The 269860-nt window shown below is 39.2% G+C and overlaps 9 protein-coding genes and 9 non-coding genes across 18 annotated transcripts; 12 read left to right on the top strand and 6 right to left on the bottom strand.

Moving 5' to 3' along the window:
• The first annotated feature begins 1434 nt into the window (after window positions 1–1434).
• Window positions 1435–24053, top strand: ca4a (carbonic anhydrase IV a). The gene is made up of 8 exons (XM_041800720.1): window positions 1435–1547; window positions 8084–8128; window positions 10141–10305; window positions 10386–10531; window positions 13015–13107; window positions 13196–13262; window positions 14984–15147; window positions 19642–24053. Exons 1-8 carry the CDS (start codon window positions 1484–1486, stop codon window positions 19819–19821), a joined length of 924 nt encoding a protein of 307 aa, XP_041656654.1. The 5' UTR covers window positions 1435–1483; the 3' UTR covers window positions 19822–24053.
• A 15228-nt stretch (window positions 24054–39281) lies between these two features.
• On the top strand, window positions 39282–39363 carry trnas-gcu. The gene has a single exon. It is a non-coding gene; the product is annotated as a tRNA-Ser (tRNA).
• Window positions 39364–40410: 1047 nt separating this feature from the next.
• trnas-gcu lies at window positions 40411–40492 on the top strand. Its single transcript has one exon. It is a non-coding gene; the product is annotated as a tRNA-Ser (tRNA).
• A 1049-nt stretch (window positions 40493–41541) lies between these two features.
• trnas-gcu lies at window positions 41542–41623 on the top strand. The gene has a single exon. It is a non-coding gene; the product is annotated as a tRNA-Ser (tRNA).
• Window positions 41624–42837: 1214 nt separating this feature from the next.
• Window positions 42838–42910, bottom strand: trnaa-agc. Its single transcript has one exon. It is a non-coding gene; the product is annotated as a tRNA-Ala (tRNA).
• A 104-nt stretch (window positions 42911–43014) lies between these two features.
• On the top strand, window positions 43015–43096 carry trnas-gcu. Its single transcript has one exon. It is a non-coding gene; the product is annotated as a tRNA-Ser (tRNA).
• An 861-nt stretch (window positions 43097–43957) lies between these two features.
• trnaa-agc lies at window positions 43958–44030 on the bottom strand. The gene has a single exon. It is a non-coding gene; the product is annotated as a tRNA-Ala (tRNA).
• Window positions 44031–44134: 104 nt separating this feature from the next.
• Window positions 44135–44216, top strand: trnas-gcu. Its single transcript has one exon. It is a non-coding gene; the product is annotated as a tRNA-Ser (tRNA).
• Window positions 44217–46846: 2630 nt separating this feature from the next.
• On the top strand, window positions 46847–46928 carry trnas-gcu. The gene has a single exon. It is a non-coding gene; the product is annotated as a tRNA-Ser (tRNA).
• Window positions 46929–113469: 66541 nt separating this feature from the next.
• On the top strand, window positions 113470–137173 carry gusb (glucuronidase, beta). Its single transcript, XM_041802213.1, has 12 exons — window positions 113470–113733; window positions 116293–116478; window positions 116595–116776; window positions 118798–118940; window positions 119301–119488; window positions 119959–120111; window positions 121302–121480; window positions 124058–124204; window positions 125947–126031; window positions 130107–130283; window positions 134144–134279; window positions 136401–137173. Exons 1-12 carry the CDS (start codon window positions 113518–113520, stop codon window positions 136550–136552), a joined length of 1944 nt encoding a protein of 647 aa, XP_041658147.1. The 5' UTR covers window positions 113470–113517; the 3' UTR covers window positions 136553–137173.
• Window positions 137174–143104: 5931 nt separating this feature from the next.
• On the bottom strand, window positions 143105–161779 carry vkorc1l1 (vitamin K epoxide reductase complex, subunit 1-like 1). Its single transcript, XM_041801165.1, has 3 exons — window positions 161551–161779; window positions 155082–155191; window positions 143105–149527 (listed from the first exon to the last, which is right to left on the bottom strand). Exons 1-3 carry the CDS (start codon window positions 161739–161741, stop codon window positions 149301–149303), a joined length of 528 nt encoding a protein of 175 aa, XP_041657099.1. The 5' UTR covers window positions 161742–161779; the 3' UTR covers window positions 143105–149300.
• Window positions 161780–164405: 2626 nt separating this feature from the next.
• znhit3 (zinc finger, HIT-type containing 3) lies at window positions 164406–166676 on the top strand. Its single transcript, XM_041801729.1, has 5 exons — window positions 164406–164566; window positions 165538–165569; window positions 165666–165731; window positions 166058–166135; window positions 166299–166676. The coding sequence occupies exons 1-5, from the start codon at window positions 164499–164501 to the stop codon at window positions 166499–166501; spliced, it is 447 nt and encodes a 148-aa protein (XP_041657663.1). The 5' UTR covers window positions 164406–164498; the 3' UTR covers window positions 166502–166676.
• A 699-nt stretch (window positions 166677–167375) lies between these two features.
• On the bottom strand, window positions 167376–190647 carry LOC121519136 (unconventional myosin-XIX). The gene is made up of 24 exons (XM_041801948.1): window positions 190417–190647; window positions 186768–186915; window positions 185511–185659; window positions 184965–185078; window positions 183855–183987; window positions 183699–183768; window positions 180597–180699; window positions 180396–180492; window positions 180224–180300; window positions 179718–179808; window positions 179341–179506; window positions 179042–179115; window positions 178818–178939; window positions 178491–178604; window positions 175540–175716; window positions 175319–175456; window positions 175128–175235; window positions 174933–175003; window positions 174764–174843; window positions 172716–172879; window positions 172405–172534; window positions 172001–172086; window positions 169922–170245; window positions 167376–169811 (listed from the first exon to the last, which is right to left on the bottom strand). Exons 1-24 carry the CDS (start codon window positions 190474–190476, stop codon window positions 169698–169700), a joined length of 2910 nt encoding a protein of 969 aa, XP_041657882.1. The 5' UTR covers window positions 190477–190647; the 3' UTR covers window positions 167376–169697.
• A 1804-nt stretch (window positions 190648–192451) lies between these two features.
• Window positions 192452–196310, top strand: pigw (phosphatidylinositol glycan anchor biosynthesis, class W). Its single transcript, XM_041801725.1, has 2 exons — window positions 192452–192587; window positions 194741–196310. Exon 2 carries the CDS (start codon window positions 194744–194746, stop codon window positions 196214–196216), a length of 1473 nt encoding a protein of 490 aa, XP_041657659.1. The 5' UTR covers window positions 192452–192587; window positions 194741–194743; the 3' UTR covers window positions 196217–196310.
• A 2704-nt stretch (window positions 196311–199014) lies between these two features.
• ggnbp2 (gametogenetin binding protein 2) lies at window positions 199015–211286 on the top strand. The gene is made up of 14 exons (XM_041802203.1): window positions 199015–199112; window positions 199957–200080; window positions 201761–201841; window positions 202017–202270; window positions 202624–202722; window positions 205131–205244; window positions 205334–205543; window positions 205635–205809; window positions 205897–206082; window positions 206187–206319; window positions 208369–208494; window positions 208610–208758; window positions 208842–209051; window positions 210538–211286. Exons 2-14 carry the CDS (start codon window positions 199988–199990, stop codon window positions 210739–210741), a joined length of 2034 nt encoding a protein of 677 aa, XP_041658137.1. The 5' UTR covers window positions 199015–199112; window positions 199957–199987; the 3' UTR covers window positions 210742–211286.
• Window positions 211287–213900: 2614 nt separating this feature from the next.
• Window positions 213901–249676, top strand: dhrs11a (dehydrogenase/reductase 11a). Its single transcript, XM_041800732.1, has 7 exons — window positions 213901–214232; window positions 242659–242868; window positions 244523–244617; window positions 246406–246535; window positions 247350–247442; window positions 248614–248679; window positions 248767–249676. Exons 1-7 carry the CDS (start codon window positions 214101–214103, stop codon window positions 248806–248808), a joined length of 768 nt encoding a protein of 255 aa, XP_041656666.1. The 5' UTR covers window positions 213901–214100; the 3' UTR covers window positions 248809–249676.
• A 4140-nt stretch (window positions 249677–253816) lies between these two features.
• si:ch211-283g2.1 (sodium- and chloride-dependent GABA transporter ine) lies at window positions 253817–265708 on the bottom strand. The gene is made up of 13 exons (XM_041801385.1): window positions 265542–265708; window positions 265059–265193; window positions 263877–264081; window positions 261911–262043; window positions 261688–261822; window positions 261451–261554; window positions 261234–261358; window positions 258761–258873; window positions 258530–258670; window positions 258357–258456; window positions 255461–255561; window positions 255034–255201; window positions 253817–254603 (listed from the first exon to the last, which is right to left on the bottom strand). Exons 1-13 carry the CDS (start codon window positions 265669–265671, stop codon window positions 254451–254453), a joined length of 1743 nt encoding a protein of 580 aa, XP_041657319.1. The 5' UTR covers window positions 265672–265708; the 3' UTR covers window positions 253817–254450.
• Window positions 257095–257166, bottom strand: trnap-cgg. The gene has a single exon. It is a non-coding gene; the product is annotated as a tRNA-Pro (tRNA).
• Window positions 265709–269860: the final 4152 nt, after the last annotated feature.

Here is a 269860-nt window from a genome sequence, read left to right as displayed (position 1 = left end):
GGTGCCCCTGAAGAGGACATAATGTCCTCTTTGGTGCCCTGCAAGTGGACATTGCCTGACAAAGATCTCTTCTCAATGATATCTTTATGGTAGACAATCATGATGAAGAGTGCTCTATGTGAAAAAAATCTAACAATATGAATAAAAATCTTTGGTGCCCTGAAAGAGGGCAAATATTGACAGTGTCTTCTTGGGGCCCTGTAAGAGGATAAAGTTTGACAAAGTTTCCTCTCTGGTACCCTTTAAGAGGACATAATGTCTCTCTTGGTACCCGTCACGTTGACAAAATTCAGCAGTGTCTTCTTTGGTACCTTGATGGTAGATAGTCATGATGAAAAGCCCTGTAGATGAAGAAAATTTGACAAGATGTTCTCTTTTGCACCTTTTGAGTTGGTCAACATTGACAGTGTCTTTTTGCCCTGTTATTAGACAAAGGTTGAAAAAAATGGTGGCCTGTAATTGGACAGTATTTGACAAATTGCACTCTTTGGCAAGTCCAGTTGTGAAGTTAATGCAATGACTAACCTGAAATAAACAGTTAAATCATTGATAATTCTGTATTTTATATCACAGAGATATAGAAAATTGAATGACTTAAAAAGTTAACTCTTAACCATTGTTTTCTAGCATTTCACTTCAATAATATTACAGTTTTTGTGCCCCCTGGTGCCCATCCACATACATGGGGTGTCCTTTTAAGCCTGCGCCCCTAAAACATCCTGATCCGCCACTGGACTGAACACATTTTAATACAACAGGAGCATGCTTGAATTCATGATTTAATCTGCAAATGCCAGTGACATATCATGGACGTTAAAGGGTTAATTTGGTGTGCTCCTTTATTTGAAGTGATCTGAAGTCTTCTCCCACCACTGACAGTAAGTCATCCAATAATATAGCTTTATAAATAGCTCTATTTGACATCTTAAGAAAAAAAAGTGCAGTTTTAGACTTAAACACCAAAAATGTAGCTGATGAAACAGAATATATACAACTGAAATGTAAACTAGGATCAGCCTTTGTCCCTACTTTTATGGAAGTTGCAGTGCTTAAGTCGGCTAATCGTCTTGTAATGATAATGACCACATGTGTAAACAGTTAACCCTTTGATGGTCACCTTTAGTGAGGCTACCTGTGGAGCATCATTGATGATTAACCTCCTGTGATTCCCCACATTGTCACCGTTTCCTCTCAGATCTCCGGTGACGGTTTTGCATAAACACCAGCTCACTGATTGCATTATGTTTGGCTCCTGCGCACCAGGCGCCCATTGACTGGCCCCCCCACACACAAACATATACTATCAGTGCAGGGCTCTATTAGAGGCGATGCCCGAAGGGGGAGGGGCCACTCTTTCTTTCTTTCCTGTCGGGGGATGCTGATAGATAAGTATGAGACCCCCTGCAAGAATGCGATCACATTGGAAAAAAACAAGTCACCGCGTTGTTCCCTCCGCCGGCTCTCTCTCATTCACAGCTCCGAAATGCAGCAGCTCGTCGTGTCCGCTCTGCTGGCATCCCTGTGGACCCTGAGCACAGGAGCAGGAGGTGAGTGACATTTCATTCATTAGTGGAAAATTGATGGAAAATTTATCACACTGTGGGGGTTTTTATTTGACATATCAGTGGTTCTGGTTTGGAGAAATGCTCGGATTATTGCCTGAAGAATGGTGATTGATCTCTGATTTTTGCGTAAATTAGGTGATTTTAATTTAAGATTTTAGCTTCTTTTAATTGATGTGCCATAAAGTCTTCTTCATCAAAAACTCTGAGGGTGTTTTACATCAAAACGTGTATTTGATTGATAATTAATATCTGTAATAAGGTTAACTATTTCACTGCTGATCACTCTAAAAAAGAGTAAAGACAACCATAACATCAGATGCGTATTTTTGTGCGTAATGCGCGATTTTTATCACTTTTCTAAAAGAAACACTGATTCTTTTTAAATTCAAAGTTAATATTTCTCAAAATTTCACAAGAAAATCCAAAAATAGATCAAGAGAAATATTCTTCAGGTAAAAATAAAAAATACGGAGCCACAAAGGCAGGCTCCGCAGACGACAGAGCGGCTCCCCCCCCGCATTCAAATCCGCCTGCCTGACGCGTTCTCTCCCCACACACGCGTACACGCACACCTGCTTCACACACCGATGTGGCAGAGAACATTCCTCCATGTGTCCGACACGATCATCTACAACTCTTCACCGCAGAGCTCCGTGTTCAAGGGCGCGAGAGGATCCGAAGATCCTGGACCGGCTGAGACGAGGACCTCTCTCTTCCCCCTCACTCGCGCTCTCGTGCACCTGCTCAGAGCCACGCTGAGCCAATGACAGGCGTTTGCGTCCTCGTTGCCGCAGAAAGAGAGGGAGGGAGAATGAGAGGGAGAGAGGTGTCGAGCTGAGCGCAGACCGGCTGAATGTTGCGCGGTTGATTGTGAGGTGTTAATTCTGCAGGAAAAGCCGCGAGATTTTTCACAAACTTAAGGTTCAAATAACCAGTAATTAATGACTGACTGATGGTTGAGACCACTGTAGGCTGTTTGGACAGTCCGATCAGTGAAGAATCTGGGCAAACCAATGCGTAAATCTGCAGGAAAATCACTTGGAAGCTCTCTGATGTGCTTCCATGTGAATCCCAAATACAAATGTGCTGCCAATCGGTGAAGTGTGATCAAACTAGACGATGGAATTATCCTTAGGAAACTCAAATAGGCGAGTACAACCTTTCAAGTTCATAAAAAGATCACAATTTGTCCTGAATTTTGCTTTATCTCACAACTTTTCGTAATCCCACTATGTTTGTATTGTAATAAAACCTCTTAATGCCCAGCCTTACGTCATTCTTTGACTTAGCTTTAGTATGCATCCTCCTATTCCCTTCTATCTTTTGTATCCCAAATAAAACCCGCGCTCGTTTCACGCGCTCTGCGCCTGATCAGCGGCATTTTACGCAGCAGATTCACCGGCCCTTGAAAATGAAAGAGGTCATTTTTGGATGTTTACACAAGAGAAACGCATTTGATTGTGTCGACAAAGACGGTCAGGTCCTCTCCTTCTTAGTTTATTATTAAAGCACCCTCCAAAACAAACCGAGCTCGTTCCAGTCCTCATTTTCTCGGCTCTGTGAATCCCCGCAGACCTGTTTTTTTGGCACGCGGAGGAGGATAAAGGACTGGCAGAGCATTGCACAGTCTCTTCCTTTCTTTTGAACCGTGTTTGTGTGTGAAGGCAGCGTCTGCACAGTTTATGTCTGGCTCTACCAAAATACAATGGCATGAAAAGGTCCGGCACGTTACGTTACTGTGTGCTCGACGTGCACGCAGACGTACGTGACCTCTTTGTTTTCCTTGTCGTTGCCCTTTGTTTCTCTGAGTTTCCTCGGTGCTTGTTTCCCTCTCTGGGCAGAGTTCTCAGATCACTGAGACTTATTCATGTTGTTCGTTTTACCCTACGCCGCACAAAAGATCAAAAGAGGGCGCTGATTGGCTGAGAGTTGTGCGGACAGAAATCTGATTGGCTGAGGGGAGTACGGGGACTACGGGCTTTATAAACAGATATTTTAGATTGCAGGCCGTGGGGAAATTATTCAGATAATTTTCTTCATAGAAAACTGAAAATATTATTTTATATATATTTTATATAATATTATATTATTTCTGCTTATAGGCTGCTGCTGTATTTGGTAAATGTGGAACAGTTTTTTAACACATGTAAGCACTTATACAGTAGCATATAGAAGCACACAGTTAAATCTATAATGACGCATTACATTGGAGGAAGAAGTTGTCCTTAATTTCTCAGGTTTATTATGGAAATTGTAGACTAATTAAACTTTCATACCCCCTATTTTTTGCATGTGAATTGGTATTAAATAGTCTTAGTCTTAAACAATGGCAGTCTAAATCTCGACATCTGAGTACTAGGTACATAAATACTACATACTGTTACAAATATGCACAGTAACTGCCCTCTACAGGAGTTCTGAATTGAACTGAATGTTTCTATCAGCTGATGTGAAATCAGACAGTGTATGTGAGGCCTGCTTTTGTCCCCAAACCTAATACAAGACTGCATCAGCTCGTTCAGTAAACTGTAGGGAGTAAAGAAAATTGGGAGACTCGCCCAGCCAGTCTCAGCTGTCAGTGAGAGAGAGGCAGGGTACACCCCGGACGGATCACCAGTCAATCACAGAGGAACAAACCAGGCACGCCAACATTTTTACCTGCAAGCAATTTAAAGTCGCCTGTTAACTCAGCAAGCAAGTCTCTGTGCTGTGGGAGGAAACCAGAGTACCCAGAGAGAAAAGAAAACAAACAAACAAGCCAAAAAAAAAAAAAAAAAAGAGACCAAAGTATGTCCTCTTAGGGCATGTGTCAAACAAAGCCCCATCTACAGACAACCTAAGAAGACCAACATCCAGACATTTATTTAACTCTGATTTCCTGTGATCATGATTAATATCCAGTGGTTTCCTACAAGTGGACTTAATTGTAACTTTAAATAAATTCAAACATAATTTCTTGAGATCCAGAGAAAACAACTGAAGTCATGATTATCACAAGAAAACTAGTTTTCTTACACTGACATGATGAGATTAATATGTTAACAGGAATTTATAGGTGCATGCCCTTTTTGAGCTTCCATACAAATCTGCAATATCAGTGCTTAATGAACAAAACAGTAAATAAAATTCTTAAACGCCTGAATATCAGCTAACATTTGTTAGCAACATTTTAGCTGTATTTTTGTAAGCAATGACTATCGTTATAAAAGGGGTCTGCATTTGCTAGTTACGCTACACTGTATGTCTGGCTGCACGTTGGTATGATGACGTGGCACATTGGGATTGGCTAGATGCTGGAGCGTTTATGGCAGAGGTGTCTTTTTTCTAGTTGTGTCGTAGACTTACTGCTCTAATATTTTACCAAGATTTATACGTCTCAGACGTTTATGTTTATTGTCTGCTATTGTTTAATAGGTAATATTAACTGTTCATACGTACACGGCACGGTTTATCAAAGTCAAACCTTTCATATCAAAGCATGGCTGATTATGAAATGTAATTTCATAGCACTTTGTTCTTAGTGCTAGCTGTGTTAGCCTGCTAACATTTTTAAACTGATTACTTCCTACAATTAAAAATGATTGTTTTAACTACAGGACGAACCACAAAGATACTTAACATGAAGATAATAGCAACTGAAATATATGAATGTATCCACCTTATTCCTAGCCCCCATGATAGGAGCATATTTATTTAGCTAACTTTATTGGCTCCGTATCCGTATAGTAACAGACGACCACGTTTTCTTAAAGGACTTTTCTCTGTTTAGTTTGTGGGGTTGCTTGAATTCTTATTTCATCAACTATACAAATAATCCCTCTTAAAATTTGGGATTTATATTGCTATTACAATACATGGCTCAAGTTGTCAACTCTTCAGTTTTGTAAATCTCACATTTTGTATCTAGAATTAATTATAAATAAATATTGAAAAATGATGCAGTCCACAAAGAAAATGTTTAAAACACTGTTGTGAAGACACATTTTAACATTGTCACGCTATTAGTACCACAAATGGAGCAACAGGTACTGAGCATTGCAGAAAACACAAGATATAACTTTCAGCTTGTAATAACTTCAGCAAGATTTCTGATTTAACAAAAATGAAGACGTATTTACTACAGCGAATATTTCTTTCTTTCAAAACAACCACCACTGACATTAAATCATTATAGTAAGTCAGTGGAAGGATTGCATTTTTGCTATTATTGTTACTGTACCGGTAGTTTCACCCACATTCTTGGCTATAGTAGACCCCCCAAGAACAAGGTGGATACTAAGGTGTATTTCTTTTTAAATAAATAAATTCTACCTTTAACTCTCCAACCTAAAGCCAGCCACACTGCCAAGTCACCATACCAACTTACAGCCAATCATATTGTGTAATGTCACCAGCAGAAGCAGGACTCACACCAGCCTAGCTTGGTTTGTTTGGAGTGGTGTGAACGCTCATTTGAACTCTGGTGTGGACCAAACACATGAACTCTAGTTTGCTTGGTTTGCTTCCAAGCAAACCCTGGTGTGGTTTGTTTGAGGTATGAAAGGAAAGTTGACCAACTTGTGAACCAAAGGCATAAAGTGTTATGATCTATAGATGTATTTGTGATTTAATCCACTCAAATACAAATCGGTGCCTCACTCGGCATCTGTGTAACCATGGCAATATGCCATTGTCAGTCACTGCCTTTTTTTCTTCTTCAGTGCCGATTCATTTGTGTCATGCAGAGAGCATGCTGGACAGTTCACTGCCTTGCTCCATGGCTGCTCACACTGGGCAGCCTAAGAAATCCCAATACAGTGATGTTGTTGGTGTTGCTCAATTGTTTATGTGGTGAAAAAGACGACAAAAAGTTGCATACCTGTACTTACGTGCACCCAAGCGCCAAAAGCTACCTCTCTCCCCGTGCCTGGGCCAGGTAACTATGCTCAAGTTCAGAGCTCTCAAACTAGTCAAGAAAACTGGATTTTGTGGGTCAAGCGTGCCCTATGTAGACATCCATGTATTCTTTTTCATGTATAAAATTGTCTTTTTTCTCAAGATCTTGACTGTTAACTTATGATAAGAATTGTTTCCTCATGATAAGAAGTTAACTTTTTAACATCTTGAGTAAACCACTGAATTCAATTTATTATTAAGGAAAAGCAGCTTTATCTTTCTAGCATAACAACATTAATAGCAGCAAATCAGTTGAGATCCCAAGAAAACATCCATACATTTACACTTTATCACAGGAAATGTTGAAAGAAAGCATAGATGAAAGAGCTCTTTGGGCTTCTGTACAGATCCGTATTTATATCACCATCAACTTAAATTTGAGCAAACATTGTTTTTCCTCAGTGGCAGTATTTTTGTCAGCAACCCCTATTATGTCCTTCAAAAATCTTTTTTTTTCGTGTCTTTGACTAACATGCTTGATCATCACAGTTATCAGATGTCATTTGAACATCTCGTCTTTCTCAGAGTCATACAGCTGTGTTTCCTGAATGCTGCTGTGATTAGCCTGATTTTGCTGCAGCTTCATTGCAGATTTCTGCTTTATTTTCACAGCTCACACCCACTCTGTCAGACCACGTAGCCTGTAATGTAAAAACGAGTCAAGGTTTGAAGTTAATCATAATCCTTTAATACCCTGTGTGCTTCACGCTGCAGTCAAAGGGTATTAAGACATTTGTGAGTTTGAGCTGTTTTTCCTCTGCAGTCTTCATGCTCTTCTTACATGGACCCTGCAAAACAAATTAAAGAATGTATAAAGAAATCTGCTCCTTTTTTGTTGTCCGGGCCTTTTTAGTGAATGATTGAGTGTGTGAAAAAAATCTGGACTCCCCCAAATGTTTGCCCCCTGCTTGGTTTACTTCCAGTCCCCATTATCATTCAGGGGCAGCAGGAAAAGGCTCACCAACATGGCAAAGAAACCAAGCAGTGACTTCCTTTACAAACACCGGGAGAAGCCCTCAAACCAGTCCAACAACGGAGCAGGAGACCCTCCCCGTTTTTATTTTTCAATGGCATGTGTGTTTTCCATAAATATTTGATTCGTGAGATAGCTGCAGATATTTGTCTCCGAGCACGAGGTGGAAACATGCAAACCAATTGTGAAATATTAATAAACCCTCAGACAAACATGTGAGAACGGGACCTCACTGATGTTAAAGATTGGCCCCATGTTTATTCTGATAGCACGGAAAGATAAAACACAAACACCGACTTTTTTGTGAATAGGAAGACAGTTCTTGTGTATTAGGGCTTTTTGTATGGCCAGGAAATGCAGCCAGCTTAAACCAATGGGAGAACAATTCACTATTTGCAGTAGAGAAAAAAATAATTGTTAAAACATGTCAAATCTAGCTGGACAGTTTTTAGAGTAAATCTAATAAATAAACATCTCATTCTGCTCCCACAATAAGCTGAGGCATGATGGCATGAATTCTGTGTGTTTGCTGTTATAAATTAGCTCCAGTTGACAATGGCACCATAAAAACTTGGTCTTTTCTAAATGTGTATCATTTCCTGTGTTTCAGATTGGTGCTATCAGTCCCAGTTCAGCTGTGATCATCAATGCAATGGTAAGCACATGAACACTAATAACATGTTCTATAATAATGGTTTACACTTTCTCTTGTGCTCTCATCAGAACAAAGTTACAAAATTCTTCACAGAAGATGTCAAACTCTAACCTTAAAGCTGATGAATTAGCCAGATTTGTTGTCTGTCATCACATGGATCCATTGTGCAGAGCTTTATGGTGAATCATTGTTAGTTTTGACATCCTTTTAAAAAATGAGTCAATCTTTCTAGATTGAAATGCCTCTAAGTCACATTTAGTCATTTCTAACCTTTGTTGATTCAGTCTAGTTCTGGTCAATTAAAACTAAAAGCATTTAAGACCAGTTTTTGTCTATAAAAAATCCTTTCATTGTAGTTGAAACTACAAGTCAAAACATCTTATCTCTTTGCCTCCTACAGCTGAATGTACACTGTAAGATGAAACAACTGAATGTTGTTAAAAGGATAAGTTGTACTAACTGAAAAATCTAAAAAAGCTATTTCAGATCTATTTTCTGAGTTGACTGATGCCTTTGGGGATTAGAGAGAGAGAGAGAGAGAGAGAGAGAGAGAGATGAACACAAAAAGATGGAAGATGACAAATGCAGAAAAAGCTTACATGACTGACAAGTCCAATGACGCAAACAGCTTCAGATAAAAAACTTCGACATGGGTTTAATTTCAATAAAAGTGCCCTGTAGTTAAATCAGAAGTATCTGCTCTGAAAATGAATAAGCTGGTCTGTAAGATGAACATTCATTGGCTGATTTTAGAGTATTTTAACTTAAAGTTAACATGTATGGTGCTGTAAAAAAGTATTGGCCCCCTTCTTCATTTCATTCTTTTTTTTTTTTTTTTTTTTGCACATTTGTTACACTTAAATGTTTCAGATCGTCAAACAAATTTAAACATTGCACAAAGATAACCTGAGTAAATACAAAATGCAGTTTTTGAATAATGATTTCATTTATTAAGGGGAAAAAGACATGGCCTTATGAGGAAAAATGTCATTGCAGTCACCTATTAGTCTGGAAAGGGTAACAAAGCCATTTCAAAGGCTTTGGGACTCCAACGAACTACAGTGAGAGCCATTATCCACAAATGGAGAAAACTTGGAACAGTGGTGAACCTTCCCAGGAGTTGCAAAGACTCATCAAGTATGTCACAAAAAAACCTTCTAGATTAAATTTGCTCTCTACCAGAAAATCCTGAAGGAGAATGTCCAGCCATCAGTTTGGGACCTTAAGCTCAAGTGCACTTGGTTTATGCAGCAGGCTAATGCTCTGAAACACAGCAGCAAGCCTGCCTCTGAATGGTTTTTGAAAGTAAAATGAAGGTTTTGGAGTGGCCTAGTCAAAGTCCAGACTTAAATCTGATTGAAATGATGTGGCATGACCTTAAACTGGCTGTTCAGACTGGAAAACCCTCCTAAATGTCTGAATTAAAACAATTCTGCAAGGAAGAGCAGACCAAACTTAGGTTTAGGGGGCAATTACTTTATGACAAAAGACCAGGTAGGTTTGGATGGCTTTTCCCCCATAATACATGAAATTGCTTAAACATGGCAATTTGTATTTATTAGGGTTATCTTGGTCTAACATTAAAATCTGTTTGATGATCTGAACAATTATGTGTGACAAATACACACACAAAAAAATAAGAAATAAAGACTGGGAAAATATTTTTTCACAGCAGCACTGTAGATGAAGAATGATGAAGGCTCAAGGATGGATCCCTGTGGAACTCCACGCATGATTGATGTAGTAATGAATCAGTATTCCACTGTAATGCCTTTTCAGCATTAAACATCAAAGAAAATGCATTCCAGATGTTTTAACCAAAAGACATGAAGAAATCTTTGTTATAAGGAGCAGTAAAATTTCAAAGTAATAAAAGCTTTGAGCTTCTGCTGGCTGCTTCAAGAAATGTGTTTTGAACCTTCATAGGGCCTCTCTAACTGCAGTGACTGGTTCTAAAATAAAATGTGTCTTTCAATGAAACAGCTGTTTGTTTGTTTGTTTGTTTGATTTAGCTCCAGAAAAGTGGGACCATGCAAACAGCAACTGTGGAGGAAGAAAACAGTCCCCCATCAACATCGTCACCAGAAAGACTCTGAAAGACGAACGACTGACTCCATTTAAGTTTGAGAACTACCAGGAGATCTTCAGAGGAACCATCAAGAACAATGGACACTCAGGTGAGCATGTTCAACATGAAACATCAAATAAATATTACACTTGTGCTGTTTGGTGAACTCTGTATTTCTGTTTAATCCAGTTCAGGTTGGAGTTCCCCACATGAGCACCATCTCAAGTGGAGGTCTGCCCACCACCTACAAGGCGGTGCAGTTCCACCTCCACTGGGGCAACAATGGAGGACCCGGCTCTGAGCACACCATTGATGGAGAGCAATATCCAATGGAGGTAGATTGAGCTTACTAAACACAGCTGTTCTAGAACATTGTCCAGTGGATACTGTTCTCACCTTATAAAGCCAGATATGATTTGTAACTTTAAATCTAAAACCACAGTGGATGACATGTGTTGTCCATTCAATCATGGTTATTTTTCAAAGAAAAATCATGATCTCTTCTCATAAGACAAAAACATAGAAATCCTCTTTTAGGTAAGATACTAAAGCTCCAGTGAGGAAGTTTTGACTTGTTATGAAAAAGACTGAATTAAAATGATGCCTCTGTAAACAGCAGGCTGTTGAAAAAGCCTCTTTGAATTTTCAAACACTCAAAATGCAATGCAATGCATTTGATTGCTAATAGACACCAGAAGAAAAAAAATCACTACTCACAACAGAACAGTACAAGATGAACAGTACAGCACATAACAGTACATAAGAGGCTCTATTTCATCTACAGGGGGCACCAAAATCATCACAACTCATTCGTTTTGCAAGAGCTAAACTGTGGCACACACTAAGGTTTTAAAACCTCAACTAATTTTGAAACTGTGAGTACAACAGTTTATTAGGGCCTCGTCAAAAGAATTAAAACAAAGAGAACCTGTTAATTTTCAAGAAGGAAGCAAATGTTTCAGTTTAAAAGTCTTGATTCAACATGAAAAAAAAAGAATTTTCAGGGTTATAAAGCTGGAAAAGCTTATTGTGTGGTCAAAAATCCTACCAGACTAAGCTACAAGTACACAAGTACTGCAATTGATCAGTCAAAAAACGAATCAAATTTAACTTTTGGTACAGCATGGTATGCTTTTATTTGTGTTTCAATCATCAAAAGTTGGAAAGGGTCCCAAATAACTTGCCTCCTACTGTAGAGGTGCCAGGCTTACCTATCCACCCCAAAGGGTGGTTCTACACACACAGTAGACCGGCTGCAGTCAGTTGATTGGTCAAAAGAATCATTGCTACTCATGTGACAGCAGTAATAAGCATAAACATGGAACGCACTCTGTTTAAACATCCCAAGGATTTCGAGAGAACAATTTTTCCAGGATTTCTTTTAATTCTTTATTTATTGGGTGCAGATTTTTGCTCTACTTGTTAGGCTTCTGACTCATGATTGGTGTCTGAAATAGTTTTTAAAAAGTTAGCCGACGTGGCTATTCCAGCTTACACCACCGCCCACCACTTGACAAGTTATTTTAAGGTTTTCTGTGCGGAGCCATAACAACTAAGCCAGACCACCTGGTGGAAACGCAGCTTTAGTGTGTGGTGTGCAGCACAACACACACTAACAGATACATTCAGAAACAACTAGTCTTCACTCTTTAAACTCCAGATCTAGCGCAGTCAAATGCAACTTTAAAGTTAAGAAGCTAATATGGCTAGCTGTAAGCTACCTGCTACATCTATTCCAGTTGTAATTTTAGTCCCGCTCCTCTCTTTGAAAAACTAAGTTGTGATTTGCTTTACAGGACAAGTTGTATGAACACTTGTGTTGCTGCCACAAATGAAAAAGTTTGTCCTCTATTTTTGACCTCCATCTAACTTTATGCTACACGTTCACTATCATTGCCATGGTGGTGTTTGCTATGCTTCCTCCGTGCTTCCTGATTGGCTATTGCTCCAATCTACAGCGTACATGCTCAGCTGTCCTCAGTGTACCCCACACACAGCAGTATTTCTGGTCATAAATACTAAACATGCTTGATATTTAGTCTTCCAAGCAGATGGGTTGTGGTGAAATCACTCTTAACGCACCTCACACCACAAGGAAATGTGGCAAGATGATATTTGATGGCAGAAAGCGAGATGATCAGTGGAGGCAATTATTCAAAAAACTATTACCTGAAGATGACCTCTGGTTGAAGTGATGTGATTTAATAATTATTTTTTGTGGCATTGAGCAACTTACTGTAGCAATTCTTTGTAATTGCAATCTTCAAATTGCCCAACACCTACCCTGTGCTTGCAACCAATATTCCTAAAAGATAATTAATAGAACCATCCAATGACTGACTTTGGTCAGACAGGGGGAATTAAGACTGACGTTAAACTTATAATCTAATAGTGTGTACCCCACCTTTATTGCATTTTATGAAGTAGCTGACCCTTGCCATTTAAGCAGGTCATACAATCGAGACTAAACTGCATGCAATTGCATCTTTTTTGCCACATACTTGCACAAGTGTAGAGTTCATTCAATTTCAACACTCTGTGCTCATACAGATAACAGTGCATGTTTCCCAATGAGGCTTATTGACTTGTGTTTACTGAAACAATGTCACAAAGGAATGGAACAAGCTCTAGATACTCAGTCCTGTGAGTTAAACAAATAAAGAGCACCAAAAGCGTAAAAATCTGCATGTTTAGTCCAACACTGAAGTAACAATGTAGTGATAAAATCGTGATGTTTCTGTTAATCCTCTCTGAGATTGTACAAAGAAATGACTGTGTGAATGAAAAGGTTGTGACATCTGTGATATTTTGTCCCCAGCTGCATATTGTTCACATGAAGCACCACTACACTGACCTGACCACAGCACTGGCAGACCCAGAGGGAGTCGCAGTCCTCGGGTTTTTCTATGAGGTAAAATGATAAAGTCTGTGCTTTTTTTAAATGATCTGCTGTCAGTTGAAACTTCACAGTGCTGAGACGTTTCTTTTTCTGTTTCCAGGGGTCAAACAGTGCAAACAAAAAGTACGACCCCATCATCAACGCTCTGAAAAGCATTAAAAGCACAGGTAAGAGCCATCTAATAATAGAAAACATGTCTAGTCATCAGTATTACTGAAATCCACAATAATCTTAACTCTTAGAGTTGTAACGGCATGTCTTGCCATGGTAGCCACCACAACAGAACTGCCATGATAATACATGACATTTTTATTATTATTGCTATGATGACACCGGGAATTACATCTATGTAAAAAGTGTGAACTGCTTTTGAAGATTTTGATCTGTTGCTGTATTTTGTTCATGTTTTGTGCTGCTAACTTGTGATGGACCACAATTATTCTCTGCCATCAGTTGTGCTTTCTGTCACCTAAACTCCCCCACTCCATTTACAGCATGGCCCCACAAGACATTTTAAAGTCTAGCAGTTTAAAAGTTGTCTTCCTCTTTCATTCTGAGAGCTACTCACTCAGTATTCTGAAATTGCTTTCAACATTAATCGCTTTCACCATAACAGTCTGGCTGCAACCTGCAGATCTCAAACACCCCCTCTTACCCATAATGTGAGAGGCCAAGTCTGTCAGAATGAAAGTGCCATAATTTGCCAATAGAAGGTCTGGCAGTAAAATAATAATAATAAATTAATCACATTGTAGACATGACAGACTAAGCAACATTTCATAAATAAAAAAGAAAAAAAAGTCAAAAGTCTAATCTGGGATTAACTATAGAAGTGTTTTATTAGTAGATACACGAACAGTGGCTTGCTTTAGCGCCATTAGCTTTCGCTGACATAGCTGCTCTTGCTACATAATTCACACTACTACGTATGCCAGCGTAGCCAAGTTAACTTAAGCAGCATGAGCTTTAGTAAAAGAAGCTAAAGCTGATAGCTACGTAGATAACATATCTATGTAGCTTGCATTGTTTAGCTTGAGCCACATAAGCTATGTAGCATATAAGATATGTAAACTGTTATCTATGTAGCTGTTATCAACATAAACAGATTTATGTAAGCTATGTAAGCTATGCTTGCTGCAATAGAATGTTTTCATGGAGAACAAGCTATTTCCTTTATGTAGCTAAAGTTAATGTAGCTAAAGAGATAACATATCTATGTAGCTTACATAGCAGAGATTAGCTGTAGCTATGTTAGCTACAGGGCTATGTAGCTATTATCTACATGACTTAAGCAGCTAACAGAGCTACGTAAGCTATGCTTGCTATGTTTGAATGTTTTCTTGGAGGAAAAGCTTTTCCCTGTATGTAGCTAAAGCTAATGTAGCTACACAGATAACATATCTGTATAGCTTACATAGCTGCTTTGTGAGCTTAGCTTTACCTATGTTAGCTACATAGCTATGTAGCCATTATTTACATTGCTTATGCAGCTAACAGAGCCATCGTAAGCTATGCCTGCTGTGTTAGAATAATTTCACGGTGGACGAGGATTTATTTTGTAAGCATACTGTTTACGTGGTCTTATTAAACCAGTTATTTATTAAAATGGTTTGTGATCAGGATCCCTTATTATGGAGAATTCATCCATGAAACAAAAATGTTTTTTTCCTGCTTAGTAAATACAGCTTATAGAGTGCAATCTTTATTTAATGGATTACTTAATTAAAAACAAACAAGCAGCAGAGGTGCACAGAGCTAAACAGCAGGTCTCTTCTTGTCAGCATGTCTCGTCATGACATCTTTTGTTATTGTTTTGAATGGCTACCAACTTGCAGCAAAATTGACTCAGTGTGCTTTTAATTTAAACCATGATCTGTTTCATCTACAGATGGCAACACATCTCTACTTCCCATCTCTCTGGCACAAATAATCCCACCAGAGCAGAATCTGACCTCCTTTTATCGCTACCAGGGCTCTCTGACCACCCCGGGTTGCACCGAAGCCGTCATCTGGACTTTGTTTGAGAATCCCATCCCTCTGAGCACTGAACAGGTATGGATGAAAAGACACAGATAACAAAGTAAAACACTGAAATGTCTGTTGTTTCCATTAAAACTACATAAGTGTGAGTAATGGTTAGTTCATTTAATTAGGTACAAGTTTATGAACAATAATCACTAAATACTCATGACATAATTTATAATTATACACTGACGTCTCATTATTTTGGTCTTGAGTGCCTCTAAGAGCCACTGAAATCAAAACTGTCAGAAGTTAAAGTGGAAATGTCCCTTTTTGGACAACTAATAATTCATTGACATTACACAGTTTGAAATGGAAACCAAAAAAAGAGCAACCATTTGTCTAATACTGCGTATGGTGATGTATGTTGTGTATTGCTTTATCACGCATAAATAAGCGTTATGAAAATGCTTGGACAAGATACAGCAACTTAAATGTTGTTATAACTACAGTATCATGGGTAAGAGCTTGTAGATATGTTACAGTCCTGTTCTTCGATGTATATGCCCAGATAAACAGCAAGCATTCTCAAAGCCTATATTTACATTCCTCAATGCTCTTTTTTCAGACATTGGGGTGCTCATTTACGCAAGCTCTGATTTACATCTTTGAATATTCACTTTCCAATCACTGCTGTTGCATGCCAGCAAGGGGCCGAATAAAATATCAGCTTCCAGCAGCTGAGCACATTTGCAGCCCAGCTTAATTTGAGATTCACCTCCTCTGAACTTCAGAGTTAAAAGCTTACTGTTGCACACTAGAGGAAGTTAGAGTACAGGAACGCTACCATGAGGGAGAAATCTAGTGCAAAAAAAGTAGGAACAGCTGCTTTGTTGAAATAAATCAATCTGAAACTCCACATGTGAAGAATAAGAACATGTAGAAAAGGATCCCATGTCAGCATAAAGACAGACAGTTGAGTAAAACGAAAGGACATTTTTGTTCAAAACATCATTACAAAGTAAAACAACACACTATGTATGAAATATAAAATGGTGAAAAACTGACTTTAACTTTCATACAGAAATGTGAGTCACCGCACTACTTGGCACTTCCCCCATTTGTTGTACAAGTTCGGCCTTAGTTGGCAATGTTTCTCCCCCACAGCCATAATCTCACTGAACTCCCCACAGTAGAGGTTAGATTTGCTGCCTGAGCCAAAGACAAGCCTGACGAGGTTCACGGGCCCGGATCCAGGTTAGATGAGGATCCCTGCCTCTCTCCTCAGACCCAGGCTGGGTCGTGCATGTGAGAAGTCGAGACATGTACCAGACATAGCAGTACATAGTGTTTCTTTATTTCTTTTTGCTTTAATTTGTATGACATACACTAGTATGTCACTTCTATAAATGCAGTGGCTGAGGTGTCACATCTTATGACAGAATGAAGCATTGTAAGCTCTTGTTTAAACACTTTTAATCAGCTTCTTGCTGTTGGTATTGCCCTGCACTCCTGTGATCTACTGTAGGATTATGGTTGCAATATAATGCCTCATCACACATGCAGCTCTTATTACAGACAATCAAGTGAAAGCTATCTTAGCTCACTGATGATGAATACTATCAAAAGAGCAGAAACACGAGAAATTAAACGAAAGGATGGCCATTCCTATTGCCCAAGTACAGTGTCATTCTGTGGGGAACACAGACTTTATTCATGACTTAAACACTTACATAAAGTTATTTAACTTTATTAAACCCTTGATTTTGCCCTTTTGTCTATTTTTCTAATAATAACTTCAACAACTCCTTTGATGCAGAACTACTGCACAAATTATGAGATGGAGACACGCTATCCAGCCCTGGTTCTCTGAATTAAGAAGTCTTTTTTTCTTAAAATTATTTTGAGACTTCTAGAATAATTGGGATAGGACAGCTGAAGAGAGACAGGAAACATGGGGAAAGACATGCACCAAACAGTGCAGAGACTGGGAATTGATCCCTCAACCAGGTCATCAAGGACTACAGCTTCTGCCCATGGGCTCTACCAGCTGAGCCGGACCAGCGTCCCATGAAGAAGTCTTTAAAAACTGCACACCACTTTTTTTAATCTTTAATATACATTAATCTTTAAATGTATATTGTTGACATAATGGAGGAGAAAAGCTGTTAAAAAATGGTGCTGCCAAACTGATCCACTCCGTGAGCACACAGTGAACTAGTGCAGCAGGAAAGAAGTGAGGGAGATGGGGCATGGTGTGCTAGACAGGACAGATGGAGGATATACTTCATCTGTTCTAAAGCAACTTTTAACAATGAAGCACGTGAAAAACAGTACAGACCTTAGCTGCCTATTAATACAAATCCAGTCAATTCAATTAGTTCAGCAAGGGAAAACATCTGTTTGCATTGCCAAAGCAGTGTACAAATAAATTACAATAGCAGAAAAAAGTATTAGCAAGACATTGTTTTTATTTTTGTCTTTGTTTTTTTATGTGATAATATTAAGTTGATTTATTGATAAAAAATATTGGGCATCTATTGAGGAACTGGTCCTCTCCAAAAAACAAAACAAAACAGCCTGAACAATGTATAGTGATGTCTGCGCACCTGCTCCTCATCCAATAAAGAGACCACATATGTAATACCTGCTTCTGTGTGTTGCACTCACAACACTCTAATCTAAATGGATTTCTGTCATTGAAACAACTCAGAATTGTTGTTTTAATATGAATTATAAAAGCCAACTCAATGAGGTAAATGTCAGGTTTAAATCAGGTTCAGGCCCATAAAATAAAAAAAGTTATTGGTACAGGACTGGCCTGGGTCAGGGAGAACGTGTCAGGGCTCAGACATGTTTGGACTGCAGTCTGGCTGTAGACTGTACATCTCTGGCGGCCACTTTCACTTTTCATCTGAGACACTGTCTGGGTAAGAAAGGAAGTGCCGTTATTGGCTAACACAGCATATTTCCAAATGCATAGCACACAGCATATTTATTAATTCAATTTCATTCATAAACAAAATCTTGCAGTTGCATTCATGAAGTAAGCACATTACAAATATTACAGACTAAGTAACATTTCATAAATGAAACAAAGAGGTCAGGCTTCATTGTGGGATCAAATTATGTTTTAACTTGTTCAGCTTTAGCTAAAGCTAAAATAGCTATGCTATGTAATTTCCATTTTTACGTAAGCCAATGTGGACTAAGTTAGCTTTAGCAATGTGGCGAAAGCTATCATAGCTACATAGATAATGTAGCTTCCATAGCTGATTTGTGCACTTAGCTTTAGCAACATTAGCTATATAGCTATGCTAGCTATGTAGCTACATTATGTACATGGCTTATGCAGCTAACAGAGCTTTGTTACTTGCGTAGCTACATTATGTACATGGCTTATGCAGCTAACAGAGCTGTTAGCTATGTAGCTACATTATCTACATATTTTACTCAGCTAACAGAGCTATGTTAGCTATGTAGTTACATTGTTTACATAGCTAACTCAGCTAAGAGAGGTATATTAGCTATGTATTTACATGATCTACATAGCTTACTCAGCTAAAAGAGGTATATTAGCTATGTATTTACATGATCTACATAGCTTACTCAGCTAAGAGAGCTAAGTTAGCTATGGAGCAATATTATCTACGTAGCTTAGTCAGCTAACAGAGCTATGTTAGCTATGGAGCTAATTATCTACATAGCTTACTCAGCTAACAGAGCTATGTTAGCTATGAAGCTACTTCATCTACATAGCTTACTTAGCTAAGAGAGCTATGTAGATGAAGCAACATTATCTACATAGCTTAGTCAGCTAACAGAGCTATGTTGGCTATGTAGCTACATTATCTACATAGCTTACTGAGCTTAAAAAGCCATGCAAGCTATGGTAGCTATGTTATCTACATAGTTTCTCAGCTAACAGAGCTACGTAGTTACACTTGCTGTTTTGGAATGTTTCAGTGGAAGACAAGCAGACTGATTTCTTGGGGTTTTTTTTAGTAAACGTTTTGTAATAAGGGTTTGCAGGTCAAGTTTTCCAACTTATAACTTTTGATATCCCCACCCTTACCTTAGCCCTTAACAGAAGTTTGTTCCAGTTTTATTTTGAAAATCTTGGGGTATATTTCTGTTCTGACACATACAGCGTCTCAATCTAGTGGTTTGTGAGAAGGGCCATCAGAGATGTATGTTCTCCAGTCAGACCCTCCTCATATATTTGGCCCTTTAACAAGTTCTACCCTACACCCACTCCCAACCCTTGATATTTCCATACATTAGAGCATCCTGTTATTCCCATTTTTAATAATGATTTATGTCATCTTTGTTGCAAACTCATACTTTAGCAACATAAGTTCAATATATGAAATATACACTTACTTACATAAATGGTTGTTTTTGTGGGTGTCAGAATATTGTGCATTTAGAGTAAATCTTCTCTAATCTGGTTGTACATTATATAGTCTAATGACAGAAGAAGCTCTCTACTCCATTTTATTCTATCTCTTTAAACAGGATCTGCCTGAATTCTCACAAATGAAACCATGCTCTAACATTTTCATTTTTCATCCGTCCCTCCAGCTGCGGGCGTTCTCCGAGCTCAAGTTCCGCGATGGAAAGCCGATGGTCGGGACCTTCAGGCCGGTGCAGCCGCTCAACGGCAGGCAGGTGTTCCGGTCGGGCAGTGCTGTGATCCTTGCCAGCTCCACCCTCCTCATGATTGCCATCACCACTGCCTTGGGCATGTCCGTACCAAACTAGAGCGAGACTTCCCATGCTGCACTGCAACATCCATGAACACAATAAGCTCTGTATCATTTCTAAACTGAACTCTCCACCGCATGGTTACTAAGATGATGGACCACATCATAGTGCAGAAATCACTCACCTGATGTTCCTCCCTTACAACATAAATGACAAAGGCATTCTGGGAATGCTTTACGAAAGGTGCCGTAAGGGTTTGATCAGCATTAGTGCATGCATAGTGAAGCAGTAGGTCTTATTTCAGCGTTATGAATGTGCCGTAAAGAAGGTTACCAAGCACTAAAAGTTCAAACTGAATCCAAACTCAACACCAGACCCCTGAGTCATGCCCAAACTTTTCACAGCATCATCCTACAAACACACCCTCGTACCCTTTAGACGTCATCCGCCTTTGCCAATGTCAGGTAAATTTAGTCTCTGCTAATGTCTCCAATGGTTTGTGCTCTGAGTGCCGATGTTAGCCCCATGACCCGGCACGTGATGCGTGGCTCTCTCAGTGGGGCATGTGAACAGCACGGAGCTATTTATAGCCGCACTGAGTCACAAAAACGAGCTCCATTTCAAAGCTAGCGGTCAAAAGAGTCAGCAGTTTGGCTTTTCTCTCCTGGTCCGGGAAGCACAGAGTGCAACCATCAGGTGAGTCCAGCCACTCAGTCAGCAGTTGGTGGGACATGGGGGAGGGGTTTTACATTTCTCATGGGGAACAACTGCTGCTGATCTGAGAAGAGACCCGGAGTCTATCTACTCGTACAATCAAAGGACACTGAAACCTGAGAGCAGGATGAAACAGCAGAGACGCTAATGCTAATAATGACAAAGCATTTGGCAGATGTCAGATGAAGCACACAGACTGTATAAAAGGAGTGGATGAAGCTATTGGGACGTCAGTCATTAGTCTGAGAATTTTAGCATTAAGGTTGGCATTTTGGCCACCAAACACAATGGTTATGAGACCAGAAGTTTGCATGATATGAGGACAGTGAGGCTATACCTTTAACATCTCAAATCTGGTTGGCAGGTTGCTTTGATCACTACTATTCAATTTTTGTGTTTTTCACTCTTAGATCCTGTGTCCACCAGTGCTTTTCTTCTTTTTGCTTTTACAGTTCCCACAACCAGTGTCTGAGCTTCTCACCAATTGCAAAGGTTTTCTTGTAGCACTTCTGCTTCCCTTGTAGTGCCTGTTAAGTCAGTTTAAATTGTGCCATATAAGGGTTAGAATTCAACATTTCAGTCTACCTGCCACTGAGACAAACATTTTTCACAAGCAGCATCATTCAAAAAGGTATAATATGATAATCAAAGCTTATAGCTATCAAGTTTGAGGCTATTTGATAAGAGAGAGTTGGTGCATAAATGATCCAGACTACCACTCATTTTTAACCTTGTTTTTTAACCAATTTGTCCTGTATTCAACCAGGTAAACATCTGCTGTGCTTCCTACGGGAACTGTTTATTCACAGGAAATTTCCCTGCAGTATGAGTGTCAGACTCACTAGAATTTGCAATTTGAGCACGGTTTCTGCAGTCTCACACCAAAATTCAGGCTTTGTTCAATTACCTTGTACTTGTGACAAGCAAGACATTGGTTCAAACACATCTTTAGCAGATTTACTAGCTACAATGGAGAACTATTTTCCTATGATACTGAGTCAAACCACCCCAGCACACAGCCCCCTGTGAACATTTGACAGCAGCCCTGACACAGGGAGGAGGCCATTTTTTTTGTCAGTGAGCGTCTAGGCCCCCCTTGATTTGCTCATAAAGTCAGTAGAAATAAGCAGAAAAAAATGATTTAATTTATGCCATTTACTGTATCAAAATCACTCTGTTAGGTTAGGCTACTTTTATTTACAGCCCGAGTGGCCAGTAAGTTGAGCAAATTCACCTGAGATTGATCAAAGGTATCTGCATTTGGCTGGTGGTTGGTGCTAATTTCCCACACTGCTCCATATAGATTTTCTATAAATGCACAGTATTTAAATTGGCCACGAGGAGGCCAATGTAATGCATCTTAGTATAAAACAGATACAGCAACAGAGTGGCAGCTTCTCAGGCCTGGCCCATTATATAGCAGTTATTTAGGCAACATTAGGTTTTTCAGCAGCAACAATAAACATGACATGACTGTCATGGTAGCCAAGTTACGACCAGTTCCAACTATAAAAATTAACAGTTATTTTGGATCTGCAATTTTTTTGGTAAGTTTGCCTTTATTGTAGTAATAGGACAGTTAAGAAAGGTGAAAAAGAGAGAACAAGGAATGGCATGCTGAAGAGGAGCAACAGGCTGGATTTGAGCTGCCCGGATACCAGCATCTGTACATGGGGCAGGTCGATATAACCATTAATGTAGACATTTCAGTGCAAAAAATAAACATATACCTTTAATTCATGAAAATTCCAACAAAAGGAAATGTAGATTAGTCATATCTAAGTGTTAGTAACAGCAGCTCCTGACCTGGAAGCTGTCCCCTCTAAATGACAGGATTAGTTTCTCTTCCATCATTGTTAGTGATCAGTCTGACATTAAAAGTGCTGCCCCTTTATGGTTTATATTGGTCAGCAAGGGAGAAGTGGCATGGTGATGTTCCAAAAGTTGAACTGGTTTCATCTGAGAGGCTGTTTAGACTTTGCATTAATATCCATGCTGGATGATTTGATTATACCTTGACAGGACTTACGTACAGTGTTTACACTTTCCATTACAATGCATCTCTACTGAGTACCTGAGATCAGAACTCACTTGCCTGCCTCACATGCACCCTTACATCATTCTCAGCCCAGAAGGGTGGTCTTTAATGCTGCCCAGGACACATGAGCGTTTACACTACCAAACCGATGTGGATAAATGTATGTCAGTCCACGTCTGTTTGCAGTCAGGATCTCAATGGATCCTCAAGATGCACACTTATCACGAAGGCTAGTCACTTACTAACAGATCACCCAGGATGGATGTAAATGCATGATGTAAACAGCCTCTGAGAGCTCTGACAGTCTAGCAGAAAAAAGACTAGTGCAAAGACTAGCGTTGGTGGACAAGGATTCCTAAACTTTTCTAAACATTACTTTGATTTCAGCACAATCTCACCAAATGACCATATTTTTTATATCTAACCAATTATATGCATATGTTCTTGTAAAAATTGATAATTGATAAATAAACAGTTTAAAATCATTTTTTAAAAAGGATTTTTTTAACTGGAAGGCATCTTGCAACCATCTCTTTCAGTGTCTTGCGACCCCAAAGGGGGCCCTGATCCCCATGTTGAGAACCACTGCTTTATGGGACCAAGAGTTAAAGCCTTTACAACATACAGTTTTGAGCAAGACTTGAATCTTTAATTAAAGATCATAAAACCATTAGGAAAATGTTAACTGAGGTTACATATCAATGATAGGTTTTCTCATCTGTTTCCACATAGTCCACATACTCTTTGGCTCCGCCCCCTTCTGGCTTTTGAAAGAATGCAGGTTTTTGGGACTTTTGCAATAGCTTCACTCTCAAACTAAGGCTACATCCATTTCTATCATACAGTCTACACAGGAGTATCACTTTTCTCTTCAAAATTGTGTCGTTATTTCCATCCATGTCACACATTCAGCATGAATACGCATGTTTTGATGTTAATAATGAGCTACATGTACATGAATGCAGGGTTAAGCTACACATGCATTGCCAAATCCATTCACAACTCCGCCACTCCATTCTTCCACTTCTGACTTATGAAGTTCACTGAGCTTCTCTCTGAGAACATGTTGCCATGTTCATGGCTTGTAAAACAGAGTCTCGGATGCACTGAATGTTATCGACTGTGAATTACACCCCACTGAGTCCTCACTCATTTATTCAGGAGGGCTCGTTATGTATTCTGGCAAGAGATCTGTGCAATTTTCAGCTAGATGTACTGTGATGACCGAGCAAGGAATCTGTATATAAATTCCATTGTTTCATAATGCATCAAGTTATATTTCTATACGTGTCATTGTACACATGTATTTATGTACCGAATGTGTATATTGATATGAGACGCACAGTTACTGTTATTTATGTACTGCAAAGTTTATATAGTACTGAATGCAGACCCATATACAGAAAATGAAGCATCAAGTTGTCCATGACAAATCGACTCTACTTATGATGTTTAAGTGTATGAGATTGTCAGGTTGTAATGCTTGAAAGTGTCATAAATAATATGGAGAATGTGTTCCAACTGAACTAAAAGAATAAAATACTTACATGCCTTTTTAACAAGTGTGTCTTCTGCTTACAAGGGCGCAATTCAAACTAATGGACCGTGATCAAAACAATGTCCTCCCACGCATCTCTGCACGGTGAAAACTGATATTAGAATACACTTTGTTGGCTCTGCTGTTTGACTGTGAGCTCAGTAACAGCGACACGCTGCTTAAATGACCTTTCCCTGATGTTACACAATCAACTTTCAGCTGCACGGAAACATAGCAGAGGAGGTAGTTTTATCATCATATGTATAAGAAAACATACCATACCACCTTCAGAGAAGAGGCTGCAGGCACTTTTACACCCTCCTTTCACTGCCTTTCGTCTTTTCCTACATCCTGAAAGGAATCAAAAGGCTTATTGTGACGGACAGGCTGAAGAGGACAGCAGCCTCTCACAGAGACGTGCATCACTAGAGAGGTAAGAATGAATGAAAGCCTCCTGTTCATTCCCGTGATCAGGCCTCTAATGCCCCTTCAGTTAAGCATCAGGACAGGCTGGAGATCAATGGGTGGGTGCCTCATATCTGACAAGGCTACCTTGATCTGTCCAGTCAACAGGACAGTACCTACTAACTCCCTAATTTTCCCTCAAGTCACCCGTGTCCCTCAGGGTCTGCAGGACAAAGGGAGCCCTTCTCCCATCCTTATCCTGAATGTGACCCTCTCTGAAAACAGGCAGCCCATCAGATAAAGGCCTGAAGTTAAAGGTCACTGGGCCAGACTTTATCAGGGAGGAGGAGAGAAAAACAAGGAGTTTCACCTTTACTACCTCTCTGTGTGATGCCCCAGTACTTTCTGAATCTTAAACCTGAGATAAAGCCCATGCAGTGTGGAGTGATGCTGCAATACTTACAAGGCCCTCGTCAGCAGACATTAGTAGCCACATTTACCTCACAATAATCCAATAGACACCCCCGCTAACCTTGTTATCATCCTCTCAGTGAAATCACTCAGAGTTGTGGGGACAATGATGTCGCATTAAACTTTTTCCGAAGGGCTCTTTTCAAACCTTTCCATCCATCAACATACTTACAAACTCAAACATACAACCTCAATTCCAAAAAAGTTGGGACACTTTGTAAAATGTAAATAAAAACAGAATGCAATGATTTGCAAATCCCTTAAACCAGTATTTTATTAGAGCATAACATATCAGATGTTGAGATTGAGACATTTTACCATTTTTATGAAAAATATTAGCTCATTTTGAATTTGATTGCAGCAACACATCTCAAACAAGATTTAGTTAAAACCTAGAATTTGGCTGACGGCAACCATCTGGGATCACTGTTGTAATTCCGGACAGGAGAAAAGAGTTGCTCCGCCTACTTCCCCAAACAAGGTATCCACAGCACTATAGACAGAGCATGAACCTGATATGCCAGATAGACTGTTTCATATAGTCATTGCATGAATGTACTTCACATTCATCTGAGGAAGCCTCCATGGAGAGTGTTTGGGTAGGGCAGGACTTTGCACTCTGGACAAAATCCAGCAAAGAAGACCCAGCTAAAAACTACATCAGACAAGAATGGGACAACATTCCTCTCCTAAAACTCCAGCAACTGGTCTCAATCCTTGGACGTTTACAAACTGTTGTTGAAAGAAGAAGGGGATGCTACACAATGGTAAACATGGCCCTGACTGACTTAAGTTTTGTATTTATGCTTTACAACTTCTGGGTCAAAGCCTGGTACAGGTCAGAACACTCAGGCCGTTAAGTAAGAACTTTGTTGGGATTTTTTTGTTGGTTTTTTCTTTGTATGATTCCAGTCAGAATAGAATGCTGAGAGGAATGTTGAAAGTCCAGTTTTAGTCAAACTGACACAATAAATTAACATTTTCCACATCATGAAAATATACTAACTGAGCAAATCTGTGAGCTACTTTATAAGGACAGCTGAGCATTTGGTGGCACAGATGAAGGTAGGCAAAGTCAGTCTGTTTGGCACAACACTTAAAAGTTTCTATTTGAGGAACTCACTTTGTGTGTGGGGTGCAGCATCTTGACTTATCTGTATTTATGCTTTTCATGCTTTTAGAAGATTATAATAAAAGTCACAACAAAATACCATCTCTCTTCAGTACCTAGTTTTGTACAGGTGAAGATGAGAGAGAGATTTCTTAACCCAGCACTCCTTCTACAGTTGGAAGGACTGACTAGATTTATAGGTCAAAGGTCAAGGTCATTAGGACTAATGTTCATCCCTTGCTTATAAGATTTCAATGAATCAGACCACAACACAAACCTCCATAGCGCTGCCTCTTCACTCATCACACTACTTTCACTGCAGGTGTAACCTCACTGTATAACCACCTGGCTGGAGCTCCAGTTTTTATTTAGCCTTGCTGCAGCTGCCCATGTCATAATTCCCTGGGAAACTCTGGGTTAGCAAGTGGTGAAGTAAAAGAAGAGAAGGACAGTTGTAAGCACTGCTTAATAAAAAATTATAAATCATGAAAAATGGAGATACAAGGTTTTAGGCTAAGACAACTATCTGTGCCTTTTGGAGAATTCAAATATTGATGACCAATGTCGTTATAGTACAGAACCTGCCAGATGCCATTTCTCTACACTTAAAAGTATTGGAATTTAGCTTTAGAATATTTAAATGTAACTAGAAGTTAGTATGAATCAGTGGCTGCACCTTGGCTTTCTATCAAAATGGACAGCAAGGATCCATCTTTTTTTTTGTGTAAAGAGCTGAAATGTCAAAGATCTGTCCAAACAAAAAGCTCCGGATGCTGTCAATTGGGACATTACATCTGCTCCTATTTTAAGAAAAACACTCACATTGGTTTCAAATTACTGACCCAGGCCATTAATGGGGTATAGACCCCAAAGTCTGTTCATTTGATAAGTGTGAACTAGGGGTGACCCGGAATAGTCGGCGATTCGACGATTTGATTCGGAGGAGTCTGATTCGACTATGAACCTCATAGTCAAATGTTGCCATGTAACCAAGCTCGTACCATTCTGACTACATGGGGGTGCCCATGGCTGCTAAGCCTGAGTTTCTGTTAGCCGGCATTTGCTGGTAAAAAGGGCGGAAGTCTGGCAGATAAAAATATAACTGGTCAAATAAAAGGTCAAAATTTTGAAAGAAGTAGATGCAATTTCCCATATTCTGGTGCATTTTATCAGGTTTTTAGATGAAAAATTATCTCCCTCTTTCATTGTTTTTCCTTGGAGCCAGCATGGTCTGCAATTACAGTCTACTATATTCTGGTGTAATACATAGAGGACTGACACTGGCAACTTTTTTGGCACTTTATTCTCTATTTAATTTAATTTAATTTTTATTCTATTTGCATCTGATTTTTAGAAATTAAACTTGTTTTGGGCTATGTAGCAAGCACGGACCTCCTCTGCAGAAAAAAAACTGCCTGTCACCTTTCAGCACTCACCTCAGCATCAGAGCTGTCTCCACTGCCCCTGCATGCTGCCCCCTGCATGCTGCCCCTGCCTCTGACTCACTCTCAATCTCAACCACCTATATCAGGAGACATGGAGATGCATTGAGCATTCTTTCATATTGATAATTGAAATAAGCTTAATGTAGATTGTTCACATGAAGATTTCTGTGATGTAGCTAAGTCATGTTATCTGCACATCAAATACACAGGTAGTATTGCAGCCTACTAATTATGTAGGCTACATTAGAAATAGGCCACCTCCCTAAAACATGACTGAGCAATTTGACAGTTCAGAAATGGTCAAATGTGTGTTCAGACCTGGAGTCTTTTTTTTAATGGATGCTGTCAGCGAGAGGAATAACATCATGAGAGAGAAAAAAGTGAGTAAAAAAGAGCCTAAATATGTTTAGAACTACAAATGAACTTCCTTCTGTCGATTCTTATTTTTATAACATCACAGTTCCGACCCTCATCCTTTATCTGGGATTAGGACCTGCAAAAATGACTCAAGAGAGATACTCTGGCAGTTACTTCAAATTGTTTTTTAGTTGTTTTTTTCATTCTTTTTTTCAAAAGTTTAGTTTTCTTAACTTTGGTTTAGTTTTGAAACTTATGGTCCATTTAAGAGCCTACAACAAATCACAGTGAGACATGAACATTTTTAACCATTTGATTCATTAGGTCTTTTTTCTTTTTTCTTTGGTTCTAAATGAAACCATTGGGTTAGGTCTAGAAATAAAAATGTGTCCTCGGTCACGTTTAGCGCAGACTTGTATGTATCGATGTATCATAGAATATCAGATTTATGCGTTTTGCTGCTGTTAATGCAGCAAAATAATGTTAAGGCAAATGTCCAGTAGTTGTTCTAAATGGCCAGAATTCTCGAGGACTACCAGTCATTTTGACCAGGGACAAAAAAGTCAAGCGGAAACGCTGTTCAACTATTTGTCAACTAAAGGCAAAATCCTAGGAATCAGATTCGACACTGAAAATCCTTAGTCGAAGACACCTCTAGTGTGAACACATACTCCCTCTTCAGGATGGAGTCTGGGGCACAATTCATGCAGACTGTATAGGGAGATGCTTGAATGACCGTGCAAGATGGAGACAACTTAGAGACACCACAAAGACACATATGACTACTCTGAAGGAGTCACAAGCTTCAGTAGCTGAGATGGGAGAGACTGCATACAACAGTTGTTGCCTGGGTTCTTCACTAGTCAAAGCTTTATGGGAGGGTGGCAAAGAGAAAGCAACAGTTGAAGAAAACTCATTAAATCTAAACTAGAGTTCACCAAAAGGCATGTTGGAGACTCCATGGTCAAGTGGGAGAAAGTTCTTTGGTCGAATGAGACCAAAATGGTGCTTTTTGGCCATCAGACAAGACTCTATATTTGGCTGACACCAAACACTGCAAATCACAACAAACACACCATCCCCACTGTGAAGCCTGGTGGTGGCAGCATCATGCTGTGGTGATGCTTCTTGACAGCCAGCTCTGGATGGCTTTAAAGGTAGAGGGTAAAATGTATATGTAGTGTAATGATAATGTAATTGCTTTTAAATTCAAGAAAAGGGTTAAAAATCGCAGGGGGTGATTACTTTTCATAGGCACTGTATATCTGACTGGATACATAGTTGAGCATGCTTGAGCTCTAAATAATGTTACTAATGTGAAAGCAGACTAACAGGGGAGAGGGAAGCACCTGTGCTCTGGACATATATGGGCATTACAATAACTTAGAATCAGGACAGATTCCAGGTTTAAGAACATTTTTTGACATGCATTTTAATTTTAAAGTTTGCTCTACATTATCATGGTGTCAAATATTTTGGCTTTACTCTTAGGCAGCTGTTGCTCTGTCCATCTTAGTATAAAATGTTTTCTCTGCAGTGGCATTAGCTGCCTTATGCACACATATCAATCAATGCAAATTAATTTCTATTTGGGCATTTTATTGCAGACAACACAACAGGCTGCAGTGATGAGTTCAACCCAATGTTTACCAGTACACTTGAGATTTAGCTTCTGGTCTGCAATGTTCCTTAAGCTTTCACACATTTGATAAATAAAATTCCAAAGTTATATTTTGTGTTTTGAGCATAAGATAGCAAATAGACTAACCAGTAGATCAGGCTGCTGTGACTGTGCCCATTAGTATTCTAAGTGAAACCTCCACACTCACCCGGTAACTGAGCTGCAACCAACAAGGGGTCAACAGTACCCACTGCCTTGGTTTTTACAAGGGCAAGAATCCACAGGAAGCAATATAAAATGGTCCAAACATTCATTTCCTTAACTCAGAAGAGAAAGGCTATTAGCAGAAAGTTGCTTTGTCCTCTAGCACACAATGGCTTTCATTTGAGGAGAATAATATAAACACAGGAGGGGACTGTTAGCTGCTAATATCTTTTTAGGATCCTATTTATCACACTGTTACAGCCATTAGCATACGTTTCCCATCAGGGAGGATAATATCGCGTCATTTCATGCTCAGAAGTTGACATGAGTTTACATCGAACGCTGTGAAAAATGATGAGAAAGAATGCGAAGCCTTTTGATCTCACAGAACAGCTTGATCAGTAAATCAATGGGCTTAAATAGACTTTTAGAAAAACACCATCCTTCCTGTCAACAACACTTGAAGTAAGCGGCAAGAGAGGTCAGAGGTCACAACACAGCGGCTCAATCTGAGGTGATCCAGGAGCAGCAAGCCATCTGGTTAAAATGAGACTCAGTGTTCTTAGTGTCATAGGGGGGAAAGAGGAGTTAGTAAAGCAGGCGAACCTGACTCTGAGTCCGGTCTGTGGGAGTCAACTGATCAACACACTGTAATTCATTTAAGGAGCAGAAAGTGACTACATCTGGTGCTCTGTAGACAGCGGCTCATGGAGGTTCAGGTTCAGACTACTTTATCTTAACCCATAGGTATCAAATTTGTTTTGCAGCCGGTAAGACATACCAACCATTATGACATACAAATTACAAAATCAACAAAACAGAGAGCAGGTAAACTATTTAAAACCCACTAAAAATGTAATTGTTGGATATGGAAAGAATATCTTTAACGGGAATAACACTGGGCTTGAAAACAACATCTTGAAAGTCAGGGGAATTTTTTTTTTCTGTGAGAACAGCTTCAAATTTTTATGCATCTGTGTCCAGTGGTGGACTCATGATGTTCGGGGGACAGGGGCAAAAATAATAAAAGGGAACCTGCTGTATGTGGTGGGGCACAGGTGCACAAAAAACTGTGATATGTTTAAGATGTAAGAATGAGAAAATTTCTCATTATGTGATCATACCTACTACACCATGTTTGGTCTATTGGAAGGGCACCAGAGCTTTTGTCTTTATAGTCCCATAACTTTTCAAATATTCCAGTGACATTACTGCAGCACACATATTCTTAGAGCCCCATTCATCTTGAAGACAAGGATGTTTAGAGCTTGACTCTGCACCACAGGTCTGATGTTTTACAAGCTTTTTAAGCAAAAAAAAAAAAAGTCCAGCTGAGACACAATGGTTTAAAATACAGCTTAAACGGCTTGAAGTTTTAAAGCATACAACCTTGATATCTACGTAGCTGTCCTTGTCCATACCTCATTTAGATGCCAAAATTTCTTGACGGACTTGACTAACTTGTAGATAGTCACGTCTTAAATCCTGGTATTGTTGTTTGCATCATTAGCATTATTCAGGGCTTTTTGTCACGAATGATTGGTTGCTGTGGGAAATGCTGTTTTAAGCCCCATAAAATGACTTGCAGGTATATAAAACTGACACCTCAAGTTCTTTAAACTTTCTGTGAACAAAATGTGCACTACACAAATTATTGTGGGGAATTTGTAAACAGGAGTATTTATTTAGCATAAGCATTCATGCTAAATATGGAGAAGATTGCGTGACATCAGATATAAAAGGTTTATACTTTCAGTGTAGAAGTTTTGCTGTTATCTAAGTTGTTCATTAGTTTATACCAACTGTGAATAATTTGTAGATTTGACTATGTAGTTTTTCCACCTTAATATAATATTTCGAGAGTCACAGTGATGGTACATCACCTTACAACAGGTTGAATGACACCTTTGTCATGGTCTGGGGGGGGGTCTATATCGTCTTCACGGGCACAATGTACCTTCAAGGTGGATGGTAGGAACCCTTCCACACTAAAAAAACTACACATTTCTACTGCTTTGACTGCTTTACGGTATACGTCACTTCCCCCTCCTTCCCGATTCGTTGAAAAGACGGAAGTCGAGGCGAAAGCTAAACGCAGTTGTTGTCATGGCAAAAAACCCAAAGAAAAGAAAAGTTTTATCAGAGGAGACAAAAAAAGGAAAGCGAGAGAGTAACAATTATCTTGTTGTATGTACGGACAAGAATAAACATTCAACATTCAGCGTGAGCTGAAAGCCGAGGAGGGATGTACGACCGATGCTGATTTGGCCTGTTGTTGTTGGACTTGTGAGTATATGTTGATTGCTTACCATCTATATACAGTACTCTTGAGTTTGTAATGTGTCTTTTCGTATCTCTAAGGGCCATCTCGTCATCAGTTTATTCACTATCTCGCTGAAACAGGTGATTTTCAACATCGTCATTTAGCCAAAAATAAATACATTACCTCTTCACTATCCATCCCTGAGTTTCCATTAGCCGGTAATTGCCGGCCATTGGCCGGTAAAAAGGGCGGAAGTCCAGCAGATAAAAATATAACCGGTCACAATGTCCTGCAGAAAACATGTAAATGACCAGATAAGTAAATACTGAATACTTGCATATTATATTTTTTATTATATATTATAAAGTTTGACCAGAGCTTTCGCATAAAGCAGAATTTTAATCTAAGTGAAGTTTTCCTGGTTAACCAAAGGCTTAATATCATCAGCAGTATGGAGGGATTTTGAGTATGTCATCGCTGTGAGTAATGAAGAGGCTGAATCAAAGGGAATGGTACAGCTGAGCGTCTGAAACACCGATACAGCAGCAGAGAGAGAGAGGCCTACGCCGGCTAATTAGCAGAAGTAGTCTTGGATAAGCCGTTAATGAGAGGAGGACTGGACCGGATCTGCTGTGGAGCTTTTATCTTTTCGGTACTAGTCCAAATAAACCAGGATGGTTCGATTTACTGCTTTATTGGAGGCTACAGTGGTATCATCATGGGGACTGATATTAGCAACTGATGGTAAGACTCATTTTTCATTTGAAATACAGAGTTCTAACGCAGTGCCCAGTTAAGAGAGCACTTTTGTTATGTGTTTGGATGCTTCGTTTTTGTCGGTGGAGGATGGTTTTTTTTACTGATGTAAGCTACAAAGAACTTAGCGGCCAATGAGCTAACAGGCTAACGGTGCTAATGTGACACTAACTGTTGTTTATGAGTTTAACGTGGGCGTATATTGTGTAACTGCGTGTGTAAGGAAAAGCGCACAGCCTTTATTTTGATACTTTAAACCACTTACACAAAGAACATTAAGAGAAAGTCTTTGTGCAGTCGTTTCTAGTGTCTAATCACGTGTCTACCAGTTTTTAATAACGGGGTAATAATTAGTCAGGTTTACTGTTGGCTTGGTTTCTTCTGTCTCGGTTTTGGGTCAGGTCTGGAAATAAAAACGTGTCCTCTCTCCCGTTTAGCGCAGACTTGTATGTATTAATGTATCACAGAACACCAGATTTATGCGTTTTGCTGCTGTTAATGCGGCAAAATAATGTTAAAGCAAATGTCCGGTAGTTGTTCTAAATGGCCGGAATTCTTGAGGACTGCCGGTCATTTTGACCAGCGACAATTAAGTCTAGCGGAAACGCTGATCCATCCTGCAAACAGTCACTAAAGACAGAAGAGTAGTTTTGAAAGTAAGTCCCGTCTTCTTTCATTCGCTTCCAAAACAAATGCACGCGACTGGGAGATCAGGATCTTTACGGCAGTACGCGCTGGTGCTCATGGGTAATTGAGTGTTCCTTCTGGTAAAGCACTACCACTTTTGTCCACCAGCGCCGCAAAACTTCAAAAAAAGTGAAAGTTACATAGTGCTGCTTTAAAGGCACTAAAGGCTGCCATCATAAGGTTAACTCTGCTTGGTCATTATCTTGATATTCTGATAATACACTGTGATTTCTGTGGAGAAGAAAATCTCCCACTGTAAGGCTGGCCACACACTACAGGATTTTAAGCCTGATTTGGGGCAAGATTTGCCTCCCCCGACGACCGTGGGGGTGTATACTGACTGGAGCCTTGTCGCAAATGATTAGTTGTCCAAGTAGTCTGCATGTGTGTGGTGTCAACATGATTAATTTACTGCTCCAAATCGCATCATAGCCTCCCAAACCCTGAATCATATTTACAAATCAAGGTCGTAGTGCCACTGACCCACAACAACCAATGAGATCGAGCACACCGGGTAGCGTCACCAGGCGAATCATACGTACTTTCACCACTCACAACCATAAACACAACGGTACCTTAATTCCAGCCAGGATTTCGTCCTGCCTGCCAGGACACTGTTGTGGAGAGACAGCAAGACGGTATAGACAGACGTCCTTGTTTTTTTTTCTGAAATCACGTGATCACGCGAGGTCGTAGGCAGGTCAGCAGGTGTGTGGTCTTCAGTGATCTGACAATCTGGCTGAGTTGTCTAGTGTGTGCGTTCAGAGGATTAAAGATGAAAAATCTTTTAAAATCGTTCCAGATTAAAAAATCGTCTAGTGTGTGGCCGGCCCAAGTGGGGAAAGGAAGAGTTCAGGGGCGAACCTGGACCTTTCACTAAACCTTACTGCAAACAACAAACTTAGTATTTTTATTCCCTTAGCCTGAGCAAACTGCAGCTGTTATAAAACACCAAACATTTTGGTCACAGTTTTCTTATGTAAAGACACCGACACAACAAGGTCCAGATAAGGTGAAGATCATGGATTGTGATCCAATAGTCATCAGTACTTCCTACACATTTAAATCAGAAAATGAGTATGTGAGCATGTGATTATGTATTAATTCATCTGTTAAACATAACTTGACCTATGGAAAAATCCAAACATGTAGTGTTATGTTGGAGATATTTTCCACTATATCAATACTATCACCAGATGTAGAATTTTAGACGTCGGCCTATGGGTGGATATATCAGCCACACAACACTGTCTGATGCAGGATGAAACTGCAACCTCAGGTTATGTGATCCCAGGACTTTTCAGCAGTTGTAAAGTTTATTTTGTCCTTACTTGCTCTTCTTCTTCTTCTCTTCTTTTTTACAAATGTGTTGTTTATTTTGTTCTTTGGAGATTTTTGAATTAAACTGAAAGGGGAGCGGCTGGGCCTAGCGTACCACAGACCAACGAGCCAATCATCAACAAGTAGCAGTGACATGATTCAGATTTCAAGAGGCATGCACTGAGTCTGCAGCGTCACCTCCATTATGTAATAGCAGAGCTCTGCAGGTGCATTTTTATGGAGGCAGAATAATGCAGCACGACTGAGTCACTCTGCTGAGGGCAGCTTCTTCTAGCTTTAAATTTTAAGGTGAACGCTGAAACGATATGACATAAAGTTTGTTCTTGCAGAAGAATCTTTCACATTGAAGCAGGCCCGTTTCAGAGTAAAATGACTAAAGTTTTTTTAAACTGGACTGCATAACAGCTGCATCACAGTGCAATTTTCTTTTCAGCATACATGTTGACAAGTCAGGGCTTGAATGCTGTGTCTCACACACTGAGAATCTAGAGCAGTGGCGGACTTGGGATGTTTGAGGGACAGAGGTGAAATAATGAAAGAGCACCTGTTGTATGCGGCAGGGCACCAGCACATAAAAAGTTTGAACATATTCAGAGGGAAATAGCTTAAAAACAATGATAAAGATTAAACATTTTTTAAAGATTAAACCTAATATGCTCCTGTAATGAAACAGACGAGGAATGATTAATTATTGACCGTTTATTTTACAAAGATTCACTAGTGAGGATCAGTGTTAAGGTAGTTATGTTAAAAAAAAAAAAAAATCCATTACACATCACTAGTTTCTTTTAAAAAATGCAATGAGATACATTACGTAGTTACAGCAAAATGGAACTAGTTACACTACTATTTGCATTACTTTTGCATTTTTCTTGATTTTCCATAACTTAGCTGCCATAAAAATACAATGCTAAACCTTACATAACCCCACTTTGGTGAAATATAATGTAATGGCACTACTTCATGCACTAAATGGCGTAAGGGTACATGAAAGATGTCAACACAAGGCCTGCAGCTCTCTGTAGCTATGCCAGATACATTTGATTAAGGACGCTTTTTTTAAACATGAAAAAAAATATTTTATCTAATGCTATAGTGAGATAGTTTTGTATATTTTATCCATAGTGCGTCATGTTGTGTGTCTGCGGTGCATGACATATTGGCAATTTCCTGTCTTGGAAATAAAAGTCAGGACACAGGCATGTTAGAAGGGACACCTGAAGCAGGATTTGTCCGCCCATCTCGCAAGTTAAGTTTTTAAAATCTGCAATCTGGTTTAGCACTACAAGAGGGACAGAGGGACATGTGCTACTCTTGAGCTGACAGGCTACCACTGCCTTAGATTGTTAGGCAGGTGGGGGGGGGGGGGGTCTTCTCTGCCAAGAAAAGCTTTTGATAAGGCTCTCTGCTTATCTTTAAAAAAAAAAAAAAAGGTCCAGTTACCATTAAACTGACGTTTTCCCACAGCTACATCCGAACAACAGCTACCACGGTAGCAGCCATTGTATTCGACCACTCACATGACTAACCCTTTCCCTGTAACTCTCACAAAGTCATGCCGAAGCAGCTTGGCAGAAGAGTGAAAACATCTTTGACACCATAAAAAACCTTTGAGTGTTGTTTTATTCTTTATTTCATAGTTTTAGTAAAACTGACTCTTTGCTAAAGCTACATCTGAGGTAAATCACTGCACTGGAGGCAGCCATAAAAATCGGCCTTGGGTACAACTAAACCCCGCCCATTCCCTGTGTCCCTGGTGTTTCCTATCACTAGTTGTTAGGAACACTGTGGGAGCCCATTTCCACCACTTAAAAAAGAAAAATGTGAAAGTAAGGCAATTCTAAAAAACAACAAACCAAACAAAACAAGACTAGGTAAAAACATAGTATGTGGCTGACCGCAGCTATCTGGGATGCTTGTTGAAATGCCTGACTGAAATGTGTGTTCTGGCAGAGTGATGTAGTCATAATTGTTAGGAGTTTGTGCATCCAGAGGGCGTCAGTGAGACTAGTGATGTCACCTCTTCCTTCTCCGTGTTAAAACACGTGAATAGCCACGCTATTAATAGCCTGTGGCGTCAATTAGTACTTATCTCTCCGAACTCATAACTTATCAGTCCCACACTGCTTTGTTATGCTCTGACAGCATAGGATCATCTGATTATGCTCTCTGATCACTGTTTTTGGGGACAATTGCGGAGTTTGAATGCTTTAAAGTGAGGCTACTGTTAGCCTGGCAGTGGCAGTCCGCTAACTTCGCCTATTACATTATTGAACATTTCCTCATCATTCTCTGCTACATAGCCATGACTCCCCAGTTTATTGGTTTAGTTAGCTGGATATGGGTGTTATCTTCGACATGAGCCGTTCTGATCGCTCTGATATATCTTAGATTCTTTATTACATGAGATCGTGTGGACTCCCCATTAACCCTCTGTGGTAGCCACATTCTAACTCCTCATCAGTGTGCTCCCAACAGCGGTCGAGGTCGTAGAAAGCAATACCGAATCAGACCGGGAGTGGAGAGAACATTTTTTTTGTCACAGAAAGCTTTCAGTGTTGCTCTCTGCGCTTGTTCGGATTCAGACATGTTGTCTGGTTCAGACAAAAGCTCTGCTGTGGCTCAGTCAGTAATGACAGGCCTTCTAGCCTGGACACAACAACCCATTAGCTGTACATAACAACTAACCCGTCCCCGTAACTGTGACATTGTCATGTAAAAAGCGGGGGGCAGAAGAGTGGCATCTTCGTTTTCTTTCGCAGAAAGCTTTCCATGTTGCTCTCAGCGCTAGCTGTGATAAAGAAATGTGTTGTTCTAGCTAAGGCCGAGCTAACGTTTGGCTAGTTCACAAGTATTCACACAAGTTACCCTTTTCCCCATCAATTATCACATAGTCATGCCAAAGCAGCTCAGCAGAGGAGTCAAAAACATGTTTCCCAACATGAAAAGCTTATATGGTTGTTTTATTCTTTGTTACACAGCAATGTGGGCCGGTTCTGGTGAAACGGAGGCTAGAGCTATATCAGAGTATTTAAAGCAGTCAAGGTAGCCATTACAGGGCTTTCAGCACGAGTAAACCCCGCCCATAGAGCAACTCTGTATGGATGAGCCATACATAAATGATGTTAACTCGAGCCTATGGAGGCAACGAGGTGCCAGCATTCAGTCCAAGTAAACACAACTCTGTAGTGTATGGCTCATACTTATACAAAAGCATCACTTAGTTACTTACCGACAGACATACTCAGACACAGACCCATGTGTAGGGTTACCCTCAGCAGTCAGCCATAAACCCACAATCCTCCTACATTCATTCAAGTTACTAACCTGGCACGCCAGATGGGTTTGTTTCACACATCCATCTGGTTAACCTTAGACTTTCTCTGCGTCTCAAGATTACTGAATCAACTGTGGCTAAAAACAGGTCAGACATAGACGAGGTGGCCGAGTGGTTAAGGCGATGGACTGCTAATCCATTGTGCTCTGCATGCATGGGTTTGAATTGCATCCTTGTTGCAGAGAACTTATTCTGCTTGCATTTAGACACAATGACACCTTCACTGATGAAAGCTACCTCGGGAGTCTTCAGTTCAAGACAGAGTGTGAGACCCACCTCTTCCGTAACTTCAGAACACTTTGCAAGTGGCTGTTGCTGCCAATAGCAGGAAACCTCAACAACGTGCCCCACACATTCCACCAGAAGGAAAGGGGTCACTGCCTGGCAGGCCCAGACCCATGTCAATGAGGTGACATTGTCCATGCAGCTCAGCAAACAAGGTGACTCCTGTGAGTTCACGCTGCTAATGCATTGTGCTCTGCACGTATGGGTTCGATTCCCATCCTTGCTGCACTAGAGAACTTATTCTGCCATGCTTGCATTTAGACACAGTGACACCTTCGTTGATGAAAGCTACCTTGGGAGTCTTCAGTTGATGACAGAGTGTGAGATCCACCTCTTCTGTAACCTCAGAACAATTTGCCAGTAGCTGTTGCTGCCAATTGCAGGAAACCTCAACAAAGAGCGCCTCACGTTCCACCATGAGGACAGGGGTCACTGCCTGGTAGGCCCGGACCCATGCCAATGAGGTGACCTTTTTTTTTTTTAAAGCTCTGTAATCAATGTTGCTCAGGTGGGATTGCTGATATCTTTGTAGTGTCGTCATTGGAAACCCAAGTGGACAGTATCAATAAGGCTCCTGAAAGTGAAAGAGACACTGTCTGACAAGCCAGCCTGAAGGGAGGGAGAGGGCCAGGGATGTTGGTTTCACAGGATGACATGAATTCCTTTTAGGTTTACTGACTTGAATGAAAGTCATTTCATGGTGGAAATGACATTTTTCATCCCTTCACTCATTGCTTCCTCACCAGAAGAGAGCAAAAATGAATGTTGTGGAGAATGCAGGCATCGATCCCACTACCTCTCGCATGCTAAGCAAGCACTCTACCATTTGAGCCAATTCCCCTCTGGAAAAGCTCACCTGGCACACCTCGAGAACCACATAAGTGTTAAACTTCTCTGCGTCTCAAGATTACCGAATCAACTGTGGCTAAAAAGGGGTCACACATAGACGAGGTGGCCGAGTGGTTAAGGCGATGGACTGCTAATCCATTGTGCTCTGCACGCGTGGGTTTGAATCCCATCCTTGTTGCAGAGTTCTTCTCCTGCCATGCCTGCATTTAGACACAATGACACCTTCATTGACAACAGCTTACTTGGGAGTCTTCAGTTCAAGACATAGTATTAGTCGCCCGCCTCTTGCTTAACTTCAAAACAGTTTGCAAGTGGCTGTTGCTGCCTACAAGCAGGAAACCTCAACAACGTGCCCCTCACATTCCACCAGAAGGAAAGGGGTCACTGCCTGGCAGCCCCGGACCCATGTCAATGAGGTGACATTGTCCGTGCAGCTCAGCAAACAAGGTGACTCCTGTGAGTTCACACTGATAATGCATGGTGCTCTGCACATATGGGTTCGATTCCCATCCTTGCTGCACTAGAGAACTTATTCTGCCATGCTTGCATTTAGACACAATGACACCTTCACTGACAACAGCTTCCTATGGTGTTCTTAGTTCAAGACAGAGTATTAGTTGCCTGCCTCTTGCTTAACTTTAAAACAGTTTTCCAGTGGCTGTTGCTAACTACAAGCAGGAAACCTCAACAAAGAGCCTGTTATTTTGTCCACCAGCAGGACACAACTGGCTGCCTTGCAGGTCTGAGCCCATAACCATGAGGTGGCCTTTTTTGTAAAGCTCTACAATCAATGTTGCTCAGGTGGGATTGCTGATATCTTTGTAGTGTCATCATTGGAAACCCAAGAGGACAGAAACAATAAGGCTCTTGAACATGAAAGAAACACTGTTAAAGAAGCCAGCCTGAAGGGAGGGAGAGGGCCAAGGAACGTTGGTTTCACAGGATGACATGAATTCCTTTTAGGCTTACTGACTTGAATGAAGGACATGACATTTTTCATCCCTTCACTCATTGCTTCCTCACCAGAAGAGAGCAAAAATGAATGTTGTGGAGAATGCAGGCATCGATCCCGCTACCTCTCGCATGCTAAGCAAGCACTCTACCATTTGAGCCAATTGCCCTCTGGAAAAGCTCACCTGGCACACCTCGAGAACCACATAAGTGTTAAACTTCTCTGCGTCTCAAGATTACCGAATCAACTGTGGCTAAAAAGGGGTCAGACATAGACGAGGTGGCCGAGTGGTTAAGGCGATGGACTGCTAATCCATTGTGCTCTGCACGCGTGGGTTTGAATCCCATCCTCGTCGTGCTTGAGTTCTTCTCCTGCCATGCCTGCATTTAGACACAATGACACCTTCATTGACAACAGCTTACTTGGGAGTCTTCAGTTCAAGACATAGTATTAGTCGCCCGCCTCTTGCTTAACTTCAAAACAGTTTGCAAGTGGCTGTTGCTGCCTACAAGCAGGAAACCTCAACAACGTGCCCCTCACATTCCACCAGAAGGAAAGGGGTCACTGCCTGGCAGCCCCGGACCCATGTCAATGAGGTGACATTGTCCGTGCAGCTCAGCAAACAAGGTGACTCCTGTGAGTTCACACTGATAATGCATGGTGCTCTGCACATATGGGTTCGATTCCCATCCTTGCTGCACTAGAGAACTTATTCTGCCATGCTTGCATTTAGACACAATGACACCTTCACTGACAACAGCTTCCTATGGTGTTCTTAGTTCAAGACAGAGTATTAGTTGCCTGCCTCTTGCTTAACTTTAAAACAGTTTTCCAGTGGCTGTTGCTAACTACAAGCAGGAAACCTCAACAAAGAGCCTGTTATTTTGTCCACCAGCAGGACACAACTGGCTGCCTTGCAGGTCTGAGCCCATAACCATGAGGTGGCCTTTTTTGTAAAGCTCTACAATCAATGTTGCTCAGGTGGGATTGCTGATATCTTTGTAGTGTCATCATTGGAAACCCAAGAGGACAGAAACAATAAGGCTCTTGAACATGAAAGAAACACTGTTAAAGAAGCCAGCCTGAAGGGAGGGAGGACGCAAGGAACGTTGGTTTCACAGGATGACATGAATTCCTTTTAGGCTTACTGACTTGAATGAAGGACATGACATTTTTCATCCCTTCACTCATTGCTTCCTCACCAGAAGAGAGCAAAAATGAATGTTGTGGAGAATGCAGGCATCGATCCCGCTACCTCTCGCATGCTAAGCAAGCACTGTACCATTTGAGCCAATTCCTCTCTGGAAAAGCTCACCTGGCACACCTCGAGAACCGCATAAGTGTTAAACTTCTCTGCGTCTCAAGATTACCGAATCAACTGTGGCTAAAAAGGGGTCACACATAGACGAGGTGGCCGAGTGGTTAAGGCGATGGACTGCTAATCCATTGTGCTCTGCACGCGTGGGTTCGAATCCCATCCTCGTCGTGCTTGAGTTCTTCTCCTGCCATGCCTGCATTTAGACACAATGACACCTTCATTGACAACAGCTTACTTGGGAGTCTTCAGTTCAAGACATAGTATTAGTCGCCCGCCTCTTGCTTAACTTCAAAACAGTTTGCAAGTGGCTGTTGCTGCCTACAAGCAGGAAACCTCAACAACGTGCCCCTCACATTCCACCAGAAGGAAAGGGGTCACTGCCTGGCAGCCCCGGACCCATGTCAATGAGGTGACATTGTCCGTGCAGCTCAGCAAACAAGGTGACTCCTGTGAGTTCACACTGATAATGCATGGTGCTCTGCACATATGGGTTCGATTCCCATCCTTGCTGCACTAGAGAACTTATTCTGCCATGCTTGCATTTAGACACAATGACACCTTCACTGACAACAGCTTCCTATGGTGTTCTTAGTTCAAGACAGAGTATTAGTTGCCTGCCTCTTGCTTAACTTTAAAACAGTTTTCCAGTGGCTGTTGCTGCCAATAGCAGGAAACCTCAACAACGTGCCCCTCACATTCCACCAGAAGGAAAGGGGTCACTGCCTGGCAGCCCCGGACCCATGTCAATGAGGTGACATTGTCCGTGCAGCTCAGCAAACAAGGTGACTCCTGTGAGTTCACACTGATAATGCATGGTGCTCTGCACATATGGGTTTGATTCCCATCCTTGCTGCACTAGAGAAGTTATTCTGCCATGCTTGCATTTAAACACAATGACACCTTCACTGACAACAGCTTCCTATGGAGTTCTTAGTTCAAGACAGAGTATTAGTTGCCTGCCTCTTGCTTAACTTTAAAACAGTTTTCCAGTGGCTGTTGCTAACTACAAGCAGGAAACCTCAACAAAGAGCCTGTTATTTTGCCCACCAGCAGGACACGACTGGCTGCCTTGCAGGTCTGAGCCCATAACCATGAGGTGGCCTTTTTTGTAAAGCTCTGCAATCAATGTTGCTCAGTTGGGATTGCTGATATCTTTGTAGTGTCATCATTGGAAACCCAAGTGGACAGAAACAATATGGCTCTTGAACGTGAAAGGAACACTGTTAGACGAGCCAGCCTGAAAGGAGGGAGGACGCCAGGGACGTTGGTTTCACAGGATGACATGAATTCCTTTTAGGCTTACTGACTTGAATGAAGGACATGACATTTTTCACCCCTTCACTTATTGCTTCCTCACCAGAAGAGAGCAAGAATGCATGTTGTGGAGAATGCAGGCATTGATCCTGCTACCTCTTGCATGCTAAGCAAGTGCTCTACCATTTGAGCTAATTCCCCTCTGGAAAAGCTCACCTGGCACACCCCTAGAACCGCATAAGTGTTAAACTTCTCTGCGTCTCAAGATTACCGAATCAACTGTGGCTAAAAAGGGGTCACACATAGACGAGGTGGCCGAGTGGTTAAGGCGATGGACTGCTAATCCATTGTGCTCTGCACGCGTGGGTTTGAATCCCATACTTGTTGTGCTTGAGTTCTTCTCCTGCCATGCCTGCATTTAGACACAATGACACCTTCATTGACAACAGCTTCCTTGTTCAAGACATAGTATTAGTCGCCTGCCTCTTGCTTAACTTCAAAACAGTTTGCAAGTGGCTGTTGCTGCCTACAAGCAGGAAACCTCAACAACGTGCCCCTCACATTCCACCAGAAGGAAAGGGGTCACTGCCTGGCAGCCCCGGACCCATGTCAATGAGGTGACATTGTCCGTGCAGCTCAGCAAACAAGGTGACTCCTGTGAGTTCACACTGATAATGCATGGTGCTCTGCACATATGGGTTTGATTCCCATCCTTGCTGCACTAGAGAAGTTATTCTGCCATGCTTGCATTTAAACACAATGACACCTTCACTGACAACAGCTTCCTATGGAGTTCTTAGTTCAAGACAGAGTATTAGTTGCCCACCTCTTGCTTAACTTTAAAACAGTTTTCCAGTGGCTGTTGCTAACTACAAGCAGGAAACCTCAACAAAGAGCCTGTTATTTTGCCCACCAGCAGGACACGACTGGCTGCCTTGCAGGTCTGAGCCCATAACCATGAAGTGGCCTTTTTTGTAAAGCTCTGCAATCAATGTTGCTCAGGTGGGATTGCTGATATCTTTGTAGTGTCATCATTGGAAACCCAAGTGGACAGAAACAATATGGCTCTTGAACGTGAAAGGAACACTGTTAGACGAGCCAGCCTGAAAGGAGGGAGGACGCCAGGGACGTTGGTTTCACAGGATGACATGAATTCCTTTTAGGCTTACTGACTTGAATGAAGGACATGACATTTTTCACCCCTTCACTTATTGCTTCCTCACCAGAAGAGAGCAAGAATGCATGTTGTGGAGAATGCAGGCATTGATCCTGCTACCTCTTGCATGCTAAGCAAGTGCTCTACCATTTGAGCTAATTCCCCCCTGGAAAAGCTCACCTGGCACACCCCTAGAACCGCATAAGTGTTAAACTTCTCTGCGTCTCAAGATTACCGAATCAACTGTGGCTAAAAAGGGGTCAGACATAGACGAGGTGGCCGAGTGGTTAAGGTGATGGACTGCTAATCCATTGTGCTCTGCACGCGTGGGTTCGAATCCCATCCTCGTCGAGCTTGAGTTCTTCTCCTGCCATGCTTGCATTTAGACACAATGACACCTTCATTGACAACAGCTTCCTATGGAGTTCTTAGTTCAAGACAGAGTATTAGTTGCCCACCTCTTGCTTAACTTTAAAACAGTTTTCCAGTGGCTGTTGCTAACTACAAGCAGGAAACCTCAACAAAGAGCCTGTTATTTTGCCCACCAGCAGGACACGACTGGCTGCCTTGCAGGTCTGAGCCCATAACCATGAAGTGGCCTTTTTTGTAAAGCTCTGCAATCAATGTTGCTCAGGTGGGATTGCTGATATCTTTGTAGTGTCATCATTGGAAACCCAAGTGGACAGAAACAATATGGCTCTTGAACGTGATAGGAACATAACCATGAGGTGGCCTTTTTTTTTTCTTTTTTTTTGTAATTATTTGTTCATTTGGAAAAGCAATTATTACAACATGTCCCTTCTGGGTACAATTCAGTTTCCACACCTTGAATGTGGTCAAGAAAATGATCCCTGCTAATCCATTAAAGAACAGTATGAACAGGTGGGCGGGAGGAGTGGGGCTCGCTCCATTTATTCTCATATCAGGAAAAACACTTTAAAGTTTATATGTTTACACAAACCTAAACAGAAATGTATATAAAGTAGATGGTTTCTATTACAATCATATCGAATTCACCGAGGTAACAGGTTTCACATATTCTGTCCATTTTGACCAAATCCTGAAGAAAGATTCCCTTTGACAGAAAATGACATCTTCTCCAGAATGTAAATGTCCTGTACAATATCGATCCAGTCTTCAACTGTGGATGCTTCTGGTTTTAACCATTTTCTAGTGATCGTCTTTTTGCTTGCTGCCAGAAGCACTGCCAGCTCCTTTTTATCTTTCAGAGTCCAGTTATCAATTTAAATGTCTCCTAAATACAGGGCTTCAAACTTACAAGGAATTTTCTCTGTAAAGATGTTATTTAAATGTTCACACAGCTGTTCCCAGAATGGTTTAATCAATTGATAACTCCAAAAAATATGATAGTGATTTGCATTGTTCGTCCCACAGAGTCTCCAACAGGTGTCTCTACTGCCTTGGTGTTTTTTCTGGACTGGAGTTACAAAAAAATCTAACAATGTTTTTCTAACAGAATTTCCTCCATGTGTTGGAGCTTGAGGTCATCCATTGTAACTTGTAAATTTTTTCCCAGTTCTCAGTTGAAATGGATATTTTTCCTTCTTTCTCCCACTTATTTCTTATATGGTCTGTATCCCCCTGTTTAGACACAAGAATACCATTATATTATCTGGAAATAACTTTTGTACATGAACCTAATTTCAACAGAGACAGAAACACATGGAGGAATTCTGATTCAGCTGTTTCCCAAGTTTCTCGTAGGTTTTGATTAAAATAAGTTCTAACCCGCAAACATCTATAAAAGTCGTCCTTTTCTAAACCATGAGACCTCCTAAGGTCTTCAAAACTCTGGAACACTCCCTTCTGGGTAAATGTGTAGTAGGTGGTTAATCCTTTTGTAATCCATCTTTTGAATCTCACATCATTCTTCTTTGGCTTAAAAGCTCAAAAGAGTCATAGGCGCACCACCTGAGTATCATGAACTGATTTCCCAATCGACATGTTTTGGCAATCCCTTTCCAGGAATATAAAATTGTATGAAACAGTGAGTCGCATGGTATCATCAACTGCTCTTGTAAATCTTTATCCATTAACACAGCTATTACAGGTACTCCCTCCACAGATGTACCTTCTATGTAACAGGTGTCAAACTGAAGGCCCAGGGGCTAAATCCGGCCCATGAAACAATTACATCCGGCCTGTGAGATCATAACATATTTGTATTATAACTGGCCCACCAGTATGAGGTCTGCAGATTTCCTCCAGTTTAAAAATGTAAACTTTAGCTTGATTATTCAAAATATCCTTGTTAAGCCATAAAAATCTGAAAAAGTAAAGAATAAGAAAAATGAGATAAAAAGTCAAAATTAAGGGGGGGAAACTAAATTGTGTTCGATTTAACATTTTCAATTTTGCTTCTCAAGATCACAACTTAGACTTAAGATTTTCTCTTCATTTCATACTTTGACCTTTTCAATCCATAATTTGGACTTTATTTGTCTTATTTGTCTGTTTTATTTGGTCTGAGCCCATAACCATGAGGTGGCCTTTTTTGTAAAGCTCTGCAATAAATGTTGCTCCAGTGGGGTTGCTGGTATCTTTGTAGTGTCATCATTGGAACCCAAGTCGACAGAAACAATAAGGCTCCTGAAAGTGAAAGAAACACTATCAGACAAGCGAGCCTGAGGGGAGGGAGGGGGCCAGGGATGTTGGTTTCACAGGATGACATGAATTCCTTTTAGGCTTACTGACTTGAATGAAAGTCATTTCCTGGTGGACATGACTTTTTTCACCTCTTCACTTATTGCTTCCTCACCAGAAGAGAGAAAGAATGCATGTTGTGGAGAAGGCAGGCATTGATCCTGCTACCTCTCGCATGCTAGGTGGGTGCTCTACCATTTGAGCTAATTCCCCTCTGGAAGAGCTCACCTGGCACACCTCCAGGACCGCATAAGTGTTAAACTTCTCTGCGTCTCAAGATTACGGAATCAACTGTGGCTAAAAATGGGTCAGACATAGACGAGGTGGCCGAGTGGTTAAGGTGATGGACTGCTAATCCATTGTGCTCTGCACGCGTGGGTTCGAATCCCATCCTCGTCGTGCTTGAATTCTTATCCTGCCATGCTTGCATTTAGACACAGTGACACCTTCATTGACAACAGCTTCCTTGGGAGTCTTCAGTTCAAGACATAGTATGGCCCAATCCCAATGTCCACACTCACACACTCACTGACTTTGAGGCGCGCTCCCGCAAAGTCCGTGAGGGCTTAGGGTTGTCCCACTGTCAAATCATAAAGTGTGTGAGGGATCTCTCACTGACTTTATGTGCCCTTTCCATGAGTGGGCATCTCTGCAGACTTAGCGTGAGGGAATTACCCATAGTTCATTGCACTGTGGCGTATGGCAAGGATTCACGTGGGATGCCCGCCAGTAAACCCTATAAAAGTGAAGTGAAAAGAGTGAAAATATATACAAAAATCATGGAAGGTGCAAAAAGGGGTGGACGTTGTAAAAAGAAGTATTTTTCCTGTAAGTATATTATATAAAACAGCCTTCATCCACTGAGAAAACAGGTCTGTAGGTGAGGCACGCTTGTTTTTATCTTTGTTTTAAGCTCTACAAGATGCCGATTGTCAACAAAAAAAACAAAGGGCTGTCCCATTCCTGTTTCTACCCTTCAAGCCCTTGCAGCCTCACTCATTCAATCACTTTCAAGGTGCAGTCAGTTAAGTCAATGAGGGCTCAGGGCGCAGGGTTTAGGGAGGAGATTGAGATTCAGCCTATTAGTTGCCCACCTCTTGCTTAACTTCAAAACAATTTGCAAGTGGCTGTTGCTGCCTACAAGCAGGAAACCTCAACACATGCCCCTCACATTCCACCAGAAGGAAAGGGGTCACTGCCTGGCAGGCCCAGTTCCACCTGCCACAGCTCCAGGACCGCAAATTCAAATTCAATAGCCATCTCAATTTCTGTATTCTGTATTTCTGTATTGTTATTCTGTGTAACGGATTCTGTGCTGGTTGTGTTGGTTAGCTGATGAGACTTTTGTTTTCAGGTTCACAGTGGTCTTATTTTGACTAGCCCACTTGCATACCCCATTCATATAAGATTATATTCTCTCAGTTGCCTCATTTGGTGTATTTTGCTGCAGTGTACAATATTGTTTCATCCTTATAGAGTTGACAACCAGCCCCCAGACAACACTTAGTTAGATCATTATCAAGAATGCTAAAAGTCATTGAGCCTAATACGGAGCCTTGGGGTACACCCATTTAATTCTGTCGAGGAGCAGACTTTTTGGAGTCGATTAAAGGATTAAAGTTTTCTGTTGGCCTATATAACTTTGGCTGGGTCTGTTAATGTCACAATTTAGAACTATTTCCCCTCCTTTATTTAGACTCTTATACAACATTCAACAACCCAGTCAGGTGAGGGTGAATGATAGCCTCGATCAGACCTCCTCATCCAGTCTCTGCTTCCCTCGTCTTTTTGCAGTTTTCTCTTCACACCCCTCTCAGTCTCTCTATTTTAACTTGCGTTCTTTTCACAGTTTCCTGTGTTGTGTCAGTTCCAGGAATAGCTGTTTTGTTGGAGCTGCAGCAGTGAGTCATGCTAGAGTAGGTAGTATTGACATTGTCACTACCTGGAGCTTGTATGTATAGAGCCTGGGTCCATTGGGGGTGGCGATGCTGTTTGGACTGTGATGCTTTTATGGTAGGGTGGGTAGCATAAAAAACTTCTCTGTGTTAGCATGGTGAGTAGTTAAAGCTAGCAGGGAGGGGTTGGCTCTGGGATGCTGGACATTACTCTTCAGCCCTTTGGAGGTGTTGCTGGACTAACTAAAGGAAACTACAGGGAACAGGAGTTACCACGTGATGACTCTGCAGAAGTGCTGTCTTCTCGCTGCCCATTGGTCTGCTTGGTTGACTTGTGGAGGCCAGTAATAAGGGATCTCTTTACTGGGAGCTTATCCTTTCAGTAGGGCATCTTGTGTTTACTTCAGATCTATGCATTCAACAAACATAAGATGTTTCTCAGAAACATTTACCATACAGGCAGACTTTTGTTTCCCTGCAGACTTCTCATGAGTCAAGTTTTAAAGAAGTAGTGAACACTTTCACCTTTTTTTTTTTCAGCTGTACATGTAAGTATCTGACAGAACAATGATAAAATACATCAATGCTGGTGTTATTTCTGACATTTGCACCAAACTGATAAAAATCTGTGTTTTACGTCTTTTAATTAGCTCAAATGGACATCTCCCTTGAAAAATCTTTTCTGAAAAGGTGGGGCTTATGTGACATAGAAACCCACCATCGGTAGGTTTCTACGTCACAAACTCTGTAGAAAAGGTAGAACATTACTGCCTCTAACTGACTTTACCATTCAGAGACCACTCCCATCCTCTGCTGCACTGCTTCGGCTCCGAGAGCTTCGGCTTTAGTAACGCCGGTGCTGCAGTCAACGGCGCAAACAGGACCACCATGGTCTGCCACCACACTATAGCCTGCTTCAGGGGACTCTGGAGGGGGAAAATCCTCCACCTCTAAAGATCGCTCTAAGGCAGCAGTGCTGCAGGACTCTGTGTCACTAGGAGGAAGGGGAAGTCACTGTCACTCCCGCTTAATCTGGAAAACCCTGACCTTAAAAAAAAGAAAATGTCCTTCTCCCCTCCCTCCTCTCAGTACCAAACTGCTCACTTCTGTGCATTTTTTGAAATCCTGCAGTGGGCGGAGTTAGCTTTGAGCTGGGGGTTCACTTGCACTTAATGTATTTGTTCACATGAGTAACACAAACACTCTCATTACCATTACAAAAATAAGATTGTGTTATTTATTGATATGATGGTTGGGACCATACATACATTTTTAGGAGACTGTTATGCCTGCTTAAGTGCTTTTTAGGAAATCCCCTCTTTTTGATGATGAAGATGAATCATCATGTTTACACAAATAGAGGGGAGGGAGAGAGACAGGGTGATCTAAATGGACTTTTAATGAGAGAGAGGCACACTATGGTAGGTGAAAGTAGCAAAAATCACATGATAAAAGTGGAATGATAAAAGTTAAATGATAAAATGATAAGAATGCATCTGAATTAAAAAATGTAAATTATGAATTAATTTAAAGGAGACATATTTTACCCCTTTTTCCTTTTAAGTATGTCATTTTGGGACACCTTTAGAATAGTTATGTATGATGTGCAGCTCAAAAAACTCCTCACTTATCTTATACTGGCGATAGGAAAACCCCTATATTCAGCAGATCTTGCCTACTGCTGAAAACGCCCTGTTTCAGTCCTGTCTCTATAAGACTTATACATGTCCGTGATCTTACCGTTCTCTGATTGGCCAGTTTGGTCAAAGCTTCCTGGGGGCTGATCAATGGGCCGAACTGTTTTCTCGGCCCATTGATCGCCGAGTTTTGCTTAGTTTACTCATTGGGCTTTTAATCAGCACAGGTCAAGACTTAGTAATGTAAAGGTACACAACGTTTCACGGCATAGTTTTGGGTAAAAGGGCGGATGGTTATGAAAACAACTGATGACAAAGTTTAGCACACATTAGCTTCCCACTGGCCCATGGCTCGTTTTAAAGTAATGTTTTAAAGTGACTTACAGCTTGTGGTTCTAAGCCTCCCTGGGCGATCTTTACAGAGGGAACAGCTCCATGTTTTAGCAGCAGATTAGAAGCAAATCCAGAATCTCACTGTCCTTTATTCACGAAACAATTGTCGGTGAAGTGACGAGCGCAGAGGAAAAAATTTTGCAGGCAGTGAGACAAACAATTCCCACCGCTTTCTGCTGCTTTCGTCCTTCGGGAGCGCATACAAGGTAGATTTATCGTCACAACCAAAAAAACACGAATAAGTTTAGAAGACATGCTGCCCTGAATAAATCCACACAAGAGCAAGAAACCAAACAACAGCAGCGGTGTATACAGCGGCGGGGAGGCGCTGTATACAACGCACCGTGGCTGAGAACGAGCTGCCGGGAGGGCAGGTCTGAGAGCCTGCTGTGGAAGGAGGGGAGGGGAGTCATCTCTGCTCAGAGCTGTCCAATGGGGAAGCTGGAAAATGAGCTGACGTCAGCTTGTATCAAGTCTTGCAACGAGCTGTTCAGGGAGGCCGGTAATCTCGTTTGCAGGGTTTATGGAAAGACGCGTGTCTCTTGGTAAAATGAAATCGTTATGGTTTAGAAAGGGTCCTCAACATTGTAGCATTGTATGCAAGTGTTAAAATATGACTTAGTATGATATGTCTCCTTTAATATATTTGAGGTTGATGTGATGAAAATAATTGCATAGCAGGGCCCCCCCAGTATTGTATTTAATGTATCTGATACAAATTTCAGTCAGTTGACTGATTAATTTCGTGACTTTGATTCAATAATGACACTAATTTCTTTGAAAAAGTAAATAAAAACACACATTTCATTGCAGGCTTCTCAAGGGCCCCTCCTTACTGTGGGCCCGGGTAATCAGTACCTCCCCAGGGCTACACCCATGCCCTTGAGGCCTCTTTCCGTAATAATACTTAAATTGTTTACAGTGTTTGTGATAAAGGATGAATGAAATACAATCAAAATGATCAAATTTGCAACCATTTTTATCAAATCAACATCAAATTAATCAAATAAAATCATCCCTTTATTTTTTCAATTAAAATGCATTTTTATCACTTCATAATTTAATTCTCAAGTTTTTATCGCCTCCACTTTTGTTTGATTTATTTCCGTTACTTTTACCCATCATCACACTGATCTGTTTATAAGCTAGTGAGCATGCAAGAAAATTGAGGTGTAATGCATCCTTTAGCACCCATATGGAACCAGACCCACTGTGAAACTTTAGAGTCACTGTGGAAATGAAGATACTGCTAGAAAAAGTCTCCTTTAGTATACACTGAAGCCTGTGAGTATACTCAAAGACTTGAACAATGTCTTCAGATCTCTTCGCACCAACAGAACCTGGTGGAGCTCATGAACTGAAAATGTTGATTTCACACAGTGTGATACTACCACAGTTCATCATAAAAAGCCTCATTTATATTCAAAACGTACATAATATGATTAGTAACCTGTCTGAGCGGCCTCCAGCTCCTTGGAGGAATCTGCTTTCAGATTAAATGTCAATGTTGATGAGTGTGTGTGTTTAAGAGAGCTCAAGGGTGTGTGAGGTCATCAGGTCATCAGGGTGCCTCAGGGTCAGAGGTCATGAAGCTCTGAAAAAAAGGAAGTTTGGCCCTCCTGGTGTCTCAATAAAGCTTGACATTCTGATGCTAGAGCTGGCATTTTTAAGAGCCACTGTACAGATGAAGTGGGTTAAATAAACTCAAGAAAAGTTCAAAGATCTTTTGAAGTTTTATGGGATTTTTTGTTTGTTTTTATTTAAGCAGTTTCTTTGTCTTTTGAATTTATTTATTGCCTTTATTTCATGTCTTCTCAATTTGTTTTTGCTTTTATTTACTTTAATTCAGACACATATTTTTCTAACTTTTTTAAAAGATTTTATACCTTTTTATTTTTTGTTCATTGTCATCATTTATTTTTTTCTTGTTGTTTTTATTTCTTTTTGTGATTTTATGGTTTTTCATCTTTTTAATTGCCATATTTATGTCAATTAATTTAACCAATGAAAACCTCATTGAGATAAGGAATCTCATTATACTTTGATGGTTTATTTGTTCTGTTATCATCTTCATCATTATTATTATTATTATTATTATTATTATTCAATTCTATCTATCGTTAAAGAGGGCAGTGGTTCCCCAATCAGGTTTGGAGGAACACGGAGTAGAGTGACGGGAAATGGGAACTTACCATTGGCCCTTGCGTACCCATCATCCTTTGCGCTTCACTCACTGGCTTGATCTAACTGCAAAACTGGTGGATACTACAAGTGGTGAGGGAGATTAAAACCAACAGCTCTTTTCAGTGGTGGATAACTAAGGTTTTAGAAGGTTAGTAAACACGCTGTAGCTAAAGCGTAAGTTTATCATTTTAAGCCTAATTTGCCATATTGTTATATTTTAAGTGCAACTGTTGTTTGATAAATGCCAATGTCTTTTTTTTCCAAATCTTCATTTGTTGTATTGTTTTTGTTTTTTGTTTTTTTGATATCCAAATAAATTCTGTACTTGTCATGTTACCAAGGTATGACCTTACCATGAGATTTTGATGCCTTTACATCCCTAGTAAGCAGTGGTATTCAGTACAAGAGGATTGGTTTAAATATTTATGAATGAATGTGCATTGCTTTGCATTTGTGACTTGAATAAAAGACACATTTTCCACTCATGTATGTTTGGTTACAAAAATCAAACATTTGTAAAATGTGGCCTTGTCTCCCCTCGACTCATCCCATGAGCTAACCTGTAATTTTCTCCTCTTCAGTGTGGTTTTGCCCTGACTGAAGGTGAGTTACCTGGAACAATGTCTATAGCACAGCACAGCCTTGTTATCAGCTTGAGAGATGAGGGCAGAGATCACAGGGGACCGTGTGTTCAGGAGGAAACAGTGTGTCAGCAGCGGATTATTTTGCCTTTTTGGGGTTGATTAGATGTTTATTTTCAAATGATTCCACGACTTTATTGTTTCCTCAATGGTTGAGTTTATTATGAAGTTAAGAGGTTTATGCATGCTACAAAGGATGCGTGGATTATTTAAAATTCTGTGGCTTTTTGCCTCAAAAGTTAAATTTTCTTCATGAAAATGTTGATATGGCGAGGATTTACCATTAGTGCGTGCATTGTGTTGTATTTTAAAGTTGACTGGACACTGCACATTTCTCTGCTGTTTGGATCGACCTGGTCTACTTGCATTGATGCAGTTTGGCCGTTGCCTGCACCTAACGGCTGGCTCAGACTACGCGATTCTTTTGGTCATTCATGATGGCACCATGTCAGACTATGCAACCAAAATCTTGTCCTGTCTTGGCTGACAGCCTGGCCACACTACAAGAGTGGTCCGGACCGCTCAGCGTATGCTGACGCCACCACTGTCTCTGCGACTTAGTGCGAGTTCACAGGTTGTCGGGGGGCGGGCCAAAGAGTGTCAATCACTCTACAACAGAAGCGCTCTATGTGATTGTAGCGGTCTTTTGCTTAAAAAAAAGGAAAATTAGAAACAATTATGGATTGGATTATGGATATAAGTATGGATGTATCAAAAGGAGGACAATATGGACTGGCTCTCCTTCAGATAGAACTTAAGGTATTCATGTGATAACGTGGATAAATGATGATGCAAAGATAAGGAGCAAATGTTCTCCTGTTGTCAGACTTCAGGATTCACGTCATTAATATCAGGTCAGGGTGTCAAACTAGATGACGATGCACGAAAAATTCTGGCACGCTAGTCTTGTTGAATCGTGGTCGTGAGGAATCGTAAGGAGTCTTGGACGCGTCGTTAATTATGTCACACTACAAGACGGTTTGTCGTTCCCGACTCTCAAAATCTGCCAGAGTTTTGACTCTGCGACGTCGCAGTCGGGCTTAAATCTGGCTGTATTTGTGTAGTCTGAGCCGGCCTTAAGATAGACCTCCAGCATATTCCAACAAAGTGGAGAAGATTGAGGCTTCTAGGACATGATGGATGGGAGCTATGCAGAGAAACTGCTCTGACTGACTAGAAAGGGAGTGATTTGCTCTGCAGTGCACTTCACAGCAAAGCTGTTGTAAGTCGAAATTAGAGGCAAGTGTCACCTTACATCCCTAGTATTTAGAGATGTTTTTCCATGATTTAGATATGGTCAGCTTTCTGTTATAGACCTAAAATAGACATTATTTATCGCTTTCAGAGACTCAAAATATTGTTAAAATCCATTTGAAAACAACCATAAACAACACTGTTGCAGTTTTATACAAACAGTAATGTGTGTTCATTTCAGTTTATAGTGAGCAGAGCTTTTTAAGGCCAAAGTCAAGGACATCCTCATCTCCTGCCTGTCATCCTCTCATCCTGCAGCTGTCTGTCTGTCTGCCTGTCTGCATCCCCTTCCTCCAAAATTATAAATATTACTTTTAAAAAGAACAAACTGCTTCTGCATCAAAGATTTTCTTGATCACGGACCGAAGCTTGGCTCTTTTTAGTCTTTTTTTATTCCCATGTGTGGCTTTATCTGCATTCAGAGTCCAGTTTGTTTGTGTGTTTGGGACAGCGGAGGGAGGTGAATGTGAGGCTGAGTGCCAGGGGTGGGTGGTAGGTGGTAGTGGGAGTTTGTCGTGATGTACCGGCAGGCAGGAGGCTTTCACTGGTCAGGATGACTCATGCAATTCAATTTCAGAAATGGAAATGAGAATGCCCCCCGTTTCCTCGCGGCATCCCGGTGAACGGGGTGTGCCGACAGCCAGAACAAATAATGTGGCACCAACAGAGGGGTGGATGGATTTAATTTACGATCAAAGAAAGGTAAATAATAGAGAAGGTATTTGATCACATCCTCCTGTGTTGATGTGGAAATTCCATTGGTGACAAATTCTGAATTGAAAAGGATATGAGCATGCACTGTTTCCAGAAGAATTCGTGACACATCCAATCAATATGAACACGATTATCAGAAATGATCAGAAAATGCAATGACTTCTCAGCACTTATGCAGGAAAATCTCCCTCCCATAAATCAGCAGGGAATGTAAGGTCAACCTAAAGCTTCACATTGGTTTTCTCCTCCTTTAAGACCCCTCACCCTCTGTGGCCTGTGCCCCGAGAACAATGCAGCCAAATAACATTGTTGTCAAAAATAGCGCAGCTTCTCTGTGTTTTCCTCTAGCTCTTTGTGAGCGCTGGTACTTAAGGTAGTTTTGTTTTTGTTTCTTTATACTTCTGTTCACTTCTGGCTGCAGCATTCTTCCTGTTGGTAACACCAACTCAGTCCAAGTCTGTCTTAAGGTCACCAGAGCAGCATGACTTTAACAGCTAGAATGCAGTCATATCAGGTGCCATGGAATTTACTTTGTCTATTTATTTCTTCTGATGCAGTCACCCAGTGGACAGATAATCATCAAGTTTTCTGTAAAGACAGAATCATTTCAGGAAATATCCACATAAGCACAGAACCGCTGAAAACGCTGTAGTGCATATGCCAAGCCTGTGTGTGGTGCTGTAATGCTGCCACTGACATTCACCAAATGAGAGAAGAAGATCAACTGAGACAAACTTTCTTCTAGATGCCCTTCTGGTTGTTCTCCGTATTGGATTTAAGAACATATGGTGTATGCATTTCCCGGTGGTGGTAAAGGAGCATCAGATCTTGCTGTAAAAGCCATAACAAGCTCCGTAGCTTCTGCAGCACAAACACAACCCTGTATTCAGTCATTGTTGTTTTGGTCGGTGTTGTAAGAGAGCTACGCTGTGTGTGACATAATCAATTCGAGAAAGATGCGGATAGCCTTCCACACAGAGACGAAACAGTAGTTGTTTGTAGATTTGTGCACTCAGGGACCCGTTTTCAAAAAAAATCGTTTACAGTCACCCCAAACCGCTGTCCGTGTGGATGAAATGCCGATCCGACTAAAAAGTTTTGCGTATACACCTGAATTTGTTTCTGTGTGGACGGGGCCTCAGGGAAAAGGTTATTGAAAAGGATAAGTCAGGGGATGGATACAAAAACATTTCCAAGGCACTGAACATCCCCCAGAGTTCAGTTAAATCTATCATCAAAACCTTGAAGTAATATGGCACATGTGTAAATCTGTCTGGATCAGGCCATCCTCACAAATTGAGTGACCGCGTGCAGGAAGGAGACTAGAGAGAGGGCACCAAGACACCTGTTACTACTCTGAAGGAGTAACAAGCTTCAGCAGCTGAGATGGGTTGTCGCCAGGGTTTTTCTGCAGGCAAAACTTCATAGGAGAGTGGCAAAGAGAAAGCTTCTGTTGCAGAAAAATCAGCTTAAAGCTGGACGAGAGTTCACCAAAAGGCATGTGGGAGACTCCATGGTCAAGAGGAAGAAAGTTCTTTGGTCTGATGAGACTAAAGAAAAAGACAAAACGCTATGTTTGGGGGACACCAAACACTGCACATCACCACAAACACACCATCCCCAATGTGAAGCACAGTGGTGGCAGCATCATGATGTGGGGGTGCTTTACAGCAGCCGACCCTGGAAGGCTTGTAAAGGTAGAGGGTAAAATGAATGCTGCAACAAAGAAAATATGAGTGATTTCGACTCGATAATATCAGTGATTTCGACTTGAGTGATAATGGTGTGCAGTTTACTGTGGATACAAGAGGATCTTTGTATGAACTGGAGCGCACAGAAGAAGAACTAATACAGATGGAGAGTCAGCGGGGTGAAAGAGAGAGCAGAGAAACTTCATTGAAAGTTTTGAGCAGGAGAGTTCCCAAGCATGGGTTTGCATTTTCCACACCGACACCACCAGGTAACTCGGGATCTAGGAACCCAGTAACTATTATCTTTGTTTTAGCTTGGTGTGGTGTTATTATCCCTGTAGAGGTCCGCAGACCCACACAGCTGATCAGAGGATCAGTGCACTGTGGAAGGAGACAAAATGCAGAAGGCTGCATAGTAAATTACTGCCTTACACAGAGGGTTTTTTTGGGGGGGAAATTAAGTGCTTTGTACATTTTCGACACAGTGTACAGACGAGCCAACATATTTGCTTGGTCAGCATAAACAATTCAAATAGTGGCAATGTGTTTCAATTTCACCAGGACTTAAATGTTTTCAGGTTTTGTGTCCCGTGTCCTCAACCTTGCAAAGCAGATGGATACACCCGTTTCCTTGTTTTTCAATGGCAAATCCATCTCACAAAGCTCCCATCTGAACCGTTTGGGCCCAGTTAGAAAGTGACAGGACCAATCAGCGACGAGGGGCAGTACTTTCTGGCGCAGCAGAGTCATGACATAAACAAGCAGCAGCAAGAGCTGGTGCAGTCATGGAGGAAGAGATTAACATGAATGATGCTAAAGCACCAGATTTATCAGAACTTGACAACATTCCTTCATTAAAAGAAGAACAAAGAACAGCAGTGAGTTGTTGTTTTTTTTTCAAAAACGACAAAAGTCGAGTACTTACATGTCTATAGTCACCATGGTTTGCGTTATTCCTCAGTAGCTGCACACACGCAGCTCGATAGTGGCTACATCGTGTGTTTTGTTGCACTGATTGGCCCGTAGAGATGTGACAGAACGTTCATCCAATCACACTCCGAGTTTTTTTCAAAGCCTCTGCCTTTTCTCAAACGTTTCATATTGAAGCTTTACCAAATGGATGTGTGAAACACATCCATTTAGCTTGTCAGACAATAATCTACAACCCTGAAATCCAAAAAAGTTGTGACTGTATAAAATCTAAATAAAAAAATCTAACGAATTAAAAAAAAGTTTCAGTTTCTCGGGGTTGTTTTTTTTTCTGTTTTCAGGCTTTGTGTCGCATGTCCTGACAAAAATTTACAACCCTGAAATTCTAAAAAGTTGGGAAGCTGTGCCAAATGTAAATAAAAACTGAATACAATGATCTGCAAATCTCATAAACCCATACTTTATTCATAATATAACATAAACAACATATCAGATGTTGATACATTTCATGAAAAAAACATTAGCTCATTATACATTTGATGAAGGCAACACTTCTCAAAAAAGTAGGGACAGGGCCGTGTTTACCATTTTGTAGCATCCCCTCATCTTTTAACAACAGACAGGGAATAGTTCTGGGAAATTAGGAGGCCACTTGCTAAAGTTTTGGGAGAGGAAAGTTGTCCCATTCTCTGTTTCTGATAGCACATTTTGGATTTTTTTATTTTTGATCCTATAAAATATATTTAGAGAGTCTGTGAAGTTCAAGCTGTATTTCACAAAGTCTCTGTGATGTAATAATGATTTTTGCTTTTCTTGTATGAGGCTGTTTGACCTAATGCATCAAAATACGTTGTTTAAGTATAATGGGCTGTAAGTGAGATTTATTATATTGATTTTTACGCTGCATGCATGAGACTGAAGATCAGCACCCACAGTTCAGGTCCAATGCCCTTGCATACATGTGACTTTATGATCAAATCAAAAGTCCCTATTTGGAGGGTTGAAAATATGGTCATCCAATTCTGAAATTAAAAAAATAACACAAAATCATATTTGATTATGAACAGCTGGCCTTATTTAGTTCTTGGTTAGTTTATCAGTACATCATTTTTTAGGAAAACTGTCATTCTCCGGTGAAGTATTTGAATCAGACGTTAGTCAACTTACAGCAGTAATGTCAGGGTCACTCGCTCTTGTACCCACATAGAAACATCACTGAGCATTACTACAGTTAGTATGTCCAATCTGCACTACAACATGTACATAAAGGTAACATATTCTCCATCTAAACCTCTCGAAATAAATCAAAGTAATAGGTAAGAGCTATAATAAATAATCATGTCACGTCATGCTTGACCTCAAGGTCAAATGAATGAAACATAACAAACTAGAACATCCACACACCCACTCTGGAAGTTTGGGAACCCCTCCTTTGCAGAGCTGTTCTCTGTTCAACTGGCTTTTAAGTGATCCATCATCTCAACACAGAAAGTTGAGGCGTCACTTCTGTTGCTATGTGTCGGGGTAACCATGCTGGCCTTAGAAACACTGGAGAAAAACACAACTGCTTTGTCCATCATATCATCCAGGAAAACTGACTCACCTAACTCAGTCTACGTGGTGTCTTTTTGACTGGGCGTTTCAACATGTTCCAACACAATGGTAGAGGTCACGATAACACAGGTCAATGAGTTCAAATCTGTCTGACTGACAGACATAGAGGCGAGGGCGGTCCAACACACTGAGAATTTCTATAGACCTAGCATCAAGCTACACTGTAAGACCGAACAGTAGAAGGTTGTTAAAAAACGTAGTTATGTTAACTTAATAATCCAAAATAGATATTTCAGCTCTATTTTTCTGAGTTGACTAACACATTTTTAGTTTTAAGTAAACACTCATTCTAAGTATTTTTTTTCATTGTACTCAAATTATTTGACAATCATCCATTAATTTGTTGAGTTTTCCCACATTTCCTTTGGGGGTTAGACACTTTTGCACCATGAGTGAAGTTATCAACTCACTTAGAAAAGTCCTGATAGTGGGGACGTTCCATAACATGACATGGATAAGCAACTGAATGCTGTGGAAGAGTACTCTCTGTGTTAATGTGCACCTTTCAGCCTTTTACTGCAAGATTGAAGGGTTGGAGTTTTTTTTTTTTTTTTAATTAAAGGCTGGCTCGTTCATGACTGACACATCACTAATCAATATCCAAAACAGCTATTTCAGGTTCATTTTTCTGAACTAAAAGAATGCATTTTCCAGTTTTCATAAACAGTACTCAATCAGTTTTTTTGTTTGTTTTTTTTTTTGTTTGTTTGTTTGTTTTTTTTGTAACTGCACTCAAATTATTTGACAATAATTCCTTAATCTACATAGGTTTCCCAGAATGACTTTGGGCATTAAACACTTTTGCAGCATGCACAAAGTTACTGACTCTGTTAGAGAAGTCCCGCCTGTGGAGAACAACTAAAATATTCAATGGATGGTAAACTAAATATGATGGAAAAGGACTACAGTTATTCTCACTTGTATTCTCACTTGTATTTACTTAAGTTGGCTAACCTTGAGTGGTATAAATGTTCAATATTAAAGTATATGAATGAAATAAGTGAAAATTGCAGTGGATGAAAAGCTTAGCTTTATGAAAATTACTTGAACTGGTTGTTTTGAGTTGAATATAAACAAAAGTTTTAAGTTTAGGAAAGTTTCCACAGAGAACTTTAACTAAAAAAAAGTTAGGTTTACCCAACATAAATGTATGTAAAATAAATATGAGTAAAACTGAGTTGATATAACCTAAAACATCTGCTGTTGTTGATCAAATTTTAAAACCCAGGCCTGATTACTGTCGGACCTTTGGAGTTAAAGATCTCTTAAATAGAATATGTCTGGAAAAAGTGAAGTAGGCTAAAAGATATCACGACATCATGCCATGATCCGAGTAATTTAAGAACAGATGAGAAAAAGCGTCAATTACATCAATCGGTCTGGAAAGAGTTACAAAGTCATATCTAAGGCTTTGGGACTCCAGTGAACCACAGTTAAAGCCATTATACACAAATGGAGAAAAACTTGGAATAGTAGTGAGCCTTCCCAGGAGTGGCCAGCCTACCAAAATTACTCCAAGAGCAAATCAACAACTCATCCAGGAGGTCACAAAAGAACCCAGAACAACATCTAAAGACCGGCAGGCCTCACTGGCCTCAGTTAAGGTCAGCGTTCATGATTCAAGACTGAGAAAGAGACTGGGCACAAATGGCATCCATGAGAGAGTCCCAAGGCCAAAACCACTGCTGACCAAAAAGAATGCAAAGGCTCGTCTCACATTTGCCAAAAAACATCTTGATGATCCTCAAGACCTTTGGGAAAACATTCTGTGGACTGACTAGGCAAAAGTTGAACTTATTGGAATGTGTGTGCCCCATTCCATCGGACGTAAAACTAACACAGCATTTCATAAAAACAACGTCATACCAACAGTCAAACATGGTGGTGGTAGTGCGATAGTCTGGGACTGCTTTGCTGATTTAGGACCTGGACCACTTTCTGTAACTGATGAAGCCATAAATTCTGCTCCCTATCAGAAAATCCTAAGGGAGAATGTCCAGCTATTAGTTTGTGACTTAACAATTAGGCTATGCAGCAGTACAATGATCAGAAACACACCAGCAAGTCCACCTCTGAATGGCTTCCAAAGACAAAATGAAGGTTTTAGAGTGACATTGTCAAAGTCCAGACTTAAATCTGATTGAGATGCTGTAGAATGACCAAATGTGCCTAAATTAAAAGAATTCTGCAAAGCAGAGTGGGCCAAATTTCCTCCACAGGGATGGAAAATACTCATTACCAGTTATTAGGTTTAGGGGGCAAATACTTTTTCACAAAGGGCCAGATAGGTTTGTATTTTTGTCCCTTAATAAATGAAATTATCATTTAAAAGGGCATTTTTGATTTACTTGTCTAATATTTGTTTGATGATCTCCATCTCTCCATTTTCAATACTGCTTATCCCGATGGGGATCGCGGCGGGGCTGGAGCCTATCCCAGCTGTCATTAGGCAAGAGGCGGGGTACACCCTGGACTGGTCACCAGTCATCGCAAGGCTGACATACAGAGACAGACAACCAGGCACACTCTCACTCACACCTACGGCCAACTCAGAGTCACCAGTTAATCTAATGAGCATGTTTTTGGTGGTGGGAGGATGCCAGAGTACCCAGAGAGAACCCACGCATGCACGGAGAGAACATGCGAACTCTGCACAAAAAGGCCCTGACAAGGAAGTGAACCAGAGACCTTCTTTCTGTTGGCTACAGCACTTATCCCCAGGGGGCCGTGCAGCCCTGTTTGTTGATCTGAAACATTTTATTGATACAAATATTTTAAAAAATCAGAAAAAAGAAAAAGGGGACATTCTTTTTTAAAGCACTTTGGTTAGCACATTAATTTCACCTGATACACAAATCTATGAGTTTATTGCCCTTTAACCAATCAGAATCAAGTTCTTAGCCAAACATATTTGGCACAGAAAATGTATGTGTTTATGGACAGTATCTTATTTTTTAATGATTTTTGTAAAAAAAAAAAAAAAAAAGAAAAAAGAAAAAAAAAACATCATCAAGATCATCTTTGGTAGTCAACAGATTTTTGCCCTGTAAATTCACAGCATATTTTAGCCCTTTATTTTACCTGTTTAAGCTTTTTATTTTGAAGAGGCAGCACAAAATGTTTGATTTACATTATTTTTCCACCAGGAAACCTGATGTGAGACAACAGCTCTATTCAATCCTGATACAGCAGGTAAAAGAGTGAAAAGTACACAGTAAAGTGCATCTCATTGTCTGTCAGTGGTGTAGCTCAGGGTATATAGAGGCATATGTGGTAATATACCCACTTATTTTTCAGTCTCCACCAAGTACCCACTCTTAACCCTGTGGAGGCCCATTTCCACCATTATAAAAAGAAAAATATGGAAGTTAGGCAATTAAAAAGATGGAACCCTAAGTCATAACTTTGAGATAAAAAGTCATAACTATGACTTTTTAACTCATAATTTCAACTCTATATCTCATAATTATGACAAAGGACTTCTTTTCAAGAACTGCCTTACTTTCAAGTTTTTTTGTCTTTTATTTGATGAAAATGGGCTACCATATAATCCCCTCCCCAAGAATGTAACATATTACCCCAACACTGCAGAGGAATATTGACTAAGTCATTCAAAAATGCATCATGATCTGGTTGTCTGTGGGTTAGTGGTGGTGGTAAAAGCTGCTCCTCTTTGGCTGTGAATTTCATGATGACCCTTGCTGCCTGAAGGAGCAGCAGTTGACTGACAATCATCAAATACTAAAGGCCATTTTTTAGGTGAACCACACATAAGATATGGTCTTATGTGTTTGTTTTAGAACACATTTACATGCAGTTATCCTTTGCTGGACAGGCCACTTTAAAAAAATGTAGGGGTTAGATTAAGAGTGAACCCAATTCTCAAGGCACCACTACACCACTGCCTGCTGGCAAAGGCATTAATTGTGGATTCTCAGAACCTTTTATTTTTACAGCCGAGCCTTTCAGTTTGCACAGACAAATGCTTAAAGCTGCACTCCAGACACAAACACAAAAAAAGACGGCTGTGCTGCAGGTCAAGAGGACATTTGTGTCACTTTCCTCTATGTGAAGTGGGCAAAACTTTCCAGAAGCTGGTGAAAAGTTTTCCATATATTGTTACACCACCACCTCTCCTCAGGGAGCTGTGGTGGTTTAAGAGCAGGCTGCCAAAAACCAAGGACTGAGCAGAGAGCAAACACTCACCTCTGATGCCCTGACAACCGAGGAAGGAAAGAGGAAATATCAAAGATTTCCTTTCCTTTTTTTTCTTCCTGTTTGTGAGCTTTAAGCTGCTCCTCATTATTACCATGGTGATAACTTTTAACAAGAAGACAACTTCCTCATCAGGCTTTTGTTTCTCAATTGAAAAAGGCTCAGTAAGGTGGTTAACTAAGGCAAACATGCTGCAAAGGCCAACATTTCAATTCAAAGAAACTGGCTTCAAATGAAATAAAAAACTGAGTTATTTCCAAAAAACAACTTATCACAAAAATGAAATGAAGATTTGACCCTTTTGATGACAAAAGGTGCTACAGAGAGTCAAAACAATGCATTTACATGATGCACATACAAGGACAATAGAAAGTCAAAACACACAAACCCCGAAAATAAATGCAACACAAAAGGCTGTTTATCCAGTAATCACAAAGCAAGAGCTTCAGGCCTGTAGGGGGCGCTAGGAACTCTTGATTTTTTTTTTTAAACATTTAAATAGAAACTAGAAAAGCGCTCGGAGTGTATACAAATATACCGTGTATGGATGGATGGATGGATTGCTGTATTGATAACTGTTTCTTGTGCATCTATTAAAAACTCACTAACCCTTTCATCTCTTCTATCATTGTATGAGTAGAAAGGAGACAACAAAAAGTTTATTAATTATTTAATCGTATAGTCTTACGAACCACTGAAAACTAAATAACTGGTCCATATGGGATTGTGCTTTACTCTGGTAGAAAAGTGTGTTGATTCCACAGAAAAAGGAGTCTTCTATTAGACTTGTTCAGACTTCCTTTTACAGTTCACTTTCATCTTACTTGCTGAGCAAATATAAATGTTTCATGCAATGATGTGATGAAATATACATTCTTCAAAAGTGTGTCAATTCCACAGAAAAGGGAGTTTTCTATCACAGCTCATATGGTAATATCCTTTGAATCTTTGGAAACAATCAAGACTTCTTCTTTTTACCATCCAGTTTCAAGTTGCTGACGGGGCAAATCTTAATGTTTTCCTCAGTGATGTCAAGAAACCTACATGAATCATGGCAGTGGAGATTACACAGTAAAGGAATGAATGATTCCATGAGTATCCCATGTTTTTTCATAGTTTTAGAGATAAATGGATTATAAATGGGAACATCCAGGGACAACCACTACATTTAACAAACTAATTTATTTGACTAATTTTATATCCTCAATGAAAACCTGTTCTGCAGCACTCAGGACCTCAAACTGGGCTGAAGATCCACCTTCAAACAAAACAGTGGCCCTAAGAAAACACAGGGAAGACAACAGAGGAGGGGATTAGGGACCATGTCAGAGAGTGGCTGAGCCAGAGCCCTGACTTGAACCCATTTCTGAAGAGACCTGAAGATGTCTGTCCCAAACCAACCTGACTGAGTTTGAGAAGACTGCAGAGAAGAATGGCAGAAAATCACACAATCCAGGTGTGCAAAGCTTGTTGCATCTTGTTCCGAAAGACTGGAGGCTGTAACTGCTACCAAAGGGGCTTCAACTAAGTACTGAGTAGAGGGTCTGAATACTTGTATCTGTGGGATTTTTCAGTTCTTTCTTTTCAAATGATCTGAAAAAAGTTCAAAATGTCTTTATTTACTGTCATGATTGGAAACTGGGAGTATGTTAAAGAGATAAAGTACACTGCGTTCCAAATTATTACACAAATGATATTTTTTCTCTGATTTTCCTAAATAGTAGGTGCAAATGACAGTCAGTATAATTTTCAAGCCATCAACTGTTAGAGCATAATTCAAATTTTATTGAACAAACATCTCAATGATAACTTTTTAATAAAAAAAAATAAAAAACTCAAAATGCACTGTTCCACATTATTATGCACAAGAGTTTTAGAATATTTTAAAGGTTGTAAAGACTACCACTTCTACCATTATTACTGTTACTGAAATTAAAAACTTTTTCAATCAAAAACATCTTAACAGGCCAAGTTACATGTTAACAAAGTACCCCTTCTTTGATATTACCTTCACAATTCTTGCATTCATTGAACTTGTGAGTTTTTGGAGAGTTTCTGCTTGAATTTCTTTGCAGGATGTCAGAATATCCTCCCAGAGCTGCTGTGTTGATGTAAACTGCCCCCCCACCCTCATAGATCTTTAGCTTGAGGATGCTCCAAAGGTTCTCAGTAGGGTTGAGGTCAGGGGAGGATGGGGCCACACCATGAGCTTCTCTCCTTTTATGCCCATAGCAGCCAATGACTCAGAGGGATTCTTTGCAGCATGAGATGGTGCATTGTCATGCATGAAGACAATTTTGCTACAGAAGGCAAAGTTCTTCTTTTTGTACCATGGAAGAGAGTTGTCAGTCAGAAACTCTTTAGACTTTGCTGAGGTCATTTTCACATCTTCAGGGCCCACCAGCTCTGGCCCAAAACATGACTCCTCCACCTCCTTGCTAAAGTCACAGCGTTGTTGGGATATGGTGGCCATCCACCAACCATCCACTACTCCATCCATCTGAACCATCCAGGGTTGCACGGCACTCATCAGTAAACAAGACTGTTTAAAAATGAGTCTTCATGAATTTCTGGGCCCACTGCAACCGTTTCTGCTTGTGAGCACTGGTTAGGTGTGGCTGACTAGTAGGTTTATACATGACTGCAAGCCTCTGGAGGATCCTACATCTTGAGGTTATTGGGACTCCAGAGACACCAGCAGCTTCAAATACCTGTTTGCTGCTTTGTAATGGTATATTTGCATGTGCTCTCGTAATCCAATGAATTTGTCTGGCAGAAACCTTCCTCATTATGCCTTTATCTGCATGAACCCATCTGTGCTCTGAATCAGCCACAAATTTCTCCACAAAACGATGATCACGCTTAAGTTTCCATGAAATATCAAATGTTTTTATACCTTGTTCGAAGCATTGCACTATTTGACACTTTTCGGCAGCAGAGAGATCCTTTTTCTTTCCAATATTGCTGAAACCTGTGGCCTGCTTAATAATGTGGAATGTCCTTCTTAAGTAGTTTTCCTTCAATTGGGCTCACCTAGTAAACTAATTATCACAGGTGTCTAAGATTGAGTTCAGTGATCCAAAGAGCCCTGAGACACAATACCATCCATGAGTTTAACTGTAAAAACTAAAAAATTAATGTTCATGACACTAAAATCCGATTTGCATAATAATGTGACACGCAGTATACTATTTGTTTGTTTGTTTGACTGTAGCATCAGATTGCAACGTAGCAAAATTGAAAAAAAGTGAAGGGCGTTTGAATACTGAGTGTCATATAGCATATATATATATATACTAAATCACTTCCATGGCCACAGGTGTATAAAATCAAGCACCTAGGCATGCAGACTGCTTCTACAAACATTTCTGGAAGAATGGGTCGCTCTCAGGAGCTCAGTGAATTCCAGCTTGGTACTGTGACAGGATGCCACCTGTGCAACAAATCCAGTTGTGAAATTTCCTCACTCCTAAATATTCCACAGTCAACTGTCAGTGGTATTATAACAAAGTGAAAGTGACTGGGAACGGCAGTATATCAGCCACAAAGTGGTAGGCCACGTAAAATGACGGAGCAGGGTCAGCGGATTCTGAGTCACATAGTACGCAAAGGTCACCAACTTTCTGCAGAGTCAATTGCTACAGACCTCCAAACTTTATGTGGCCTTCAGATTAGCTCTAGAACAGTGCGTAGAGAGCTTCACGGGATGGGTTTCCATGGCTGAGCAGCTGCATTCAAGCCATACATCACCAAGTGCAATGCAAAGCATGAGAAGCAGTGGTGTAAAGCACGCCACCACTGGTTTCTAGAGCAGTGGAGACACGCTCTCTGGAGTGATGAATCGCGCTCCTCCATCTGGCAATCTGATGGACAAGTCTGGGTTTGGCAGTTGCCAGGAGAAGGGTACTTGTCTGCACTGTGCTAAGGGTAAAGTTTGGTGGAGGGGGGATTATGGTGTGGGGTTGTTTTTCAGGAGCTGGGCTTGGCCCCTTAGTTCCAGTGAAAGGAACTCTGAATGCTTCAGCATACCAAGAGATTTTGGACAATTCCATGCTCCAAACTTTGTGGGAACAGTTTGGGGATGGCCCCTTCCTGTTCTAACATGACTGTGCACCAGTGCACAAAGTAAGGTCCATAAAGACATGGGTGAGAGGGTTTGGTGTAGATGAACCTGACTGGCCTGCACAGAGTCCTGACCTCAACCCGATAGAACACCTTTGGGATGAATTAGAGCGGAGACTGAGAGCCAGGCCTTCTCGTCCAACATCAGTGTGTGACCTCACAAATGCATTTCTGGAGGAATGGTCAAAAATTCCCATAAACACACTCCTAAACCTTGTGGAAAGCCTTTCCAGAAGAGTTGAAGCTGTTATAGTTGCAAAAGGTGAACTGACTTCATATTAAACCCTATGGATTAAGAATGGGATGTCACTTAAGTTCATATGCAAGTCAACGCAGGTGAGCAAATACTTTTGGCAATATAGTTATATTGTTTGCAGTCTCATTTTTTCACATGCAACTCATTTCTAAAGTTATTTTTACTCATTTTCCAATTTACCTGACATTTTAAAGTTCCAGCCAGTTTCTGCAGATGTAAATCTTGCAGACCATTGCAGCATATTTGACCTTGTCACCCACTGTAGTTTAGGGTGTCTATGTTGCTGCAGCCCAGAGGTGCAGATCATATTTAACTTTTCAATTTTACGCTGAATTGGACAAGCACTCTGGTTTCAGAGAGGATGCATCGGCAGGATTTTGGAGGGGGGTAGCATTACTGAGGGATTCTGAAGCTGAGTCCATCATCCAAACACACCCACACACAAACTAGAGTACCGACTGTATGCATACAAACACAAACACCAGTGAGGCCTCTCTTATTACCGTGTATACAAACACAGGTGTAATATAGCTGTGATGTCATGTTTAATCACTCTCTCTCACATGAAGCTGTCACTTTATTGTATCCATTTCATGAGCACATATCAATCTCCTCCACTCAGTCCTCCTGTCTGTCCTGCAGCCTGCTGGCTCCTGACTCCTGTGTTGTGCACTTTGGGATGCAGTGATCCTCTCAGATGTCCACTTTAGCTCCATTCAGCCTTTTTCCTGCCTGCCTGAGGATAACTACGAGCTTCCCTTTCTCTGCTTCTGCTGACTGTGTGCTGATTTGAAATGAGAAGAACACAACTTTTCAGAGGAATCTGAGGGCACCCCGCAGGGTAACGCTCCTCTCTCTGTATCATTTTGTTCTCTGCATACCCCCACCCGCATGTGTTTGTTTGTCACTGTGTGTCCTCATTCTGCCTTAAATGATGCTGCGCACATGACAGCTTCTGTCAGCATCAGACGGCTGCGTGGCTGTTGATCGGGGGATTTTCGGGATCACACAAACCTAATAAGACATGGAAGCCTCGAGCACATCTTACTTGTGTAAAACAGTGACTAAATAAATACGTCTGCACTGAGAAAAAACTCTCCTCAAGTTAGACCTAAAAGCAGTGAGTCACTGAGAGTACAGTGATTTTACAGGAGACGGGCCCTTAAGAAGTATCATGGAGGACAGCAGCTCAGCTTGATTTGACAAGTGCCCCATCCTGACACTGAGCAGTCTCCATCTTTGTCTTACACTCTACAAAGAGGAAAGACTTCTAAAACAAACATCCAGAAAGGTTATGTATGCATGTTTCCATTAGTTATTTACAAGGAAAACATTTCTAAAGGGACAACATGCTCCATCCTTGTAGAAGCAAAGTCCTTTGCCCTCTTTATGGCTGTGCATCAATCATGGCTGGATGCACAGAGAAAAGTGCACATGCAGGTTAAACCAGGACAAACATACATGTGAGGGTTATAAGCCCTGTCAGTCACCCTTTAGTCAGCTATGTATGAACACAATCTTATTAGGGATGGGTAAGTGCTCAGTGTTGAGGTTTCATTAATTGCACTCTGTGCACATGCTCTAGAGCAGATAATTTCTTTAACTGGTGTCAATTAAATAAAAATATGTGATGTAAAATGAGTGACTGTGAAAATATTCAGCCCCTTCAAGTCTCAATCAGACTTGCACATCTGGAGGCTGCAATTTTACCCCATTCTACTTTGCTAAACTGTTAAAGCTCTGTCAGGCTGCATGGTGATCGAGTGTGAACAGGTCAAGTCCAGCTACAAACCCTCTATTGGATTAAGGTTTGAGCTTTGACTCAGGGCCAAAAAAAAAAAAATCCCAGGATGTCTTAATATCAACCAAATTACAATACTAGATTCAGGTATTTCCAGTAGTTCTCTGGCTTTACTACCTGAAAAAAGATTTTTCAAAATATTTTGTCTTTTTTGCTCATCCTGATAGGATTGCTTTTAGCTAAACGGGGAATAGCCTCATTTTGGTCTTTTCCTTCGGCCTTCAAATCACAAAAACTCCCTTGGACGTATGTTTGATAGACACAGTAAGGAAAGACTAGGGATTGACATTTAGAACAGATAATGCCCCTGACCCTGGCTATCACCTATGCAGAAGCAAAAAAAGAATTGCATTCGTTGTTGCAGTAGAAAATTGTAAATGATTATTTGACGATCCCCCCGCAAAATCACCAATACAGCTTAAGTGCTGAAAAGTTGTTTCCATCTGAAATGATGATTTAAAACCTGAATGTGTTGTAACTTGATTGTTCAGTGCTAATATAGCCAATAAAGCTTTAAATAGCCTTTATGGTAGGATTCTCTGTTCAAATTTTTCCCCTAGATTTAATAGTTAGCTAACCTTGCAAAGCAGATGGATACGCCTGTTTCCTTGTTTTTCACTGGCGAATCCATCTTGCAAAGCTACCATTTCAACCTTTTGGGCCCGGTTAGAAAGTGACAGGACCAATCAGCGAAGAGGGGCAGCACTGTCAGGCGCAGCAGAGTCATGACGTAAACAAGCAGCAGCAAGAGCTGGTGCAGTTATGGAGGAAGAGCTTAGCGTGAATGCTGCTAAAGCGCCAGTTTTATCAGAACATGACAACGTTTCTTTGTTAAAAGAAGAACAAAGAACAGCAGTGAGCTGTTTTCAAAAATGGTAAAAGTCAAGTACTTACATGTCTATAGACGCCATGTTTCGCGTGCATAGCTCAATAGCGGCTACGTCACGTGTTTTGTTGCCGAAAAATAAAAAAAGTATACTAAATATACAAAGACAAAAATATACAAATTCAAATGATAAAAGCAGCTTTCAGATGTGATTATTTAGTGTCTTGATTACTTTGTGACCTGCTGTAACCATTTCACATTCGCCTTACAGAGTCACGTTTGCTCCTAAGTGTGTCACTCCTAATATTTTCCCACAGTCATGTTGGCATCTGTCCGGGAGTGTTTGGGTTTTTCTGGCCCTGAATTCTGTCCCCGATGCTCGGCTCTCAAAACATCAGGCCCCTGGATTATTAATATTTATCATTCAAACATCCTGCCGTGAATTATTCTCCTGAATGGGATGAGATTTTGTCACCAGCAGAAAAAAATGGGATGTTGTTTGTTTATGAAAACATGGGCGCCACTGTGGAGGACATTATATGTGACTCACCCACCCTGGACGTGACCTTTTACTCAGGCATTGAAATGGTCAAGTCCTATAGAAAGTAAATAAACTCTGTTAATATACAGAGGGTCATACAATGGCATTCAACATCTTGAAGTGAAATTTTTTGTTCACAGAGATGTAGAGCAGGTCACGTAGAGAAACCTGAGGCACCTTCAGCAGCTCCTTCCATTTTCAGTTCACTACTGATAGACGTACTCATTAGATTAGATTAATTACCCATGAGGCAAGGAGCATTTGTTTACCCACAATCCTTTTCTAGTTGTGCACAGCAGGGATGCTGCCAACATGCCCTAAAGTCTGTTTCCCCTTTTATTTTCCAAATGAAGCCACCAGCTTTTACAGTTCAACACATCAGGATTTTTCAGATCTGTGCACTTCAGAGACAAACTCTCCTCCACACAGCAGAGTTGCTAAGAGGGACAGAGATGAACAAAGAGAGCTCTTCTCTTTGCTCTCTGACTGGACATGATGTCAGTGGATTGTATGACTGGATTAAAATAACATGTAATATCTTAAAGAACTATATTCAGGGATTTTTATTGACTTTAGCAACTAAACATTTACACTGAAACTGTGTCTGTCAATGCTAAAGATGCGAGTTAATTTCACATCTGATTTAACCTCTCATTATTAGGAAATCATAATGCCAAACTATTATGCACTGAATTATTTTACCTATGATTCTTTTTCATGTCATCAAGAAGTGAAATTGTGGTCTTGATCACTGACCTTTGGATGGAGCATTAATCCTGTGGCATTTTTACTTTCAGCTCTCATTGGATGGTTAAAATTGCTCTTGTCGTGATAAAATAACCTTTTAACTGAACATTTAATCCTGCTCTGGACACAGGTTGTCCTATGACATGAGCGCTTGTTTTCTGCAACACTGAAAGTCATCAAAAATTACGCAGAGAGATGGCGCATAAAGGAGAACCAGGGGGATTCAGATACGATACGGACACGCAGAGGAATGACTATAGGGGCTCATATGAGTTCAGAAATCGGGGATTCATTCAGCAGGAGAAGTGCTTGGAACTCTGATCAGGCTCCAGATAATATGCTGTGAAGGATAACTCTCTGCTATGAACCTCTCCCTCTCAGTCAGGTGAAATAGCTCTGATGTCAGAACAGATATCGTATATATCTGTTGCTATTTTACAGCCTTAAAACAATACCTCTGTACAATGAGTTATCAACACGTATAAATTCATCAAAAGTGGATTCTGTGTATGATGGCATCAGCGTGTGGCGTATCCGTGCCCAGGCCTGTGTGAGTGCGGGCCAAAGAGGGGACAAAGAAGGGGCTCTGCTGGGCTTTAGCAGTTAGAATACATCACGGTACAGATGGCCTAGTGTGATTGCACCCTAATTTTCTCAGAGGCATCAAAACTACAGTAGCAACCATAATTTAGCTTCAGATGAGCCAAATGAAGGGGCCCTATGATTAATTGAAAGCCTAATTAAATAATACAAGTAGCCCGAGGGTGATACACTTTGCACAACAACCTAAAAGGTTTCTAAATTATTAAAGGTATGGTTGTTATTTTTTGAAGCAGGGTTGTATGAGGTATGTATCTGTGGTGAGTTTATAATAAACAGTTCTTTGTGGTAAGATCAGGTGTGAAATATCGGCTACAGAGAAAAATGGATGAAGAAATCCACTCTCCCGATCCTACTATCATCCTGTAGGATACTCCCAGTTCTTAACTGTAATCTCAGTTGGTAGAGCAGGTGCCTATATCAACATTGTTTGGTGTGTTTTCTCCCACTCTCTTTCCCTATACTTCCTGTCTCTCTTTGGCTGTCCTATCAAAATAAAGGCAAAAAGCCCAAAAATTACTCTTAAAAAATAGACAGCTGTCGAGCCGACTCATTTGGCCACGCTGTTAGTCTCTGCAGATTGCAGGTCTCGCGCTGTCTCTCTCTTCTTACTCCATACATTATCTGGTGTCTCTCTCTTCTAAATCTTGACTTTATTGGCTGTCTGTCTTTTCTAACCCTACATTATCAGCTGCAGCCTCTCTCTTTTAACTCTCTGTATTATCTGCTGTCTCTTTTTTTAATCTCTATATCCTCTGTAGTAAATCAGACATTGCCATGAAAATAACCCATGAAAAGATTTGCAGCTAATACTGGAAACAAAGTTTTTAAGTTCTGTACAAAATGTGAACTGCAAAAATTACTGCAGGAAATATCTGGACAAGAGTATTTATTTAGCCCTGGCATCCAGTGAGTTACATGCCCCCTTTTGCTGTCCAGGATGGGGCGGGACAGACATTGTGACATAAGATAAAAAAGGTCAATAGGCAACATGTTTAACACTCATGAACAACATACTCCTTCAGCTAAGAGTGGGCCTCTGACAACCATGCCCTGCCCTTTCATGCACTTTATAAACATGACTGTCTCGTCTAGGTATGACATTTTTCCATTTTCACCCAAACATCATATCTGTCTCAGCAAGTTTGTTTTGTTGCAGACATATGGTACGGAGATGAACTGCTGACCCCTCGCCTCAGGTCTCATACACATTGTGTGTGGAGGGAAGGGGGCTCGACCCTAGTCGACACAGGATGACATAGGTGATGATTATGTGTAGGGGTGTGGGATGAGGGACAGTGACATCACACGCGCCCTGCCCTGAGGGAGGATGTGAGATAGACACCCACAATCCTGTTTGTTTTCAGTGGAGTGGGGGAGAGAGGGAGGGCTGGAGATAAGGAGAGCAATACATCATCTCCTCATTTCATATTCTTCAATTAGGTCAGAGCATGCTGAGAAAATGACACCTTAGAGGCATCGTGAGGTTTAATTTAAAATCTGATAAGTCAGCGGTTTATTAAAGGTCAGATCTAATGAGATATCCTACAGGACTGCTGGGTGTGTAGTCGTAAGCCTCGCTGATGTTTCAGGCAGATCCAGATGTTTCACCCAAGGTTGTTTTTTGTTGGTGGTCTGAACATGAGGCCATGACTTTCTCATGATTACTGTCCTCTTCCCACCACTGACTGTACATTTTTATCATAGCCTCCTCTAGACCTTTAACCATAATCCCCATGTTGCCCTGACCACATCATACATACATACATGAGAATCCACAGGGACTCTGATGTAGGCCACAGAACTTCACAGCTACGGTTGATTAGTTGATTTCAATCAAACATTAAATCTGCTGCTGACAGTCTTTATCTTTTGTGCCTTTATACCATCATGTCACAGATGACATATTCACTCACACTTTCAATTTCTCCTGTCTGGGGTATTTTTAATCCCCAAACATCCCCCAAATTTTGACATGAAGTTCAACATTCAGCTGCAAAATAATTTACACCCTACAAAAATTATTTTCCCTCTGGTTGTTTTACCTTTGATTGATTTTAGTCATCAATCATGGTCAATATAATTTTTCTTTTTCTAACCTTTACAAGCCTTCCAGAGCCAGCTGCTGAGAAGCATCCCCACAGCATGATGCTACCACCACCATGCTTCCCTGTGGGAATGGTGTGTTTGTGCTGATGCACAGTCTCAGTTTGTGAGGACAGCCTGATCTAGGCAGATTTACACATGTGCCTTCCATTTCTAGCTGATGGATTTAACTGAACTCTGGAGGACGCTCAGTGACTTGGATTGTTTTTGTTATCCATCCCCTGACTTATACTTTTCCAAAACCTTTTCTCTGAGTTGCTTGGAGTGTTCCTTTTCTTCATGGTGCAATGGTAGCCAGGAATACTCATTAACCAGTGACACAGGTGTCTTTATATTGCAATCACTTGAGACACATTCACTGCACTCAGGTGATCCCCATTCCACTGATTGTGAGACTACTAGCACCAGTTCGATGGACACCTGTTGAGTTTAGTCACTTTAAGGGGGGTGAATATTTATGTAGTCACTGATTTTAGATTATGTTTTTAAACTGACATTACTTTGTAGAAATGTGTTTTCACTTTGACATTAAAGAGTTTTTTTTTGCTGTTTTTTTTTGTCAAAAAGCCAAATTATATTGACAATGATTGATTTATAAAATCAATAAAAAGGTACAAAATCAATACCTTTCTTATGCGCTATGCATTGATCAGCCATCAGTCCCATATCTCTCCTGGTTTTGCACCCCTCCACTGGTTTTCCAGTAAAATTCCAAAGACAGAACAAGCTCAATATCTCGATCTTCAGTTGATCATATACCCACTAAGTCTTCCAGAACTCAGCTGTGCTCCTTGTACAAAATCAGACCTTTCTTGTCAGAAAGGGCTACAGAGCTCGTGTTACAGGCTCTTATAATATCAAACATTTACTGCGTCAACTTCTTACTAGCAGGCTTCTCTGCAGCACTCCAAACCTCCCAGGATGACCCAGAAGATTCATCTTCAACCTTCCCTAGACAGAACATGTCACTCTGTTCTTGTTTCTCCATTGGCTCCAACCTTCTGGCTGCATCAAACCTGCTGTCATGTAGCTTTTTTTTTTGTAAAACAACAAGTGCAGTTTATGCATAAATAAACTCCCTCATACAGGTGTGTTATCCCTTCTCTCCCCTGCAAACAAAAGGCACCTGGTCCTACCTTCACAGCAAGACTCTGCAGGTAGGAGCAGATGGAATGGACAGAATCTCAGATGGTCCAGTAAAGCTAGTGCTCACTATGACGTTTAAACAAATGACTTTAAAAAATTATTTAAATTCTAAAATACAGCCATGGGCATAAGTTTAAGGCATATAGAGCACTAAGGACTCATCATGGGGCCTGTTGTGCAACAACCCCGAGGACAGTGGTGGAGGTGGGATCAGCCAGAGTCAACAGACGTGCAAAGGCAGCCAAGGTCAAGTGCAACAGAATCTCTTTTGTTCGTGCCGTTTCATCCCTGATGATACACCTGGAGCCTTTGGGCCCTTGGGACATGGCATCCCTAATTCTCACTCATACAGTACTCTAGGCCAGTGGTTCTCAACTGGTGGGCCGGGACCCAAAAGTGGGTCCTGGAGCAGTTTTTAGTGGGTCGCAATGAGGTGTCTGAAAAAAAAAAAGGTCCTGATGTCCTTATTGGACATGTATCGATACCTTTTATTTTACCCTGTCTTACTGTGATATTGGGTAAATTTAAATGTTTGATCAATATTTCAACTAATTTATCTCCTCTTTTTACAATAAGTGGCTACTTTTCCCATGACACTGAAGTAATTTCACAAGTTCTCTGGAAAACTGGCAAAAATTGACACATAATGATGGTGTAAGAGGATATAAAATTTGTCAGTTTGCCCCTTTTCATTTTTATATCAGGTGTTTTGGTCCAATCATGCTCCAAAATGAAACATATTCAATTAACTAAACATGCGTTGTTGAAATTTTTTGGAAACATGGGTCACGATCTGTCAGAAGACAGACTGGTGGGTCCTGAGGCCAGACCAGTTGAGAACCACTGCTCACCATTCACCTCTTACTCTGCCCTAAAGGTGCAGACTTTTTAGTATTAGTATTTAGTATTTTAGTGTTAGGACATCTAGAGCATGGCCTGGGTTGTGTCAATCCTCCTTCCTGCCTAATGTTGCCCCCAGGCAGGCTTACATGCCATTGCATGCCTACTTCTGCCTCACTTTTTGGCCCAAATCTGCCTAAAAGTTCAGCACAGTACTGTAGAAGACAACAGTCCCTCATTAGGACAAGGCAATACATCAGCACCCTTCTCCCTGATCAAAGTCAGCTCTCTTCAAAGACAAAGCACTTCACCCTGCACAAATTAAAAAAGATAATACAAGAGATGTGTCACGCTTTGCTGCTAGAGACATTTGCTGATACATCAGGGTTTAAATGTTGACATTTGTCCGTGGTGTGCACAGTATGTTTACATACACTGTATGTTGACTTTGCTGCAGCCAGAAAGTGCAATGCTTTTTAAAAAGCCTCACAGAAAGGCTGTGTGGTCCTCCCAGAACTATGTAAATTAGTCAATAGGACACTATTTCATGAATATCACACAGAACCTTTAATGCTCCCCTTATTGTGTTGCAGGTCAATGAACGTCTCCACTAGTGCATCTTGGAGCACAATGCTGCGCTGGTGCACAGAGACACTGAGCCATTTTAAGTAATCTTGGGTAAGAATCAGCCCCTTTCCATAAAAAATGGAAAAAATGGAGATCTTTTCAAAGAGTTCAAAAAACAGGAACAGCAAGGTGTAAAAAGAGAAAAAACCTCCTGTCTGTGAGAAAGTATGCAGCAGTTTTTATGATACCCACAAATAATGATCAGGACAACCATTCCACCTGTTTGACTTAGGATTTGTAAATGAAGTCTGCTAATACTACTTTGACATTGCTATTATTAATATAACCAGGGTTTAAATCAGTCTGTCCTGTCAGCAGCTCGACATTTTATCCATGTACGTAAACATTACGGATGACAAGGATGTGAGTATTGTCAGGTTTTTGTCCTTTAAACAGTGATAAGCATTATTGTCAAGTGTGGGGCTTAAGTAAACACATTATTATCATTCCTTTCACTGAATGCAATGCCTGTTATTCTGAATGTTTTACATCAATAGTCAGAATTTGTGCAGCAGAAGTGGGCAAGCATGTTGTGGGTACAGGCAGGAATGGATGACACTCATTACAGGAGGATTATAAAAACAGTCCTGGCAGAGCTCTAGTGGTAAGTTTGCAGTCTAATGCTGGAACTGCTGTTAATACTCATAGTGAGGATAACCCTATAAATTAAAATTAATCAATGAAAGGATGAGAGCAACATGGGGTCAAAAAATGAGCTTTAGTTCAGGCAGGCCACAGAGTCTAGTGCTGCCATATACTCAAGATCCCCTAATCTCATGCAAGTACTCAGCAGCAGACGGACAGCTGATTCGCTCTGAGCACACTACTGGCTAATCACACTTATGCTGCCATATCTAAACTGCTCTAGCCTGGCTATGCTTTGCTGTTCCCTCTGCAGACTGTTTTTTGCAACCCTCCTCCACCCCAGCTCCTCCTTTATGCTGTATCTGACTTTATCGGTGTCATTCTGTTATCAGTGTGTTTTAACTCCAACAGGTCTTTATCAGGACATCATGAAGACTCATTTGAGTCAAAACACGTAGATATCCCTGTTCAATAAAGGATTTTTATTACATCAGAGTGCCTCTGATTTTCAGCTTTGGCTGCCTTTTCTACCATGGACTTTATTGCAAGTAATCCGGCAAGTAATTTATTCTTCTTTTTGCATTAATTGATAAAATAATGATTTGCACAGAAGAAAATTTTACATCTTAGAGAATAACTTCTTTTGGCTATGGCTGACCGATAACTGACTTCCAAGCATTCAATTGGTCTGTAACAATGTGAAGACTCTGTGATCTCTGTGTATTTATTGTTGATTTATCATACGGATAGTAGCAAAAGAGGTGCAAAGTCCACTCAGCTGCCAAACTTTGTTGGCATATTAGCATAAGATTAGCGCAAATTCTTCTGTGGGGCAAATAGCAGATGCTAATTCTGTGCTAATTTTGTGCACATCCTGATGCCATTAGCATGCACAATCCAGTCTTTGTGGATCTGCCCATTGTGTGTTTTGATCAAGTAAACATACTGAGTGGTGTAAGACAAAACTTACTTCATAGACAGCTCCAGTTTAATTAATAAAAATTAGAGAAGAAGGGAGCCCTGGATGGTGGATACTGCAGACTGCATACATATGTGAGCTGCAGGTTTCCTCTGATCCAGAAAACTTCTTAAGTCTGTTTTGATCAAATCCCACTCAAGTGTCGGATCTAAGCTCACAGCATTCGACTTACATCACCAGATAATCTGGGATCTGATGATGATGGGGTCATGATAATGATACTGGAGATGCTTTTTGGTGATGGTATTATGCGATGATTATGTTCCTTAAATGTGCCACCTTTTATAAATGAGCTACCTTGTGTTTTATCTTACATAATTTTCACATACAATTCAATACACATTTTGTGGCTTTTCCATGCAAAAAAAACCCAAAAACGTAGACAGTATTATATCATCTATTCTACTCATCTCTGTCTGTGGAGCACTTTGCAACTTAACATTTTAAACAAAGCTTTACTTCCTGTCTGTACACAGAGTAGGTGACAGGGATAAAAATCAGCCTACTCACCAAATTCAGCCCGTCTCCATACATACAGTGACCCACTTTTCAGTGAACGTACACTTCCTTCCCTGTCTTCAGATATGTGGTGAGCAGCATGCATGTTGTCAGATAAAACTATTGTTGATTCAACTTTATCAGGCTGGAGCAGAGAAGGGCAGATTTGGTGAACACGTACTGTCCTGTGAAGTGTTTGTATGTTGAGACTTAAAGTCAGAGTCAAGGTCATTTCTACATGTTATGTAATGTTCGTTCATGATCTATGACAGGCTGGGTTTGTATTTCTATACTGTATCTGCATGCTGGTGACATAATGGATGGCCTACATACATGTTCCTGAGGATATCTGTGATTTACTTTAGCTGAGAAAGCTTCACTCATGTCAAGTGTTTGGATTGACTTTTCATAATAAAAAAAAAAACATTGAAACACGGGTAAAAGACAAAAGGCAAAAATGCATGTGAACTCCTGTTTTATCATTATGCTGTACGATCATCTCAGAAATAAACTATTTGATGCCAGATACAATCAAATGATTACTTCTTCAGTGCATACCTCAGGGTTTTGGACAAAAACACACCCATTTCCTGTTGAATTGTAAAAATTAGCTTTATCAAAGTTTCTTCTCCTCTGGTTCTCATATGACTTGTCTTTTGAAAAGGTATGACACTCATAATGCTATTCTGATGGTCTTGTCTGGCATGGAAGCATTATGAACTTTTGGTGGATTGGCTCCCTTTATGTTGTTCTTTTTTGTCTTGTAACAATATTAAATATCAGCAGGACTGCCCACAGAACTGTCTGGGCCCCTGAAAAACCCTGAGGATGGCCCCTCTCCAGTTGTGATTTATTGATGATATCAATGCATGTGTGTTGGATCAGTAGCATTGGCGTTAGCGTCCGTGTTAACATTTACCAAATTCTTGAGCCACAAGTTTGTCAAACTATTATTGGGTTCTGATGTTGAATTTGATTATTTGTTCATCTTTTTAACCCACTTTTGCTCATTTTTGCCCAATTCTTGTTGCAAACTTTTAACCCATTTTTCCCACATTATGCACTGTTTTACCACTTTTCCTGACAACACAATTTTGCAGCATTTTGTCCATCTTTGCAACTTTGAATCATTGTTTGCCACTTTTAACCCATTTTTGTCCCTTCTTAGTCTTTTTTGTCTCGTCTTCTTGGCCCTTTCTGCTTTTTTTTGCCACTTTTTGGTGTCTTTTTCTACCCATTTTTGTCACTTCTTTGTGACACTTTGAATCAATTTATCCACATTTAAAACCTTATTTTTCCCCTTTTTGGTATTTTGTAACCCTTTTTGCCACTTCTTACAGATTTTGCCACTTTTGCTACTTTGATTCAATTTATACTCATTTTTTCACCCTTCTTTCTACAGTCTTCTCCTTTGTTGGCCTTTTTGCCCTTTCTCACTCATTTTCCCTGATATTTTCAACCTTTTTTTAAAATTACATTTAATGTATTTATGTTGCTTTTTTTTGCTTTTCTTGTTGCCACTTTTAACCCATTTTTGCCACTTTTCATTCCTTTTTGGGTCTTATTTTGCCACTTTCATCCAATTTTTTGCAACTTTGTCCTATTTCTTAACACTTTTCCACACATTTAATTTTGCAGCTTTTCTGATATATTTTGTCTTAAATTCATTTGTGCTGCTGTTGGATCTTTTTTGCCACTTTTACACATTTTTGCAGCTTTTCATTTTTCCACTGCTCACAGATTTTGCCACTTTTTTGCCATTTTAAGTCAATTTTTGTTATTTTTTTCCCCATTTTTGACTTCCTACCCATTTTTGCACCTCTTTGCTGTTTTTTGCCACTTCTTGTTAACACCTTTAACTCATTTCTGCCACTTTTTGCCCATATGTTGCCTCTTTTCACAGTTATGTAAGTTGTCTTAGTTTCTTCTAATTTATTCTCTAGCATCCTGAAGTTTGTGCAAATCATGGCTTAGCTATGAAGTCTGACATTACTTCTGTAATCGTTTATTTCAGTTTGCCCATCCATGTTGTTAAAACTACCAATAAAAAGCTAATTCTTTTTCAAGAAAAGCATTTTGAAAATGCTATATTGTACTACGGCATAAATCAATAAAATAACCTGTCAGGTTATAAATAAAAATGGTTATCACAGATTTACAATAGACCATAATTCTGCTGACTTCTAAGGGCCCCACAGGTCCCCAGAAAGCTCTCCCCTTTGTCCCCCCTTACTGGGGGCCTTGAACGTGTTTTGTCCAAGGACATCTTGACATACTGGCTGAGCTGGGATCAAACTTCCAATCTTCTGATTAAAGGGCTTGTTTGGTTCTTTTGAAGTGAGGCTGTATGAAGTACTTGTCAATAGTGTTTCAGCCACAGGAGATGATGATCAAATGCAGCACTTCTAAGGAGAGACCGGCCAGAGTGCCAGCAAGGAAGAATGTCTTTATGGCTGATCAGACAGGTCTGTTTGTACCACATAATTTAGCTAATAAGAAAAACAACTGAAAAAAATAATGTTGGGGCAAGTAATACTTTCTAGAGACAATGTAGAGTTGTGCTTTACATTACTTTATTGTCAGAAATCCTCTTTGTTTGGCACTATCAAAGTGTGTGTCCATTAATAGCTTTTTACCCAGAATCTGTCTCAGAGCACTTTTCAATGTTGACGCCAGGGTATAAAAGTTGACTTCCACTTTCCTCTGTAGCCTGCTTTAAATAACTCTGTGCTCTCATTATTTTCATTTGTTCAGGGAGATATAACATGGAAACAGTGTGAAGGAATCAAGTCCTGGCATTTGCAGCAGCTGGACACCTGGAAGTTGTAACTTAGAAAAGATGAGTCAGATGTGTTAATCCTCATTGTCTTCTGCTGATCAAAAGTCCCGTTTTCTCTTTAGTGGCATAGCCAGACATTAGACCGGGGTGGCCCAGCTGTGGCACTGACTAATGCAGAGGTGGCTGGAAGCATGTATACTGGAATATCAATATGAATATCATTTATCTGCACTGTTGATTGTACTAAATACATACAGTATATTCAAACAGGTTATACTGAGGTACTGTACAGATGTTTAATATGCTTTTATAAGATTTAAAAGTAATACAATAGAGTGACAACTTGCAGTGCCCTCTTCCTGTTTTCTTATTTTTTGCATATGTGTAACACTAAAATGTTTCAGATCATCAAACAAATTGTAATTTTAGACAGAGATAACCTGAGTAAATACAAAATACAGTTTTTAAATGATGGTTTCATTTATCAAGGTAAAAAAGCCATCCAATAGTTGGCCCCTAAAACTATTATCTGGTTGTGCCATCCTTGGTTGCAACAATTGCAAGCAGGCATTTATGATAACTGGCAGAGAGTCTTGCACGTCACTGTGGAGGACTTTTCAACTTTGGTCTTATCAGTCCACACAATATTTTCCCAAAAGTCTTTTGGATCATTAAGATGTTTTTAGTTTTTAGAGACGAGCCTTTGAATTCTACAGTCTCTTTCTTATTGTTGAGTCATGACCTCTGACCTTAAGAAGAATAGTCTTAATAGTCATTGTACAAGTACAACAAAATTGAATGCAATCCTTGTGGTGCCATGACCATAAAAAGAAAAAAAAACATGGCCCTAGAAAACAATAAAAGTGCAAGATAAATCAAGCCATATTAAAAATCATACTGAAAGAGCTACAAATCATTTTAAAAGTGCCTAAGGAGATAGTAAAAACGTACAACAACTACTACATCCTGAGGATCAGTCTCTGCCATCGAGGTTCAGAGCACCCAACCCTGTTCCTTCGCTGAACCGCTGTTCCTTTGTCTCGAAAGAAGCCAGTTCAGGTGGTTTGAGTATCTGATTAGGATGCCTCCTGGACGCCACCCTGTGAAGGTCTTCTGGCTAGAGGAGTTATAAATCTCATTAGGCCTGGGAAGACCTCAGAATCTCCCAGGAAGAGCTGGAAAATGTTGCTGGGGAGAGGGACATCTGGGTTGACTTGCTTAGCCTGCTGTCCTGGCCCCAGATAAGAAGAAGATGGATAACACAACAACCACCAACACAGGACATCTTGCGTTCATATTCTGCAGTAATTATTGCACAAATTCTGAGTCAAGTAAGGCCTGCATAGCTTAAGATGTTGAGTCATCGATGCTCTCTTGGGGTCATTTTGGTAGGCCGGCCACTCCTGGAAAGGTTCACCACTGTTTGAAGTTTTCTCCGTTTGTGGGTAACAGCTCTCACCATGGAAGCAATCTTAAAATCAATTCTTTTGTGTACAAATCAAGCCATTTCACCCAAGAGGGAAATAGTTTTCACTGAGTGTTGTCCTTTTATTTTTGAGAAAGAGTTTAACAGTGAAATCTAATTTTATCTTGCTATACATCTGTAAGTACATCTTCTTGCAGGGGTTTATAACCTCTGACAGACTACTCAAATTTTTAATGCAGCAGATCTTTTTTTTGAGGTGCTGACTTTGCACTGAAGCCTTCTCTCAAATCATCACTAAAACGTCACATTAAATATCTGTCAGGGTGTGTCAATGAGTCAGAAACCAGGGCAGGAAATGCATCGCTATGCATTCCTCTGGTGTAAGGGTTCAGGTCACTAAATTTAAAGCATAATGAGAAACTTTCCTCGTCACTTTCCCCAAGTTTTTCAGATGACTAATGCTGGAGTGACTTCATGGTGCTCTTTTTTCATCCATCAGAGCTGAGGTGAGACTGCAGGAGGCCTGTTTGAGAGGCATAGGAAAGTGCAGAGGTACGCTCTGAATGACGCAGAGCCCAAAAATCCCAAAGGGGAAAAGGTAGAGACACCTTGTCCACTCTGAGACAATGAGAAACAAAGTGTGTCACGTCATGGCACAAAACCATTCTTCATTCACCATGCCTGGGAGGGGGAGAGGCCTCTGAGTCAGAACGGGCAGGTAGTCAGGGAGGTTTTTTATTAAATGCCGCCCTGCAGGAGTTCTGCAGAGGCCTCACCTGACCCTGCGGAAGGCTGGAGCCAACTTCAGAGGAGACCCCTCTCTGTGTTGATATGATCATAAACACTGATTAAGTCCTTTATCACAAGCAGGAGAAAAGAGAAGGGAAATTGTTTGCTGAATTGATGCCAGAAACAATAAATGTGTAGGCTGTAATACAGGAAGCCAACAGCCAAGGAGTTGTATGAGAGAGGATTGTATAGAAACGCTATTGTAGCGAGAAAGTGATATGGCAGCAATAAAGTCAGAGAGCTCATGTATATTTATTCACAACAGAAGAGGAAAATTACTTACTTACATTACTTAAAATCCAGAATTCAAGCGTCCTCATAGAGTCAATGACAACAAACCCATAGCAGCTTTCTGGCTATATGCAATATGGACACTCTATACAGGAGTCAATATCTTTAAACTAGACCCCTTGAAACGGTTTTTTAAATGTATATTTTACCCATTTTGTATAAATATATGCATGAAATTAATACAGTTTAAAATAAAAATATGACCATTTGGTGAAATGTAATGCTGAAATAAAAATGATGTTAAAAATGATCCTTTAAATGTTAGTCTGCACATGACTTTTCTTAAATGTGCACGGGTGTGTTCAACAATGCCTCCACCCTAAGGGACAGCAAGGTCCCCAGTCTTCATCATCATTCTTTCAGGGGTTGTGGGCTGAAAATTTTAGGAGCCCCTGCTCTAGATAGAATAAGAAATGATGTCCCAGGGGTGCTCGATTAGATTCAGGTCTGGGGAATGGCCCAGTCCATAGAATCAATGCTGTCGTCATGCAGGAAGTGCTGACACGCTCCAGCCACTCCTGCACCAGCATATGGTCTGACAATGGGTCTGAGGACCTCATCCTGGTACCCAGTGGCAGTCAGGGTACTTCTGGCTAGCACATTGAGGTCTGTGTGGCCCTCCAAGGATATTCCCAGACCATCACTGTCCCACCACCAAGCCGGTCATGCTGGAGGATGTTGAAGGCAGCAGAACGTTCTCCAAGGCGTCTCCGGACTCCCTCACATCTATCACATGTGCTCAGTGTGAACCTGCTCTCATCTGTGAGGAGCACAGGCGAATCTGCCAATTCTGGTGTTCCCCGGCAAATGCCAATCAGGCTGCACAGTGCTGGGCTGTGAGCCCAGGCCCTGCTTGTGGATATCACACCATCATACCACCATCATGGAGTCTGTTTCTGACATCTTGAGCAGAAACATGCACATTAGTGGCCTGCTGGATGTCATTTTGAAGGGCTTTTGGAACTTTTGGAGCTATAGAGATGGAATTAAATGTGTATAGTTTGTGTTGAAATAGGTGGCACTGAAAGCTTGAGGGTCCATATTGTCAGCCCTAGTGGGTTTTTCGTGATCGGCTTTAAGCAGAGCATCCTTGAGGCCAGATGTAGAGTAAAACGGGTTGAGGAAGAATTTAAAGTCAAACTCTCGTCACATGTATTGGGGTACAATCTAACTTCTGAGGTGGTTTTCTAAATTATTGTCATCAGTTTGTGGCTCTTAGGATCGTGCTTAAAGACATGTCCTCCCAAAGAAAAGAGCTCTTTCTCTGAGCCGACAGCAGCTGCTCTCAGTCAACACCTGCTGTCATGTGTTTGGACTCCTGCGAACGCAGAGACCTCTAGTCTGTGGCACGCACTTTTTCAGAGCAAAGGAATGTGTGTTTGTTTGTGTGTGAGAGAGGTTTCATGAGAAATAGTCCCCCAGACATCCTCTGTGTCTGTGTCTTTGTGCCTCTTATTCCACGTCCTCACAGGCAGGAAGAGGAAGCAGAGCGCTCGATTGTGTTGGAGACAAACGCTGATCAGAACTCGTCCAGAATACTCCTCCTGTAATGATAAGTGAGGTCATGAGCAGAGCAGTAGGTTAAAAAACTACGAGGAGTGCTTGGACGTGTCTTGATGACGGAACACAAGACGTAACAGTGCTCACACCGAGGTGTGTCGCTGTCCTTTCTCCTATTGTCTCAAACTTTTACTCATAAACATTTTTCCTCTTAAATCACTATTTTCTTTTGATCTATTCTTCTCTTCAGGTCACGTTTAGGAATGTGAAGCTTTGATGATTCAAGACGCTGATTTATTTTTCCAGCTGAACACCCCAGGACGCTGGTCCACCCAGGAGGATCGTGACCCACAGCAGAGACTCGGACCTCTGATCTGTGGAGACCGCACCAACCAAAAAACAAAAAGAACTTACAGACCATAGGTTTCAACGAGACAATCATCTTTCATTTCATACAGTTAGCTAACCATCCTAGCAATAGTTTCCCTCAGCTCTGCAGAGCTTTATAGCATCTTTCAGCTCTATTGCTTCAATAGCCTCCTAAGTTACTGTTTGTTTCACTCCATGCTGTCATCAGGATTTCTTCAGTGGACATCTCATCCTTCAGCAGCCGAGAAAGCATGTCACAAACAGCATTAACCCATTTTTCTATTCAGCCACTGCTTCAAGCAGGCAGGGGCATTGTCAGGATTTAAGGACCCCAGGCCATGATTTAGTGATCTATAGTGTCAGAAAAGTGCTGAAGTCTTACATTCACAGTAATTTCTACCACCAGAGGGCTCTCAATCAAAGCTGAAACAAAAGATGACTGGTAGAGATGGGCTGCCCACCTCCGCCACTTACCGATGACTCTGTTCAACAAAAGCTGTACTCCATAAGCTGCATCTTCAAACAGTACAACAATATTTTCATTTCATGGATGAACTTACATAATGAGAGGGGAAAAATGCTGTTAAAAGTGGCTTCCCAGTTTGCACTGAGGTATTTACCTTCAGCATGAACCAGGAAGGGGCTGCACGGTGGCACAGGGGTTAGCGCTGTTGCCTCACAGCAAGAAGGTCCCTGTGTTGAGGAGCAGGTGGCCTAGTGGTTGGAGGCGCTCCCCATGTACGCGGGCGGCCTGGGTTCGAATCCAGCCTGGGGCCCTTTACTGCACAACTCTCCCCAACTCTTGACCCTGTTTCCAACTCTATCCACTGTCCTCCTCTGTCTAATAAAGGCACAAAAATGCCCAAAAATAAATTTTTAAAAAAAGAAGGTCGCTGTTTTGCTTCCTGGTCAGGGCCTTTCTGTGTGGAGTTTGCATGTTCTCCCCGTGCAGCAACAGAACAGCAGCTTCAAGTTGTTATTTCAGTGGTGAACATGCTGGGTCTGTCATGGCTGCCACAATGACAAGATGCAAGTATAGAAATGTAAAATGTTTCTGGCTTTGAAAACTGTTGGAAATATCTGTGGTAATGTGAGTATTTAATTATTTATATCAGTGTGAAAATTTACATAGAAGCAAAACAAAACAAAAACTCTATTCCAGATCCTCTGACAGTGAAAACAGACCTGTCTAGTTAAGATTTCTGCCATTAAGGAGTGTCTGAGTATGACAAAATGGCAGATAAAACTGTGAAATATTGCTTTACAGCACGAAAAAAAAAAACAGGAGATTAAAGGAACTGTCACTGAGCAGTTGGTGATATTTGAAACTACTCAACTTTATAATTCTAGCTATAAATCAACATTTGATGTTATTCAGAGGCAATAAGACCCATCACCAAAGATCCAAACTTCTTGTGCAAAAAAATTTACCCATTTAAAAAGATGATTGAAAGATGATGTAGGAGAAGATAAACAAGTTTCATGTAGGAAAGCTATACAATTTTGGCAAAAAATTAGTTTTGACCAAATATATGAGGCTAATTTTGATTTAATTTCCATCTAAGGCAGTGTTTCACAACCATTTTTCCTTGGAGCTCCTCAGAAAACCTGTGTATAAACTACTTAATTACTGTCTTATCATGGTTTTTGTCAATATTTGCAAGTCTCATTTAAGCAGCCTTAGAGCAGACCACGCCCAACCAAGATCTTTGGCGCTTCCCGGGGTCCTGGGTCCTAGGTTGGGAACCAATGATCCAAGGTGCCCCCAGCATGTTCTTTTCTGTTGTGGTTTTATGTTAGGGTTGTTTTTACCCCTAAAATGGAAACACTGACCGAATAGTGTACAAAATTGTGAAAAAAAAACAAAAGAAATACAGTTATGACGCTGTATTTTCTACAGAGGTGCTTGTTCTTTTTCTTTTTTTACCAGGGGGAACTTAAGTGACCTGAAGGCCAATCTGAACCCAATCTGAAGCCCTTCTCCTTTTTTCACAGCAATAGCAACCATAGTGATTGAACAAAGCATTAGAAGCATTTCGTTTCAGGTAGAAAAGCGACAGACTTACAACATATGCCTAAATCTGAAATATACATACGCAACAGTACTTACTCATCTTCTCTCAGAAGAGCATCAAAACTAAAACCCACCACATCTAAATATTTGAACATGTCTCTAGGCCAGGTGTAATTTATAAAGACTAAAAATACAGCCTTGCTATTTGTGCACTTCTAGTTCCTCTGCCACTGATCATTCATTTTTATTTTGCATACCATCTTGCATTTTACTACAGAGTAAGCTGCTAGTTTACTGTTTCAGTTTATCTATAGGGATCTACATTAGTATAATTTACTTGCTATGAAGACATTTAGGGAGTTTCTGAAGGGCTTGCAATTCTTTGGAGCATCAAAATCTATTTGAGTCCCACTCAGTTCCTTGTTTACATTTAGAACACATGTCTTAATAACTCAGCATAATTTTAGAGTTATATCAGGGCTGTCAAGATTAATCACATTCATCGAAATTAACGAAGATGCACAATGGGTGCACAGATTTTTTTTTAAATTGCAATTACTTCCATGCTTAATTGTCTTATCAGCATACTGCAGCGTCCCTCTAAAAGTAGGTTTGTATCCATACAGGAAGTCAATTACCCTCAGTTAAGACTGCAGAAAAATCTTACAGACCCAAAACAGTTTTAAATGTAAAACTGTGTTATTTTACAATCTTATAAAAAGGCTGTTATTAATTGTGATTAACAACAGGAATTCTTTGATTAATAGCGATTACATTTTTTATTGTTTGACAGTACTAATCTCTAAACCTACTGTGCTTAACAAATTTATTAGACCACCACTCAAAGTAAGGTTTATGCCACAGCTGTCCTAAATTAACAGCGCTGGTAATTACCAAAATCATATTTATGTTTCTGCAATGGTTAATACATCAATATGTAGAAGCTCTTTAACCAAAATGATATTTTTAATGCTAAAATATAATTATTTTAGCATGCAATTTAGCATTTAATCCATGAATTTTTCAAGTTTACTGATTTACAAAAAAACTTTAAAAATATTAAAGCACATTATTATTTCTTGATTAATATGTCAAATTATAGTTATTTACTTGCATTCCTGAACAGAAAAATTAGTTTTAGTGTTTGAATGTTATGCTTGATTAATCTCTGACTTCTCAGAGAAGCCCAGTGAGCTGGCTCGAATTTGGGTATAAAAATGTGAATTCAGTTTGAAATTCCTCATTCCTGTTCAAAATGGTAAAGCGTGGAGAACTCACTGAAAATGAAGGAGTCCGCATTAAAGCACTTCATGATGCTGGATGGTCTCTAAGACAAATATGACAGGTGGTCTAATAAATTTGTTAAGCACTGTACATCTATACCTTCCATTGGTGTACACCTATGCCTATTACCTACACTGAGGCCTTCTATCTTTGCCTAATGGACACATCACCATACAGAGGCATGTAAGACTTTTTACCCCCTCCTAATTTCTTATTCTTCTGCATATTTGTTACACTTAAATGTTTCTGATCATCTAACAAATGTTGGTATTGGTCAAAGATAACCTAATTAAAATGTAGTTTTTAAATTCATTTAGTCAGGGAAATAAAGTCATTCAAACCTACCCAGACCATGTGAAACAGTAATTTCCCTTTCTTGTGAAATCATGAATTACCTGTGACAAACCACATAGCTGAGATCAATATAACCAGCCATACCCAGGCCTGATTACTGCCAGACCTGTTGAATAAAATCCCTTAAATAGAAAGTGTCTGACGATGTGAAGAAGGCTTAAAAGATCTCAAACAGCAAAACATCATGGTGCCTTCTAAAGAAAGTGAAAAACAGATGAGAACCATAGTCATTCACATCTATCAGTCTGGAAAAAGTTACAAAGCCATTTCTAAAGCTTTGGACAGGGAACCATGCTGAGAGCCATTATCCACAAATGGGGACTACTTGAAACAGGGGTGAACCTTCCCAGGAGTGCTCGGCCAACCAGAACAGCTCCAAGAGCACAGCAACAACTCATCCAGGAGGTCACAAAAGAACCATGAACATCTGAAGACCTGCAGGCCTCATTTCAGTTGAGGTCAGTGTTTACAATTCAACAATGAAAAAGAGAGTGGGCAAAAATGGCATCCATGCAAGAGTTCAAAGGCCAAAACCACTGCTGACATAAAAAAGAGCACAAAGGCTTGTCTTTCCAAAAAAGCATCTTGATGATACCTGAGACTTTTAGGAAAATAACCTGTGGACTGAAAAGACAAAAGTTGAAATTTTTGGAAAGCATGTGTCCTGTTACATCTGAAGTAAAACTAGCACAGCATTTCATCAAAAGAACATCATACTAACAGTCAAACATGGTGGTGGTAATGTGATGGTCTGGAGCTGCTTTGCTGTTTCAGGACCTGGATGACTTTTTGTAACCGATGGAACCATGAAAATCCTGAAGGATGAGTTTTTTTTCCCTAATAAATGAAACCATCCCTTCACAACTGCACAGCGATCTTTGTCTAATATTAAATTTTTTTTGATGACCTGAAACATTTAAGTGTGACAACCATGCAAAAAATAATAAGAATTCAGGAACAGGCAAATACTTTAAAAGGCACTGTGTATAAAGCATCCAACCTTTTTTCCATGATTTGATAAATTGATCTTTAACTGTTTTACTTTTTGGGTAAATTTAAAAAATCTTCTGAGTTGTGCAGCTGGCTCATCTTGCACACAAAAAAAGAGATTTTCAAATCAGCATACAAACCAGAAATGCTCCACTTTGCTGCAGATGAATCAGATCAGAAGAGGCAGTTTCAGCACAGTGAAAATGTAGTATTCAAGAAATCCTCTCACATAAACTGCCATTGTTTCCACACAGTGTGTGACCTTTACCGCAGCCCTGGAAGCCCTCACACCTTCATATTTCATCATTATGTGAGTGTTGTCAGTGGGAAGTATTCCTGCAGCACCTGCTCAATAGACATTCAGCTGCTGGGAGTCATTATGAAGGGAAACCCCTCAGAGCTGCACAGATCGAATCACTCACACAACTCAGTGCATCCACACACACATACACAAAACACACAGCACATGCAAGAAAACAACATCAGCTCTGCTCGGCTCTGTGGACACTCCCTGGTGTTGTGGTTGAACTTCAATGAAAGTATCAGCTTCAATCCTGCTGCACTCACACATGCACATCCTCCTACATCCCTTTAATAAAAAATAAAAGTGCAGCATGCTCCTTTGTCTTGCCTGGAGGCGTGCTGCTTCTCCCCATACATGTGAGGTGTATATTTAGAATATGGTGCCTACAGTGGGTGTTGTGTGGGCGGATGTGAGGAGTTACTTTTAACCCAAGAATCAATGAGCCATGTTCTGTGAAAAAAATAACGCCACATGCATGGATCAGATGTGTCAGCACAGACACATGCACACATTTTACTCACACACAGAGGGAGCAGAGTGTGCGTATGAAGGCGATAAACCCCAGATGCACCCGCTCCATATACTCACAGCCCTCCCTGCACAGGAAACCCCAGCGTGCAGACACAGCTCTGCGTGATGCTGCAGCGATGTATTATTCACCATTTTTAAACACGGATTCTCCTTTTCTCTCCATTCACACAGTTTTATGGCATTCAGAGCCACCAAATGGATCAGGCGGAGCACGTGGATGTGCGTTATGTCATGTTAGCGAGCAGCAGATTCAGCTCACAGAGCAGATTGAACATTTTGTACTCTGAGACACTCCTTCAGTGAGATTTAACAGCTTTGTTTTATGATATTTTGCAGCCATTTCCTCAAATTTCTTGCTAATTTTTCAGCTCTGTGGTGTCTGATTTGATGTTCATGCTCTTGTCAATGTTTTCGATGTTCAGTGTCTCCTGTCATCAGATCTGGCAGAGAATAGAGAACAAATAAAGAGTAAATGAATTAAATATCATGTTTGAGTGCTACTTTGGCTTCCCCGCAGGGGCATTTTCAAGTATTCCTTTTTTGTCTTGATGAAGCAGGTGAGAGATCACTCAGCGGGGGAAGCCCTCATCTCTCTAGCTCATCAACATTCATCCTTTAATCACTCTCCCACATTCATTATTCACCTCCCACAGCCCATGAATAATTCAGCGCTCAGATTTCCACATGAGAACAGGGAGAGAAGACACGAGGAATGCCTGTTCCTGTCTCTCTTCCTCACTCTCATCGTCCTCCTCTTCCCTCTCATGCACCATTGTCAGTCCAGCAGAGCGAGGAGGAGGATGGAAGCAATCACTTAGCTCCAGTATGTGCATATGTTACACCTTGAAGGTGTCTGAATGTAAAATCGGACATTTTATATGTATCAGTCACATGCGCCTCATGTCTGTGCAGGGCAGTCAGCATTAATAGGAAAATGCAGAATGAACATTTACTCCAAAGAAGAAAATTAAAACAGTTCTGCACTCACAGGTTCTTTGCCAGCTTTAAAAATAGAATGAAAGACTATAAGTTTTGTACACCAGGAGGCTGACAAGCTTACATCTGTATGTTCCCTCTGTTCTCTTTGTCCCCATGTTTTCTTCCACACTGCAGGTGATGTTGACTCCCAACCAACTGGCAGTCTCCAGTGTTAAAACATAAATCAAACATTTGTTTGAATTTCTCCAATTTGGCAGAAACGTTTCAGATTGGACCTTCGCAAGATGGATTTACCATACTATTGCTACATCCAAGCTAACCGCTACATGGTGGCAGCCACTGCTATCAGCTTCCAGTGCAACTGTATCTCACTCATAGCTACCACCCTAATCCCCTCAAATGATCACTCTGTGATGTATCACTGCATGTAAATGTGTATAGAGTAGTATAAACAGGATTAATTATACAGGAGGACACACTACATAGCAGCCTTGACCAGTGGAGTGTGAATGTGGAGTGAATGGATATCTGTTATCTGGGGTGTAATAAAACAAGTAGAAAAGCACTTTACAAGCTAAAGTCCATGTAAAGCTGGCTGCAAATGCCCCCACAAGGCCCATTAACAGCTGTGTTTTAATGTGAATGTTAACAGCAGAAATAAACTTACTTACAGCCAAGTCTGTAGCTAAGTCTTTATTGGAATAAATGGTACTGGTGTTTTTTTCCCATGGTTTAACTGTTTCAATTACATCAAGGTTTAGAGATCATTACTCATGATTAGGTATGGTGCTGGTGTGGCTACCAGGTGGGTGTTTTTTGCAGAAGGCTTACCCTCCATTTCCACTCTGAGTCTGCAGTGTTCCATCAGCATCTTTGTCTGTAACATGAGAAAAGTATCAACACCTTTTAAAAGAAAATTGGGGGGAACTTTTTACCTTAATTAGATGGGACAGCTGAAGAGTCACAGGGACTATGTGGAGAGAGAATTAGGGAAGACATGCACCAAACATGCACTGCAGCCAGTTTGTTGATGGGTGACTCATTTGGGAACCTGCTCTTGCAACTGAGCTAAACAGACACCCTCAGCATCTTTAGTTGTGAGGTTATTATGTTCATAACAGGGTGGCTACACAGTAGAGGATTTTAAGCCTGCTTTTGGGGCTTATGAATATGTTCTGCATTTTTTTTTCTCCATTTTGTGTTCTTTTGCCAAGAAATTGTTAATTGCATGAGTGCCATCTGTTGTTGCCAGCCAGCAAGTACCTTGTATCGACCACTATGGCAAAATGTGAATTAGAGTACGAAAAATGAAATGTTATCAAAAATGTGTGTATTCAAAAGCTGTCCTCTTAAAGACACAATTTTATAACAAATCAGACATAAGTCACATTTGCCATCAAACAGGTAGCCTTTTGGCCTTGCAAAGCAGATGGCTTGGCCAAATTCCATGTCATCATCAGGCAAATCCATCTTGCAAAGCTCTGATCTTAAATAATTGTATCAGGCCTGGAAACAGATCTGACTAATCAGTGTCATTTGAGGAGAATGAGGTGGTAGCTACAGGCAGGGTTTGGTTGTTCTGGAGGATGACAGCAATGGCTGTCACTATGGTGGAAAAGACAAGCACAAGTTTGCAAGGTTACAGGGTTTAGTTGTACTGGAAGTGGGTATAAAATGGCTGCCACCAATGTAGCAATTAGCTTTTATTTAGATATAGTATGGCCGAAGTTTTCCAGAACTGAGCCACATTTCTTTTTTAAGTGGCCTTTGCATGACTTTTATCCACCAAAAACCTTTTTTTGAAAAGTCCTGCCCTTCCAAAACTCTTTCTATGGCAGGTTTCCCAGATGAATGTGCAATATGTCTATGCATTGGATGATTTTAGTCATAGTTAAATCTTTTAAAGTAAGAAATTTGAAGAAAATAAATGAGAAAGAGCATATAATATGTAAAAATCTATGATTTGATATAATACATTGCTACTAACTAGATATTTTCCCACTGGAAACAAAAGTTTGGACAAATGACTCCACACAAATACTTTACGTCTAATGTAACATTTGTGTTCTTTTGCTTTCTCTAGAGACTTTCATGCTTAGTTAATAAATAATCATCAACCAAAACAATGCAGTATGACATGAAAATGACCTTTTCTAATGAGAGTTTGTTTCAGCTCTGCTCTTGATAAAGTGCATCACGAATTCAACAATGTCATGTGACAGGAAGTACATTGAAACTTTTTCTTAATTCTACTCTCAAAGGTGTCCACTCTCATATCATTAATAGAAAAAAAACATGTATTATATATTATATAAAAATGTTTTTATTCATAGGAGGAAAATGACAGTCATAAACTTTGCCCATTTGTGTTGCCAGTGGGCTTAAATGGTTTAATAGTTTGGTCTCAATACAATTATTTTTCTGCCTTCAGTCAACAACGATAGCTCAACACCACCAGCAATGTTAAACCTACCTGATCGATGCTTGTTGTGCAGGGATTTCCTCCTTGTCTGGCAGCAAAGGTCCCCTTTGCCCCGCCGCCATTATGAGACGTGAAGCTCTTCTAAAGGCTGACTTGTAGCATCAGGAGTACAGCACCTGCACAGATCTTTCATTTGTAGGTGTTTACGTGCAAAGTAGTTTATGGGTTCCAGAGACAAGGGACGCAAAGCCCATTTTCAGCTACGTTATCAACTGCAGTAACTGCCATAACCAAGGCTGAGATCAACTGTGGACATGTACTTGCGCAAGGGGGGTTTTGGGTTCGCTGGGCAAGACAGTGTAGCGTTCCCTGTATCTGAACATTCAGATGACAGTCAGAGTCTTTGGGTCCTTGGTCCTCCAGGTCCTGGCCCCTCCTCTGTGCATCTTTGGGTATCGTGGGTAAGACTAGTCTAATGCAGACGAGATAGGAGAGAGGGGATGGGAGTGGTCAACTGCTTGATATGTGATTGGCAGCTGTGCTGGCGTGCTTTCTGAGCCTGATCCAACTCACTGCATACTGGAGGCCCAGCACCTTTGAGGAGAGGGCAGCTGGGAGGATACCTGGAGAGATTGGGCATGGGCCTGGCGCAGGCCAGGAGGATGGCCATCAGGAGGACAGAGCAGTACAGGACCAAGATTGACATGGCGAAATACTGAACTTGCATATCCGCCCATACCTGACCAGACGCCCAGTCAAGGCAGTACACGACATCTGCCTCGACCCCCAGTTGAGGCAGATGTCGTGTACTTTCAAGCTCATGATCAAGGCAGCTGTGCCCCAATCCAAGTGAAAATGGAAAAAGAGGACTAGCTTGTCAAAGTAAGGCAACAGGACAACTGATGAGTCAGCTGATTACAGTGTTCATCCTCCATCTCTGTTTTTTCTTCTGAAGCCATTTTGATCAAATGAGTTTCTGTGACATGTCATGTCTGTGAAGTCATTGCTGCAAACAGCAGGTATGTGGTCTCATAGTCCACATGGAGATCACTGTTCAGCCCTCTGGAGGTGTCGTGGGACTAACTTGGCGTAACACTGACGAAGGAGGGTTCCCACTTGACAACCCTGATGAAGTGCGGGTTTCTTACTACCCATCGGTCTGTACGGTTGACTTGTGGAGGCAAATAGTAATGGATTAGGTACTTCTTCACTGAGCACTGATCCTCTTTATAGGGTACAAGTATCTTGTGTGTATGCAGAAGTCTGATGTGTGCATTCAGACAATTATGTTGTTAAAATCAGATGAAACTGTCCTCGTGTCATTAAATTGTCTCCTGTGTTGCCAACTTTGGATTCAGAATGTAAAATTGTTCTTTTAATCCTCTACAGTACTTTGTTTCTAACTCTAAAAGTCCCTCCTGTAGTTCTCTGTTTAATAATTAATCCACTGCATATGGAACAAAACTATAAAAAGCATACAGCAGTACCCCGTCTCTAAAAATGATGAGGTGTTCAAATGCACAAAGAGGTCACTGACCTCTGCTCAGCCTGCTCCCATGACAGCTATTATATTCCTCTGCATCGCCACATGACCATTAACAGGTCATAGCAAAACAGTTAATCTTTAGCTGCTTTTGTCCCTCACCTATAGAGGTAGAAACATTTAGCAGAAACAGGATATTGATGCTGTTTGCTGGGTACTTTAAGAGATAAAGAAACGTTGTAATCCATAGCTGTCCTCTCTAATAAATGGCCCTGTTTGCTCCAAAGGGTCAGATGTGATAAAGCCATCGTGCAGTACGTCTTCTTTGCTGCAGAGATGGTTGAGAGTTGGAATTAAAAATCGACCGGTGTGCAGCTGATGCTCTAACACCTCACAGTGTAAAAGTGTCAGGAGCTGCTGTCATACATCTGTGTTATCCTCTGGGAGCAGCGTGCACTAGTCTGTCATGTGCAGGGAAGAGAACTACTTTTACTCATTTACAGCAGAGGAAATTACAGCATAAAATCCTAGTTTCCCATGTGTGACGGACACTTTGACAGATGGCAACCATCTCTGCAAGCTGAGAAAAAGTACTCTGCTCCTTCAAGTTTAAGCCGTGTAATCACTCTACAGCTGCAACAGAAATATAGCGTTTCACCTCTGTAAACTCAGCATACTGCGGGTAGTTTTCAGGTAATAAAATGAGGATTATAGAGCAGATCTCTACAGAGGATAGAGGTGGTAACGGTTCTGCAGGATTCAGATCACAGCCGGGGCTCTGGCAGTGTGAGACGTTGGCACAGAGGGAAGCACAGCAGGACTTAAGGGATGACTTCCTACTCTGCCATGCATGCGCCCACACAGACAATCTGCTACTTTACTGCTATCAGACTCAGCCTCACAGGACCCTCAGAGCACCTACGCCCATATTTGGGCTTCCACCTTTTGTTTTGAAAGAAGACAATGCTGCAGGAAGAATTTCTGAAGAAACCCTAGAAACACGCAACACAAGTCCTTGTTTATATCAAGAAACCATAATACTAAAATTTCAGTGTAATAATGAATAACTATTTAACAGATTTTAGTTTTTCATTGAACTTGTGCCAAATATCTGTAACTAAATCTGTGTTTCAGCAGCAAGAAGGTCACATAAAAGACTACTGTACCATCATGCCTGACTGCTTCCTCTAGCTTAACCTGTTTTGCAACACATTTACAAACCTATTCATAACACTCAACTCACTTCATCATCTATTAATCATACCAGACACCTCATTAGATCATCACAAATCATCTGCCAGCATGCGATTGCATTTACATAAGATCACTATGTCACATCATTTTAAAAACTGAATTCTTCATTTGTTTTTCTGTTTAACAGCATTGCACATGCTTGGTACACTAATTAGCCCTAACATTAATAAAGTTAATATTTAACGTGTTGTAACATGTCCACTCTGCAGCAAGGACTTTGCTGCCTCAGACAGATCATGAAGACAGAGATAGCACAAGACAAGCTGTCTCAGTGACCGGTTTCTCCTTGTAACACATGTTCACATGACATAACATGTGGTTTTAGCAGAGATGACTTTCACTCTCTCTGCCCTGACTGATACTGGTGAGTAACACATGTAACGTCATTTAATATACACAGAGCAGTTAAAAAAGAATATAACTTAAGGGCTCTACAGGCAGGGCAGATGGAGGAGACAAAACTCAACACAGGTTATTTGTGATTAAAGAACATGAAAGTTCATCAAAATGTGTATTGATATACAATTTATAAAAACACATGATAAGAAAAAGGTATGAATGCCTTTAACTAATGAGAAACCATGTATTATGCAGCATAGACCAATATGCTGATATGATTACATGCAATAAAATATGAAAATAAATATATTGTGAAGATACAAAATGATGAGGTGCCGATGGCATAGGGGATAAGTTGCGCCCCATGTGCACGGGTGGCCCGGATTCAAGTCCGGCTGTCCCTTTTGTCTCTGTGTCTGGCTTCATCCACTGTCCATCCTCTCAAATAAAGGCAAAAAAGAAGAAAAAAAACATATAATGTAATATGATGCAATACCATACGATATGACACAGTATTATGATACGATAATTTGCCACAAAATGATGCCATGTGATACATTTTGGTACAATAGGCTGCTATGTAAAAAAAATCTTGTATGCTATGTTAAATTTCGATATTCCACGATACGACTCATACCAATATATTACAACATAATATGATACATAACAATTCAATGCAATGGAATGTACTGTGATGCAATGCAATATGATGGTAAAAATATAAATAATAAAATCTGATATGATACATTAAGATTTGGTATGGTATATGGTATAAATGAAAATGATAAGATAGAATCTAATTGATGGGATACAACTCAGTGTGATGTGAAGTAAGACAATGCAACAGAATATAATTAAATAAGATACAATGCAATATGATTTGATGCAATGCTAAACAATTTAATACGATTATGACACATATGACACAATGCAACGTGATGACAGGACAAAGTCTGACATGGTACAGCGCAGTGCAGAGAGGTAAGACAGAGGTTCCCAAGACTGGGGACCTCCATCTTTCTTTGAGGGGAATAAAGCGCACAATATTGCACAAAGCATCATGTACAAGTCTTGCATGTTAGGTAGTTTTTGTAACTTCTACTTGCATTTAAATACAAATATCACTTAATAACTATACTTTGATTTTAATTTGAACTCATTTTAACAACATTTTTTTAAATAATAGATAAAATTTAGGATTTGAAATGATATGAAAATTCTCTTTGTTTTATTGAGAGCATCCCTTGACCCCCTTTCACTGCCTAGCGACCCGTTTGGGGATCTGACCCCGGTTTGGAAACCACTGCAGTGTAATAGGATGGGATATAATACGATAAAAAACAAAGTGGTTGGCTTCAGTACAGTAGTATGCATTAAAATCTGATTTGATATGATACCATAAAATACGATACGATACAAACCAAACCATTTGATGGGATGTGATGCAGTGGCTTAAATTGGTGGCTGCTGTTCCTAAAAATACATCATGGTGAGAATCTTCTTCTGGTCTACCTGCCAAAATCCAACATTACATTTTAGAAAAAAGAATGTAAGAGTGGACAGGACAATTAATAGAGCAACATCAGACAGTGTTAAAAAATAACATTAACAAGAACATTTTAAATCCTTTATTTACTTTCCCAAAGTTAGTATTTTCTGGAACCTCTCAGAATATTCAAACAATGTGTTCTGAGGACTATCCTGTCTACATTTGAATTAAGAGCTATGCACTGACACCCTGACATTGACCAAGCCTGTTAACCTAATTAGTAAAGTCCCATAATTCAGGCGTCTTATCAGATGTACCACCAGGCAGTGAATGTTTCTGCAGGCTGTTTGTCCACTGAGACAATAAGACAGGATGTAGAGAGCACCAAAGGAAACACACAAGTACATCCGCTCTACGCCACAACCAGTTCATTAGAAGTCATTTGTTTCTGTTAATAACTGTGGATCACTATTATTAGACAGATTTAAAATACAGAAACAACTCTAATACATTAACTACTTCAAACAATCTACGTACTCTGTAGGATAGAGAACATAAATAATGCTTTATTCTTCTTTGATAGACATCTAGCATAGGCAGGTTTACCGTCAAGTAAAGGTAGGATTTTCCCTGAGGTCTCATGCTGCATGTCTTTTTCATTAGTGCCATTTAATTTTCCATCCTTTGACTCCTGACCTTTTTTGAGATGTGTTGCTTTCATCAAACTCAGAGCAAAAACGAAGCCAAAGGAACACAGATCTGGGGAAGTCTAAAAATAAAGTCTAAAAATAATCTGGTTGCACTGATGTTTCCAAAAAGCAAAGTGGCCTCCATAACTCTCAACCAGGACACAACCAGGACTCTTTCAAGACTGGCCAGGCCAAGTTAAGCAGTAAGAGGAGAAGGGCCTTTGTAAGAGCAGTGACCAAGAACCCAATGGCCACTCTTACTGAGGTCCAGTGATCCTTTGTGGAGATGGGACAAAGAAAACCATTCCCGCAGTCCTCCACCGATCCGGGCTTTATGGCAGAGTGGCGAGATGGAAACCTCTTCTCGGTGCAAAACACATGAAAGCCTGTTTGGAGTTTACAAAGTATAGCTAGTAGCGAATATAGCGAGCAGATTTTATCAGACCCATAATATATCTTTGGAAGACGGTATAGTTGAAAATAAATTACACTATATTTTCATCAGTTAAGAAAATTAAGCATAATTGGAGCAAAATGTCAACATAAATATCAATCATCTATCATGAAATTGTTACATTTCTAAAGCTATTCTTGCTGAGCTGAACCAAATGATGTGGATCACCAAGAAGAGCTGGAATTCCCATCACTAGTGGAGATGGCAGGTTTGATAGAATGGAGATCCCCCATGTGTTTTTTTGTTTGTTTGTTTGATTTTTTTTTTTTTGGGGTACTGCAGACATAAATGTCACATAAAAAACTCGGGAAGAAATTCAGAAAACTCATATTGTGACCCCATAAAAATCTCCAGCGATCCACCAGTGGGTCGGGACCCAGACATAGGGAATACTGTAAATGCTCTAGGGCACATGAGAGTGCTCAGACTTTATGTAACTACATGATGTGCAAGATGTAAACTACAAACATGGCAACACTCAAGGAACTTACTGTCATTTTAATTCTGAGACCAGAACTCATTTGACAAACATCACTTACGTATTGGCTGTAGCATCAAATCAGTTTTAGTCCAATGACTAGTGGTCTGAACAGCTATCTAGATCATCAACTGGAGGCCCAGGGGCCAAGTCAGGGCCCCCACAGCTTCCCATCTGGCACCCAGAAGATTATTAAATTCAGAAAATGTGTGGAAAATGTGTTATGGTATTCATGCCTTTTTATTTTCAAAAATCCCTACAGCTATTGAAGGAACCTCAAAATTAAGGGAGATTAAAACACGTTTTTCTGGATTGGCTTGATGCCCGAACAGTTTCACAAAAATCCCCATCAGCTATTATAGGTAAATAAGATGCAGTTCCTTCTTGATTAAAGCTGCTGGTTACAGTATCAACCTGCTAATTCAGGTGCTTTGAGAATTTATTTTTTCCTGCCTGGATATCAAAAACAAAAGACCCGTTTCAAGCATGTGTTTTTCACCAATCAGGATTTGACATGTTTGCCTCAAATCCAGTGATGAACAACGTGACAGCTCTAAAAAATATGTGGCTAAAATATCTCAATCGCCCCCTTGTGGCTGGCTGTGGCATAGACAAGAGGGATTAAATTCCCTGCGAATGGCTAAAATAAGGTAGGCTTCAAAGTAAATTAAAAGCATTAAAATAGATCTTGTTTGCTTATTTAACAATCTGGCCCCGAGAATTTCTGCCAAGAAAAAAATTTGGCCCTTGTGCAAATGTAGTTGGCAATCCTTGATCTAGACACTATTTCTTTAATATTTTCCCCTGCAAATGGATGTTATGGTCCAAGTGTTTTGGTTTAATTAGTGACCAAATTGGCTGATGTTTTTCAGCTCCCTGCATTTATACAGCAGCTGTTGAAAACAGAAAAACCTTGCAACTGTCTCCTAATTGTCATTATAATTTCAAAATGTGTTCATCACATATTCATCCAATGAAAAATTATACTAATAACGGCTGAACTCAAAAAAAGTCACCAGTTTACACACTCAATTGTTCAACTACAACACCAATATAATTTGTACTGGTTTTGACTTGTAAAAAGAATTTATTCGTCATCAGCTGGTTTGATGGACATGTTTCTCTCGGTGTAGTGACAATGATACATTGGTCATATGTAGATAATTGTGGACTGAGTTTTTAAAGACTTTCAGTCGATGTCTCTTGCACCTCCTCTATCTCTAAGCTGTCCCTACCAGACAAGTATATACTGTACAGCGGTATCTTCCCCTCTGCTCTAGTGTTGATTTTCTGAACATGCAGGCACATGTACATATTAAACTGATATGACAGTAAAAATCTGTCATCGTAGCATTTGACTCAGTAGATTTCCCACCACTTCTGCATTGTTCTTTTTACGTCATATCTTGCCTCCTGCATGAACATCAGACTAGGAAGATTATTTTAAATATTTGTGCATGTTGTTGTTTTGAGCTGATGTTTCCATTCAGACGACTTGTCTCAGCGGGTCAGAGGTCAAGCTTTTACTACTCCTCCAAACGAACATGTCACTGTTCTCTTTCACAAATCATAAAATGGTACCAGTGGTGCAGAGGGACTATAAATATTAAATCAGAGGGGAAAAAAAGGCTTTGGGGAATGGTTTCCCCCTTTATTCTCTCTTCTCTCCCCCCATTTTCTCACTCTCCCTTCTTACTTATTAATAATGCATAGAGGAACTCCCTTTAAAGATGTTTTCACTGCGCAGTGCTCTTTATTTCTTGCAGACTTACAAATTTATTCATGAAAGATGACTAAGAACAAGTTAAAGAGCAAGTTGCAATACAAACAACCAGGGTTTCAGAAATGACACTATGAGTTGGGATGAAAAACCAACCACTGGTAGAGACATGCCTTAGCGAGGAATACTGTAGCATTGATGGTGAAAGAAGAAGAGCTGGGTTGTTGTTTTTTTAACCTTGATTTTGTACATCAAAGGTTATCCAGTTAATCTTTGGGCTGAAATAAACATTTAGGCAAAGTTTGAAGAAAATTCCTCAGATGGTTTAGAGGATTTCACGTTCACAAGCAAGGGACAAACATGGTAAATGGACTTGAGCTTGTTTAGCACCACTATTGTGGTCTGACTTCTCAAAGCTCTTTTACATTACAGGTCACACTAACCCATTCACTCTATATTTATACACTGATTTTGAAGGCTGTTATGTAGAGAGGCCATCAGAATAAATATGTCCTATTCCAACGCATCCATATACTGCACAACCCTAATTGCCAAAAAGTTGGGCTTCTGTTCAAAATGTAAACGGAAACAATGCGGTGATTTGCAAATCTCATAAAACCATATCTTATTCACAATAGGACATAAAAACATTTCAGATGTTGAAACTGAGACATTTTTCCATTTCATGAAAAATATAAGCTCATGTTGAATTTGATGACAGCAACACGTCTCAAAAAAGTAGAGACAGGGTAACAAAAGGCTGGAAACGTAGGTAGTACTAATGAAAAACAGCTTTAGGAGCATTTTGCAACTAATTAGGTTAATTGACAATACGTTATTGACATGCCTGGGTACAAAAAGGGCATTTTAGAGAGGCAGCGTCTCAGAGGTAAAGATGGGCAGTGGATTACCAATCTGCAAAATAAATGATTAAATAAAAATATTGTGAAAATTTCAGAAAAATATTGCAAAGACTATGAATATCCCACCATTTACAGTCCATGATATCATCAAAAGATTCAGGGAGTCTGGAGAAACCTCTGTGTGTAAGGGACAAGGACAAAAGTTAATATTGGATACATATGATCTTTGGGCCTTCCTGTGGCACTGCAATAAAACAGGCATGATTCTGGACTGAACTGCTGCATGGGCTCAGCAACACTTCCAGAAATCATCGTCTCAGCACAGTTGGCCGTACTATCCACAAATGCAAGCTAAAGCTCTATCATGCAAAGAAGGAGCCATATGTAAACACAATCCAGAAACACCACTATATTCTCTGATTCTCTGGGCTAAAACACTTTTAAAATGGACTGAGGCAAAACGAAACACTGTTCTGTGGACAGATGAATCAAAGTTTGAAATTCTCTTTGGAAACCACGGACACAGCGTCCTGCAGGCTTAAGAGGAGAAGGACCCTTCAGCATGTTAGAAGCCCAGAATCTTTTTATCAAAAGGATGCATCTTGGCTGGTATGGGGTTGTAGCTAGAATCTTAGGTGAGAAAGAATGGGACAGCATTCCAAAACTCACAGCAACTGAAAAGTATAGTAAAAGTTTAGAGCAATATACGCTCCCATCCAGACAATATTTCTTTCAGGTAAAGCCCTACATATTTCAGCAAGACAGTGCTAAACCAAATGCCACATCTATCACAGGAGTAGTAGAAGAGTCTGGAAGCTGAATTGGCCTGCCTGCAGACCTTTCACCATTAGTGATCATTTGGCGCATCATAAAACTAAAAATCCAGCAAAGAAGACCTAGGAGTGTTGAGTAGCTAGACTCCTACATCAGGCAGGAATGGTACCACATTCCTCTCCCAAAACTCAAGCAACTGATCACTTGACTTGCAGGCATTGACAGACTGTTGTCAAAAGAAGAGGGGATGCTATACGATGGTAAACACGGCCCTGTCCCTTCTTCTCTTTGAGATGGGTTGCTGCCATCAAATTGAAAATGAGATCATGTGTTTCATGAAATGGTGAAATGTCTCAATTTCATCATATGATCTGTTTGTGTTCTATTTGAATAAAATATGGCTTCATTATATTTGAAAGTCATTACATTCTGTTTTTCATTATATTTACACAGTGTCCCAACTTTTCTGGAATTGGGTGGAACATTCACATGACACCAACCCAGCAGAGGATGCAATTTTGGGTTAAGTGTCTCATCCATAGACATGTTGTGTGAATGCAGGAGCTGAGAATCCAACCCATGGTTTTAGGGTTACTAAAGACCCCATGACCTTTAACCTTTTCCCCAAAAAATGTAATCAGTTCATTTTCGGTTCGTAGTGGATATTTGTGCAAAATGTGAGGAAAATCCCTCAAAAAATTCTTGATACATGACCTTCAAAAGGAAATGATTAACATGAAAATCTAGTTAAATCATCTTTGATTCAAAGATGATATTTGTAAAAAGTTTTTGTGCTAATTTTAAAGAAAATTCCTCAAAGTGACAGACGGCCAACCTGAAAACATGTCCGCGCGGGGGCATAAATAAGGTCAAGACACTGTGATGCAGCATTTTACTGTCCTGTGATATTTTAAGTTTAACAAGAGTAATATTAATAGAAATAATAACATAAACAGTCATCATTAAATATAGGAGTCTTTATAATTATAATCTACATTTACGAGCTATCTCTAAGAGTCTAATAAAACGAGACAAAAGGTCAAGTTTAACACACTTTAAAGGCCAAGGAGAAATCTGAGACAACAAAGCAGCATGTTGTGTTGACATGTTTGCCAAAACTGAGCCCTCCTTTGGCCTGACATGGCATTGACCTCAGTCAAAGTTATGACCTCTTCTGTAACCTCACTGCTCCCCTGAGCCTTAATTTAGCATGGCTCCATCACAGAGAGACATAGATGTTTTCAACTCAGAGAAAAACATGAGTAAAAATCTAACCCAACATTTTTTTCAGTTGTGAGGTTTGGTTTGAGATAAAGAAACAAAGATGGGTTTTGCCTCCTGCCAAAAATGTTAAATTTGCTGGTTGTCAACACAACCAGACAATCTTTATTCACCCTGACTTTATCTGGTCTTCTTCCTTCCAAATCCATGGTAAAATTCTGTGTGCACTGCCAGTCTTTGTGTAGCTGCTTTGTACCTCTTTCTGATCACCATATGTTCTTCTCTGACCCTTTGTTGATACTGTGGATATTTCCAGATACACAAAGCATTGATCAACAGCTCAAAAGTGCTGGTTTAGCTCAGTTGGTAGAAAAGGCATCCCAAGTACAGCAGCTACAGTCATCATTGCACTGGTCATAGCTGATCCCCATCCTGGCACCAATAGGTACATGTATCCTCGTCTGTCCTGTCCATATAAAGGATGTGATTTATGTTTAAATCTTCGGAAAATGTAAGAGACAGGGTGACATTTTCTGGACGTTTTAAGGTTTATTTGGTTCTTGCTGCTGAGTGAACCAGCTTTCTGTGAGGCCTCATTCGTCAACAAGAGGTCTGAACAGGTTGTGAAAGGCAACTGGGAGTTGAGTCATATGTAAGTGTTTGGGGTTTTTCAGACAATGTATTATCGGGGATTAAACATCCGTTTGGGGAATTTAGTTTGGGGCAACTGTACATTTTAAAATAGCTCACACTATGCATTAATGACAAGGTGATAAGAACGGATGAGGCCAAGTTTACCACGACCTAAGAGGCTAGTGTGCCCCTTTAACAGCTTTTTTCCCCCTGGTTAGAAACATGCTTTTAAATGATAAGTGATCAAATATTTAGCTTAGAAAAAGACTGAATCCACAACTCACTTCAAGACAACAAGTTAGCAGAGAGTCATGGTGTGGTATTTGTAGTTGAGCTGGTTCCAAGAGCTGGCTCTTTATTTTTTAAGCTGTCTCCCTCTTGAGACTGTTTCTATTTTATTGTTGTTTTAATGACCACTCCAGCAACTGACATGCTCTGCCTCATTCCACAAAAAGCAGTGCTTTATTTTTGCCCATTGTGATAGGTATTGTGGCTCTTTAAAGAGATCCAGATTATTACAAGAGCTGATCCTTCCATTCTGTTAAAACTTCCTAAATGAAATCAGATGAAACTTCTATTTAGGTTTATGGTATGGGTTAACGGTTATGATAACAAAAGTCAAAAACCTGACCTGCAAAACCTGATTACAAATATGAGTTAACAGTCCGCTTACAGGAAAAAAGGCCTGTCGTCCATGAAAACATCCTAATGAAGCAAGCATAGCTTACATAGCTCTGTTAGCTGTTAGCTGAGGTTACATAGCTAACATAGCTACGCAGCAAAAGCTTAGCTCACAAAGCAGCTACACAAGCTGTGTATTTTGTCATCTACATAGCTAAAATAGCTTTAGCTTCATTTGCTAAAACTCACATTGCTAAAGTTCACGTTGCTTAAGCTAACTTAGCCACAGAAAACATAGCTTGTGTAGCTACATACCTTACATAGCTAAGTAGCAAATGTAGCAAAGATAAAAAGAAAGCAAACGTGGCTACATAAGCTTTAGCTACATTTGCTAAAGCTGTCATTGCTAAAGCTAACATAACTACATAAGCTGTAGTACCATTAACGTACCATTACATTGCTATGCTAGCTATGTTAGCTTAGCTAAAGCTTATGAAGCTCAAGTGAGCCACTGCACATGTAACTACTCCTCAACCAGATCTATATATTATTCTATCTCAGATATTGCTTTGACTTTTATCCCTGTTTTATTTATGAAATGTTTCTTAGCAGGTATGTTTACATGAGGTTATTTCATGAGTGTAACTGCCAGACTTTCTTTGTGAAGAAATTTGAATTTAAATAAAAAAATCCCAATCTGGAAATATGTTGTTGTCTCAGTTGAACCTTCTATGAGAGTGGCTGTCAGAAATGTAAAGTCTGTAGCCATATCCCTTTCACCCTTTTGACTTTATGACTTATTAATATATTTAATGTGTGCCTGTATGTGTTGCAACTACACAACTAAACCAGTCAGTATGAAGGCATCCCAGACCACCTCAGCTTTCAGTTATCAAACTGTTTTCAGTACTCATTAAGGTGCATCAACACAAAGCATCAAGGATTACCATTCAGCATCCAAATGCCAATAACGGATATAAATCCCTGCTAATTCAGTGTCTAAAGAGGGTCTTTTAAACACATATAGACCTGAAAAAAACATTGCCATAATTTCTCTCATTTACAGCAGAGGATAATGATAACAAGAGACCAAGTTCTAAACTTCAGTGCTCATCACATTGCCACAGAGATATGTTGTCTTTTTCAGTGACTGGTACACTGAACAACACATCATTGACAGTGGGATGGGAACCAAAGGAATGGATCCTAAAATAAATGAAAGTACTTTCATTTTGAACCATCCCATGTGCATTTGTGGGAACATGACCTGAGACGGGCTTCACACAGGAAATTAACACTGAACTCACCATTAACCTTACATTAATTTCAGGCAGATGGCAGCTTGTTTAGATGAGTCTGTCACTCTGAGAGGCACTTTATTATAAACCTGCCTTGTTAATCTTCAAACAGACAGCACATTTGAGTCTTTATGTACCAGACACCATTACTGTATCAGAAAGTTCCTACACATAACTCATTAGTTCATCTGATTATTTAAATACGTTGGGAATATAATATTCCAGCTCCAGTACGTCACTTAATTAAAGTAAAATATTTTGATTTAATGAGAAATCCCTGAGAATAAACCAGAGCACACTTTTTAAAGGGAAGTATGAGGTCAAAAGTTTTCAAAGATGGTGGACATAGATCAAATGTACAAGGATTAATGTACAGAGATGAAACTCTTCTTTTAAGTCTGTGGAGTCGCTCCTCCTAGGATTAAGAAATAATGTGAATAAAGAATGGCAACTTGCTACCAAATTTAAACTTGGCACACCAAGTTTGTTCTAAGAGATTAAGGAGAAATGCGAACCAAAGTTGTAAAGAGTTGCTAAACAGAACAATTTGATCACATTCAATATGATCCAGGTTACTCAGTAGTACAATTAAGTTATTTAGAACTGAAGTTCCTCCAGGGGATATCCAGAATAATGACCATGATTATTTTTGTTTTCTGTGTGCTTTTTGTTTGTGTGTTTAGACATGTTCATGGTCCTTGGGGTACTTTTACGTGTTTGGGTCTTGTATGTATCATTTAATTGGTCTCAGTAAAAATAAAATAAAATAAAATAAGATAAAAACATTTTTAAAAAGTTCCTCCAGGGTCAGTTTTCAACCATTTGGACTCCTCTTCAGCACAGTTTTGTTATCGTTGGCCAGACTGTTTGCCTAATACTGACTAAAGAGGCTACAACAAACCCAGCCGTGGCAAAGATAGTAAATGCAAATCATTAAGTTGGATGGTCAAACACAAGTGTCTTTACATGTCCTGTAAAACATACAGGGGTCAGAGGAACTAATTATATTTACTCAGATTACTATAATTGAGTAGCTTTTTTGGGTACTTGTACTTTAGTATATTTTGAAATCAGTACCTTTACTGAGTATAGTACTCTATTACCTTTTTTTTAACTTCTGTTGACTCACATAGCGACAGAATGATTCCATATCAAATAACAAAACAGCTGTTGTACACAGCAAAAACATGAGTGTTGAGATCTCAGGAATAAACATTTCAGATGTTATTTTTACACCCAAAGTAATTTTGACTCAGTTCCGAGGGAAATGTTGCTCAGAGTGGATGTGGCAGCGTTGATCCACCATTGTTATTTCAGCTCAGTAAAGAGTCAGTTGCTCTATGCTCTGCCCAGTGCAATTATAAACCTGGAGGGATGTGTGGGTGGAATTCCCATCATGCCCTTGGACAGGGAGTTTAGATGTGTTTGGATGTTGCCTGTTGTACAGTGACTTCTGCTGGGGTTCTTTTGCTCATGTTACTGGTGGATTGTTGTTGTTTTTGTTGTCAGACACATTTGCACCATGAATGATCACCAGGTCAGAGTTTGCTGCCTTGAGTTTAGGTGCTCCTACAAGCCATGTAATGTGTATTCATCTGTATGCATTAATTACTATAGCTCTGTCATACTGTAAAATATTTAACACTTTGGAAAGTGTAAAATTTTCTATAATGTGGCCCAATATAGACACTACTAAGTGTTAAATTTAACTCTAAATGTATTGATTAACATCATCAATTTTGCTGTGTTATCTTTTATTAAAGAGCTGTGACATTACCTGGTTGGAGATCTTTTTTTGTTGTTCTTGCTAATAAGGACAGATCATCACATCACATCAAACACACCGCAGTTGAAGTTCTTAGTTTGTCCACTAGAACTTGGAGGAATAATAATTCTTATCCTGTTTCAGATAAAACAGATGACATTTACGTATTTTAATCTCCAAATCACTAATAATCAAGATTATTATCCTGTAACTATGCAAAGTCCCAGTTTGACAGAATGGGCTGGAGGTCGTGCCCACATTTCATGCAAAGGATCATGGGGCCTAGGCATAAGGTGGATGGGAACAAAACTGTCAAATCTGTCTCTATTTTTCATCATGTGTGAAGTCTTTCTTATAAAAAAAAATCAGTTAAGATTTTAGAATTCTTTCAGGGTGTGCCAAGCTTGGGAAGAGCATCAAATTTAGCACATCTAAATATTTCAACATGTCTAGGCTTGATGTAACTTATGAAAATGTAAAATATATGCTCACTACTGGATCAATATCCATTCTTCTGCCACGAAGTATGCGTTAAAATCCGTTGCATGTCATTTTACCACACTTTCATCCAAGGATTCGTTGTTTTAAAGGTCCGTGATCCACCTAAGTATGATTTCCTTCACATTTTAAGACTTTTAGAGGCATTTCCGCCTTGGTTTTAGGACCAGGCTTCTCCACAGGGACTTTCTTTTAGAAAATGAAAAACTATTTTAATTACTATCTTCTCCTTTTAAGTAATTTTAGAGATATAGATCAACATTTGATGCATGGGGCCCCAAGCTGTTGCCTTCCTTGCATAATGGTAAAACCACCCATGCTTACACAGTGGAAAATGCTTCAGGAATTCCCACAATTTGAAAGATTTAAGAAATGATATTCCTCTGACACTGGGCAACCCCAGTTTCATTTTGAAGGTTATACAGCACTTTTACTCTTCTACTAAAAACCTTTCTTCTTCCTTTCTGCTGTTTGTTGTCACTTTCATAATCCTTTTCTTAGGAAATATGCAGAAATTATTTTACAGAGTGTCGTAATTGACTTGCAATGATGTTAATACAACTTTCACAACTTCATGCAAATACACTGGAAATTCTCAGTGTTTACTTTGTAGTCACTCAATACTGGAAAAACAAAGGTGTCACTGTCAAACATGGGAGGATGCTGTGTCATTCAGAGTAATCCATTTTAGCTATTACAATGATTTTTTTGGAAAGCTGTCCTGTCCTGACTCTTTCACTTAGCCTCATCTCACCTTTCTGGTTGTGCCGAGTGCAGGCAAGCACACAACCCTTGAATCATGCTGTTGGTTGTCAGTTTGTGGGGTTGAAATTTTATGTAGTTGCGGAGCATCTATGTGTATGTATAGAGATTTAGTAACAATCTAGCTGCTTGAGTTTCTCCAGATGACTACAAAAGATGATTTTCACCTCAAACTCATCAAACCATGTCTTTGTAGTCTTTGTTTTGTGCTCTGGGGCACAGTCGTGTTGGAAGGGAAAAGAGCCTTTCCCAAACTGTTGCCACAAAGTTGGAAGCATAGCATTGTCCAAAATGTCTTGTTATGCTGAAGTGTTAAGATTGTCCTTCAATGGAGATAAGGGGTCTAGCCCAATCCTTGAAAAACAGCCCCATAACATTTTCCCTCCTCCAACAAACTTCACAGTTGGCACTATGCAGTCAGGCAGGTAACTTTCTCCCAGCATCCACCAAACCCAGACTCGCCCTACCAGAGAATCGTGATCCGTCACTTCACAGGACATGCCTCCACTGCTCCACGTACCACCCCATTCAGTGCTTGATGAGCAGCTTGAATAAAGCTGCTCAGCCATGGAAACCCATTCTATGAAGCAATAGTCACACATTTTTTATGCTTACATTAATACCAGTGGAAGTTCAGAACTCTTCAGCTATGGAATCAACAGAGCATTGGTCCCACTGTGATTTTCTGCTTCATGGCTGAGTTGCTGTTGTTCCTAAACGCTTCCACTTTCTAATAATATTACTTACAGCTGACTGTGGAAAATATCCAGCAGGGATGAAACCGCCTCATTGCAAAGGTGGCATCCATCACAGCACCACACTTGAAGTCACCGAGATCTTCAGAACGACCCCATTATCTATCAAAATGTACCATGTGCTTGATTTTACACACCAGGTCTGATTGAAACACCTGAATTAAACAATTAACAGACCAAACGCTTATGTCCATATAGTGTATGTCACTAAAGCACTTCATCGGCTCATAAGATAACATCACCCTTAATAATTCACTTATCTAAATGCATTATGTCCATCTAACTTTTTAAACAAGGGAGGTCAAAAGGGGCCCTTAGCTTTTTTTTCTGACCCAGTTGCCCCTTTTGATGTAAATCCACCCATGTAAGAAAGGAATTTGAGGATGAGGAGGCGCTTCTTAACTCATTTTAAAACAATAATTGAGCTGTGTTGCAGCATTGAGCAAGAAAGTATTTTATAAACGAGTGTCTGGCGCCATCTTGTGCTGCTTTTGAGTATGCATCAATCAGTGACGGGTAGAAATTTAAATATTATAGGATATTTTTTTATTTATATTTTTTCTTACGATATGTATTACTGTTGGTAGAAACTGTCGAGGTCTATTGTCTTTTTTTTTTTTTTTTTTTTTTTTTTTTTTTGACGGAGTAAACATGTGGCGAACACAGCGTTTTTTAATTTGTATTACAACTTCCTGTAAAAAAAATAAAATACTAAATAACAACATAAAAGAATTCTCAAACTATATCTTAATTTTTTAAAATGTTTTTTTCCTTGTTTAGCATTTCGTTTCTCTCGAGTCTTTGTCGATAATTAAAAAAGAAAAGAAAAAAGACAAAACAAGAAAAATCCTTAAAAGAAAGAAAAAAACACAAAAGACTGAAAGAAATAAAATAATTTGTAAAGTTGGAAGCTGGAAGAAAATTGAACGTTAAAAAAAGAACGAAAAGAAAAAGAAACAGGAGAGCAGTTCCGTGGTCACGTGACATCAGAATAGGTCACATGACATGATCAACATCATAAACCGTTGAGTGAATTTCCGAGTGTTTTTCAGTACAGGATGGCTGTACGTGGGGGTCCCGGGCTCCTCTGGGTTCTGTGGCTGCTATCGGTGTTTGAGGCGGTCTATCCGCTGAATTCCGGCATGCTTTTTCCCCAGGAGTCTTCCTCCAGGGAGCTGAAGGAGCTGAGCGGGCTGTGGGACTTCAGGGCGGATAAATCTCCCAACAGGAAGCAGGGTTTTGAGCAGGCATGGTACAAACAACGGCTGACAGAGGTGAGGGGCTAAGTGGCTCTGGTGACAGCAAAGCAGCCCAGTCTGCTTGTTTGACATAAATGTGTCCAGAAAGTTCCGTCATATTTAGTGACAGCTAACGGTGCTAATTCAGTGTTATGAACTGAAACTTTAAAAACAGACAAAACAAATGTAAAAGTCTATTTACCTCAAAATCACAGTACTTAGCATACCACTGGAGAGGTAAATAACCAGTAAGTACAATAAATCTGCAGAAATGTGGAGCTAAGTATCAAATTAACACGATAAACTCATACTGTAGGGATTTTGCTATAATAGCATTTCAAATCACACTTGTGACTCGTTAAATGAACAACAACTAGAATTTGAGTGGCACCCAGTAGTTTTACACATAATAGAAAAACATTATTGCACAGGGGGCAGAAAAGTTTGGAGTGAAGCTTTTTTATGCAAAAATTAAAACGTCACTAGTGACAGCAATGAGACACAGGGGGAATAAAATACAGCAACACAATATTAACAGTACAGTGGTAAATAAAAACAGCTGTGGTGGAGGTAGGTTTGGTTCTGTCATGCAAATGTGTAATGCATACAAGGGATCTGTCTTGTTTTTAAATATAAAATACATTGAAAATGACTGGATTCCTACACACTTTTTAAAAACAAATGTAATGCTTTTTAGGACCTTCTGAAGACCTGGGCTGAGAAAAATTAATACCACTTTTTGCAGGGCAAACAATCAAAAATGAAAGGCATGAATTTTCTCAGTAAACTGAAATAGGGCTGAACAGTTCATGAAATGTAAAATGGTATAGGGCATGATACATTTTTTGGTCATAAACACCCACATTTGCCAACCTCTGGCACATTTAATGCCTCTCATCTATCAATATGCAGTATATTGGTATTTAACATACATATTTTTGAGCTGATTCAAAACAGTTTTACTATTACTAGTAAAAAGCTGAATAATGCTTTTTGTCAGGGAAGAGTTTAGAATACAAGTGGGCTGCAAGGATTTTTAAGTGGCAACCTTGGTAGCCTAGATGTTATTGAACTGGGCTAGTATTTCACAACTGTACCAAGCTTATTAAATCATAGTTGGTCAGACAGAATCAGAGAGAGGTCTGGAGTCCTAACTCTGGAAATACAGAACATTCCAACACTGAATTCCCTGAATTATGGAGAGTATTTCTGCAACAATTTGTAAAAGAAGATGATTAAAATTGTATGAGGTTGGCTAAAAACCAAAGATTGAATAAGGGCATGTCTTATTCAAAGTATCTTCTTAAAATAAAGACTTCTCACTGGTGAAAATAAGACATTTTAAGATTTTTTTGGGCCATAAATTTAAAATGTGTAACTTGAGGCTATTTAAGACTTTTCAAGGACCTGTAGGAAACCTGCACTGAATAAAATGTCAAATAACAACCGTTATACTGTAAAGAAGCTTAATTTATTTACATTTTTCAAACTAAGGAACAGTAGGAATTGACAGTGTAAGTCTTTCAAATTTAATCAAAAGGTTGTCAGATTTTTTACTTTGAAGCCACATTTCAAAATAATACAATCTTTATACTGTAATAATTTATTGCATCAGGAAGCACTGACAAAATTAGAATTGAATTTTTGTGAACTGAAAACCATAAAATTCCCAGTATTGATGCATAGGACTTTTACTTTTGTTGGTGTGGTATCAAAACAACTGTCAATAATTTTACTAGCACCAGAGGTGGAAAAAGCACAGCACAATCATACTCAAGTAAAATTAAAGTTACTGTGCTTAACATTAATTGAAGTAGAACTAATGTCACTGCTCTATCAATGTACTAAAGTAAAAGTAGAGTGGATCATTTAAAGTAATAAGCAGCTGCTTTTGGCTTCCCAAGTGGTTTTTACAGTGAAATATGATCTTTCTTGAATGTGCAATAGCTACAAGAGAATCAGAATCTCCAAACTGCTTTTGAAAATGTGAAGTATGATACGTCATCCAAAATATACTTAAGTAAAGGTAAAATTACTGATTTAAAAATACTCAGAAAACAAGTACACTACAAAGGCAACTCAATAACAGTAAACTGAGTCAATGTAATTAGTCTGGTGTACCATAAAAGTTTAAGATTCTGTCATCATTGCAACCTTACTGTGAATAAATGATGATCACACTGTGATATGCTTGTTACACAACTCCCTTGTGATCATTATTCATAGTCTTATGTACATTTTAATATCAGATTGATAGGCAGCTGCTCAAGTAAATACAATAGAATGATAACAACACAATAAGACAGATTTCACTGCTTTTATTTATTGTGTTTGACCTATTTCTGTGAAGCAAAGTCTGCTTTGTTATCTTTTATTGCAAGAGTGGACTTAGGTCAGGAAAAAGAGGGTCATTTATTTGTTTATTTTTCGAGGGCAGAAACTACACAGAAATTCTCCAGTAAAATCTGAGAAGCAGTAAGAAAAGCATGCATTATATTTTTTCCTTTTTTAAAGATCAAGTATGTGTTAGAGGAAGTTGATGACTGGTCCTTTTAGAAATTATATTTTATCTTTGTCATACTTAATTCTTCATAGACTGGCCCAGTCATTGACATGCCAGTTCCTGCCAGCTATAATGACATCACGCAGGACCCCACTCTGAGAGATTTCATCGGCTGGGTGTGGTACGAACGTGAAGTGGTGGTGCCCACACGCTGGATCGCTGATGAAGGAACGAGAATTGTTCTCAGAGCGGGAAGTGCTCACTACTACTCAGTGATGGTGAGTGTCAGCTGTTTGAAAAAAAAAAATCATCTTCATCATTTACTGGAGCTGTGAGAGATCGTGCTTAAGCCTGAAAACATAATTCTTCAAATCAGTATTTGACCATTTTTCAGTGGGTTAATGGAGTAAAAGTGACGGAGCATAAAGGTGGCCATCTTCCTTTTGAGGCTGAGATCGGCAGTTTACTCCGTGCAGAGCCTTCTAAGTCGTGCAGGATCACCATCGCTGTTAACAACACTCTAAGTCTGGAGACGCTTCCTCCTGGAACCATCCAGCACTTCAACGACCCCACCAAGTAACCTCACTCTTTTTTATTTCATAAACATAACTGGAAACACTTAATAACAGCATACCAGTGAGGGTGAAGAACACATTAGCAAATACTAAACTCATCATATATGGAGTACTATTAACCAATGAATATGTGGGTTAAAACAATTATAGATGTTTCATTTGGTATTATAAAGTATTAATAAACACTTTTTATAAAGAATATGAAGTAATTTCCACCAAGTGGTCCAGTCTGATAGCGGATGGTTTGGTTCGGAACACTAAACCCCAAAATAGTTTGCATTTCTAAAGACACCCGTACCCTCACTTGGTGGGTGGACTGGCCGAGGTATGCATTTGAGTCACAGGCAGTCTCTGCAATTCCAGCTGTGAAAGGCAGAAATCAGTAAGAAGTAAGCAGGAAATTTCAGTTGAAAAGTGCCATCATTTTAATAACTGTTTTAATGTAATGTTTAGCAGAGCAACTATGTTTACAGCTGCTTCTCTGATCTCAGCCCGCTGCTTTGAATCATCATGGACTTAAAACAATGGAGTCGTAAGTTAAAACGCACCTGTATAAACAGTTGTTCAAGCTGTTATTATATGAATTGCTGCAGCGTTGGGCTCAAGACAAACCGAGTTGATCCATTTCAGCCCACAGCCTGTGTTAAAGCCTTAGACAGGCCAGCAGAGATGCTCTGTAAAGCGACTTCACTCTCTGTATGTTGCTGTTAAACATTAAACTCACAGAGGCGAGGACACATTTTACCTTATTCCTGTGCTGTACATTAGTCACATGGTGTTTGGCATGTTGCCTTGCTATCTTTAGTGTAGGAGGGAAATATGCCGTTTACTGGACTCAGAATGAGCAATTGTCTAACACGTATCACTCTGCTATGCTAACAGTGAGGTCAGTTACGCCTCGTGCGTTCACCTTATCACATGCATGCATTTAAACCGGTGATGACGGTTCAAACGCTTCTATTCTGACACAGATGTTGCTGGTGAAACTTTACCACCCACTGTTACAAACATGAAAGAAAATATCGGGACTGTGGGAGTGTTAAACCAATTGAAGTGGTGAAAACAACAATGGTAACAGAAAATGGCTAATTATTATTTACCCTAATTTTTACAATCGGTGCATCTCTAATGATGACAACACCTGTTGCCTTGAAACAAGATGTGCTATAAAAGCCATTAAAAAGAATATTTTCCCAACTTTATTGACTTCAGCTTGACATTTACTTCGTTCACAACACCAAGTTTGCACGTAACCTGAGTAAATTTAAAAGGAAATCTGTAGAAATCGTTACACAAAAGACGCAAAATTTGGCATCAGAGCCCACCAACTTGACTGATTAGTGGAAAAACACTTGACACTTACAGACCTCCTCAGAAGGCTTCAAAAGTTGCAAAGTCTGCAAGTCAAAAATAGAGTGGGATGTGTTTTGTACCATACACTCAACACATGCTCATGTCTTAAAATGTGTAATTAAATGGAATAAAATAAAAAAAGAAATGACTAATGTACTTCCTGACGACACCCTAACAGATGTCAGGGTAGAAAAAAGGTTTGGTTTGAAGGCTCTGCTAAACAGAGGGAGAAGCAATCCTTGAATTAAAACGGGAATGTAGTTCAACTTAAGGAAAACTTTTTCAAAATGTGTTCATATATGATGTATAACATAAAGTTCTCTGATTCCCAGCAAAGTCGGTTCTGTTAAAATTACAAAACTGCTGTTTTTGTTAGAGATCAGATAACAGTCAACTGTGACTCTTCAAGTGACAATGCGTCTTTTTTTTTTTGTAACTTCTTCTTTCCAAACTTGAAACTCATGGAAGCACTGTGGGCCCTTGAGTTTAAGTCTTTCTGCTATGCAGACATGAAGTTCTTTTTTGTGTTCTCCAGTGTTTTGGACTGATTATATTTGTATTCACACAGTCTCATCCCTGCGCTCTGTTTTATTCAGGAAAGACAAAGATGTGTCCAGAGGTTTATCAGTGATGTTTGAATAGTAAGGTAAATGTGTATTTATCTGACAGATATCCTGATGGATTTTTTGTGCAAAACATCTATTTTGATTTCTTTAACTACGCTGGAATCCATCGTCCCGTCCTGCTGTACACAACTCCAAAGGCTTATGTGGACGACATCACTGTGGTGACAGACTTCAAAGATAACACTGGTAAAAGCACACATCCAGGGGTGTAGTATTTGCAGTGCAGAAGTGGATATTCTCTTAATTTTTGTACTTTTTTTGGGCATAGCATTTATCTAGAATTGGGAATACTCTATGGAGACAAAAAATAAGTGTGTATACTCCGTATGTCCTGCACTAATTTAATTTAATGCATCTAATTTAATGCATTGCTAGCACCAAAGCATTTCTTTTTTAAGGTTGCTCCATCACTGCAGCATGGGTCTCTGCCATTCAGCAACTGGAACGGCAGAGACTCGCGCTGCAGTGACGTCACATGCATACCCTAGACAGCCTTAATTTGTCTTTGCGACTTTGCTCAGGCTGCTCTTTCACTTTGTATTTCAGGATTTGTGAAATATAAAGTCTCAATACAAGGAGCAACCTCAGCCACGCTGAAGGTCACTCTGATAGACAGAGACGGTCACTGCATGGCCTCCTCCAGCGAGCCATCTGGAGTGCTGCAAGTTGTTGACGTCAAGCTGTGGTGGCCATACTTGATGCACGAGAATCCAGCCTATCTGTATTCACTGGAGGTTAGACGACATGTTCACCTACACATACAATTTACATGTTTTAACATTTCCACCACTTTTCTGGAATAATAGTGACTAAAACTTTGATATGTTAATATATCCTGGTAACTCCACTCATGTACAAACTGTAGTTTTCAAAATTATAAATTTGAAATTAAAGGTTGAATTTCATTCTCCACTTTCAGCCTTTCCAGAGAGTGTATGAATACAGCAGTATTAAAACCAGATCTCTTTCAGGATAAGGGAGAAAAAACAATTAACATATTGAGCATAAAAGTTTATAGCCTAAACTTCTGTTTACTCAGTTTTTTTCTGTACTACTTTAATGTGTCTATTATGTTGTCTTGTGTAAGTATAGAGTCCATAACTCACTGTAGTTTTTGGGTTATTAGCTCAACTTCCTTTATTTATCATTTCTACAGAAAGTGATGCAACATTAAATGTTTTGACATTTGATTTTTGAAATCCAGGTTCGAGTTTTGGTATCTGATAAGGGATCAGAATCTGAGGACGTTTACACCCTACCGGTCGGCATCCGCACAGTCAGCGTCACCAGCAGCCAGTTTCTTATCAACAACAAGCCTTTCTACTTCCACGGTGTCAATAAACATGAGGATGCTGATGTGAGTACCACTAGAGGGCAACATTTAGTTTAGACTGCAAACAGTGAACTCAAACCAGGAAGATATATCTTAACTTGAGGTAATAGTCTTTAATGGTTGACTATTTTTGTTCTTATCAGATGGTGTTTAGTATTTCAGCTGTCTCTTCCTTTTTGTCTTTATTTTGTTAATTGGATGTGATGACTGATGAGGATTTATGTCATTTTCTGATGAGTAGATTTATACATGAAACCATGATCAACATATTCACAATGTAGTATAAACAACTCTGGTTCAAAACTGTCAAAGTCTGGAATTCTAATTCAGCTTCACATATAAAGAACAAATCAAGAATCTGGTCTTTGGGTCAGTGGTTAAGTGGGTCAGCTCTGAATCTGAATGTTGGTGGTTGGATCCCAGCTCCTGTAGCCCACATGTAAAAGTATCCTATTTCCAGGATGCTGGACTGGATTGAAATGTTTATTTTGAACATAAAAAACAACAACAATGTTATTATTTACAATATTTGAAATATAGCCCATACCGATAGTTACATATAGTTCAGACCTAAAGCTTCCTTTATCCTTAAAACACACAATTTAAACTTCAAGGATGAACAAATTAATACATTTCAGTCTTTAAATTCTACTTAAAAGTTTAAGGAATGATTATAAATGAAGTAAAGGTTTCAGCTGATGTAGGTCTGTTGGTCTTGCCTTAAACTCCACTAACTTGTCCATACGAGCAATATTTACTGCTGATATAGGCAGAGTTTTGTAGCCAAAATATTGGTTTTCATATTTGCCTATCTAATAATTCTCTTCAGCGAATATCTGCCCATCAACTTGCCTAAGTCATGATAATCTCATATCTAGTTTAATTTATAGTCCACTAATGTGAAGTTTTCTGTGAGTTGTCTTACCTTAATTTTGTTTGAACTCAATTCAAACAGTCTGATAGGTGAAGATTTCTTGTTCTAATGGCAGGTAATTTGCTTCTTCTTATCACTAGTTTCTACATTTTTCGACCTTTTTCATGTTTTTTAGCTGTCTTGTAGCCACGTAAAAGCCTCATGATTGTTAAAACATCTGCAGAGCCCACATCTAGCCTTTATTTGCCCCAGCTCAGAGCTCCAGACAGGAAATTTGTTGGAAAAGAAGACCCACTTTAATAAACCAATCCTTCCTTCCTGTGTTTACTTTGTGTTGCAGATTCGAGGGAAAGGCTTTGACTGGCCGCTCATCGTCAAAGACTTTAACTTACTGAAGTGGTTGGGGGCCAACTCATTCCGCACCAGCCACTACCCGTACGCCGAGGAGATCCTGCAGATGTGTGACCGTCACGGTATCGTGGTGATCGACGAGTGCCCAGGGGTGGGCATCAAAGACATGTGAGTGTGACCGCTCCTCACATCTCTGTGACCCCTGGCTGTGTTTGAGGTTAAAAGTGGTCAACAGGCAGTAGACATCTAACTGTATGAGGACAGAGAGTAGATGTAAAGAGTGGTGTTCATCACAGCATCAACTAGCAATAACTCTTAAAAGTATTTATCAAGAAACAATTACTATGTTTTGACAGATCCTGGCTTAGTAGCCAAAAAGACAAACCTACTTGATAAAAATTAAAAATTAAAGTCTGCAGAAGAATAATGAACATTTGATGATTAATGATCCATGTTTTCAACTAAAAAGAGCTCAGCTGTAACTGTGCAAAGCAGATGGATTCTCCTGTTTCCGTGTTTCTCACTGTCGAAACCTTCCTGCAAAGCTCCCGTCTGAACCGTTTGGGCCCGGTTAGAAAGTGGCGGGACAATCAGCATCGAGGGGCAGTACTTTTGGGCGCAGCGGAGTCGTGACGTAAGCAAGCAGCAACAAGAGGCTGTTGCAATTATGGCGGGAGACATTAGCATGAATGCTGCTAAGGCACCAGTTTTCCAGAACTTTACAACTTTATTTCGTTAAAAGAAGAACAAAGAACAGCATTGAGTTGTTTTCTTTTCAAAACCGACAAAAGTCGTGTACTGACACGGCTATAGTTGCCATGGCTCGCGTTTTGCAGTTCTGTATGGAGTTTACTCCATTGGTAGCAGCGCATGTGCACCTCGGTAGCGGCTACGACGTCACATGTTTTGTTGCTCTGATTGGCCTGTAAAGATGTGACAGACACAATGTTCATCCAATCACCCTCAGATTTTTTTTTCAAAGGCTCTGCCCTTTCCCAAACGATCTCTATCAGACATTTTCCAGATGGATGTGTGAAACAAACCCATCTGGCGTGTCAGGTTAGCTCAGCTTTATTTATTTGGTTTTCTTACATTGGGTGAGTTTTTAAGGAGAAAAATTACATTACAAGTAACTCATCTTTTTTATAATTAGAATCTGAGAAAAAAGGACTATAAATTTATAAATATGACTAATAAGAACAATAAGACCATTAAAGCTTAAATCCCCACCTCAGAACATTCCTGCCAGTTCAAACAGGTTGGAATATTCCTCATTTTTCAGCTGTAATGTCATCAGCTGTAGGATAACAATTTGGGGCATTCTTGTAAAACAATATCTGAAGAACACTTTAATGGATTTCCTTCACACTTTGCACAAATGTCCACTCTAAGTCTAGGATGAACTGATCCAATTCTGCAGGTTATAATTCAAGGTCACTTTGACCATAAATCTTGTGAGAAGTATAGTAATGCATTAAGGGTTATTTGTCAAATCTGGCAGAAACCTCCTCTTGGACTTGAGGGAAACTGATAATATTTTGGAGATCAGAGGTGATTGAATGCATCAGTTTGCCCCCCACACACCTAACAATCTGTTATCTAAAGTTTATTACAATCATATATCTACAGCATACAAGAAGTAAGATTTTCTATCAATCATACTACCACAGAAACTACCCCAGTCTCTCCAAGTGGCCCACCACTGTACTTGGACAGTTCCACATTTGCACATATAATGAGACAATACATAGGTGGCACCTCACCTCATATTATAGGTTTATTTTTTGTGTTTCTGCTCTTTTAGAAGTATTAATCAGCAATACTTTGCTTAAAGATGCTCAGATATTATCACTCACCTCTTGAAATGTTTCACTTAATATTTACTAATCACAGCAGCTGAGCTGCTTGTATGAAGGCTTATTGTTGATGAGACAGCGTATTAAAACCATCATCCATGCATCATACATGGATGATGGGGAAAAAAAGGTCAGCAAATATACTTGGGTGGCTATAAATATACCTGGGTGGCCCACCTGAGTATCTATGTGTGGGAAACTCTGAATACCCCACAAAGGCCTATAGCCACCAGTTTATAGTTTTAGTTAGCCACTTCAAGTGTCAGGTGGCAGTGACAACCCATCTGTCCTATTAGCCTAATCTGTATTTTGAATTTAGTGCTTAGTATAATGTTAGCTAGATGCAAACTATACAGGGATGGTTGGTGTAGTGGACAATGCACCTGCATGTCATCAACATATTAGCATTGTCCCTGTGGGATATGAAAGTACCAATTCTTAACTCCAAGTGCCACTACATTTTATTACGGCCTTATTTGCATTAAAATTTTGTTGACATACCTGAGCAGGAGATTTACAAACCATTAGGCTAAATACAAATATTAGCTAGAATTAAACCTTGCACTTGACAAAGACTGTGGATTTTGTTCTAGTATATTTATCGGATGTTTATATACCAGAGCTTTCTGTAGAGACAGTAATGTTTGTAAAGAAAGTTTGTAACATGATCTTCCTTTTACTAGTTCCCCATAGAATTCAAGGATTAAGAATATACATGCATAAAAATACATGTATAACTTTCTAACGTGTAAATCATATTGAAGGAGAAGCTAACATTTGTCTGCTGATTCTTCTGTGTTTTCTCCACACAGTTACTGATGTGTGTCCATCCATGACCTTTAGTGTGAACTCATTTTGTTCTGTATGTTTCCCGCCTCACCACCAACAGCCGCAGTTATGGAAATGCCTCCCTGACCCATCACCTGTATGTCATGGACGAGCTTATACGGCGGGACAAGAACCATCCATCTGTGGTCATGTGGTCGGTGGCCAATGAGCCAGCAGCTGAGATGCCTCCTGCTGAGTACTATTTTAAGTGAGTGCTGCTCATGGATAAAATATTTGCACACAACTGAGTTATCTGTATGGAAATTTTGTTTTTAAAATAGAACTCAGATTTACAGATTTGTGCACTGTTCTGCATATTTATAGAGTGAGTTGTAAATGCTCTCAGGGTTACTAATGACTGAAAAATGAAGTGTTTCTGCTCTGAGAGCTGAAAATAGAATCCATCAGTTTCAGCAGAGGGAGGTCTCTTAACTGTGTGTTTGCTCTTGACTTTTGCTAAACCTCTGCCGTGCAAGATTTCCGAATGTTTGTGGACAAGGTTTGTTTGCCCTGAGCTCTGGCTCACAGGCTTACTGTCTCAATTGTGTCCACCCAGCCCCGCTGGTCGCTTGTCTTTGATTCTTTTAATCAAAGTAGCTTACATGATTGATTCACTTATCGCTAGACATTTCAGCTATTGTTAACTATGCAAGTATTTATAGATTGGTCACTTTTGTCCATCCAGTGATGTTATGCTTTTTTCTTCTTGGGTTTCATCTCCACAGAGAACGGAGATCACAAGTCTTAAACACGATGAAAAAATGTTGACGGCAAGCTTACTGGTGCAGTCTTTAAAATACAGAAGGTGAAATAAAAAGCTTGGAGTCTTTGTCCAGTCAGAAAGGTTCAGCACAGCATCCCTGGCCTAATAATTCCTGGGCTTTGGAAAGCACTCCCCCCTGCATAAGAACTATCGATGAGGATGATCTTTTTTTTTTACCCCAGAACTAAATTTAGACCCTGGTTCTTTGCAATTGAAAGGAAAGAAAAGTTCTCAGTTCCAAGGTACACTTCCTGCTTTCCGAAAGGGGTTCATATCTGCTCATTTGTTGTTTGCATTTGCCAATCCTTGATAGCATTTGCTTGTTTTTTTATTGGCATCAATGGATTTATTTACACATTTGTTCATCTTTCTTGTACCTACAAAATCTTGTACACCAGTAATATGCAATATAATTGTTCAATTTCCTGTAACAGATTGCCACTTATATGAGCTCTTAGGTTATTATTTCTAAATTTCTTCAATTTGAGGGAACGCTAAGACTTTTTATTAAGGTATGTATCACTTTTAAAACAGTTGTTTAGTAAGTGTGTTGACAGACAAAGCAAAGGCAGGAACAATGTCGGTCAGGCAAACAGGGTGAAGTGTCTGTAAAATCTGAACAAAAGAGTAGGAACAAAAAAATGAAAATTTAAGGATGGGGAAGAATAAACACCAAAGAAGTTGTATAGAAAGATTAACAGCCAGATCCCAAAAGGCAGGCAAAGTAGTTGAGCAGTAAAATTAAATAAATAAGTACAAATGATGAAAATGTTGTAAAAAGAGGAGTTAAAAAGTTAGAATAATGAAAACTGGACTTCCAGGATGATCAGCTAATTCATGAATGGCTCTGAAAGAAAACTGTAGCGCTTCAAACATTTCTTTTAAAGCTTCTTCAGGCGGGTGTGGTTTTATTTGTCGGTCGAGGCCGTTCCTTTTATAGTGATCTGTGGAATGCAGTATGAGGCGTCATGAAGCGAAACACAGCAGACAAATACTCAACCTACTAAACTACTTTACAACTGAACCAGTGAGATAGGTGTGTGCAGGACAAAGTGTACCAGAGTGGTTACGTGCTTTGGTACAGTCTAAGAGAGTAGAACATAATAAACACAATAAACAAGTGTAATTTGTGGCGTTGTTGTGATTGTGCTGTATTGTAATAAGGGTTCATGTAATTTTTGTTACAGGACACTAATAAAACACACCAAAGCTCTGGACTCCACCAGGCCTGTGACTTACATCACAGACAGTAACTACGCCAGAGACAAAGGGGTGAGTCAATGATACTTCTATATCAGTTAATGTGTGACAACTTCAGAGTTATAAGAAGGTTGGGAAAACACTTACTGGCCACGTCATTAGGTACACCTCATTAACGCAATTTTATAATCAGCCAATCACATGGTAGCAAGACATGCATTTAGGCATGTAAGAATGGCCAAGTTGATGTGCTTTAGTTCAAACCGAGCATCAGAATGAGGAGAAAACAGTTTTAAGTGACTTTGAACCTGGCATAGTTGATAGTACCAGATAGACTGGTCGAAGTAGCTCAGAAACTGAATTACTTGGATTTTCGCACACAACCATCTTTTTCACATCAGAGAATGGTTGGAAAAAGAGAGATAATATCCAGTGAACAATGATTCAGATAACTACTTGTTTTAATGGAGGCATGTAGAAAAGCATCTCTGAACACACAACACTGATGAGCTGATGAGTGCCACTCCTGTCAACTATGCTATATTGAAAAGTCTGCCAGTCCACCATCAGCCATGGCACATTTAAAGTCAAATAAATTTTCTCCCCCATTCTGATGCTCAGTCTTAACTTCAGGAGATCATCTTGACCATCTCTGCATGCCATTGGTTTCTGACATGTGATTGGCTGATTAGTCGCAGATATTGGGTATACCAGATGAAGTGTGCATGAGTAATAGGGACACTTTATAGCACTTTGATTATAATTATGTAATATATCCACACAATTTTCACTTCTTGGTGTTCCTAATAATGTTACCTTTTTGTTTTATTGGTTGTAAGTTTTACTTCTTGTTTTATTGTTTTCACTGAGAGAGGTCAAATGTTTCACGGTTTTTCAGTATACATCAGTATAGTGACAAAACAATTCACTCTGATTCTGATCGAAACATACCAACGTCTGAAGCTGCACAGCACTTAGATTGTTTGTAATGTTCCTTAGTCAATCAGTGATATGTGTGTAAGTGTTGAACATTAAAACAGTCTTAAAGTATCAAGTTCTCTGCTCAGTCTAAAGTGAAGATTACACATGGAAAAATATTTTAAGACCAATAAAAAGGTAGATGCATTTCATGCCTATCCTTTAAAGATGGGTATTATTTAAATTTTATTAATACTGATATTAAAAAATAGGCTTTCACAATTAATTTAATTTTAATGACAATTTGAACGTCCCACAATCAAAGAAGCACAAGCGTCTATTATTTACCCTCACATGTTCTGCTTGTAGAAAACTCTGTGGTTGTCTATTAAAAAATTTAAGAAATAAATTACAAAAAAAAGCTTCTCCTTTTTAAGTCATGTTTTTTTAAATCAAGCAATCAGACTTTATTTATTTAGCACCTTTCAAATAAATTCAATTACAGCAAAAATTGCATTACAGGAGAGTACAAAAGTGATTTACACAAAGGTAAAATGGCAAAAGATTTAGAGATTGATGCACACCAAAATTGATTTAATAAGATAATTAAAAAGATGGCTGATTAAAAAAGAGACCATTAAATAAAATCAGACTGAGATCAAAGGCAAAGCAATAAAGGAAAGACTTGATAAAATAAGAAACATAAAAATATATCAAAACAATGATAAAAGATGAAAAATCCTAAATAATTAAAAACCTTTAAAATTGGACTTAAAAGAGTATATTATCATAACCAGAGATAGATAAAACCTGGAAAACCCTGAATTCAAATTAAATGTAAATAAAATAAGAAATAGAATAAAATAAAGCAGTGATTGTGATAGTACTAATAATCATGAAATTATAACGTAATATGTAAAAGCCAATGAGTTTAAGCTTGCATGTAAAAATATTGATATTTTCAGTTCCTCTTATATCAGGTTCTGTGATTTTCTCTTGGAATAATGTTTATTTGCATATTATGCAGTGTGCCTCTCTCGTCTCTTCTGCGCAAGCACACACGTACAAACACGGACTCACACACCAGTCTGCACCTCAAACATCGGCTTCTCCTGCTTTGCCTCTCCTCATCTCTCTCTCTCTCGGTTGGCAAAATTTTTCAGTCACAAAGACATTGAAATAACAAAACTGGCTTAAAATAGGTTCACTTGTCGTTCACAACATGTGATTGGTATGACATTGAACATTTCACTTTATATTGTTTCTTTTGCTGTAGATAGGTTATTGCCATAACTGTTAATAAACTCTTCAAAATAAAAGCATTTTCAATGTGGTTTTTTTTTATCATAAATTAAAGCGCTGCAAGTATTTATTTTTTATTTTTTTTGGATAAAAAAACATTATAGCTGAATAACTTCCAAAAGCATATAGTAATGTTAAATATTTAGAATCATTTTTTTAAAAATCCATTCTTAGATGAGGACTAGTACTTCATAGTGATTGTTTCTCTCATGTGTCATGTTTTTTTTCCTGGCTGCAATGCAAATTTCTCTTAGGGGATAATAAGGTTGAATTACTGAACATTAGGTCTCATTCTTTGACATTTACCTCTTACTGAGGCTACAGCTGAGTATGTGAAGCCCAACAGTGGAACAGTGGTTTGTATTTAGGGGCTGCTGTGGGCCAAAGTGCAAGAACAGATGTTCTTCCAGATTTCCTATCCCAGTCTAGCCCTGGCAGTAGGTTAGTAGCAGAATATCAAGGTTATTATAGTTAACTAAACTAGCTTAATAAATAAAACCAAAATGTAAAAATAATTTTAGTTAACTGAAACTAAATAAAAAAATAAGCTTTCAAAGGAAAACTAAATTGAACTAAAACTAAATCCTGTGCTTAGAAAACTAACTAAAATTAAAGAAAAAACCTTCTTAGTTTTAGTTTTTGACAGCCGCATAATGACTGGCATGTATGTCCAAGCCTGGAAAGATTAAAATCACCTGATTTGATTGAAGAAGACTTTAAACAATGGTTATTTTGGGTTTAAGTTTTATACAAAAATCAAAATTGAATAAATGACATGAAAAGTGATGAGCCCTTTTGGGTCTTGGCCCTGACAGGTATCTGATGTTGCCAGAAAACCTAAAACTAATAAAACAAAGCATTTTTGCAAAATAAAAATTAAACTAAACTAGCAACCCAGCAGGAAAAGCTAATTAAAACTATACTGAAATGTAAAACAAAAGGTAAAAACAAAATAAAAATAAAAACTAATGAAAAACCTCAAACTATTGGCAGAATAAAATTTTTTAAAATTATAAAAGAAAAGAAAAAAATAGTATCTTTAAAATGAAAATGAATCATTATGAATAACTGTGATTTCCAGATTGATTCAAATAATTGTGGTTATCATTTTGGCCAAATTCATGCCGCCCTATCCATGCCTATGCTGCTTATTAATACAGATACTTGTCAGTGCTTTTATCTGAATTTTTTCCATCAGTTTGTTCGACCAATAAAGAAAATACTTGAAAATATGTTTTATGTACTTGACACATCAGGTGCAGATACAGGCGAAAAAGTTTCTCATATCCTATCCCTACTTTTCAGACCATGAGATTCCCTTTGATGCTTTTGTCCAAAAACACAGTGATTTTAACTTAATGTTATGGTTCCTGATTAAAAACAAGGGAATACAATTCAGATTGTGACCATTTCCTGCTGAGCTTCAGGCATTCTTTATCTGTTGTAATCCTGAAGTTTTGTTGACACAACGTCAAGCCCAGCTGTTGCCATGCTGCAGAATAGTTCACATTCCTGTGCAGTTAGAAACATCTAGAAGGGTGTAGTTAGAGGCTTAAAGGTGCTGATTACCTGCAGCAACTCATTTGTAAAAGCCTGTGGATCAGTAAAGACAGGTTTTTAACACTATTTACTGTTTACCTGAGGGAGGGAGACTGTATGAGCACCTACTGTGGCTGCAGGTTAACTTCAGCTCAACATTTATAATACAGAAAAGGAGACGATAACATTCAAGAGTCAGGGGATGTAATGTCCATATTCTGCCTTGTAACAGACCTTTGCTGAAACTGACACCAGTCTTGGCTTGATCATACAGAAGCAAGTAAATCTACCAGAAAGTCTTATGTTTTAGTGCCTTTATTTTATGAAGTTCATGAATGAGTTTGTCCACATTTGTTAAGTCGTATTTTGTCTTTCCTCTGGTTACCAGGCCCCCTTTGTGGATGTGATCTGTGTGAACAGTTATTTCTCCTGGTATCATGATCCAGGACACCTGGAGGTCATCCCCATCCAGCTCAATACGCAGTTTGAGAACTGGTACGGAAAGTACCAGAAACCCATCATCCAGAGCGAGTACGGCGCTGACGCTGTGCTGGGGCTTCACAGTGTGAGTATTCACACATACAAACAGCAGTTACATTAGCATCTGTTTGTGCAAAGGCGTGAAAGGTTAATATATTTCAGTCTTCAGAAACCTCAGGGTCTGGTTGAGTAAGAATGAAATTCAGCTTCTCAGAGTGCTCTAAAGATTGTGCATCATTTGCTCCTGCTGTCTTCTCTGTCTAAAGGTCTAACTCAGAGAGCCAATGCGATTCAGGGGCTAACAGGCCCAAAAAGTTGTCCTGCTCTGTGTAGTCTGCTGTTTTTTTGCATCTGAATATGAAGAGGAGCCATCTGCACCTCCATTCTGAATGATGCTGATGAAGCACAATATGATAAACCAGGAAAGGAAGGAAAATGCTTCTGAGGCCAGATTAAAAAATGTGATAAGAATTCCACCCTTGAAAACAAAGCTAAGAGACAGAATAATTTGGATACTCTTCATCCTTATAAAATTAACAGTCTCTCTTTGAAGATTAGAGCTGCACAGAGAGACCCAATATTTAATATGCAATTATTATTTAAGTTCCTAATCTAATGTTATCTCATGATTTAATATGGATAACATTTTTTATTTATGCACTTCATTCACAGTTGTAAATTGACTGATTAGTTTAACTTGCAGCCTTGTAAGCTATCATCATGACAAAAAGAGCTGAACAACATTGAAAAAATATCTCATTACAGTTATTTTAACTCATATTACAAATGTGCTATAAGTTGTTGTATTGAAGGGTATGGTCCATTTTTATGTCACCCATTTTTAATCTGAAAAGTTATACAAAAACAAGAAAAGTATGATTTTTTGCAAACTATTCAAGGGAAAAAACTTACACTTTGATGTTAGAAGTATGATGTGTATAGCATAATATCTCTGCTACAAAAAACTGTGTTAAAGTGGTATTTAGACACTATTTAGACAAGATTGCACCTTCTTCAATTTGAACATTGCAGTGGGGTCGTATTGTGATTTAATCTAAACTTCTATTTATCGGCCACCCTTATTATAGAGCGTTATCATGTATGAAACGCTAACTGCTGAGAGAGTGATGTTAAATCTCTGGGAGTCAGACACTGCGCTTTCAATGATCAAGACATGGCTGACTGACCTCACTTGTGTAGCACACATGGAGAAATTATGGTATGACTGGCAATGGCAGCCTTAACAAATTGTAAGTATCTGGCAGCCATTTTTGATCATCTTAGTCAATAAGACAGAGTTCCTGGAGTGTAACAGGATTTATAGTTTACCCCTTACTAGGGCTGGGAAATTAATCGCAAGTGAAGTAAATCGCAATATGGCCTGCTGAAGTTTTTGAATCACAGACATTGAAATATTTCCTTGACCTAAAATGCGCCAAAATACCACTTTGATACAATTTTGTTTTCAGCAGAGATTTTATGCTCTACACATTATGCATACATTCAAATGACTGTTTAGGAATAATTTACAAAAATCCTACCTTTCCAGTTCAGGTATATTATTTTCTTCATAAAAGCAAGAATAACATGAAAAAAATCGTCATCCCCTTCAGTATTGCAGTTGATGTCAGATTTGCTATATAAGCCAAAATTGCAGTTAGATATTTTTTTTTTATCTTTCCTCCTTAGTTAGATTTATCCAACATTGTGCTGGTTTTAATATAGAATGGTTTATTGCTTGTGTTTGCTGAACAATCCATATATTAAATCGCAATCGCAATATGGGGGGGGGGGTCGCAATTAGATTATTTCCACAAATCGTTCAGCCCTACCCCTTACCTTTCTCTTTAAACCTTTGTCTTAAGATATACAGTACTGCAGTGGTTCTTAAATGGTGCGGCACATCATGGTGCCTTGGGGCATGTCTTGGGAACGACCATGCTTCATTACTGCAATTATATAAAAACTAAAGATATTTTTGCATGTGTTTTCACAGGTATTTTTGATACTGTAATATCTTTCGTAGCTTGGATTATCACATTATCCCATAAAATCAAAACATTAAAATCTTTGACAACCTCTTAGAAAACAAACATTCCTGCTAGATTTCTGGTATTTTCTTGCTGTGCCTTTGTTTCATAACCACCGGTTCATATTTTGGATAATTTAGTGTAAAAATGACAAAATAACGGGTACAAAAGATTTGAATCAGCTACAGCAGATTGCTTTAATCAACTGTTAATATGGCTGACACAGCTGAAATGTACACTGAAAAAACACAAATTTTGGCGTGTATTTGTTGAAATTGGATGTTCCCAAATGGTGTGGGAATGCATGCCTAGTTGTGCATTGTGAATTTGAACAGCCATGCATTATTACTACAACTGAACATTAAGTGAAGATGACATGTTAAAGAGGCAATTTTGCATGGATTTAAGCACAGTGTGGCTGGAGATTTTATGCTTGGTCTTTGGTGTGCATTGAGCTGAAAATGATTGAAAATTGCTTCAATGCAAGCTCTGTTTTTTGGTTTGTTTGTCCTTTTTCTCTTTGCTCATTCTGAGTAAAAAAGAGACCCTAAAAGTCTTAAAAACATTGTTTAAAAAAGCTAACTCCTTGAATGGAGTGATGAAGGACAGAATTAAACATTATCATCCTCATCAGATGCAACAACTCCAGACCATTTCCACACCTGTGGAGGAAGTGTGGAACTGCTTAGAGCCCCAGACTGATCTAACCCCTGATTATATTAACAAGAGGCATGAAAATGTCATGTTTACAGATGGAATTGTTTACAGATGGAATTGTTTACAGATTGAATTATTTACAGATTGTTCTCATAAGTGGAAAGTTCACACCACATCTCTCCTAAACGTATCATGGTGCTGTTACCACCAACTCTCCCCAAATGATATTTTTGTCACTGCATGTAGCTGTTTGCAGTGCTGTTTGTGACTTGGATGGTTTTGCAATAAGGCTGATTTGCATAGAAAAGAGGACAGATTTTCCCAAAATGGCTGCAAGAAGGTTCATATCAACATGCACAAACCCCACCAGCGTACAGAAACGCTGTTTGCGCTGCAGCACAGTTACACACGGGGACAAAATTGTTGGTACCCCTCTGTTAATGAAAGAAAAACCCACAATGGTCACAGAAATAACTTGAATCTGACAAAAGTGATAATAAATAAAAATTCATTGAAAATTAACCAATGAAAATCAGACATTGCTTTTGAATTGTGGTTCAACAGAATTATTTTAAAAAACAAACTCATGAAACAGGCCGGGACAAAAATGATGGTACCCTTAACTTAATATTTTGTTGCACAACCTTTTGAGGCAATCACTGCAATCAATGATTTCTGTAACTTTCAATGAGACCTCTGCACCTCTCAGCAGGTATTTTGGCCCACTCCTCTTGAGCAAACTGCTCCAGTTGTCTCAGGTTTGAAGGGTGCCTTCTCCAGACGGCATGTTTCAGCTCCTTCCACAGATGTTCAATAGGATTAAGATCAGGGCTCGTAGAAGGCCACTGCAGAATAGTCCAATGTTTTGCTCTTAGCCATTCTTGGGTGTTTTTAGCTGTGTGTTTTGGGTCATTATCCTGTTGCAAGCCCCATGATCTGCGACTGAGACCAAGCTTTCTGACACTGGGCTGCACATTTCTGCACATTCAAGTTATTTCTGTGACCATTGTGGGTTTTTCTTTCATTAACAGAGGGGTACCAACAATTTTGTCCCTGTGTGTAAGCATGTAAATTTTTTTTTTTTTTTTTTTGCATTAAACAGTGTTTTTAAGACTCATTCAACAGGCTTAGTGGGTGCAAAAGACATGCAGCCCTTTATTGAATCAGGTCTTCAGTCTTTTTTTGTGTACTTGATTCTGATTACTGAACATTTACCCCTGAAACATGAAACATGACCGCTGTCTTTTCCCCCTTCCAGGACCCGCCCATGATGTTTACAGAGGAATACCAGAAGGCCGTTCTACAGAGCTACCACAGCGTGTTTGACCAGAAGAGGAAACAATATGTCATTGGTGAACTCATCTGGAACTTTGCAGACTTCATGACTGCACAAGGTACGGCAGCTTTAAGTTAAAAAAAAAAAAAAAAAAAAAAAAAAAAGGTTTCATGTGCTATTCTTGTCAACATCCGGAGTTAAATCTGCAGTTTATTTCCCTATGTGATGGCAGAATATGAAGGAGGTTATGAAAATGCTGTTTTTTATGCATGTCATTAAGCATAAAGAAACTCCTCTTGCTGTATTAAACACCTGATGCCGAGAACAGACAACAGCAAGACCCTGCAGTGGACTCTAATGTGTCTGATGCTCACTGATGCTGCAGTAAATTTGCTCACATCGCTGTGAGTGAATCATTATTCTGTGAATTCATGTTCCAAGAAAACATTAAAAAATTACCCACACCTCCATCACGAGGTTTATACAGGGATACACCATCAAGGTGAATCATGTAGCTGTCAGCAGGTAAAATAAAAGAAGCTGTTTGTGTGGACCCAATTTAACTGACTCTTATTTCAGCATCAACAAAACACACCAGCTGAAAGATTATGTACTTTTACAAAATATCAGACGGAGAGGTTTCGAAAGGTATCTTGAATATAAATATTTTCTTTTTTTCCTTAGTATTTTAAGATAAACTAATGTCCTTGGGATTTGCACTGTTGGTTAAGGCAAGATAAGGATTTAATCCCAGCATCCACAGAGTCTGGATCAGGACCAATGTAGGCATTTTGTGATTAGGTTCAGGGTAAATCCAGTTGGAATGACAGCAGTCACTGACCATCATTCGAACTCTAAAAACAGCCAGATTGTAGGGAGTCTGTCTAAATCTAGAGAGTTCTACAGCAGATCCATCCTGGTATACATCCCCTCTCTACTGCCCAAAGATCTGCACAAAATGTTCTACAATAGATAGTTCTGAATAAGTTACTTGGTTTGACAAGGGGCATTTCGTAAGTGCTGATACAAGCCACATCACTGAGACAACTAAATCAATCACTAGATTTCAGGTGTTTGGGATATTTTTATTTAAAATTTCAACATTCAGTGTTTGTCTAGATAAATGGAGCAGGTAGCTCAAACTCAGCAAGTGGAATCAATGAAAGCAAATTGCCCCCATATATTTTGTGTTGCAGTAGGCTGATTTACTGCTCAAAGCATGCTGGGAAACAAAGCAGCACAGAGAAAGTTAACACTCTTTTGAACAGCTTTTCTTCTTCATGATCAGGCTGATACAGTGTGCAAAGCTCCAAGCTGATGCCCGGTCTGAGAATGAATGGACCGATCAGTGTCATTTGAGGAGAATGTGGTGGTAGAAACAAGCATAATTTAGTTTAACTGCAAGACTGTAAACAGTGGCAACTGATGTAGAGATCAGCTCGGATGTAGCTATAGCAGCAGTTTTATTAGAAGCGGACAACATTTTTTCATTAAAAGAGAGCAAAAATCCACTCTGACAGATTTTCTGGGAGAAAAATATGTTTTTGCCCTCCTCCTGAGTGGCTTCGGCGTGAGCTTTATTTAACAACTAGCTCCACTGATAGTGAATGATGGAAATAGAAGATTGTTGGCGGCTTATACACTCCATGCACCTTAGCAGTCATCGACTCCACTCTGTTATTTCTTCTGTTTCGTGGCTGAGATGCTGTTGTTCCTAAACGCTTCCACTTTCTAATATCACTTACAGCTGACTGTGACAAATATCCAGCAGGGATAAAATTTCACAACTCGTCTTATTGTAAAAGGGGCATCCATCTGTATGTTTACAGTGCATAGCAATGCAACTGTCAGAAGTCTCTCATGTCATTGCTGCAACTAACTGGAAACACAAAGATAAATTTGCATAATCCAAAGTTTCTGGTCCATGGAAACATCTAGATTCACACAGTAGGAAGGAAGCTAGATATTCAAACTTTTACTTGGCAGTTGCCCAGGTCAGGTTGTGGAACTTGTTTTGCTGGTGGATCCACATGAATGGAAAAAAAAAACAATCAAGAGGTTATCTGTTGTAGTTTATTTATGATATGCTCTTTACACATTGAAATTCTTCCTCTTGTGTAATATTGATTATCTATCATTTGCTGTCTGTCGGTTTGTTTTTTATTTCCTTGCTCTCAAACTTCATTATTTGGCCAAAGGCCAGAGAAAGTCTAACTGTTGATTCCTCTTTTGTTTTCAGGGATCACCCGTGTCGTCGGGAACAAGAAGGGTGTGTTCACCCGACAGCGGCAGCCCAAATCAGCAGCGTTCCTCCTGAAAGAGCGGTACTGGAGACTGGCTAATGAAACGGGCAGACTGCCTGTTTGGACCAAATACCCCTGCTCACTCTGACACTTTGCAGTGTTAGAATGAAAGTGAGTGATGCCGTGTAAACTCTACACTTGATGGTAAATGCTGAAGAAGATCAAGACCAAACAGCTGAAGAGGTGCTTTCCTGTTACATGAACTATACCAGTACTTTGATAGGACTTCCAGCAGAGAGTTTTGTATTCAGTTTTCAGATTCATAGAAAGAAGCATCTGTTGTTGTTGCTGCTTCCTTTTTAAAGGTGCATTTGATAACAATAACTACATTTGTGATACAAGATCAGCTCTAACTTTCCTCCAGGGAGGTGTCAGCTGAGTTTACCTTACATAAAAAGCGCATGATTTCCTCTTATCTTTTACAAGAGGAACACACTGCTTATTTTTCTTTTCCTCTGTGAGTAAATACATCAATTATCAAACATTGCTTTTGCAGTTTTTATACACACTATGCCACAAGCATCTGTCACTTCTTTGCATTGTTCTTCAAGTCTGAATGTTAAAGTTTTTTAAGGAAAAAAGTACTGAAAACATGTAATTTGAATGTGAATTACAATGCTGAAACCAATCTTAAAAGTGTTTTATTTTTATATGCTTAAATCAACTGAAAGAAAATCTAATAATTGGTTTATTAAACACTGAAAAACTACTCAACTTGTACACTCTTTTTCCAAAACTGGTCAGAGAATTTCAAGATGTTCTTGTAGTTTTATTGAGTTTCAGACCAACTCTTATACCACCCACAACATGCCTGGTAAACAGCTGAATGAAATACTGTTTCGCACAGTCTGGATGCTTTACTTCTTTTTCCAAGTGTTTAGATGTCTTATATGTGTTTAGTTGTGTTTTTACGTTGCCTGTTGTACAGTCAGCCCTGCTGGGGTCATGTTTCTGGTGGATTGCTGTTTTCGATGTGAGACACATTTACAGCACGAGTGAAGTTATCCAGTGAGTTAGAGGTCCATTCTGTGACTTAAGGTGTTCTTAAAGGATGCACAGTCTGTATTCTTCACCAATATGCGTTGCCTTGCTGATATTTTTTAAGATGCTCTTGATACATTTAAGACTATATCACATCTCAGTTTCTAACCTAAACATCACCGACACAGCATATTGTGGCGTGAAAAAGTGGGGGGGGGGGGGGGGTCTGAAACTATCTGGCCCTGTGTGAAAAAGTAATTGCCCCCTGAACCTAATATCTGGTTGTGCCACTATTGGCAGCAATAACTGAAATCAAACGTTAGTGTAACCTGGCATGCCAGATGGATTTGTTTCACTGATTGGTCCTGTCACTTTCTAACCAGGCCCAAATGGTTCAGACAGGAGCTATGCAAGATGGATTCACCAGTGAGAAACACGGAAACTTGGTTATCCATTTGCTTTGCAAGGTTAGCATTTGGGATACCTGGTGATGAGACTTTCGCATCACTGTGGAGGACTTTTGGCCCACTCTTCTCAGAATTGTTCTAACTCAACGTTATGAGGGTTTTCAAGCATGAGCTGCCTGTTTTTGGTCACACCACAGCATCTCAAGTGTATTTAGGTCCAGATTTCTACTTGACCACCCAAAACCTTAATTTAGTTTTTCTTTTTTTTTAACCATTCAGAGGTGGACTTGCTGGTATATTTCGGATCGTTGTCCTGCTGCATAACCCAAAAGCGCTTGAGCTTGAGGGCATGAACTGATGGCCGGACATTTGCCTTCAGGATTTTCTGGTAGACATCAGAATTTATTATTCCATCAATCACAGCAAGTGGTCCAGGACCTGATGCAGCAAAGCAGCCCCAAACCATCACACTGCCACCACCACGTTTGACTGTTGGCATGATGTTCTTGATCACATGCTGTGTTATTTTTACGCCAGATGTAACAGGACACACACCTCCAAAAAGTTCAACTTTTGTCTCGTCAGTCTACAGAATATTTCTCCAAAAGTCTTGGGGATCATCAAGATGTTTTTTGGCAAATGTGAGACGAGCCTTTGTGTTCTTTTTTGTCAGTAGTGGTTTTGGCCTTGAAACTCTCCCATGATGCCATTTTTGCTCAGTGTCTTTCTTATGGTTGAGTCATGAACCTTTACTGAGGCCAGTGAGGCCTACAGTTCTTTGGATGTCGTTCTAGGTTCTTTGTGACCTCCTGGATGAGTCGTCGTTGCACTCTTGGAGTGATTTTGGTTGGCCGACCACTCCTGGAAAGGTTCACCACTGTTCCTTGTTTTCTCCATTTGTGGATAATGGCTCTGACCGTGGTTTGCTGGGGTCCCAAAGCCTTGGAAATGGCTTTGTAACCTTTTCCATACTGATAGATTTAAATCACTTTGTTTCAATTTTTTTTTTTTTTTTAATTTCTTTGGATCGTGGCATGATGTGTATCTTTTTGAGATCTTGTATCCTTCTTCACTTTGTCTGACAGCTTCTATTTAAGTGATTTCTTCATTCAACAAATCTGGGGGTAATCAGGCCTGGGTGTGGCCAGTGAAATTGAACTCAGCTTTCCAAAAACTGTGGTTAATCACAGTTACCTCATGATTTAACAAGGGGGGCAATTACTTTTTTGGATTTATTTACCCCCTTAAAAAATAATATGATCATTCAAACACTGCATTTTGTATTTACTTGGGTTGTCTTTGTGAGATATAAAAAATGGTTTGATGATCCAAATAATTTAAGTGTGATAGATATGCAAAAACATCAGGAATCAGAAAGGGGGCAAATACTTTTTCATGGCACTGTATGTTTTATGCCAATAGTAAGATAAAAATGTAAGAGGAATAAAGAAAATGCCAGTGGTATTTCCTTTTCTAAAATGCAAATTAGGCTTTCTTGGAAAAATTGAGATTAGACAATGAGAAAAAAAATGATACCATAAGGAAGCTGAATAGGGGGTCATTTTTTAAATTACTCAACCCAAAAGTAGTTATCTAGAATTTTTTCACTGCAGTTAAAAGTAGGCAAGCATACCTTTTAAGAAAAACAAGGTATAATTTCAGACTAGATAGTTTCAGACTTTAAAGTTTTTTAAAGCCTACACTGATTGATTGATTGATTGATTGATTGATTGATCTTTATTTACATGTCATGCACAAAAAGTGCTAAACCCTCAAGGGTTTATAAGACACCATAAATATCATTGCCGTGGTCTAAAGAAAAAAAATCACTTCATTACAAGCAGTTAAAAAGTTGTAGGATCTTTTCCAAACTATAATAATACTAATAATGGGAAGTTTTGGATTCCTTTTGAGCAGGAGACATCATGTTGATGCTGTAAAATTACATTTTCTCATAAAAACAAATATTTCCACATCAATTAAAGCACCATTTTCAGGAATTATAGTTGCATTATTTGCGAGGCTTTACTTGGTTAAGCCCAGTTTTTATTGCTGTTGTCAACATCTGCACATCCAGAGATTAATGTGACACTAAACACTCTGCTCTTTCAGCATCTCTTACAGACTGATGAAGTAAACGGAGTCTGTGCCAGCACTGATACTAACTCTGTTAACTTACATGAGTCAGGTATTCTATAAACTGGCACTGAGATTTAAATACTGTATGTTCTTCCTCCAGGGGAGATGGTGAATGTTCATTTACTTTTAATATCATATGTGACACATGAGACGAGATTGTTGCACAGAATGTTACTGAATATGTGACTGCATCAGCCAGTGCATTAAATCTAGCCCCTCTGTGAATATCAACTGTTTGGATTAAAAAATGAACAAAGCCAAAAGATAAAAGCCTTTTTAATGATAGATTCATTGTTGAAGGTAAATTTTAAATCATAGTACCTGTTATTACAGGAGATAATGGTTTTCTTTATCCCCGGGAATTATTTCTACTCTTCTTATTCTACTTTCAACCTTTAATTCAAGCACTCAGTTGTTTTGTCCTACCTCTTATGTGGTCCTTGGACTAAAACATAAAGATTTTGTATCAGTGAGTTCAGTGCATCAATAACATGTAGAATAAGATAGAAAAATAATGAAAAGTGACAAAAGCCTTTTAAATGCAGTCATCTCTGAAAAGATGAACTAAGTAAATGAAAAGTAGAAGAGATTTTCTGTTGTCTTTGGTCTCAGCTGACTTTCAAGTAAACAATTATTATGGCTGAACAAACAAACAAACAATGGATGACTACAGGCGATGAAACTCCAGGAACAAGTGCAAATCCAAACAACAGAAACTAAATTTACCTTCAAAATGAGACAAACACTGAAAACATGTCTTTTAGAATGAGGTCAAAAACAGCTGACAGTACACCATATTAACAGATGTTAGATAATACTGAGTAAAAAGAAGACTTAAAAATGACCACTGTGGCATTCCCTTTGTAATTTGATTTTTTCATTTATGCTTTTAACCATTCGGTTATTTGTATTTTGTCTGAAGTATTTTAGTTTCATGGAGTGATATTTCTATGTAGTTTTAGTACCTTATTTAACTGTGATATTTTCAACACAAACCAGACCAAAATTGAAATTTTTAAGTTAATACAGACTTCTTTTTTTCTCCTGATTAAAATTGCAACTGCAAAATCAAATAACATATTTAAAAGTTTATGTGAAGTCATATTAGCTGTTATACTAAAAATGTCTATCATGCATCACAATATACTTATGGTGTGAACAAAGAATAATTTTTTTTGTTTTTTGTTCACTGTTTTGGGTCTTTTCTGATTTGATTTGGAACTCAAACTTTGATTCTCAGTGTTTTTAGCATTAAAAACTACTTGCATATCTTGCACAAGTCATTTGTTGTCATAGGCAGTTACCATGAAACACTAGTTGGTGTGCATCAAATAATGACATTTATGTGGGAAATTTCTGATAAGGGGCAGCAAGTGAATAAATAGCACCAAAATACAGTATATAGACAAAAGTATTCTTCTACCTGACCATTACACCTACAGGGGCTGTGATGGCAATGTATTCAAATTCATGCACTTTGATATGGAGTTGGTCCCCCTTTTGCAGCTTTAACAGCCTCCACTCTTCTTGGAAGACTTTCCACAAGCAGGAATTTGTGCCCATTTATTCTGTAGAGCATTTATGAGGTCAGGCACTGACGTTGGACAATAAGGTCCGCTATAGTTTATCCTACAAGTGCTTGATGGGGTAGAGGTCAGGGCTCTTTTCGGGCCAGTCAAGTTCTTCCACACTGAACTCATCAAACCATGTCTCTATAGTCCTTGGTTTATTCTCTGGAGCAGAGGTGGAATAGAAAAGGGCTTTCCCCAAACTGTTGCCATAAAGTTGGAAGCATAGCATTGTCCAAAATGTCTTGGTATGCAGAAGCATTAAGATTGGCCTTCACTGGAGATAAGGGGCCTAGCACAGTCCCATACCATTATCCCTCCTCCACCACACTTCACAGTTGGCACAGTCATGCAGGTAACGTTCTCCCAGCACCCACCAGACCCAGACTCACCCATGTGACTGCCAAACAGAGAAGTGTTATTCACCACAAAACATGGCATGTTACCACTGCTCTAAAGTCCAGTGTCAGTGTTCTTTACATCACTCCATCTGACACTTGGCATTGGACTTGGTGATGTAAAGCTCAGAAGCTCCCACTGCATAGTTTATGTGCTTACATTAATGTCAGCAGTGGAAGTTCAGAACTCTTTATCTATGGAATCAGCAGAACATTGGCCACTTTCAAGCATGTAGAAGTAGCGCCGCTGTGATTTCACATGGTCTTTTGTCTCATGGCTGAGTTGCTGTTGTTCCTAAATGTTTCCACTTTCTAATATCACTTACGGTTGACAGTGGAATATCCAGCAAGGAAGAAATTCCACAAACTGTCCTATTTCAAAGTTGGCATCCATCACAGTGCCGAACTTGAAGCAACTGAACTTTTCACAATGACCCATTTTTGTATCACAAACCCTTGCAAATGGAGACTGCATGGTTAGGTGCTTGATTTTACACATCTGTGGCAGCAGATCTGATTGAAACACCTGAATTCAATAATTAACAGGTATGACCAAATACTTTGTTCCATATAGTGTATTTCCAATTTGGGAATGCCCTGTAGATTTTTTACTTTGAACAGGAAAATGGTTCACAATATTTTGTTTGCTTGCTATGACTGCATTTAGCTAAATGAAGAAGGGTGTCATAATGGTCTTTGGCAGGAGCCTCCAAGCTAGTAAAACTGCTCCTGATCATTGTAACCTCTGCCAACCATTCCTTATGTTTTCTGTCTAGTTGCCAGATCTCATTAGACTTGCATCTTCCTAACTTCTACACCTCTTTTGTTAAAAGTTTGTAAATTTGTATGTAATTCGCTGCCATGAAGAGTTGACATAGCAAATAACCCACCTAAAAAAAGCACAAATTAGACAGTTTAGTTTCAATAAGACGTGTTGATTAGCTCAGTCTAAGTGCAATATAAAATCTAAGGCCTCTCACAAGCAAAATGCATGTGTCAGACATTTTGACCTTGAATTCAAAAAGACTTTGGAGACCCTGTAAGGTTTTGAGACAAAGAGTTTTACTGTAATAGAAGATTTAGATGTTGCAGTTTGATGTCAGGATTAAATGATACTGGAAGAACTTGACGTACCAGACAGTTTCAGAGGGAATGTTTTAATGGTAGATCATTTCCACATGACAATGACACAATTAAAAATGTTCTCATGTCAACCGTTTTCCACAGTTTTCCCTTAAAGTAAGCTGGATTTGAACAGATTTTTTTGCACCCTCCTACCATTCATGTAACACTTTTTCCATGTAAGAAAATACAGCATTTTAAAACATATTTGGCAATACAGAAGCAAACCCAGTAAGTTTTCCTCCACAAAGAAATGTAATAAACATTTAATGCTGACACATGGATTCCTAGCCCTCCAACCCCTCAACTTTTATTAAACTAAAAATAACCCAGAATGTTAACAGTCTATACAGCTAAAGGGCATAATTAATGATGAAAAAGAACATTACAATCATAGAGTTCAAACAGAGTGTTTTCTTAGCTAACAAACATGTCCTAGCTAGACAAAATTAAGATGAGCATTATTAAATGAAGTCAGGAAGGAACGAAGGGAACAGCCTGTGATTTGACGGGGCAATTTGTCTGGAAATTTCTGAATGGACTGTTGCACTGATACTGGAGATCAATTCTTTGGGGATTACCAATTCATCACATTACATGTTCAGGTTGTTGCAGTAACTATTCTTCGTTTTACAAGGCTAATACTGTTGCTCGTCTTTGGCTCAAGGCCTAGTGATCAAACAGAAGGCACTTTTGTTGGCATTTGTGATGCAACTAACATGGCAGTTATACCTCCAGGTCTAAATGAAGATTGATGAGAATGCAGTATTGATCATCTTGACCTTCGTTTTAGCGTTTCACATTACATTTTAACCCTTTAACAGCCAAACGTTTCACTCTTTTGACCCTTTTTTGAAATTCCTTACCCATTTTTCTTTTTAATAAGTTGCACACAACTATGAATGCAATAATAGGTGACCTTCTGTACTTGTCAGTTTCACACGACACTGGTTTGTGCCACAGTAACTCGCAGGTTGTGTCAGTTTGACCTCTAGATTAAAAAAGAAAAGACTTGTCTAAGTGAATCCATAGACTTTTCTTGCATGGAAATGTCCAGGTTATTACAATAAAAGAAAACCAAGGTTGTTTGTTGAACTCGCTCTGAGATGATGAACCTGTTAGCCAAACAAGGCAACACTGAAGGATGAAGATCAGACAAGTTTAGAAAACATTTAAACCATTTGGTGGAGGACCATGTAGTTTGTAAAAATGATGCTGGCATGTTTGATCAGTTTACTACCATTCATATCAACATAAATGTGAACCATTTCCAAAGCAAAACAAAGTGTAGAAATGCGCTCTTTCCAGGAGCAACAACTCTCTGTTCATGATAAACGAATACTCCGTTACATAGAGTAGAAGCTTGCACTAATTGGAACTAAACAGATGTTTTTTCATGGTATTGTTATGACAGATGTTTACGGCCTTCTGTGGCTCTGAAATAAGCTGTGTAAACCTGTTTTATCCGAAAACCATGTACAAAGTTTTGATCTTGACTCAGCAGATGTACTGTGCAACCAAAGATCAATTTTCAACATTTTTTGGGTAAATTTTCTCTTGTTTAATGGATGTCCCGGAAGTTTACCCAATCAGGAGTGCTGTGTTGCTACCAGGAATATAACCATATCCTCTACACACAATACTTGTCATGGTAGTGGGTTTATGATCCAATTTTGTTATCATTTTGAGACATTTTCTAATTTTACATGGGGATGAGATTACAGAAAATCTATAAAATGATTTTATGCCAGTTTTGGACAAAATGCAACATTTATAGAGGCCTTGATGGACAGGCATCCATACATTTTATTTCTGTTTAAAACAAGTTAAATTCAATTGCCTTTTTGAGATTTCAGCTATTTAATTTCCTTATAAACACTGGGTTTCCAGTGAAAACAAGTAATGTAATCTCAAGATGACAAGAAATACAAGTTTAGTTTTTGTGGATGTGTCTGCTAAGGGATTCTATACTAAATATCTATTAATCTTATTTTTCAATGAATAATCAGCAATACTTTCCATTTTGAGGCTGTAAAGTCACATAAAAACAATGCAGATTTGTGCAACCTAAACCTCAAAATCCTCACTTGCTTGTCATGGCAAAGTCTCAATGCATTTTTGAGTTCCTGTCAACACAGTAATAGTTTCTGCAACAATCAACAAGGATATTCAAGATAACTGTTGAAAATATCCTTTATAAGTTAAAATAGTTTGCTTGAAAGGATCTGATGCAAAATTTCAGGGATTTTCAATGAAATTTTAGGTAATTTCTTTATATGTTTTGGGGAATTTTTTTTGGAATTTTTCAAGTACTTTCATGGAAATTTTGGGGGGCATGTTTGTATATTTTGGTAGATTTGATTAAAGGTTTTTGAGAGAAGTTGTCATATTCATGGGAATTTGGGAAATTTATTTGGGAATGCAGGGTTGGAATTTCCATGGGTATTTGTTTGGATTTTTGGGAGAATCATTCTGATGTTGTTTTGAGGAATGTATTTAGAAGTAGTTGGGATATTCATATGAATTTTTAGGGGGAACTGTCTTTGATATATTGGGATATTTGATTGAAACTATTAAGGAATTTACATGGATGAATTTGGAATTTTTTATTGGAATGTTGAAGCTTTATGATAAAATTTCACTTGAATATTTGAAGACATTTGGGGGTACTTTTCATGGGACAAAAAAATATGTTTAAGAATTTTCACTGAAATTTTAGTTAATTTATTTTAAGTTATGGGATATTTGTGTGGATTTTGGAAAGGAAAATTTTCCATGAAATTCAGAACTTTTAGTGTAAATTTTGTTGAAGCTGGCCAGGAAAGCCTTGTGGTCCATCATCAAAATGACTCCACATTACCTCTCTAATTGACTGACACCACTTCTGACTGACTGGAGAAACCCCAGTTTGGTCAAAACTAATTCCTCTTTAAAGAAAAGGCTGAGTTTTTAAACTTATCAGGGCCTACTGATCTAAAATAAGTGCAAGAAACTAAAATAGCATTCTTAACAAAAGCTCAGGTATCAGGAGGTTAATGTTTACTGTCATGCTCTTTAACCTGATGTAAACAATCGTGTACTGAAGGAACCGATAGCATCTTAGAGGAACAGTGCAGTTTCACACAACTGTGATTCACTGAGTAAGCATGAGTAGCAATATTCAGTGCCAGTGCATGGACATTAGCATGCCAGGGGATCCAGATTGATGGTGCTAGCACTGCTAATGTTAGTTACACTCAGTAAACCAACTTAACAAAGTTTACCAACTCTTGCTGTGATCTGCCTTAATTAATCTGTGCTCAATTTTGACAGTTTTCTGGGAGTTGTCTTGACTTTAGATTTGTCGACTAAATGCAATTATAATTTGTGTTTAATCCAACAGGCATATTTGTAATTGTAAAGCCAAGAGATAATAACATCCTCCACTGGATATAAAAAGAGACTTTTGCAATAAATATTTTTGACAGGTCATTTTAAAGTGTGCAAATTTGTTGAAATTTGAAAACTTGAATATATTTATTGTATTGTGAGGTACATCCCTGATAAAACATTGCTGTGTTCAATAAAACAGCATGCTTGCATAGCACAACGTGCTGTTTTACATTTGTGTGTAACTGATCTTTGTTGCCCTCTTTGAGACAAAAACACTAATCTTTGCCTTAAGCTGCCTTAAGGTTAATGGTGTAGCCAGGCTTCAACAAAGAAGAGAGATGAGTTGTGTTCAGACAATACTTCTGGGCAATTTTGTATCAGTTTTATAAGCATTCAATGCTAAATTGGGTTAAGTACCCTCTTTTATGTTTGATTATCAGTAAGAACAATTATGAAGTTGCCAGCAGGCCACAGAGCTGCATTACATGCATGTACTGCTGTAACTACACCCATGAGAAATACATGGGTATAGTGAGTAGCTTATGCCTGATTAAGTGCTGTTTTCTTAAAGTGTCTCCAGTGAAATCAATGGAAGATGTCTGCAGATATATTAAAACCCAATGAAAACATCTGTTGAGCTTTGGAAAATGGATGTCATTGATGCAACAGCTGATATGATGAAGGCAGTAAATGATTAAAACATGCTTTAACAGAAAACTCTTTGACAATATCCTGGGGAAAAACAAACAGTATCACCTTCATTTCCGTTTTCATTCATGACAGACGACTTCATATGCTGTAACAGGAAGTACTTGACTGAAATGACCTTCCTGATAGTTGCCAGCATCAATACTCGAACAAAAAAAAAAAGTCAAGGAGAAGATGAATGCAGTAAAACATGAAGGGACATGGAGACTGTCCATGATGGAAACTATTAACAAGCTGGTTCAACACCACAGATTAATCACATGATTACAGTTATTACTACGACTCTGACAGTGTAAGATTGTCCGATGGCTGACGTGTGTTTAAAGCCAGGAGAAAGCAGTGTACCATGCATCCAGCAGGATACTTAATGGAGGAGAAACGGTGGATCTACTCTGTCACTTGGTGCTGAACTGAACTGTGGCAGATACTGTGACCTATCTGTTTACAAATCTCGCTATGCTAGATCAGCTGCTCAATAAAAAGCTGCAGTGTCTGCAGCTCATCAGTCTAGAGCCAGCAGCAGCCTGGTAATCTCCCCTACTGGGCAAAAATCCCACAAACTCCACATATGGCTTGGCGTTTTGTTTTCTTGCACCTTGTTTGCTTCAGTCAACAAAGTGAGACATTCTCAGAGTTTTGTTCACATCCCGGCAAATGAACAGCAACTCAGCTTTATAAGATCATCGTTACTGTTCAGTTGACATCAAATGTATACAGGCTGGACAGTGAACAAAAACATGATGTGCAACTGAATCAGCCGGATAGGAGATGCTTCTGCCACCAGGCCGCTCTGCCCTCGAGCAGACAATCACAGTGTAGCAGCCTTTGCTACCTCTAGAGACTCTATAAAGGAGGGGGGAAACACTTCACTGGTATCTTAATTTACAAAACTGTGATCATAAAAATAAAGCCTCGGACCTGTGACGATAAAACAACAAGCAAAAACTGGTGTCAACATGAGGGAACTCCCTCCATCCCACCCCTACGGTTAAAAAAAAAAAAAAAAAAAAAAGGAAGGTAATTCACCTTAACACTCCTTTAGGCACATAAGTCTGTATGGATTCCACTTGAGTGGTCAGGAATGCTTTTCACACAAAGAAAAAAAAGAGAGTGAGGGTGCCTTGATGCGATGCAAACATGGTGGGAAGAACTCATAGTTCTGTTTAAAAGACGTGTCGGTGGTTTCAGATGAAACAGTAACCACGTACAACGAAGAAATCCACACGACTCCGAACCGCATGCCTGACCAGGTTTGCAGGACGAGCTCGTCTGCAGAGTCGTCTGCCAACCGTGACCTTGATCACTTCTTTTTTGTTCCAGATTGTTTGGTGGGGAGTTTTTTTTGTTTGTTTTTTTTCTTTTAAAAGTTTGTTTGTGTCAACACTAAGTCACAATCTAGCCTGGAATATTGCTCAGCAGCTATTTACAGAATTGCAAAACAAACAATCGGACTGATCTACGCACGACATCTTACATTGTCCTGTGTTTACTTTTAGTGGTCCTCTTCAGAAAGAAACATACTACAAAGTGTAAACATGAAACAAACTATCTGTATAAATGTTAAACCTTTTGCTCCCCCGCCCTCGCCTCATCTGCTAAGTGTACGATGACCTAATGAGTGTTTTTTCCAATTTTGGGACCCTTAGTGGGTTTTAGTGCAGATCCGCTGTGCAGTATTAGGACCTCTCTAACCATTTCAAGTAAACCCTTTTAAAGTCTTGTTTTTCATCCATTCTGCGATCCTTTTTGTTCAAAACAGAGCTGTCATCCATCGCTCTGTTTGTCGATTCTGCCTCTGCTTGCTCGTTTTGATGTCTTTCCCCTCATACGCGCTCACATTCACCCACACTAACACACAAACACAGCCAGCCCCTTCCTTACGTGAGTACAATGTTTAACAAGGAAAAAAAGAAATTAAAAGAAAATCTTTCACTTACAAATCCTTCCGTGTTTTGCAACATTGAGATGTCAGGCCCGACATTTAAGTTAAATTTCTTCATCTTTTTTTTTTGAACACACAGCAGAATAAACATTGTTTTGGAAGCAAGGTCTCCTGGTGGCAAGTCAAATGTTCAGAGGTCACATTTCTTTTTTTATGTTGTTGTTTGTTTATTGAAGTTTTCTTGCCGCACTCCACAGCTTTAGTCCTGCTTGGCCTGCAGCTGCTGCTTCCAGGCCTCGTTCAAGTAAACCAGTCGCTTGTAGTTGAGGATAAAGAGAATGAAGTTCAGCGCATATGTGGTGATGCAGATGATGCAGAAGTCCTTTAGGACAAAGTAGAGGATGTAGCCCAGGTAGAGCGAGCCCACCACCGACAAGATGGAAGTTGTCATAAGAATGAGGGCGGCCATTGCACTGACAGTCATCCCTAAAGCCAGAAACACAAACCGAAGCTTAGAGGAGAAACAACTGAAGCAAAGGCAAATAACCTTAAAACACACTAACAACGTGACAAGTCAGCACTTTCTTCACAGCTCAGACAGTTCTCCATTTGTTTGCAGCTTTCATGTGATGACAGGCAGTTTTTTACATTGGTCATATCATCCTGCTGTCACATGAGGTCCAGAAATACTTCTAAGGCAAAGTCTGGTTAACATTTGTGACTATAATATTAGTTATGACTACAGCTTCAAGTGACAGGTATTTGGACAATCTACACAAAGTCTGTGAACTTTTTGACAATGTCAAGGGATGGGATCCTGGGAGTCAAACAGGGAGGGCACCTCCGCTGGCACTGCAGTCTTCATTACATGGCCATGGCCCTGAGAGCGTGGCAGAGGACGATCTAGTCCTGCCATTTTAATTATTATTACAGTCTATGTTATTCTGCTCTTTCATTGTTTTAGGAAGTTATTAAGCATCTCCACCTCTCCAAGTGTGGCTTTACCTGTTGTTTACCTGTCTGTGATTTTCTAACCAAAATATCTGTTGTAAATAAAGGCAGAAATTTTAATATCCGCTGATACTGATATCATACTTGTATTATTATGCATCCTTAAAAAAAACTATTTCATAAAACGAGTCCATAGAAAAAGAATGAGTAAAAAATTGCAAGCCAATTACTGTACATTTTCTAAACTGCACAAAAACATTGGAAATGTTTCAGTATGAAAATGTAGCCAATGTTTATATACAATTTAGTCAAATTGGAGCAGAATGAATTTACCAAAAAACAACAAGCAAACTCCTAAATATTGTCTAATTTGCACAAATCTACTGGAAACAATGTGGCACTGTTTCGTGCAAATTAGACAGTTTGTCAAGTTGACTTTCAGTGTTTAATAACTTTCTTTGAAAACTGAAAACAGGAAATCACTCAATGTCAGGTGCCGAGATCTCAGTTTTGCTTGCTGTGGTATCAAAGCAGGTAACAATATTGGATTTTTACTCGTACCATGTACATTTTCAAATTCTGGTATCATTATCGCCTTAGGAAATACACATATTTATGAGGAATCTGTATGACCATGTAACGCATACGTCGAAGGCTACTTTCTAAAACAAACTACTTCAATAGGAAGGGGGGAACTAACAAAACTAAATTTTGAAAAGTCAATTTTTTCCCCAGTCAAAATACTTGTATATTTTATATGATCACTGCACGTGAAATCGATTATTTCAAGCCTGTTTTGCAATAGATTGTTTACAAAGGAGCCCTGAAAAAACACTGAGTTCATGAATTAATAGGCTACACTTTTCAGAGGGGTGCTGCCTCTGCAGTAAAATCTTATTTCAATCGGTGCTGTGTTTTGTCTGAATATTCTGAGATACTGGATTTTTTTTTCATTTATGTGAGTTATAAGCCAGAATCATTAAGACTGAATCTAATTTAAATATAAGTCCCACTGAACTGAACTTTCCAATATATATTCTACCGCTTTTAGATGTACTTGTGCATGTTTAACCTGTTCTAGAGACGACCTTCATCCTCAGAGCTGTGGTACCACACTACATGTGACTGATGAATGCTCTCCTTTGCAACAGTCTGTGATGAAACTATTTCTAATGAAGGCACATTGTCCTCAGGCAGATCCTCCCTCTCTCTACAACATACATTTCTGCATATGCATTGATGTCATTTTAGCAGGTTTTTCTAAAAGTTTAGCTGCCAAAAGACACATTACCCAACGGTGTCTGCAATGCCTGCACATGTTTGAGTCACACAAAGTGAGGGTAATAAAAGCTGGCAGAAACTGCCTTTCTGAGGACTGTGACAGCTCTCGGTGCTGTCAATCTACTTTATACTTAGTACTGCAGTGCCTACTTTATAACTTTTCTATTTTGAAATAAAACAAACAAATAATATCTCTTCCAATGGTTGACAATCAATAACCTGAACTGAAATCTAAGTAACATGTAAAACAGATTAAGGTTCCCCAATGAGGCACAGACTATAAAGTTAAGATAATGTTAAGGGTTGTCCTGAAAATAGGATAATTTAAACTTAGTAGGGATGCAGAATATCCTATCAGCATGATACTGGTATCGGCAGATATTAGTTTAAAAAGTTTCTCATCTGATATGAATATTCCTGCCAACATTTACAGCTGATGTTACTACCGTACATATCAGCAAAATGTACGAATGAACAACTGGTGTTGTGGAGGTCTAAGCAAAACTAACAGTCTTGCCTAAACTCAAGTTTGTTGTTTCTTTTTTAAATCTCCTTCCTTAAACGTTCACTTGTGTTTTAGGGACTGGAGTGGTAGCTCTGAACTACAGCCAGTTTCATTCCTTATCTTGTATTGCTTCAACCACTTTTCCAGGATTGTCTCACCATGCAAACCTGTTTTTATTAATACACGCTTATTTCCATTTGACAGTTTAAGTTTCTTAAACAGAGTCACATTTTTATTGCTTTGTGTCGCTCTCTGTCTGCAGGCTGGTCGTTACAGTGCTGTTTGCAGCTCTCAAAAGGACAGATGAAGCTGAGTTTGACTTTTACTGTTAAACATACATTCTGCATATAATATACATTTTATCAAAAGCGATTCTTTGTTTTTGTTTTTTAATCTATGACTATATTTGATAAGATTTAATGTATCATTTATTCTGCGATCAAATGTTTGTCTTGTTTTAGGTCTGTTTCTAAAACACTTCCAGAATAAGAGGAACAGATCAATTCTACAGAGTAGAAAAGACTTGGCAATCATTACAAATAAAACAAAGGTGTGTCTCTCGTATAGGCTGTCTGCGATCACGTAATCCCCAATGTCTTTTGGGGGTCAGGAAATGATGGACAGCCATTAGAAATGAATCAGAACAGAGGAAGTGAGCACTGAACAATTCTAAATGGACCTCTACGCTGCAAATCACATCAGTGAATTTTGGCATACATTTAATATGATCCCTGCACTTCACCAAAAAGTGATTTTTACCACAGTTTAACTGATTTAACCGGGTCTGGAGGCGATCTATCAATGTCACAAATACTCAGTCCTGCAAGCCTCCTCACTTCTAGTGCTATCTAGTCAGATGAAGGGAGACAAGAGTCTAGAGGAGTCTTGTACTGAGCTAACAGGCAAGTTAAGCCTCTTTAACATGCTCATCAAAAACATGCCTTTTATTAAAAGGTTAAAGACTATCAACCGAATACACACTGTGGGGTAGAGATGATTCACAAATGAGCCAGCGTGACGAAATTACTCTTTATGTTAGCCGCAGTAGCGAGCTCCCATTTGAATGCCAGTTTCCTTTCCTCGGACATCAGCTGAGTAAACAAGATCAGAGTTTAATGTGCTAAACCATGACAAAATCGAACTGAACCAAACCGGAGCTCTTTGTGAAAACAGACCATTGTGGGGCAATGCTTGTCCAGGCTTTAGATGGAAGCTTTTATAATTCCTGTGTAATGCTGTTTCTATGTGTTAAACTACTAATGTGTCTTTTGGAACGCAAACTCACAAACTAGCTTGGCATGGTTGTTAACAGCTCAAAACATGGCCTTTTTGGTAATGTTTCTCTATGTAGAAATCCTTAATTGAGCCAAAATGAGTCAGGAAATAGTGGCATTAGGGCTGGGCAATTAATTGAAAGTTAGATTAAATCGCAATACGGCCAGTATTGCGATTGTGATTTAATATGCGATTCTTTTAGGTTCCTCATCTTATGTATTTTTCTACAAATTCAAGCAATAAATCCTTTGATATTATAGCCTACATTCAGCCAGGAACACTCATCATACATTTAATCATTTGCAAAATGGATCTACTACAGTTTTACTAGGCAGAGGAGGCTCTGCTCAAAAGATGCTCCCTGGGTTAGTCAAGCAGCTGCTTGACTCTGCAGGGAGCACATGGCTAGAAACCCCCATACAGAAAGATGCATTTATGACAATGCGTATTGAAAACAATGAAACTATTCAAAAGCAATTAATCCGTAGAAGCATGAACCTGAATATGAGGGTGCAACAAGCTTATTCTATAAAGGAGGCAGCTGGGGTGGCTGAAGCTGGCCATCAGCTGATCACAAGTTGGGGTATGACTTTTGTGATCTAACACTAAGCTTCATCAGTTTTAAGTAGAATGAACTAATTATTTTTGCTTATATTGCAAATTTGATGTCATTGCTTTATTGAAGGGCGTTATCATTTTCATATACCTCATTTTGATTACGGAAAACATACATAAAACACAAAAAGGAGGACTTTTTAAAAACCATTTTTAAAAATTTGGCACTTGAATGTTTGCATAATGTGCATAAAATCTCTGCCCCTGCAAAACTTTGCTTTCTCTAGCTGGTATTTTGGCAAATTTCAAGTTAAAGAAATATTGCAACTTGTGCGATTTGTAAATTGCAGCAGGCCATATTACCATTAAATCTAATTTACAATTAATTGCCCAGCCCTAGTTCTGCACATTTCATAATACGCTACGCTCTACAGATTTAATGCACACTAGTGTCTCTCCAGCTTACAGTGACATTCAAAGGCAGATGAAAATGCAAATTCTGCTATGCTCAGCATTTATGCTCATTGACATCTAATTAAAAGCCTGGTGTAGAAACTGTTGAGCATGCACAGAACACCTAGTCCAACAATATTGATTTAGTCAGGCTTATATGTTTACAAGCATTTTAAAAGTCAAGTTTTAGTCGGGCTTACATAATAAATCCACTTTTTCTAACTGCATGTTAACACTGAGTTGTCCTCTGCGGTACGCGGGCACTAATTAAAGATTAAAGCCTCATCTGTGCTGATTCTGGACTTCAGCCCACTCACAAATATCAGACTATAGAATGCCTTTAGAATAATAAAAGTCCAGCACTAAGTGGCTGTGCTTTTAATATGGAAATCTTGACCCGCTGTAGCAGTTTGGCTTAACTGGGCATCTATTGTGTTAGTCAAATGAGTGCTAACTGCTGTGCCTAAAAGGACCTCTTGTTCTGTGCCAGCGCCAGGTGGCCGGGCGAGCCCACAGGCCGCTCTGCAGGAAAACATGTCAAACCAGCATGACTGAGTCAGCAGCACCATCGACGTACTGGAGGGAGGAGAATGTGACGAGTAACCAGAAGGGAGAAAAAGGCTTCAAGTTTAAACAAGTCACACTGATAGGAAACATTTTATTTCTGCTATAATGGCACACAGCACTTTTTAAAGCTTCTTGACAAATGAATGATTCTTTCTGTAGTAACACTAACGCATTACCTCTTCAGTTCCAATATAAAACCCATTAAAATGAGGTCCAGAAAGCACAAATATTGATTAAAGTTCAGTATGCTGAGCTCTAAAAATGCCCCGTTCCCCTTTAACAGTTTATTATTTATACACATGGCCTCTAAATATGATATCTGTGTCATGTGAGTCAGCTTCAGTCAAATATAGCTGTGATGTCAGACTAGGACAAAGTGCTGAGTCAGCACTAGCTGCTAGTCTAGCAGATTTAAATATGCAGAGCTAACAAATAACTCTTGATAACTCTTACCTAGAAGAAGCTGAAAGGCATAAAAGACAATCCCGTAGACACTGTTGGGTTGATTCAGTGCGCTGTCGCTTCCAAAAATTGAGCCCAGGAGTCCAAATCCTCGACCCCACCTATAAACACAGAAACAAGAAGAGAGTAACAAGTTTACTTCATTAGTGAAGAAAGAAATCAGACATGATCACAACTGGGCAAAGACAAACCCATGAGGTCTAGAGATCAATTATCACTACTGTCCAACACTACACTTTTAGTACATGTTGCTTTATTTCTTCAGAATGGTTTGGGTTTTTATCAGCAAAATGCCAAGTATCAGAGCAATAATCAGGCAGGTCAATAATCAGTTGACCTCTGTTCGTCCTGCCTTAGACTTCACAAACTTGTGCACACACATGGCCAGTGTTCACAGCCAGCAAAGGCTAATGCATACAGTTTTTATATTGTTTGTAAATATTTGCAGAAATTTTCACATCAGCTTTTAAAAATCCTTTTTGCTGACACCGATATCATGTCGATAATATCCTGCCTCCTTATCCTGAAGCTTAAAAAATATGCCGTTCTTGAAAGAGATGCATGGAAGAGGAATTAATTCATCTAAACCTGCTTACTCCCTCAGTTGGACAAAAAACAACACAGCCCATGTTTTTTGTGATATTCAGACACTGTGCAGGAGTTTACTTGGAATCTTTGATTACTGAAAACAAGAAATTACCCAATGTTGGCAGAGGATTTGAAAAAAACTTGGAGTGTGACTGGATGAACATTCTGTCTGTCACATCTTTACAGGCCAATCAGAGAAACAAAACATGTGACGTAGCCGAGACCAAGGCGCGCATGCGCAGCTACCGAGGAATAATGCGAACCATGGCGACTGTAGACATGTCAGTACACGACTTTGTTGTTTTTGAAAAGAAAACAACTCACTGCTGTTTGTTCTTCTTTTAATGAAGAAATATCATCAGGTTCTGATAAAACTGGCGCTTTAGCAGCATCCACACTAATCTCTCCCGTCATAATTGCACCGGCCTCTTGTTGCTGCTTGCTTACATCTCGACTCTGCCGCGCCTGAAAGTACTGCCCCTCATTGCCAATTGGTCCTGTCACTTTCTAACCGGCCGGAACGGTTCGGACGGGAGCTTTGCAAGATGGATTCACCAGTGAGAAACATAGAAACGGGCGTATCCATCTGATTTGCGAGGTTAATCAAAACCATCATCCTCATAACAAGATTTAAAATTCTAAAAATGTGTAGGAATTGTGAGGTGCTTCCCTTTCAGCTCTTTAATTACTGATAAGGTATGGAGATTGTTAATTTGTATTAATGTCGATGCTGTTATTGATACTTCTTTTTTGATCTGATTAGTTACCAATACTACAAATGATACTTTTTTGGAGGGACATACAAAACAACAATATATGCTTAACAGACATGCAGAGTAGAGCTTGAGTTAAAAAGCTAAAGAAGGTCACTATTCCAACTGTTGGATCTCTTTTATGTTGCTGAAAAAACACATTCTTGAGTTCACAACTGTGTTTATTCAAGTTTTTCATGAAAAACTGATTTTTTTTTCCCCTTGGTTTTACATTAGAAGACATCATGACATTTCGTTAACATTCACCTAACAGTCATTTTACATAGCTGACCTTGAAAACAACAACTGTCTGTCATCTCATAAGTCCACTTTTATTCTGTCAGTTTCAACATGGATTTCAACTTTGGATTAATATTTTTACTTTCAAAGTTGATCTGAGCAGATAAGGAGAATAACCGTCCCGCAGAAGCTAAATCCAGAGTTATGAGTGCATGCTACTGCCAGCAGCAGTCTGAGTTTTGTTTTTATTTTTCAGGCTGAAGGAACCACATTTTGGGTTAATTCCAGGCACAATTCTGATGTGTCTTGGGCCTCTGTTCCCCCTTTGCAAGGACTGATTTATGTTTGTCCATCAGTGATTTGATAAAATGAAGTTATGTCACAGAACACACTAGACTCCATAGCAGTATCAATGAGCTAAAATGTTACAGGTTTTTGGGTTTAAAAATGCAGAACTAAGTCTTTACATAATTGGCTTTTTATCTCCACCCCTAGCTCTGGTTACTTTCAACAATCATTCAGACTGTCAGAGTATATTTACCAGAAACCTGAAGTACTAGCAGGATGAGGTTTGCTATTTAACTAAACTGTGTTTGAGGAAAGGCAAATAAGAGTAAAGTCATTATTATTCAGTGAACTACAACTGAAACTTCCACACAATTCTTGCTTTCAAATTAAGTTTGAGTTATTTTCTCGATCAGGTGTCTAAAAAACATCACAGTGCAGTAAAAATGTCCTTCCCACTTTCTTTGAGCCTGAGCTGACATCTTCAAATGTCTTTTTTGTCCGGCCAGCAGTCCAAAACAGATAACATTTCACTTTCTGCTGATCAACAGATCAATTCATTGACTCAACTTATCTGGACTTCATAGAAGAAGAAAACAAATGTTATAAATCACAGTAAATCTATCAATCCTGAGCTGGTTGGACTTTCACACTGATAAAAGGTAAGTAATCCAATATGTTACAGATGAAAGGTAAAGCTAACCTGGTTTTAAGAGCTGTTAAGTGTCATCTTAGGAGCAGAAAGGTGGTGAACCATCCAGTTGTCAAATATTCCCGTGTCCACCTGTTAACACCAATCTGCTTCTCACCACTGACTATAAACATGAGCAACGGCCTAAGAAGTGTTTAGCAATAAAGCCTAAAAAACAAATTCTCTACATTAGATATTTCTATATACAGTGTTTTGGCCTTCTGATGTTTTATGCTGTTTTTCTTCCCAAGTTTGGGTCTTTATTGCAGCAAGAAACTATTTAGTTGTGCTGTTTTTACTTTAAAAGACTTTGGGCAACCTTTACAGCAGACAGTAGCATGCTCAAGGTCAATCTTGTAAAACTCTACAATTTTAACAGGCAAAGGTGCCTTTTCTAGGAGGCCTCATTTCATAATGCCTCCATGTCAGTGATAGCAATGGCTAGAGACACTGTTTTCAGGTTGTCCATCCATACGTCTGTCCAGGCCATTTTTGAACATGCATTATCTCAAGAACACAAAGGGATTTTCTTCAAAGTCTGCACTAAAGTCTGTTCTGACTCAAGGATGAACTGATGGCATTTTAGAGGTCAAAGGTTAAGGTCATGGGCCTCATGTTAATCCCTTGCTTATACAACTTCAAAAAATAACATAACCACAAAAACCACCCTAGCCCTTGTCCTTCACCCACCATTGTTCTCCCACTGTCTGGCAACTACACACCTCACAGATGAATATAGTCACCATGAAACAGTTCTGTTCAGCATTAGATTATGCTGTCCTTTAACCTTTGTACGATGGCCTATGGGAGTTCAGAGAAGTGCATGCAGTTCTATGAAACTGCCAAATGTAAAGGAACACCTGTTATAAAGGTTACATAAATAAATGGAACAGGTCAGCATCAAAAGCGTAGAAATATAGTCCAAACATGATATCTAACAAAAGTTTATGCCCCCAGCATAAATTTAATCACGCTCAAAGTTTTCTGTACCCAAATTGGAAATTGTGCTGGTTTTTTCTGAGTGAAACAGAATCAGTCTGCTCTTGTTTCACCAGTCAGAAAAAAAATAACTGAGAAGGAAATTTATCAAACATGATCAGTAAACATTACATACCTGACATACTGTATGGCACTATCTTTCTTCTCTATTGTGCTACAAACGTTTAAAAAATGCACAATGTAACAAAACAAAGTTTTCTATCTTTTCTTTTTTCCAGTTAAAATTTGAAATTTATATCTAAAGTTTTTGTGGATCATTTTACGGTTCATTTGGGGCTACACTGCAACAGTCCAGCAATAAGAGGCTTGTTCAATAAGTCTTTTATTTCTACACAGTCGCCACAACCACATGACCAATCGGCCCCAGAGGAAGTGTTATGAAAACCAAAGAGACCACAGTCCACCTGTAAAAGCCAAGCTATAAAAAACCTGGGAGAAATGATTAAAAGAACTGGGACTGTTGCAAGTATGTTTTGTTCTTAATATAAACACCATGGCAGTTATTTCTTATGTAAAATGTGTTCAGCAATCTCATTTCATTTCCCATTTGAGTGAGAATATTCCCCTAGTGTAAATAAACTGTGGTTTTCCACAGTGGAGATAGTCATGCTTTGCATTATTACCACTGTGGCAGGTTTTCTGGCTACTGTTTCACACTTTTATCTTAAAACCTTATGCAGCTGAGGAGACATACACAAGCATAAGTCAGTAAATCACAAAAAAAAAAAAACTAATTTGCATAATCAAAGCTAAAGCTTTACACAAACAGTCATGATGGCACTAGAGATCAGACTGTTAGAAAGCTGCATTTTTATACAAAAATAGAAACTTTGTTTAATGGCTTTCTGTCTGACCTTTAAGGTCAAACGTTAGATACTTCAGTACCTTTAAAATCCTGTGCGTTAAAACAGTAAAATTTCGGACCTCTTATTGATTCAGAGAAATTAAAAGTCCAATTTTTTGGGATAAAGATGTTGTCAATGTATTGTTTGCTATCTAGACAGTAAGCAAAGGTTTATCTGTAATTTTGATGATTGGAAACAACATTATTTCACTCTACAGGCTGTCTTTCCCTCTGTTTTTGTTGTTGAGGTATTAAAACAAGCATGGATAGATTTGACACTTACTTGTATTGTAACAATGTTTTAGAACTTAGTTTGTGACTACCACATTTCTATCATAACTCCACTATAGGTGGTTTATCATGTGACTATCTTGATGATTTATCTTTAACGACAAGCCATGCATAAAACTTTTAGTCAAAGAAAAACAAAATACATCAACTACATCACCAAAGAGTGTTTAGAATATCTTCAGAAATTATGACATCATAGATTAGATTGTCAGTAACCAAGATAAAGTCTTTACATCAAACTATTATCAGTAGAATAGAAAAACAAAACTACATCTATTTTATATAACAGATGCACAGGAAGGGAATGAATTTATCAAAAGATGCAGGCAGAACTGTGTGCACATCATCTAAATTGCACAAATGCAATATTTCAGTACCATAATGCCTGCACATTTGTGCACGTTAGACTAGGGAAGGAGATTGCTTTTAATTTTTGATGACTTAAAACAAGAAATTACTCAATATCATGTGCATTTTGCATCTATTCTTCTTGTTGCTGATGCTGAGGCAAGCAAAAGCTAATATTTGAATAGTACAAGTATCATCTCAAAGTTCAAAATTCTATGTCCATGACAACTCCACTAACAATATTATAGCATCTGTAAAGCTTTCAGTCACAAGTGGTGGTTCACGGCTTATTTTAGACCACAAAGGTGTGACTGTCAATTATACTCAGACGAAGAATTCGCTCACTCATCTTACAAACATGCACCAAGCGTGCACTAAAACAGGTTACATACCAGATATGCTGTGGATGTTTGTTCAGGACCTACAAAGACTCTTATTCACTCTGATTCAATAGGTGGGGTTAACTTCTTAATACTTGCATTCCCAAAGTAAAGATAGTATGGCAACTTGTCGGTTTAATACAGTGTTGGGTCGAGTAAAGTGATGTTATTTGATATTTCTGATTGCCTCAGAATTCAGATTAGAGGGTAAACAAACCCTTTCTGATGAACTCCAGCAGCAGCTGTCTCTGACTAGCAGCTTTTCTCTCTGTTAACAATGTGTGACTGTGAAAGTACTGAATGTTTAAGGTGGCCTACACTGTTACAGTCCCCCACACTGACCTCTGGAGCAGCTGTGTGCTCCGTCCCTCAAGGGAGCTCGGGTTTAGCCCCTCGGACTGACAGATAGCTACCCGGTGACATTAGCATGACAGCTAATGACAGCAGTGTGACAGCTAACGTGAACGCTAGCAGGCAGGTTAAGCAGTAACAATACCCAAAATTATCAACAAGAAGCCAGTTTACTTACAAATAATCCTGTTTTTGAATGAATGGCTCAATCTAGCAACAGCACACATGCAACAATAACGTTAAGCTACATTCTTCTCTCGAGCTAACGCAGCTGTAACAGATGTGTTACTGATGAATAGACACAAAGCATGTAATATCATGTATTATTGATAAACCTCTACGCGTCGGCTGATGATTTAACAATGTTGGCTCCTCTCTGATAACCATCAAGCTAAAAGTAGAATGGTAACAAATGGGCTGCGTTAGCTAACGGTTAGCGAAGCTAGCATCATCGAGCTATATGGCTAATGTTTTGCTTATAAGCTAAAAGTTAACTTATTTCAGACAGGTAATTTAACAAAGAGGAAACTCTCAGCACGACAGCGCTTATATGTCGTAGTTAGCATAAGCAGGAGGAAGCAGCCGGTAAATGTTAGCGGAGTGCATTTGACAGTTTGAAGCGGGCAGCCCTTCCCAAATTGTCACAATAGCAGGCAGCTTCATTGAGCGCTCTTTGCTGAATTCAAATTACCTTGAGCTGAACACTTTTGAACAGCTGATGGAGCTGCTAACGTCGCACATAGCCTTGTAACTCGGATCCCGAGCCTTTTCCCTCTCCACGTGAAAGGCATATAGAGACAGTAGGATGCCCAAAAGACAGACAAGAAGCCGAGCTATTCTTTCCCACCGAGGGGTGGACACTCTCAGGACGGGCGCCGCCATCACTCTCTGGCCTAGCTGGAGACACGCATTCAAACGCAGCGAGCTCGCCTGTGAGGCACAACTGCGACGTGGAGAAGCGTCATTACGTCACATATCGTCAGGGGCGGAACGTCGTGTACCCAGGAACAAAAACAGAACATAAACATTGGACATAGTGTGATATTTTCATCAATTTAAAGAAGGTATGGGGTAAATATTGACATCGTTAAAAATAGACATTTAAATTGATTCTTTAGAAGTGTTTTCACTAGATATACTGTGCATTCGTTCTTAAGTATTCTCTCAATAATGCACTTTGACAGACACGTATGCATAAAATTGAGCGATATGCAGGCTTATCACAACGCAAGATCAGTTTTTATACCCGATCTAAAATTAAAAATTGGAAGGGGTGGACACTGGGGAAGATTTATTTATCGGTACATACTGTACAGACCTACTATGCACGTGCAATCAAATGTTTTTAACATTTCTTAACTTGATACCACTATTCCTATTTCCAATTTTGATGTTAAACTAACATAATTTTGTCATTCAAGTCCATAAAATGTCAATTTATTGAGCAAGACAACAGCAAATGAGTCATTCTGACAATGCCAGCACCGTCTTTCATTCAAAATAATTTACGCGATAGAAAGCAATGATTCCATAACATGCACGACAAATGTATTAAAGCATATAATCCGTATATAATCCATATTTCTCCATCAATCAGAACCATCGAATGGCATCACGTGACTCCATGTATATAAACACGGGGTGACATCATCTGTTTACTCGCTTGAACACTCGTCTGGTAGAAAGTAGCTCGGTGCAGCATTCCCTCTCCAAATGGCGACTGATATGGAAAGATTTGTTTCCTTTGAGGAGGCATATTACGATCAATATGATTATTATAATCTACTTGAATACTCATGCCACGCCTGCGGCAAAGGGAGAAGCAAGAGAGAGATCGAGCTGAACACAAACCGCCATTGCCCTGCAGGACACGAGAGGAAGATAGCTGAAAAATTTCACAACAGCCAAATGAAACGCCGGAGAACCAAGAGCTCATCGTCGTGATGGCTTTCCTCGATGTTTACCAGGTGATAAAACGCTTCTAAAGTCTAACCCGAATGTTTTTCTTCGTTGAAAACCCTTTATTTGTTTAAGAAGCTGCCTTTTGGGTAGATAAATAAACCTCCCAGAATATTTGCATAACTAGGTCCTAGCAGCAAACACCCATAGGTGTTAGGTGAACATTACAACGCCTGCTTTTGTCAAGACCCCTCAAATCTATGCCTGAAATTGATTGAATGCAATGCTCTGCATATGATCCCTCAAATGGAAAGTGCTATATAAAATAAGCATGTTTTATTACTTGTGTTTTTTGTGTTTTAAATATTTATTTTCACCATAGACAAGGCCAGCATTGTTAAAACAATCAAATATTGATTGAACAAATTGCATTGAATTGCAATTGATGCTATCAAGACAGCTTATCATTCATATGCAGCTCCAGATACCGAAACAAATGTATTGCCTGTTTTCCTTTGTTTAGTGTCAGTTGGTGTGATGAAATACAAGTACTATATTTCAACATGTGCGTAGATATCAAGTGACAGGCCCAATGATTGAGAAAGCATTTCATATTAAGAATTACTTTAATAAAAGAACTGTAATCTTAAATCTAGTTATTTTAATTGTACATTTTTAATTAATTTCTCTTCTGATTCCTTTACAGATCTGGACTAAAGTTGGATATCTGATGTTGACTGGGGCCATGTGTCTCTGCCTTTCCTGACCCAGTGAATTGAGCACCGTGACACCAGGATCGTGTCCATTGGTCTGTCACAAGACGGCTCTTCATTCCATACTCCACCCTGTAACAAGATCTGCAACTCTCAAGTTACAGCTGTGTGCAGAAATAGTTTGTGTTGACTTATATAGGTCAGTGGTGTATGCTTGAAAATACATATAAATGAATATAAATTTAGTTATTTCTGTTGGTGCAATATTGTATTGTATTTTGAATCAATAAAGAATGATGTTAACAGAACCACCCTGGATTGTTTTCAACTTCCCTGAAAGAAAATTACTTATGATCTCTTTTCCATTTAATGCATCTGGTTCTGTTATACAGGCTATATTACAAGGCTGTCAGTGTTTATATACAAGCAGAATTTATCCATCAGCCCTTTCATATTTTGCCTTTAGTAAACTGAGAGAAAAAAAAACTGCTACCCTTGAATCATTCTCTCAAGACTGTGCAGCCTAGTGGGTACTTTCTGAATACTTTGGGAGTGGCATGAACTTTCAGACAGGCTGCAGCAGTGCTTTCAAATCTGCTCAAGGATGGGCATGTCTCTTGAGATACTGCCTTTGTATGGAGCTGTTTTTTATATCCCTTCATTTAGTTGCACTTGACTTCAGACAACCTAAGCCCAGACAACCACAGCTCTTAAAAAAACAATTGAAAGACTGGTGAGGGCAAACAAGTATCAAGTGAAATATATCTGTCTCTGTGTGGGCATATTACTTAAGTAGCCTAATTATAAATGGATAAATACATATAGGCTAAATTATGATCACCCAGTTGTTTTTGGATAATAGCACTGGTTTGATTTTTAACAGTTTGGCTACGCGCTGTACATGCTTTTATTTCTATAGTAACGACTACGACACCGGAACTGACATCTTTTTCCGGTTCCTACACGTGTATGCACCATAAACAAACGGAGCTAAATTTCTTGTTTGTTTGTAATTATACCCACGAAGATGCAGATATGCAGCGTGTGCAGCGAGCAGACACCCAAATACAGATGTCCAGCCTGTAAAATAAGATAGTAAGTAACTGCGCGTTACTGCTTTCAAGCTAGCTAGCCAGCTAGCTAGCGTGTGGTGTTTTGCTAACGTGTTAGTGGAGTTAGTGCGTCTATGCTTGTTGTAGGTACAACAGCTACTGAAAACGCATCTGTCTTCGCGAATGCTCAATTTCTTTCACACAATTTACTGATGTATATGTTACGCCTTTTACGGAAACAGAGTCTTTCCGCAATTGTTGAAAATCGCCTGTTAACATGGTCACGTCTAAAACCATAACACCGGCTAGCAATCGTTACGTGTGTAGGATACGTTTTTGTATTCACATTTCAGCTCAGAAAATAATAAACAGCCATTTACAGAAAGGAAAAAACAGGGGGTATTATTGCATGTTGTACTTTTTTTTAAAGGATGACCTAAAACTTGTCAGCTTAAAGAACCAAAAGTACGATTGATTTTTATCCCACAAGGGGAAATAAGTGAATCACAATGTTTGCAATATGTATATATAATGTGATACAATAACGCATTAACATGCCCATGTCATCTAAAAATGCATCCTGTTGGATAATAATTTAAAACATCAACACCACATGGGACGGATACCTCCGAGGGTCATAATGTTCTGAGCGGTTCAGTCAAGCGGTGCAGTGTGTTCCACTGTGAGCATTACACCGTGAAATCTGAGGCTGTTAACCAGGTGACTTCCTCTGCCTTACAAAAACACACTCTTCTCTGAACTAACGTCCAGTTGTTCTAGATGCCATCATTAAATTGATATTATGAAATAGATAACCATCAACCCTTGACACAGGACATGTCAAGCTATTCGCTTATGGACCGCTATTTAAGCACAGGGCTAATAGCCGCCAATACTGATGTTAAAATTATACATCAGTACACTTCGTTCCTTGCATTGCTCATTATGTTGACTTTATCATCTGCCAAAAAACTTTATAACTGTTAATAAACTCTTGTGCATTTACTCACACAGTTGTTCCCTTGGCTGTTACAAGAGGCATAAAGGTAAATGAGTTTGATCAAACTGATCTGTGCCTTCATAATCTTCCTACAAGCTGTGGAAATTTTCCTTTTCTCATCACACAATTATGCTCTCCATAGATACCTGCCTTCCTGTTGAGCTGCCTGCACCTGTTGTTCCTGAAGCTACGACACTGTTGAGCTTTGGTACGTTGTTTGATTTGTCATCATTCCATATGATTGTTTTTATAAGTGCCAACATAAGCCATCAAGAGCCACAACAATAGCATTCACAGTATAGGCATGCTTATACCATCTTTAAACAGCATGCTATTGTAATAAAAACAGAATTCTTAGAATGTGACTTATTTTCTCCAAAATTCAAAATTTTACAGTGGGCAGTAACCTGAAGAAGAGTAACAGAGAAATATTTACAACTAGGAGTTGTCAAAATTGTGTTAACTAACCCATCATCAGATTAAGTCACAGTTGTTATAAACTGTAAAATGAAACTGTGATGCCAACCTTTGCAGAGTCATGGACTGTGGATGATCTTTTGCATGAAGATGACATCAGTGATAAAGTGCCTCTTCAGAGGCTCCAGCTGTTGGGTAATAATCCAATATTAGTTTACTTCTTACCTTTTTTTTTTTTTTACTTCAAAGAAAATCTAGCATAAAGTCAAATGCTTCTTCAACTTTCTTAAACGACCACATCAATGAGGTTACATAAAAATCTGATGAGTAAAAGTCTTTCTTTTTTATTCCACTACAGGTCAGTCGAAAGAGCTGAGGGATCTTCTTTGTAACCCCCATCTGAGACAGTTGCTATGCTCCATCGACAACGCAGACAGTAAATCGGATGCAATGAAGGCTGCCATGCAGGAGCCGCTGTTTGTTGAATTTTCTGATCAGTGTTTGAAAATTGTAAAAAATGAAGTAGAGTCCTCACCATCCAATGAAGCTTTTGACTTGTAAATCATTTCTATTAGATTATAATACTTGTTAGCACATTTTTCCTGAATAAGCCATCTGTGGCATCTATTTTGTACAGATTTTATAAGTTTGTTGATCTAGTGTCCTGTTATGTGCCTTATTATGTTATAGAATGAATAGAGTGCTTCATTAAATGCCTGAAGTTTTTTTAAACATACTAAGTCTTGAGTGAACTTTATATGCTTTTGAGTTTGCACTTTAATAAGTTGTGTATACATTGTGATATTCCAAGCCTGTTCGAATCATTAATGAACAACGGATTGTTGGGTACAACCTGAGTGCTCATACTGTATGAGTTAAATTAAGACGGACTATGACAGCTGATGTGAAAGTTTCCTTGGAAAATGCCAACAGAGGTTGAGATTACAGCTCCTGATTTCAGTTCTCTTTTGCAGACACACACCATCAACAACAAACACAACTAGCTGTTAATAAAAATTCCCTTTCAGCCTGTAGTCGGCAGCTATTTCCAACTTGTTTGTATATTACATAAACGGACAGGTACAAACAGGCATGCCTGCTGTTGCCAGGCACTGTCCAACGTTTAACACAAACACAATCAGGGAAAAAAGCCCTGTAGTTACATAGAATCAGCTGCTGTGCATTGCTATGGCCAAAATCTCAAGCATCCCAGAAATTTATCCGAACAATCAGGAGCAGCTGATGGGGTTTGGATCAGTTTTTGGTTCCCCCTGTATACTGCGAGACCAACGATGCAAGGAACAGGCTGAACTCAGCCCCATGTTAAAACCAGCCGTTCAACTCAAAACTCATAATTTGGCTTGAAATTATGATGTACGCTTTTGAAATGGCTATTAATCAAAAAAAAATTCTGAGGTGCAAACAACTTCTAGTGTAAAAAGACATTTATTTTAAGAAAACAGGTTTAAATATTGCCATAATTTAAGCTGTTTTACTATGATCCCTTGGTACCATTGCCAAACAAAATATACAGATGTAAAATGATAAACTTTGATATTGACACACATTTTGGTAACACTATTGCAGAAAACAGTACAAGGAGTATTGAGCCAGCCAAAGAAAAGAGGTTAGGAATCAGATGCCCCTGTAGGTAAAGCTGTAGGGCAAAAACTAGGAAGATTAACTTCAGCATTCAGTCTCTAGAAGAACTTGTAACATAAAAAAATATGTCTCTAACATTCAAAATATTATAACTTGATGGCTATAATAATATGCTTGTTCTCAGACATGAAACACTTGCAGCCTTTGGTTTGTGATACTTGGCATGTACTGGCATTGATGCTTTGGACTGTAGCAGATTTAAATCAACACAATGGTTCAGTCAAAGTTAAAACAACACAGAGACTTTTAAACACAATGAGCAGCTATTAAACAAACCTGGGTTTATCTTTTCCCCTGTTTTAAATGAGATGTGTTTGATTGTTCATGATGCTTTGGACTTTTCTCAAACCAACTCTACTACCTCTCCTTACACTCTCTCCACATACTGGGGTTGTCAAAATTTCTACATTTTCAAATAACGTGTAAAATAATACATTCACCATGTTCTATTTATCATTGTTTCTTTTCTATCCTAAGTAAAGAGTTTGTTATAGTTGGGTAGCCTTATTTGGGTGGCAGTCCAATGGGGGCTAGTGACGTCCATCACCCTTTCTTTTGGCTGGTGCCTACAGCCCCTTTTGTTTCTTTGATTTTAATTAAAGACTGATTGCTTCATTAACAATCACGCTCGGATTCCTTTTCGAATTTCAATTAGTTGCTTTTGTCTATTCTTTATATGTTACTGGTCTCTGTCTCTCTGTGTTCAAGCCTTAACTTGTTAATTTGTTTATATAAGAGGCAGTAGCATATATGGGGGCTTGTCCGGGATTTGACCAGATTTGTTACTGGTCTCTGTGTTTGAGCCTTGATTTGTTGTTACATAATTTGATACTTAAGAGGCAGTAACAGATATGGGAGCTTGTCTGGGATTTGACCAGATTTGTCACTGGTCTCTGTGTTTGAGCCTTGTTAATTTATTTAAGAGGCACATATGGGGGCTTGTTCAGGCTTTAACTAGACTTGTTTCTTGTCTCTTTGTGTTCGAGCCTTAATTTGCTGTTATTTATGTAAGAGGCCATAATATGTATGGGGGCTTGTCCAGACGATGACCAGATTTGTTAATGGTTTGCATTTGAGCCTTAATTCATTGTAAATTAATTATTTAAGAGGCTGTAACAACCATAACAAAGGTTTTCATCGCTCAGCTTAGTGTTCGTCACACTTTTTTCATTACTCAATAAAGTGTGATTGAGGAAGGTCTGGTTTGAGAAAGGTCTGTCCATTGCTCTGTGTGAGCAGGTGTGCGGCTTTAATGTGCAATATGTGCGTAATGTGCAATAGTCGCTTAATTACTCTTTCCACAGAACATAAACATTCAAACAAGATGCTGGTTTTACCTCAGGGCAATGCCTCCAATCGTATGTGCGTGTATACCCAGAAAAATAACTGAAATCCCACATAAATAATCACCCTAGAATAAATACATTTACTTACAGCCTATATTTGATGTGAGTTTAGATTCTAAGGCACTGTGATAAAGGCTCAGTTCTTACATCACCAGTCGGAGGTTTTAAAACCTGAAAGCTAAGATATTGCCATGTCATTTCAGATCTTATAAAGACTCATTTAACAAATATTTCTGTTCCTGTTGTCCTGCAGTACAACCATTATAATCACCACTTTCTTTATGTTCATTGTTGTATATACAGCAGGTGAAAGACATGGCACCTCTCCTACAAGTGATTGAAAAATCTACTCTGCCGAATCTCAGTAGTAGCAGGTCAGTATATCTGGACTGATGTTGAACTAGAGCAGATTTTCCTGAGTATCTTTGGCATGTAGGCCACAACGGATTATTTTTTGGTAAAAGAAACAACTGCATTATCTTATCTGACCTCCTGCTGGATTAAAGTATTATTACACAAAGGTATAACCCTGTGCATTGTTGCTTATCAAAAGTATTATACATTTCTTAAAAAGCTATTGGTGTAAATAATCATTTTAAACAAAACAGATTTAGTCTAAGTTCCAGGTTTGTTCCCTCTATAATGGGTGCTAGACAGCAGCTGTTCGACTACATAAGCACTGCTGAGCCTGAATATCCCTCATCTATGTCCATGAAATCAGCGTTTAGTGTTCTTCATAGAGGGACCTCTTACAAAGTTTTCTCAAGCAGGATCTCATTAAATCCTGTCACATAACTCTTCATGTCTGGGTGCCTGTCAGCATAGAGGAGTGGAGATCTCTTGTAGTGCAGCTTTATGGATCCCTGAGGAGAAAAAAGACATATATAGAACTTTAAATTTCAATTCATACAATCCATACTGATGATAAAAAGCTTTTAGGAGGTATAAAGGAATATTAGTGATGGTGCCTCACCCTTGGCTGAGCCCGTATGGAGGCCAACTCCTGCGTGTACTGGTTGGTCTCCACCTTATACTCCCCCCTCCTGGTGTTCAGGTTGAGGCAGGCCATCACATACATGATCTTCTGGAAACCTCTGGCTGTCATAGACACAGTGACAGATGGGGCCGAGGCCAGAGCCAGACCCAGGGGCCATCCTCGTACGGTGACAGGCTTGGTGCTTTTAGAAAGCTGGACAGAACCTTGTTCCACAGCGGCAGGTTTTAAAGCTTGTTCATCCTCGTCTACCAGGTCTTCTGCATCATCCAGCTCTGCAGCCGCCAAAGACTTCAACAGTGTCTGCCACACGAATGAAAACGCAATGAACACATTATCCATAACTCCATGTTTATTCAACACAGGGAGTAAATGTAAATGCTTTTCATTTGTAGTCCCTCGATAGATCTGAAATTCAGCTCAATAATTTAGAGCTATGGTTCTCAAAGAAGGGGCTGAAGAAAAAATGGGTTGCTGAGTGTTTTTCAGTGGGTCATGGATGTGTGCTTAGAAATGGCTCTATGGCTATTCCCCCTTTTAACTTCTAACCCTTGATTTTGAGAGGCCCCTTGGCCCTTGGAGCAGAGTTAATTTATTTATTTATTTATTGTATGCACTGATCACATCAGTCAGGTGATAACTGCCAGTCACTGCCCTCTTACACACATCAGTGATACCTACAACATTTAAAACCACAAATCCCACTGAGGAAAGTTTCATTTTTGGCTGTTTCTGTTTGTTTTGTGCACAAATGCGGGTTAAAAATATCGACAAACTCAGAAAAAGATCGCGGCTTAAGCCTGTCACTGACAACTAGGCATTCTCCCCTTTTTGCTGTTGGGAGTTTTCAACAGTTCATGAAGGTGAGGGTGACTGAACTGACAACAAGAAGGCCACGCCAGCAAAAGGTGCCAGCAATATTGGTGCATTTTTTGTGACATCGACAACACAAGAAGATTTTAAAAATTGCATCAAGAAAGAAGCATTATTTGTACGACACACCTGGTGCAGGTGTTGCACAGTTAAAAATGATATTTTTGTACTGAATATGGCTCATCATTTAAGGACTTTTCTGTAGTGTGTAGAAGAACCAGACCCCTTGAAGCTGTTAAATACAACAAGCAATATCAAAGAAAAAGGGAATTTGGTGAGTCATGCCTCTCTTCTCAATTTAATTTTTTTTTTTATTTTTTTTTTTACTATTACTACAAACTGTGGTTTATCTTACTGCTGCTTATTTGAGCAATTCTGACAGGGCAGTCCAGGGAATGTCAGAGGTCGATAAGGGACTTACAGGGGGCCCTTAGTTAATCACCCTCCTTAAATGACAGAATATAAACATTTAAATGCTTTATTTTCTATCACTCATGTAAAAGTTATTAGACTGAGCTATGTGTTGTAACTTTTTGTGTGCAGGCTATTTTGAAAGAAAGGAAACAGTTTATCATAAATTACATATTTGAGTTTTCATTAAACTACAGATCAAATACATATTTCTTGCTTTTATAATACAGTCATGTCATACACACCACTGTGGCACTGAGCTCAAAACAAAATATTGTGTCTCGCTCTGAAGGTCATGTACCCTTAGCACTTAACCCTACCCCTCCAATCCAAGAAGAATCATGACATCCCACCTCTAGATGTGAACACACAGGGGTAGGGCTAAGTGGAAGGGACAAAGAGTATAATAGAACTCTGCCTACGTATTTGCATTTCACACTGATTTAAGTAACTACAGTTGAAGTAATTTTATCAAATAGAACACGGCGCCCTCTAGAAATGGAAAATGGTTAACACAACTTTTACGAGTAGGCTACGATGTTCTCTGTACCCAGACTTTGATGTGGAGTTTATCATGTAAAAAGGGAAACATGTAGTAGTACACAGAGATAAAAAACTGAAAAAAGTTTTCAATGAGTTCTAATGTTTGTATGGCCAGGTGTTGTGGTTGCTTCAGTAGCTCAATGTGTGCTAGGCTGGAGGTCCAGTAGTTATCTTACAAATAAGGGTATGATAAAAGAAGATGACACACTACTCAGTATGTCATTAACTCACATTCCTTCTCCTCCAGCTCCTCTGGATGACCGCTGCTGCACTGATCCGCCTCTTGACCTGCTTCCTCACCACCCAGGATCGAAACGCTGCAGGAGGAATTAAACACCTTCAACCTCCAGCTTCTAACTATGTCATTCACTTCACACGTTTAATCTGAACCTTATTCAGAAGGAAGTAACAAAGGCAATCTGTCATTAACCTAACCCTTACCCTAACTCTTAATGAGATGATGAGGAACCCTGTGCTGCCTTTGAACGGATCAACAGTGTTAGTCTACAAACATCGTGTACTGTTTCCTGATGGCCGGACAGTCAGGTCACAATGAGACAAGCACACTAGAGAGCAGGTCATTGAGCTCTACTGATTCCATTCATCCGGACCTGGCCAGGGCATTAAGAGTTTACCTGCTTGGATAAGAATAGCCGACTGTTGACGTGTATGCTTTTTGCGGCGCTGGTACCGTCGCCAGCAGCACTGAATGGAAAAGGCATAGCGGGACAGGACCTTCTTTCTCTGATCCTCCAACAAATCGAGCTGTAAGACAGAGAGGAAGATCATTCTCCCAAAACCTGAGGGCTGATTTACTGAAGAGGCCTGGCATAAAGCTAAGAGACCCAATGAGCACAAAAAAGACTCTTTAATTACAAAACCAAACAATACATAAAAATGTGGATGATGATATTTTAATTTATGAGGAAGTAAAGTAATGACTGACCATCAACTGGGTGAGAAAAACTTTTGTCCTTCCGCAGTGCACCCATGAGTTGCGTTTTTCACTTTCGAGCTTGTGCGAGGGGTCAAACACCTTGTGTTGTAGCACATTGCGAAGGATCTTCTCTGCCTCTTGCCGAAGATAAACGTTGCTGTCAGTCTCCATGTCTAAGACAAAGAGGAAATACAATTAGAGAGACATAGAGGAGAATTAATGAAACAAAGGGACCGATGGGGACGCAGAGTAAGAAGTCCATAGGCAAGGAATCACAATCCATCAAAAACGGCAAGCAAACTCCTGCACGCTGTGTGAATTGCAAAAATACCTGTGCAACATATCAGAGGTGAGAGCTACAAAAAATAAACAGAACAAACAGCACGTTTTGCTCAAACACAGATCCGATCACTATGAACGCATAGGATAAGTGAACTGTGTCATAAAAAGGTCTTCAGTCATTCTGGCTAATCTGCAAAGCTATCCATGGAAATTTAGCTAGTAACACTCCAGAGGCATGTAAATTCGCCATCAGCAAGGACTAAATAAAGTCCCACTACAGAAAAAGTTGGGACGCTGTGTAAAATCGATGACTGGCAAAACACTGACATCCAAGATTTATTTGAAAATAGCACAAACACAATCCTTTTTTTTATTTGGTTGTTTTTGAGGATGATTGGATTTCAATGTCAGAAACACTTTTCCAAAAAGTTGGGTTGGATCAAGTTTACCTCACTGTAGCATCATCTCTTCTTTGAAGTGTTTGAGAACTACTGAAACCAATTCCTATCATTTTGTAAATGGTATGTTTTCCCATTCATGCCTTATGAAGGACTCAGTTGTTCCAAAAGTTCAGGGTCCATTTTTTCTTATTTTAAGTTTTATAATGACCTAGAAAAGATTCTGTCTGTGACAAGTCAGAACTTTCTGAAAGCCAGTTTATCACCTGCCTTTAATATAGACCTATGCTGTTTTAATATTAAGAAGAATATTGTTCAACAATGCTGATTAAATCAGCATGGCTTTCTCTGAAGTTGTCTATGATGCAGCCACTGTTAAGGAAATTGCTTGGAGTGTTCTTTTGTCTTCATGGTGTAATGGTAGCTAGGAATACTGATTAACCAGGCGTCTTTATACTACAATCCCTTGAGGCGCATTCACTGCACTTAGGTGATCCTCATTTCACTAATCGTGAGACTACGAGCACCAACTGGCTGGACCTCTGCTGAATTAGTTCAGTCCCATTAAAGGGGGGTGAATATTTATGCCACTTATTTTACCTCACATATTTTTATTTAAATGATTTTACTTCGTAGAAATCTGTTTTCACTTTGAAATTAAATTGTTTATTTATTTTTTGGGCATTGTATGTCGCTCTAGAACCCTGCATATATGGTTCAGCATTAATGGAGCCTTGAGAAATGCATAGGCTACCCATGCTGTGCTATTTTCAATTAGATATGAGATTTCAGTGTTTTGTAGATCTGTAAATCCTTTTCAAAGTATATACCACAAAACATCCCAACAGTTGTAAATGTGACTAAAAGGAACTACAATTATTCTGCAGGTGTTTTTTCTTCCATGAACTAAATGGTGATTTAAGTTGTTTCAGTTCATCCTGAGTGGAATAAAACAGGTGGAAGCATTTTTGAGTATCAGTCTTGCTGGTGTTGACATATGACTGTAATGATCATTATTGCAATCGTAAGTGTCATGCTACCAGTATAACAGAAAAGAAGCAGATTAAAGAAATATGACATGAGCATAAGTTCATAGTCATGCAGTGACCAGTAGCCAAGAGAAAATAACATGCAAAGCATAGTCTGATAGTCAGAGGTACATGCATTTACCTGAGGAAGTTCAGAAGAAGCTGCTAATTTCAATAGAAAGTCTGTTTTTTTTGTAAAAAAAAACAGGGTCAGATTTACTGACAGAGATAATGTTGGAAAGGAAGACTAGGGCAGCAGACCTAAAAGAGGAAACATAATAACTTTTTGTCTTAAGTAAAGAAAAGAACAGATTTGAGCCACAATAATCCCACAATAAACTCAACTCACCATGACGATGGCTCCGCGACCTGAGATTTAAATGTTTTGCAATCAGTCCGTAACGCTGCATGAAGTTTTTGTAGAGGATTCTGCACAAACCAATTAAAAGGTCAACAACAAATCCCAGAGAAGCAAAGTAATGCATACAGCTTTAGAGTGCACAGGAAAAGATCTGTACCTTATAGGAAAGCCAGCAGCACTGATATGAATTGTCTCCACAATCCCACAGGCCTCCAACTGCATGATAACCTGACAGGAAAACCAACAAAAAGCTTTCCATTTAGTGAAAGTGGAAAGTGTGCCTAGTTTTGATTGAGTTGTGGTGATGATACAACAGAAAAAGGTATTATCTGCATATTTGTAGAACATTTACCTCCTCCTTTTGGAAGGTGAGTGGCTTGCAGTCTGGGTTAGGTTTGATGCAGCGGGTGTAGTGAGGCGTGGTGGTGTGGAGGATCTTCATCAGGCTCTCTAGAGAGTTCTACAATCAGACATAAACATTGTCAGTGCCATAAAGGACATGATTCTTTACACATGGTGATAAAGTCTGCGACTGCCTCCCACCTTAAACTTGGAGACCACAGTGACTTTACTGAGTCCCTTTGAATTTGGGCTTTGGGTTTCCCTGTCAGTGAAGATCTGGTGTAGCAGTGGGTCTTCAGATGCCTGGAGCAGTTTGATGAGCTCCACTGGTACTGGGTCCTACAACACAATATTCAGAAGAAGGTGAGCCTTTGATCTGTTGTCCACCTTTTTAACGCAATTTAGCAGCTTTACTCACACACCTTGTTTTTCTCCACCATGCCCTGGATCTGGTAGTTGACTTTTCCAGCGTAATGAGCCACAGTGAAGTGAGGATGCATGCTGAACTTGTCCCAGCTGATGTTAGAGTTATCATGGAGCTCCTTCTCCAGACGAAACCTCAAAGTCTCAGCATCGGAGGTCCGATTAAGACGACTCTCCTGTGGGGCATAAATGCAAAAGCTATAATTGTCCACTTATTATAGATACATACGGCGGATGAACCAAACAGTGTATGTATTATATAATTTCTCCTTATAAATCACAACTCCACAGGGAGAAATCACTACATTTGAGTCTTGTTCTCCTTAATGTTGAAACTAAGAAATGTCAATGTTTTCAGAAAAAATATATGCTGTGTTTGAATTTGATGCCAACAGCACATTTCAAACAAGTTCGGAAAATGACTGGAACTGTTAGGAAATGCCTAAAAACACAACTAATGGAACATCTCAGGAAACCAGTGCAACAGTTTAACAAAGGTGTGTAAAACTAGTCTCTCAACTGGTGGCTCTGGAGCCAGAGGTGAACTGAAGAGATATTTTTGGTGGGTTGCAGAAGCAAAGAAATATTGTGAACCACAGGTCTAGAAGTAAAAGAGTTCAAGTGTCTTGGGGTCGAGTGAGGGTAGAATAGACCATGAAATCCACAACACTGCCGATGTTATGCCGCAGCTTGTGGTGAAGAGGGCGATGAGCCAGAAAGCAAAGATTTCAATTTATTAGGTGGACTTCATTCTCACTCTCACCTATGGTCATAAGCTTTGAGTAATGATGGAAAGAATGTGGATACAAGTAGTTCAAATGAGATCCCTCTGGAGGAGGCCTGGGCCCAGCCTTAAAGATAAGGTGAGGACATCAGACATTGAGTTGAGCTGCTACTCCTTGGCAATGAAAGTAATCAATACGAAGATGATCATCCAATAAGGATACCTCCTTCTCACCTCCCTTTTGAGGTCTATTGGGCAGGCCCAACTGGAAGGAGACCTCAGAGTAGACCTACAACGCCTTGGAGGGATTATATATCCCACTTTTCCACTGAACACCTCAGGATCCCTAAGGAGGAGTTTGAAAATGTCGCTGGTGAGAGGGATGTCTGGGCTGACTTGATTAGCCTGCTGCCATCAATTGTTTTCAACCAATCACAACCCAAATTTCTAAAACTGGTTTAATCATGCCCAAATATTTTTAATGAAAAATAGGACCATTTGAAAGGGAATTGGAACAAACCATGAAACAAAACAAAGTCATGGGGACATATCCTTCAAAATAAACGCTCATCTAAGACTTTTTGTCAAATATTTTGTTCCAGGCACACGCCTGCAAGCCACTGAAAACGGCTTTGGAACCCACTTTTAGGTTCCGACCCACCAGTTGAGAACAAAGGGTCCACAGCACAAAATGCATCTAACAGATTCAGAGAATAGGAGGACATCTCTGGGTGCAAGTACATCACCATCACATTGTTCTTGTTTATATTTTCCACAACGCCCTGATGTTTTGGAAAAGGGTTTGTAGTAGAACATGACACAGAAAATGTTAAAAATGGGATTTTTGTACCAAAGACATAACAGATAAGAGTACGTTTTACTTTCATTTTGCCATTCTGTTTTTTGGAAATGTTTAATTGTTCTTCTATAAGTATGAGCTCACTGCAGAGATGGGCATGAGCTACTTATTGTTAGCCCAAGTCAAGCCTCATGTGTTTGAGGGCAGCCACAAGTCCAAGTCAAATCTCTTATGTTTAAATAAATAATAATAAAACTGTCAATAATAGATATAAACTTCTTCTACTCAGGGTAACAGGGAAGCATTACAAGCATTATCAGACATGCAACACCAACTGTAGAGTAAAATTACACTGAGTCCTAACTCATGTTTATAATGTACTGTAAATGAATAAATCCCCCTAGATTCCCAAACATATACTAATGGTGACCCAACAAGCTAATAACATCAAACCAGCAAGGTCATTAATAAACCTATTTCCTAAACTTTCTTTAGCCTCTGTTTATAATTAATGACGTATTTCTTTGGGATTAATGACCAGCATTAAACATTTACTGGCTTAAGTTGTTTTTTTTTTGTCCCCATTAATTTTGTTGTTGTTGTTCTTGTTATACGTTTTAGGTTAGTAGGTTATCAGTCTTTGTTGTGCTTGTAGAAGAAGTCATAAGCCAAGTAGTAGTATTAGGCTTAATACTACTACTACTTGGCCTATGGTGAAGTAAAATAGACTCCCACAGTACAGATAAAGCTGACTGCGTATCATGCTGCTGTTCAGCTCTTATCAACTGTCTGCCTCTTCTACTTCCTAGATAGAAAATAGCCACATTTCAGGGCATACAATGTTAGTCACATGACCTGAATCATGTCATGCTGCCACTTCTGTGTTGTTGCATGTAAATAAAAACTGCACATTTTCTTGTTTCTGTAACCAGTCTGCATAAAATCCTCACTGATTCAGCAGTCACATAATTAAGCACAGAGCAGACAGAGTCTGTGTGTCTTCTGCATGTATTTTTAGGCCAAAGGTGAGGCTGATGCCATCACAGACACACTGGCATGATACTCCACGCAGACACTCAATTACAAGAGGCTGATCTCAAGTGTATGCCCACCGTCAGCAGCACCTTGTCCTGGCACTTGTTAAGTGATAGACTGTTCATGGCATGCACATGCCCATTGTTGGCTTTACAGCTTCATGTGTGCGCTGCTGTGTGTGGGAGTTACAGCAGCTTGACAAGATGAACTTTTGTTTAATTGTAAATTACACACAAAAGGACTGGTCAGGTTGACTAAATGTAACTTTAAACATAACACAGTAATGAGCAACGAGTTTAAAGGTAAAGTTCAACTGTTTACACTCTCCTCTTTTCCTCCCACTGCCAGAGGGCTCAAAAATACAAATGACTTTAAAAAGTCAGGCATCATACCTCATTAAGAAGAGAAAACACACTGATGGGGCTTCCCTCAAGAAGATCCAAACAGCTCTGGTTGTCTTGATATTTCACAAAAGACCACTGCAACCCCTCTGCCACATATTCTTCCTGAAGGTGTGAAGATAAAAATGAGTATTTAAGGACAAAATCTCTTTTTAAAATTACCCAAAGAGTTATTCACCCTTTGTTCCACAGAAAACTCTTAAGACTTAATAAGCCTCCTCATGTTCTCTAGCCTCAGCTTTGATAATAAACAGATAACTATCAGAGAAACTCTGAGTCTGCTGAGAGCTCTGCATGGAGAAATATGTTAAGCATTACCTGCTGAGCTCGGAGATAATGGGCCACAAAGTGCTGCTGCAGCTTCTCATTGGCATAGTTAATGCACAGCTGCTCCAAGTTGTTGATGTAGAAACACTCGAACCCATAAACATCTAGAACTCCTAGAGATCACAGAGAGGGGAGAACTGAGTGAGCTTCGAAAGAGAGTAGAGGAAACCATACAAATGATTTGTATGTAAGGATAGAGATTATAATGCTTCTACCTATAAAGTTGCTCCATGTGGATTCATCTGCACAAATGCTGTTGTTGATGAATGTAACCAGCCATTCAAATAATCTGTGGGAAAACATGATACACACTGCAAAAGATAGTCTGTGCATGAAAATAAAAGACATATTTATCACTGTTTACTGTTAACAAAAAGGAAGAAGTTTCACGAGTGTCTGGTGAAGACAATTAAACCAAATCCTACGACATAAACAAGATCTTGTACTTCAAGCCCTTAGCAAATAATATTATCAAACTCTAAGAAATCACTGAGACTAAAATCCTTGCTCTTACTGTGCGTAGATGACCTTTGCCAGACAGTCTCTCCTCATGCTGCACTCAGCCTGAGTGCAGGGCTTGAGCACACGTTGTTTTCCAGCTTTTAAAGTCCGGACTATTAAACATGTCAGGAGCTCCTCGGCGGGGATGCACAGCAGCTCAGCAGCTCTCTGCAAGATGTCTGGTACAAAAGTTTCACATTTATTAGCACCTATTATCAAAGAAGACGTGGATGTCATGGACCCTGTATGAGAATCATCTGAATAAATACCTTAATAAATGATTGGGTTGTATTTTTAGTCTTATAAGTCTTATTCTAGACAATAATGAGAAGAGAGAAATAAAATTTGCTTTAATATGTTGAATTTTTTGTTTTTGATCATATACAGTACCTTGAGTTGATTCTTCAAGTTCACAAGGATGTGATTCATCAACTGAATGGGTGAAATTCAAGTTCCCCAACTGCAGAATCCCTGCTAATATCTGCAGCACATTTCAATATAAAGAGACATTATAGTTAATGGTTACGGATGAAGGAAGATAATGAAGCTGTGCTAGTATGTAGATGATTAGGTAACACTTTAATCCTTTAATCCTTCCTTTGAACTCTCCATTACACTGTGGGAGGATGATTTGAACATTTGCATGCTGTTTCTGACTACTTAAAATGCAAATACACACATTTAATTGATGTTTTTATTTATCATAAACCCTGCAGCATCCAGGGCTGAAAGCTGTAGTAAAAACAACTAAAGAATTCAATTTGATAAAAAGTGATTTATTGTTTACAAATAACATACATTTAAATCCTTCTTCAGTGACTTTAAAGGGGTCCTAAATTATATATTCACAAATGATAACAAAGAGAAAGTTGAATTGTTTTTGCTGAAGACCTTACCCTGAATATTTGACTCTGTCGCTCTGTATTAATGCCCAGATGAACCATTGCCTTGACAGTCTCATGAAAACAGTCCTCTGTAAGATAAGAAATAAAATGCAATCACCCATGGGAACATTAGTAGTAAAATACCCCAAAATGCTAAAAATAAAGATGAAAGTCAAAGACAAACCCTCAACAGTTTTTTCAGAATTGGGCAGCCAGGCAAAACGTTGACCATATGGCATCTTCCACTCCCTCCTCTGCTCAGCTGTGGCCCCTTTCATCATCTGAAAACCACATATTCTCGGTGTGTATATCTAAACAGTACTTTTAACATTTACCTAAAGCACCACATTAGCACATGGGGTTTGGTGCAGTGTTGGGAACCCACCTGGTAAAAGATGTGAAAGTTTCTCTCATTAGCTGGTTGGAAGGCCACTCTGGTCTTCTCTAGTAAATACGTCTGCACAGACGCTCCCACTAACAGCTGAGTGCTAAGAATGCAAATAACATGTTTGAGAGATTAAACTGAGTCACAGCTTCAACGGTGTCTTCAATAATAATGGATGCAGAGTAAGGCTGTTACAATATACCCGTGCTGATGATAACTGTCCTTGGAAAAAATTATCTGACACTGTGCAAAAAACAGATTTTGAGCAATACAGTGTAACAAATTGGTTTATGGTAGGGGTGGAAATTGATGTTCATGCTGGTTTACATCAGCCATAAAATGGAGGGAAGATGAAAAAGAAGCAGTAAGCACCTAGTAACCACCTGCTAGCTAACCTTCACTGTTACTACAATAGCTCAAATAAAGGCACAGGAGATAGACAAACGCAAGAAACTCTAACCACACTCCAAAAGTTTTTGGTAAAAAAAAAAAAAAAAAAAACCTGTGTTTTTGGACACTCCAGTTAGCTGAAAATGGAGGTGACACACAGGGACAGCAAAAGGAGGTACAGTGCCTATAAAAAGTATCGATCCCCCTGTTTTACCCTTTAGTCGATCTTAGAAATCAATCATAGTCAATATAGTTTGGCTTTTAGACAAAATCATTTAAATTAAAAAGCTTTTCTGTCGAGTAAAAACAGATTTCTACATAGTAATGTCAACTAAATAGAAATATGTCAGGTAAAATAAGTGAATGCATAAATATTCACCACCTTAAAGTGACTGACCTAGTTCAAATGAGGTCAAGCCAATTGGTGCAAGTAGTCTCACATTTAGTGAAATTGGGAACACCTGGGTGCTGTGAATGTGCCTCATGTGATTGTAGTATAAAGACACCTGTGTCTGGAAGGTCTAGTCACTGGTTCATCAGTATTCTTAACTACCATTACACCATGAAGACAAAAGAACACTCCAAGCAACTCAGAGGAAAAGGTAATTGAAACGTATAAGTCAGGGGATGAATACAAAATAAATTTTGATTTATTTTTCAGCAGGACAATGACATGAAGCATACAGTGAAAGCTACACAGAAATGGTTTTGCAGATGCTGTGAGTGCAGCCAAAGGCACATCAACTAAATACTGGATGAATATCTATGCAGGCACTTATCATACCTCACATATTTTTATCAAATTGGCATTACTTTGTCGACATCTGTTTTCACTTTGACATTAAATAGTTCTTTTTACAATTCGTTTGTCAAAAAAGCCAAATTATACTGACCATGGTTGATTTAGAAAATCAATAAGAGTGTACAATATCCAAGGGGGTGAATACTTTAATAGGCTCTGTTATACCATGCAAACTGTTCACCCACCTACACCTCAATCATTCTGCAGATTTCATCACAATAGAGAGAACTGTAGTTAGCACCAGCAAGTGATTACAATTTAGTTAGCACACTGATGGCATTTACAACTCAATTTGCTTATGTTCACAGGGTCTCTGCAGGTTTCAACGAGTCAAATTTAAGACTTTAAGACTTTTTTAAGACCAAATAAATACAATTTAAGACCCATTTCACATCCATACTGGCAAAAAAAGTAAAAAAGACATGAAGGGAAATCGGGGGCCCAGAATTACTTGCAAAGTATAAGTAGAGCCCTATGAAATCTGTTTTATTTTTTGCCAAATTCTGTTTTTACCATTTTAATGTTTTTTGGAATTCCATTTTTTAACCTTTCCACTAATTTTAACAGAAAAAACAATGTCTTGTTTATGTAAATGAATCAAATGTTCACTAATTAAATAGAAATGACCTTAAATTTATTGAATAAGGGCCACAGTTGGCCCAGGAGCCGTTGTCTGGATAACCCTGATATAAAATAATTATAGCTAACCAGTGTAACAGTCACATATTTTCAACATTTCAAGACACATTCACATGTATAATCACATCCTAACTGATGTTTATAATGTAAATGAAGAAATCATTCTGTTCTCTCATTAAAGACAGTGATGGTAACTTAATAAGAAGGTCACGGTAAAGTTAAATGGTTAATAGTAAACTTGTTACCTAAACTTGTATTTACTCCCTCAGTCTGTAACAGCCCATGCAGTTTGATGCTGCATTGTTTTACTCCTGACTGTAACAGTTCTCTCCTCATCTCTCTCCATCCTCGCTGTCTGTCCGTCTGCTTCATATCAGAACGCTAAGTTAATCCAGACACATATCACAGGGAACTATAGTATCTACAGGATGAATTATTAAGATAACTGTTACTCGAATTTAACATCATTTAGACTGCAGGACTTCATAAAATCTCGAGTCCATCCGACTTGATTTTGAGCCTCTGATGGGCGAGCTGTGTGTCTCGCGTGAGGTGAGGCACACTGCTCAGGTGGTGTGGTGAGGTAAAATATCTCAAAACACGGATGAGTTTTCTTGAAGGTGCAACATTAAGTCCTAAGGTACTGGCCCGTATGGGGGCTACATGATGTTTGCCGGTGTTTCGTGCAGCCGCTTTGACATGCTGTTTAAGAGGCGGCGGGGTGAGTGAGGGACAATTTGTGCCCCAATTTAGTGTTCCCCCGGGGACATATTCCTCCGATATGCGTTCCTCTTTCTAAAAAGACACAGCATTTCAGTCAAATTCATTCAATTTGCGCATTAAATTGTAAATTCTGTTTTTATAGGCCAATTCTGCGATTCCATCTGCGATTCCATAATAATAATACATTAATAATACATTTTTAAACCTTTAAAAATCGTATCATATTTAAATTTAAATTGTATTTAAGACATTTTATGAGATTTTAAGAGAATTTTAGACATTTTAAGGCCAAAAATTATATTTATTGGATTGTAGACTTTTTAGGACTTTTTAAGACCCCGCAGATACCCAGGAAGTATTTAGCCAAAAAGGGAACTGACAATAAAATTGGAGATAAATCTAACTTATCACATTCTTTTTTCCAAGTTTTCTTGAGATATCGAGATAATATTATTATCGAGAATATTTTTATCAAAATAACAAGGAATAATAATGAAAATACTGATATAACAGCCCTAATGCAGAGCAGTTGGTTAAGTTGGAAATACCTGTCGAGCTGGAGCTGGATGTATTTTCCAAAGCGGCTGCTGTTGTTGTTCCTTAGTGTGCATGCGTTGCCTACACAGAGAGGAAACTGTTGACTGTGGGACCGTCAAAGGTGGTTATTATGATGTTTATAGGACATCAGAAATCAGTTGTCTCACCAAAAGCCTCCATGATGGGGTTGGAGTCTAGTACCCTCCTCTCTATCCTCTCCACTGTATCCTGACTCTTCATAACTGAGGACGAGGCCGCCACTGTAGCATAGTATTTCATCAGACAGCGAGATGTCCATGTCTACGAAAGACATATCAAATATTGGTTAGACTAACCCAGTATATCACTTTTTTAAGTTTAGGAATGAAACAGACATTTTCTCCTTTATTTTCCTTTAAGACTGTGATATGTTTCAATCAGAATTGACAAAAAATAGCAAATCATGTCTATTACCCCAAAAACTAATGTGTCATCTTCATAGTTTTCATCAATATATTCAGGATTTGGAGGCAAGACAACCTCAGCATTTCAAATGTAACTATTAGGAAATGTTTACAGTTTCACATGATATAAGATTTATAAAACCAACCAAATGTCCTTTTGGAATAACTAATCCAAAAAAATGCTAGATGTTCAAGTCCTTCAGAAAGTACTTATGTTTATTCTGGGAGCTGATTCCAGCATCTGTCTTTTTTCCCCAAGAGTCTGAATGTCAGGCAAACTCGCTAACTTTCTGGATATTTTCACATGACTTTGGGAGATTCTGAGACATACTGCCATTTTGACAATCACTTATCATGTAAACTTCTTCTTTATCAATAGTTTTTATTTTGCTCCAAGAACCAATGTAAAGTAGGTCAATGACATGGAAAGAACATTCAAGCGTTCTAGTGGTATGATCAATGACAGCACTACTAAACATTTTTAATTCAACTATAAAGAAGTGATATGAGAGAAAGGATAAACATTATCATATTTCAGAAGCCAAACCATGTGTGTTTTGTAAACAAACCTTTGCATTGCTGCCGAGCATTTAAAAAGATAGACCAATTTTTATTGGTACTAATGTCACATGCTCTTATCTACAAGTGAAGTACGGGTACATATTTTGCAGGTATATATGCTTTTATCATAATCATGGCATTAATAATACAAAGGCTCATCATTCTCTAAATATGCAAGATTATATATTTAAAAAGTTTACTCTCTGTTCTGAAAATTGTCCGGTAACCCAAATTGTATTTATTCTTTAGTGAGCAGACACTGTGTTGGCTTACCTTTCCTGCACCGCTCTCACCGCTGACCACCAAGGACTGGTTCACTGGCTCAAGCTGACCCTTCACATTCCTGTAAGCTTCCTCAGCCACAATAAAGATGTGTGGTTTGAACTCCTGTTGTCAAAACATGAAGATTTATTAGGATGCTGGTCATTTCTTGCTGTGGGTTAAGTTCTTCAGGTTTTCATGGGCTAAAAGTTTTACAATATTGACTTCAAAGCTGTTCGGATGCAAAACCAAAAGATTTACATCTGAAAACCAAGTAAACAGTATAATGAATGGTTGTTACCCATAGAAAGTATGTAAACATACAATATACTAATGACATATTGATTGTTCTTAAATTAGGTCTCTTTCAAGGTCTGATCTCATTGTTTGAATCTGAATGTCCAGGAAGCATCCCTCAGACTAAGACCAACTTTCACAATATGGGTATCAATAGATAGCCCAACACCTCTGCTTCCACAACCATTCATCTTTCAACACAATGTAATTAAAAACAGTGTGGCATAATACAGTGAGACTCAGCTGTGGCTTTATGATCACCTGAGGCTGAGGAGCGCTGTGATACTCTTTCATCACATCCAGAGTGTACAGGTCTGGGATTGGCTGGAAGGGGTTAAGAGCCACCAGGGTGCAGCCAGCATGGGTGTAAAACATCTTCACGTTGTACCTTGCCTGCAGGCATTGAAGCACTGGAGAGAAAACCATAAAATGTCATGAAATATTGACTAGAGAAAAGTGAACAGGCAGGGCAGTATTGTTGCAAATAGATCTTCAGAGGCAACAATAGTAGAAACGGAAAAAGAAAGCAGCATTCAAATGCAAAGACCTGTTACTGTGACCTCTGCTGTTGATATTCTGTTTTCACCCTTAGGCTGAATTTGACACCATATTGACATATAAACTAAAAACATATCAATTACAAACCCTGATTTTACGTAATGCCAGTGACGGTGCATTTCTTAGCCCAGTACAAACACTGGAAAGAAGAAATGAGGGATGATACTATAAATGCTGCAGATAGACCCTAAAGATCATATGCTTCATACTTATGTTTCAAAGTTACTGTCATTAATTTTAAGGTTGGTTTTGGGGGCTTTTAGCTTTTATTTAGATAGGGCGGTGGGCAAGTAAGACACTGTAGGGAGAGAGTGGGAAATTACATGTAGGACAGGAGCCAGAAGTCAGATTTGAATCTGGCCTGCAAGCATGTGGGGCTATAATCTCAGTACATGGGGTACAACTTAGATGCAAAGGCAAACATGCCCCTATATACCCACTATTATTAGTGGCCAAATTCTATTACAAATGTACGAGTGATAAAGGAAGAACAATGTTTTTATGTTTAGCATGTGACTGTCCAAAAAGTAAATCATAATCTTTGTGAAATAAAATGAGTAAACCTGTTCTCTTTCATTCTTTATGTTGCAGTAGTTTGGTAGTCCAGCAATCTGTCATGGATTAAGAAATCTTTTAATCATCCCCTCTCTATTTTTCTTCATGTGGTTAAATAACACAGCAATGCTCTGGCTCAAGGTGACCTAAGCAAAACAACACTGTGGCACACTGGTTGGCTCAGTGTTGGTAAATAAAGACAAAGTCTATGCAATGTATCAAACAAACAGCTCTTGTTGACATGCAATAGCTGAGATTTCAGGATTTCTGCCATGAATGTATTCATTCATTTTCCTCATTGTTTATGATCAGCAGAGTTGATCAAAAACAATGAGGAAAAGAATCAGATGAATGGCTTATATTCCATATTGCTGAAGAAATGAAGAATGTAGTCCTCTCTGTTACCTGTTGTAGGAGTCACGGGGTTGACTTTAGTGAGGTCATCATAAGTGTGAAGTTGGTCCTCATCAATGAGGAAGGCCTTAACTTCTCCATTCAGTGAATCATTTAGGGACGGTTGATTAGAGGGGACTTTCTGGGCCAATCCTTTTACCTGTGGGAATGAGACACACATAAGGAGTAAATCTGAAAGAAATACTGTGTGGCTGAAATATAAATCTGCATCTTGTGATTGCAAATAATAAACTGAAAGTAGATTGAAACAATAAAGCAACTATATTTTGAGGATAAAAATATAACTAAATGTACAAGGTGATGAAAAAACAAGGTAAAGGGCGCACAGATAGCCAAGCAGTCTAAGGCACTACCCCCAGGCGCCCCGGGGGCCTGTGGCCCTTTGCTGCATGTCTCACTCCACTCTCTCTCCTGTTACCAACTCTATCAACTGTCCTCTTCTATAGAATAAAGGCATGAAAAAGCCCCCAAAAAATAAATCTTGAAAAAAAAAAAAAGAAAAAAAAGAAAGGCCAGGTTTTATACATTTTATTTTTAATTTCCACACTCTAGAGCACATTTAAGACTAAGGCTGAAATTATTCCTCAAATTATCCGAGTGAATCAATTCAAAAAATTATCTGCCTCGAGGCTTTGCTTAAATCAGTCCTGTATCCATATACGTCCATGCTGTAAGCTTGGACATCGCGCCCTGTGTTGCACGGCATGCTGTGTTTTGCACGGACGGCTATTTGTGTGGCACAATGCCCTTGTTTTTCGCTGTTACTATAACGTGACATGCATGATGTGAGCTGTGAAAATCACAAGGGAAAAGAAGTTGATGCAGTGATTTTTACAGGCACTCATCCTGCATTTTTACACATCCACTGGCTGTGGCTTCATGGCAGATATGGCACTATGCCTGCACCGGTGAACCTACGCAGATCTCTGAGTTTACACGCTGCCTGCATGACTCGCTGGTGTGAGACAGCGCTCAGTTTGTATCTGCAGACTTCAGGGAATTTCATAAACTTCTCTGATTGACCTGACGGTTTCACAGAAGACAGTCAGGCTTCACAATCCAAGTCCTGCTTTGGTGCTTCCCACCGCTCTCTCTCTTCCACGTGAGCATGTTATACATTTACTTATAAATTATCTAAAATTCAGCGCACTGACGTCTTGATTGCAGCATATTTTTCAAAATGTTTCAGCATTCCGAATGATTTGATAAGACTTACATTGATAATAAATTGACATCAATTAAATAGAAACACGCTATTGCCACAGACAGTGACTGAGACTAAATAGGTCAAAGTTCTTCATCATCATCCAGTCAGGATTCAACAGGTCACAGAAGCAGTGTTATCCCTTAAAATGTGTTCTCCAGGTCAGTGGATGGTCTTTAAAGGTCAGATTATTATGGTGAATGAACTCGCAAACAAAAATGTGCAAAAATCAAAAGTGAACACCCTTTGAAAAATAGACCATATATCTGTAATCTAAAGGTTCACCTTTCAGACATCATCAGACCACTGTGTGAATGATGAAACTATTCTTGCTAGAATGTGAAATATTACATTCATGCATAAACTAGAGAATATTAAAATGAATAAGTGTCCCTTTACTTTAATGGCAAATTGGGAAATAAGTATAAACTACAACGAAAGAAATAAAGTGTTGGCACCAAAAATTTCCTGGGAGAGGATGCCCAAAACCCCAAATATGGCATAATCTAATGTAATTATTTAACTTCCTTTCCTTGTAACTTTAAGAAATGTAAATTGTCATCAGAACTTCATTGCACTTTGTAACATATATTTTCTTTAGAGGACCCTTTAATATAAATTTTTAATATAGAAGTAGTTCATTTAAGGGACCAATCTTCTTTTCTCATTTGTCTAATACAACTTTTCTTGAAAAAAGCAAAAGTGACTGATTTAAAAAAAAAAAAAAAGCAATATTTCTTATTAGAGTACTTGATTCATCACCAGAAGAATCGATAGAGTACTCGACTACAAAAAGAATCGATTACTTCAACCCTATTTAAGACATAAACAAAGATCACAAAATTAACATACACTCACCAGCTTCATACTCAGAACAAAAAAATCCAATTAGATCTGATTTTATGTCAGAAATGTAAATATTAAATGTAAATATTATAAGTGTAATACTATGTATTCAAACTTTCGCAAACAAAGATTGACCGTTCCATTAAAGCTCTAAGAAGAGCTGTTGAACATCATGCAGATTACAAACCATAAATATCCAAAGCAGCTGTTCTCAAATGGTTATTTGTCAACATTATTCTCCGATCCCTTAAACAACACATGGGAAAAAAATTAATGTATTTTCAAAGAATCTCTGTTTAAGCTGTCCTTATAAATGTTATATATGCATGATTCAGTCAGTCTTAATTACTTCAGAGGTCTTGTTTATCCTGCCTCACATGGCCTGGATCTGCAGCCTGCCTGACCACTGTCAATAGTCTGACGTACTAAATTTGTGCAGACACAATTAATCCAATGACAAGAAGGTAGCCTTCATCCCATTATTCAGTAAGGACACTTAAAGCCCTATAAATAGTCTTAATACCTTTAATTTATTACCGGATGCTATACAAATAATGTCCGGAGTACACAATGCATTCAAATGACAATTAGATTACACGCAGGGAACAGTTAGAACCATTCATTCATCCTGCAGTTAATGGTTATATTATGATTTTACAGAGAATGAAGTGGCCAACGAATAAATAATAATACATTTTCAAAAAGCATATTTGCATTTGGGATACCTGGTAGAGTAGCATTGTCCTTTGCTGTTTTCCTGAATCAAACACAAGTCAAATATGTGATAATGTTGTGGATGCTGTTGGGTTTAGTGAAAGTTAACACCTGTGCTCCTGAAAAGTATCACCGTTACAAAGGTGTGTGCCCCATGCTTATTGGCTGAAATAATAGGAAACAGCCATGTTTTCGTCCTAAGGTTGAAAATAACTATTTAGCAGACTTTTGACACGTCACAGCCATAGTGTGTTAGTTATGGTGTTACGTTTTGACGGAGTGACTGTCTTAACTGGTGACTTTCAGTCAAATGTCTTCGAAGTTGTCTCAGTTGCAACAAAAACTGGAAACGTAAATGAACCTCGTAAATGAGTCTTTCTGACGTTTTTCATAATACTTTGGCATTTATGTATTCAATACAAAACTCCTAAGATGGGTATTTCCGAGGAATCTTCAGTATTCAACGTATGTTTTATCTCCGACAGCCGCAGACACATTCGGCTGAAAGTCACCAGTTAACATGGTCACTCGTTAAACCGTAACACCCATCTTCTGTCCTCTAAAAAGGCAGGAATACTTGCCTATGTTTTATCAGATTTCAGTTAATGTAAAGTGTTTTTTGTACCTGGCAAATCAAACGTTAGCCGATGTTTAAGTGTTGTTATCGGGTCCAAAGTATGCGTTAATTACACGTTTTACAACCCGTTTGAATGTGAAGCAACCAATCAAAATGAAGAGCCGAAATAAAACGATTAAAATACTCCAGTTAAAGAGTTTTTCAAGCATTTCAGTAACCCGTACGAAACACATCACACGTTTGATCACAAACACTAGTTGAGTAAATTCTGTTCGGGTCCTTTCCGTGTCCCAACTTACCGTTCCCCCTCCATGTCTGTATCCTGCTCCAGCGGTTCGTCGGTTGTCCGCAGAACTCATTGATTTAACCGTTACTTTCGGGTCTTCTTCAAGAGTCAACTGTAGATTTATTTGGTTTCCGCTTTTGATAAGTTATGGCTATTTAACTTTGCTGTCCTGAGCCTCGGAGCTTTCCATTCCTGTCAGACATTCCTCAAGGACAACTTCCCGTGCCTGCTGCATGACGGCATGAGCTCCCTGTACGACTGCCTCCCTACTCCACGAACTACTCACTTATTCCCGCCCTCATCCTGATCCCTCCTAGGCCTTGCTCAGCAGTCCAGCATTGTGGGAAATATTGGTATAATAACTCTACTTATTAAACATTAAGGCTTTAAATGTTACATTTTGGGCAACTTTGCAGGACTTAAGAATTAAAGCTTTAAATTGCATCCATATTTTTTGGTTGTGTATCAAAAATTCAATGGGGTAGGTAGACCTACACTATAGTTGTGAAACATATTATATCCCTAACCTTTTGAAGAGTTTAAGCCTATTGACAGTCATGTTCAATATTGTATTGCCTTTTACTTATAGAGTCAAAAATGTCCACATTTTAATATTCTTTATCTTAAAATGAAAGCTACTTGCCTGCATTTGAATGACTAATTTAATGGGCCCTCCCTGGTTGAGGTTTATTTGTGATGTCAATGCATGTGTCAATGCACTAGGGCTGAATGGTTTTGAAAAAATTGTGATGATTTTGATTTGTATTGCCAATTGTATATGAATTGTTGTGTTAAAGGGAGTGATGGTTTTTAATGTCATTCTCATATCTTATAAGAAAAAAGTACAAAAATGAAGAAAATGGGATTTTTTTTTTTTTTTTTTTTGTAGACTGTTATGCACAACATTTCTCCTGCAAAAAATGTTTAAACTGGTATTTTGACAAAAATTTCAGGTTAAAAAAAATTGCACCTTCTGTGATTTGAAATTGCAGCAGGCCATATTGCAATTAAATCTTATTTTCAGTTAATTTCCCAGTCCTATTTTTAAACCACAACCCCCACCTTAGGCTCATTTTCACAACTATTATGCCATTTAAAAGCAGATTTTGTCACTTTTTTCCACTTTAAACCCATTTTCGCCATTTTTAGCCTATTTTCATAATTATTTCGCCACTTGAAACCAAGTTTTGCCCCTTTTTTCCCCCCACTTTTAACCCATTATCATCACTATTAGCCCGTTGGCACAACTGTTGTGAGACTTTAAACTAAGTTTTGTCTATTTTTTCCTCTTTTATCTCCCCTTATTGCCACTTTTAACCCTTTTGACTCTTTTTGCCACTATTAGCCCATTTTCATCACTTGTTGCCCATTTTTGCATAATCTCTGCAATTATCTAATTATTCCTGAAGTTGTCACAGTTTGTTCTACTTTATTTTCTGGAATCCTGATGTCTGACATTACTTTACAAATGGTTTAGTCCAATGCCTCCATCCACATTGTTATCATTACCTTATTAAAGGCCATTCTGTTTACATTTTGAAAAGGCTATATTGTACAACAGTATTAATAGATTGAATTAATTTCTGTTGCTTTAATAAGAGTGTTAGCATTTGAGGTTAAAAATAAAAACTGGTAATCACTGTTTAACTTCACAGTTGATTTTGCTGACCGACATGGGTCCCATTCGGCCGAGCCCAAGAAAGCTCTCCCCTTTATCCCCACTTATGGGCAGCCTTGCCTTTGATAGAAGTCCATCCATACTTCTAACCTTGCATGATATAACTAATGCACTGGCGATGTTCTTGCACCAAAAGAAGAGACAATGTTGAAGAGACCTAATGTTGAGTTCCCAGGACTTGTATTTTGTTGCAGTCAAAAATATGTATCGATATTGTTTGATTTGTACTGTATTATATTGACGTTAGTTATTCTTGAACCGTGAAAACTTAAGCTATACTATTTTTGTGGAGTATTTTGAACTTGGTAGAAATATACCGAATTCCGAGTCACATTGAACGTCTCATTATGCTGAATGCGGAAGTAAGCCTGGGCGCCCTCAGGTTGTTGTGGCATGATGGCTAGGTTAAACTCAGGACCCGAGCTATAGTGAGAAGTATGCAGTAGAACAGGTATTTTTTTTAAAACTACATTTCCAGCGCCGCACAGGACACCCTTTGGTAACCAGTAAGTAATGATATGTAGAGACACAGCTACCGAAGATATGTTGTTTGCGTAGTTGTATAGGTTAAAACACCCAATTGACTTCATTCGTGGTGATTGCTTGTAAAATACTACGGTGAAGATTCAATTAAAAGAGCATTTTACAGTAGGGACCAACAATATGGTTAATCAACGATGCAGTACTTTACACAGTGCTGAGTTCACGCTGCGCTGTTATCAGTGTTTTGTACTGTTTTCCATTTTTTGTTACAAATACATGAAGGAATTTTATTGATTACTGTTTTAGTCAATTCTCTGATAGATACAATGATCAGTTTCCTTATTTCTGTATATTATTATTTTGTCATATCAGCAGATGGGAGCTTATAAACGTTCACCCAGTCGGTTAAATAGCAATATCTGCCGATATATCGATATCGGTAAAATCATGAATCTGCATTATATTTGAGAGGCACCTGGCTGCAGACATTGAACTGAACTTATGCATACAGTGCCTATAACAAGTATTCACCACTTTAGATGTTTTACCCTTTTAATACTTTTACAAATCGGTCATGGTCAATATAATTTGGCCTTTTTGTCAAAAATAATACGAAAAACCTTTTTAAAGTCGAAGTGAAAACAGATTTCTACAAAGCAATATAAAGCAAACAAAAATTTATATAATGTAAGATAAGTGATTGCATAAATATTCACCCCTTTTAAAGTGGCTGGCCTAATTCAACAGAGGTCCAGCCAACAGGTGCTATCAATCTCACATTTAGTGAAATGTTGATCACCTGACCTGAATGTGTTTCAAGTGATTGTAGTACAGAGTACCTGTGTCTGGAAGGTCCAGTCATTGGTTAATCAGTATTCCTGGCTACAATCCCACTATGAAGACAAAAGAACACCCCAAGCAACTCAGAGAAAAAGTTATTATCATTGAAAAGTATAAGTCACGGTGGATACAGAAACAATTTCAAGGTGCTGAACATCCCCCAGAGTTCAGTTAAATCCATCATCAAGAACTGGAAGGTAATACAGTACATGTGTACATCTGCCTAGATCAGGCCGTCCTCACAAACTGAGTGATCGTGCAAGAAGGAGACTGGTGAGAGAGGCCATCAAGACACCTATGATGACTGTGAAGGAGTTACAAGCTTCAGGGGGTGAGATGGGAGAGACTCGGCACACAGCAAGTGTTGCTTGGGTTCTTCACCAGTCAAAGCTTTATGGGAGAGTGGCAAAGAGAAAGCTGTTGTTGACGAACACTCATATTACATCTGGACTCAAGTTGCCAAAATTGATATGGGTGACTCCATGGCCAAGAGGAAGAAAGTTATTTGGTCTGATGAGACAACAATGGTGCTTTTTGGCCATCAGACAAGACGCTTTGTTTGTCAGACACCAAACAATGCACATCACCACAAACATACCATCCCCACTGTGAAGCACGGTGGTGGCAGCATCATGTTGTGGGGATGCTTCTCAGCAGCTGGCCCTAGAAGGCTTGTAAAGGTAGAGGGTAAAATGAATGTGGCAAAATAAAGGAAAATCCTGGAGGACAATCTTATTCAATTTGAAAGACAAAACTAAAGCTTGGGAGAAGATTATTTTCCAGAAAGACAATGACCTAAAACATACAGCGAAAGCAACACAGAATAGGTTTAAAGACAACATGATGAATGTCCTTGAGCAGCCAGGTCAAAGCCCTGACCTCAGTCCAATAGAGGATTTGTGGCTGGACTTGAGACGGGCTGGTCATGCCTTGAGCAGTTTTGCGAAGAAGAAGGGAGTAAAATTGCAGTGTCCAGATGTGTAAGCCTGATTAAGACCTATCCAAAGAGATTAAGCGCTGTGATTGTAGCCAAAGGTGCATTTACTAAATACCGGCCTAAAGGGTGAATAATTATGCAATCACGTTACAGTAATAATAGTTTTGTTTAAGTGACATTACTTTGTAGAAATCTGTTTTCACCTTGAAATTGAAGAGTTTTTTTTTAATTTCAAAAAATATATTGACCATGACTGACAATAAAAGTGTATAACATCCAAGGGGGTGAATACCTTTGATAGGTACTGTAGCTGGGGCAACAGGCCACTGATTTATGTATAATTTGTTTGACTGAAAACGTTTGTTTTACGAAGTAATACATACATTTTTCTGTTCACAGGCCATGTCGCAAAAGGAACTGAAGGAAGCGTTTGTCAGTAATCTAAATGGTACCAGTCTTCAGGAGGTGGCACTGGGCTCACTTCTCTCTCCAGTGTGCATCATCAACAGAGGACTCATCCTGATCCTCTACTATCAGGCCAAAAGGACTCTTCCTTTGCCTCTTCCACTTGTTTCTCACCTGTGTCTAGATTTCTCCCTGCTTATTCTTCCCCTTGTGCTGTCATGCACGATCCTTAGCAGCATTCTCCTCCAAGTCATCCTGAGCCTTATCTTTTTATTAGCATGCATTATTGGCTTCATCTATCTTAAAAACAACCATGCACAAAGCACTGTCAGCGCCTTTCTGCAGAGTCACGTTCAGTTCGAGCAGGTTCCCTTTGTGACCATGTTTCGAGTGTTTGTAAATGTAAAAACAGCAATCAGCATTCTTGCAGTTGACTTCAGCGTGTTCCCAAGACGATACGCCAAAACAGAAACCTATGGGACAGGTGTCATGGACTTTGGTGTTGGAGCTTATATATTTGCAAATGCTCTTGTTTGTCCTGAGGCACGAGGGAAGAGCATCTCAGGATCAAGGGTGAACCACATCAAGAAGCAGCTCCTGTCCGTGTGGCCGCTGGTTGCTCTTGGATTGGGAAGGCTGGTTAGTGTCAAAATGACCGGCTACCATGAGCATGTGAAAGAATATGGCGTCCACTGGAATTTCTTCTTCACACTAGCCATCGTCAGAGTTGTCACCTCTTTGCTTTTGGCTGTCTTGCCAGCCAACCAGTCATGGGTATATGCAATTCTGATCAGTGGATTTTATCAATTTGCTCTGGAGAAATCAGAGCTGAAGGACTTTATTCTCCACAACAATGACAGAGAGAAGGACTTTATTCATGCGAACAAGGAGGGCATTTTCTCAGTAGTGGGCTATGTGGCTATCTACATGGCAGGAGTTCAGGTTGGACTCTATGTGATGCAACCAAGATCTCTTGTTCGACAGTGGCTCAAAGCCCTCCTTAACCTTTTGTTTGCATGTTTCATTCTATACACTGCTCTGTGGACATGTCAGACACTCATAGAGCCTGTGTCTCGCTGCTTAGCTAATTTGCCTTTCTGCATATGGAGTGTTGCACAATCATTGTTGTTTCTGTCTTGCATTGGCATTGCTGATATTGTTTTACTGTTTTCAAAAAAGACATCAGGCTGTCATTTGGTTCCTTCATCATGGAATCTGTTTAAGAAAGAGTCAGACTCTGGCAAAAAGACCTATAAGGTAGAACGGCTGTGCCTTGTTCAGGCTGTCAGCAGGAACCAACTGTTGTTTTTCCTGTTTGCAAATGTCATGACAGGATTGACAAACTCACTAGTGGACACACTAAGCTGCAGCAGTGTATTTTCAGTGTGTGTTTTGCTGCTGTACATGTTTGTGAATTGCTTTGTGATTTATCTTTTACATGTTTGTGGAATCACTATAAAATTCTGGTAAAGTTGCATTTAAAAACTACAAGATTAATGTGTGCCTTAAAGTTTAGCGCAGTGAGGATAATTGAGAGCATGCAATGCTGTATAAAATATGTATTGCCAAGTTTACTTTTGTACATGTTCTGTTTGTTTGGAAATTAATATGTTTTTATTCCCATTGTGTCGTGGAGTTTTAGTGTATCACTGATGTTCTTTTAAAATCTAGGAGAGAACCTTTATACATTCCAGTCTAGCATTGATAAATAGTTTTCAACTGCATTACACTCCATTTACCTAATACAAAGTATATGCTGCTGTGCTTCAAGGCTTAAGCAGATACACTCAGATACCACTTCATTAGGTATACCTGTTTACCTATCATTATTATGAATATGTAATTAGTGACATGGCTTCAACAAATTCATAAACTAATGTAGACACAGTCAAGACAGTTTAAACTTAGCATCAGAAGGGGAATTTAAGCAACTTTGAATGCACCATGGTTTTTGTTACCAGACAAACTGGTCTGAGTATTTCACAAACTGCTGATCTGTTAGGATTCTCACATGCCACCATCTCTAGGGTTTAGAGAGAGTGGTTTGGGAAAGAGAAACTATCCAGAGAGCAGCATTTCTCTGAGCCAAAATGCCTTGTTGATGGCAGAGGTCAGAGGAGAATGACTGGACTGGTTCAAGCTGAAAGGCAAGAAAACTTTTTAAAAACAAGACAGGCAAAAGAGCATCTCTGAATGCACAACGTGTCGAATGAACCATGAAGCAAAATTCATATGAACTCACCAAAATTGGACAGTGGGAAAATGTTGACTGGTTAAATGAGTAGTATCAAAATTTGGCATAAAAACATTAAAGCCACCCAGACCATCAACAACCATGACACATTCAAAGTCACTTAAACCACCTCTCCTCCCCATTCTGATGCTCAGTTTGAACTGCAACTGATTCTCTTGAACCCTGTCAACTTGCCTAACTACATTGGCTGCCGATATGTGACTGGCTGATTATTTGTCAAAAAGCAGTCAAAGAGGTGTACCTAATGAAGTGGTCGGTGTGTAGGTAGATTATAATCATGTTTGACTTAATACCCTAGGATAAGTTCCAAAATCAAGTGAGACCTTAAAAAATTTTGAAAACCACATTACATTCAGTGTTGGAAAGTCAATCATAGGTGTTCAAGTTTACATACAGTATAATAGAGCAAAGCAATGTATCATCACTCATTTGACCAGGAAGAGGTCCATTGAGATTAAAAATATCTTTCACAATAATGTTCATGTCAAGACATTTCTAGGGTTAAACAGCAAGAAGTCATTGGTCAAAGCTCCACAACATGATGCATATTCCTCCATTAAAAAAAAAAATAGGAAAAGAAAAAATGATTTAAAAATAGTTTCCCCAGATATAGTTCATCTTGCAGCGTACCTTGAAAACCTTCCTTTTAGACTCACTTTATAAACACTCAGTAAGAGTACATGCCTTTAGTTTTGAGAATAGGTCTCACAGTTAATACTGTATAACTACTGTATACAGATTAGCCAGATATGGAATACAAGGTGCATTGATGAGTTAAGAGCCCAGGAACTGGTAATGACTCTCAGTGCTCTGTGGCATACAGTATCAAGAGCGTGAATGCAGTTAGAAAATGCACACAGCTTGCATATGCAGGTTCATCCAGAAAAAAATTCTAATATGTAAAAATTTTTTTATTGTGATTTAATTCAAGAATTTAAATTTCCACATATTCTAGATTCATCTCATACAAGTGAATTTTTTTAAGACTGTTTAGTTTCAATCTTTATGATAATGGTTTACAGCTCATGACAATCAAAAATCCACTATCTGAAAGTATTAGAATATCACAAAACATCAATGAAAACAATGATTTCTAATACAGAAATGTTGACCTTCTGGAAAATTATGCTCATTTTGGCACTCAGTCAGTCGCGGCTCTGTTTACACAAATTACTGCATCTATGCAACATGGAATGGAGGCCAACAGTCCCTGGCACTGCTGGGGTATTATGAAGCCCAGGTTGTTAGCAGCCTTCAACTCATCTTTATTGTTGAATCTGGTGTTTCTCATCTTCCTCTCAACATTTCCCCAGAGATTCTCGGGGGTTCAGGTCAGACCAGTTGGCTGGTCAGGCAAACACAGCTACACCATGGTCAGCAAACCAGTTTCTGGTAGTTTTGGCTTCACCGTGGGCAGGTGCCAAGTCCTGCTAGAAAAGGTTGCTTGTGCACCTTTCTGACCCCACTTTTCCCTTCAAGTCAGCTTTCTATGATATGCTTTGCTACAGACTCTGAGGACAGCCTTCCCTTTCAGCACCAACCTTCTATGACTTACCCTTCCTGTGAAGGGTGTCAGTGATTCTCCTCTGGACAATAGAGAGAGTACTTCAGTCTTCCCAATGATTTTGGTTGTGTGTACTGAACCAAAGTGAGAGAAAAAAGGCTCAGGAAACCCCTGTTAATTTGACTTTTACCCAATATTCTGATATTTTAGATATTAGATATTTATTTTTGAGAGCTGTAAGCCATAATCATCAAGACGAAAACAAAATAAGACTTGAAATGTTTCACTTTGTATGAGATAAATCTTGAACACATGGAAATTTAACTGTCTGAAGTAAATCATGGGAAAAAAACGAACTTTATATGATATTCTAATTTTTTTTAGATGTACTAGTATACTGTGTGTGTAACTCTCCGCCCTTTATCAATGAATTGTTCCCTGTGAAACTGTGCTCACACTGCGCCCCCTAGAGGTCTCAGCACACACCAACGTCAGCCCCTACGTGTGAAGGGCAGAGGTGAAATCAGTAATGAAGATTCCGCCACCGGAGCAGCCTGTCTCGCTCACTGTCGCACTTTTTTATTTTTGACCAGAAATTCAAGAGGAAGGTGAGTAAACCTGTCATTTATTCCATTAAGATGTCCCTATATTCTGTCGTGGTGACAGATTATGGTCAGTTTTAAAACCGCTTTGAAAGATAGGATGATGAAAGTGTCCGTAGCTAAGTAGCCACTTAGCCAGTTGAACTTTATATTAGCTTTGTTTAGCCCGCTAGCGCTGACTGAGAAGGACAGCGGTACTAAACACTAAGTTAGCAAAGTTTACTGGCATCGACAAGGTATAAACCGAACATGTTTATACAGCAACATGCTCAATATTCGTGTATGTTGTATTATTTGCATTGTTAAACGATCATTTATGAATAAAATGAGAAAGACAGAATGACCGGCTTCCTCAAATTCTACAGCCCAATCTGCAGTTGGAATTAGCTAGCATGCTAATGCTAACTTGCTAGCAGCAAGTGGCTGACTTCTTCCTCTGTATCGTGGATAATATCACGAATAAACCAGTTTCATATCTCAAATTATGTTAGCCTTTGCAGTTAAAAGTTGTTTTGACAATGGATCATATTCGAGCCCTTCCCCCTCTACAAGTTCCTGTTCGTAGGTTGTTTTGCTAACTTTAGTTAGCTTGTTAAATCTGGGTCAAGACAATCAGGACTCTATTGCAACAGTGCTGGTGACGTTAAATCAGGCGTTTAAACTCAAGTAAAGAGTTGACGTTTTCTACCGTGTTTTATCACCTCGATGTATGTATATAAGCTTTTATTATTTTGGAAAGTTAAAGTTATAGCCGTTTAGTCGGTAGTGACCTGCAGTAGATTAGCATTAGCTGCTGTAGCCTGTGCTGGTGTCAGCTGTGGTCATCCAATCTCTTCTGTGTCATCTACAGGCGTGTTGCATCGCAAACAAACTGCACAAACATGGCTCGTCTGGTAGCTGTTTGCAGGGAAGGGGAAGAGGACTACCCGTTTCTCTCTCGACAGATCCCTCTTTACATCGACGAATCTCTCACGGTAAATTACATTTCTTGTATGTCCACAGCTTGAATGTCCATGAAGTAGCTTACTCATGCATAAGCCTCTTTGTGATCTGGTCTTTATACCCTCCATGAGTTCTCTGAGGGGTTTAATGCAGTCCAGTTAGAATGCTTAACTTATAAAGAGGTGATTAGGGCTGCTCAGTTTTTACAAAAATCGTGATCACTGTGCTTGAGGTTGTGGTTATTAAACTTGATTACTCATTGATTTGACAATGGATACCTCTGCACATGAATCTCAAATGATTCAATAGATTTGTCTCCTTACACTGAGAGGCAGTCGCAACTGTGTAACAATTTCTGCAAATCATTTTGCACAGCGGCAGGTCTGACTCCACAATACAAAAGTAGTTCCCTATTAGGCAGTTTTCACTGAGCACTCTGGTTCAGCTTGTTGCGACATGGTACATGTTTATTTGCGTTTCCTTTGGCAAAAGTAAGAAAGGGTCCCAAATAACTAGCCCGTACCATCCCACTTTTTTGTCATCCTTTCATAGGGGTGCCAAGTTACCTAGCTATCTCAAAAGGTTGGAGCTACACACAATTTGCACTGATGCCACTTTCAGCATGCCACATAGCTGCTCAGCTGGGCAGATTAAAAAAACATGGCTGTCTGCTCTTTGAGAAGTGTATGAAAATGGAAGTACAAAAATATATATTTGGGATATTTGGACTTAACAGATATCCATGGTGTTTTCTGGACTGTCGACATTGATATGTGACCACAAATCAGGTTTCCTGACATTTATATGGACCTGATTTCAAGAACACAAAGCAGAGCCTGAAGGCACAAATCAGCCTGGTTCATCAGTGATGGACATGAAAGGGAATTATGACATTTTGTTAATACAAAGGTTTAGTCTTTCCTAATAAACCTGGATATGTTAATCAGAGTTTGTGGGACTTTTTATACAGGCCTATCACCTAACTCATTGTCATTAGATGCTTTATCACCTAAGATTTTATTTTACTTTTTGGTGATCTGTTGAAATTTAAGGTCTCAATTTTCCTTTAAGGAAAGAGGACCGAGCATAGAGTTGAGTTTAGTTTAAATTCAACACTAACTGAAGGCTTGTGCCGTTATGGCTCCAAACATTTCTATGAACATTTTCCATCAGCTGACGATCTTTACTGACCACAGTTAACATAGTCAAGATGTAGTTGAAATGACAGCACTGTCCAGCTGAAATAAAGCTGTCTGCAGTTTTTTTACTTTCCACTGATGTCTGCAACCAGCAGAGACGTGTGCTGCCTGTGACGATACCACTTCAAAAATAGGAAGTCTATGGCACTCTGTATTGGGAACTTTCTGTTTCCATCATCAAAAATTACAAGCAAAGTCATACACACTGTCAAAGATGCACAAACACACTGGCTACATTTTAACACAGAAGTATCACCAGTATATTTGTGACCCTTAGACACAGTTCAAAAATTTCCTTGCAGTTTTTCATTTCTTTTTTAATGGATTAATTCCCCTTTTACTCCCCTGTCCTATGAAAAATATATATTTTTAAAGTTTTGTCACTTTTTAATTACTACCGATTGTTTTAAAAAAAAACTGAATCAATTGTGTAGTTTTGAGAAAATATTGAAGACTTTGACAAACTTTATATATAATTTACATTAACAATCTTTGATAATCTTTTGACGTCAGATGGTGATGGAATTTTCCGACAGCATCATGGACGTTGACAGCAATGAAATAAATGTGTCTCATTGGAAACAGTTTTCTGAGGTGAGTCATTTTTATTTTCACACTTAAGCTTCTATAAGGATGTATGAATGTATGTGCACTGTTACTGCTCTTCTACTATAAAAGCTGTGAGTTTGTAGTTTTTTTGTTTGTTTTTTTTTTCATTTAACTCATAAAGAAGAATGTGCTAACAGATGTACAATCATGTTCTTTTTAGTATTACTCCAAACTGAAGCAGCAGGACTTGAACATGGCCCTCATGGTGACATCCAGGGAAGTGTACTCTGCTTTATCTCAGCTAGTGCCGTGCGTGGGCTGCAGGCGGAGTGTGGAGCGCCTTTTCTCGCATATGGTGGAATCAGGGAATCCGGCCCTGGAGCCCCTCACAGTGAAACCCACAGGCATGCTCTCTGTCACCAAAACCTGTTTATCAGACGTGAAGAAGCTTTACACCCTCTTCTACATCCATGGGTAAGATACAGAGAAATGTGCAGTGATTCAGTTTCACTGCCAAATCAGTCCAACAGTGTGTACTAACAGAACATCCAAGACAGATTCTAATTAAATTTTAAAAAAGAGCTTTTTGTTTGTCAGAAACAGAGAGAACAAAACTTCCAATATGTGATATCTAACAATAATGATGCTCTGTGTTGAAAAGCTATCTAACGGTATACTGTTGCTCTGAGTTACATCGGGTAATGCATGAAGTGACCTTTTTTCTCATTTACTGTCAAATGTAGGAAACAGATAAATTACACTATGGTACAAAGAGTTCTAAGTAAAGCTTGGATTTTGATAAAAGCACACGTTCTTCTTTCTTTCAGGTCAAAGTTAAATGACATGATTGATGCCATTCCAAAAAGTAAAAAGAACAAACGATGCCAGTTGCACTCCTTAGACACACACAAACCGAAGCCTTTGGGGTGAGTAATATGAGTAATAACATCTTTTTTTATTTCCTTTCTCTGAACGACATGTCGGCCAAGGGCGTTTGATTGTGGAGAAAGATGGTTGATATTGTTTTTAAGATGATAATAATATAGAAAAAAGTTTTATTTTTGCTGTGAGGCTAAATATTTTAGACAGACAAAAAAAAATACAGGGTTAAGCTCTAACTCTGTCTTGCTGTCTTCTTCTTCATTCTTCTTTTTTTCTTCATGTGGGTTTTTAGAGGTAGTCAGCATCCAAAAACTTTGCACCATTCCTAAGATTGTTAAACTCTTTATACTTTTTGGTTACCATGTGCTTTAAACAAGACACTATCTGTTATATTTTCATGTTCGATAGTACTGGAAGGAACCAAACATTTGAAGAGAAAACAAATATATACTTGTATTTCCATCTTTAAGATGTCACAAGGGCTTGAAATTGAGGCAGAGGTGGTACCATTCTGATCAGGTGCACTTTAACTTTCTAGTGGGGTCCGGGGCATGCTTCCCTGTAGAAATGTGTGGGTTTTAAAGTTAATAGAATCAGTCTGGTGCCATCTGAAAGGAATATTAAGAGGCTAAATCAATAAGACATGTTTTTCCACTTTAAACAGTGTTGTGCTCTTGTAGTAATACAACTAAAGATGCACCAATACCAGATTGGCCAGTTCTAATTTCCAGCTGTCACTGGTCTGACCTCCTGATTAAGATTTTGAATGATACACATTTTTGTCCCTAAAAATTGTTATTTACATCAAAAAGCTTTTTTTTTAACACTTTCTTTAATGAATGTTCAATTTTATATACATGATACAAAAACTGGTCATATATGTCATGTGACCTCACCCTCCGAGTTTTTTTTTTTTTTTTTTTTTTTTCTCAAAGGCTCTTCCCTTTCCCAAATGCTGTCTATGAGTGGTTTTCCAGATGGATGTGTGAAACAAATCCATCTGGCGTGCCAGGTTAGGCATGATGTGTTTCTTTTTGAGATCTTGTAGCCTACTTCACGTTGTCTGACAGGTTCTATTTAAGTGATTTCTTGATTCAACAAATCTGGTGATAATCAGGCCTGGGTGTGGCCTATGAAATTGAACTAAGCTTTCCAAAAACCATGGTTAACCCCTGTTGACTCATTATTTAAGGGGGGAGGTGATTTTTTTCACATAGGGCGAGAAAGGTTGAATTTTTTCCCTCTTAATAAGTAAAATCATCATATAGAAAAAGCATTTTATATCTACATGGATTGTCTTTGTAAGATACTAAAATTGGTTCGATGATCTGAAACATTTAAGCATGATAAATATGCAAAAAGGAAACATGAATCAGGAAAGGGGGCAAATACTTTTCTTACGGCACTGTACGTTGTCTTCTTCATCATCCCCTTCTTCTTTGTTTTGTCCTTCTTTGTCTTATCGTTTTTTTCTTCTTTTCATCCCCTTCTTCATCTTCTTTGTCTTCTCCTACGTCTTCTTTTGTGGTGATATTTAAATATTTTTGCAACAAAAATGTTGTATCACTTCACTTCTTCATACTACTTCCTCTTGGACACTGAAAATGAGAAGTAACAATTCCATTTGGTGGTCGGTTTCTATTTCATTAAATATAAAACTTTAGCACTTTAGGATTTAGCACTATGATAAATGCCTTTTTTGATTTTGAAGCTGTGTAGGTTGTGTCTACAGTCTGTTCAATAAGCTTATCCATGTATGCAACTTTGACCATGGTTATGGTTTTATTGCATCAGGAGTCATACTGTATGATTTTTGTCAGGTCTAAAATATTTGCAATTTCATAGAGTAGCTATAGAATGTGAAAAATTGCTGCAAATTTTGGCAGTTTCTTTTTGTTTTCAGTTAGTCTTTTTCTCATCAGCAGTCACAATAAACTGCCTAGATAATCTTTGTTATGATAAATTCAAATCCAAGAAAATTGTCTTGTTAGTTGTTAGGATTCAAGCTCAATAAACGAAACAGGAGTGGCTTTAGTTCTTCTCACACTGATAATTATACAGTCATATAAACCCATTCATTAACTCTTGTCTCTGTAAACTGTGCTGTAATGTTTGGATACATCTTTCTGTTTCAAATACTTATTCAGTGCTTTGGGACAAACAGTTATAGCTGTAATGACATTATTCAGCTGACAATATCAGGCATAGTTCATAGTTAAACTTAGCCATTTGTGCTGGATTATTGCAAGCATAATGGAGTGCTAAAATACTGTGTACTGGACCTTTAAATTTACCATACAGACAGAAATGAGGCTTAAAATGAATGGTTATGCATATTTAAAAAACTTTAAAGGTATGAAACTTTTTTGCATGCAAGTGTTTCTGCGCCAGTAAAGTTACACAAGGTCTAAGAGATTGTAGAACAGAAAAAAAATTGCATGTTTGCTTACAGGGGAAGTTGGATGGACGTTTGGGAGCTCATGTCTCAGGAGTGCAGGGACGAGGTGGTCCTCATCGACAGTGCTTGTCTTTTAGAGACCCTGGAGACATACTTGCGTAAACACAGGTAATCTTTGTGGCCATCCAAGCCTTATTTCCTCTCTCTTATGTTTTGTGTGAGGTTTAAAAAGAGCCGCATCGATATCTTGTCTGCAGGTTTTGCACTGACTGCAAGAATAAAGTGCTGAGGGCGTACAACATCCTGGTGGGAGAGCTGGACAGCAGTAAAGAGAAGGGCTACTGTGCTGCCTTATATGAGGGGCTATGCTGTTGCCCTCATGAGCGCCACATCCACGTGTGCTGTGAGACGGACTTCATCGCTCACCTCCTCGGAAGGGCTGAGCCAGAGTTTGCAGGAGGCTATGAGTAAGTAAAGTAATTAACTCTACAGGCTGCAGCGTTCATTTTCAACATAATGGAGTCAGCATTACACCATATTTTCATGTGTTTCTCTAAGACGCAGAGAGAGACATGCCAAGACCATTGACATTGCACAGGAGGAGGTCCTGACCTGTCTGGGCATTCACCTGTATGAGCGGCTGCACAGAATCTGGCAGAAGCTACGAGCAGAGGAGCAGACCTGGCAGATATTGTTTCATTTAGGGGTTGATGCATTACGCAAAAGCTTTGAGGTAACATCAGTTTAAACTTAAAACTTACTTATCAGATAATGAAACTTTTACAACTGTAGAATCAAGTTTGTGTTTTGATGGCTTTAGATGGCAGTGGAGAAGATGCAGGGGATCAGCCGGCTGGAGCAGTTTGTGGAGGAGCTGTCTGAGGAGGAGAGAGCCAAAGAGCTGAAGCAGGAGAAAAAGAGGCAAAAGAGAAAAAATCGACGGAAAAACAAATGTGGATTTGACATATCTGAACAGGAGGCAGATGACAAGGAGAAAACAGATGAGGTGATTTTAATACATTAACGTCCTTTCAAAGCCTTTATGTACTTTGACGTAAAGCAACACATATGTTTGGTTCTATTTAAACCTGGCCCATTTGTGTTTTTTAGGGTTCTCTTGAGTCTGTGGAGGGCTCATGCAAGGTCTGCGGCAGCCAGGATGAGGAAGAGGAGGAGGCTGTGTTTGATGAAACGGCCACCAATGACAGCACTTCTTGTAACTGCACAGACGGCACCAAACAGAGTAAAAAATGCACACAGATAACTGTTGTAACAATGTATATTCACTTTGACTCACACAGTTTATATTTTGTGCAATTTGGTGTTTTTTAATCTAAAGTGGGCTTCACAGTTGCAACCAGTGTACTAGTAAAAAAAAGCTAAGGTGTATATTTTTATGGCTATATGATGTATCTAAAGCTTTATGGCAGACATTCACTGTCATAACTAAAAGTGCTGCCACCACTATCACCCACGGCACACAGGACCCAATGTGACTGAAAATTCACAACAGGATTCATTTCAATAACCTGACACACCAGGTAGACTGTTTCATAGTTGCATATATCTGCATTAATATGTTTCACATTCATCTGTAAAAAGCTCCCATAGAAAGCATTTCGGAGGGGTAGAACTTTGAAAAATTCTTGGAAGGTGATTGGAGGAACATTCTATCTGTCACATTCATGGCGGGCCAATCAGAGTACAATACATGCTCTTCTCCTGAGCTGTCATAGTTGTGAATGGCCCATCAGGAGATGTGCGAAAACATCTGCCAAGACAAGCTTTCAGTGTGACTCTTGGTACTTGAAGTCCTCCAGACTCTGGGACCTAGAAGAGTGGAGAGGCACAGAATCCATGTTGCTTGTAGTCCAGTGTGAAGTTTCCACAGTCAGTGATGATTTGGGCTGCCATGGCAACTGCTGGTGTTGGTCTACTGTGTTTTCTGAAGTCTACAGTCAACGCAGCCATCTACCAGGACATTTTAGAGCACTTCATGCTTCCTTCTGCTGACAAGCTTCATGGAGATGCTGATTTCATTTTCCAGCAGGACTTGGCACCCGCCCACACTGCCAAAGGTACTAAAAGCTGGTTCAATGACCATGGTGTTACTGTGCTTGATTGGCCAGCAAACTGGCCTGACCTGAACCCTATAGAGAATCTATGGGGTATTGTCAAGAGGAAGATGAGAGACACCAGACCCAACAATGCAGATAACCTGAAGGCCGCTATCAAAGCAACCTGGGCTTCCATTACACCTGAGCAGTGGTACAGGCTGATCGTCTCCATGCCAGGCCGCATTGATGCAGTAATTCATGCAAAAGGAGGCCCAAACGAGTATTGAAGGCATAAAAATGAACATACTTTTCAGAAGCCTGACATTTCTGTTTAAAACATTTTAGATTGATCTCATGTAATATTCTATTTTTTTGAGACACTGAATATTGGGTTTTCTTATCTGAAATCCATAATCATCAATATTTCAAGAAATAAAGGCTTGAAATATTTGACTCTATGTGTAAAAAGTCTATATAATATGAGTTTCACTTTCAGAAAAGAGGGACAAAAAATAGTGAACTTTTTCATTATATTCTAATTTTTTGAGATGTACCTGTATTTATCAGATTTAAAGGCAAATATCACAATTCATTTGTAGTCATTTTAAAGTAGCCCTGTCACCTAAACTTACAAAGCAGATGAATTCGCCCATTTCTGTGTTTCTTACTGCCAAATCCATCTTGCAAAGCTCCCATCTGAACCGTTTGGATTCGGTTAGAAAGTGACAAGACCAATTAGCGCCAAGGGGAATTACTCCCGGTGTGGCAGAATCGTGATATATGCAAGCAGCGAGAAGAAGCCGGGCAATTATGGCGGAGGACATTAGCATGAATGCTGCTAAGGTGTAAGTTTTATCAGAACTTCACATTACTTCATTCAAAGAAGAACAAGAACACCTTGATAACTGCTACATCACATGTTTTGTTGCTCTGATTGGCCCGTAAAGATGCGACAGACTGAACGTTCATCCAATCACCCTCCGAGTTTTTTTTTTCAAAGCCTCTGCCCTTTCCCAAACGCCATCTGTCAAAGGTTTTCCAGATGGAAGTGTGAAACAAATCCATCTGGTGTGCCAGGTTACCTTTCACCCAGTATTAAAGTAAAATGTCTAACACAGTTCATATTGCTAGGAATTAAACCAGTTTGATCTTGATGGCCATTTTGTTTCAAAAAAAATACTGTTCAGAAGTAAATAGGCTTTAAATAGTTTGTGTTTTTCATTGTGTTTCTGCAGACTTGTCCCCTCACAGTAATGGTAGTGACTGTGGCTATTCTTCGAGTATAGAGGGCAGTGAAACAGGCTCTCGAGAAGGTTCTGATATCGCCTGCTCTGAAGGAATATGCAACCATGATGAAGCAGGTCTGCTTTTACCAGCTCTAATGTGCAGCTCTAATTATGCTTTTAACGTAATTTAAATGTGCTCTATGGTTTCTTGGGGCCTTTTTTGTTAATGTGATTTATTTACTCTGTGCAGGAGATGACTCAAACACCCATCACTGTGCTGAAGACAAGGAAGAGGATGCGATAGACAGCTGTGTGGACTGCTGGACACACACTGAGGAAAACAGTCAATGCAAGAGTAAAAAGAATAAAAGGAAGGGCAAGGGTTTATGCAACAATCAGGTGAGTGGAGCAGTTGTAGAAGCTGCATGCTGTATGCCCAATCTTAAAGATTTGTTTGAATTAAAATATGCATGTTTCTGCAGGGACATAAAGCTGAAGGTTGCACGTCAGATGGAAACACGACAGGACACAGTCCACTGTCACGCTCTTGCAGAACCAAAGAAATCTTCTCCTCCTCATGTGGTGACACACTTGCCAACATTGCACTACGATCACCATGTACAGCTCATCAGAAGAACCTCAGCTGTAACGCAAGCCCTGCAGAAGCTAACATCAGTCTGGTGGAACTGCTGGTGAGTGGGAAATGTTTGAAGTAGTTTTACAGGAGACATTCTGTCTTTTTGTGAAGGAACAAGCACTGCTGCAGCTATTAAGTTTTATAATAGCTATCTTGTGCTAAACCATGTTGGTGAGTCATAAACTGGGCATTAAAACTCATCACAGCAGGGCTTTGTAACTTTACCTTCAGAAAAATGTCTCTTGGTGAAATGAAATCTAGTTATGCTTTGAAGATATGAGGAACCTGCATTGTTTTAATTTTGCTCCTAATTTTAACTGAATGGGCGTTACATGTGAAATACAAGACTAAAAGGTAGTATTGCATGTTGTTTTTGGTTCACTTGCCAAGCTTATATGAGGTCCATTTAACCTGTATTTTTTTCAATTGCCAGTAGATGACCACTGCATATGCCAGTAGAAGTTAGATTACATTGACCAAGATAAGAAAATGGTGTCATTCTCAGCTGGTTTATTACCTGAAGGTCTATTTGCATGAGATTCAGCTTGCTTAGGGTAATTTGTAATAATTGCAGAGGATGACTGTGTCTTTAAAGTGTTTCTTACGGCTTTACTGTAGCTCAAATCCTGTAAGAAAGCTCAATGTGGTAAAATGCCTCTATTCATATGCACATTTGCACTTACCAATCTTTTCACTGTACTCAAATGCAACAGCTGATCTCTGTGTTGCTGAGGATTGTTTTTGATGCATATAGTGACAATCCAAAGCAAACAGAGTGCAGAACAGCAAAGAATTAGCTACAGAAAATGTAAGAAAAACAGCTTAAGAGAGTTTATATTTAACATGGAATTTAAGTTTCTACTTTTACCCAGTGCTCAGAGCAGGGCAGGTGGGGATTGTTCATGATGGTGGATGAGTCTATTACAGTTACAGTACAAAAAAAAAAATTATCATTACATTGACAATACATTGACTTTTGTATATAATTTAAACACAATTGTGCAGTGCTTTATTTATTATAGCTATCATGCAGCACCTTGTTGTTTTCCATCAGAAATGTCGGTTTATTTGAGTATATGTCTGACTTTGCTTATGTGCCGGACTAAATTCTGACGTCAGGGGGTAATTCATAAATTCCAGAGGTTCACAGGTGAACTTGTACCGCACAAATATGCTTTAGAAAACATTTTCTTGTGAAATTTATGCTCTCAGATAATTTTTTTTTTTTTGTTATTCTGTACTGCACAATGCTCATTCAGTAAATCTGGGTTTCATCGTCATTGCCATCAAAGTATGCTTCTGGGCTTAGCTACCTTTGATTGTCAAGTTGCCAATAAGGTTAAGGTGGGTCAGCCAAGGTAAACGTGAAGCAGCAAATATCACACCTGGCTCAAAGAAAAAAAGATTGCAATGAAAAAAATGCTACATCTAATGCATCAAATATACTCAACAAACTAAGGGTTGATATCTTTGTTACTTCATCAACTTCTTGTGTTCTCTATGTAACCTGCTGCGTTTTTCTTTTTTTCTTACTCTCACAGGATGACTCAGAAGTGGCTTCAGATGAGGAGGACTGTCTGACACAGGATGAAATTCAGGCATTTCTAGAAAGAAACCAGTCCTTCTACAACAACCGCCACCAGTACCGACAGCTCCTGAAAGAGAAATTCACCAATTACTGCCGCTCCAATGAGCGGAGTAAACCTGTCTGTGGAAAATGGTTCGCCACCACCAGTGTCAACTAACTGCATTAAATTCATCTCCCCACTGGAGGAAATCACTCGTGACCACTGCTGCAACGTCTTTAGGAAAATAATTCTGAAGTCCTTTGGTGTATGGTTCAGTCATTTCTCCTTTTTAAAGCAAATGTGATTCTGTTGCTCTCTATCTCTCTTTTACACTCGCACACAAACACCCTTTTTCATCTCGTTACTCAGCCACGTTCTTCTCACCTGTGATTGTTCTCTTTGACCAAGCCTAGCTCTGTGTTGTTGGTCTTCTGTAGGGTCATTGGGTCAGAGCATGGTGGAATCAGTAATCAAGCTTTGCAAGCTGTGACATTAGGGACAAATTTTTAGGAGTCTTATTTTATGTATTGTTGGTTTTTTTCTATTCTGTTTCTCTCTGGTGACACTTCAGTGTAGTGGTAAAGGTTGTACCATTAAATGTGTACAGAAATTCTAAACATAGAGATTTTACAAAGAATAAACATCCATTTGTAATGAGGACTTGGATGTGATGTCAAGAGCGCAATGTGCAAAATTTACTAAATAAAGAATATTTATTAATATGCATTCTTGTTGTTTTTTTAACAGTACTTTTGTTTTCACATGTATACATGCTTAAACTTAAAAAGACTTCTAACCTTTGCTGTGAGTTTCTTTCTCACCACATCTCTCTGCTTATAATGGTAAAAGTTTCTCAGCCATTTAGAGTTTACTTAAAGTCAAAATGATAGGAGCAAAAGGATTTTTCATTGTCTTAAACAACCTCTAGTCTATTGTTAAACTTTTAGCTGGTCTCCATTGATCAGTATTTACCTCAAGTCTCCATGCTGAAGTAGGTATGTGGATAATTATCCACAACTTTAAAAAAAAAAAAAAAAATTCCACTGAGCTGTATTTTTTATCCAAACCACCCAGGCCTTTTGTTTTTCTCCTGTAAAGTCCCGACAACTGATTTCTTTGCACAAAGCCCACCATGATGTAGGTTGTTCATTTCTACATTAGGAGGATACAAACACAAAACTGTAACCTTAGGTTCTATAGGCACAGCAAACATTTGCAACCATTTTATGAATCAAACTATCACCTCACCTCAAAGGGTTCTCTCATTTTTTTAAATTGATGGTTTGTTTTGATCATAGCATATAGATACCACAGTTAATTCTTTATTTTTGTAATTCTTGAGCCACTTTCTCTGGCTTTTACTGCTTTTTGAATGATTATAAACTAAAAACACTGGCTTCATTCTAAAATCCATCATCACCATTGTTTAAAGAAGCAGCTGTTTGTTCACCACTCAAAAAATTCAAGGAACATATCCAATTCTAATTGTTTTATCACGGAAACAGCAAAGCTTAGACTTAATGGTAAACCAGCAAAGCTACTTTTAAATGGTGGTTCCTTTAATGTTTTGCTCTCTGTGTTTCATATTACAAGTCAGAAACCAAACCTTTAAGGTAATAATTACAAGCCTAAACTGGTCCAGTGGTTCCCAGCTTTTTTCCTTTACAAACTGCTTTGACAATAAGAAGAATCACAAGTAGGATAAAGCATAATAATAGCATTAAGAGCACAACAAGAAAGACAAAACCCTAACTACGGAACGACCCATAGAAAACAGCCAACAATGCAACTTTAACATCATAATAACCTAGGAGACTGATTATATTATACACATTATGTATGTTCTGTGGCAAAGAACGCCTTCAAATTGTTTCTCCATTAGCTATGATTGCTTTTTGAAAGGTCTCACATTTGTTTTGTCTCTGATTTAAACAACCCCTGCTACTGCAACCCTTAATGTCTGTCGGAAATTGGACTTCAGTCAGACAGGATAAGAATTAGAGATTTACACAGTTGCTGCAGTGGCAAATTCAGCAATTTCTGGGCCCTAGGTGAACACAGGTATGGGGCCCTCCAGATCCATTGTTCACCCCTCTTTAAAATTCTTACTTTTTTCCCCCCAAGATTTATTTTGGGCATTTTTGTGCCTTTATTTTGATAGAGGCGGACAGTAACCTGGCACGCCAGATGGGAAACCACTCATAGACAGCATCTGGGAAAGGGCAGAGCCTTTGAAAAAAACCTAGAGGGTGATTGGATACACATTCGGTCTGTCACTAACCTGGCATACCAGATTGATTTGTTTTACATATCCGCCAGTGAGAACCATGGAAACTTGTGTATCCATCTGCTTTGCAGGGTTAGAAGGACAGAGGATAGAGACGGAAACAGGGCTGAGAGTGGGGGGGGGGGGGGGGGGGATGCGGTCAAGGAATCGAGCCCCAGCCCCCACACGCCTTAAACCACTAGGCGACCTGCACCCCCTCTTTAAAATTCTTATTTGTCAGAGAAAATTGTACTCGTAGCTTGATGTAAAACCAGCCCCCAAAAGCTGTTTAGCAATGTTTGTATAAAAATGTCCAGGTGGATTCAAATGTCTATTTGGGTATTCTAAATGGACATCTGGTAACCAAATAACATCAGAGCTATGTAATACTAAGTTTGCATGTTTATTTCAGTCACAAATGAAAATTTACTTTACTTAACTTTGTTCCATTCTGGATTTTTCCCCTCTATTTTGGTCATGTTTAACCAACCAAAACAAGATAAGATATTCCTTCTTTAGTCCTGCATGAGGACTCAAACCTCTCTCAAAGTGACCAAATATATATCTATTTGTTAATGTATTTGTATAATATTCATTATAAAGATTAAATAAAATAACAGTTACACCAGCTGACTTTGTTCTGGTGTTTTTCAAATGGAAAAGTAGAAAAAAAAATAATTACACTAATATTTATAATTCACACTAATATTTATATGTTATCATTTAAAGCTTTAGTGAGACTATGACATGACCAAGTTTACTTTATATTTTGCGCCTTCAATGAGTCTGTTAACTCCTTAAAATTTTAAATGACAAGAATACAGGCATGTGCTGGAGAAAGTGTTAAGTTAGACTGTGTTCATTGGGCCCCTATTATTCCAGGGCCAAAGCAATTGCCTACATTTGTCTGGTGGTAAAGTCCGCCTTTGCACAGTTGTATTCCGGTAGATGGCGGTACATAACCACATGAAGCAGTCCAGGCCTCAGGGCTCAAAAAGAAAGTGGGAGGTGATGTAAACCAAACATTTCCACAGGACCGGGCTGTTCATATTTCATCCAGAGGAGCGCATGGATCCGAGCTCAGGCACACTGCCCGCCGCTGTCTTGGATGCTGCACGGATTGAGACTGGAGGCTGCTACATCCCTACATTTGAACACATAGCGAATAATACTAGTTGCTACATTTGTGACAGGCTTAACTAAGACGATAAGGGTAGATCTTGGGAACTGCTGTTTTGTGTATTTTCCCGGTGTAAGCGGTGTGGAGGAGATGGAGCGGTGGAAAGGCAGAGTGGCCCTGGTGACTGGCGCCTCTGTGGGGATTGGAGCGGCTGTAGCTCGGGCACTGGTCCAGCAGGGCATGAGGGTTGTCGGATGCGCTAGGAGTGTCGACAAAATAGAGGTGGGCTGTTTAATTTTATATTTTCAACTGCTGTTAAATAAACCGCTTCGGTGAACAGAAGAAGCTAGCCCCGTTAGAGTAACAGCAAACTAGCTAACAAACGGTAACTGCTAGCTAACGTTAGCTTTACAACTTCAGTTGGAAACCTTCAACGTAAACGTTAGAGCTAAGGAGGAAGGGTTAGGGTTTGTTTAATTTATTTAATGGGTAGAAATGTGCAAATAAGAAAGGGGATATGTTTAGTAGAATAAAACCTGAAAATTAAATAGCATTGGTGGCTTTATGATGATATAACATTTAAATGTATTAACCTGCTAGCTAACGTTAGCTTTAAAACTTCAGTTAGGAACCTGCAGCTCTAACTGTAAAGCTAATATGGGTAGTGTCTACTGATTAAATGTTTTTGTTTTTTTACGAAGGGCCGTATTATTTCTCCATTTAACACGAGTGAATTTAAAACCTAGAAAGAGAAGAAGTAGGTCTACAGATATTAAGGATAAAAACAAAGGTGAAATGCCAAACCAAGTAGCAGCAATTTACTGTACCTGGTTGTAAAGTGGGAAAACAAAAAGTTATAAAGGGTAAGCAAGTTGGTTTTTTTTTAACGTTCTTTATCTAATGCAATTTCTCAACAAACAAGCAATGAATCATTCTATAGTAAAACAAACACAATATCTGGTAGGTTAAAGTAAGGCTTAACAATTTTGAAATAATCTATTATTTTGACTAATTGCAAATTTAATATGCATTGTTATATTGAAAGGAATGATGATTTTACATCTTTCTCATTTTTAATAACACAAAACTATACAAAACAACGAAAGTACGATTTTTTTGCATTTATTCTAGACATTTTAATACATCTATGCCTCAAAAAATGTATGAAACGTTAGGAAAAAGAAATATTTCATGTTCTGTGATATGAAAATTGAAGTAGGACATTAAATCAAAGCCATATTTTGATGAATTGCCAAGCCATATTCCCCATATAAAGGGTATGTCTACTTAAAAAAGATAATGCTAGCTTTTTTTATTCCTATCAGGAAGAAGTCAGGTGTGGCTGCATGCTTGTAAACTGACTTATTATCTATTGCCCCATTAATTATTAAAGTATTACAAATTAGGGTTTCCACAATACTAGATTTTAAATGTAGATATGATACTAGTAAAACTCAAAAAGCCTTGCTACTTGTTTCAATACCACAGTAACAAAAATATAACCTCTAGACATCCATTATTGGCAGATTTCTCATCTTTAAAAACCAAAAGTTGCAGGTAACCTCTTGCACACTATTTAATGCCTCTCTTGTCAATGTATTTCTGCAGTTTAGACAATGTTTTCTCTCTTTTCCCTTGAGGCAGCGTGTGGTTACAAATATAAATTAGGGTCAGTGTGGTTTATTGAGTTTCATTGCTTTTCAGTGCTGTTGATTATTATGTTTAAAGATTGTATCTTATATGGTAGACTATTGCATTTTTTAAAACTTTTGCCCCCAAAGTGCCTGTCAAGGAAAAAGCTCGCCCTTGTGCAAATGTATTTGATGGCCCCTGATGTATCGAGTACAACATCTCTGCTGCAAAAATGTTTTATTTTAATCTAAACTTAGATTAATTTCCTAGCCCTAGTATTTGGTATCATAAGGATTAAAATATCAAACATTTTTTCTCACCTTACATATGTGAAAAAATCTTACTGCTGTTTAACATCAGTTTAGAAAGAAAAACTGTTGCCTGCAGGGCCAGCAGCGTAATGAGAAATATAAACCCAAACTAAATCCTCAATTTCTACTGTTGCTTATTTCTCACATGAATATTTCAGGGGTATTATTTAAATATTTTTCCCCCCATCCTGAGAGACTATTTGATGGCTTATATTCCCAACAACAAAATAAAGCAAAGATGATGCTCTTCAAACAGCAGCTGTCAGCATATCACCACGTCCATAATCTGGTGTAATCTCTTTCATTAATATATTTGTCATTAATCCTTGCAGGGAAAATAATTTTCTATTGGCTGTATGTGCCAAGTTAGGTCAAAGGTCGGGGTCAGCAGCAGACCAACACGAACAGAGGATTCACTGTCTTTATGGCACCAATTTGTCATATGAAATTATACCTAAAATGAGTGTTGAGAGGGGCATGTGTGGGCCAATCTGCCATCCTTCATTTCTCTGCCAGCGTTAAACTGTCTGTCAGCTTGCCACAGCTTACAAAAGGTGTCAGTGAATGCTAGTAAGTCTTGTATGAATGTCAGGGTCACTATATGGCAGAGCAGCTGATTCACCTAATGTGGTGGTTTGTGGATTAACTCCAGGCTCCAGTTTTCATATTGAAGTGTCCTTATGTGAGACACTTGACCAAAAATTTCGGAGAAAGAGATGGCTGATCATTGTTTGTGTGTGTCTGAATGGCTCAAATTAGACTCAGAATTGCAGGTTTCCACCTTGTTTTGCTGCCATCAATGTATTTGAGAGAGTTGATAGGCTGAAAGGGACTAGAAGGCAGAGAGTGATCAAAAGACTAGAGTACAGATGTACTGTTCATTCACTATTTTTTGAGGTTGTCAAAGTTTGACATTCTTAGATATTTTTTATTTAACCAGGTGTTTGTACACAATACAATCTTGATTATTTGCAAGAATGATTAAGAAAGTATCAAAAAGCTTTAAAAAATCAAAAGACAGGTGCATAGGAGAGGATTGAATCCATTATGATTTTCTGGCGAACTCATACACAGTGCCTAATGTACTTGTGCCATTTGGACTCCTGTATTTTTGATGATTGAAAACAACATATTAATCAAAAATGAAGCTGAAGACTTTTATTAGTGTTGACATGGCATGGAGACCAGTAACAATATGGTCTGATTCTTACAAGTATTATATCAAAGTTTAACATCCACATTTCATAACAAGCCTGCTACTTTGTCTATGAATCAAAAGAAAAGAAGAAAAAGGTCCCAGTCAGTTCTACCTCTTAACAAATAGGCTGATTGAAAAAGATCCAACTTGCCGGCCCCATGTTTCATGAATGTAAACTATGTTATAAAATCTATACAGCAACACGTGTCATGTAAATCTTAATTTATAAACTGTTGAAACTATTTTCTTGTAAATGTATGTTGGGACACATCTCATTTTTAGGTCAGTGCTCAGATGGCAGTATAACAGAGGGTTTTAATCACACCCACTAAAAGACTAACAGTCCAATCAGTATTTAAGCCCTGCTATCATTGTGACTATGACGGTAATTAGTGCCAACAGTGATTATACTTGCGCTGCATGTGAATTTGTCAAAGGCATATTAAAGCAATTGGATTTATGGCTGTAATAAAATATGGATTAATTCATAATTGTGTTGGCCCCCCCATCAAGTGAAATTCCCTGGTTGCACCTTCTGTGACACACATTCATCTGCCCCTCCCCTCTCACTCATGTCTGACCATAAGCCATAAGGCTGCTGCTCCTTATCTTGTCAGCCCATACTTGAGCCGCACTCTTCAGCCCACACTTGTCCGAGCTTCCTGTACTTGTCTGGGATAGGCCTACTAGGTTGCTGCTGGTTTGCTTTTTGATGATCTTGGTGTTGTATACCCTAATATGTCAGTTCAGTGTTATCCACACAGTGATGCTGCACCTGGGTATTGGAGGTGATGGGAGAACCCTGTTTATTTAGGGTCGTATAAACAAACCTTGTATATTTTATACAGATTTTCCCCTACCATTATTTTATCTAAAACCCACAAATACCTGTACCTCTCCTCTCTTGATGCACAGTTTGTCTCTTCTCCTTTCACAGTATTCATCAAGAGTACTTTTTAATACAGAAAAATAATGTGACATTACTCTTTAAAATGTTACACTTGATATTCTGTGATAACAACAGGCAATCTGAGTTTGTTGAGCCTGTCTATTAGTAGGGATGAGTATAAAATCTGTTACTGACACAGTACCAGTACCATCACACCCCATACTTACCAGACCAAGTCACAATTCAGGTATCAATACTTCATTTCGATACCTCCCCACCCTAAATGAAAGGCAAGAAAATCATAGTGGAATTTGTGTGATTTGTGTGTTAAGTTACACTGGTTTTCTTTTCTTTTATCATATTTCACTCACATCTTGAAAGAATATTTCTGTGACTCATTCACAATACTTAAGACAGCTTTTTGTCTCCTGCTGACATTCAGCTGACTTTTTTCCTCTCTAAAGTACCCATGCAAGCACTGTTTAGGCACCGGCACCAAATACAAAAGTATTGCTTTGGCACTGGTATCAGAAAAAAAAAAAAAAAAAAAATTACCCATCCCTACTTATTGGTAATGCATATTATATTGCAAGTTATGCTAAACTATGAGTTCAGGATTTTATCAACTACAAGTAACTGCAGAAGGCCGTAACAAAAAGCAGCATAAGATGTTCAGATAAGATGATCCTTCAGGTGTTGCACCTCAAGAGGTGCATTTCCAGGATAGACCTACCCCTGGACGTTTCTCTTAAGCTGTGCATACACTATGAAATTTCAAGCTAACTCTGTAGCAGTTATGGTGGAATGTCATCTCACACTGTGTAAATGTATAAGTTACGATCCGAGACCATCACACATGATTCATGTGCTCACACTGTATGAGTGAAGTCGAGATGGACTGTGATGAATGTCATTGAAGTTTCCCGTGAAAAGCCTCAGAAATGTAGGTTGAAGTCATATAAATTGTCTGGTAAGCTAACTAGTAACAAATATGTGATGTCTGCAAATAGGCCTACTTCCTGCTCGCTTATTTCTTTTATTGTAGTCAGGGAAGGCACATCAAAAAGGCATGTCTCTTGTTCTCATTAGTATTTAATATGCTGTCTGACAGTTTACAAAGGAAAAAAAATGTCCAAAGTTGAAGATTCTGCTTAGGGCTGCAGCAATGAATCAACAAATCGAATCATGATCCGGAAACGTCTGGTGCATGATTTATACCTAGTGCCGGCTTCCTCTTTGCCGCAAACTGATATTCTCCCAAAAGCTATGGGGCAGTGTCTTCAAGAATCACATCTGTAGCGTGTTTAATGCAAGTCATAGAGGAAGATTTGTTGATCATGGAGAACCACGAAGAGGTGCTGCTGTGTTTACTGTTGTTACAGCATAAAAGAGAGAGGAGATGGTCCATACGGCCATTCAATCAAGAGAGGGAGGACGAGGGGGAGTACAGTATTCTTGTATGACCAATGCGAGAGATAGATGAGGAAGTACATGGCAGTCGCTGTGATCTTTAAAAGAACAATCATACAGGTGTTTATATTTTCTGACTTCTGCCACCAAAAAATCCTCAAATTTTGCCATTCGGACGTGTGTCGTGTCTGTAAAAATTTCGGGGATGTGCGCGGACAGACAAAAATTGGCCACACAGAACCCCCCGTGAAGGGGCGTGTCTTCATATTTGACATCACGTGTGACGTGCAGACACTCGCGACCTCGCGGATGCGTCAAGCATAAAAACAGGCTTGGGTCTGCTGAAAATCGCATGGTTTATGCCTGACTTTAGGCTTTCTTGTTCCCTCTTCTTGACATGGATTATACAGTAAAAAAACACAACAAAACAAGAAAACTAGAAAAGTACTCGGAGAGCACAGACCTCTGCCATTAGCCTTATCTCCCAATAGTAAAGAATCCTTTTAAACATTCCTGGATCCAGACGGTGATCCGGATCACTCCCAAAATCTAATCAGTTCTTTCTTATGCAATTTCTGATTTTTCCTGAAAATTTCATCAAAATCCATCCATAGCTTTTTGAGTTATGTTGCTAACAAACAAACCAACAAACAAACCCTGCCGATCACATAACCTCCTTGGCGGAGGTAATCATGGTCAGAAAATACACTTGGGTGGCTGTACATACCTGTATGACCCACCTAAGTGTCATATGTGTTGTAAACACCCCAGTTAAATCCATTTTTTTCTTCTGTGCTGTTTCTAGTTGCACTGTTTGGTAAGAGTGTTGGGAATTACTTCACTGAGCATAACTCCTCATGACACCGTTGTTAAAAGATGAATTTCAAGCAGGCGTGTAAATAATTTATAAAGAGTCAAAGTGGAAAAGCAAGGAATTTTGTTTTAGAAATAAGATACAAATGGAAAAAAATAAGAGGGACTCTGGGGATAAAGAGAAATAACAATTCTCTTTGTTTACTTTCGACCTGCTGCAGACCAGCACCTGACAACCTGGGCTTTGCACAGGGTTCTTTTTTAGGACTATTGGGATCTTTGTAGTTGATTGGCTTCATCTTCTTTGCACTGTATAGATGCAATACAGAACAAATTGACGTATAAGAAGCATGTCAGAAAATGTCTGAGTCACAGAGTGATAGATATCTTGAGCTTGTTTTACCCTTTTTCATGGACAATAGGAAAGAACTAGCCCACAATAACTTCTTAATATTATTACTTAACCTTTTTTTCCCAAATCAACATAAATTCTGATTTATAAAGATACAAATGTTGCCAGACTAGTATTTCATACTGTTTTCAGTATGATGTAGGAAAGTAATATGAGAAAAGAAGCCAAATGGAAAATATGTTGCTTTTCTCTGTTGGTTTGAAAAAGTCATATATTTTATTTGGGCTTATTTTTATATACAAAGCTTTACTCATACCCTTGTTCTAACATGTAAACATGGACTGTGTCATAGATTTGTCCCTCCATTCATACTCTGGTCACATGGTTCTTTCTGTCAATAGTTAACTCCAGCAGCTTTTTGGCCCTCATTTTTGACTTGTGCAACACCAAAGGAAGGTCAAAACATCAAAATCTCTATTGGATTTTAGTGTGTAGTGTATAAATGACAATCAGGACAGAAGAGCTAACTACAAATATTCCTTTGGTTGGAATAAGGGCCAAACAAACAGCAAAATAAAGATGTGGCCAAACTAGATGTATATACTAGTTTAGTCTCCATTTCACCTTGCCTGTGACAGATTTCATCACTTGTACTAGACCTTAGAGAATTATCTGTGTGAGCGGAGGGACAGAGCTAGTATTGTGCTCTCTCTCCTATGTAAACTGGATTGTTGCTGTAGTTGTGCCAAACCTGGCAGGCTGCTACTGGGGGATGATGATCTGTCCATCACTTAGCAATTGTTCTTGATTTTCCTTTTGGTGTTGATGTCTTAATGAAAAAACTTCCAGGGTCACTGTTTTGAACAGTAAATCTCTCATTTCGAGTAAGCGTGAGAAAACTGTAATGATGATGAGAACTGTATTGGTTTTTCTGTGAAACAAACAAGAAGTAAGCACCATGTAGAGTTGTGGCAGCAGTATTGTTGTGTTGTGTGTGACACCATGGAGTAGGCAGTAGGGGAGCAGCAAGCTGAATAGAGACGTGTGGTCACCATGGGCTCTGTACAGGAATGGAGACAACAGAACTGATCCAAATAGCAGCAGCCCAGCTTCTTATTAACTCTTGTGAAACCTGTGAAGTCCAGAGGGAGAAGCTTTTATTTGCCTGGAAGACAAATCTCTTCACAGTGCACACAATGTGCTCTTTTCAGCTTTAACGGTTCAAATGAGGCCTCCAGCACAGTCCAAGAGTGTGCCATTGAGAGCAAAATGTGTGCACATTCTCATTACAGCCAAACACTGAAGGAAGTGATTTCAACGGTGACATCACCATTTAAACAATTCCTCCTTTAGGGAATTTCATAAATGTTCTGCCTGATGATTGTAAAAATGTTGTCATAACAGGAGGATTTTAAGTCTGAACTTACATCTAAGTCAGAAGAGAGCAATGTGACGACTCTAAAGCACTCTGGCCCACATCACCCACATGTTGTAATACCTGCCTACCCAGCACAATGTGATGCAGTTGTAAATACACGTTTAGAGGAGTATGAACTGCACCATTTTGCCAAAACCTAACCTAGAAAGACTGTCAGAGAGTGCAGACCTCTGCTAGGGCCAATAGTTTTATAGTGCTTGGAGTTCTTGTTAATAGTCAGTCTTAAATATATGAATCTGAAATGGCAACTACGACATACAGCACTGTGCCAAGTCTTTGTCCACCACTTGCCTGTTTTTTTAATGCACATCAGTATTGAATTTCAGTCTCTTTATTAAGAAACTACACAAAAATATCAGACAGTGTACACAAAATATATTTGAAATAACATTTAACAGAGCAAAATGGCTTCTGTAGAGGACAATCAGTATAAAGTGTGACCTCCTGACTGTGTTTTTGCGTGCGTTTTTTCCAAATATAATTTCATGACATGAAAAGTACGCTTGGAATTGTTGTCCTGCAGAAATAATGCCATCATCAATCAGGCACTTCCTAGAGGGGATGGCAGGATGATTTACACTTCCATGCTGAAGCAATTAATCTAAAGTTGGCTTTAGACTTCTGCACAGTATTTTGCATCTGAATATATTTCCAGTAGGGCGAGAATTTTTTGATACAAGGTTTTTTGCATCTCAGATGTCCCTGGGCAGATGTTGCTTCTTTTTAGAACTGGATATATTAAACATAATACATTTTTGGTTGGAAGAAAGTCCTTCATTTTCATATTCTAATATTGTTAAATGCTTGGGTATGAATAGGATTTTTTTTTTCTTAAAGGTTTTTATGATTTAAATTTTTGATCATGACCAATCTCAGAATTTCTGCAGTTAATCTCCCCTTATGTTCTTCCAAATCACATACTTCTGTACAATATAGAAAATGTTCTGAGTGCATAAAGTGGAACGATGGACTCTTTGCACCCCAAATGATGCAGCCTTATTGGTGACGTAGCAGATATTAAGGTACAGTGTTAATTTTGACAGCTATTTTCAATTTTAGTGTCAGTCTAAGTCTTTAGGTTAAATGTCTTTTAGTTTTAGTCACAATTTTAATTTCTACCCTCTTTAGGTTTAGACTACGAAAACTCACATGTTGGTCTAGTTTTAGTCCATTAAAATTCCTCACATTTAGGTCTTAACTTAAACACCAAGCATTTATTCTCTTACCTGAATCTGGTATCAAGTCATTGTAGTGTGGTCTATGCACCCTGCCAAACATGGGGTTCCTGCTTTCTACAGCTGAGAGGCAAAATAGCTACAGATGCATTGTATTTTGACAGATTTCCCCGCAGTGAAGAATAATCCAGGATTTTGAATTTCTAATGAAACTGAAAAGACATTTTAGTCTAGTTTTAGTCATCTTGATGAAAACTAAACTTACCTTTAGTCAGTTTTAGTGATCAGAGATCTATTTTTGGCTAGTCTTAGTCTAGTCTTTCTCATGGAAAAAAGGCTGTCAACCAAAATTAGCTTTGACTATATATAATGTTACTACTGTTTTAGCAACCATGAAATGTATAACTGTGAATATGAAAGATTCCTAAATAGTTTGTTTTCATAAAGATGTTTTTTTTCCCAAAATATAACTTTATTATTTAATGTCCTTAAATTTAGAAAAAAAAAAAATTATAGAATGAAGAATAACTCCCACGGAGTTATGCATCTTATCTCTTTATTCTTGCGAATGCACATGCCCATTTTAGAGAATACTCTCTTTCTCCACAGTTGACAGAGAAATTAATTTCAGATGTTACTCCTTCAAAAAATTAAGATAATGTGGATTTTGTGTTTCGTAACAAGGTTTGATTTAACTGTCAAACTCACTGGATTGTTATCTAACGTAGAACAGCAGCTGTTGCCTGAATTTCTCATGACACAGTCGTCATGGAGCATATTTGTATCATTTGCAAATACAAACAAGAGGAGTTTATGTTTTTCATTATCTGCAGGTCTCTGCTAGTATAGAGGAGATTAGTGTCAGCGCTAGCGTATCTCTGGGAGGCAGAGGGTGGGAAGGGTCAGGGTCTGTCACGTGATCAATCAATTGATCGATAGCCTGTGCATGTAATGATTCCTGGAAAGTATAGTCTGTCCTGTGCTGTATGTTGGCATAGATGCAATGCTTGGAACTTTTGTAAAATAATTTATCACAACAAAAGACTAGTGATTTTGAGTAAACATAGGAAATATTTATCCTTAAATGGTCAGTAAACCTGTTTGTATGCAGTCTTTAGTTGGTTCTAAATGATTTTACACAGGCACTATTTAAGATATCATTTGCTGAAGTCACATTTTTCCCCTACTATTACTGCAGGTAGTCACCTCTGTTTGAACCTCAGCTGAATGCAGAAAGAACATCTGCTTCCAGACAATAAATAAATCTATTTGTAGATCATTTTAAAATGATGACACTGTCATTTCACGGAAGCTTTGAGGCCACCCACTGCAGAGGCATCTGTCACAGTACAAAGCTCAGACTGCTGCAAATTTTAGATCAGATATATTTAGCAAACATAATTTGTGGGTTTTTAATGCTACATGGATTTACGGTTGGCATACACAGAGCCTGTGTCAGCAGAAGATTGGGGAGTGATTCAGCATGAAATATGACCAAAGAAGATAAATCGTTGTTTAATGATTGTGCTCTGCAATACATAAAATCCCCCTATTGTCACATTACTCAACCAGGATCACAAGAAACAGGCAGATGTTAGTCTGTGCTGATGGCCTTTTGGAAAAATAGCATTTGAAAACTGTGGTTATTATTATGAGCTTACACAGTTAGTTTTTGGGCTTTGCTTCATTTGGCTAGTATCAAAAAGTCACTTGAATCGGTGCCTGTACAAGCACTCGGTACAAAGCTGGAGCCTGTTTTCTTTTTTTCCCTACTAACTTAAGCATCTTCTATTTAAGTGACAAATTCAGTGTCTCAGTCTTTGGCAGGTGAGGCAGCAGGTTAATTTAAGCTCCTGGCTGACCAGCTTTGATTTGCTGCCCAGTCTGGAGGAGGTAAAAAGTGCTCAGTCACGCTGCAGAAGCTGAGGTGACACAATAAAAGTCGATCAGTGGCGGCCTGTCAGCACATCTGAAGCTGTCTCAGCCACCTCCTCAAGGCTGTGTCTGGATGGCCTGTCCTGTTGTTTCACTGTGAATAGATTTCACTTCAGAAAGGATTTGAAGTGGGTCAGGTCAGATGGCTTTACTCTCTTTGTCTCACACCCTTTCTGCCTCACTTAATGTTCCTATCACTCTTTTATATTCTGCCCCGATTCTTCTTCTTTATACACGTTTAAGCCTTTTTAATACTGTGTTATGGTGGCAAAAGCATTGAGTTTGGTGTGGTTGGTAGGAATATTTCTCCATCTGTTTGGCACTTCTTCTAAATAGTCCCGAGCAGTTATTTTTCCAGGAAGGTAAAGTATAATACATGGCCTGAGTGATGCATTTGACACTGGCATATGACATGTCTATAGCAGACCATTTTTACTCTGTTTGCATCTGTTATCAAGGACTTGAATCTGCTGTGCAGTGACAGAGTTACAAAGTTGGATCAAAATATTAGAAATGAGAAGAAGGTGTGCATATCAGCAGTTTCAAGGAGTTTAACCCCCTATCTCCCCCTCCTCTATGATACTTAAATGATGCGTTTGCATGACATTATTTTGTCTGATATGGCTGCTTCATAATATAAGGCCTCCAAAAACATTTTAACTGGGGACTTTTGAAGAGCTTGTCAGAAATACAATTTCTTTATCAATGAATGAACTGAACTTTAGCAGAGCTACAATCAGTGCTGAGTTCACGGAGTTAAAGTATTTACAGCTACTTCCTTTACCATGAAACATAGCGACATCTTACTGCTGTGGATCTTGGATTTGAAACAAGAGAGAAGCTGAAACAGAGGTAGACCTGTTGTAAAATTTCAGTACCAGCTGCATTAGGCTTATGGCAAATAAGTCGATCTAGTCCAACACACAGCCCATGTTTAAGTGCTAGATGGACCAACAGAGACACACTGAAAGTGGGCATACTGGTGCTGTTATTGACTGACAACAGACTTGGAGAAGAGAGAATGTATGTTTAACTGATTCCTGGGCCACAATTAATGTTACTGTCTTCCCCTGGCTCTAAAGCATTTGATTAAGCGTAGCCACATGCTGTGATGAGATATTTGTTACTAAATTAGAAAATATTTTTTGTGTAGTTCTTAAAAAAAACTAAAAATATCCACTAGAACACAGACAAACAAAGGTTAAGAAACCATATTTGTCATTTTACTATCTTGCACTCCACAATGTTTAAACCAAACCTCTTGATGTCTTTGGGATATGTAGAGTGAACACAGCACAGTCTTATAGTGGTATAAAATAGTCTCATCATTACGTATTAGTTTTGTACTTTTTGCTCCACCACTTTTCATCAGCTCTGAGAGAAATCACAGCGCTGTCCCTTCACCTGCACATATCCTACTCAGTTCCCCGTGTCAGTTTTCTCCTGAGCTCATCGAGTTACTTAGAGGCTTCTCCAGCTCACAAGCTTTTGTCTTACCCATGCAGAAATGTTTTCCACTGACTGCACGTTTTCCACTTGAGCCAAGAGCTGACAAAGACTTACACCTGACTAATAATCCACCATGTTTCCATGGATTCTGTCCCCAAGAGACACAGCAGTCTCACCAACATAACAGCACAAGTCCTCCCAAAGTAGCAGTCCTGGGTGTGTAGACAAAGATTTATGAGGTAAGGGCAGGTGATAAAGATAAGACAGCAGTCTGTATTAAAAATGTAATTGTTCAAAGTTTACAGCATGATCAAGTATTTTCTTCCCCCACAGAGGAGGGACACTGTTGCAAACATGATGTGCTCATAGTAGAATAATTACTTCTTCTTAATTATGAAAACATGTAGGTAGTTGTAGCTTCCTACCTATGCTATAGCTACTAATAGACTCCTTCAAACACACAATGTCATCATCATGGGGTTTGGTTTTGCAAGAAAAGGCAATGTGTGATCTGCTAGCTCAATGGACATCTGACAGGATAGAGACTACTAAAGTAGACTACTTTATGGTGTTTGAAACTCTAATGCAAAAGTGATGTATTATTAAGGCAAAATTCACAATCTCATCTTAAATCTAATCAAGAAAAAAGTTGCTGTTTGGTTGCGTTAGGCAATAAAAGAACTTGAGAAAGTATAGGAATGGTAAGGGTTTGGTCTGAACTATTCTTTAGGCTTATTTGACTAATATTGAAACACCCCCTGACTTACTATAGTTTAGTCCAGTGGTTTTCAACCTTTGTTTTTAGCCAAGGCACAACCAAGATCAAGCCAGATTCTCAGGCCCACCATACCCAAACCCATAAAAAACAGCCTCTTCAAAACATCTTAAATCAACTTAAGTGGTAGTATAGTCGAAGTGAAATTGTATGATTGTACAAATTCCCATGGCACACCAAGACTTGCCACAAGACACAATAGTGCCACACCATTTTAGAAACGCTGGTTTAGTCCATCTAAATAAGATGTAAATGTATTCAGTGTATATCAAAAGAAAGAAGGGATGCACAATATCTGATATGCTGATATTTACAGATTCATTTTAGCCGATACCAATATCGATATTTAAATATGCTTTTTGGACAGATAATTTCAGTCCTTTGGACACTTCACGGTTTAAGGATGACCAAGGAAACAAACTTTAGTCCTTAAAAAACACATTAAAGTTTAAAGAATCAGGATAAATAAAGAAAAAGACCTCACCTGACATAGGTCTGTTGGTTCAGACTAAAACTCCACAAATTTATTAGTATATATGGACAAAGTTTACAGTCGATATATGCTGAAATACACAGGCAAAATGTTGGATGTAAATATCGTCAGAAATTTTGATATCTGCCGATACCGATAATTGCCTTTTTAAGCTAATATCTGCCATTACCGATACCTGACCGATAATATCATGCATTCCCAGAAGAAACTCAGTACTCACCGTTGTTTCAGCCTTAATGTTGCAATTTTGCATGTAGTCTCATTGGTTTAGACCCTGCCCTCTTTAATGGCTTTTTTGCACTTTTTCAGAGTGCTGTTTAAGCCCAGCTCAGGTTTAAAGAAAAAGTTGTGATGCATCAAGACCATTTTAGAACATCACTGGAGTAGCTTGCAGCTGTCTGACCTGAGCTGCAAATCTGATGATGCTGCATATTATTCAGTTCGTCATATTGCAGAGTTCTGGTTTTGGGAATTTTCAAGCAGATATATGAAACACACAATGGAAGTACTTTTTGAAAGTAGAGTATTATGTTTGATAAAATTGATTGCTTATTCATTTACTTCTTACTTTTCTCATGGGAACTTCAGCCTTATAAACACTCCTGTCTCCATCAGCTGTGCAATAAGCAGGAAACACGTGTTGTCCTTGCTAAAACATGTAGGCTGTTGTAGCTAAATTTGTCAGTGGAAAAAATACCACTCTCAGCAGATATCTTGGTTATAACAAGCATTTTGATGTTTATTTATGTTGTGAAATTTTACTGCCAGCGATGACAAAGGAATTAGTAAGGAGTAGGAATCATATCAAGGTGATGGAGATGAAAGGGAAGAAACAAAATATTGCAAAATATATTGATCCATCTTTGTTCCTTTAACCATTGAGCCCAGAATTAGCAAACACAATGGTTAGCAGACTGACAGATCAGTATATCCAGTCTTTTGTCTGATTAAAGCTCCTGTGAGGAACCTGTGATTCGATTTTGGCACCCCTATGGGTGGAAAGCAAAGTGGAATTATGAACCCCTTTGCTTGTTCATCTTAACAATCTTTTTTCCTCTATAATATTTTAAATTGTCTTTTTCTGCAGCATACAATTAATCACTTCCTTTGACACCTACTCTGTGGCAGCGCTGCCAGACAATAAAAATAGCTGCATAGAAATGATCTGTCTTATTGCTAATGGTGTGGTTTCTTTTTTAGCTTCCAAAGAGACATCACTTTTGATTTTAGGCATTTTATAACCAATTAAAAACTCCTCACATGAGCTTTAGGTTGCTTTTCTGTGCAGTTTGCTCTAAATGTTATCTCTGCTACAATCTGTTGTTAGTATAAACCAGTGCTTCACCTAATCTCAGCAGCAAAGAGCTTTTCACAGACCTGTGTTGTCGTAATATAGCATTAAAGTTTGATCATGATACTGTAATACAACCAGTACTATTGCATGTTAATGAACAACACATAAATCAGTTAAAGTCTTCTCTGTACTCTTTATGGATCATTTAAATGTCTTACTGAAGGTTTTTTTAATTACTTATTATGCAAGCTGCCTGGGGTCTCAAACAGTAAACGGTCTGATTGGTCTGGGCAGTTCATTGACCCCTGTGAGTGGCTCCCTCTGCACCACTGCTGAGCTGTCCTCTTTCTGCTTATCATCTTTCAAGGTGTAAGCTTTACTGGCACTGACGGTCCCTTTCTGGGCCTCCTGCTAGGATAGGTGGGGCGCTTCCCATCCTGTCCTGTCCTGTTGAAAGACTTTCTGGAAGGCTTTGCATGTCCCATCTTTGAAAGTGTTTGTTTTTATGAGGAGGCCTTATGTGAAGAGGGGGAATACCTCACATAAACGCTAAGTGCAACTGTAAAAGCACGCCAGTGCTTGTAATTGAAAGTGCATTTTAGGCAGAGAGCGGAGAGTTAAAGAAAGCACTCTGATGAAGCTCAAACAGAGACGATTTGAGTTCATCAAGTTCAGTGTTTGCAGAAATTTAGGGAGGGGTTGGGGGGGCTTGATGAAAAGAATGCAAAGTGGATTGTTTGTGCTTCAACAGTAGCCAAATTGGATTTGTTGCTGGGTGTTTGTTTGATATTGGACACATTTTATGGCCACTCGAAGCTTACATACTGAATAGACCCAGCTCAGGCTGGCTCAGTTTGAAAGCTTTCTGTTTTTGGAAGTCTGATCAACGCTGTCTCCATGAGATCGTACTGAGTCTGTTTTTGTTGTCCATGCTGGCGAAAGTTGACATCAACTGAGCATGCATTGTTCTTGATTTAGCTTAAAGAATCAAGAATGCATCCTTTGTTATCAGCCATTTTTTCTTTATCACAGGTATTATCGGTACCATCATATTCTTTTTGTTTTATAGGCATCTACAAAAACATTTCCACAGAGCTTTTGATGGAAGTAAAAATGTTTGATGGGATTGAATTATGGTGTCATTGCCTTACTTGTCATTCATAGAGTGCTCATACTCCATAGTTTTCAACTCTACAAGCACTGTCTGCAGCACGTGCAGCAGAATATCACAGCTAGAAATGTTGGTAGATGAGACTAGGACCAATGACAAAATGATGTAATCAATGAAAAGACAGTTTTTTTCCCTTCCCAATCAATAAATTTATAAAATCCATAAAATTGAGAGAATTGTGTGATGTGCTCATCTCAGTTTCTTGTAGCCCAGAATGACTTCTTCAAGTTGCTTCTTTAGTCAAACTAGAGGTTTAAAGTTAAACCAGAGGTTTAAGGTTTATAGTAACTCCTAAGACATCAAATGTTTGGTGTTTTATTTGTACCTTGATCTCCTAGCTCTGGTTGAAAATGTTCAATCTTAGTTGATTCTTAAAAGCCGCCCAAAGCCCACAATAGACCTGCAATGTCTGACGTGTGGCAAATGATGATCTCCATTATTTCCAGAGTGATTTTCTGAGAGAATAGCTGTTTCGTAGGGGTGTGACAAGATCTCGTGCTACGAGATCTGGTGACATCAAAGCTCGTCACACCCCTACTCTTTCATATATCTCGCTGGTGAGTAGCAGCGCTGTTTGAGAGCACAAGAGAGGAAATATAGTGCCATCTTCAGTTCAAGGTGTAAATAAGTGGGAGGCCTCAGCTGCCAGTGTAATACCACTTCTCTTACTGTTTTTGTCTTTTACCTGTTGAGGTGGGGATGCGAACCCAGACCAGGCTCTCGCTTCTGGTATCAAATACCTGGATCTGCAGTGGCTTGTGGGAAGTTTGACTGGTGATGAACGGCTGCCAGTGAGTTATAGAGGTAGCACTTAAAGCACGTCATATGATGCAACACAGTGCTGTGGTGCTACTGTGGATTTAGGAATACTTGTTTGTAAGGGTGTAGTGGTTCTGAGGTAACTGTTTGGTTTGTTCCTTGTTTTTGGGTCATGTTTCTGTACAGATTCAGTGAAACGCAGAAAAGCAAGAGGAATTCCCAGATTTTAAATTTCAGGTTTCCCTCAGTTATTTCTTTTAACTGACAGTAGTGAAGCTTGTATTTTGTTCCTTTGTACTCAGAATTACTTGGGACAATCGGTACAGCCCGTGGTGTGTTAAATGAGAGACAAAAAAAAAAGAAGATGCAAATTAAAAGGCAACACAGACTGATAAATCCTGATTGGAAAGGATAAAACAAATGCAAAGTAAAAATGCAAATTAGAGTAGGCTACATGCATTTCAGAGCAATGCATCATATTTATGATTTATAAAGTGTGCCACATGGTAATAAAAACAGCTGGTGCAGTGGTCACTCATGCAAAATCCTCAAAATGTTGAGGTGTTGAGATGTTGATGCAATAACATCAGTTTTGGACTGGCTCACGTAAACACAGGATGGGGCATTGTTACAGAGCCTGAGCAGAGCACTTAAATACACACTTGTACCTGGTGTTCTCTACTTCAGTATATTAGCATATAGCCTTTAAAATGTGTTAGCATTGGTAATGTTTTCAACTCTCTGCTTACACATCCAAAGGCTTTTTGAAAACAGTGCACAGAAGCTGAGAGGAATAAAAAGCTACTGTGTCTTGTAGCTCCACTGCTTTTGCTACTGCGGCTAAATTTTCTTCTTTGTGTGTTTGTTGTGCCTTCCTTTTCCTCTTCTTCATTAGCTGTTAAATAGCAGTTAGCAAACAGTCATGGGTGTTGCTGCCACTTAGACTGGCATGAAAATGATGCTGTGAGATTGACTTTTTTCTTCCATTCAGGCTCATTTGTCGTGTGACTACTACATACCCCAAACTGTGACCTCCTTTGAGATGAATAGAAACACTGTTGCTCCCCTACTTATTGATAATGATAGATTAATAAATTAAGTTGATGAACAACCAACTTAGATGAGATCTGTTTTCAATCCAGCTATAACTCTGAATGAGCTGTCTCATTTGTAGTTCGTGACCTCAGTGAGGTTCTCCTCCTCAGGCCTCAGGTTGGCATCAGGTGCTGTAGTAACTCATCACATGAGACAGCGCAGGCATGTGATGTTCACTGGTTCACTAGAAGAGAGCTTCACCCCTCAGCTAGTTTGAACTACAAACAAGAGAGCTGTTTTTTCTCCAGTGATGTCAGTCTGAATACACATATACAGGCTGCTGTCTGTAGTTAATCCACTATTGAAGTATTGCTCACAAGAATGCCAGCCTTGCAGTGTTGACTGTCTTCTTTGGAGTAAAGATCTGCTGCAGCCTGTTCCGGGGTTTTATCACTTTGTTTTTGAAAATAAGTGCCGCCACACTGGTTGCACCAGTCTGTTACACAACACCTGGCTGCTTGCTCTGTCTTTACTCTATCAGGGTTATGAAAGCCCTTTTTTATTTGCACCAGGTTTTCATGCCAGAGACACTATCATGCAAAGGGAATGTTTTTTGATTTACCAATCAGCTAACTCTGCATTTAGATTGAAAAATTACATATGCCCAGGGCAAGCAGTAGTAATATTATTTCAAAAATCAATGGGCCTGTATTTATCTTTGACTGGAACTCCCCAGAAAATACTTCAGTTCTGTCAATGATTTAAGTTTTTAACAAAGGATGTCATTATGCTTTTATCTCCCTCCCCTGATGAGATGATCCTGAAGGTAGTGTTGTAAAAAACTCCCTGTTCAACCTTTAGACTTTTGGATGGCGGTCTCTCAGTGTGAAGAAGAGATAATCACACAACCAGCCCATTTACACCACTGCTGCAATCCTATTATACAGCCTGCTGTCACCTTTGACCACTCACTCGCTATGACTGTGCTCAGGCTGTACTTGAAAGTGTCTATTTTTATGTCTTACAATAGCGGTTCAGCTGGGTAATGAGCACTAGCCGAATACTGTGTTTTCCTTTTAGAACATCTACTTAGATTGTGTTCAGAAAATAAATCAATATTGAATAATAAAGTTCAGCAGTTATTTGATATTTCCAAACACACTTTTAGCTGTGATTTATGCTTCAAGGGTGTTGCTTACATTTCATATGATGCACTAAATAAGTTGTTTGTGGATTCATTTATTGGTTGGATTTTCTCCTGTAGCTGTGTTTCCATGTTCCATCTTATGCTGCTGTTCTCCTGCAATCTTACTGAATCTGAGCAGTAGAATCATATCGAATTTACATCAGTTTGATGCAGTATGTTGCTGTTTTCTCTGGCTGTCAACCCTCGCTCTCTGCCTCCCTCCGTCTGCAGACGTTTTTTTTGTGATCACTGGACAACAGGCTCAGTAATGAGGATGAAAATGCTTTATGACAGGAAAATTATGTGTGTGTGTGTCACAGGTACTTAAGAGACTGGACGGGAAGGATTATTAAAGGAGGTGGTATCCCCCACATTATTCAGAGAATAAGAGGAGGCACAGTGATCTGTCTGTAAAAAAAACAATCCCTGGTTTTTCTATGAGAGTCAACCTTAGACAAATCTAATTTCTCATCTGTCTCGGCTCATGGCTGCTGCCTGCTGTTATTGATCTGGATCACCACTTAAAGCTCGTCTGCTTTCAGCACTTTGGCATATTTATTTTTATCTCCTTCCCGCTCTAGTGGTCTGTTTTGTTGGTCCATTTGCAGCAGTTCCACATGAGTGGGTGAATGATTGATGAATGTGGTGTGGGACAGTGATGTCCCTGACAATGCAGACCTTATGTAACAGCCCGCTGCAGGGGTTAGAGGCCATGAATGTTACTATGTCGGCAAATATGTGTATGAAGGTGCTGTGTAGGTTTAAATACACAGGCTACTGTTACATGTTAAAACTTGATCATCTGTTGTAACTTAATTTGTCTTGTGAAGTGTTGGGATTTTTATCTTTGTGTTTTTACAAAGACATACTTGATGTTGATACTGTTAAGCATGAAACATTATCGATACCTGTTTTGAATCCACCACAACATAAAATTACATCATGGGGCCTCATAACTGATTTATTCTGTTAGTTTTTAATCCAACCTGCACATAAAGAAAGGGCCACCTAATTCATAGTAAAATCTAACAATAAAAGTAAAGTAAAGTCATACTTTATTAATTATTAATTAGAAAAGGAAAATAGTTGGGTTTTTTTTCTCTAAAAAGGGTGAAAAATAATGTTGACCAAAAAATAAAATATCTAATTGAATTAGCATAAATAATCCAGGAGAAGTGTATGCAGGGATAATGCTCTCTATGTACTGGTGTGAAGCTTGGATTCAGAAGTGTGCAGCTCTGGTAGTAAAGCGTGTTTTCATCAGGGTCCAGGGGATGTTGTCTCTCCTCTTCCCTGCCTCAGTCTGCAACCTTAACATTTTGATGACATGCTTAAGGGTCTTCAAACAGCTTATTCTCAATCTGCTGAATAGAACAGTGACCTATGTTGTGTCTCATGGACGGAGGAGTAGCTGCACATGCAAAAGGCCATAAAGAGAAAAACTTGAGCAACAACCAAACAAAATCCTGTGTATTTGTGTCAAAGAGTTTCTAAATTCTAAAATGTGTAACACTGTGAAGCAGTATGCAGTTTTGGTTCATTTAATTGACTAAACTCTGACTAAAAATGCTATGAGCTAAAAATAGATCTTTTGTGTTAAAAACTGTCATTGATGAAAAGTAAGTTTAGTTTTCATCAAGAAGACTAAAACAGGAATGAAATGTTAGTGCTGAGCTGTTGGACATTCAGAATCCATATTTCCCCACTGTGTGTATAACCTGTAAAAACACAAGCAGAGATGATGTGAGGGAGCATTCAAGGTATGCAAGTAATTTCTTGAAGAGGGGGTATTATACTTTTTTGATTTTTAAACCAAGTATAGTGTAAAGTATAAAGTCACAATGTTGGGTGTCCATACATCACATCTGCAAATTTTCAAACCGCAAGATAAAAGTATGTGGCAGTAATCTTGGAATTAGAGTGTAAACTGATGAAAACAGTTCGTTGGGAATCTCTCAGAGATCTCTCTGAGATCCTCCCGAGACAAGATTTCGATGGAGCAAACTGATGAGGTCATTGCAATAGGATCTCCTGACTGGTTCGTCCGTGCTGCCGGCAAAGTGGAACAGACCACCCCCACAGGATGACCAGAGATGAATAAATACACCACTAAGTGCGGTGAGGGATAAGTCCACCATTATCAAAGCCATCTAGTAACACAGTGATTAAAAACTTATTCGCTGCTGCTGGTTTTCTTCCCCCTCTCTCTCCAAACTATCAGGATTGGGGGGGGGTTAAAGAGACAGCAGCGAAAACGAAGCGTTTCAGAAGGAGGTTAAAATAAGGGTTTTTCAGGATGCCAGTGTGAGAAACATGAGGAGTTTTTTAAACTGTAAACCATTTTAAGCTACTACGTGGGTATCAGAGAGATGGTGTAAAGCTTTGAAAAAAGGTATAATACCCCTACTTTAAATACATTTTATGTAAAGAAAGAAAAATGGAGGTTGTAGAAGCTGCCAGTGCAAGAAATTCCATCTATGGATGCAGGCCCTGAAGCCATGTTTAGTGGTAGCATAGTTAAAGAACGGTACAGAAAATTTTATTGTCAAAAGCAAACAAAATGGTTTGAAACAAGAATGCAGTTTCCATTGACTCAACAGTTGTGCACTGCACCAGCATTTTAAAATCACTCTGAATCACCAGCTTTTTACACTCCATGTTGTGAATGGTGTGGCTGAAGTCTGAGAATGTAAAGCTTGTTATCAGGCTTGTATATTAACAAGAATGTTTATGAACTGGATCATTGTGGTTGTAAAAACCTGCAGTAAAGGGATAGCGTCGTGTTAACACTACTGGTCATGCACCTTACAGTGCACCCATGCATCCAGAAAGTTAGTGAACAACTTCGGTCTTTTTAAAAAAATTTTAAGTTTTGTTATTTTGCATGTTTTCTTCCGTTCTTCTTTGCAAATCCTCTGAGGTTCAGTCAGGTTGGATGAGGACTGTTGGTAGATAGCCATTTTCAAGTTTCTCCAGAAATAAAGGATAGGGTTTAAGTCAGGGCCACTCTTGTGTTGTCTTGGCTGTGTGCTGAGGGTCCTTGTCAAGTTGGAAGGTGAATCTTTGGCTCAGTCTTTGGTCCTAAGCACTGAGGATATCTGTACTTTTCTTCATTCAGCTTTCTCTCAACCATGTCCAGTCTCCCAGTCCCTGCTGCTGAAAAATACCCCCACAGCATGATGCTGGCACTACCATGCTTCACTGTTGGGCATGTGATGAGTGGTGTCTGGTTTTCTCTGGACATAATGTTAAAATTGAGGCCAAACAGTTCAATCTTGGTTTCATCAGACCAGAAAATTTTGTTTCTCACAGTCTGAGAGTCCTTCAGGTGCCTTTTGTTTTTTGCAAATTTCAAGAGGGCTTTCATGTCTTTCCACTGAGGAGAGGCTTCTGCTCTGCCACGCTGCCATAAAACCCAGATAAGTGGTGGGTTGCAGTGATGGTTGTCCTAGTTCCTTTGACCTCATAGCTTTATTTTGCTCTGATATGCGTTGTCATCTGTGAAGCCTTCTCTAGAGAGGTGTGTGCCTATCCAAATCCTATCAAATCAGTTTATTTTTTATCAAAGGTGGACTCCAATCAAGTTGTAGAAACATCTCAGAAACTATCAAGAGAAATGAGAGGCACCTGAGCTAAATTTAAAGTGTTTTAGTTAATGGTCTGAATACTTATGCCAATGTGACATTTCAGTTTTTTAGAATTTTAATAAATCTTCCAAAATGTCTTCAATTCTATTTTCACATTTAGTGAGTGTAGATCAATGTGAGAAGAATGAATTTTAAAAACCTGTAGGATCAGGCTGCAACAAAACTAAACTCAAAAAAGTGAAAGGGGTCTACTAAATACTTTCTAAATGTAGTGTAGCTTATATTTAGCATTTTGACTCCAAAGTAAAATGTCAGTATCAAAGTCAGCCCTGTCTTTTCACTTTCAGCACACCCTGTACTTACAGCTGATAAGCTTTACAATTATGTCTGTATGTTCTCTGAGACTGATGTAGCAGCATTTCTGTCTTCTCCTAAGGTGTGACAGGCTTATCCTGCAGATATCCGGTTTCTGTTTGGATCATGATGAATGAATAATGTGTAGAGTGCACCTGCCAGCTATGATACTGCTGCAGTTTGGAGTTTGATTTATTGTCTGTGGGACAGAGGGCTGTAGTGCCATTGCTGTAGGCGTGGTCAGCGTGTGGGCTGGTACCGGCTGAAGGAGTACAGCTGGTGCCAGAACTGAACTACCCCCACACATCCATGGAGCAGAGATTCACAGCCTGAGACTTCCTGTAGTTGGACCATGATCACAGCCTATTTGCTCTGCTGCTCCCTCTTAAACAACAGGCACATTACTAATTCTGTCCTTCTTACAAAAGACTGGCCTGGCTTCCCCTTTACGTTAACCTCCTTTCTGAATTGAAGAGTCCGTCTGCCAGCTCCTTCGTGCCTGAAAGTGTTTCCAGCAGGGACTGGATGAGTGTGAAGTCAGATCAGTGGTTTAAATGAGGCTCATACTTAACTTTAAAGGCATTACTGCAGCTGAGCACACAAGTGATCAACGCTTAATTTTAGGTAATGAACAAAACTGAGCAGATCGCCTGTCTACTACGAGTACCAAAAGATTTAGTTGTACTCATGTTTTCTGCATTTTCAGATTTTGACAGCTCTGTTCAGGTAATGCCGTCTCTTTGGATAATCCCAGTTAAACAGCTTAGAAGAGGAGCAGAGAAATCTGCACACTTCAACTGTGAGATAGGATGTATTCTCTCTGGTACACCTTTTGTTCAGAAAAATCCAAAATGATCCCTCAATCCAATTTCATCCTGATTATGGAAAGCCGGCCTTAATTTTCTGAATAAACAGCTTTATTGGCTGCCACTATCTCAGATATACTGTAACTGTGGTCCTTCTTATGTCCAGCCATCAAACATGAAACAGAATGTTCAACAACATAGTCACATTAAAGGCACACTACATGTGACGATTACCAACACTCTGTTGCTTTTATTATTTATGAAGTGGCTGTCATGAATATTTCAGGTACCTAAGGGGTCTCTGATTATTCAGCTGCTTCTGTGGGATCAGTAACATCACAAAAATGCAAAACATGCACCATGAGGGGTAGCATGTATTAGTTCTGTACTTACTTACTGTACTTCCTCTCTGCTCTGCTCTGTGCATACCAAGTCTAGTTTTTGATCACCTCAGTTTCTTACAATGATCTTTTGAATTGAAGTTTTTGCTTGGATGCAAATGTAAAATTAGCATTTGTGTGTGTATTAATAACTGTTGCTGTTATAGCTCTGTTGGTGGTTCAGATGCCCATCTACAGACACTAGAGTCCTCAATGAACTGGTTGTAGGTCGATTCCTTATTCCAGCACTGTTTGATGCATGCCCCCCCCCCCATAGTATGAAAAATAAAACTGTCTGCCTTTAAGATTCAAACTCTGTAAAGCACTTACAAGGCTGTAAAACTACTGATACTCACTGTAGATCATTTTCAATACCACATGTTTCTGACACAACAGAATTACTGAAATGGTAAACAGAGTCAAACTGTGAAATGTTGGTTTGCAGAATGTGGCTAACGTTTGCAGTACTAGCACCACAGGCCTTCGGTCCTCTTTGCAGGTTAACATCCACGTACACATGCTGAATATTGTGTCACACAATACTTCTGTAATGTGTTATCTTAACCTGACACAGCCTTTAGACCAGAGGTTCTCCGACTTTCAGCATCTGAAATAATTTAGAAATATTCATTGTTTTTTAGAAGGCATCTGGCGACCCCTCCCAGTAACCTGCGACCCCCCTGGGGTCCCAACCTTCACATAGTGAACCACTGCTTTAGACAACTTTAATCACCATTTTCTATATTAAAATAGCGCTGCTACTCCTCCACGCTTTTCCTACAAGATGCTATCAGTGCAATAACAGTTAGCAGGTGTTCTTATCTGATTAAAGAACATTGTCGCAAAAAGGCAGTAGTCATTAAGGATTTAAGTTATAAATAGTTCTTTTCTTTAAGCTAATGTCAGCTTACATTAAAAGATTAAATTAATTTACTTTTTTATTTTAACTCTGCTGCCCAAATCTACTTATGCCCACCGCTGCTATCCTAATACACACAGCACTTCTGTTTTTCATCCGACAGCTTCTATTTATAAGTGACCAGTGTTTCCCCTACCATTATATTGGGAGGGCGCCCCGCCCTGCCAACGGCACCTCCCGCCCCCCTTGAACGTCGAGTCAATTTTATTTGATTGTTTTTTCTATATAGCGCCAGATCACAACAGAAGTCATTTAAGAATAACTTTCTTATAGAACAGGTTTTATTTGGTCCTTTTATTAAACAAACTAAAAAGCCAAAAGTTATTTATCTTGTTTATATTAATGTATTTAATTTCTAAGTCCTGGTTTTCTGCTCGTTCCCTCTGACTACATGAGCAGAGCTGAACAAACCGCTTACTGAGTAGAGAGCCCCGCCCCTTCCTCTCTGTGTCAGAGCTGCGGTCACGTGTGTGAGGGGATGCTTTGACTCAGTATCATGAGAGAGTTCTCCAATGCAACTGATTTATCCTCTAAAGATGTGTATGCCCCACTTGTTTTACGTCTGAGATAGTTAAACGAGCACTGAATTTCGGCGCCAGATTGCAGCAATTGCGCACAATTTATTAAATTCTTGCAACAAGTCTGACACTTGTAATGCAGGTAAAATCCTGCAATCACCCATATAAAACAAACGTTGTCAGAATCAGCTGCAGTGGGTTCATGTCCGCACCACCTCCCTCTTGGTCTTCTCACCACAGCAGACAGAAATACACATGGTCCCTCACAGGTGTGTGGGGGCAGGTGAGCCGTGAATATCAGAGAGGATCAGTTCCTATACAGACTGGCCGAGCGGCCCCTCAGCGGGTCACCTGACGATCGTTTTATCATTTTAAAATGTATTCATCTGGGATCAATAAACTAGTGGACGATCCCTTTTGTCCTTTTATTCCTCACGTACATGTTTCTCCTAGTGCCTGGTGCTATTGACGATAATTATGAGTGTTCTTACGCTCATAAATAAACTTTGTCAACGTGCAGATTACGACAGAATCTCTTCAACCTTTATAAATGTAGGAGTATTGACAAAAGATCACACAGGAAAGAGACAACAAGAGGAGAGGAGACATGAAATGTGTGTGAATAATAATATGGAAGAGAGAAAATGAGTAGATAAAGTCACTGGAGGACAATCAATAATCATTAAGAGCATTTACCAAAATACATAACCTAAGCTAGCTATTATAAATATGTTATATGTTACAATAAATGGTTTCTTAAATAACTTGTTTGGGTTATTTATTAGTTAAATCTTTCAGATGCCAGACTCATTTGCATGTGGGGATGCCTTTTTGACAACATAGGTAAACTTTACACTAATACTGGTCTGATACAGTCCTAAAGTTACTCCTGATGTGGCAGGAAGATGAAAAAATTCATTTCCAAATCTGTCATTTATACATGCATGCATAAATAAATTATGATAGATAGATAGATAGATAGATAGATAGATAGATAGATAGATAGAATGTTATATTGACAGTTGAAATTTAAAGGAATCACATGAACACTAGGGGTGCACTGATCGATCGGCCAAGATCGGTAATGGCCTCGATTTCCTTAATTTTGGGAGATCGCCTTGTAAAATAAGATCAGTGGATAAGATCGGTTTCATATGCCTCTACCTACTAAAATGTGAAAAATGAAAGACTAAAGGAACTGATATTATTTAGTAGTTTAGACAGTAATGCTTTAAACTTTTCATTTATATTTGAGAGAACTACCTCATGTGCAGTTAAAACAACAAGTTTGTATTGTTTCACAGGTATTGTTCAATGGTATTCAATAAAATTAGATTGGAACATTGAAGGTGTATGCTATCAGTCATAAAAACATCGGTATCGGCCAAAATCGGAATCAGCAGGTCAGGCTTTTTAAAGATCGGTGATCAGTGATCGACCAGAAAATTGCAATCCTAATGAACACCATTATTCCTGTGTTTGTGTTAGTGTTCGGTGTCCGGCATACGGCTGATTAATCCATCATCATGATTAATCTGATTAAAAATTTCAATGCAATTAACCCATCTACAGCGCAGATTGACTCAAAATCCCTGAAACGTCTCTAGCAACGCATTTTGGGCAGTTTGTCCAAGTAGGGTTAAACAGCACATTGGCCCTCTCGATGGGAAATTCAAGTACAAAAAAAAAACAAGACAGAACAGCCGACCAACATAAAGTATTATGCACATTCTGCAGGAAGGAGTTTTCTTTTCACCGAAGCACTTCCAGCTTAAAATACCACATTAACACGAAGGATACGTTCGCCAAGGATTTTGCTAGCATTTTGGCTAACACGTCGCCAAGCTTGCAAAATGAAATGCGATTATTATAGATTAAAAATGAATGATATTTAATCATGATTAATTGAAATGAATCCACAGCAACCCTGTGATTAATCTGATTAAAAATTTTAATCGTTTGACAGCACTAGTTCAAATATACAAATGAATTGCTCAAACTAGAGGGTGAATTTTCAGTTGTTACCTTGTTTTTATTGATGAGCATTTAAAATAGGTCAGACTAATTAAACAGCATAACTAGGGTACTAGGAGTAACTGATTTAGATTGAAAGTCAAAAGGCACTTTAGAGCAATGATGGAAGTTGAAACAGGTACCATAAACTAGGTAACACTTTTGAGCACAGGTGCTCTTTGTGTGTCATAGTGCTGAGCATCCTCTCAGCCTACCAGCAGCCCCACCCTTATCAACCTCATGTCCCCTCCCGCTTGACTGGCACCCAGAGGGAGACATCAGGTGACTGGTGCAGCTGTGCCTGGCAGTAGGATCTGTGTCAGTTTGTATCAAACCCCACAGCGGTAGAAAGCCAGCTGACCTGGTTGGAGTGCAGCCTGCTTCGCCTGCTGCAAGCTTAGCCCCACTGTATCCTGAGGAAAGAGGTGTCCAATCAGTGCAAAGCTGGCCTCCTCTCATCCAGGAATGTGGTTTTTATTTTTGTAAAAGGTGGAATTTTTATGAATCTGCTTCAAACACACTCGAACCTGTGTGATTTTGGCCACACTGGTGTTAACAGGTTATCCCCAGCTCTTAACTGATGTGCTGTTGATTTTATGGCTGCACGCTCTCACTGCTTTCTCAGCGTATGAGCGGGAGGGTGTTTTCCATGTCACGCTGTCTTAGCTATGGTGCTGCAGGTTAATAATTTCTAGCTTGTATGTAGTTGTGTCTCAGTCCTGGCAATGAATTTATCCCCAGGATTTAAAAGGTATCTTTATCATAGCTATAAAAAGTCATGGTGTTATTTTTTTTTTTTTTTTTTTTTTTTTCCAGAAATTGGCAGCAGAATGTCAGAGTGCAGGCTACAGTGGCACTCTGATCCCTTACAAGTGTGACCTATCCAATGAGGAGGAGATCCTGTCTATGTTTTCAGCCATCAAGACGCTGCACAAGGGCGTGGACGTGTGCATCAACAACGCTGGACTGGCCCACAACGAGCCCCTGCTCAGCGGAAAGACGGAGGGCTGGAGAAACATGATTGATGTAGGTGGATGGTAGACAGAAACATTATCGATATGGCTGTTATTGACAGTTTTTATTTATTATAGGTATGGTTAGAATCATACCCTTGATGTTTCTGTTTCGTTGATTTTATAGCTGCTCTGTTCAAATAGAAAAACAGAGGAGGGAGCTAAAACGGTTGCCCAGAGAGAGTGGAAATCCTGTGTTTGAAGAGCTTGTGTTGTGCAAAGAAAAAGAGTTAAAGCAGAAATGTGTGGATGCACTAACACATACACACATTCACTCTGATCCCCTCCCCTCACAGAGGCCGCTTCATTGGCTCCAGGGAGAAGCTCTGGCAGGCACAGCAGAGGCCCGCTAATGAAAGCAAGCACTATTTCTCTTGTTAGGACATTCTGATTCATTGAGCTCTTGACCAACGCAGACCCCCTGCTCTAAAGTCTCCGTCTCCATAGTCCTGCATTCATAACGCTCTTCCATCTGTTGTCATGGCAGCTCATGTGAATGTGTACAGCATGGGTGTATTTTTAGCCTGTGTTTAATCTCTACGCTGACCTTGTTTGGTCACTTACCCCCTATCTTGCCGCCACGTTGGCTTTAACCTGCCGTCTATCTCAGTGTCACTACAGGAGCAGCTTAGAGGCCGCAAGCAGGACAGGAGCAGCAGGTTCAGATTAGGGTTGCCATGATACCAGAATTTTAAACTTCAGTATGATGCTACTAGAAATAAGATTATCTCAGTACCTGTTTTAATACCGCAGCAACAAAAATGGGGATCCTGGACAACCAGTATTAGGTAATTTACTGTTTTCAGTAGTCAAAAATTGAAATCAAACACACTGTTAAACTGTGCAAATATGTTTGTTGCTGACATGTTTGTACAATTTAGACCATGGACAGGAGTTTGCCTGCAATTTTTGATGAATTCACGTCTCTGTTATGCAGCTTCCTTATGAAATAAATATTCTTCAAAATGTTGTTACGTCTAGACCTTAAACTTTAGTCCTTAAAATGCATTTAAAGTTTGTGATAGAACAAAATAACACATTTCGGTTCTTAAAACAGACTTTGAAGTGTAAGGAATGATGATGAATAAAGAAAAAGATTTCAGTTGACTCAGGGCTGTTGGTCCAGCCAAAACTCCACTAACTTATTTATTTTTAAGTCTACACTTACGGCTGATAGGCAAATTTTTACAGCCAAAATATTGGTTGTAAATACTGACAGAAATTTTCCTATCTTCTAATACTGATATTTCACTTTCTAAACTAATATCTGTGGATACTGATAACATGCAGATAAAACGTATCAGACATTTGACAACTTTCATAGTCCAATATAGGGACCCAGAGAGCATCATTGTTGTAATGTTTTTAATTGTGTTTGTATGTTGTAACTGTATGTTGAACTTTGCTGCCTCTTGGCCAGGACTCCCTTGAAAAAGAGGTTTTTAATCTCAATGGGATTCTCCTGGTTAAATCAGTCAGATGAACTCATAGCGTTATCACTTGGTTTTACCTGTAATTCAGCAATAAACCATGATAATGTTGTGCAGAGAATGTCATATTATTATGTTTTTTTTATTATTATTATTCATTTTTGCACCCTTTTATTGCTAAAAACATTGAAATGCCGCTTTATAATTGGTTGAAGTTTGTGTTCCCCTCCCTTGCAGGTAAATGTGTTAGCCTTGTCGATCTGCACCCGTGAGGCCTACAAATCAATGAAGGAGAGGAATGTGGATGACGGACACATCATCAATATTAATAGGTAAACTATGCAGATAACCTTCAGATCTAAGAAAAATGTATGGATCTATCTGAAAATACCTGAGAACGTTAGCACAAATTATTTTAATCTTACAGAGGTTTTTGATAAAGCCAACCATGATCATAACCTGCCGTTTTATTGACATGGAAAAAAGCTAAGGACTGATACTCAGAGGTACAATATGTGAAGTGTCTAAATTTTCAAAACATGAAAAGTTCAATATAGTTTTTAGTAGAGATTCACTGATTGTAAAAATCAGGGAATGCTGATACAGATATTTAGCATAACAATTTGGCTAATGACCAATACCAGTTGACCCTTTTAAGCCCCTACCTAAAAACACTGCTGTCCAGTTCTAGGTTGGCAACCATAACTATGCATGGTAGGCCTGACAAGCTTTCAGCAGACACGAGTGTACCGAAGCGGTGAGCTTACAGGACCCACAAATCTTTACAGTGGGGTGTTGAAATTTTCATTTTTCACCTCTCTCACCAAGATGTCAGATATGAATTAAACTGTGGAAGAGTGACTGCGTGAATAGCATTTAACACATGGACACCAGCGCTTAGCCTTGCATTAGCCCATTAGCTACTACTAGAGGTGTGGACTCGAGTCACACGACTTAGACTCCAGTCAGACTGGAGTCACAATTTTGATGACTTTGGACTCGACTTGACAATATCATCAAAGACTTGCAACTCGACTTGGACTTTGACATCAATGACTCGGACTTGACTCGGACTTTAGTCCGATGACTTGAAAATACTTGAGATTTTCAGTGAGTGTGTTGAGTGAAATGTGCCCCCATTCAAAGCATTCAACTAATGCAGTGATACTCAACCCGTGGCTCTCGAGCCACATGTGGCTCTTTAGTGACCAGTTGCGGCTCTTTTAAGGCTTACTTTATAAAATCCTCCCGAAATCCTCTATGAATCTAAGTCCACACAAAGAAGACAGACTTTAACTTCCAAATTCAAATGAAAACTTGTATATTATTACCGTTGGATGCACGCTGGACGGAGGAACGTGCATAAAAGAGCACAGAGAAAGTCTGCTGGTGGCGCATCTCTTCATTAAGTTAATTCATAGAGGTGGGTTGTCTTGTGTTCAGATTGAAGCTTCTGATGCCTTCGTTTTAACACATTTCTTCAGTCACTCCCTGCCGATGCTCTCCCATACTCGTATTTGATGATGACTTTTACGATGTGCATCATCATCAACACACACTGATCACACTTTGAAATAATGTAAAATTGAATGAATTAGAATGAACTGCTCTAAAACATGTCCTTACATGAAACGAGCATCCTGCTAGTACATCTCATTTAGTTCACAGTGAAGCAGCCTAGAAGGAGCAGAAGCTTGCACGGTCCCGGAGTTCCCTCCATGATTTAGTCATCACGCTGGTTTACTGCTTCCTGTTTTCATGCTCAAGCGAGTCAACGTATTGGTTGTCGAAAGTGCTCACATCACTGAATTTTTCCTCCTGTATCAGACCAGACTGGAAACTTAAGATGAAATGGAGCAGCAGTGTCTTAAAAGATTTAAGGGTGATCAGGATGAGTTTTGCAAACATTGGAGAGCTCTTTTTATTCAATTCAAAATTGGAAATTGTCTGCATCAGTAAAATCCCCAAAAAGTATTTAGAATATAAGGTAACCCTACCATTGATAGAGTAGATCAATTACAGACAGGGATTATTAACATATAGCCCCAGTTTTTCTTCATCAGTCAAGTGTAGTTAATCAGAAGTTTATTTGTATGTATCTCCTCTCCTGACTTTGACAGTATGGGTGGGCACAGGGTGGTACCAAGTGCTGATGAGCATTTCTACTGTGCCACCAAATACGCTGTGACGGCTTTGACTGAGGGGATACGGCAAGAGCTCCGAGAAGCAAACACCCACATCAGAGCCACGGTAAGCTACTTTCTGAAACTGCTTTACTACAACAAATCTCCATGTGTGGTTTGACTTCACAAACTTTATGGAAGCATGTAACAGGGTGGGAATCAAGACAGACATATAATCAAGCTATCAGATAGACTGAGGATGTTTAAAACCCCTCAAAAGATAAAGAACAGGATGGATGTATTTAATCACTGCAATTTAGCATCCATGTTAGCTCTTGTCAGCGCTTTATCCTTCAACTTGTTTCACCAGTCGCCTATTTCAGACTGGGCTTGTGTTTGCTTTGTTTGCTGTGTTAGCGCAGGTCAGCTCTGGTTAGCACCGTCCCAGCTTTCATACCAGCGCAGATCAACAGCTCTGTCTGTTTTCATGAATTTTACCTCAATAAATCTCCAAACAAGAGACTTAATCCAAAGTATAACTGAGGCAGGAAATGTTTCAGAATAAAAGCATTCTGTATAATGGAGGCAGCTTCTCCACAGAAATGCTAAATTAAGCTTTTAAAAAAGCAAATTAAACTGTGTCTATATTCCCTGTGCCATTTTCTACTGAATCAGTAGAAAATAAAGAACCTGCAACATTTACAGTTTAGAGAAGAGCTTTATTAGACCAACACATTTGGCTTTGGCCTTCATCAGGATCATGAAGAAACACATTGCAAAAATATTCTACCAGTGTGGGCATATGGTACATATCTGCTAAAACAAGGTTAATATGGCTCTCTTGTTATAATTTTCTGGTCTGTTTTGGTGGATGTGATCAGCCTGAAGTGCAGCAGCACAGTTTGTGAATCACGGTTGTAATGATTTTCTCTCCCCTGCAGTGTATATCTCCTGGACTGGTGGAGACTGAGTTTGCCTTCCGGCACCACAACAGTGATCCAGAGAAAGCAGCTGCTGTGTATGAAAGTATAAAAGTAAGAACGAAGAATTACACTGACAGGGTTCCCATGCATCCTGGAAAATGGTTAACTAAGTTTCCAGTCAAGGAAAAAAACAAAAGAGATTGGGGAAAAAAAGGCAGAAATTCTAGAAAAATCTTGTTCATTCCTGAAAAATAGTTGTAAATATTTGACTGCTTTTATATCAAAGAACCTCAAAACAGATAAAACTGCCATCTGAAAGAGCAAAATATGTTATGATCATGTCAAATAGTGACAGTAGTTTATGTATTATTACATTTCAAATAGACTAGTAGCAGCTCTAGACCTGAAATATTGTACCTTTAAATTCTTGTGCACATTCTGAGAAGAAATTAAAACAAAAAAGAGCTGTCAAGATTAACCACAGTGATTGCAATTAATGTTGGCCTGCTATTGGTGCATTAAAAAAAAAAAAAAAAAAAGGCAGTTAGTCGTATTCAGCCACAGTGATGCAAAATAATTCCACCACTGCTCCCTAATGTCTCATTTCACTTCAAAAACTCACAGACATCTCAGTGGACAAGTCAAAATCATCTGAACATTGTGTTTATAAACATTTACATTTTTACTTTTCCCTTTTTTCCTTTTTAATCCAGAACAAATTCTTTTTTCCTGTGGTGAAGTCCATGTTAAAGTCACAGTACCTAAAAAAATCAGTGTTTTCCCAAACAGGTAGTCAGTTAACCTTATTTTTAGACATAAGAAAAAAAGAATGCAAAACAGTGGAATTTTAAAATGTGATAGAAAGGGTGTGATTAATTGTGATTGACCACAGAAATCCTGAGATTAATTGCAGTTAAAAAATGTAATCTCTTGAGGACTGTAAAAGATAGATTACATGTTCCCAAACTATTATTCTAACATACTTTGGTAATAAAATTAAGTGCTACATATTTGCAGGTGCATTATTGTCCCGATAGACGGTGAGAAGAGATGGAGACATGACAAAGCAGGTCATCTCTTAGTCAGGCTTGCAAAAAGGATCATATTAATGTATGGGCACAATGCATTACTGTCATCTTAGCAAAATGGTTGCTAGAAAGCCCTGGAAAGTGATCTTCAGGAAAGCATGGGAGGCCTGCGATAAAGGTCCACAGATATACTCAAAAAGTGAAAACAGGAGAGCTATTCCATCTTAATAACACATCTTTTGTCTTGTTCTCAGTGTTTGAAAGCTGAAGACATAGCCAGTGCAGTCACATTCGTCCTCAGTGCCCCTCCTCATGTCCAGGTATCTCTCCCTAGACTCCATACCATCTCATGAATCAGCCTTTAATGGTGTTCACTTTCTGTATTGATTTGGTTTTTGTGTCATCAGATTGGAGATGTGCAGATGAGGCCGGTGGAGCAGGTGTCATAGCAGCAAGACAGGAAGCTGCAGGAGGAGCAGACAGACAGCAGCCACGGTAACTCTTTAGCGACCTCTGCTGGGCGAGGGAAGCAGGGTGGGGGGACAACAACAAATCAACTACAGCTGCGCTGGATCTGCAGAGACATGGTCGGGGAGAGCCTTGAGGAGGCTGAGCGGAGGAAATGAAGGGCGTGGACTTTGTAAAACCACTACATAAAAATACTACTGAATGCTGTTTTAAATGAGTCCTGGTCCTGAACTGAGCTGAAACTCCAAACAACAGTAGGAACAAAAAAAAAGAGGGGAGGAAGCTGCTGCTGCGCTAATGGTCATCTGCATGACCATCACTTCAGAGGGAAGAGTACGCCATTGATTGCACATGTTCTTTGTTTTTTTTTTGTAGGTTATATGACATATCTTTTTAAAATTACATGAAAAATTAATGGATGTTTTATGAAAAATGACAATTTTTCTTTTGTTTAAAATTTTTATAAGTATTTTAACTTCAGTCATAGTTAGATGTGGTCTCATACTCACTAACCATAAACAAACTTTACCATACTCACTGTAACTAACCATCAGATAGTCCAGCCTGGCACCTTCGCACACAACACATCAGTCAACCAGTTTTCAACCCCATCTGAGGAATCAGGAACACACTGATACCCTTTTCTGTCTCTACAACCCACCTTTCTGCCTGTGTACATTCAGTTATTCTGCACTTTGGATTCATTAATGAGTCGTGACAAGAGAAGACACTGGCAACTTCTGTAGGGAGAAGAGAAACTAACTCCATGCACATGTATACCCTAGAAATGTGTACCCCTCAGTGGAAATTTCTCCTTAAACGAATAAATAAAAATGGATTGCCCTGAAATAAGGTTTTGTTTGTTTTATATCATCAAGAGTTGACTGTTTAAAGTCCATTTATTTTGGCAGAAATCAAACACCAGCCATGGACTTTGTGACAGGAATTTATTGCACCTTACATGACATGAAAGTTAAAATCCTTGGGTACTTTATCAATAAACCTTTATGTTTCATTTTTTATCAGCAGTGCCTTGTTGCAATTGACCTAATAAAGGAGTCAGCTGTCATGAGTCAGTTTACAGTGGATCATGTTTTTAGAGGAAGCTGTCAATATAAGGGAATATATTTTTTAAAGTGTGTAAAAAAATATATAGTGGCTTTCACCAGCAGTTTAAGTCCACGTTTACTTAATTGTAATATAGTGCCTAAACAAATTTATCAAAGTGTGCACTCCAAAAACCCAGACAAAATATCTGCTTTTTCATGTTAGCTACTTTTACCTGACAAGTCCAGAAAAAAACATCTTTTTTCAAGATATAATAAGCAGAAGATTAAGGTATAGATTGATTGTAGTAAGTAACATCTGCCAATAGTGTAAGCAAATTATGCCTTAGTGTCCTAATCTAGCCAGTCAAAATGGGACAGCTGTGGGGAGTGACATTGATGCACCAGAAAGTTTCTATACCACTGAGAACTAGCTATCGGCTCGAGATTAGATTTTACTGTCGGTAGTACTCACACAACCTACACGCAAATCTTAATTACCATTAAAAGAAACAAATACATCACACACAGGGCTGCTGGTGGTTCTGTTTTTTATGGTGCACTGCTCATGAGGACTTCAAATCCCAGCTCAAACTGAAATATTGTTCAAAGATAATGTAAATGAGGGTTACTAATTTTGTAAATATCGTCAACACAGTGCTCTGTTGTATGAACAAGGAGGTCCAAGCTTTTTACAGCCATTTTCGTCAACTCCACCCTTCTATGATTTTATGAATCAGTCATGATCAATATAATTTAGCATAAATATTTACCCCCTTTAGAGTGACTGGCCTAATTCAACAGAGGTCCAGCCAATTGGTGCTAGTGGTCACCTGTCTGGAGGGTCCAGTCACTGGTTGATTAGTATTCCTGGCTATCATTACATCATGAAGACAAAAGAACACTCCAAGCAACTCAGAGGAAAGTATAAGTCAGGGGAAGGATACAGAAAAAAATTCAAATTCACTGAACATCCCCCAGAGTTCAATTTAATCCATTACCAAGAAATGGAGGTAGATGGCATGTGTAAATCTGCCTAGATCAGGATGTCCTGACAAACTGAGTGACTGTACAAGAAGGAGACTAGTGAGAGAGACCACCAAGACTCTGAAGGAGTTACAAGCTTCAGCAGCTGAGTTGGGAGAGACTCTGCATACAACAACTGTTGCCCGGGTTCTTCACCAGTCAAAGCTTTATGGGAGACTGGCAAAGAGAAATCCACCATTGAAGCAAACTATGGCCAAATGGTAAAGTGTGTCAGGGAAATCTCATAGACTTCTTGAGTCCTTCATGCACCCTTTTTTTATGCGAGTGGATATATCTGCAGACTTAGTGTGAGGGAATTACCCATAGTTCATAGCATTATGACATATGACAGGGATATGACAAGCCCGCTAGTGAATGCTATAAAAGTGAACTGAAAAGAGCAAAATAGTAAACAAAAAACATGGATGATGCAATTAGTGTTGACACTGCAAAAATATGTTTTCTTGTAAGTATATCATGTAAAACAGCCTTCATCCGCTGAGGAAATTGGCCTTGAGGAAAGCAATAGACGTAAAATCAACATTCTCAATGCTGTGATCATAAGTAACACGACGCACAACAAGAAAGGGCTGTCCCATTCCTATTTATACCCCTTTGAGCCCTTGCAACCTAATGCACTCAATCACTTTCCAGGTGCAGTCAATTTAGTCCTGAAGGCCTCAGTGTTTAAGGAGGAGATTGAGACTGAGCCATTTAATCTCAACTAGAGTTCACCAAAAGGCATGTGGGAGACTCCATGGTCAAGTGGGAGAAAGTTCATCAAAAGGTTGCACATCACCACAAACACACCACCTCCACAGTGGTGGCAGCATCATGCTGTGATAATGCTTCTCAGCAGCTGGCCCTGGAAGGCTTGTAAAGGTAGAGGGTAAAATGAAGGCAGCAAAATATTTTTTAAAAATCCTGCAGGACAGTCTTATTCAGCCTGCAAGAGATCTATGACTTGGGATATTTATTTTCCAGCAAGACAATGACTCAAAGTGTACAGAACACACAGAAATGGTTTAAAGACTACAAGGTGAATGTTCTGGAGTGACTGAGTCAAAGCAACTTGCGAAATTACTTTGTAGAAATCTGTTTTCACTCTGGTATGAAAGAGGGTTTTTTTGCATTAATTGTCAGAAAGCTAAATTATATTGACCATGATTGATTTATAAAATCAATGAAAGGGTAAAACATCTAGGGGGGTGAATACTTTTTAGAGGCACTGCAGCTTTTGCTCATTGTGATGGTGGACAAACACCATTGGCATGTGAAGCATTCTTCTTCCACAAAACATAATGTAAGCATATCTTCTTACCAAGGTTGTTGTAGTTAACTCAAAATAACTAAAAAACAAAACAAAAAAATATGTTTCGCTAAACTGAAACAAAAAAAGCTTTGGTCTTAGACAACAGCAGACTGAATGACATGTACACTCAAGCCTGAAGATTGTAAAATGGCCTGATTTGATTGGTCAAGACTTCACACAATGGTGATTTTAGGCCTTGAGTTGTATTGTTTGTTGTATTGTTCTTATACAGTCATGGATGAAAGTTCCAGAAATGGTTGCAATTATAATTGTTTTTGGTATACACATGTTTACTTCCTTTATGTGCATTGGAACAACATAAAAAACAGAAGAAAAAAGCCAAAATTGACATAATTGACAAAAATTATTGGCACCCTTTTAAAACTGGGTAAATAATTTTATTTCAAGCATGTGATGCTCATTTAAAATTACCTGTGGCAGTAACAGGTGCTAGCAATCTAGAAATCACACCTGAAGCCAGTTAGAATGTATAAAAGTTGACAATCTTTGTGTTGTGTGCCTGTGTGTGTCACAATTGTGGAGAAGAAGAAAAGAAGAGCCGAGAATTGTCTGAGGACTTAAGAAGCAAATTTGTAGAAATATGTGAACAATGTCAAGGTTACAAGACCATCTCCAGAGATCTTGAAATTCCTTTGTCCACTGTGCATAATATAATCAAGAAGTTTATAACCCATGGAACTGTGGCTAATCTCCCTGGACGTGGACAAAAGAGAAAAACTGACAAAAGAATGCAACGCAGGATAGTTGGAATGGTGGAAAAACATCCTCAGTCAACTTCCACACAAATTCAGGCTGTCCTGCAGACTCAGGGTGCAAAAGTGTCAGCTTGGACCATACATCATTATCTGAATGAGATGAAGCACTATGGCAGGAGACCGAGGAGAACCCCACTGCTTACAAAGAGACATAAAAAAGCCAGACTGGAGTTTGCAAAAATGTACCTGAGTAAGCCTCAATCCTTCTGGGAGAACATTTTGTGGACAGATGAGACTGAAGTAGAGCTTGTAGGAAAAGCACATCATTCCACTGTTTACAGAAACTGGAATGAGGCCTACAAAGAAAAGAACACAGTACCTACAGTCAAACATGGTGGAGGTTCAAAGATGTTTTGGGGTTGTTTTGCTGTCTCTCGCACTGGGTGCCTTGACTGTGTGCAGAAATCATGAAATCTGGAGACTATCAACAGATTTTGGGCCACAATGTAGGGCCTAGTGTCAGAAAGCTGGGTCTGCGTCTGTTCCAGCAGGACAATGACCCCAAACATACCTCAGAAAGCACCAAGAAAAGGTTGGAGACAAAGCGCTGGAGTTCTGAAGTGGCCAGCAATGAGTCTGGATCTAAACCCCATTGAACACCAGTTCAAAAAGGAGAGTGGTCCAGAACTCCAGTTGAGAGGTGTAAGAAGTTTGTTGATGGTTATAGGAAGCGATTGGTTTCAGTTATTTTTTCCCCAAGGGTGTGCAACCAAATATTAAGTTGAGGGTGCCAACAAATCTGTCTGGCCCATTTTTTGAGTTTTGTGTAAAATTATGTCAAAACTGGCTTTTTTCTTCTGATTTTTTTGTTGTTGTTCCAATGCACATAAAGGAAATCAACATGTGTATACCAAAAACATTTGTAATTGCAACAATTTCTGGGAGAAATGGTGTATTTTCTGGAAAAATTCCAGGGGTGTCAATACTTTCGTCCATGACTGTATCCTGAAATAAGATGTCTGTCTGGACTTTCTTCTTACCAAAGATTAGAGGAGTGCACTTGGTAGATATGTGATTTGGTGGTGTGTAATTGTATGAACACTTTTCACCAGAGGATGGCACCATTTACAAAGTAAAAGCCACTGACAAGAGAGGAAACCTGTGCGTAAGAAATCCTAAGACCAAAGGTGTGTCACTAGTGTTGGTCAGTTATCATAGATGTATGCAACAATAACAGATTTTAAACAGTGTCTTTCTAAAACATTTCATGGCTTAAAAAAAGATCAGTACTGTAAGCAGAAGTTCCACAAAATCTCAGAATTTCAATTTAAAGGCTCACAAAAATAGGCCAATTTAAAATATCTACATGGCAGATATGCAGCAGTGCAATTTCACAATCATGTGAATAATTTATGTCGTACACTTCTGTTTGACTTTCTTTTGCAGATCTGAAGCTGGCAGTGAGCAATAATTTGTGATTATGGTTTACTGAATCTGCCACTCTAAATGAGCTTTATGAGGTATCAGAAATTTGTCTCAACAGGAGGTTTGACATGAATACTGAAGTTGGAGCTGATGACCGATATGGCTGGATTCTCATACATTCCTCCCCTCTCATAATACGGCATCTTTTGCTTTTCATTCAGTGCGTACGGTGTGATGGACAGCTTTAGTTTCTGAGGAGAATAACACAAATAATTGATTACTTACAGTCAGTTTTTTACATGCATGCACTAAAGAGAAAAAGGTCTGACATTGTACCAGAATTTCAACTTTGATTAGACACTAGTAAAAGTCAAGAGCTCAATACTAGTGTGGACATCATGGCATCAAAAATAGAAGTCCAGTGCACTCTTTACTGAGTCATTACTTCTTTTCACTTATCAAACATTGCCAACAAAGGTATGGATTAGTCAAATCATCTATTTTATAAAATGGATGTAGCTGTAAAGTTTCAGTACTTTTCTGTACTTATTGATCATGGAAATAACAGATTGTAGTGCTTTAAATCCCATGGTGTCAAAAAGTGTCTGGATATTGAAAATTTGACCACCTGACATCTGAACCATTTACTCTGTCTTTGTTGATTTAAATGCAAACAGTCACCTGCATCAATGATCCAGGTAGCACCCACAATGTGTGGACAGCACCCAAGGGGATCCAGATGATGGAAGCCAAGGCAATGACCCAGCCAACCCCCTGAGCCCAGGGAGGGAAGATGTAGTCCTCGTAGCGGGCCGGTTTGAACTGGATGACAGCAAAAACCAGGATGACCTGCAAGAGAAGAAAAACATGACAAATTTCAACACATTTAGCTGTATCTCTTGAAGAAATCATCTCTATGAACAGTCTAGTTTGATCCAATTTCCTTTCTTAAGCATTTTTAAAATTGGAAAAGTTGTTAATGGAGATTTCCTAACACAAAAAAGCCATAAGAGCAGATTCTAGAAAAATGTTAAGACAAATTTGGAAGCAAAAGGGTCAAAAAGACAACTCATACTGAGGCAATATTTTAAAAAGGGTATTGACTCACAGTAATAAGGATGGGAGCAACAACCAGCCAGCACACCATGAAGTAGATATTTGCTCCTTGTCCAGTCATCTCTTTCAGGTTGTTGGAAAGTCGTCTCACTCCTGTATATGGAAAGCTATGTCAGTGAACAGTCATGAACATTTTAATTTGCATGTAAGAAGCAGTTGGTTATTAGAATTAAAGTCAGAAAAAACAAAGATAAACTAATGGATGTATCTAGGAGCAATAAATATGCAGTACATTTATATAGTAGTGGAAACAGTAGTGGAAAGGCAAGGAAGGTTTGTGCATCACTCATTTAGAAATAATCAAACCCATTTAAAAACAAAGAGAATATAATCTGAAAACAATTTATCCAGTTTATTTCAGTCCCCGTTATAGAGAAATATATTATATGGAGCTCCTGCCATGCAGTTTGTACTCACATTAGTGACAGAGTAAGTGCTCTGCAGGATATTGGGCAGGCATGTATGTGCAGAGTTCATCACCATGGGCCTTGAGAAGTGCACCCCTGACAGACTCATGGCAGCAGCTTAAGCTCATCCGAGATCATCCTCAGGGCGAATCATACATACCCCTAGACCAAGTGGCTAGGGAATCTTACAATGTGGACACCAAAAATACAACCAATCTCTCTTTCAGTGGGTTATTGGTTGGTTCAAGGAATCGTTCTTACACTCTGTCAGTGGAGTGGTTTCATGGGTCTATTGTTAAGACAGTCTAAAATGATTCAAGCTGGTCTATAATATGTGGCTTTAATGACATGTACTAGTTCAACTTTTAACTGTAGAGAACTTTGGAGCCGTCCTTCACGCTAAACGCCAGCATATCGAGATTGAGGAGGCGCAGGAAGAGGTTGAGCAGGCAAGTACCTGTATGAGCAGAGTTTGTCAGCATGGGGCCCTGAAAATCATATCCCTGAGATACTCAGGCATCAGTAGTTTGGCCTCGTCCGGGATTTGAACCCCAGATCCCTCGCACCCAAAGCAAGAACCAAGGAGCCACAAAATCTTAAAATCTGGACACGAAAAATGCAACAAATCTCTCTTTCAGTTGGTTCAAAGAATCGTTGTTACGGGCTGATGATGGAGTGGATTCTTGGGTCTATACCCTGATTGCCAGCATATCAAGATTGAGTGGGCTCAGGAGGCAAGTACCAGTATGTGCAGAGTTCATTATGGTGGGCCGTGAAAATTGCATGCTTTAGATACTCAGATATCAGTAGCTTGGGATCATCTAGGATTTGAACCCAGGCCCTCTTGCATCCTAAGCGAGAATGATACCCCTAGACCAACGAGCCATGATGACTCAGCAGCGGGATGCCAAAATTACAACAAATCTCTCACTCAGTTGTTCATTCAAGGAATCTTCGATGAGTGGTTTGTGGGTCCACTGTAAAGACAGTCTAAAATGGTTTTAGCTGGTCAACAATATGTAGCTTTAATGACTTGCACAAGTTGAACTTCTAACTGTAGAAAACTTTCATGTGGAGCCAACCCTCATGAGGTGTCTTTACCCTGAAGGCAAGCACACCAACAATGAGTAGGTTGAGCATGCAAGTCCCTGGATGTGCAGAGTTTGTCAGCATGGGCACTGAATATCACAGCCCTGAGATCCTCAGGTATCAGTAGTTTGGGCTCGTCCGGGATTTGAACCCGGGACCTCTCGCACCCGAAGCGAGAATCATACCCCTAGACCAACGAGCCACATAATCACATAATCTGGACACCAAATTTTCAGCAAATCTCTCTCTCAGTTAGGGAATGGGTTCATTCAAGGAATCATTCTTACACACAGTCGATGGAGTGGTTTTGTAGGTCAATTGTAAAGACAGTCTGAAATGGTTCTAGCTCGTCAACAATGTGTGGCTTAAATGACATGCACAAGTTCAACTTTTAACTGTAGATAACTTTTGCGCACAAGTTCAATTTTGAACTGTAGAAAACTTTTGTGTGGAGCCAACCTTCATGATGTGTCTTTTACCTGAATGCCAGCATATCAAGATTGAGTGGGCTCAAGAGGATGTAAAACATGCATGTACAGAGTTTGTCAGCACAGGCCCTGAAAATTGCAGGATTAAGGTAATCAGGTATCAGTAGTCTGGGCTCATCCGGGATTTGAGCCCAGGACATCTCACACCAAAGCAAGAATCATACCCCTAGACCAACGAACCACAAAAACATAATATTGGGACCCCAAATTTTCAGCAAATCTCTCTTACAGTTGGGTAATTGGTTTATTCAAGGAATCTTGGATGAGTGGCTTTGTGGGTCCATCCTAAAGACAGTCTAAAACGGCTCAAGTTAGTCAACAATGTGTGGCTTAACTAACATGTTTAATTTCAAATTTTAACTGTAGAAAACTTTTGCGCACAAGTTCAATTTTAAACTGTAGAAAATTTTTGTGTTGTGCCAACCCTCATGAAGTGGCTTTTACCTGAATGCCAGCATATCAAGATTGAGTGGGCTCAGGAGGATGTTAAACATGCATGTACAGAGTTTGTCAGCATGGGCCCTAAAAATTGCAGGATTTAGGTAGTCAGGTATCAGTAGCTTGGGCTCGTCCGGGATTTGAACCCGGGACCACTCGCACCCAAAGCAAGAATCATACTCCTAGACCAACAAGCCACATAATTTCATAACCTGGACACCAAAATTTCAACAAATCTCTCTTTCAGTTGGGCAATGGGTTCATTTACAGAATGGTTCTTACAACACTGTCGATGGAGTGGTTTTGTGGGTCCATTGTAAAGACAGTCTAAAATGTTTCAAATTGGTCAACAATGCAGGGCTTGAATGACATGTTTTAGGTCAGCTTTGAACTGTAGAGAACTTGTGTGTGGAGCCAACCTTCATGAAGTGCAATAAAGACAAAATAATTTGAACATATTTCTCACCATAAAGCCAGCAGATTGCCAGAATCTCAAAGAATGCCAAAAACAAGATAGACACTATAGCTGTGTAGTGGTCCATCAGTTGGAAGACGTAGATCCCCACCTGGACAGAGACACACCATTAGGAGCAGGATCAAAAGTTAACACAACTTTCAATTAGAATTTAATGTCTATACCTGCATGACACAGGGAATTCCTAGAAGACAAGCAGCAGCACAGACAGCCAGAACAAAGAACTCCTTTCTCTTGAAAGTTTGAATCAGACTTTGATAGTATTCATCCAAGAGACTGGTCACCATCACCTCAACCATCGCAAACTAAAAAAGAAAAAACAAACAAACAATGAAGTCATGCATCCCTCTTCAGGATCAGTTCATATAAACCTGTGATGTCTTCTCCATCTGTACCTCACTGTCCAGTCCCAGGCAGAGCAGCATAAAGAAGAACATCACAGCCCACAGCTGAGCTACCGGCATACTGGCAAAGGCTTGTGGGTAAACAACATAAACCAGTCCTGGACCTGGACACACACAAAGACAAGGCAGTTCAGCTCATGAAAAATATTACCCCATTTTCAATGGCAGAAATACATCTCAAAAAAGTAGGGACAGGGCAACAGAAGGCTGGAAAAAAGTGGCACTAATGAAAAACAGATGGAGGAGCGTTTGAAAAATTATTGGGTTAATTGGCATCAGGTCACTAACATGGTATAAAAGAAGTATTTTAGAAAGGCTGAGTCATTCAGTTCAACTCAATTTAAAAACTTTTTTTGTCCCTAAGGGGGCAACTGAAGGCACTTCAAGCAGCAGCATTACTAAAAGCAAAGAGCAGAAAGAGCATCATAAAACAAAATATCTGGCAAAAGGAGACCCAGGACTGTTAAGCAGCTAGGATCCTACATCAGACAAGAATGGAGAAGAAGAGAAGAACTCTCCTCTTCCAGAACTCCAGCAACTGGTCCAGACGTTTACAGACTGTTGTTAGAAGAAGAGGAGAAGCTACACAATGGTAAATATGGCCCTGCCCCTACTTTTTCTTTTAGATGGGTTGCTGCTATGAAATTTAAAATTAGCATATATTTCATAAAATAGTAAAATGACTCTGTTTCAACATCTGATATGTTGTTTATGTTCTACTGTGAATACAGTATGGGCTATGGGTCATTTACATTTTCAATGCATCTGGTGCAACTTTTAAATGAGAGTCCCCAAAGGCAGAATTTACACACCATGCTAAGTTTTATATACTTTTTGCAGTGTCTTATTTCACTGGGGAGACCAATTGAGGTTCAGATAGGGACCTTGCAAAGGTTGCAGTCATACAAAATCACAAAGACATTTAAAAAAAAACGTAACACAACAATCCTTAAGACACAAAGTTTTGTAAATTGAGGGTATGCTAGATAGCATTTTGTCATAAGTCCCATGTATGGAGGCTTCAGTCCTAAATGCAGCAGACAGTCTGGCTGCAGTCCATTCATCTCTGACGGCCACTCTCATCTGAGACACCGTATACCTCAGAGTGGAAATAAACTTTAGAAATAAAATTGGATTAAACTTCCGTTTAGAGTTAGGGTAAGGATTGAGGTAAGGGTTAGGATATCAAAAATTAAAACCTGCAAAACTAATTACAAAATATTTTATAAAGATGAGTGAAAAGACTGCTTACAGGAAAAAAAGCTTGTCCTCCATGAAAACATCCCAAAGTAACAAGTGTAGCTTACGTAGCTCTGTTAGCTGCGTGAGCCATGTAGCTAGCAGAGCTAAAGCTATGCAAAATGTCATCTGCAGAGCTAAGTTACCTTTAGCCATGTTTGCTAAAGCTAACATAGCTCTAGATAATGTAGCTATGTGACTAACATAGCCAACACAGCTAAAGCTAAGCTCACAAAGCAGGTATGTAAGGTGCATAATTAGATATGTTATCTATGTAGCTAAATTAGCTTAAGCTATATTTGCAAACACTCATGTTGCTAAAGTTAACTTAGCTACATTGGCGTATGTGGTAACATTAATAACCTAGTTAGCTTAGCTATGTTAACTTAGCAAAAGCTAATGAAGTTTGAGTAAGCCACCATTCATGTAACTTTTTCTGAAACAGATCTATACCAGATTAGACCACTGACCTTTTCTCTGTCTTATTCATGTTTCTTAGTCTGTAATGTTTGCAATTTGGATATTTCATGAACGTAACAGCCAGACTTTGTTTATGAATAACATTGAATAAAACCTAAAACTGGAAATACGTTGTACCGGCAAATTACGGCACTTCCTTTCAGAAATATATGGTGTCTCAGATGAATGGTCTGGGAGAGCTGCTGTCAAAGGGGTACGGCCTGCAGCCAGACCCCTCTCATGGATCTGAATTCAGCCTCAGCCCTTTGCTGCATGTCATCCACCACTCTTTCTTTCAGCACTTCCTGTTTTATTCAACTGTCCTGTCCAATAAAAATGACCCCCAAAAGACTTATGTTAAATGATTTAGGTGTCTTCTATCTGCTCTAGTTTTATTGAACCATTTCAATTAAAGAATGCAATGAAACAAGAAAGCATTTTGAGTTCTTTTCCTAAATGGTAATGTTATCTCCATGTAAGTGAGTCTGTTTTTTTGTTCTCTACAGCAATTAAACATGACCATAAAGGAGGTCAGTGTCATTTAAGTCCAGCTTTTAACGCCCGTGTAGTTTCATCATGGCCTTATAGCTTTGACCTGTTGTCTTTGCCCACAGGTCTGGTTTTACTTTTACAGAAAAATTTAATTCTAGGTCCTACAATGACCTGTTTTTTTCACATCTTTTATGATCAGTTAGAACAATTTTTTGTTTGAGTTAAATATCCTGGAGTATTACTTGTTAATAAAATGAAGTTTTTGATTTCTTACCATCCACAGCTAGGTCTTTGATAGCAATGCCCTGCAGGTGAGACATGTATCCTAATGCAGAGAAAATGACAAATCCTGCCAAGATGCTGGTCAGAGAGTTGATGATGGCGATAGCCAGGGTGTCCCTGCAGGGAGAGAGATGTCTTGTTTATCACTCTACTTCCACCAAAGTGTCGTTATTAACACAGCTGAGGGGGATAAATAAAGAGGATTTTACTTCAGAACATTGTTGTTGAAGGAGTTATAGCTAGACATGGCCAGGAGGGAGCCAAAACCAATCCCAATGGAGTTAAAGATCTGAGCTGCAGCATTCACCCACACCTACGACACAGAAGGATGCTCATTCAAAACCACTGATGACAGACAGCATCAACTAATTTAGAAATACAAAGTTTCGAATGAATGACAGTTGCTTTTCCACATAACCTCATCTCCTACTTTTCTGTTTTCTTACCTCCACTGAGAGCAATTTTTCCCACTCAGGCACAATGAAGAACACTATTCCCTTTACAGCTCCAGGAAGCTGCACATTATTGACCAGAAGTGCAATCAGGATAACGTATGGGAACAGAGCAGTGAAGTACACAACCTGAAAGCACAAACAAACCAGGGTTACTGTACTCTGATTATCTGTCTTTCATCTTGGCCCTGAAGAAGTTCCTTCTATTTCCACTCACCTTGCCTGTTGATTTCACCCCCTTAAAGATGCAAAGATAGATGAGGATCCAAGCGAGAATAAGTATAAGGAAAAGCTCCCAGCGCATTTCTCCCGTGTCCTCTACTCCACCTGTCTGCTCCAGCATCTTATATCTTCATGAAAGAGACAAATGAGAAGATCATTAGTGCATGGTAATAATCAGATGGCTCCATATTCTTGGCTGCTGTAGTAACAATCAGAAAGCAGGAACATCCGGTATCCCACAGGATTCTGTTCTTGCTCTCTTCATGTCTAATACTTCATACTTGTTGCTGTCTTATATGAGGGGCCATATAAGCCATTATTTATTCAGACCCTCTTGTAATCGTCTCACCCCTACATAGTGCATATTCTTCTCTCAAATGCGTAAATGCTTCTCAGTGAAAGAATGCTTTCGGTTGAAGGAAAACCATAGTGCTGCAGAGTGCAGCACAGCTAGACACAGTCTTGCCAAAGATACCCAAAAATGCATGGAAGAGAAGATGTCACAAAGGAGTCCAGCCAGTGCCTCTGGCCATCAGGCAACATCAAGACCTCACAAAAGTATAGTAAGACCAGGAGGACCAGGGACTCAACAACTCTGACTTTCATCCCCATGCTCAAATACCAGGAATTTCACACTGTCTTACAGCAAACCCATCGCTCCATGCCATCTCAATCCTGTGTTTAAGTGGTTACTGACCATTGTTTCTAACCAGATTCAACTTTGATCTGCCAAAAAATGCTTTATTTACAATTTGTGCTTAGAAATGTCCTTCAAACTAACGTCACAATAAATAAACCTCACAATAGCAATAGCTCTGATTGATCTTCCATCATCTCTCAGCTTCACAGTCACTTGCTTTTCCCCCATTGACAGCTCTCTAGTTTTCATAGTGGTTACACCTCTAACTATCAATACAGTCTGCACAGGCAAAACCCAAATCTGAAACTGTGTGTAGACATTCAGCACTATTTATTGTGTAAATAATCAGTGTAATAGGACACACCTGAGCAACAAAACACACCTGTCACACATGTTCAAACACTTTTGCTCAAATGAAAAATGGGTGGGTTCAAACAAAGAGGGCTATCTTCAAAGTGGTGTATCGGATCCAGATGTAAACACCTGGAAATAAAAGCTGAAATGTTGATCTATTGTCGCATATTCATCTTTTTGTGTCAACCCCAAATGTTTTCAGTCTACAAAAATAAAATAAAATAAAGGAATTGGGCCCACAGTACCAATACTTTTGGAAGGGACTCTATATGAAGCCATAGTTAGCCTGAGGGGAAATACTGCACAAGAGGCAGGGAGGAGGGCTGAGATTGCAGGTTGGTACTAAAGACATATGACAAAATGTGAACACAGTTTAGTTGAGTCAAATTAGTATCCCAATGTGCTTTCACATTAGCATCACTGTTATTTTTCCTGGCAAAATCAGTTCAGATGACTTTAACTGATTTGACCTTTACTTTCATTTCCACGACTTCCTGCAGTAAAAAGTTAACGAGTAAGCTCTTTTAGAAATGTAAGCTCAAACCACTGACAGTGCAGAAAAATATTCACACTGATTAAAACAGAGAAAATCTCTCCTTTAGGAACCAAAGATTGCCACAAAGCTGCGTTTCCTGTCAGAAGAAGCTACAAACACATGTGGGTTTATAAAACAATGTCTCGTAACAGGGTGAAAGGCCAACACTGACTCACCATTTTACCTCACACTCCTTTGAGCCAGAGCCAGACTTGTATCATAAACCTTCACTTTGACTGATACCTCTGGCCTGACTGCGATAAGACATTATGTCAATGACATTTTATGTTGTGTATCAAGATTATTACTGTGTGATCCTCTCCCTTCCGATTAAAAATTCTGGTAGTAAACAATCAAGCGCCACGTGACCAACAACTACAGTCTAGTCATTGTTACGCTGGTTTATTTTTCAAAAAGCCAATATTTTGTTACCTGAAGAACTCCTGGCTGGCAGTGGATGAGTAGCTGCTGTTGGTGGCGTGGTCCGTACAGTTTAGAGTGTTCCAGGTGTTGTTGCAGCTCTGCCAGGGCAGCGGAGCCTGGAAGGAGCTGAACAGGTAATAGAGGGCCCAGGTGATGACGACGTTGTAGTAGGTGCACATTATGAAGGAGATGGCCACTGATGCTAAACCCACACCTGAGAACAAAGTAAGAAATCATGATTGACCTTCAATGAATGTCCATAATACAAGACTTTAGCTTTGATATGATTCTAGCAAAAATCAAATGACATTAAAGTCTGATTTGAAAACCACTACCTCATTATGTGAAATTCATCAGTGAAATTAAAATGTCGGCTTGCTGGTAATACATCAGGAACATGGAGGCCACTTTTGACAGCTTGTCTACCTAATTGTGTAAAAATCATCTGTGCAATGAAAACAGTGATTTAATGGTAATAAACCAGTAATCTTGAGGCTATTTTGACAGCTTTTCTAACTCATTATGTGAAATTCATCAGTAACATTAAAACGGTGACTTATTGGTAACACACCAGTCACCTGGCGGCCTTTTTGATGGCTTTTCTACCTAATTACATGAAATGTCTCAATAAAAGTAAAACGCTGAATTAATGATAATACACCAGTAACCTTGAGGCCATTTTAAAGGATTTTCTACCTAGTTATGTGAAATTCATCAATGAAATTTAAACAGTGACTTACTGGTTAAATCATATGAAGTTCAGTTTTACGTAGAGTAGTTCTTAATTCCACAACAGGAAGTAAGAAATGGGGATGGTCAGAGTTTAGAACCAAATCTCTACTTCTCTTGGTAAAGTCTAGCGGGGTAACAATGTAATGGGGGTCAGGGAATGGGGTTGGAGAGTTACACCTTATGGGTTAAGCTTAGGTGATAGAACCTGCAATCGATAACAGAGAATCGTTGTGGTCCATCACAAGTTATCAGCACAAAACTTGAATAAGATGCAGTGAAAGAATGGCAGCTTTAAGTAGTGGTCTTTCTTATAATGTTCAGCATTTCTAAGGCAATGATAAAGATGTTGTGCCTGTCACAGTGGCTCCATCCTGACTGCCGACGTAACCCAAAATGCATCATTACGATTATAAAAATTAAGAATACTGTAATTCTTGATGTATTGGTGAAGGCATCTACCTTTTAAGAGTGGGCAGACTATAGCTAGGGCGTGGACAGGCCCTCTCCTGGTGTACTGACCCACAGTCAGCTCCATGTAGAGCAGAGGGATCCCCAACACCATCAGCATGAACAGGTATGGCACCAGGAAGGCCCCTGGCAGAAAGGCACAGCCAATGTTCATACATGATTGTCTGGAAAAAGAGGTCTGTTGGTTTCATGGTAAAGTCTATCACTAAATGAAATTTAATATCTTTCTTATTGTTTTACACATGAAAACAGTATAAGCACATTCTTGTTTCTAACACCCCTTAAGGTCATTTAAACTCTTTGTACATTTTTCCTCATTATCAGCCTCAGTAGAGAGAAGTCTTTGAAAAAGTGCTCACCTACAGCACAGTCTGTCAACCTTTGGACCCTGCTGTGAGCCCACACATACATACACAGGGTGGTCTAGTTTCATAATACAGTTACAGGATTAAATGTCAGTTTCTTTCTTCTCACCCCCTCCGCTCCTGTAGCAGAGATAAGGAAACCTCCAAACGTTGCCCAGACCCACTGCACAGCCGATGCCAGCAAGCGTGAACTCTATCTGCCTGCTCCATGTTGGTCTTTTGAGCTGCTGAGGCTCCATGTCTGCTCCTCGTGGCACCTCTGTCGTTTGTCCGGGCCCTGACTCCATGGAAAGGTTGACTGGGATATAAGTGGCAGTGCGTGTTATAACCTTCCTTTTTATTATCTTTAATGATTAGCTTAGCAGAAACATTCCAACCTGCAGCAGCTTCAGGGCTCACGAGAGGTAGATTGTCTCAGTTATAAAAGTCATCTGATTCTTTGAAATACAAATATCTTAAAGGTAGTTTATAATTTTAATCTGTTTATCCAGACAATGCAGCAATCCCTCACACTACAAGCATTGCTTCTTACTATGTTAAAGGCCAAATAAACCTATTTTTGCACAGTGAAATCAAATCTAACTCTGCAGTATTGTATTGTATTATAATTTTTAACATCAAAGTGAACATTTCAATTTTGTCTTGGACAAAACATTCAGCTTTTAATTCTATGTTCAAAATGATTAACAAGTGCATCCAGGGTCTTCACTTATTACCTATGAGGTTAAGAAGGTCGGTCACATGACAGCAGGGACTTTAAAGCCCGTGGAAAAAATAAAGGAGACACATTAAAATGTATCGCTGTAGTTTGCCACATATTTTACAAGCAACACGTGCCGTAACACAATGTGGGGTCATCGTGGTCACATACACAACATTTCTGACCTTTATCAGATGGGACCAGAGGCAGATACGACTAAAGGTTCCTGGAATATGTAACCATGAAATATGCAGAATCTCTCTGTAGCTTTCTGAGTAGTGTTTTTATTATTTTCCACTTGTAATTGAACTTTACAATGAGGCCCATTTCCTGGAACAATATTAATTGATTTCTGCACGGTCATAATCAGTCATTGGAGATAAACATTAATGTCATGGTGACATTGAGAGAAAACCATTTCCGCTTTTGGCTAATGGTTAGAAATCAATGATCTGATATGCACAAGCTCATATCCATTTATATCTGCAGCAGCAACAGAGATGAAATAGCTTTTTGGGTGTTCTGGGAAAAAAATTAGTGTTAGTCATTCCCTGACTCCAGGCAAGGCCTGTACAGCAAAGAATTCAGGTCAAAAACAGATCAATCGTACTGTTTCAATCAGCTGTTTTAGCTCTAAAGGGCTACATTATACTAAAATGATCAATGATTATTCACATGAATAGCAGATTTACATATGTACCAAATGTTTTGTAGTTTTACTTGTTGAGATGCAACATCAGTGCAGCAGTAGGCAGGCAGTATATCAGTAGTAGTAGTATTTTTCATCTGATCACACAAAATCAAAATTTATAGATGTTAAGCCACTAAAGCCTGAAAATACAAATTATAGCCAGAAAATTCTAATTTCTTGGAACTGAAATGTTTATTTCACTTTCTACTGAAATCCAATAAAATCCAAATTTCCATAAAATTTAATATATTTATTTTTTGTATCTCAGTTGATACATTAAGTGTTTTTGGTAACTGATAATCCACTTGAGGGCATTTTTATCATGTTTCAGATTGTATTCAGAATTTTTTTTTGTAATTTATGATCATATTGATTAGATAGAGGTATCATAAAAGTATGTATCAAATGACATGCTTTAATGGGTTAAAGGTAGTTTAGATGTCAAGACAGGCTTATATAAGCAGTTTGTGCCTGCTTAAATAAGCCTATCTTAAATCCTTACCAAATCAAGCTACTGGCTTCCAGAAGTGTAAGGAAACCATCCATCCATCCATCCATCCATCTTCTTCCACTTATCTGGGGTCGGTTGCAGCAGACAAAGTAAGTCAACCCAGACGTCCCTCTCCACAGCAGTCCCTGTTTCTCCTAAAGGAATTCTGAGGCGCTCCCAGGCCAGATGGTATAGTATAATCCCTCCAGCAAGTTCTGGATCTGCCCTGGGGTCTCCTCCCATTTGGATGTTCCCGGAAGACTTCTGAAGGGAAGCAAACCAGGAGGAGTCCTGATCAGATGCCCAAACCACCTCAACTGGCTCCTTTTGACGTGAAGGAGCAGCAGCTCTTCTTCAAGACCCCTCCAGATGTCCAAGCTCCTCACCTTACCTCTGAGGCTGAGCCCTGACACCCTCCTGTGAAATCTACTTTTAACCTCTTGAACCCGTAATCTCATTCTTACGATCCTTACCCAGAGATCATGACCATAGGTGAGGCTTGGGATAAAGATTGACCGTTAAATTGAAAGCTTTGCCATCCAGCTCAGCTCCCTCTTCACCACAACAGTTCTGTACAGTGCCTACAAACTGCTAAAGCTGCACCAGTCTACCTGTCAATCTCACAGTCCATTCTAGCCTTACTTGTGAGCAAGACCCTGAGATACTTGAACTCCTTCATTTGGGGCAAAGACTCACTCCCCACCCAGAGGGAGCAATCCACCATTTTCTGGCAGAGCACCATGGCCTTGGACTTGGAAGTGCTTATTCTTAAACCAGCTGCTTTGCACTCAGCCGCAGACCATCCCAGTGCCTGCTAGAGGTCCCCAGCCAAGGAACACAGAAGAAGCACATCTTCTGCAAACATCAGAGATGAAATTCTGAGCTCCCCAAACCAGAAACTCTCCTCCTCCCGAATGCCCCTTAAGATCCTGTCCATGAAAATCCCAAATGGAATCGGAGATAAGGGGCAGCCCTGGCAGAGGTCAACACCCACAGACTTTGTGCTAAGGATGTGGACACAACTTTCACTTTGGTTATAGAAGGACCTGATGGCTCGCCACAGCGGCACCAGGACCCCATATTCCCACAGTACTGCCAACATGAGCCATCCAAGTCCATGAAACACATTTAGACTGGATGTGCAAACTCCCATGCCCCTCAAAGAGCCCTGCAAGAGTAAAGAGCTGATCCACTGTTCCACGACCAGGATGAAATCTGCATTGTTACTCCTCAACCTGAGGTTCAACAATCGGCCAAAACCTCTTTTCCAGCTCTCTAGAGTGAGTTTTCCCTGGGAGGCTGAGTAGTTTGACACCCTGATATTTGGAGCATACCCTCTGGTCCCTCTTTTTAAAAATGGGAACCACCACCCTGGGCCGCCATTCCACAGGCACTGTCCCAGACCTCCATGCAACATTGAAGAGGCATGTCAGCCATGACAGCCCAAAAATGTCAGCATCTTTGGTCAAATCTCAACTACACCTGGCACCTTGCCAGTAACTAAAACAAAGATTAACTAGAAAAGCACTCAGAGAGCACAGACCTCCACCATTAGCCCTATCTCCCAATAGTGAAGAATTCTTTAGAAAACTCCTGGATCAGTCCCCATGTGCCCACCTCCACAGCATGTGCCGATTACTCCCTCCCAGGTGGGGTGGAATCACAGTGAGGCAAAGCATTGGCTTCGCTATGGATGGACTGTCATGGTGGAAGCATTGCCTGCCTGTGCCAACAGATGCACTTACAGTCTCACCCATGGTCTCACTGGACGACTGGAAGTCATGGCAGAGGGTGAATATTCCTTTATTCCTCCCAGCATTGTGAGTATTCTCACTACAATTCACTGTCTTTCTCTCTGTTTCTCTCTGTTACGCTCTGACTCATCTCCTCAACCGGGTGTGTCTTTCAAACTCTATAAACTCCAAAACTTTGAATAGAAAAACACCAAAAACTGCTGCTGGGATGGAAGTTACTCATGTTCGTCATCTCCTAGTGTAAAGTGGTAACAGCGCAGACCTCCGCCATTAACCCTATCTCCCAATAGTACAGAATCCTTTAAAAAATTCCTGGATCCAGATGGTAATCCGGATCTCCCCCAAAATTTAATCAGTTCTTCCTTATGCCATTTCTGACATTTCCTGAAAATTTCATCAAAATCCGTCCACAACTTTTTGAGCTATGTTGCTAACAAACGAACAAAACTACCTGATCACATAACCTCGTTGGCGGAGGTAAGAAATCAATCACATTTATGAGCATTAATTACACATTTTTTATACATACTGGTTTCATCCATAGTTTAACCTGGACAATAGAAACACATTTTTGATTCACAGACAGCCACTTATAGCTTTTTGTAAGTCCTAAACTTACAAGCACCTCTGAAATCACGTCAGCTCCATAGACTGTAGAAAGAATTGGACAAACCCTGTGTGACGTCAGTCGTCTGCTTACAGTAGGTGGACACAAACGGCTCTTGAAGCCAATCAGCGGCGGCTTCCATATTGAAATCACGGTCTCAACTGAACTTTGGATCAACCTAACGGC

Source organism: Cheilinus undulatus, linkage group 12 (genome assembly GCF_018320785.1).
Source record: "Cheilinus undulatus linkage group 12, ASM1832078v1, whole genome shotgun sequence".
In the NCBI taxonomy this organism is placed as follows: domain Eukaryota; kingdom Metazoa; phylum Chordata; class Actinopteri; order Labriformes; family Labridae; genus Cheilinus; species Cheilinus undulatus.
This window is presented reverse-complemented; position numbering and strand designations above follow the sequence as displayed.

Coding starts and splice junctions, on each gene's coding strand:
- gusb (XM_041802213.1), top strand. CDS start 113,518: ATGGCTGTACGTGGGGGTCCCGGGCTCCTCTGGGTTCTGTGGCTGCTA. Junction 113,734..116,292: donor ACAAACAACGGCTGACAGAG/GTGAGGGGCTAA, acceptor AATTCTTCATAG/ACTGGCCCAGTCATTGACAT. Junction 121,481..124,057: donor GGGGTGGGCATCAAAGACAT/GTGAGTGTGACC, acceptor CACCACCAACAG/CCGCAGTTATGGAAATGCCT.
- LOC121519136 (XM_041801948.1), bottom strand. CDS start 190,476: ATGAGTTCTGCGGACAACCGACGAACCGCTGGAGCAGGATACAGACAT. Junction 174,844..174,932: donor GCTGCTGGCTTTCCTATAAG/GTACAGATCTTT, acceptor TGGTTTGTGCAG/AATCCTCTACAAAAACTTCA. Junction 172,087..172,404: donor GGCTATTCTTATCCAAGCAG/GTAAACTCTTAA, acceptor TTCCTCCTGCAG/CGTTTCGATCCTGGGTGGTG.
- vkorc1l1 (XM_041801165.1), bottom strand. CDS start 161,741: ATGGCGGCGCCCGTCCTGAGAGTGTCCACCCCTCGGTGGGAAAGAATA. Junction 155,192..161,550: donor TCAAAAGTGTTCAGCTCAAG/GTAATTTGAATT, acceptor CTGTGTTTATAG/GTGGGGTCGAGGATTTGGAC. Junction 149,528..155,081: donor TGCCTTTCAGCTTCTTCTAG/GTAAGAGTTATC, acceptor TTCTGGCTTTAG/GGATGACTGTCAGTGCAATG.
- si:ch211-283g2.1 (XM_041801385.1), bottom strand. CDS start 265,671: ATGGAGCCTCAGCAGCTCAAAAGACCAACATGGAGCAGGCAGATAGAG. Junction 264,082..265,058: donor AGTCTGCCCACTCTTAAAAG/GTAGATGCCTTC, acceptor CTTTGTTCTCAG/GTGTGGGTTTAGCATCAGTG. Junction 255,202..255,460: donor TTGCTCCCATCCTTATTACT/GTGAGTCAATAC, acceptor CTTCTCTTGCAG/GTCATCCTGGTTTTTGCTGT.
- znhit3 (XM_041801729.1), top strand. CDS start 164,499: ATGCAGATATGCAGCGTGTGCAGCGAGCAGACACCCAAATACAGATGT. Junction 164,567..165,537: donor CCAGCCTGTAAAATAAGATA/GTAAGTAACTGC, acceptor TTACTCACACAG/TTGTTCCCTTGGCTGTTACA. Junction 165,570..165,665: donor CTGTTACAAGAGGCATAAAG/GTAAATGAGTTT, acceptor TGCTCTCCATAG/ATACCTGCCTTCCTGTTGAG.
- dhrs11a (XM_041800732.1), top strand. CDS start 214,101: ATGGAGCGGTGGAAAGGCAGAGTGGCCCTGGTGACTGGCGCCTCTGTG. Junction 214,233..242,658: donor GGAGTGTCGACAAAATAGAG/GTGGGCTGTTTA, acceptor TTTTTTTTCCAG/AAATTGGCAGCAGAATGTCA. Junction 246,536..247,349: donor ACACCCACATCAGAGCCACG/GTAAGCTACTTT, acceptor TCTCCCCTGCAG/TGTATATCTCCTGGACTGGT.
- ggnbp2 (XM_041802203.1), top strand. CDS start 199,988: ATGGCTCGTCTGGTAGCTGTTTGCAGGGAAGGGGAAGAGGACTACCCG. Junction 200,081..201,760: donor ACATCGACGAATCTCTCACG/GTAAATTACATT, acceptor TTTTGACGTCAG/ATGGTGATGGAATTTTCCGA. Junction 208,495..208,609: donor ATGCAACCATGATGAAGCAG/GTCTGCTTTTAC, acceptor TACTCTGTGCAG/GAGATGACTCAAACACCCAT.
- pigw (XM_041801725.1), top strand. CDS start 194,744: ATGTCGCAAAAGGAACTGAAGGAAGCGTTTGTCAGTAATCTAAATGGT.
- ca4a (XM_041800720.1), top strand. CDS start 1,484: ATGCAGCAGCTCGTCGTGTCCGCTCTGCTGGCATCCCTGTGGACCCTG. Junction 10,306..10,385: donor CAAGAACAATGGACACTCAG/GTGAGCATGTTC, acceptor TGTTTAATCCAG/TTCAGGTTGGAGTTCCCCAC. Junction 10,532..13,014: donor GAGAGCAATATCCAATGGAG/GTAGATTGAGCT, acceptor TTTTGTCCCCAG/CTGCATATTGTTCACATGAA.